This window comes from Plecotus auritus (assembly GCF_963455305.1).
Source record: "Plecotus auritus genome assembly, chromosome: 3".
NCBI classification, from domain to species: domain Eukaryota; kingdom Metazoa; phylum Chordata; class Mammalia; order Chiroptera; family Vespertilionidae; genus Plecotus; species Plecotus auritus.
In genome coordinates, this window is record NC_137772.1 from 91292005 (window position 1) to 91580362 (window position 288358).

Sequence of the window (288358 nt, forward strand, 5' to 3'; positions counted from 1 at the left end):
ACTTCTGCTAACACAGGCTGTCATAAGGCTGTGCTGTTCCCCTTTCATCAAATGAACCCCAACAGGCAGAGACCAGACTGGAATATTTATTTATTTTAAATAGTTTTGTTTATTTATTAATTTTAGAGAGAGGAAAGGGGGGAGAGAGAGAGAGAGAGAGAGAGAGAGAGAGAGAGAGAGAGAGAGAGAGAGAGAGAAACATTGTTGTTGCACCTATTTATGCATTCATTGGTTAATTCTTGTATGTGCCCTGATTGGGGATTGAACCTGCAACCTTGGCGTATCGGGATGATGCTCAAACCAACTAGGCTACCTGGCCAAGGCCAGATTGGAATATTTAAACACAAATTATGCTAAAGGCTGGAGCAAGATCAGCAAACTTCTGAAAAGGACCAGATTGTAATTCTTTTACCCTTTGCTGTAGAGTTTAGGTGTCTAAAGGAAAAGGGGAAATCCAATGCCTTTGAATGCACGGCCTCATAGTCACCAGTCTGGAAAGGACTTGGTGAGAAGAGAGGGGTGGGGGTGGGGGAAGTAGGAAAAGTCATGTACTTCTTTCCCTGTGCTAGAAAGGAAAGCATTCCAATGACTTTTCCCACATGCTGGGGATGGAACTTTTTTTTTTAAAAATACACTTCTGAATATTTTTATTTTAAAGAGTAGAAGCACTGATTGTCAGTTTAACAATAACAAACTTACATCGTTCAGTTATCCAAATTTTGCCATTCAAATCAAAAGTCACCTTAGTTTTACAACTTCTTAAGTATATTTCACCCGAGGATATTTTTTCCAATGGTTTTTTGAGAAAGTGAAAAAGATGGAGGGAAAGAGAGAGAGAGAGAGAGAAGAGAGGGAGAAAAAGAGAGGGAGAGAGAAACATCAATGTGAGAGAGACACATCCATTGGTTGCCTCCTGAACAAGGCCCTACCAGGGCCGAGAATTGAACCCACAACCCTTCAGTGCATGGGTCATCACTGTAACCAATGAGCAACACTAGCCAGGGCTCTTAGCTACATTTCAAAAAGAACAAGCTCATTTCTGGGAAAACTATAAAATATGAATACAAGCCTAATATAGGCACACATACATATTTAAATTTTGATTAATTAATTAATTTAAAAATATTTTTATTGATTTCAGAGAAGAAGGGGGAGGGATAGAAAGATAGAAACATCAGTGGTGAAGGAGAAACCAAGATGGCAGCATAGGTAAACACCTAAACTGCTGTCTCGCACAACGATTTCAAAACTACAACTAAAAGACTAAACGGACATCATCCAGAACCACAGGAAGGCTGGCTGATTGGAAATTCTACAACTAGAAGGAAAGAGAAAAGCACACTGAGACTCAGAGGAGCTGCAGGAGGCAGAGGTACTGAGACATGTGAGGAGAGGACTGGCAACTGAGTGCATGGCTGGCTTTCTCAAGCAGGAGGGAGACAAAAGCTCCCGACTGCGCTGAACTCCAGTTCCGGGTGAGACTCTGGGGACCCAGACTCATATGGGGTGAAACTGGACTGTCTGGCTGCGGGCGGAACTCGAGGGTGGCTTTTTCTCAGAGGTGCTTGCAGCGATTACCATGGGACACTGAGACACAGGGGCCTATTAGGGCAGGGCTGACGGGAAACCAATGCTGTCTGCTCTGCCCTGAGACTCTGCCCCATCCAAGCTGAGCACAGAGGCTTTTGCAAGTCTTGTTTCATAAGGGTGTCTCCAGCACAGAAGTTCTCCCAGCGTAGACACAGCTGATCCTCACAGCCAATTGGCCTGGAGGTCAATTTCTCCCAATGATACCAACAATAATCAAGGCTTACCTACAACAAGACTGTTCACACAGCCCACAAAGGGGCGCATCAAGAGTGTCCACCTCAGGTAACTGGGGAGGCTGAGCCACTGGGCCCTATAGGACACCTAGCACACAAAGCCACTCTATCAACTCTGGGAAGCAGCCAAAATGCAGAGACAAAGAAACAGATCACAAATGAAAGAAATGGAAGAAAACAAAAGACTGGATATAGAGTTCAAAACCACGGTTATAAGGGTTTTCAATAATTTTCTAGAAAAGGCCAATAAATTTAGTGAGACCCTCGAGGATATGAAAAAGGACCAACTAGAAATTAAGCATACACTGACTGAAATAAGAAATATTATACAGAGATCTAACAGCAGACTAGAGGATCGCAAGAATCAAGTCAAATATTTGAAATACAAAGAAGCAAAAAACACTCAACTGGAAAAGCAAAAAGCAAAAAGAATCCAAAAATATGAAGATAGTGTAAGGAGCCTCTGGGACAACTTCAAGCGTACCAACATCCGAATTATGGGGGTGCCAGAAGAAGAGAGAGAGCAAGATACTGAAAACCTATTCAAAGAAATAATGACAGAAAACTTCCCCCACCTGGTGAAAGAAATAGACTTACAAGTCCAGGAAGCCCACAGAACCCCAAACAAAAGGAATCCAAAGAGGACCACACCAAGACACATCATAATTAAAATGCCAAGAGCAAAAGGCAAAGAGAGAATCTTAAAAGCAGCAAGAGAAAAACAGTTAGTTACCTACAAGGGAGCACCCATATGACTGTCAGCTGATTTCTCAACAGAAACTATGCAGGCCAGATGGGGGTGGCCAGAAATATTCAAAGTGATGAATAGCAAGAACCTACAAGCAAGATTACTCTACCCAGCAAAGCTATCATTCAGAATTGAAGGTCAGATAAAGAGCTTCACAGATAAGAAAAAGCTAAAGGAGTTCATCACCACCAAACCAGTATTATATGAAATGCTGAAGGGTATTCTTTAAGAAGAGGAAGAAGAAGAAAAAGGCAAAGATAAAAATTATGAACAACAAATACATATCTATCAACAAATGAATCTAAAAATCAAGTGAATAAAAAAATCTGATGAACAGAATAAACTGGTGAATATAATAGAATCAGGGGCATAGAAAGGGAGTGGACTGACAATTCTCAGGGGTAAAGGTGTGTGGGGAATGCGGGAAGAGACTGAACAAAAATCGTACATCTATGGATGAGGACAGTGGGGGGAGGGTAAGGGCAGTGGGTGGGGTGGGAACCGGGTGGAGGGGAGCTATGGGGAGAAAAAGAGGAACAATTGTAATAATCTGAATAATAAAGATTTATTAAATTGAAAAAAAAGAAACATCAATGGTGAGAGAGAATCATTGATTGACTGGCTCCTGCACGCCCCCTACTGGGGACTGAGCCTGCAATCCATGCATGCACCCTTGACTGGAATTGAACCCAGGACCCTTCAGTCTGCACGCCAACTCTCTATCCACTGAGCCAAACCAGCTAGGGCTAAATTTTAATTTATTGAAAAAAATTTTTCTAGAGAGGAATAGGGAGAGAGAGAGAGAGAGAGAGAGAGAGAGAGAGAGAGACAGACATTAATTTGTGTTCATTGATTGATTCTTGCATGTGCCCTTACTGGGGATTGAACATGAAACCTTGGCATGTGGGGATGACACTCTAACCAATTGAACTACTTGACCATGGCCATAGGCCAGCCGTGGGCAAACTACGGCCCGCGGGCCGGATCCGGCTGTTCTATCTGGTTCTCTTGCTCTCCCCTCTGCTCCTTTACTTTGAATTTATATTAGTTCACACAAACACTCCATCCATGCTTTTGTTCCGGCCCTCCGGTCCAGTTTAAGAACCCATTGTGGCCCTCGAGTCAAAATGTTTGCCCACCCCTGCCATAGGCACATCTATATATATAAAAGCTTAAGCGACTGAAAGACCGAAGGAGCAGTCAACAGGTTGCTATGATGCGCACTTACCACCAGGGGGCAGACGCTCAATGCAGGAGCTGCCCCTGGTGATCAATGCAGGAGCTGCCCCTGGTGATCAATGCAGGAGCTGCCCCTGGTGAACAGCGGGGGCGCCACTCAGCTGACCAACCGGCACCAGATGCCAGGTTAAAGGCTGGCGAATGCTGCTGTGGCGACATGAGTCTCTCCTGCCTCTGCAGCAGCACTACTGAGTGGCGGCGGCAGCAGGCACAGTGGGGCCAGGATAAGCGGAAGTGGCACAGCGCCTGGCCTGGGCTTGGGCTTTTCCCTGGCCGCCTGCCACTTTGCGCACTACTACATTCCTCAGGGGATATCGGACTGCCGGTTTCGGTGGGGATTGGGCTGAAACTGGCAGCCTGACATCCCCAAGGCATCCCGGATTGCCTCGGAGAGGGCGCAGGCCAGGCTGAGGGACCCCACCAGTGCACGAATCCGTGCACCGGGCCTCTAGTACCTTAATAAATGCTAGAACTATGGTAAAACAGTTTAATTTCAAAGTAAAATTTAAAGAGTTACTTGTTCTTGATATGCTTTAAAAATTTTTTTATTTTTCAATCGCAGTTACAATTAATATCACTTTGTATTAGTTTCAGGTGCACAGCATAATGACTGAAATAAGGACTTCTTTTTATAGCAGGATTCAAGTGATACCTCAAATGGGTCCAAATTGTATTGGTTTCAAAATAGTGTGTGGACATAACTCCAGGGATGCAGAGTTCAAGTAGGAAAGTAGAAAAGCGGTTGTTTAAGCCCAAACTGAGGCCTGAGCTGGAGAAACAGGAGAAGGGAATGAGAGCGAGATGGGCCTGGGCCCTGGTTCTGGCATAGGCTATTTAGCTCCTGGAATCTCAATTCCCTCTTCTGTAATATGGAAATAAGGCCTCTTTGGTTTGAATAAACTGTTGCATAAAAGATTGCCGGAGGAGCATTTTGCATCAAGAGATGCAGCTTTTATTCATATGCATTTACTCTTTGACCCAGCAATCCCACTTCTGGGAATTTACCCTGAAGCTACACCTCCTCTAATAAAAACAATATATGCAAAAGTTTATTCATCATAGCAAAATATTGCAAACAACTTATATGTGACATGTATTAGTTTTCTATTGCTGCATAATACATCACCACAAGCTTAGAGCAACACCCATTTGTTAACTCACAGTTCTGTGGATCAGTAGTGAGCATGGTGTGGCTGTGTTCTCTGCTCCCGATATCACCAGGCTTAAATCAAGTTTTTGGCCAGTGTTAGTTCTCATCCGGAGAACTCAGGAGAAGGCATCTGCTTCTAAGCTCATCCTTATTGTCGGCAGAATTTAGTTTCTTGTGGTGGCAGGACTGAGGTTGCTTTGCCTTAATGGGTGTCAGCCAGGGGCCACTCTCAGCTCCTGGAGGCCACCTGCCTTCTTTGCCATGCAACTCCCCGTCTTCAAGCCAGTGCATCAAATCCTTCCTGTGATTGGAAGCTCTTATTTTTCTTCTGAGACCAGCTAGAGAAAGCTCTCTGCTTCTAAAGGGCTTGTAACATTAGACGAGGCCCCCTGGACAATCTCCCTCTCATAGGGTCAACATATGCAAAATTCTTTCACAGCTATACCTAGATTAGTGTTTGACTGAATAACTGGGAGAAGATGTGTGTACACCAGGGACCAAGAATCTTGCGGGCTATCTTAGAATTCCGCTATCACATAGAAAGCTGAATGAATCCCCTGAGTCCATCCGCATAGTGAACTCTGCTGCAGTAATAAAGGGTGAGAAAGGCCTCGGTGAACTGCTCTCGAGTGATTTCCAGGGTATGTTATATGCTGTTATGTGAAAAAAGCAAGGTGGAAAAAAATGTGCTGCCTTCCATGTAAGAAAGGAGAGGTAAGAAAAAAAAAAGTCTATATTGTGGTAGGCAGCCTCTAAATGGCCTTGAACCTTGCTTCTTGTTTTTCATGCCCTAATGTAATCTTTCTCCTTGAGTGTGGGCTGGACTTGTTTCTAGCAAATAGAATATAGCTGAAGTAGTGAGATGTCACTGGTAAATTAGGTTCCAGAAAGACTGTGGCTTTTATCTTGCAATCTTGCTTTCTCTCTCTTTCTTCTCACTTGAGGGCAAAGCAAGCTGCCATATTATGAGTGGTTTTATGAAAAGGTCACAATGCAAGAAACTGATATCTCCAGCTATTGTGGGTTGAATTGTGATGCCCAAAGAGGTATGTTGAAGTCCTAACCCGCCCTGTACCTGTGAATGTGACCTTATTTGGAAATAGGGTCATTGCAGATCTAATCAAGTTAAGATGAAGTCTGATTGGATTGGAGTGAGCCCTAGTCTAATGACTGGTATCCTAGAAAAAGGAAATTTGGACACAGAGAGACACAGACACAGAGGGAAGAATGCCATGTGAATGCAGATGCAGAATTTGGAGTTGTGCTGTTGCAAGCCAAGAATGCCAAGGATAGCTAGCAACTGCTCAAAGCTAGGAGGACAGCAAGAAAGGATTCTCCTTTAGAGCCTTCAGAAGCAACATGGCCCTCCAGACATTCTGATTTCAGACTTCTAGGCTTCTAGAATTGTGAGAGAATAAAGTCCTATTTTCTAAAGCCAGCCAGTTTGTGGTAATTTGTTATAGCAAATTACCAGGAAACTAAGACTCTGGCTGACAGCCAGTAAGGACCTGAGGTCAGCCAACAGCCACGTGAGTGAGCTTGAAAGAGGATCTTCTGAGGCCTGCCAACAGCCACGTGAGTGAGCTTGGAAGAGGATCTTCTGAGGCCTGCCAAGAGCCAGGTTGAGTGAGCTTGGAAGCTGATCCTCCCCCAGGCCAGCCTTGAGATGACTGTAAACCCAAGTGCCACGTTGACTGCATTCTGGTGACAGACCTGGAGCCAAAGATACCTACCTAAGGGCCTCTGGGTTTCTAACCTACAGAAACTATGAGATAATAAATGTGTGTTGTCCTAAACTGCTAAGCTTAGTTATACAGCAACAGATAATGAACACATATTTAGATAGATATCCTTAATTTGGCGAGGATGGAAGAATAAACTAGGAACTAATGATAATGGCTACTGATCAGAGGTGAGTAGGAACAGAGTACAAAGAATAGAAAGGGAGTGCTACATTAAAAATGGAATTGAGCCAAAACCGGTTTGGCTCAGTGGATAGAGCGTCAGCCTGGGGACTGAAAGGTCCCAGGTTCGATTCCGGTCAAGGGCACGTAACTTGGTTGCGGGCACATCCCCAGTAGGAGGTGTGCAAGAGGCAGCTGATCGATGTTTCTCTCTCATCGATGTTTCTAACTCTCTATCCCTCTTCCTTCCTCTCTGTAAAAAATCAATAAAATATTTTTTAAAAAATGGAATTGAATAAAAAACGAATGAAAAAGCAAACTCTAAAATTAATGCAAATAAAAATAAATCTAACAATGTATCAAATTAATAATATAACCATATTAAAATGCAATTTAAGTAACTTTTGAACACAGTACTCTAATTTCATATCACTTAGAAGGATGTACCTAAGGGTTCAGAACAATCCCCTCAAGATGTGCTTCTGTGGTATGCAGACTGTTTTGAGCTAAAGGCAACCAACACCTTGCTGGCTCGAGAGTAACTTTTGCCTCCCACTCACCCTTAACTGCCAAGAAGAACTTGAGTCAGGGGCCTTGCTCATAATAAGAGATTATCAGAGAACATTTTTGACCTATCTATAGGGCAGGGAAAACTTCTAATTAATGAACTGTTGTTGTTGTTTTTTTAAAAATAGTTTATTGAGTTTTAGAGAGAGAGGAAGGGAGAGAACCATCAATGTGAGGGGCCAACATTGATCAGCTGCCTCACTCCCAAGCTCCAAGGGTCCCTCCTTTGCCTCTATAACTTGTTTCCTCAGCCTGTTTCTTCTATGAGTTGCTTATTCTACTCTGTGGTTTTCCAAATAAGTGTTCTCTTATAGTTTGAGGCTTGGCTCTGAATTCTTTCCTAGCCAGAACTCAAGTACTGAGGTTGCTGAACCCAGTTCCGGTCTGAAACCCACCGGTCTAACACCTGGTGCCATTCCCACTGCCTACAACAAAAGGAGGAGATGTAAGGGGGGTTATATGAAATTCATTCATCATAGATTAGAAAAGCAGGAGAAACGAAAGCGGGGGGGTATCTGAGATTGGATAAAAAGTAAAATGGAGAGACAAATACTTATTTTACATTGATGGGTATAGGTTAGTAAACAATTAACATTTACAGCACATGAAGATGGTATTTGGGCAACAAGATAGCCATGAGGGTGAGACAGGCCAAGTGGAAACTGAGACAGATGGCTGAACGAACGGGCAGAGCAATTTACAGAAGATATAGCTCACCTCCCTAGAGATAACATTTGGGCCTCAGTTGTATTTCAGCTCCAGGCCCAGAAAAGCAGCAAAACCAGTTGGGTGATGCCAGGACCAGCTGCATTAACTATCAACCCCCTGCCCTGGCACTGACAACTCAGTAGAGATCAGGACCCTGAAAAAGCACACCTGGAAAACTGATGAATACTTTGCTGAAACCCTCCCCTAAGACCTCCCCTAAGATTATCTCCCTCAAGAGTTAGATAAAACCCTTGAGACAACCCTGACTGGTTGATTGAAGCGTCATTCCATTCACGAAAGGTGGTGGGTTTGATTCCTGGTCAGTGCACATACTGAGGTTGCAGGTTCGATCCCCGGTCTGAGCGCCTAAGGGAAACAACTGATCTCTCTCAAAACCAATGAAAAACATATCCTCGGGTGAGGCTAAAAAACAAACAAAAAACCGAAAACAACCCTTGAGACAAAGGGGAGCACACCCCTGCGTTACCTTCCCCTTCTCCTTCCCCCACAGGCACACATCTCCTAAACTCCAAGGCAGTGGTCGGCAAACTCATTCGTCAACAGAGCCAAATATAACAGTACAACGATTGACATTTCTTTTGAGAGCCGAAAACCGACTTCTGCGCATGGGCCACGAAGTTTCAATTGCACCGTACATGCGCGCCTGCACGTGATATTTTGTGGAAGAGCCACACTCAAGGGGCCAAAGAGCCGCATGTGGCTCGCGAGCCGCAGTTTGCTGACCACTGCTCTAAGGGACCCCACCAACCTTGCAATGAGGGGAGCAGTGGCAGCTCGTCTCATGGTAAGCCCCTGAATCCATCTCCAAGGCCCCCTTTTCTTTGACTTCCCAGTGAGCTAAGGCAGTCCAGCCTGGGCACTCCTGCTGCTTCTTCTAAGTCCCTCCTGGTTTAACTGTTTCCAGCTTTAGTAAACACGCCTTCATAGTCACCTGGACTCATGTTGTGAAATCTTTCATACACAAAGTCAAGAACCCACACACCACGGGTTGGCCCTAGGCAGACCCACTAAGGGCCAGGTTCCGTGTCAGGTAACAAGGTGTTTCTGTGGTCTGTGGTTTGTTGTCTGTGGTCTAGTGCTGTGGTGGGAGATTATGTCCTAAGGGGTTTGGAAAAAATGGGGATTACTCTGACATTCCAAAGGCATGTTATCATCGCTGCAAAAAGACAATAGACAGGCTCAACTAAGGTAAAGATTGACCTTTGTGAAGGAAGATATCAGCCTAGGTCCAGCGGTCGCCAACCGGTGGTCCGTGGACCACTGGTGGTCCGTGAGGTCCGAAAGGTTGGCGACCGCTGGCCTAGGATGTGGGAACCCCTTTCACGTCCCGCGTGGTTCAGGGTTCCTGTTCAGGGTTCGGGTTCTGGAGAAGGCCGCACACAAATGAAAAGAGACTCGGAAAAGTATTAATTTGGAAATATTGGGGGCCAGGCGGGAGCCCAACTCTAGTGGAAGGACTACCCTTTGCTCTGGCCTTGCAATCCCTTTTATTGAGACTATGGGATACGCCCATAACCTTTAGGCAGGAAATTCCAATAATAGAAATTTACATAGGAGAAACAGAGTTGGAGGCTGCTTCAGCTAACAATGTTTCAACTAAACAGTGAGTGATTAAAACAATTAAGGTTGTTGACCAGCCTTCCCAGTTTCCTGTCCACATCCTTCCATCAGTGGTAGAATGATTGGCCTCCGGCACTAGGACATGACTACCATCCATGACTCACTTTTAATTAGGCATTTTTATGTTCAGATCATCCTATGTGGTTACTTTATGCCTTTGAGTTTGGAAGGCCCAGCATGCAGGCCTTCTCTGAGCTCGTTTAGCATTGAAAGGGTTAACTGGAAACAGGCAGATAGGGCAGGGGTCCAGCAGGAAACAAAGGCAGGTGGAACATAGGCAGGGGCAGACACAGCAGTGTGAGCAGCCTAATCACAAAAACCAACCAAGCAGAAATAATAAAGTGTTTTTGGACTCAAAGCGGGAGGCATGGGAAAACAAGGGAGGGCCGGCAGTCACAAGGTGTACGAGCTTAGAAACAGAGAAAGTTCAGCACAGGAACAGAGAAAGAACACAGGAACAGAGAAAGAACATAGAAACAGGGAAAGTTCAGGTCCCTTGCTGGGCAAGAACAATTGAGGGAATCAATCGGGTGACAACACACGTAGATATAGAAGCAGGCTTGTAGCAAATATATATCCCTGGACTACAAGACATTAGGGGGGCAGCCCATTATTGGTCCCCCCCTCCCCATGCGGGGAGTCTGAATCTGCTTGTAATAAATTTTCCACACTTTTGCTTAAATCTTCTGGTCCTTGGAGCTCATTCTTTGGCATTGTGATACACTACCGGGGGAAAAAACTCAGCTCACCGTTCCAGTTATCAGTATGTGGCCCCTTTTTTTGTCCAGAACCTTATGGTATCGGATTTTAAACTGGAGGTATCAGTACGAACTCATGATTTAAAACTATATTCAGGTGAAGGGTATACTATTTACTGTTTCATAGCTATATCTATATGAATATATGAGGAACTAGGGTGTCTCTCCCTAGGGCAGAGAAAACACAATGAGAGCCTGTAGATCTTGTGCAAGGAAATAAGAAAGTACTCCACTGGCCAAACATGGGCAATTTGAACATCCAAAATAATAACGGTATTCTGTTATGATATCTGAATTAAAAAGAATATAGACGTCCATACTGTTATTCAAAGAGAAGGAAGAGGGGGAGGGAGTTGTGAAGGAGAGGAGAAGAGGGGAAAAAGAGAAAAGGAGAAAAAGGGGGAGGGTACACTTCTTTAGACAGGAAAGACTGCTAATAAACATAGAAGAAATAACAAAATTAGAAAATTACATTATAACCAGTGCCATGTGTTCATCAATGTGCGGTTACCCCACCTGGTTTCAGCCTATCACTTCAGATACTATCTGTTGCAGGGGGAGAGAGAGGTATCTTTGTGGAGAGATCTGCCAGACCAGACCTTGACCAAGTGATCAAACTTGGCATTATGGATAATGGGACAATACAATGCTATGCTTCCTTATGAAAGTATACAACATCACCTTTAACTTTTATTATTAAAAAGTTTAACCTGGTCCTAGCCAGTTTGGCTCAGTGGATAGAGCATTAGCCTGGGGAGTGAAGGATCCCGGGTTCGATTCTGGTCAAGGGCATGTGCCTCAGTTGCAGGCTCCTCCCCGACCCAGGCCCTGGTCGGGGCTCATGCAGGAGGCAATCAATTAATGTGTTTCTCTCACATTGATATTTCCCTCTGTCTTTCCCTCTCTCTTCCACTCTCTCTAAAAATCAATGGAAAATATCCTCCGATGAGGATTAAAAAAAAAAAGTTTAACCTGAATCTAATAAGGAGGAGCCAATTTGATAAATACAAACTGACACAATTTACAAGACAATTGTCCTGGACTTTTCAAATATGTCAAAGTTAGGAAAGATTTTTTTTTAAAAAAAATGAGAGTAGTGGCATGGCACTAGGGTAGTAGACTAAAGGAGTTTACATAGAGAGGCATGAAATCAAATGTAACAAGTGACTTGGGTAGATCCTGAATTGCAAAAAAGTGTGTGTTTATGACATTTTAGAACAGCAAAGGAAATTTCAATGTGGATGATATACTGAATGATATGACTGAAGTGGTATCAAGTTTCTTGCACATGATAATGGTGAGGTGTTTAGGGGGGAAGCAGTGTTGTTCACAACTTTCCAATGGTTCAGGAGAATAGAACATACATAGTGAGAGAGAACACAAATTTGTGACATGCTAGCATTTAGTGAAGGGTATACTGTTCATAGGACTGTGCTTTCAACTTTTCAGTTGGTTTATAAATTTGGAAACTAAAAAGCTGAGTTAAAAAAGGGAAGTGCAAAAATTGGTGTAGCCACTATGGAAAACAGTATGAAGGCTCCTCAAAAAAATTTAAAAATAGAACCACTATATGAACCAGCAAACTCACTTCTGGGTATTATCTGAAGAAATTTAAAAAAGAGCCACTTAATTGCAAAGAATATATGCACCTCTATGTTCTTTGCAGCATTATTTACAAAAGCCAAGATATGGAGACAACCTAAGTGTCCATCAATATCAAATGGATAAAAAAGAAGTGGTGCATATACACAATGGAATGTTACTGGGCCATAAAATAAATGAAAGTTTACCATTTGTGACAACATGGATGAACCTGGATGGTATTATGCTAAGTGAAATAAGTCAGAAAAAGAAAGACAAATACCATATGATTTCACTTACATGTGTGCTGGGGCTGACCAGCAGACCCTGAACAATGGATGAATAGATTACTCTGACACACGTTTCTGTGAAAGAGAAGGCGAAGGGGTTTGTTTGGCTGTAGAAACCAAAAACAGCCCCGATTTCCTGCCTTGTTAGCTTTTTATTGTCACAACAGCTTGAACTAAAATTAACCTCTAGATACAATCAGCAGGGTAAGCATCTTTGAGAAAGTTCATGCTTCTACAAGGTCGGGTCTTAAAGACTAAACATAGAGATTCTAGCAAAACACCTGGGGGATTGGACTTGTTTGGAAAAGTCAAGGCAGGGGCTGCTGCCTTCAGCAAGGTCCCCCTAGAGGGCCCCGACCTTTCAGAGAATCCTCCTTACAGACATTCCAACCAAGTCCTGTGCTTCCCCACACATGTGGCATCTAAAAAACAAAAGAAAGGAACAAACAAACAGAAATAAAATCATAGATACAGAGAACTGATGGTTGCTAGATGGGAGGGGATTAGAGAGGATGGTGAAGTAGGTGAAGGGATTGAGTACATATTGGGGAGAACCAAGATGGTAGTGTAGGTAAATGCTGAAACTGACAGCCTTTCACAACCACACCAAAATTATAAGTAAAATACAGAACAACCATCATTCAGAACCTGGCTGAATGGAGGTCCTACAATTAGAGAAGTAAAAAAGAAAGTACATGGAGACTGGTAGGAGAGAGCGGAGCCTCAGAATGGGCTGGTCTGACACCCAACTGTGGTGGTTTTTTAATTGGGAGGGATATCTCCAAGGCTGCTTGTGAGAAGCAGGGGTCCCAAGCCCCACATCAGACCCCCAGCCCAGGGTCCCAGAGCTTGGAAGAGAAGTCCTTGTAACTTAGGGCTTTAGAAACCTGTGGGGATTGTGGCTGAGTGACACAGAGGCTGCTGGAGATCCAGGCAGTTCCTCTTAAAGGGCTGGCACACAAACTTACACAGTCTTGCTTCCTCAGAGCTCTAATGACGAGTGGGGCTCTGGAGGATCCAGGACATATGGGGAGGAGGTGGATAGTCTGGCATTGGTGCAAGAACTCAGGATCAGCTTTTTCCCAGACCGGGGGTGTGTGTGTGGGGGTGCTCACAGGGGTTATTGTTCCTGTGCTGGGACCTCCCGCATCTCAGAGCTGACTGGCAGCCATATACGAGTCTCCATCAACCTGGCCCACACTGTTCACTCCATCCTGTTGATTCCCTGAGACCCCACCCCATCCAATTTGCAGCCCTACTCAAGCTGTTTGCAGCAACTTTTCCATGTGAACGACCTGTCCTGGCTCAGGCCTCAGACTTGCTTAATCTCTCAAACAAGCAATAGCTGGTATCAGCGTGCCCCAAACCTATTAATACAGGGCCTAAGACCTGGCACTAGCAACAGCCTGCCTTGCTTCACAGCTGGGACTTGCATGGGCACTTCCTAGCCCAATACAAGTAGCAGCCATCTGCAGATCTTTCTGTAGCTCCTGTCACATGGCCCTACACAGTGGCTGACTTTGCACCTCCCGGGAGGCCCCAGAGCCAGTGCATCTGGTGGACAGCTTCAGACCATGTCAGATTACAACTCTACACATCCAAAAATGACACACGCAAGGGGCAGACTCAGTGAGCACCAAAGCCCCACGAAGCAAGTTCTGCTCCATAGGGGCATCTCCTGCCCAGCAGCTCTTCCACTGTAGTCGCAGCTGGTCCTCACAGCCAACTGGCTGGAGGTCAACTCCTCCCAGTGATGCCAACAGCAATCAAGGCTCAACTACAACAAGACTGTGTACACAGCCCACACAGGGGCACACCTAGAGTGTCCTGCTCAGGTGACTGGGGAGGCTTAGCCACTGGGCCCTACAGGACACCTACTACACAAGGCTACTTTACCAATTCCAGTACACATAGCAGCTCTGCCTAATACATAGAAACAAACATAGGGAAGCAACCAAAATGTGTTGACAAAGAAACATGTCACAAATGAAAGAACTGGAAGCAAGTAAACTACTACTGGATATGGAGTTCAAAATAATGGTTATAAGGTTACTCAAGGATCTGAATGAAAGCTTCAAGGGACTTAGTGAGACTTTCAAGAATCTTAATGATAATGTCAAAGACATGAAAAAGGACCAGTTAGAAATTAACCATGCACTACCTGAAATAAAGAATAATTTACAGGGATTCAATAGTACAGTAGAAGATTCCAAGAATCAAATCAACAATTGGAATATGAGGAAGCAAAAAATACCCAATCAGGAGAAAAGAAAGAAAAAAGAATGCAAAATTTTGAAGATAGTGTAAGGCAAACATGTCAAATTCACCGCCGTGGGCTGTATGCAGCCCACAACGAATATTTTTGCGGCCCAGCCAATATAACGGTATATAAGAAACGTCGTAATAAAAATTTTGTAACTTGAGAGAAACCAAGATGGTGGCATAGGTAAACACCTGAACTGCTGCCTCACACAACAATTTCAAAACTACAACTAAAAGACAAAACGGACATCATCCAGAACCACAGGAAGGCTGGCTGAGTGGAAATTCTACAACTAGAAGGAAAGAGAAAAGCAACTGAGACTCACAGAAGCTGCGGAAGGCAGAGGTACAGAGGCGCATGCATGCGTGCGGAGAGGGCTGGCAACTGAGTACGCGGCTGGCTTTCTCAATTGGGAGGGAGACAAAAGCTTCCAACTGCTCTGAACTCCAGTTCCAGGCGTGACTCTGGGGACCCAGCTCATACGGGGAGAAACTGGACTGTCTGGAAGCAGACAGAACTCGAGGGTGGCTTTCTCTCAGAGGTGCTTGCAGCAATTACCACGGGACACTGAGACCCAGGGGCCTCTTAGGGCAGGGCTGACGGGAAGCCATTGTGGTTTGCTCCGCCCTGAGATCCCGCCCCATGAAACCATTGCTGTTTGCTCCGCCCTGAGACTCCACCCCATCCAAGCTGAGCGCAGAGGCTTTTGCATATGAATGGCCTGGTCCTTTGAACTCTAAACTTACCTATCAAAATGAAGCTGAGTCAGAAAGACCCAGAACATCCAAAAGAAGGCCCTAGGCCCCAAAGCAGCTTGCATTGCTTCACAGCTGGGCCTCATCTGGGCACCTCCAAAACCCAAACAAAGAAGAGGAATCTGTAGATCTCTCCATAGCTCCTGTTGGGTGGCCTCAGGCAGAGGCTAAATTAACACCTCCTTGGAGACCCAAGAGCCAGTATAGCCAGGGGTCAGAGTGGGACCATACAGATTACAACTCCTCAGATCCATAAGGGACACACTCAGGGGGCAGACTCAGTGAGAACCAAAGTCCCACTGAAGCAAGTCTTGTCTCATAAGGGTGTCTCCAGCACAGAAGTTCTCCCAGCATAGACACAGCTGATCCTCACAGCCAATTGGCCTGGAGGTCAATTCCTCCCAGTGATACCAACAACACTCAAGGCTTAACTACAACAAGACTGCACACAGCCCACAAAGGGGTGCACCAAGAGTGTCCACCTCAGGATAACTGGGGAGGCCAACCCACTGGGCCATATAGGAAACCTAGCACACAAAGCCACTCTATCAACTCAGGGAAGCAGCCAAAATGTGAGACAAAGAAACAGGTAACAAATGAAAAAAATGGAGGAAAGCAAATGACTGGATATAGAGTTCAAAACCATGGTTATAAAATTTTTCAAGAATTTTCTAGAAAAGGCCGATAAATTTAGTGAGACCCTCGAGGATATGAAAAAAGACCAACTAGAAATTAAGCATACACTGACTGAAATAAAAAACAATATACAGAGATCCAACAGCAGACAAGAGGATCGCAAAAATCAAGTCAAAGATTTGAAATACAAAGAAGCAAAAAACACTCAACTGGAAAAGCAAAAAGAAAAAAGAATCCAAAAATATGAAGATAGTGTAAGGAGCCTCTGGGACAACTTCAAGCGTACCAACATCCGAATTATGGGGGTGCCAGAAGAAGAGAGAGTGTAAGATACTGAAAACCTATTTGAAGAAATAATGACAGAAAACTTCCCCCACCTGGTGAAAGAAATAGACTTACAAGTCCAGGAAGCGCAGAGAACCCCAAACAAAAGGAATCCAAAGAGGACCACATCATAATTAAAATGCCAAGAGCAAAAGGCAAAGAGAGAGTCTTAAAAGCAGCAAGAGAAAAATAGTTAGTTACCTACAAGGGAGCACCCATACGACTGTCAGCTGATTTCTCAACAGAGCTATGCAGGCCAGATGGGGGTGGCCAGAAATATTCAAAGTGATGAATAGCAAGAACCTACAACCAAGATTACTCTACCCAGCAAAGCTATCATTCAGAATTGAAGGTCAGATAAAGAGCTTCACAGATAAGAAAAAATTAAAGGAGTTCATCACCGCCAATCCAGTATTATATGAAATGCTGAAAGGTATTCTTTAAGAAGAAGAAGAAGAAAAAGGTAAAGATAAAAATTATGAACAACAAATACATATCTATCAACAAGTGAATCTAAAAATCAAGTGAATAAAAAAATCTGATGAACAGAATAAACTGGTGAATATAATAGAATCAGGGGCATAGAAAGGGAGTGGACTGATAATTCTCGGGGGTAAAGGTGTGTGGGGGATGCGGGAAGAGACTGGACAAAAATCGTACACCTATGGATGAGGACAGTTTGTGTGTGGGGGGGTAAAAGCAGAGGGTGGGGTGGGAACTGGGTGGAGGGGAGCTATGGGGGAAAAAAGAGAAATGATTGTAATAATCTGAACAATAAAGATTTATTATTAAAAAATTGTAACTTAATTTTTACAATATCCTGTTATGTATAATTATTAATAACAAACTACAATGTTCGCTAATGTCTGATTACTATAATCATGTTGCATTCATTTCCCTTATATGCCTTACACGCAGGCACACCATTTCTCTCCACTAATACTAGCAGTGAATATTTTAGCCACCAAATTTCCATGTCATCAGCCTTGTACTGACTTGTTTGGTGTACACAACAGGAAATATTTAGCTTTCAGAAAACAAGAAAAATAAGGTTTATTTGTGTTACACTTATTAATTTGTGCAGTTATTCAGTGTCTGGTAAGTTAATGTTTAAGAAAAATATTAATTTTTATTCAAATGTTCTATTATTTTATGTTAATGTTATTCATTTATTTCAACCCTTTGTATTCAGTGTGTCTCTACTGAAATAAACCCACGTTTCTATGAAAATTGAAGCTTTTGTTTTTTAATGGCCCACATAAACTTACACCTTATTTGGCCTGTCTTAGCCTTTGAGTTTGACATGCTTGGTGTAAGGAGCCTCTGGGACAACTTCTAGCCCACCAACATTCACATTATGGGGGTGCCAGAAGAGAAGAGAGAGAGCAAGATATTGAAAACCTATTTGAAGAAATTATGACAGAAAACTTCCTCTACCTGGTGAAAGAAATAGACTTACAAGTCCAGGAAGTGCAGAGAGTCCCAAACAAGAGGAACTCAAAGAGACCCACACCAAGACACATCATAATTAAAATGCCAAGGGCAAAGACAAAGAGAGAATCTTCAAAGCAGCAAGAGAAAAGCAGCTAGTTGCCTAAGTACAAGGGAGCGTTGATAGGACTGTCAGCTGATTTCTCAATAGAAACTATGCAGGCCAGAAGGGAGTGGCAAGAAATATTCAAAGTGATGAATGGCAAGAACCTACAACCAAGATTACTCTACCCAACAAAGCTAACATTTAGAATTGAAGGTTAGATAAAGAGCTTCGCTGACAAGAAAAAGCTAATGGAGTTCATCAACACCAAACCAGTATTTCATGAAATGTTGAAGGATATTCTTTAAGAAGAGGAAGAATGAGAAGGAGAAGGAGAAGGAGAAAAAGGAGGAGGAGGAGGAGGAGGAGGAGAAGAAGAAAATATGAACAATAAAATGGCAGTAAATACCTATCTATCAACAATTGAATCTAAAAATAAAAATAGCCCTACCCGGTTTGGCTCAGTGGATAGAGCGTCAGCCTGCGGACTCAAGAGTCCCAGGTTCGATTCCGGTCAAGGGCATGTACCTTGGTTGCGGGCACATCCCCAGTGGGAGGTGTGCAGGAGGCAGCTGATCGATGTTTCTCTCTCATGGATGTTTCTGACTCTCTATCCCTCTCCCTTCCTCTCTGTAAAAAATCAATAAAATATATTTTAAAAAATAAAAATAAAGAACAAGAAATCTAATGAACAAAATAAACTGATAAATAAAATGGAATCATAAGTATGGAAACATGGAACAGACAGGAATCTCAGAGGGAAGGGGTGGAGGGGGGCAATGAGGGGAAGGAAGGGGGACTTGTGGAATATTCTCAACAATAAAGATAAAAAAAAGTACAGATTCGTAGTTACAAAATAGTCACGAGAATGTAAAGTACAGCATAAGGATTATAGTGAACAATATTATAACTGCACTGTGTCAGGTGGGTACTAGACTTATGAGGGGGTCATTTCATAAGTTATATACATGTCTAACCATCTGAAACTAATATAATATTAAATGTCAACTATAAGAAAAAGGCGAAAGATTTATGCGATCTGAAGAGAAACCAGATCGCAAAAAAAAAAGTGTAAGTTTACTACTTTCTGATTGGGAGGTTCAGCGGACAGAAAGAATCAGCACCCTGAGAAGGCTCCTTTTCCGAGTCTCTCCCTATATTCCCTAATTCCTCTTTCCATGCAAGCGGAGCTCAGAGGCCGCAGGAGGCGCCCCAGCCTGGCCGCCCGCGGTTCTCACTACTGCCAGTGCGGCGTCCGCAGCAGCTTGGGGCTGGATCCGGTGGGCGGGGTTGGGCGGGGCAGTGTCTAGAGCGGCCAATGGGAGCCAAGGGGGGCTGTGGGCGGGGCCGGGGGGCTGCGCGCGGGCTTCTGGGCCGCCCCCTGTGCTCAGCCGCATTCCCTTCAGCTTCCGGGCAGCCGCTGACTCCTGCCATCTGGTGAGGCCCTGGGTAGGCTGGTGCGCAGGGCCGCCGCCGCTGGTAAGTTCCTGGCCGCAGCGCAAGCTTCGGTCTCCCCTCCTCCGGCCCGGCCCCTTTCCCGCGGCGCCGGGCACCTGCCGGCGCTGCCCTTCGGGACGGCCGGGGCTCGGGGTTGGGGCTGGGGCTGGGGCTGGGACTGTGGTTGAGACTGCGGTTCCGGAGAGCCGGCGCTGTCTCTGCCTTGCGGTGCGCGTGCAGGTCCGGTTCGGTGGGGCGCGAGGTTCAGGAGTCCGGTCCCGCTGCTGTGGCTGCCGCCGCTCGCGGTCGGGAGGGTTCCTCGGGAGTGCGGAGCGCCGGCTCCCCTCCTCATCACTTGGCGGTGTGGGGTGACTCCAGTGCCCGCGTCGCTGAGATCCAGGTGTGAGGTCGTCTAGCATCTCTTGCCCCCGCAGTGTGTTTTGCCTCCTCTGCGTCCCTCCCACTCATGCTTCATTCAGGGTGCGCAGCCGGCACCGGCGGCTTCTGCTCCGGGAAAGGGCACGCTGCATTGAGTTGCCCCGCGACAGGCCAGGTGGCTTAGGTTCGCAAGGACCGGTCGAATTAATTTGCTTGGGAAGTTAACGTAGCTCTGGATTTTAGCGTCTTTCTAGGTGTAAGTAATTTAATGTAAAGCAGTTGCAGTGATCAGCATTGTTGTTCCTGCGCAAGAATAGCAAAACAGTGTTGCAACTGCCAGCACATTCTAGATTCATCCTCATCAAGTAGTGAGAAAAGTGGAAAGAAAAGTGGTCTTTGCTTTGTGGCTGCCAAGTCTTGTGGCCATGGGATCAGGTAACTCATGTGAAATGATATATAGTTGTCTTTTTTTGGGGGGGGAAGGGTGACCTGAAACACATAGGTTTCAGGTGTGGGTTTCTATGTTACAAGATCTGTATATTGCACTGTGCCCACCACCCGAAGTCAAATGAGATAGTTTCTAACATTCCTTTCAAATCTCACATTTATAAGTCTGCGATGAGCTTATTTTTTTTCCTATACCCTTAAAAAGAATGGGAAATAGGAAAAGTTCATGCAAGGCGGGGAATAAAGGTTTATAAACGCACTGAACTTTCAAGACTGTAATTACAATTTAGGACTGCAGAATGAAAAGGGAACACAAATAAAATAGAAAAAACTTATCCAGAATTAATCATGTTAGAGAAACTTGGGAAGCTTTCAGAAGTCCCAGTAGCAATTACTGTATTTAATTACCTCTCTTTGCAGCTGTACAAATACGGTGAGGAGAAAATAAGTGCTAAGTTAGAAAAAAATATAATTCAGAGGATATGTAACAGCATATTTCTTAAGTGTGGGGAGAATCCTTTGGAATTCATAATTTGTATAGACATTTGCACTCAGGAAACACTTTTTAAAAGAATTGTATATTCTTTATTTTAGAGAGGAAGGGAGAGGGAGAGAGAAATAGAAACATCAATGATGAGAGAGAATCATTGATCCGCTGCCTCCTGCACGTCCCCTACTGGGGATCGAGTCCTCAACCCAGGCATGTGCCCTTGGCAGGAATCGAACCAGGGACCCTTTAGTCCACAGGCTGAAGCTCTATCCACTGAGCCAACCGGCTAGAGCCAGGAAACACTTTTTTTTGTATTTCTCCTGCAAGAAAATAGTACATTTATTCTGAATATTCAGAATTCCCTCCCCTCCCATTGGCCAATATTTTTAAACAGCCTTTGGAAAATAGCATTGGCTTTGTAGTAAATAGAAGAAAGCTTATGCATTCTTTTGGAGACCTTAGTTTGAGGATTTGTAGTCGTGTTTTCTCTCTGAGACTATTTCAGTTGTGAAATGTGGCTAATGATACCTGTTTCATCGAGTTGTGATAATTACATAAAATCCTTTAAGTGGAAAATGTACAGCAATGCCTGACATATCAAATAGTCAATAATGGCATCTACTGTTGTTAGTATTGTGTTGAGAAGGCAGTAAAGAGAAGTGGTCTCTGGCTGTGAACTCAGGCTAAAGGGTATACCTAAAGAGAAATGCAAAGGGGAACGTGACCGACAGCCACCTCTATCTGTACCTGACACTGGAATTTTTACCGAGTTGTAATCCCTTCCCTGAATCTCAGGCTGAGATGCGCCCAAACACTGGTGATTGCTAAGGACACATCAGTCTCTCTGATTGTGTTGGCCTGTCAGTCATGGCACTTCATTAGGATTGTGATTTTCCTGAACAATTATGCTAGGAAGTTCAGGAATATGTGTGAGGAAGAAACCCTCCAAAGAGAACTCACAGACAAAGAATTGGTTTTGTTTACTGAACAGAGATTTCAGCCTAAGATAAGCCCTGTTGCAGCTGGCTGTGGTCAGTAGAGCTTACTGAATATTCCAGTCTTTGCTAGAACCTTTTCTTGTTTGGATGTTTGACTAACTACTGATGTTCTCTGGTTGTTATTTAAGCCAAATTCTTCTTAACAAACATTAACTTGGGAAAGCACAGTAGTCTTAACTGCTCATGGATCTAGTCTGTCTTAGCATTCAGAAAGGAAAGGAGAACCCAAAAGGTTTTCCCCCTCCCTTCCTAGCTAATTTTTAAAAATTGTAATTGAACAGGAACTGTAATTACAATTGTAATTCTTACAGTTTAACTCGGGATGCAGGAGTGGACATCATTTGTGGAAGACATGTTTGTTGTGGTGATACATCTGAATAGGAACTAATGGGTGGGTGCACCATCCCACGTGATTTAAAACCATTGGGAGGCAGCTCCACAACAATTTGAGCTCTAATTGAGTATTTACAGAAGAGAATAACTCAGAAACTCTGGGTTGTAATCTAACTAAAACTTAATATAAAAACCAACAGAAGCCAAATCTCATGAAAACTAAACTAGAAAAACAAAAAGTAGTGGCAGGAAACCAGGAAGTTAATCAGGTAGATGGCATGAGGTCATATGACAAAGTTGCCTTTAAAAAATATTTTGTTTTTAAGTTAGAAGTTAGTATAATCCCATTTCCCATAAATTTTTGCTGACATTTTAGAGGGTATCTTTTGTGTATATATGTGTATTTATGTCCATATAAATGGCATAGACACACGTACTATATTCATTGTAGAAAAAAATCGTTAAGATGAATAAAAATAATGAACTAATTATAGCCAATTTGGCTCAGCATCAGCGTGCGGACTGAAGGGTCCCGGGTTCCCTTTTGGTCAAGGGCACATGCCCAGGTTGCAGGCTCAATCCCCAGTAGGGGCCTGTCAATGATTCTCATAATTGATTATGCCCTCCCCCTCCCCCCTCTCTCTCCCTCTCCCTCCCCCCTCCTTCTCCCTCTTCCCCTCCCCCTTCTTCCCTCCCCCTCCCTCTCCCTCTCTGAAATCAATTTAATACACACACACACACACACACACACACACACACTAGAGGCTTGGTGCACAAAATTTGTGCACTCTGGAGGTGTCCCTCAGCCCGGCCTGCACCCTCTCGCAGTCCAGGAGCCTCAGTCGAACATCCTTAGTACTTCTGCGGAGGCGGGAGAGGCTCCCGCCACTGCCGCAGTGCTCACCAGCCGTGAGCCTGGCTTCTGACTGAATGGCGCTCCCCCTGTGGGAGCGTACTGACCACCAGGGGGCAGCTCCTGCGTTGAGTGCCTGCCCCCTGGTGGTCAGTGCGCGTCATAGTGACTGGTTGTTCTGCCATTTGGTCGATTTGCTTATTAGCCTTTTATGCCTGTGGGATCAGGCCGAAACCTGCTCTCTGACATCCCCTGAGGGGTCTTGGATTGTGAGAGGGCATAGGCCAGGCTGAGGGACCCCACTGGTGCACAACCAGGGCTGGGGAGGGACGCAGGAGGTTGGCCAGCTGGGGAGGGACCGTGGGAAGGCTCCAGGGCATGTCCGGCCCGTCTCAGCTCAGTCCCAATTGGCTTGACCCCAGCAGCAAGCTAACCTAGTGGTCGGAGCGTCTGCCCCTGGTGGTCAGTGCACGTCATAGTGAGTGGTTGAACGGCCTTAGCATATCATTAGCATATTATGCTTTGATTGGTTGAACGGACAACCGGGCACTTAGCATATTAGGCTTTTATTATATAGGATAGGATATAAAAAGAGAATGAACTATATTGTTATCTTCAAGGATTAAATACTCAAAACAGGAATTTAAGTGATACGTATTCCAACGTCTGAATTGGCCATAATATATTTAACCCACTGATTTTTAGTAACAACACAGATGCCTGGGATGTTCCTGAGATCCTCATTCTGTTGATGGGGTCCTGGTGTCTGCATTTTTAAGAAGCTTTGAAACCAGGTTAAGAACTACTGATAAGGAATCCTCTATGTTCCACACAGATCCTTGATGTATATGCAGAATCACGCTAAGAAAATAATCATATGGAGGTTAGGGAAGGGGGATAATGGGGAGCAACTGCTTAATAGTTATCTTGTGGAGTGATGAAATTTTTTGGAACTGGATAAAGGTAGTGGTTGTACAACATTTTGAATGTAATAAGTGCCATTGAAGTATTTGCTAAGGTGGTTTATTTTATAGTATGTGGCTTTCATCTCAGGAAAAGTACCCTGAAAAAAAAAGAATCATATGAACACTATCTTTGTTGTTGTGTTAGAAAATAAATTATCCCTGTTTAGCCGAAACCGGTTTGGCTCAATGGATAGAGCGTCGGCCTGTGGACTGAAGGGTCCCGGGTTCGATTCCGGTCAAGGGCATGTACCTTAGTTGCGGGCACATCCCCAGTGGAGGGTGTGCAGGAGGCAGCTGATCGACGTTTCTCTCTCATCGATGTTTCTAGCTTTCTGTCCCTCTCCCTTCCTCTCTGCAAAAATATCAATAAAATATATTTAAAAAAAAATAAATAAATTATCCCTGTTTAGATTGATTACCTTCTGACTATTGTATTTTTTCTTAGGCTTTTCTCTTAAATTAAGCACATTTGTGTTTATAAGATGCATCTTATCAGTAGTACCTTTTGAAGCCTAGTAATATTTTCTCCTTAATTAAAATGCCATCACTCCTTTATGATCATGTACAGCCTCAGGTGGCAGCTGGAAGAATCCTGCACTTGGAAGCAAAACTCTTGGAATTGGAAGCCCAGCTCTGTCCCTGTCAGCTGAGACTTGCCTTCCTGGTCTCTTTTTTGGTCCTCTTATCCCAAACTTGTTGGGGGAATCCACTGAAATTTATACTGAACTTCCATATGTCATTGTTATGTAGTTACTAGAAGCCCGATGCACGAAGATTCATGCTAGAATGGGCTTTCCTTTCCCTGGCTGCCTGCACCACCTTTCCACTCAGGCCCCGGAGCTGCCTCTTTCCGCTCCAGCCCCGCCTTCCCACGCTGCCCAGAGGCCCTGAGAGACCGGGGGTGGGGCAGAACGCCCCTGTCACTCGGTGCCTGTGTATGCAAATTAACTTCCATCTTTGTTGGGTTAATTTGCATATCACTCCTGATTGGCTGGTGGCGTAGGGGAGGTACGGTCAATTTACATGTTTGTCTATTATTAGGTAAGATAATTTTTAATTGATTTTTTCCACTTATTTATGTATTCATTGGTTGTTTCTTGTATGTGTCCTGATAGGAGATCGAACCCATAACTTTGGAATATCGGGACAACATGTAATCAACTGAGCTACCTGGCCAGGGCCTGTAGTTATCATTTTGTTTTTTAACTTGGAGTCAGCAAAATCCAACAATGGGCTAAGGAAGGTACTACTGGATAGTAAATGAATTATTGGACAGTAACTTACAGTGTTAATCACTATATTAGTTATGAATTTATTAAGGCTAAGTACAGATATTATTAAATGTTTTCAAGGATAACAGGGAGATGAATTTTTTTTTTTTTTATTGATATTTTACGGAGAGGAAGGGAGAGGGATAGAGAGTTAGAAACATCGATGAGAGAGAAACATCGATCAGCTGCCTCCTGCACACCTCCTACCGGGGATGTGCCCGCAACCAAGGTACGTGCCCTTGACCGGAATCGAACCTGGGACCTTTCAGTCCACAGGCTGACGCTCTATCCACTGAGCCAAACCGGTTTCGGCGGGAGATGAACTTTCAAAGATGTGGCTTGTTCTTAGTACTGAAATACATAAAGCATGTGATTGATGCCTTTCTAGTTCCATGCTTAGGAAGCCGTCTGCCTAATTCATTTGTAACCATTCTGAATTTGCTTAATGTACATAAATGAGGAATAGCTATTGGTAGATCTATTTAGGGTCCCCTTTGGGTTCCTTGTGTTTTCTCTTAGTTTAAGGAAGCTACTTAAATTTGTTGAGAACTGACAATGTTGTCCATAGTGACTAATGGTAGGCTTCTCCTGGGAAATGTGGACTTGGGAAATTCCTAAAACATTTGAAGTAGAAACATTGGGCATATTGCTTGCCAGTAATGACTCTAGTAAGTAGAAGTTTTATTTTAAACCAGCAATAATGATTTTCGATAGTATATACACAAAAGTGTGTTAACTTGGCATGTATTTCCAGTTAATAGTCATGAGGCCATATTTACCAACTTCATTGTATAAAACTACAGAACATATAATGAATGTGACAGGCATGTTAATATATGTCTCAGAGCACCAGGACCTATTACAGGAAAGGAGGATGGAAGTCAGTGTTTGTTTAGTGTCTTTTGTGCTAGTTTTTTTTTTTTTTTAATTTTAATCCCCCCAATAGGTCTGAAAGCTAGGTATTTTACTTAGCTTAGAGAATAAAAGTATGGGCTCTACCCCTAATAGGTTTTGTTGGCTGCTGTGATGATGATGGTGTTGTTACTGAAGAAAAAACATAGAGGTTAACAGGAACTTCCCTTGAAAGGAAGTGGTGAGGCTCTGACCCCAGAGTCTGCCTCTTCCCTTCACGCCAAGCTGCCTCCCATCTATTACATACTATGGGTAAGAGAATAGAGCTGACAGTGTAAACTAGAAGTATATTTTGGTAATTTTAAGTAATTGTCATTTTACCTTGTGACACTGAACTGCAGCACTTTTTTTCTCCTCCAGTGCACCTGAGGGACTTCAGTGCCTCCCAGGAGGGACTCACTAAGACAGTGACAAATAGAAAATACTGAAGAACAGAAAATAGACTACCCAGAAAATAGCCTCCATTATACTACACTGAATACATATACACATATCAAGATATCAGTATATTGGGTTACTTAAGGCCTGAATGAGAATTAGGCAACTGATAAAGTGAGAATAGTAGTTGCTGATTTGGAGTTTAATAGATAGGGGTGCTTTGCCTTATTGAGGCAAGGTTCCTATCACAGACTCGTTGGGAATTGTGGCAGGAGAGTTTCAGTGATAACATCTGATAGCACTCTCCAAATCAAACACGAGTTTAAAGAAGAAACTGCCTATGTGAGAAATTCCAACTTTGAAACATCTTCCATTTGTTCCCAGGAAAGATCCTGTTGGAGGCTGTTCTGTGAATCAAAGGAGAAGGGACAGGAGTGAGCATGTCCGCCCTCAATTGGAAGCCCTTTGTGTATGGAGGGTTGGCCTCCATCACAGCTGAATGTGGTAAGGAACCCAGGGGCTGGAGTCAGGTCTTTTCACCCGCTGTATGTGATGGTGATTTTAAAACCTAAGGTTGCAATTGGTGTTTGATGTGAATATAGTTCAAGCATAGAATATGAGATTATGACTATTAATCTCAGAATTCAAAATTTCCTACTTTTGGTATGCTTTTTTAGAAAATTGTCATTTTGGCAACTTATTGGCAGTTTAGAGTTCAAAGTTTAGTGGGGAGAAAGTTGAACCTGTTGAACAAACAAAAGTTTTATGAATCATTTTTGAATTACATCAGTCCCTATTTTCCTTGTATGTTTCCCTACTTTGCCCCCACCCTTAACACATTTGGCTGTAAAGAAGTTTGAGGAGCGCCTGGCTGGCGTGGCTCAGTGGTTGAGCGTCGACCTATGAACCAGGAGATCATAGTTCGATTCCTGGTCAGGGCACATGCCCAGGTTGCGGGCTTGATCCCCTGTGTGGGGCCTTTAGGAGGCAGGCGATAGGCGATTCTCTCTCAACTTTGATCTCTCTCTCTCCCCCCCCCCTCCTTTTCTCCCTTTCTCCCTGAAATCAATAATAATAATAAAAAAGGAGTTTGAGGAGCTCCAAGGCCTTCCTGAGCCAGATTCGATTTTCTGTCATTATGCCATCACTTTCTGAATATGCACATGATCCAGATCCTATTTGTGACTTCTTCACATTAGTTGAGGTCCACATCAGGGCCTGTTTATTCCCTGGAATCATTCAATCAACAAATTTTTTTTTTGGGGGGGGCCTTCTGGTAAAAGCCGGAAGACCTGCTGGACAAATTTTAAAAAGAGCTGTAAGCATTCAATCAACAAATATTGATTGAGCAGCTGCCGAGTGCCTGGTGCTGGGCTGGACACTTCATTTGCTTCCAGGGCTCAGTCACTGCTGTTCTGGGACGAAGGATGCCCCTGAGGGTCCAGTGAGGACCAGTGCCCAGGGGTTGAGCTGCTTGTGTGGGTGGGCTCTCCCATTGACATAATACATCACATTTACTGAGTATGAGTTTCACATGTTTGGGTGAACTATCTTTAGGCACTATATTAAACTTTTTACTCTAACAGATTTACTTTTAGACTATAGAACATAGAGTGAGAACTGCTTTGAAAATGAATTTATCTCTTCATTCATAATCCCAATTTTAGCCTTCACATATATAAAAAATAACTTAGTTTTATTTTCTTTATTTTTATTATTTTAATCCTCACCCCAGGATGGATATGAATACACACACACACACACACACACACACACACACACACACACACACATATATATTAGTGGTCTGGTGCATGAAATTCGTGCACGGGGGTGGGGGGTGTCCCTCAGCCCGGTCTGCACCCTCTCCAATTTGGGACCCCTTGGGGGATGTCTGACTGCTGGTTTACACACAATACAATATACAGATGATGTGTTATAAAATCGTACACCTTAAACTGTTATATTGTAAATCAGCGAGCTGAATAAAAGACATTGATCAGGCTGGCAGTTGGACATCCCTCTCACAATCTGAGACTGCTAGCTCCTAACTGCTCGCCTGCCTGCCTGCCTGATTGCCCCTATCCGCTTCTGCCTGCCAGCCTGATTGCCCCCTAACCACTCCCCTGTCAGCCTGATTGATGCCTAACTGCTCCCCTGCTGGCCCGATCGCCCCCAACTACCCTCCCCTGCCAGCCTGATCACCCCCAACTACCCTCCCCTGCTGGCCTGATCGCCCACAACTGCTCTCCCTTGCCGGCCTGATCGCCCACAACTGCCCTTCCTTGCCATGACCTGCCTCCTCCGCCAGGACTCACCTCCTCCATGTGAGGTGGCGGAGACGCCGAGACCGGCTTCCTATGTGCCGCGTGGAGCCGCGGGACCCCTAGGCCTCACTGCGCAGAGTGGCCACTGGGCCCCGCCTCCACTGTGCATGCAGCCATCTTGTTGCAGCCACCTTGTGGTGGCCATTTTGTGATGACGTTGCGTGCGAGGGCATGAAGACCACCTAGGTTTTTATTAGTGTGTATATATATGTATACACACACACACACACACACACACACACACACATACATATATATATACTATTTTTTTAAATTGATTTGAGAGAGGGAAAGAGAGAAACATCAATTGGTTGCCTCCCAACTGGGGATTGAACCTGAAACCTAGGTATGTACCCTCACTGGGAATCAAACCCTGCAGCTTTTTTGGTGTACAGAAGGATGCTCAACCAACTGAACCACCCAGACAGCCAAAATGACTTATATTTAAAAATGGATTTTTTGGTTATCTAAATAATTCCATCTCTCTACTTTTTAGCAATGCAGTTTCCTTAAATCCTATGTAGAATAAGATAGAACATAAATAAAAATGTTAAAAAAGGAAAATAAATCTATGCCTTAAAAAAATCTTTTTGTTCCCATTTTTTAATAGAAAAAAGATTGCAAAGTATCTGTTTCTGTTTCTTAGTTTACATTATAGTCTAAATGTCTCTTTAGTAATATGTCACTATGTATCCTTTACTTAGTGGACTTTCTTTTCATTAAGTGAAAATATTTCTTTCTTTAAATTTTTAAGGTACATTTCCAATTGATTTAACCAAGACACGGCTCCAGATTCAAGGCCAGACGAATGATGCAAACTTTAAAGAAATTCGGTATCGAGGAATGTTGCATGCATTAGTGAGGATAGGCAGAGAAGAAGGCCTGAGAGCTTTGTATTCTGGGTAAGTGACCTTTGTATGTTTATATTTTACTGTTGACCTTTCAAATGAAAATCTTTCAGACTAAGACCTCATAGAGAAAAAGTAAAAGTTTGAGGTTTATTTTTAAAAAGCAAGTAACATGCTAGGTTTTTCATTTATTTTTATTTTTTTAAAATTTTTATTGATTTCAGAGAGGAAGGGAGAGGGAGAGAGAGATAGAAACATCAATGATGAGAATGATTGATCGGTTGCCTCCTGCACGCCCCCTGCTGGGGTTAGAGCCCACAATCCGGGCATGTGCCCTTGACTGGAATCTAACCTGGGAACCTTTGGTCCACAGGCTGACACTCTATCCCAGGGGTGGGCAAACTTTTTGACTCGAGGGCCACAATGGGTTCTTAAACTGGACTGGAGGGCCGGAACAAAAGCATGGATGGAGTGTTTGTGTGAACTAATATAAATTCAAAGTAAAGGAGCAGAGGGGAGAGCAAGAGAACCAGATAGAACAGCCGGATCCGGCCTGCAGGCCGTAGTTTGCCCACGGCTGCTCTATCCACTGAGCCAAAGCAGCTAGGGCAGTACTTGAATTTTCTACAGTTGTGGCCAAGAGGAGCACTGAAGGGTTCTGAGTAGAGGGACTGCGATGATTAAGTTTCATTGTTAAAAAAATGCCTTCCTGCTGTGGGGAGGAAGAATTAGAGACTAGTAACACTGGAAGTGGGCAGTCACATAGGAAGCCGAGACAAAAAGGATCTGACCTGGGGTGGTTGTTTTGGGGATGGAGAAAAAGAAGACAGTTTAGAAAGCTAGTTGGGGCATAGGATTGACATATTGTTTGACATAATAATGAGGGGGTTTGTGGAGGAGTAGGAGTCAAAGCTAATATCTTGATTTCTGGTTTTGGCCATTGTCTAGGATACAGAAGAGGAGAGGTGATTGTTTAGACAGGGAAGATAATTAGTGCAGTGTGGGTTACCTGATTGGAGGTAGGTACAGTACGTGTGAATTGACAAATTAGGAAGAAGTTGGAAATGAATCTTTGGATCCGTGTTGGAAACATGAATTTAGGAGTGGTCAGTTAAAGCCATGGCAATAGCTGAGTTCACCCAGGCAGTGCGTGGAGCAAGGGGAAATGAAAGTGTAGGACAGATTCGGGGAAACCCCATAGGACAGAGGTAGGATGCTGTATACAGTGTACAGGAAAGAAAAGAAATGGGAGATGGCGATGTTGTGGCAACTCAGGGAGGAGACAGCTGCAAGTAAGACAAAGGGCGGAGCAGCAAATACTGCAAGAAGTTATGTAAGATGCTAATTGAAAAGCATCATTTAATTTAGCGACATAGATGTCAGTTGGCCACCTGTTTTGATGGAGAGGTGGAAGGAAGCCAAATTGCAGTTCGAGAAGGAAGTGGGAAGTGCTGAGAGCTGGGAGTACAAATGCCACAGGTGGTTCTGGAGTCAGGGAGGGAATTGGAGGGAGAGGAAAAAGCAGAAACAGGCCTCCCAAGGAGGTAGGAGGTGAGCTCCAGAGCATCAATGCAAGAATGATAGATGCTGCCAGAGGCCAGATTTCATTAGGTGCACTGTACTGAGAAAGCAAAGCCTTTTTTCATTTTAACATGAATGGGCACATAGAACCACATGTTCACTTACAGTTTCATTGAGAATAAATATGAGGGGCTGAGTTTTCACTTAGTGAGCTAATAATTTGCTCAGGTATTTATAACCTTTTTGGATTATACCTATATATTTTTTAAAACGATGTTGCCCAGCTGGTGTGCCTCAGTGGTTGAACGTTGACCCATGAACCAGGAGGTCATGTTTCGATTCCTGGTCAGGGCACATGCCTGGGTTGGGGGCTTGGTCCCAGAATGGGGGCATGCAGGAGGCAGCCAGTCAATAATTTTCTCTCATTATTGATGTTTCTATCTTTCCCTCTTCCTTTTTCTCTCTGAAATCAATAAAAAACAATTTAAAAAACCCAAGTTTTTGTTGGATTTTTAATTTTAAGACATCTGTTTTGTGTAGTTTGTAGAAGGCAAATGGGTGATTGTATCTCTGCCTGTGGGTCTTCTAGAAGATTGTAAGTGATTTTAAGAATTTTTTTGTCCCTTTATACTTGGTTTGACAGGATTGCCCCTGCGATGTTACGCCAGGCTTCCTATGGCACCATCAAAATAGGCACTTACCAGAGCTTGAAGCGATTATTTGTGGAATGCCCAGAAGGTCAGTGGCAAATCTTTTTTCCACTTGTAGGCAGGAGGTAGGTTGTCTTTTTATTCACGTGATATTGTATCAGATTTTTTTTGACTCACTTGTGACTTTGCTGCTGCTGAGGAGAGCTCTAGGTATGAAGTCTAAATGAATTGTGCTTACAGCAAGTCAGTAATTAGCTGAATTTAGGGGAGTAACAGTTAAAAGGAGTAAAATGCTTAGACTAGAGAATATGTTATTGTTCTAGCCAATGCAAAATTTTCTAAAATCATAGAAATTATCACCTATATTTCATAAAAGCAGTGAATACATTTCTTAGTATTAAGAACTGAGTTCTAATACTCCATTGCTGGTTGACTCTGAGACAGCTTTAATCTATAGAACCTTATCTGTTTTTACAAAGGGGCAAGCTCCAGCTAGCTGTTACGTGAGAGTGGTGAACAGGAGCTAAGATGCCTTGAAAGTGCTTCATTATACTTCACGTTAAATATATAAGATGTGCTTTAAAACTTTGTCACCACGTTATCTCATAGGAGTATTCCTCTTTTATTCTCCTACCAGACATACCTCATCTTAATTACTATTATGATCTGCATTTATACACAAAAGTGAATTGGTAGATGGTTATTTACTTTTCGAGATAATTCACATTCCTTTTCAGATTGCAAGAAACTTTGCTAAGTGAAATCCCTTTAGCCAGCAAAATTCCTAATCCTTTTGAAATTACTTGATTCAAAAGGTCTAAATTTCTTTATTCTCTTAAGGAACAAATGGTATGTACATGAGTTACACCTGTATTTGAGGTATTAACATGAAGAGTTCTGTATATATGAAAAGTCAGATAATGTTTTTGTTTGCAGATGAAACCCTTCTGATAAATGTGGTCTGTGGAATTCTCTCTGGAGTCATGTCCTCAGCCATTGCCAATCCAACTGATGTTTTGAAAGTAAGCAGTGCTCTCTATATCTCTAGATACAATCTACATTTTCTTACTGAGAACAAGATTCAGATAATGAAAATCTGCGAATATAACATACACTGTGTATGTGTGACTCTGTTTATAATTTAAGTGTTGTGAAGACTAATGTATAAATATCGACTAGGTAGGTTTCCCCTTGATATGAAAGTAGAGCTCATTTTAGAGATGAGTATTTTGAAGATTAAGCAGAAAAAAAAATTAGGTTTGGCTCCATTTGAATTTTTCATTGAGAATCTCCCTTGTTTTATTGGTTCATTAAAAAGTACAGAGGCTTCAAATTTTACAGAAGTCTGCTTATTAATGACCATTTCTAAATGCTTTGTTAGGTTAATTCAATTTCAGGAAATACTAATGGAAATATTTACTTAACCACAATCCTATCTAATAAAAGAGTAATACGCAAATTGACCGCACCTCCGCTACACCCATAAGCCACGCCCACAAGCCAATCAGGAGCAAGTATGCAAATTAACCCAACCAAGATGGCTGCAGCCACAGAGAGAGCAGGAGGGAGGCTTTGGTTTCCCCGTAAATGGAGGAAGCCAAGCTTTCCACCTGCCCTTGCCAGCCCACGCCTCCACTCAATGCTACAAAGTTTCAATGCTAGAAAATAAATAAATCCCAACAAAAATGGCGGCAGCCATGGAGCTGGAGAGAGCAGGAGGCTAGGGTTGCCCCCGGTGATGGAGAAAGCCAAACTTCTACAGTCCTGGCCTGCCTTGGCCTCCACTTAAGGCTACAAAGTTTCAATTATAAAAGATAAATAAATCTCAACAGAAATGGCTGCCACCACGGAGTGAGCAGAAGGCCTGGCTTTGCTCCAGGCTACAAAGTTTCAATTGTAGAAGATAAATCCCAGATACGAGGGCCTCCGCTTGGGTCGCTGGGGGGCGTGGCTGGCCTGCAAACCACCACAGGCCCCTTGCCCAGGCCACCCATGCCCCAAGGGAACCCCCACCCCGATCCGGGACACCCTTCAGGACAAACCACCTGGCCCCCACCCATGCACCAGGCCTCTATCCTATCTAATAAAAGAGTAATAAGCAAATTGACCATACCTCTACTACACCCACAAGCCACTCCCACCAGCCAATCAGGAGTGAGTATGCAAATTAACCCAACCAAGATGGCTCTGGCCACAGAGCGAGAAGGAGGCTTGGGTTTCCCCAACGATGGAGGAAGAAGCCAAGCTTCCCGCATACCCTGGCCGGCCCAGGCCTCCACTCAAGGCTACAAGGTTTCAATTATAGAAGATAAATAAATCCCAACAAAAATGGCGGCAGCCACGGAGCTGGAGAGAGCAGGAGGCTTGAGTCGTCCCCAGCAATGGAGGAAGCCAAGCTTCCCGCATACCCTGGCCAGCCCAGGCCTCCACTCAAGATTACAAAGTTTCAATTGTAGAAGATAAATAAATCCCAGATACCAGGGCCTCCGCTTGGGTCGACGGGGGCTGTGCCGGCCTGCAAACCACCACAGGCCCTCACCCAGGCCACCCCACGCCCCACGGGAACCCCCACCCTGATCCAGGACACCCTTCAGGGCAAACCAGCTGGCCCCCACCCATATATCAGGCCTTTATCCTATCTAATAAAAGAGTAATATGCAAATTGACTATCACTCCAACACACAAGATAGCTGCCCCCATGTGGTCAAAGATGGCTGCCCCCAGGTGGACACAAGATGGCCACTACAAGATGGCCAGCAGGGGAGGGCAGTTGGGAGGGACCTGGCTTGCAAGGGAGGATAGTTGTGGGCAATCAAGTCAGCAGGGGAGGGCAGTTGGGAGGGACCAGGCTTGCAAGGGAGGGCAGTTGGGGGCGATCAAGCCTTCAGGGAGGGCAGTTAGGGGTGACGAGGCTGGCAGAGGAGGGAAGTTGGGGGCAACTGGGCCTGCAGGGAAGGGCAGTTGCGGGGGACCCAGGCCTGCAGGGGAGAGCAGTTGGGGGGGACCAGGCCTGCAGGAGAGGTCAGTTAGGGGCAAACAGGCTGGCAGGGGAGCAGTTAGGCATCAATCAGGCTGGCAGGGGAGTGGTTAGGGGGTGATCAGGCTGGCAGGCAGAAGCGGTTAGGGGCAATCAGGAAGGCAGGCAGGCGAGCAGTTGGGAGCCAGCAGTCCTGGATTGTGAGCGGGGTCCCAGATTGGAGAGGGTGCAGGCTTGGCTGAGGGACACCCTCCGCCCCCCGTGCACGAATTTCATGCACCGGGCCTCTAGTTAGACATAACAGATGACCTTGTTCACAATCCTAGGGATTATGACAACCTTCTTAAATCCTGTTTGGAATAAGGCAAGGGAATAAATTCATTAAAGAAAATAAAAATTAGTTGTGAGTTACTTTTTGAACCCTCTCATATATTCCTCTTTCTTCCTTCCTTTCCTTTTTCCCCCATATTATTTAACCAGGATTCACTATGCTTCTACCTTGGACCAGTTGGAGTACTTTTAGTGTTTAGAATTCAGAAATGAGTAAGACAAAAACCCTTGCCCTGAAAGAGCCTTCAGTCTGATAGGAGCTTCTGACAAGCATCAAAACTTTATGCAGCAGCATGTTGTGTATGCTAGTTATGCATGGTGAAGGTACAATGTGTGCAGGCACTCTTACCATAATTTTACCCAATGTTGGTGCAAGATTGCTGGAGAAAAATATCCATACTTCCTTTAATCTCTAAACCATATATCAGGGTTACAAAAAGGCATTTTCTGTATTTTGGTTTATTTGCACATATTAGCATGGCAATAACAGTTCCTTTTAAGAAGTTAGAGGTAATGTATTTGCTCCCTAAACCAAAATAAGGTACAAATTTTTTTTAGTGAGAAATATCTTTTAATTCTTAAAAATGCAGAGAGCTACATCCAACATGTTATGTTGGAATATTGGTCATCGGAGTACTATGGCCCTTGTAAAGTTAATATGTAAGTTCAGGTGTAACCATGTGTGACGGGCATCATGTGGCTGTCCCGGGGCTAACTCACTGGCTTATCTTTTGATTCAGCTGGTTGGAAATAGCAGGGAGTTGGAGTGACTAAAGAAATATGCTTGTTCATGCTTAGTGTTGCCAGGTATTACTGGGTACTCTTACTAATAATGTTAAATTTTTAGAATTACCATCATATTCTCTCTTTCCTATTTAGAACCTATAGGGAAAAATGCCATTTTCTTTCCTTTTCAAAGACTATTTAAAAAAATTAATTTCTTTTTGACACTTAGTGAGCTATTATATGCAAGACGTTCTAGACTCTGTTAGATGCTTTTTGTTGAATCCAAAGTGCCTAAGAACCAATCCATATATATTTTAGTTTACTGAGGATATTTAAGCTAGCATTATAGTAATAGTTATAATTATAGTTTTTTCTTGTAATGGTTATTAAACAACAGATTGAATGATTTTTCAGGGATCTGTATTTGGGGAGAAATGGGCTAGCTTCTTTCTCATGTTAGTCTTTAAAATAATTTCTAGATACGGATGCAAGCACAAAGCAGTACCATTCAAGGAGGAATGATAGGCAACTTCATTAACATTTACCAGCAAGAGGGAACGAGAGGACTATGGAAGGTAAGCTTGAAAATGGATCCAGCTGATTTAGTTCTTCACTTTTTTCCCTTTTTGAATATATTTTTCCTATGTCCATCATTTTATTTAATCCAAATAGAATAATGGAGTAAGGGAAGAAGAGTGACATCTGCCCCTGAAGATATTTTATCTGTAAAATGGAAATATAAGGAATATGTCATGATTTGAAAAGCGCCTTTTGAATAATTCATATGTAAGAAATTCTGTGAAGGTTGAGCACCTTTTTTTTTACCTTTTTTAAAGTTCTTATGGAGAAGTGGTTTCTGGGTCCCAGTTATGTTGAATTTTTGACTTATGTGGTTTCATGCCTTTTAAGTGAATATTGATAACTAATGCTTCTTTTAAAAAAATATACTTTTATTGATTTCAGAGAGGAAGGGAAAGGGAGAGAGAAATAGAAACATCAATGATGAGAGAGAACCATTGATCGGCTTCCTCCTGTGTGCCTACCACTGGGGACTGAGCCTGCAACCCAGGCATGTGCCCCTGACCGGAATTGAACCCGGGACCCTTCTGTCTGCAGGTCGATGCTCAATCCACTGAGCCAAACTGGCCAAGGCTCTAGTGCTTTCTTAAATATTCTAATGACTTGTCAGTTCATAGAATAGACCCTAAAGGTCACCCAGTACTCTCCTCTCTGTGTGTACAAGGAAACTGAAGGCTCTGAGAGGTTACTGTCCTGGCCAAGGTCTGTCCAAGATCATACAGTTAGTGACAAAATCAGAATTCAGTGTTGGAGCACCTGACTTTTTACACTCTGGTCTTTTCTACTCTGTTTGTATATTTCTACCTCCCACCAGGAAAAATGTCTGAATCCCTATTATTAATGTTTTTACTCAGGGCGTGTCTCTTACTGCTCAGAGGGCTGCTATCGTTGTTGGTGTGGAGCTACCAGTCTACGACCTCACCAAGAAGCATCTGATTCTCTCGGGCCTGATGGGAGACACTGTGTATACTCACTTTCTGTATGTTTATGGATTTTTAAATTAATATTTTAGGTATACATGAGTTTAGGGTGAAAATTTGCTACAAATTTATAGAAATTTTAAAGCTATTATAAAAATACTAGAGGCCTGGTGCACGAAATTCGTGCATGGGGGGTGGTTGTTCCTCAGCCCAGCCTGCACCCACTCCAATATGGGACCCCTCGAGGGATGTCCGACTGCCCGTTTCGGGCCTAAACGGGCAGTCGGACATCCCTCTCACAATCCAGGACTGCCGGCTCCCAACTGCTCGCCTGCCTGCCTTCCTGATTGCCCCTGACCGCTTCTGCCTGCCAGCCTGATCACCCCCTAACTCAGCCGTGGGCAAACTACGGCCTGCGGGCCGGATCCGGCTGTTCTATCCGGTTCTCTTGCTCTCCCCTCCGCTTCTTTACTTTGAATTTATATTAGTTCACACAAACACTCCATCCATGCTTTTGTTCCGGCCCTCCGGTCCAGTTTAAGAACCCATTGTGGCCCTCGAGTCAAAAAGTTTGCCCACCCCTGCCCTAACCACTCCCCTGACAGCCTGATTGATGCCTAACTGCTCCCCTGCCAGCCTGTTTGCCCCAAACTGCTCTTTCCTATAGGCCTGGTCCCCCTAACTGCCCTCCCCTGCAGGCCCGATCACCCCCAACTTTCCTCCTCTGCCAGCCTGGTCACCCCTAACTGCCCTCCCCTACAGGCTTGATCGCCCCCAACTGCCCTCCCTTGCAGGCCTGGTCCCTCCCAACTGCCCTCCCCTGCTGGCCATCTTGTGGTGGCCATCTTGTTTCCACATGGAGGCAGGATCTTTGACCACACGGGGGCAGCCATCTTGTGTCTTGGAGTGACGGTCAATTTGCTTATTCTTTTATTAGATAGGATAGAGGCCTGGTGCATGGGTGGGTGCCGGCTGGTTTGTCCTGAAGGGTGTCCTGGATCAGGGTGGGGGTTCCCTTGGGGTGTGGGGCGGCCTGGGCGAGGGGCCTTCGGTAGTTTGCAGGCCAGCCACGCCCCCTGGTGACCCAAGCAGAGGCCCTGGTATCTGGGATTTATCTTCTACAATTGAATCTTTGTAGCCTGGAGCAGAGCCAAGCCTTCTGCACGCTCTGTGGTGGCAGCTATTTCTGTTGGGATTTATTTATCTTCTATAATTGAAACTTTGTAGCCTGGAATGGAGGCCTGGGCTGGCCAGGGTGTGTGGAAAGCTTGGCTTCCTCCATCGCCAGGGAAACCCAAGCCTCCCTCCTGCTCTCTCTGTGGCCGTAGCCATCTTGGTTGGGTTAATTTGCATACTCGCTCCTGATTGGCTGGTGAGCGTGGCTTTGTGACGGAGTGATGGTTAATTTGCATATTACTCTTTTATTAGATAGGATTATATCCTCATATTTGAAAAATTACAATACAGAAGTGAACCAGGAAATATTAACAGACTTATCCCTTTAAATAGATAGGAATTGTTTACAGTTCGATAAGTACCTTCCAGGTGTTTTCTATGCGTATGCAAATATGTCTACAAAAGTATATTACATGTACTTTATTACATAAATATCATGCTTTGTATTCCCTTCTTTACTTTTTATTATTATTTTTATCTTTCATCTTTATTAAGGTACAATTGACAAGTAAAATTGAAAGATATTTAAAGTGTACAACATGATGATTTAATATGTATGCATTGTTAAAGGATTTTTCCCATCAACTTAATTAACGTATCTGTCACCTCACATGTTTATCCTTTTGTGTGTGTGTGAAAACATTTAAGTTCTACTCTCTTAGCAGATTTCCATTTTAAAATGCAGTGTTATAAACTATAGTCACCATGTTATATGTTAGCTCCTCAGACCTTATTCATCTTATAACTGAAAATTTGTACCCTTTTACTGTCTCCCTATTTTCCCCATCCCCTAGCCACTGGCAACTACTTTTGTACTCTTTGTTTCTATGAATTATAGTAATTTTTTTAAAAAATATATTTTTATTGATTTCAGAGAAGAAGGGAGAGGGAGAGAGAGAGAAACATCAATGATGAGAGAGAATCATTGATCGGCTGCCTCCTGCATGCCCTCTACTGGAAACCAAACCTGCAAACTAGGCATGTGCCCTGACCCAGAATTTGAACCATGATCTCCTGGTTCATAGATCAATGCTCAACCGCTGAGCCATGCCAGATGGGCGAGTTGGAGTAGTTTTGTTTGTTTGATTTTAGATTCCATGTATAACTGATACTATGCAATATTTGCCTCTCTTACTTGCTTTTTAATCCTCACCTGAGGATGTTTATATTATATATATATGTGTGTATATATATATATTTAGAGAAACATAGATGTGAAAGAATCAATTGGTTGCTTCTTGTACTTGCCCCAACCTGGGATCTAACCTGAAATCTGGGTATGTGCCCTGCCTGGGAATTGAGCTGACAACTTTGGTGTGTGGGACAATGCTCCAACCGACTGAGCCACCTGGCCAGGGCTTTCTCATTTGATATTTAAAATTTAATAATATATTCCAAATATCTTTTCATAGCAGTACAAACAAACTTCATTTATTTTTAATAGCTGCAGATTAGTATTGGATATATCATAGTTTAATCCACTGAGGAGCGATTTAGCCCATTGGTGACATTTGGCAATTTCTGGAGACTGTTCCTATAGTTATGATTTGGGGAGTACTATTGGCATCTACTGGGTAGAGGCCAAGGAGCTTCTAAACATCTTATAACAGAACAGACCTACACGACAAAGAATTATTGGTTCAAAATCTTAGTGCTGAAGTTGAGAAGTGCTGCTCTGAGTTAATTGATACTAAGTGTGGTCGGTGGCAGTCTTGTGAGACTGAAAGTTTAGTAAAACCTGAGCCCCTAGTGGGCATTCCAGTGAGGAAATCTTTTTCTCTGATCTTGAAGAAAAATATGGTTATGAGATGACTAAAGTTACTCTGATTTCTACTTATAGGTGAATAGGTGCAATAGATCAGCAATTTTCGATGGGTGTGCCACAGAATTTTTAAAATATGCAATACCTGACTATTTGGTCAGGGGTACTGACTTCTTTTCCATTAGATTGTCAAATAAAAAAATGACAACAGCCAGCACAACATTAGCCGTCAGTGTGAATGAATCAAAATTATACCTATATTTTGTCAGATCAGCAAAAAAAAAAAAAAAGTTTTTGATGTGCCACAGAATTTTAGTAATTAGTTTACGTTTGCCATGAGATGAATAAAGTTTAAAATCACTGTAATAGATCATCCTTGGAGAATGTCCCTTCATGTTTCTATGATTCTTTGACATTCCAGAACCTCCAATATATTCTTAGCCAAAGTTTGAATTTATAAGCCAGTATAATCAGTGCTGATGTTTAAGAAGTTTATACAGCTCTCTAGATATGGTCCTTATTTTTGATATGTTTCACATTGTTACATGTTACTTTAACATAGTTTGGGAGGAGGCCGCTTCCTGTCTTTGATGGTGGTGGTGGTGACCTTTTTGTTTTTCTAATGATATCTTTCCTAGCTCAAGCTTCACCTGTGGTCTGGCTGGGGCTCTGGCCTCCAACCCTGTGGATGTTGTGAGGACACGTATGATGAATCAGAGAGTCCTTCGTGATGGCAGATGCTCTGGGTACACAGGTACCCTGGATTGCTTGTTACAGGTGAGAATGTCTATCTGTGTAGGGTTGGCAATTCCTCTTTTAGCTCATTAGCTTCCATCTGACTCACTTATCACGAGTTTCTTATAATTTTAAAACATAGGGTTTATAGTAAGATAGACCTGTGGATCTGTCACTTATAATTGTGTGACTTTGGTCAAGATAAAGACTCTATACTTCAGTTTCCTCATAAGTGAAATGGGACAATAATAGCATGTATACCATAGGGTTATTGTAAAAATAATGCCTACATAAAACAGCATAATGCCTGAAATAATTTGGTCTTATTAGTATAATTAATAATAATAGTAAGGGATAGTATTGTGAAATGAGCAAATTTATCCTTCCTATTGAGTCAAACTGGAATGAGTCCCCTTCATTCAGACATCTCACAAAGGAACAACATCAATCTTACTGTAATACTTAGTTTAAATAATCGGGCCTATTGCTTACGAGTATACAAAAGTTTGCCAGTGTCTTCCCTACTGGATTGCCAGCAGCCAAAGATTAGGGGGCACTTTTGTGGTTTCCATTTTCCAGCATGATGCTAGACTTTAAGTATTGCTTTAACAAAGCAAAGATATTTATAATTCATCCAACAACATGAAATAGTGGTGCTCTGAATTATGTCTTTACCACCATTGCTTAGTTTCCTTATGTCTGAGTTATTTGTGGGCCCAAATGGAAAAGAGGCAAAAGACTGGTTGGAATTATTAAATCTCATTTCTTACTCATTCAACTGTTGTTTGCCTGCTTTGGGTGTGGGATGGTTTGGCATGGAGCCTTAGTCCTCACCTATGCAGAAGCCTTTAAAGACCAAAAAGAGGCAGAGGACAATGATTTCTTAGTCCTTCCAAACAGGATTTTATTTTTAAGGAAAATACATTGGTTCAGTCGGGATACTATTATTAATGCATTTGACATAACTGGAAAGTTGCAAATTAACTTTTTCCCCCCTCTTATAACAGACATGGAAGAAAGAAGGATTTTTTGCTCTATATAAAGGGTTTTGGCCAAATTGGTTGAGACTTGGTCCTTGGAATATCATTGTATCCTTTTCAGTTGTAGTAGATGTGAAAAAAGATAGCTAAAAATATTTGTGTAAACTATCATGTTATTAATTGTAATTTAGAAGTTGGTTTTTAGTCTTTTATGTTCCTCTGATTCAAGAAGTAACTGTTCAGTTCTTTTAAAAATATGTTTTATTGATTTCAGAGAGAAGAAGGGAGAGGGAAAGAGGGATAGAAACATCAATGATGAGAGAGGATCATTGATTGGCTGCCTCCTGCATAACCCCTACTGGGGATCAAGCCCCAAACCCGGGCATGTCCCCTGACCAAGAAATGAACCATGACCTCCTGATTCATAGGTTGGCTCTCAACCACTGAGCAACACCAGCTGGGCTGTTCAGTTTCTTTTTCAGGAGGTCTAAAATCTCTGTGCTAGGCACTGTGAATCTTGGTTTAATGATGCTATTATTGAAAGGTAATGATGTCAATAAAATTTTTTATTTTAGACTCTATTCTAAAAGCTTAGAGTATTTAAGATTTCAGAGAGAGGCCGGGTTGATTTTATATCCCCAGCCACCCTTAGGAAGGAAATGGTTTGGTTGCAGTGTTCTAGAATGTTTATTTTAGAGAGTACCTAAGGATAAATAGTTATTAGCTCTAGAATTATTTGGCCTATCAGTACTATTTCCTGTATGCCAAAGTGGGGGGTAGGAAAGAAGTGGCAGTTCATTAGACATGAAAGGGCAGAATTATAAGGTAGGGAATGTTGGTGTCACCGTCCTCTTGTTTCTCTTTATCTGTGTCTCTCCCCTTATGGAGGCCTGCCTAGCAGAAACCCTTGGGGAGAACTCCCAGGGCTTGCCATGTTTCTCTTTCACACAGAATTTACTGTAAAGTCTTCCCACCTCAGTGAAGTCACAAAAGCTAGGCAGTGTGGGTATAATCTTAGAAGAAGCTCTCGGAGCTGATGCTAAGGGATTTATGTGTGTATCTCAGCTGTGATCTTTCTGTTCCAAGCTGACCTTGGGAAGGCTAATGGGTAGATCTTTCGGAATGGTTAGGGTGGAGCCCTCGTATTTAACCATGTTCATAGCATGTGGTCTTTCCAGATATATTTGTTTGTAGATTTGCTATTTGAAGATCTGTTTTTATGTTTTTGGGGTTCAGATGGCATTTTCTTTGTCAGCCTTAACCAATAATTGTATAGTTCTTTGTGACATATGAGCAGCTGAAGAAATTGGATTTATGACAAGTCAAGGCTGCATGAGACATCCCTCTGAAAATGCTCACTTCCAAAACAGTAAAGCTTCCTGTGTTTCCCACTGCTTCTCACTGCTTGGCTCATCACAGATTCTGAGGTGTGAGCAACAGATGAAGACTGGGTTAGTTCCGACTGCTGTATGTTGGCATCAGCCACTCTGCATTGAATGTTTACTGGCATAAACTGTTACATTCAGACACTAGTCCTTACCATCAAAGTGCCCTTTGACATCAAATATATAACATGAAATGCATGTTTTTTGTTAAAGAAAACTTGCAAGAAGATCAGGAACTGTGTGCTGTTTCTTTAGCGGAGAGTAGCACCTGGTGCATTGCAGCTCATAGGTGAGAGTACCAGACTGCCCTGAAGAAGCTCACCAGAACCGTGGAATAGAGCCTCCAAGGGGGCATTATTGTTCCTGAACTTGGGGGCTTTTGCTTCTTGTCAGCTGAAGAAATCTCACAGGTGGAGACCTGGACTTTTCAACCCTAGGTATCAACAGTACAGGAAATAGAGCCCTGGAATATTGCACTGCTTTATAATTTCCTATTTTGGCAGGATCTTTCACTTATAATAAGTGATTTTAAGCCTTTGAAGACTTGACCTTTGTAAGGAATTGTTACAAAGTGTTAATATCTAAACTCATGGTGGTGTGATGTGTTGGCTATGAAGGTGGCAAGGTCTGTGTTGATGGGAGGTGTTTCACACAACTTGGGTTCTGTCTTAAGTTATGTTAGTAATTTGTTCTATGATTTTTAGCAAAGTTTATGTCGCATTCTGGAAATGGGGATAATAACATCTATGAAAATTGAGGGTCAAATGAAGAAAATATTAGTTGCTACTATTTGACTTGTTTGTTAAAGGTGTTTACATTATGCTGTCATACAGCTATAATCTGAGGATAAACAGTCTGTGTGTATGGAAGAGTCTTTTATCATGGACTACTCATCAAAATTCCGAGGGAAGCCTGTTTTTAAAGGCCTTGTGAAAGAAAGAACACTGTATAAGTTAAGGTTTTATTATGTTTTCATTGCAAAGTGTTGAAAGTGAATTAAGAGTTGATTTTTTTCAGATTTCCCAGTTTTTACTTTAGTTTGGGCCATGTTTGTTTAAATATTTCCTATCTTGGACTTCCTAATTAGTTTGGATGGCAAATAATGCTTGAAATTTCAGAAACGATTTCTTTAGTATTACACCTGCTTATCTAGTTTCTGATAAGAGGTATATATCTTTTTCTAAAGACAAGATAAATCATTCTTCCTCTTCTTTCTTGCCTTCATCTTACTCTGTTCAAAGTAAAATGTGACTCTGATAGCCCCAAGAAGTTGACACTAATGGAAGACAGCCCCAGGAAAGGGAATATATACATATACTAGAGGCCCGGTGCACGAAATTCGTGCACGGGGGGTGGGGGGCTCCCTCAGCCCGGCCTGCACCCTCTGCAATTCGGGACCCCTACACCTTTTTCTTATCTAGCTAACCTCTTCACATTTAAAAAAATTAACTGAAATACCAACTACTCTAGGAAATCCTCTTTGAAGAAATCTCTTTACAATCTATATTAAGTGTTTCCATAGTATACCATTCTTTTTCTTTAGCAGCAACTTAGAGTGGATGCAATGTGCTTCTCATTCTTGCATCTGATTTTTTTCTTGTTGCTCTTGTAATAGCGAAGCTTATCCAATTTACATTTGCCCTTCAAGGGCTTATATTTGGTTCAGTTTCTAGTTGGCTCCCTGCTTTTTTTTTTAAGCAATAAATTTGGGTTGTGATAGTAAGCCTCACTTGTAATGCAGCCTGTAGGTCTCTCAATTTGAATATTTCTGTAATACCTATCACTTTAGCATACCAGAGATTGTGTTCATTTATAGAAAATAACAATAAATGTCACCTGATCATTTGATCTTCTAGTAATATTTTATAGCAAGATATATTATTCTAGTAATTTAACTATTACAAAACTGAGGCGTACAGAAATAAATCACATCCTATCTAATAAAAGAGTAATATGCAAATTAACCATCACTCCATCACAAAGATGGCGGTGCCCAGTCCCCTCAGCCCCGCCTCTGGAGTGTCCGGGCCTGTCAGCTGGGCCAGGGGCCTCGGGGGCTGAGTGGCAAGGCTGGATCTGCCCACTCCGGTGGCGGATCCAGCCTTGCCTCTTCGCCACTGCTGGAGTGTTTGGGCCTGTCGGCCCAGCCAGGGGTCACAGGGACCAAGCAGCGAGGCAGGATCTGCCCCCTCGTAGTGGATCTAGCCTTGCTGCTCTGCCACCTCTGGAGTGTCCGGGCCTGTAGGCCAGGCCAGGGGACTCGGGAGCTGTGCAGCGAGGCTGGATCCGCCCACTCCGGCGGCAGATCCAGCCTTGCTGCTCCACAGCCTCTGGAGTGTCCGAGCTTCGCTCAGGCCGCAGGAAGCCCTATTCTTGTAGGAATAGGCCCGAGGAAGTCATATTCTTCTAGGAATCTTCCTGCAACGGGCCTCTAGTTGAACAATAAAGAATGACTCAAATATCAAAACATAGTGCACTTAGGGCCTCCCTTGTCCTGTGCCTCAGATATCATAGCATAGTACACAGTTCACATGGAACTCAGCTTCCTTTAAAATAGGGATGCCATACTCATGAAGCAGTTACTTCCACACATATTTTTTCTTAATTTAATTCACAGCACATACTCTTTGTACTAACTGTTGGAAAACCACCCTAGCAATTGCCACTGTTCCTCTCTGTATTGTTGCTTTACATTCTGATGTCATTACTGTGCTTTTATCATCCACTCGCTCTAATAAGATAGTGAATTATTTAAGGGCAGATCATGACTTCAGCTTGTGTTTCTCTGTCATGGTGCCTAGATAAATACTCAAATGCCATCCAGTCCAAATGACAGTGATGAGAGAGGCCCACTGTTGCTGGAGACCTCTGATTTTTATTTAAGGGGCCTCACTTGTTCTTCCCCTTTACAGAGGGGTGAGTAGGGACTGAGGGAATTTGGGGAAACCCAGACAGAATTCTTCTGCAAGATTTTGCTAAGCTGGCGCCCGGGACCTTGAGTGGCTTTTTCATCCAAGACCGCCGGGCAGCTTCTTCGCTCGGGACCGCCGGGCATTTGTCCAATTAAAACCCGGACACACAGCAATAACAAAGGCACTGGTCTCCTACTGCTAATGCATGGGGATCAAACCCCAGCCTGCAGGAACTCACCCCCGCAGTCAGGACCAGGCCGCTGGGTAGACCTGGGCTGGTGCTCCTAACTCTAGGGAGAGGGAGACTTCCCGTGGCTGTAGGCTAGAGGCCCTGGACTCCGCACCACGTGCCCGAACAGGTCCATAGCGCAGGCTGGTCGGTGGAGCGGCTTCTTTGCCGCGGGACCACTGAGTGGCTTGGTTTAGCCTCTTTGCCACAGGACTGCCAGGCGGCTTGGCTTGGCCTCTTCGCCCCGGGACCGCCGGGCAGCTTGGCTTGGCCTGGCCCCAGCAGCCCAGCACCGCGACTGTGGGGCTGCTGGGGGCTGGCCCCCCTGCGTGTTATTCTCTCAGGCTCCGGCCTGCACCCAGCCCCTCCTTCTGAGCTGGTCGTGACCATTACGGCATCCCACTTAATTTGCATATTACCTCTTTATTTATATACTAGGGGCCCGGTGCACGAAATTCGTGCACTGGGGGTGGAGGGGTCCCTCAGCCCAACCTGCCCCCTCTCACATACTGGGAGCCCTCAGGGGATGTCCTACTGACGGCTTAGGCCTGCTCCCCATGGGACTCCCTTTGTGGGAGGCGACTGGGCTGATCAGGGAAAGGCACCAGCCCCATCACCTCGCTGCTGCAGCCACTGCCAGTCACCGCAGCCACCAAGGTGTTTTCATCAACACGGACTCCGGTCCCTTCACCATGAAAAAATGACAACTTTCTTTAGGCATTTTCAAGATGTGTCTTTCATAGGATATGACATTTCTTTCTTTCTTTCTTTTTTTTTTTTTTTTTATCCTCACCTGAGGATATGTTTCCATTGATTTTTAGAGAATGTGGAAGAGAAATGGAAAGACAGTGAGAAACATCAAAGTGAGAGGAACACTTTGATTGGTTGCCTCCTGCAAGCCCTGACCTGGGCCCCAGCCAGGGAGGAGCCTGCAACCTAGGTACATGCCCTTGATCAGAATCTAATCCGGACCCTGCGGTCGGCAGGTCAAGGCATTATCCACTGAGCAAAACCGGCTAGGGCAGGATATGACATTTCTTAGCCCTCCATCAGTGGACCTTCCTTTTTTTCTCCAAAAGTGTGGTGGAAAAGCCCTAGATCACCTTTTTGGATTCTTATTACCCAAGTTACTAAGAATATTACCAGTGGCATACAGGGAGCTTAGCCAATGAGCAGTCAGAAAAGGTGTTTCCTCTGTAGTTCACACCTATCTCCTCCGATCTCCGGCTCCACCCATGCCAGGGCCTAAAGCCTCGGGAACTGGGCAGGGGCCCCCCAGTTCCCTCCAATTGCCAGCTCCGCCCCTGCCAAGGCCTAAAGCCTCTGGCCCTGGGCAGGGGACCCCCAGCTCCCTCTGATCGCCCGGCTTCGGCCTCAGCCAAGGCTGCAAGCCTCTAGCCCAGGCTCGGGCCCTGGGCGGGGGACCCCCAGCTCCCTCCGATCGTCTGGCTCCGCCCCCAGCCAAGGCCGGCAAGGGCAGGTGGAAAGCTTGGCTTCCTCCATTGCCGGGAAAACCCAAGCCTCCCTCCTGCTCTCCGTGGCCGCAGCCATCTTGGTTGGGTTTATTTGCATATTCACTCCTGATTGGCTGGTGGGCGTGGCTGGTGGTTGTAGCAGAGGTACAGTCAATTTGCATATTACTCTTTTATTAGAATGGATGGATGGATGGATAGATAGATAGATAGATAGATAGATACTGGGTACCTTGGGTTCCAACCTTTGAGAACATTAAATACATACTAACTGGGGGCTCCAGGGAGACACTTACTCAGTGTCTACCCCATCCCAGTTGTCTGGCCCCTAGCTGCTTCCTCCCTTGAAGCACAGTAGAAGAACAGAGGTTTTTCTTGTGGATTGGGTAGTTTTCCTCCCAGTCACTTTCACCTTGCCTTCTTTATTAATGTTGACTTTAAAAAAGATTTTGTGAAACAGAAGTTTATTTCCAAAAGTAATTGCTAAGACAAAGTCATTAAAAAGAGGAGAAGAAAGAAGGGTGGTGGAGTAGCAAGTAGGTGTGAATTGCATAAAGACTAAGATAAAAGTCCGGATCTCCCTGGCACCCTCTAGAGGTGACTGGAGAGCCAAACTCATTCAGGCCTCTCCTGGTACTGAACCATATCTTCATAAAGGAAATTTTTTCTTCATACCAAACATTCCATGGCTTTCTATAGAAAGGCTTTCAGTTTTGAGTTCCTTGAGTTACTGCTTATGAAACACTCTTTTTTTTAAATGTAGAAAACACTTTTTTAACTATACATACCATTTCTAAGTAAATATGCAATATTCATTATATCAATTTATTAAAATTATGTACATGTTCATATCAGATTGAAAAGAAATTCAAACCTCACTGTAAAACTTAACGTTTTAAAGAAAAAAAAAACACAGTATTTCTTCAGTGTAGATTTATTAAACACTTTATAGAACAAGATCTTAACCTGCTTTGTTTTTTCTGCTTTCTGAAAGAGTTAATGTAATTATTGAAGCTTCTAACCAAGAAAGAACTTAAGACCCTGGGACACTTGCTCCCCTCGTTTTCAGGGATTGCCCACCCCCTTGGCTATTGCTTATATGTGGCAAAAGGATTTTTAGCTTTTATAACCTAAAAGAAAAAAAAAAGGATTTTTTGTTTGCTCGTGGGTTTATGTAATCATTGAAGCTAAATGTTGCTGATTTGTGATATAAAAAATGCCTCCTGTTTTCCATATTTATTCTTGGGCTAGAAATAGCATATATCATATAAAGACTATAAAGTTTCATAAGCCTTTATATTTCAAGCTCTTTATTTAAACATTGTTGGATTATGTGGCATAAAATTTGTTTCATTATTTAATAAACTGGAGTAATATATAATTATAAAAATGATTTATGATTATTTCAGATAAGTAGAAACATTTGAACTAAGACATTCTCCAAAGAGTCCAGAAGGCTGGAGTAGAAATAGCATTTGGGAAAGTGGTTGCAGACATTTCTCTCTGCCTAGAGAAGTTATTGGGATCATCTTACTTATTGCCTGGATACCCATTATCTGAAATATTCTGCGACTCAGTAGAGGCCAGTGAATTTGCTGCATGGGTTGGGTTGGCACGGTACTGTGGAGATTAAGAACATTAATGTGCCCTGGCCAGTCGCTCAGTGGTTAGAGCATTGGCCCGTGGTCAGAAGGGTCTCAGGTTCAATTCCCGGTCAAGGGCACATACCTTGGTTTCAGGTTTGATCCCCAACCCTGGTCAATCCCCAGCCCTGGTCGGAGCGCTTTTAAGAAGCAGCCAATTGCCCTGGCCGGTTTGGCTCAGTGGATAGAGCGTTGGCCTGCGGACTGAAGGGTCCCGGGTTCGATTCTGGCCAAGGGCACATGCCTGGGTTGCGGGCTCGATCCCCAGTGGGGGGCGTGCAGGAGGCAGCTGATCAATGATTCTCTCTCATCATTGATGTTTCTCTCTCTACCTCTTCCTTCCTCTCTGAAATCAATAAAGAAATATATATTTAAAAAATAATTTGTTTAAAAAAAAAGCAACCAATTAATGTGTCACTCTCACATCAATGTTACCCTTTCTCCCTCCCTTCTTCCCTCCCTCCCTCCCCTTTCTCCCTCCATTCCACTCTCTCTTTAAAGATCAATGGGGCCCAGCCGGTGTGGCTCAGTGATTTGAGTATGGACCTATGAGCCAGTAGGTCACAGTTCCATTCCCGGTCAGGGCACATGCCCGGGTTGTGAGCTCAATCCCCAGTGTGGGGTATGCAGGAGGCAGCCAATCAATGATTCTCTCTCATCATTGATGTTTCTATCTCTCTCTCCCTCTCCCTTCCTCTCTGAAATCAATAAAATATCTTAAAAAAAGATTAATGGAGAAAAAAAATATCCTTGGGTGAGGATTAAAAAAAAGAAAAAGAAAAAAAAAAAAAAGACAACAATATGATTACATCAGTGCCCTGAACTTTCAAGTTCCCTCTGTCCTCCTGGTATTTGATGCTGGCTCGAGGCAGGAGCTGGGGTGCTTGGTTAACTGTGGCCCAGGCAGAGATACCTCTGGTTGGCATAAAATAGCCAGTGGGTGAAATACAAATATGGTTCATTTTTTTTTACTTAAAAGTATTTTCTAGGTGCCTGTTTTCTTAACATTTAACTTAAATATAGTAGTTTATTGAAAAAATAGAATTGGAAAAGAGAGGGAGACGTTTTGTTCCAGTTCTACCTAAGAGATTAAATGACATACCCATAAATGATTGACTTTGTGTGAGGGTAGTGAGAACAGCTGGCAGCTGGTGTGTCCCAAATGCCTGAACAGTAGAACTTCCACTCTGATCACTGCATCTGTTAGACACATTTGGCTTTAAATCCAGGCTATTTGTTGTTAAAGTGTTAGCTGGAAAAATCTACAGGGTACATTATCAGTAGATTATAAGTAAATCATTTGGAAGCAAGGCATGGGCGTATAAGACAAGGGTAGTATATAAATCTGTTTCTTGAAAGCTTGATGCAAATGATGGAACCAAAAGCACCAAGAGCAAAATACTGGAAACAATATATCAATATGGATGGACCAGCTTAAATAAACTGGGTCCATCCATGTAATGGCTTACTGTGTGGCACATGAGAAGAATGAGTTAGATCTCAGCCTGCTCACCTGGAAAGATGTTCATGATATGTTATTACGGTAAGTAGGAAAAAGTTGAGATGCAGACTCCTATGTATACCATGATCTCATTTCTTAGGAAGAAAGCATAAAACTTATGTAAGTAGGGAATGGATTTAAAGGGTGTGCATTAGGGTTCTCCAGAGAAATAGAACCAATAGGTGTGTGTGTGTGTGTGTGTGTGTGTGTGTGTGTGTGTGTGTGATTTATTTTAAGGATTAGGCTCATGTGATTGTGGAGGACTGGTAAGTATGAAACCTGTAGGTGAACAGGTTAGCAGACTGGAAACTCAGACAGGATTTCTATGTCATAGTCTTGAGTCAAAAGTCCTTCTCTTGGAAACCTTGTTTTTATTTCCCCTTCAGTTCCTTAACTGATTGAATGAGGCCCACTTGTGTAATGGAGTATAATCTTTTTTAAAAATATATGTATTGATTTCAGAGAGGAAGGGAGTGGGAGAGAGAGATAGAAACATCAATGATGAGAGAGAATAATTGATTGACTGCCTCCTGCATGCTCCCTACCAGAGATCGAGCTCTCATCCCGGGCATGTGCCCTGACCTCCTGGTTCATAGGTCGATGCTCAACCACTGAGCCACACCGGCTGGGCTGGAATATAATCTTAAAGTCAACTGATTGCAGATGTTATTCAACATCTATAGAATACCTTCATAGTAACATCTAGACTAGTATTTAGTGTACAACTGGGCCTGTCCAAGTTGACACATAATTTAACCATCACAGGGTGGAAGCAATTACTAAAATTTTCTTTATGCAGAATTGTATTATATTGGTTCTAAAAGTTTATGTATTATCATTTAAAACAAAATTTTTTAGAGCAAAAAGGACTACCTTGGAATTCAGATGTCCAAGTTACGGTAAGTGATGGAAAATGAGAGTTATAGTAAATATATTGTTTATAGTTTAATGATATAATATTTCTAAAATTATATTAAACTAGAGGCCCGGTGCATGAAAATTCATGCACTGGCGGGGGGATTCCTCAGCCCGGCCTGCCCCCTCTCAGTCTGGGAGCCCTCAGGGGCGGGAGGCGACCCGGCTATCAGGGGAAGGCAATGCCCCCATCACACCTCTGCTGCTGCCACTGCTGGTAGTGCAAGCCTCAGCCAGCCCTGGTTACCTGAGCCTTGGGCAGCCCTGGGCAGCTGGGCAGCCACCATCAGAGGCTTGTCTGCGCCTCAGGCATCGGCTGGGCAGCCGCCATCTGAGGCTTGCCTGTGCTTCAGGCCGGCCCTGGGCAGCTGGGCAGCCGACATCTGAGGCTTGCCTGAGCCTCGGGCCGGTCCTGGGCAGCTGGGAGGCTGAGGGGACTGGGGGACACCAGAGGCAAGCGGGGCTGAGGGGACTGGGCGCCACCATCTTGTGGCTGTGGGCGCCATCATATTTGAGGGCGTGGCAGTCAATTAGCATATTCCCTCCTTATTGGCTGTGGTTGTCGCCATCTTTGCAACGGCGTGAGGGTCAATTAGCATATTCCATCTTTATTAGATAGGATGTCTGTCAAACTTAAAATTGAGCTGAAAGAATAAATGGGAAACATTTGCTTTTTCAGTTTTAACTATTTTCTTTTTATTCAATGAATTTAATCTGACTTAATAATAGACAAAAATGTAAATTGACTGTACCTCTGCAATGCCCATAGCCAATCAGGAGTGAGTATGCAAATTAACCCAACAAAGATGGCAGGCCTGTGGGCAGCGCGCACGCGCAGGCGCCAAGCAGCCAGGGGCGGGGTGGGATGCTGGCATCGTTGCCTGGGCAACGAGGTCTGATTCTTTGCCCGCTGTATTTGCGTCCCAGGGGGTGCCTGCGCCAGCGGCTCCTACACGCAGTTCCAAGCACTGAGGAGCGGTCAGACCCCAGGGCCACGAGAACAAGGAGGCTGCTGCCCTGAGCCCCAGGTGAGAGCACGGCTCTGCCTCCTGCTTTTCAGACCCACCAGGACACAGGAGCAGAGCCTGGCCATCACGGTCTCTCTGGAAGCAGCCTCCCGGGGAGGTGAGCGGGCTGGAGATCATGTCTTGGGCTCTGCGCCTTCCGGTGGGTGGGGCAGAGGCAGCTCGGCTCCTCCCCCTCCCCCCATCCCCCTCCCTTTCTAACCAGGGTCCTCACTGGGAACTTAACTTTCTTTGTTAAACAAGGGAATTCTGGACAATGATTGTCCAACCTCTGTGAACCCAGTGGGAGAACATGTCTGGGGCCAGGGTGCCCCTGCTAGCCTGGGGCCGGGCAGTGAGCACACACCTTTCTTCCTGCGCAAGATGGACGGCTGCTCAGAGAACTCTGTGGAACAGCAGGGATCCGCTGAGCAGTTCCCAGGCATCCGTCGACCAGTCTGCCTGTGAAGAGGTTACGAGAGAAGGGTGTTTCTCTGCTGCAGGCGCTCCCGGCCTACCCCTCTGACACCCCCAATGGCAAGGTTTCCCACGGAAACTTCAACGCAAGAGGAGACCTACATTTCCTCACCATCAGGCTCTCTGAGAAACTAGGAAAGAGGCTTCCAAAGCTGTGACTGTGAGTGCTTCACGCAAACCCACACGTCTGCCTCCCCAGCCAGCACCCAGCGCCTGCTCTCACCCACGGGTCTTCCACGTCCCATTCACCCAAACCTATGACAGCACACCTGCATGGCTGCGAGCTTAGGGGACCGTGATGGAAGAAGGCACCATGACTGCTCCGGGGACGCAACAGTGGGGTGACTCAGGGTGCAGAGAACTGGCCGCATTCCCAATGCCAGGATCTGGTTACTGCGCGGGATCAAGGCTCCAACTCCCCAGGCCGTGCCTTCCCCGTAAGCTACGCACAGCCCCGACGGGCACTGCACTGCTGGGCAGCACGGAGCAGATGCATGAGACCCCCCAGCCCAGGAACGAGCCATGAACTGGCCACTGCAGGGATGGCCCTGCTGGCCTCCCCGCACTCAATTGCCTGCTGAGGTCCTGACCCTACAGTTTGGTTCACTCCTCTTCCTCCCCAGTCCCCTCTAGAGACCCAAACTTTATATATATATATATAAAATCATCTGAAGAAAGAATGATTCAAAAATTTCCAAATTTAGCAAAATATAGTAAAAAATATAAACCCACAGATCAAAAAAGCTCAGTGAATAGCAAGGACAGGACATAAAGAAAGCTACATTAAGACACATAAAAATCACATTTCTCAACACCAGTGATGAAAAGAAAAATCTTTTAAGTTAGAAGAGACACACTATACACAGGAATAAACATAAGGATTACAAAAGATTTCTCATCAGAAACAGTGTAAGGGAGAAGATAGAGCGACAGCATTAAAGTACTCACAAAGGGGGGGGAAATCCTCTCAATTTATAATTCTAGACTGAGTGAAAATATTTTTAAAAATAGTTAAAATATATTTTTCATATATAAAAGATTGATTTTTTTTTATCACCAGCAGATTTGTAGTGTAAGGAATGTTAAAAGAAGTCCTGCAAGCAGAAATAAAATTTTGCCAGATACAAATAACGATCTATGCCAAGAAATGGGAAACACCAAAGACAGTAAATGCATAGGAAAAAATATAATAGACGTTTCTTATTATTTAAATATATTTAAAGATAATTAACTACACAATAATCTAATGTCAGTTTTATAACATCTGTGAAAGTAAAATACATGACAATAATAGCACAAAGATTGCCTGGGAAAAATGAAATTTTGTTACAGTGAAGTTTCTATACAAGATGTGAAGTGGTGTAATATCCACTTGAAAATAGACTGTGACAAGTTAAAATCTACATAATAAAGAGCTAATATGCAAATAGTCATCATGCCCTTATGCCATCATGCCATAACACTCAGACACTCAACACTGGGTGAGAGGAATGGGGACCAGCCAGGCTGCAGCCTGGGAGAGGGACAAGCCACTCGCTCCAGGGAAATGGGTGCCAGCAGCTGCGCCTGCACCTCTGGCCTGGGAGAGGGACAAGCTGCCTGCCCCGCAGTCCTGGGCGCCAGCAGCTGGGGCTGCAGCCCAGGAGAGGGACAAGCTGCCCGCTCCACGGTCCTGGGCGCCTGCACCTGCAGCCCAGGAGAGGGACAAGCTGCACACCCTGTGGTCCCGGGTGCCTGCAGCTGCAGGCTGGGTGAAGCCGCCTGCCCATGGTCCCCTGTGGCTGTGGCCAGCCTGGGTGAAGCTGGCCCAGGTCCTGGGTGCCTGTGGCTGGCCAGAGGGAGGGAAGCCCGGGTCCTGGGTATGGGGCGAGGCAGAGGCAGTTAGGGGCAAATCAGGCCAGCAGGGGAGCAGATAGGGGTGATCAGGCAGGCAGGCAGAGGTGGTTAAGGGCGATCAGGCAGGAAGGCAGAGTGGTTAGGGGCAATCAGGCAGGCAGGCAGGCAGAGGTGGTTAAGGGCGATCAGGCAGGAATGCAGAGTGGTTAGGGGCAATCAGGCAGGCAGGCAGAGGCAGTTAGGGGCGATCAGGAAGGCAGGCCAGTGAGTGGTTAGGAGCCAGTGGTCCCAGACTGCGAAAGGGATGTCTGACTGCTGGTTTCGGCCCGATCCCGAAGGGGTCCTCAATTGGAGAGGGTGCAGGCTGGGCTGAGGGAACCCCCCCTTTGTGCATGAATTTTGTGCACCGGGCCACTAGTATTTGATAATTTAAAAATTTTTAAATATATTTTTATTGATTTCAGAGAGGAAGAGAGAAACATCAATGATGAGAGAGAATCATTGATCGTCTTCCTCACACACACCTCCCACTGGGGCTTGAGCCTGCAACCTGGGCATGCACATTAACCAGGAATTAAACTGTGACTTCCTGGTTCAGAGATTGACACTCAACCACTGAGAAACACTGGCTGGGTGATAATTTAATTTTTTTAAAACTTTTTTTTTTGACAGTAGGGGGAAACCTCCAAATAGAGTGCATCATGTGGACTATGTACCTATTCTGGAAACTCCTGAGGTGTTTTTACATAATTCTTAGTCTCCTTCTGACCATACTATTTTCAAATTATACTGTTTCATTGCATTACATGGTGGCAAGAGCTGCATTTTCTCTTGTGAAGTTTTACTTCATTAATTGTAATCTTGCAAATATATTTCCAAAACACTCCATAGTACTTTATGAAAAGAGAAGCTGACTAGATATAAGCTATTGCAGATTTTCACTGAATGTATGTGTGAGAGTTTTGATGATTCTAGACTTAAAAGGAATCCATATCTTAGAGTCAGGTTTACAAACATCCAAGAACTGCGTAAGCTGAAACTGGTTTGGCTCAGTGGATAGAGTGTCGGCCTGCAAACTGAAAGGTCCCAGGTTTGATTCCGGTCAAGAGCATGTACCTTGGTTGCAGGCACATCCCCAGTGGGGGCTGTGCCAGGAGGCAACTGATCGATGTTTCTCTCTCACTGATGTTTCTAACTCTCCATCCCTCTCCCTTCCTCTCTGTAAAAAATCAATAAAAATATATCTTAAAAAAAAAAAAAAGAACTGCTTAACGCCACTGGCAGACTTCATCTTGAATTGCATCACTACTCTATATTTTGTGCTTTTTTAAAAAAACAATAATTTGCACATAATAGATAGTGCAATAAATACTTCTTGCATTAAATGGAAGCAACCTACTAAGATTTGCTCTTTACTTCTGGGATTCTTAATGTGCTGTGTTATCTCAAGGTCACAAGGAGTCAGTGAGAATTGGGATGAGAGTGCTCCAGGCAGCATTTCCTACTGATTGCTTTATTAACCAAGTTGCAGAGAAATCAGAACTCTGTCAGCCTGTGTTCAGGCTAACATTTTTAAAAATTGTGGTAAAATATACATAAAATAAATTTACCATGTAAGCCATATTTAAGTGTACAGTTCTGTGACATTAAGTACACTCACACTATAGTACTGAGAAGGCTAAAAGGCTAATTCCAATGTAACCCTGATGTTTGGGGGGTTAGCAATCTGAATCTGTGCCAGTAACCTAATGTACATTCTTGATAACCTATAATTAAGTCACTGCCCCTTTCCCACAATCTGGTCTTACAAGACCTGTTACCTAAATGCTCACATTTTACAGAGGCCATAAACCATGAACAATATACAACCCCCGGAGGGGGTTATCAGTGCTGGCGCCAGGCCAGGCCCTTAGATATGGCGTCAAGGCCCCCGTCCCAACACACGGGGCTTTTTGCAAAGCCCACAAAAGGTCTGGAAGCCCCATCCATATTTGTGGGACAAAGAACCCAAAGTGGGTAAAAGAAGGGCTTCCACCATATTGGTTTGATCAGACTTTGGAGGCAACTCCTCTGAGACCGCCAGCATAATAAAGCTGTGTAACTCCATTTCTCTAAGCTTCGCTTGGGTTTCTTCGGTCTTCTACAACAGCACTGCTACCACCACCAGAACTTTTGAGATAAATTGTTTTGAGTGGATCTTGGTCTTTTAATTCATTAGCAATGTTTATGTTTATGGCCTTATTATAGGCCCAAGCTAGAAGATAAGATCCCAGAACTTATATCTGGATCCTTTTTTTTTTTTTTTTTTTTTTTGTAGTGTAATACACATAACATAAAATTTACTGTCTTAACCATTTTTAAGTATACAGTTTAGTGGTCTTAAATACATTTACATTGTTGTGCAGCTATCACCACCATCCATTCCTATAACTTCATCTTGTAGAACTGACACTCCATAACCCAGTAAACAACTCCTCATTCTCTCCTCCCAATAACTCTTGGCAACTACCATTACACTCTCTGTTTTTATGATTTTTGACTAATTTATGTACCTCAATATGTAGACTCATTCAGTATTTGTCCTTTTGTTACTAGCTTATTTGACTTAGCATAATGCCCTCAAGATTCATCCATATTGTAGTATATTAGAGTTTCCTGCCCTTTTAAGGCTGAATAATATTCCATTATATGTATAGACCACATTTTGCTTATCCATCCATTGTTAACGAATACTTGGTTACTTACACATTTTAGCTACTGTGAATAATGCTGTTATGAACATGGGTGTACAAATATCTCTTTGAGACCCTGCTTTTACTCTTTTGTGTATATTCCCAGAAATAATTGCTGGATCATATGGTAATTTTATTTTTAAATTTTTGAGGAACTGCATACTGCTCCACAGTGACTGTACCATTTTACAATTTCACCAACAGTGAATTTGAAATTGGCAAGTGTGAATCCTCCAATTTTGTTCTTTTTTAAAGATTGTTTTAGCTATTTGGGATTCCCTTGAGATTCCATATGAATTTTAAGATGGGTTTTTCTATTTCTTCACAAACTGTCATTGGGATTTGGATAGGAATTACACTGAATCTGTAGCTTGCTTTGGGTAGTATTGATATTTTAACAATATTAAACTTTTTAATTCATGAACATGAGATGTGTTTCCATTTATTTATGTCTCAATTTCTTTTAGCAATGTTTTATAGTTTTCATTGTACATGGGTTTCACTTCCTTGGCTAAGTTAATTCCTAAGTATTTTATGCTTTTTAATGCTATTGTAAATAGAATTTGGTTTCGTAATTCCCTTTTCAGATTGTTCATTGTTCATGCAGAGGAATCCAACCTATTTTTGTGTGTTGACTTAGTATCCTGCTACTTTGCTGAATTCATTTATTAGTTCTAATAGTTCTTTGTGTGGAATATTTAGGGTGTCTACATGAAAGATCATATTATCTGCAAGCAGAGGTACTATTACTTTTTTTCCAATTTGGATGCTTTTTATTTCTTTTTCTTGCCTAATTACTCCATTTAGAACTTCCAATACTACGGTAGAGGTCAGTCTGATCTGAAGAAGAGAATGTTTTAGCTACTTAAAGAGGTAGATGTACATATCTGTACATATCTACAAGATGACTTTCTTTAGGAAATAGTGGTGGATTGATGTGATGGAGAAACATTACTCTGAAACTGGGTTGAATAATTAAAACAAAAACCTTACTCTTTAGTGCAGAATTCATTGCAAAATGAGGAGGAGGAGGAGACACAGGAAGAGGAAAAGAAGAAAATTTCTTATTAGTAATCCCAACCATCTGTCAATGTTTTGGGAGTGTTTCTTTTGGGCAATAGGATCATACACTATCATTCTTCTTAATTATATCACAATAATTTTTCCAAACAGATAAATATTTTCTACAACATTAGAGTTTTAACTCTTGACTTTGAGAGATAATTTTTGACTTCAGAAAAGTTGCAAAAGTAGTACAGAGTTCGGGTGTGTCCTTCATTCAACTTAGATAACTGTGTGCAATAATCAGAACTGGAAATTAACATTGGCATACCATTACCTAAGCTACAGACCTTGTTGGAATATCTGTATTTTATTCTATAGTTTTCCCTTTTTCTATTCGAGGATCCAATCCAGGTTCCGACATTGCATCTAATTGTCATATCTCATCTCCAGTATGTAACAGTTCCTCAATCTTTTCTAATTTTTTATGACTTTGACACTTTTGAAGAATACTGGTGAATTTTGTAGGACATCCCTCAATTTGAATTTGCCTGATGTTTTCTCACATTTAGAATGTGGTTTTGCATTTTTGGCAAGAATACCACCAAAGTGATATTGTGTCCTTGATCTATCATGTTAGGAGTTTTATGATGATGCTGTATACTTTGATTACTTGGTTAAGGTGATGTCTGCCAGGTGTTTCCACTGTAAAGCTAATAGCTCCCCTTGCTATTAATACATATCTTGGGGAGATCATTTGTCCAATGCAAATTTCTGTTTCTCCTCCAACTTTCACCCACTAATTTTAGCATCCATCTTTACATATTGCCTGCTACAATTGTTACAATTTTCCTCATTCTTTCCATATTTATTGTTTTGGAATTTTTCTGTAAGGTAGAAAAATTTTTCTGTCTCTTCTCCCCAATTTACTAATTCAATCATTTATATTAGTATGGACTCACAAGTATTTATATTATTATAAACTAGAGGCCTGGTGCACGAAATTTGTGCATGGGGGGGTGTCTCTCAGCCCGGCCTGCACCCTCTCCAATCAGGGATCGGGCCTAAACCGGCAATCGGACATCCCTCTCGCAATCCCAACCGCTGGCTTCTAACTGCTCGCCTGCCTGCCTGGCCACCCCCCAACTGCACCCCTGCCTGCCTGCCTGGCCGCCCCCCAACTGCCCCCCTGCCGGCCTGCCTGGTCACCCCTCAACTGCCCCCCTGCCGGCCTGGTCTCCCTCTAACTGTCCGGAAGATGTCTGGTCACCGGGTCTAATTAGCATATTACCCTTTTATTGTATAGATTATTATCCAATACTTTTGTATTTTTGTTGTTCAAGTCTACAACATGATTAAAAAAAATAATTCTTTATTCTTGAAAGTATTGCATATGTCCCTTTTCCCCCCATTGATCCCCTCCAGCCCACCCCTGCCCCCTTGCCCCAGGCCTTCTACAACATGATTTAAATGGCAGAATAATATTCCAATTACATGTCTGTGCCATGAATTATTGATCGAATTCTTCAATGTTGGACATTTAGATTGTTTCCGATTATTTGATAGTACTAGTAATGATATTCGCTGCACACAAATCTTTGAATTTTTATGTTTTCATAAATTAGTTTTCTAACAGCGGAGTTATTGGATGTTGGAAATGTTTGTATTCGTGGTTGTTCCAGGTAACCGAAACTATCAACAGGTTACCAAGGCAATCACACAGTACACACACTCCACCCAGACTACCCAGCTGTGAGCAGAGGCAGTAGTACGGTCCGGGAGCTCACAGAAAGCCCCTGCCGGCAGAGTAACTTAGTACAACTGTCGTTAGCAACACGTAACAATAAAGTTATGGATGTTGAGGAAAAGACTTCCGGTAGGGGCATTTCTATTTCCGTCAGGGTCTTTTAGCCTTCTTCCTCCACGTCTACACCGCAACCGGAAATATTTGTACCGGTTTAAAGCCACGTCTGTCCTGACCTCAGTCCCGCCCACACACTGTGGAAGCGCTTCCGGGTTCAGGTTGTTCCTCTCGGTACGCCCAGCCCTGTTGCCGGTGCTTAGCTGGAAGTCCGTCTTTCCCGGAAGTGGCCCGGGCCAGTTCTTCGGGGTCCCCATTGCCCGCTGCTGCTGAGGGCCACGGGGGCGGAGGCGATGGCTGAGGCGGCGCTGCTGCTGCTGCCCGAGGCGGCGGCGGAGTCGGACGCTCGGGAGAGGCTGGCTCTCTGGGATCGGAGACCTGACACCACGGCGCCGCTGACCGACCGGCAGACGGACTCGGTGCTGGAGCTGAAGGCGGCGGCGGAGAACCTGCCTGTGCCGGCCGAGGTGAGGTGCCGGACCGGGACTGGGTTGAGGTGTTCCTCCGGCGCGCGGGTGGACTTTGGCCTTGCAGTCCCCCGCCTCCCTGGTCACGGCGGCGGCTCGGGTGGGAGAGGCCCCTCACAGTCCCGGGCTGTCGGCCTCACACTCTCCCTTAGCGCGGGGACGGCTGCCACCGGCACCCAGCCCTCCCCTTGCGGCATTTGGCGGTTGGCCAGGAGCCTTGCCCTGGGCTTATTGCCCCGGGTGTCCCTGATGTCAGCGAGGCATAATTCTGCTGCCCACCATCTCGCAGAAGGAAAGGGCACCGAACTCGAAATGCTTTGCTTCAGAACATCCTCCTATTGGCATTCGTTTACCACCTTCGTGAATAGCGCAGCGTCCTTTTTCAATGGGGGCAGACCAAAACTTGATCCTGAGTGACAGTTCATTCATCGCACATTGAAGAGTGCAGGGTTAGGGGAGATCGATTTATTGTACCTATTGGAAAGCAATGAAAATGAATTTTCTTTGAAAGCTGGGTCAATACATTTTTCGATAAGGCTGGATTTTGGTTTTAGTGTCAACGTTTTTAATCCTAATTACCTTTGGGATAGTATGCATATTACTGCTAGTGTGATTCAATTCAGTTAGTTATAATAGCGTTTTATGAATTGTCAGATGTTTGACAACCCTTTTCTAGTTGTGAGGCCAGGTTTAGGAGGATTATTTTATTAGGAATGATAGTTACTTTTGATGTTGGAAGCATTCTTTTTAAGAAAATTGTTATTACACAAAGGTTGTCACATAATTGGATCTTTCTCTACTTTGTACACAATTATTACTCGCCACAGAAAGGCTGCTTAACTTTTCACTGGATAATGGCAAACATGAAAATCCTCATTTTAACAGAATAGTAGTAAAAATGCCTTTGATTTAAGTTGAAAGACGTATATTGTGCATGGCTCTTACACTTATCTGGAATGTACAAATATCTTTTTATAAAAAAATACAAAACAAATTATGTGTAGGCATGGATAATGACAGCAGTAAATCTTTATGTATGTTGTCAACTAAAACCAGTAACTGATGGTTATAGTGGTTTTCTTAAACATTAGCCATCCTTTTCTTCAGTCATTTTCTTCAAGTGACTTCTCTGAAGCACTTCCTTGAGCGTCCTCTCATAGTTCTCACTGATAATGGTAAAGCCCTGTTCTAGGATTAGAACATGCCACCTTCCATACCACCTCCCATTCCACCCATTTCACCCATTGCAGGGTCTTTCTCTTCTTTAGGAATTTCTGTGACTGCAACTTCTGCTGTGGTTAACAGAGAGGCCATTCTATTACCAACCAGTAAAGCAGTTCTTACAATCTTAGTTTGATCAATGATTCCTTTTTATACCATATTCGCAGAATCTCCAAGCATAGTGTCATAATCAACTTCTGAGGAACTTTGCATAATCTTTTTCAACTATCAACGATCCCTCAACACCTGCATTCTTAGCAATGTTCATTGCAGGAATTTTGAAGTGCTTTTTAAAAGATAATTTCTATACCAATTTTTTTATTTTCATGCATTTAATGAGTCCAAGGCTGGAATGCACTGAAGCAGGGCACAACCCCTTCCCAGAGCAATGTCTTCTTTAACAGCAGCTTGTGTAGCATTGAGGGCATGTTACTCTCTTTCTTTTCATTCATTTCCATGTCACTTGTGCCAGCAAACTTCAGCACAGCTACTCCATCTGAGAGTTTTGCCAGACATTCATTTAGTTTTTCCTTTTCATATTCCTTTTCGGATATCTGTTGGATGATTTCTTGAATATGTTTTTAAATTTGAGCCATGTCACCTTTTCCTTTCAAGAGCATGGCATCATCTTTGGTCACAGTGACCTCTCCAATTTTTCCTAACATGAGGCTGAACATTTTCAAAATTTAGGGTTAATTTTTCTTCTTTAAACACTGTACCACTAGTAGCAATAGCCATGTCTTTAAGCTAGTTCTTTCTATTGTCACCAAAACCTGGAGCTTTGACTGCTACAACCAGAAGACCAACTTTTAGCCTAGTCAAAACGAGTGTACTTAGAACTTCTCCATCAACATCTTCAGCAATTATGACCAGGGGCTTACGGTGAGCATTGGCAGTTTCAAGAGCAGGTACAATGGACTGAACTCTGCAAATTTTCTTTTCACTCAATTGAACATAGGCATCTTGGAATTCACATTACTGACCTTTTGATGTATTAATGAAGTATGGAGAAATATAACCTCGATCAAATTTCCATGCCTTCAGTAAATTCTAATTCATCATTCAGTATTTTTCCATCGTTTACTGTGATGATGCAGTTTCTTCCAATCTTTTTCATTGCATCAGAAATGATGTTTCCAATTTCTTTGTTTCCGTTTGCAGAAATCATAGCAACCTGAGCAATTTTTTCAGGGGTTGTCACAGGTTTAGACTGTTTCATAAGTTCAGCAATTATAGCATCAACAGCTAACATCACACCTGATTTCCACTGGATTAGCACCTTTGCTAATTTTCTCAGCCTTCCTTGGCAGCAGAATGTACCAATACAGTAGCAGCAGTGGTGCCATCCCCAGCTCCTTCATTTGTATTATTGGCAACATCTTGAACAAATTTAGTGCTAATATTTTTGTATTTATCTTTTAAGTCAATGGACTTAGCAATGATCACACCATCTTTTTTAAAAAAATATATTTTATTGATTTTCTTACAGAGAGGAAGGGAGAGGGATTAGAGAGTTTGAAACATTGATGAGAGAGAAACATCAATCAGCTGCCTCCTGCACACCCCCTGCTGGGGATGTGCCCGCAACCAAGGTACATGCCCTTGACCAGAATCGAACCAGGGACCCTTGAGTCCACAGGCCGACGCTCTATCCACTGAGCCAAACCAGTTAGGGCGTGATCACACCATCTTTTCTTACTTTGGGACTTTCCTAACTCTGTCCAGTAATCACTGTTCTTCCCTTTGGCCCCATAGTAACAGCTACAGCATCAGCTAAAAGGTCTACACCTTACAGCCGGGGGGTGGGGGGGAACCTTTTTTCTGCAAAGGACCATTTGTATACTTTCAACATCACTTGAGAGCCATACAGAATTATCAATTTGAAAATTAACATGCTATATTTGGTTAAACATTTGGTTAACTCACCCCTAATGCCTTGGCAGGGCCGGACCAAATGATTTTGGCCCAGGGGCCGGACATTCCCCACCCTTACCTTAAAGTATTAAGGCTAAAGCATCTGCACCAAATTTTATATCTTTGGCATAAGCCCGAGCGTGATAAGGAGCCAGTGCCCTGGACACTGGCCTAATCTGGCGAAGGACTTCATGTAATCGAAGCATTTCTGTGGGGTTAGCAGGGCATGTGAGCAGTGAGGCAGGCTGTGGCAAGTGAGGATGAAAGCATTATTATTATTTTAAAAAAAATATATTTTATTGATTTTTTACAGAGAGGAAGGGAGAGGGATAGAGAGTCAGAAACATCGATGAGAGAGAAACATCAATCAGCTGCCTCCTGCACACTCTCCACTGGGTATGTGCCCGCAACCAAGATACATGTCCTTGACCGGAATCGAACCTGGGACCCTTGAGTCCACAGGCCGATGCTCTATCCACTGAGCCAAAAACTGGTCAGGGCGAAAGCATTATTTTTATATGATTTGGAATTGTGTCCAAAGGCAGATTAAATCTCTAGGGACTTTAACTTTTTTTTCTGCCCTCAAACTTTAGAGGTTAAGAACTCTGATTTGAAAGTTGCTTCACTTTTATTATTTCACTAGTAGCCCTGCGCACGAATTTGTGCGCCAGTAGCTTTCTGTGGGGCCTGGCTGCTCCATGCCCGCTGCCCAGAGGCTCTCCATGGCCCAGAGGCCCATCTGCAGCTGGGCACAGAACACTTGTCTAGTCGCCGGGGCAACGAAGCAAGCATTCCACCAGGCCGCTCATGCTGCCTGCTCTCAGTGGCCGCCCCCTGGGACTGGAGGACTCTGGCAGGGCTGAGAGGACTGGGCGCTGCCATCTTGTGGCTATAGGCGCTGCCATCTTTGTAACGGAGTGACAGTTAATTTGCATATTACCCTTTTATTAGATAGGATGCTTTGCCATAAAATAGAGGTGTTCTTTCTTGGGTTTCTCTGTCCACCTCTAGGATGCTATGCTGGAAGTGGATTTGAAATAAATGAGGAAGTAGGTGGAAATTTCTTTGGTTTGATGATCAAAGTCTTTTATGCTCTGGACAATAGAAGTTATTTGCTCTGTAAATATTCTAGTCGGTTTGATTTGGCCTGATACTGAAGCAGGATCGACATCACAACAGGGGTGAGGGTATTTCACAAGAAATATAACCCAATTTGTTTTTATTGTCATGGGTCATAAACTTTTATTTCTTATTCTCATTGAACTTAAAGGAAAGGGTTTTGAGTGAAGTAAATGGAATCTTCATTTTCACCCCATTCTTTCACATTTGTGCAATATAATACCTATCATTAGCCTTAATGCAGTCATTGAACATATACACTGTGGGCTAAGAATTGAGGATAGAAAGATAAGTAAGTCAAGATCCCTTGCCCTAACTCAGTGGTCGGCAAACTGCGGCTCGCGAGCCACATGCGGTTTGCCGCTCTGTTGACTAATGAGTTTGCCGACCCCTGCCTTAGGGAAAAACATTTTAATAATGTACTAATGTCTTTAACCTGAAGTCAAAACTTCTGGGTAAGGGTAATGCCTTACGCAGTGGTCGGCAAACTCATTAGTCAACAGAGCGGCAAACCGCGGCTCGTGCCGCATGTGGCTTGCGAGCCGCAGTTTGCCGACCACTGCCCTAACTGGTTTGGCTCAGTGGATAGAGTGTCAGCCTGTGGACTGAAGGGTCCCAGGTTCGATTCTGGTCAAGGGCATGTATCTTAGTTGCAGGCACATACCCAGTAGGGAGTATGCAGGAGGCAGCTGATCGATGTTTCTCTCTCATTGATGTTTCTAACTCTCTATCCCTCTCCCTTCCTCTCTGTAAAAAATCAATAAAATATATTTAAAAAAAAATCCCTAGCCTCATGTTGCTGACATAATTGTGATGATCATGAGCATGTATAAAAGAACAAGAAAGGTAATTTCAGATGGTGATCCATGACATAAGGAAAAAACCAGGCTGGTATGACACTAAGGGATGAGGTGTGCCTTTAGGCAAGGAAGGAAGGTCTTTTCTAAGAGAGTAACAGAGAACTCATGATGGAAAATAAGAAGCTAGTCTTGCAAAGACAAATATTAAATATAATATTTAAGCTGGAGGAAAAAGTAATGCAGTCTTGGGTAGGGGATGAGCTTGACAAGTTCAAGCATTCACTGAGGGTCTTCTGGTATATGCAAAATGAAATAACCTGGTATTTACCCAACCTGCAATCTTTAAGGGGCAAGTTCTCATTGCTCTTCAGCTCTCCATAGCCCTCATTTCCCTTTACTAAAGTGTTTATGTGTCTGGTGGGAAGACTTAGAATTGATTTTTTTCTCCCTTTCCCCCCCTTACCACTCATTTTAACAGTGGTGCTGAAAAAAGAATGCCTAAATTTTTACTTTGTCTAAACAGTATATCTCTAAAGGATTTTCCATAGTGTTTCACAATTTTCATGAAATAAATTACATCCTGTACAGCTGGAACTAGGCAAGTTAGTTGAATAGCAAGAGTCCAGCTAACTCTCTGCAAATATCATAAAGCCATTACCTTTTTTAGAAAATAGCTTTCTCTTTTATGAAGGAGAACTAATCTTATCTTGGAAAGGAGTTATACCTTTTTATTTAGTGTTAGATAAGGGAATTTGTGGTGGAAAATTTTCAGTAGAATATTAGGTGAACTGGTTTCTTTCTTTTTTTTTTTTTTAAATATATTTTATTGATTTGTTACAGAGAGGAAGTGAAAGGGATAGAGAGTTAGAAACAACGATGGGAGAGAAACATCGATCAGCTGCCTCTTGCACACCTCCTACTGGGGACATGCCCGCAACCAAGGTACATGCCCTTGACCGGAATCGAACCTGGGACCCTTCAGTCCGCAGGCCGACGCTCTATCCACTGAGCCAAACCGGTTTCGGCTGAACTGGTTTCTTGTAGCCAGGGCATTTTTTTTTTTTCTTTCAGTAGTGAGGGCCATTTTCTTTTCTGCTGGACTTAGTAATCCTTTTTCTTTTTTAAATATATTTTTATTGATTTCAGAGGGAAGGGAGAGGGAGAGAGAGATAGAAACATTAATGATGAGAGAGAATCATTGATTGGTTGCCTCCTGCACACCCTACACTGGGGATTGGGCCCACAACCCAGGCTTGTGTTCTGACAGGGAATGGAACTGTGCTCTCTTGTTCATGAGTCGATGCTCAGCCACTGAGCCATACCGGCCAGACCGATCTTAGTAATTCTTGATAAAAAACTAAAATAATTTGCCCTGAAATTTACTTGTAATTTACTGTTACAATTGTTTTCCTAAAGCCTGTGGAACCTTAGACATGATGTTTAACTTTTCTGAGCCTGTTTTATTCTTTTTTCTTTTTTTTTTTAAATAAGTCGCCTTTTTAAAAAAATATGTGTGTGTGTGTTTTTTTTTAAATTGATTTCAAAGAAGAAGGGAGAGGGAGAGAGAGAGAACCATCAATGATAGCGAGAATCACCAATTGGCTGCCTCCTGCACACCCCACACTGGGGATCGAGCCCACAACCTGGGCATGTGCCATGACTGGGAATCAAACCGTTCCCTTCTGGTTCATAGGTCAACGCTCAGCCACGGAGCCATGCCAGCCGGGCTGTTTTCTTCTTTATGATAACTCTTACCTCATGAGTTGTAAGAAGGAAATGAAATCATGTAAGTAACGTACACATGGCAAGCTACCTGCTAGTATTTTTCATGTGCTTTTCCTCCTCTAAATGTTTAACACCTAAAAAAATAGATTAGAATCTTATGATCCTGAGCTGGTACAAGTGCCACTCAGACCAAAGGTAAGAAAAGAAGAGATTAGTACCTCAAAGAAAGTTCTAAGACTCAATCTTTACCTTTTCAATGATTTGTTGCAAATAGAGACAGTAACGTCAGGTTTCATTTAGGGAATAAATTGATTAGAGTGTTTATAAAAGTGATATTCTCTAACCCAGAACTTTGCAAGAAGTCAAGTTTGGGAGAGTAAGATGTATTTGCTTGCTCTTTCCTGGACCTGTTAAGCTGGTCAGGCAAGGCTAGATGGTTTGTTGTAATTAGTATTTAATATGTTAGTGTCTCTATTTGCATAAACTAGACAGTAGTATTCTATGACTGCCAATCAGGAAGCTAGATCTGTGCACTTCTCTCTCTGGTGGTAAATGTCTGCTCCTTTTGGAATCCAGGACAGGGCAGGTAAGCCAGACATTCAGTCATCTCCACTTCAGGAGTGAGTGAGAGGTCAGACAGGAAAATTTGTGATACCACCACCCTACTTCCTGATTTGCCATTCTGTTCCAGGTGCTTTGAGAAAAGAAGACAGTTTGGTAAAAGTGCCTAATAGGAGATTTTCTCATATGCTATTTTCCCCTTTTTATTGAATTTATTGGAGTGACACTGGTTAACAAAATTATGCAGTTTTCAGGTACACAATTCCACAGCACATCATCTGTACACTGTATTGTGTGTTCACCACTCCAAGACAAGTCTCCTTCCATCACCATTAATCCTTCCTATACTCTCCTCCACTTCCCCCCACACCCCTCACACCCCAGCAGTCACCACACTGTTGTTTGTGTCCATGAGTTTTTTCTTTTTGCTTTATTGCTCAAACGCCTCCAGCTTCCACCCCTCGCCCCCTAACGGCTGTCAGACTGCTCTCTATCTATGAGTCTGTCTCTGTTTTGCGTGGTAGTTCAGTTTGTTAGATTCCAAATATGAGTGAAATCATATGGTACATGTCTTTCTCTGACCAGCTCATTTCACTTAGTGTAATGCTCTCCAGGTCAATCCATGCTGTCACAAAGGGTAAGATTTCCTTCTTTTTACAGCCGAGTAGTATTCCATTGTGTAAACCTACCTTTTTTATCCGCTCATCTACTGATGGACACTTGGGCTGCTTCCAAATCTTGGCTATCCTATATAATAAAAGGGTAATATGCAAATAGACTGAACGGCGGAACAACTGAACAACCAATCAAAGTGTAATATGCTAATGCAGTGGTCGGCAAACAGCGGCTCGCGAGCCACATGCTCCTTGGCCCCTTGAGTGTGGCTCTTCCACAAAATACCACGGCCTGGGCGAGTCTATTTTGAAGAAGTGGTGTTAGAAGAAGTTTAAGTTTAAAAAATTTGGCTCTCAAAAGAAATCTCAATCGTTGTACTGTTGATATTTGGCTCTGTTGACTAATGAGTTTGCCGACCACTGTGCTAATGATATGCTAAGGTTGCTCAACCTCTCGCTATGACATGCACTGACCACCAGGGGGCAGATGCTCCAACCAGTAGGTTAGCTTACTGTGGGTGTCCAGCCGATCGGGACTGAGGGAGATGGGCCAGACATGCCCTGGAGCCCTCCTGCCATCCCTCCCCATTCCGATTGTGCGCTGGTAGGGTCCCTCAGCCTGGCCTGTGCTCTCTTGCAATTCGGGACCCCCTTGGGGATGTTGGAGATCTGGTTTCAGCCCGATCCTGCAGGTCACACCCCTTGGGAGGGCGACAGATGCAGAGCTCATGGCTGGCGAGCGCTGCTGTGGCAGCACCAGCCTCTCCTAATCGGGACTGATTGGGCGCGAGTCCACGGCAGGCACAGTGGGGCCGGGATGAGCGGGAGCGGCATGTAGGAGCTGCAGGCGGCGTTGGACTACAGGTTTCAGCCCGATCCCTGCAGGTCACCCAGAGGGACCCTCACCTGTGCATGAATTCGTGCACCGGGCCTCTAGTTATAAATAATGCTGCAATGAATGTAGGGGTGCATATGTTCTTTGGAATTAGTGTTTGGGGTTTCTTTGGATTATATTCCTAGAAGTGGAATTGCAGGTTATAAGGCAGTTCCAACTTAAATTTTATTTATTTATTGTCTAAAGTTTTACATTTGTCTCCTTTTTCCCTGATTGACCCCCCCCCCCCCAATTTAAATTTTTTGATGTAACTCCATACTGCTTTCCACAGTGGCTGCACCAGTCTGCATTCCACCAATAGTGCACGAGGTGTTCCTTTTTCTCCACATCCTTGCCAGCACTTGTTGTTTGTTGATTTATTAATGAGCCGTTCTTACAGGTGTGAGGTGATATCATATTGTGGCTTAATTTGCATTTCTCTGATGATTAGTGACATAGAGCCTCTTTTCATATGTCTATTGGCCATCCTCTTTGGAGAAGTGTCGCTTCAGGTTCTTTGCCCACTTTTTAATTGTATTGTTTGTTCTTTTGGTGTTGAATTTTATAAATTCTTTATAAATTTTGCATATTAACTCCTTATCAGATGTATTGTTGGTGAATATGTTCTCCCATTCAGTGGTTTGTCTTTTCATTTTGTTGATGCTTTCTTTCACTGTGCAAGAAATTTTTAGTTTGAAGTACTAGTAATCCCATTTCTTTATTTTTTTCTTTTGTTTTCCCTTGCTTGAGGAGATATGCCAGGAAAAATATTGCTATGAGAAATGTCTGAGATTTTACTGCCTATGTTTTCTTCTAGGATATTTATGGTTTCGAGCCTAACATTTAAGTCTTCAATCCATTTTTCTTTTACAAAGAAGTCTTTTTTTAAAAAAATATTTTATATTGATTTCAGAGAGGAAGAGAGAGGGTGAGAGATAGAATCATCAATGATGAGAGAGAATCATTGATTGGCTGCCTCCTGCACGCCCACCACTGGGGATTGAGCCTGCAACCCGGGCATGTGCCCTTGATCAGAATCGAACCCGGGACCCTTCAGTCCCCAGGCTCTGTCCTCTGAGGCAAAACAGCTAGGGCAGTCTTCAATCCATTCTAAGTTTATTCTTGTGTATGGTGTAAGAAGGTGGTCTAGTTTCATTTTTTTTTTTTTTTTTTTGCATTTTCCCCAGCACCATTTATAGAGTAGACTGTCTTTACCTCATTGTATGTTTTTGCCTCTTTTGTCAAATATTTTACTATAAAGGTGTGAGTTTATTTCTGGACTCCCTATTCTGTTCCATGGATCTATAAGTCTGTTTTTATGCCAGTACCATGCTGTTTTTATTACTATGGCCTGTAGCATAGTTTGATATCGGATAGCCATGATTCCTTCCACTTTATTGTTCTTTCTCAAGATTGCTGTGGCTATTTGGGGTCTTTTGAGGTTCTATATAAATTTTTGGAATATAGATTGTTTGGGGGGTAAGGACATTTTAATGATGTTAAGTTTTCCTATCCATGAACATGGTATATTCTCGCACATATTTGTGTCTTCTTCACTTTCTTTCTTCAGTCTTATAATTTTCAAGTACAGGTCTTTTACATCCTAGATTAAATTTATTTCTAGGTATTTTATTTTTTTTGAAGCAATTGTGAATTGGATTTTTTTTAGTTTTCCTTTCTGAAAGTTCTTTATTAGTGTATAAAATTGCACGGATTTCTGGATATTTATTTTGTATCCTGCTACTTTACTAAATTCATTTATCAGATCTAGTAGTTTTTTGGTGGAATCTTTAGAGTTCTCAATACAATATCATGTCATCTGCAAATAATGACAGTTTTACTTCTTCCTTTCCAATTAGATGCCTTTTATTTCTTCTTTTTGTCTGATTGGCTAGGACTTCCAGTACTATGTTGACTAAGAGTGGTCATCCTGTTTTGTTCCTAATCTTAAGGAATTTTTGCCTATTGAGTATGATGTTGGCTGTGATTTTATCATACCTGGGCTTTATTATGTTGAGGTATGTTTCCTTTGTTTCTACTTTGCTGAGAGTTTTTTTAAAATCATAAATGGGTGCTAGTTTTTCATATGCTCTTTAAAAAAACTTGTTTTGTTACTTTAAAAAATCATTTGTTAGAAGTGATTGCATTGTGGCTTCTCTCTTGCTTGGTTTGAGAGAAAATGTTTTGTGTTAGTGAGAACAAGGGAACTGGACAGGAAGCTTCCTTCTGCTTCTGGTGTTTAAAAGTCCTTATGATTGAATAGTAGTTAGTATTTGTGCATAAAGTAATGAAATAGAATGTTCTTTCATACATTTAATCTATTATATTTACTCACAACATCTAGGTTACAGATTATAACTGGAACTTGTATAGTATCTTCTCAAGTGTCCAGAGTTTTCATGTGATCTTATTTTTAAAGTAAATTAGAGGATAAATATTTTTTGGTTCAAATGACAGACTGAGCACATGTGTATGATACCCTTGGATCCTTTTGACATGATAGTAAATAAATGTGTGGCACACCAAAAACAAAGATGGTATAAAAACCATTAATATAGTTAAATTGATTAAAAGTTGGGTGGGTGTGGGGAAGGATTTTACTTTTCATGTGAGCTTTTCTCATGATTTAGAATAAAAAATACTATGCTTGTGTGTTATGGAAAATTTCTATAAAAGAAGATTGATAACAATTGCAAGTTATCTCTTTACTTCGTTCTACTTTGAAAGTTCTTCATTCTACCCTCAAATTCCTTAGAAATATTTCTTAAGTTGTAAATATTGGTATTGCCTCAGAGAAGAATTGGAAGGACAGAGAAGATGGGGAAAGAAGGGAGATTTGCTTTTTCACTTAATTATTTTTTTTCAAATAAATCTTTATTCAGATTATTACAATTATTTCTCCTTTTTCCCCCCATAGCTCCCCTCCACCCATTTCCCACCCCACCTTCTGCTCTTACCTCCCCCTCACTGTCCTCATCCATAGGTGTATGATTTTTGTCCATTCTCTTCATGAACCCCCCATACCCCTTTCCCCCTGAGAATTATCAGTCCACTCCCTTTCTATGCCCCTGATTCTATTATATTCACCAGATTATTCTGTTCCTCAGGTTTTTAATTCACTTGATTTTTAGGTTCACTTGTTGATAGATATGTATTTGTTGTTCATAATTTTTATCTTTACTTTTTTCTTCTTCCTCTTCTTTAAGAATACCTTTCAGCATTTCATATAATACTGGTTTGGTGGTGATGAACTCCTTTAGCTTTTTCTTGTCTGTGAAACTCTTTATCTGCCCTTCAATTCTGAATGATAGCTTTGCTGGGTAGAGTAATCTTGGTTGTAGGTTCTTGCTATTCATCACATTGAAAATTTCTTGCCACTCTCGTCTGGCCTGCATAGTTTCTGTTGAAAAGTCAGCTGACAGTCGTATGGGTGCTCCCTTGTAGGTAACTAACTGTTTTTCTCTTGCTGCTTTTAATATTCTCTCTTTGTCTTTTGCTCTTGGCATTTTAATTATGATGTGTCTTGGTGTGGTCCTCTTTGGATTCCTTTTGTTTGGGGTTCTGTGGGCTTCCTGGACTTGTAAGTCTATTTCTTTCACCAGGTGGGGGAAGTTTTTGGTCATTATTTCTTCAAATAGGTTTTCAGTATCTTGCTCTCTCTCTTCTTCTGGCACCCCCATAATTCTGATGTTGGTACGCTTGAAGTTGTCCCAGAGTCTTCTTACATTATCTTCAACTTTTTGGATTTTTTTTTTGCTTTTTGCTTTTTCGGTTGAGTGTTTTTTGCTTCTTTGTATTTCAATTCTTTGACTTGATTCTTGTGTTCCTCTTGTCTGTTTTTGGGTCTCTGTATAATATTTTTTATTTCAGTCAGTGTATGTTTAATTTCTAGTTGGTCCTTTTTCATATCATCGAGGGTCTCGTTATATTTATCGGCCTTTTCTAGGATATTCTTAAAAAGCCTTATAACCGTGGTTTTGAATTCTATATCCAGTCGTTTGTTTTCCTCCATTTCTTTCGTTTGTGATCTGATTCTTTGACGCCGCATTTTCACTGCTTCCCTGAGTTGGTAAGGTAGATTTGTGTGCTAGGTTTCCAATATGGCCCAGTGGGTCTGCCTCCCCAGTTAACCTGAGGTGGACACTCTTGGTGCACCCCTTTGTGGACTGTGTGTACAGCCTTGTTGTAATTAAGTCTTTATTGTTGTTGGTATCACTGGGAAGAATCGACCTCCAGGCCAGTTGGCTGTAAGGATCAGCTGTGTCTATGCTGGGAGAAGTTCAGTGCTGGAGACAGCCTTATAGGATTAGACTTGCCAAGTTGCAATAGCCTCTGTGCTCAGCTTGGATGGGGTGGAGTCTCAGTCTTGGCTTCCCGTCAGCCTTGCCCTTGCGCGCACGTGCATGCCTTCAGACCTCTGCCTTCCTGGCTCCTGAGTCTCCGCCCGAGAGTCCAGACTCCCCCCACAAGAGCGTGGGTCCCCAGGGGCTCGCCTGGAACTGGGGTTCACTGCAGTCAGAACTGGGGCTCAGTGCAGTCAGGAGCCTCTGACTCCCTTCCACTAGGGAAAGCCTGTGGCAACCTCCGCAGCCTTTGTGCGCACTGGCGAGCGCGCGCTTTCAGTCCTCCGCCTTCCCCGGCTCCCGAGTCTCCGCCCGAGAGTCCAGACTCCCCCCACAAGAGCGTGGGTTCCCAGGGGCTTGCCTGGAACTGGGGTTCACTGCAGTCAGAACTGGGGCTCAGTGCAGTCAGGGGCCTCTGACTCCCTTCCACTAGGGAAAGCCTGTGGCAACCTCCGCAGCCTTTGTGCGCACTGGCGCGCGCGCGCTTTCAGTCCTCCGCCTTCCCCGGCTCCCGAGTCTCCGCCCGAGAGTCCAGACTCCCCCCACAAGAGCGTGGGTCCCCAGGGGCTCGCCTGGAACTGGGGTTCACTGCAGTCAGAACTGGGGCTCAGTGCAGTCAGGATCCTCTGACTCCCTTCCACTAGGAAAAGCCTGTGGCAACCTCCGCAGCCTTTGTGCGCACTGGTGCGCGCGCGCTTTCAGTCCTCCGCCTTCCCCGTCTCCCGAGTCTCCTCCCGAGAGTCCAGACTCCCCCCTAAGAGCGTGGGTCCCCAGGGGCTCGCCCGGAACTGGGGTTCAGTGCAGTCAGAACTGGGGTTCAGTGCGGTCGGGGGCTGCCTTCCCACTTCCGCCAGAGAAAGTCAGCCAGGCTCTCAGCCGCCCTTCCTCTCTGCGCGCACAAAGACCCTTTGCCGTACGTCCCAATTCTCTGTGAGCTTTTCTCTTTCCTTCTAGTTGTAGAATTTTCACTCAGCCAGCTTTCCTGTGGTTCTGGATGGTGTCCGTTCTGTCTTTTAGTTGTAGTTTTGAAATTGTTGTGCGAGGCAGCAGTTTAGGTGTTTACCTATGCCGCCATCTTGGTTTCTCTCACTTAATTATTTTGTACTCCTGGGCTTTTTTTTAAAATAATGGGCCTATTATAGTTTAACTAGAGGCCTGGAGCATGGATTTGTGCATGAGGGAGGGGGATGTCCCTCAGTTTGGCCTGCACCCTCTCGCTATCTGGGACCCCTTGGGGGATGTCCCGACTGCTGGTTTAGGCCTGATTCCTGCAGGACATCAGCAGTCGGACATCCCCCGAGGGATGTAGCAGTGTTCCAAGTGGCAGGCATCCAGGGAGGAGCCCAAACCGGAGTGGGCGCCATGCTGCTGGTGCTCGTCCTGGTCTGGCCCGCTGTGCCTGCCGCTGCTGCTGCTTGGTAGCACTGCTGCGGAGTCAGGAGAGGCTCCCGTTGCTGCAGCTGCGCTTGCCAGTCATGAGCCCAGCTTCTGGCTGAGCAGTGCTCCCTTGTGGGAGCACATTGACCACCGGGTGCAGCTCCTGCGTTGAGCGTTTGCCCCCCCCTGGTGGTCAGTGCATGTCATAGCAACTGGTCGACCGATTATTCCAGTCGTTTGGTCATAATGGTCGCTTAAGCTTTTATATATGTAGATGACAATTAGAGAGTTATGAATTTAAAGTAAGTAAATTCCATTTTTTCCTTATACCTTGTTGAAAGACAATGGAAAATGCTACATATTAAATGCAAAAGGCAAGGTGTGTATAGTGTACTGTTATTTGGTTTATAAAAAGATACACTTCCTTTGTATATGCATAGACTATCTTAGGAAAGATTCATGAGAAACTAGTAACATTGATAGCCTCTGAGGAGGAAACTGCATGGTTGGGAAATAGGGTCAATCCAAAGCAGACTTTTCACTGAATAGTCTTTGAATTTTGTGCCATGTGAATTTATTACCTATTTAAATAAATATGTTTTTTAAAAAATATGTTTTTACTGATTTTTTAGAGAGAGGGAGAGGGAGAGAAAGTTAGAAACATCAATTAGAGAGAAACATCGATCAGCTGCATGTACCCTACCAGGGATTGAATCCTCAACCTGGGCATGTGCCCTGACCGGAAATTGAACTGGGGATCTCTTTAGTTCATAGGTCTAGGCTCAACCACTGAGCCACACAGGCTGGGCTAAAGAAATATTTAAAAAATGACTGTCTGTATATTAAAAATTATTTTGAAATGAGAAACTTTATATCTGGAATTTATTATTATTATTTTTAAGAGAGCTTAAATCTCATTTTATTATTTTTAATCCTCTGAGGATATTTTTCCATTTATTTTATTTATTTATTTTTTTAGAGAGAGGGACAGAGAGAAATATCAATGTGAGAGAAACACATCAATTGGTTGCCTCCTGCATGCACCCTGACCTGGGCCGGGGAGAACCCTGCCACCGAGGTACATGTCCTTGACTGGAATTGAACCCAGGACCTTTCAGTCCACAGGCTGATGCTCTATCCACTAAGCCAAACTGTCTAGGGCTGGACTTTGTTATATATTATTAGGTAATACCAGAATTAGTAGTATGTGCTGTCATGAACTATGATAGAATACTAGAGGCCTGGTGCACAAATTTGTGCATGGGTGGGGTCTGGCCGCCTGCCCTGATTGGGGCCAATCAGGCCAGGCCGGCTGGCGGAGGGGCCGTGGGCGGTTGGCCGGCCAGCCCCACCCCCTGGTTGAACTCCCAGTTGAACTCGCAGTTGAACTCCCGGTTGAGGGGACAATTTGCATATTAGCCTTTTATTATATAGGATGATTATTACATTACTTTTTCATTTTGTAAAACTGATAACACAACCAGAGTTTTGAAACTTACCTACATTACTTTTAAGATATAATATTTTTTTTCTCAAAGGAAATTGAATTAAAGATAGATATGGGTCTGGATGGTATTGTAGGACTGGATTTTGCAAGGTCCTTTGAATGTTTTCAGTATTTTAAGTGACTGCCCTAGGTTTATAACATTTATTTAATTAGACATAGTCTACCTTTAAATATTATACTACTTCATGTATAATGTAAGAACCTTACAACAGTATGCTCCTATTTCTCCCTCTTTTATGTGCTGTTGTTGTCATACATATGCTATAAAGCCATAATAATACATTGCTATTGTTTTTGCTTTTAACATTTGTCTTTCTGAATGATTAAAAGTAAAGAAAAATGATTATATTTACCTCTATTTTAACTATTTCTGGAGCTTCTCAGGTTTTTCTTTTGGTAGATCCAGGTTTCCATCTCATATTATATTCCATCTGTCTGTAGAACTTCCTTTAACGTTTCTTCTAGTACAGGTCTGCAGGAAATGCATTTTCTGCTGTTTAGACATTTTATTTCTCTTTCCTGTAAAAAAGACATTCTCAGTAGGTAAAGAATTATGATTTACCCTTTTTTGGCTTTGTCTCTTAAAAGATGTTGCTTCATTGTTTTCTGGTAAGTCTGCTATAATTTTTATTTTCATTCTTCTGTATATAATGTGTCTTTATCGTGACTGCCTTCAGGATTTTCTCTTTAACTTTGGTTTTCAGGAGTTTGAATATGATGTGTCTAGATGTATGTCTATGTATTCTGCTTGTAATTCTTTGAGCTTCTCAGAGCTGTAGTTTGTTGTCTTTCATTATTTTTGGAAAATTCTCAACTATTATCTCTTTAAATATATTTTTTTACCCTATTCTCTCCTTATTTTGGGATCCAAATTCCATATACATTAGTTGACTTGACATCATCCACAGTTCTTGGATCCACAGTTTCTGTGTTTCTACTGTTTCCTCTTTATGGGTTATTTTATTGACCTATCATCTAGTTCACTGATTCTTTCTTTAACTGTGTTGAGTGTATTGATGAGTCCATTGCAGGTATTTTTAAAAAATATATATTTTTATTGATTTTAGAGAGAAAGAGAGAAATAGAAACATCAATGATGAGAGACAATCATTGATTGGCTGCCTCCTGCATGCCCCCTACTGGGGATCGAGCCTGCAACCCAGGCACGTGCCCTTGACCGGAATCGAACTCGGGACCCTTCAGTCTGCAGGCCGATGCTCTGTCTACTGAGCCAAGTCAGCTAGGGTGCAGGTATTTTTTATCTCAGTTGTTATGATATTTATTTTTGACACTTAAGTTTTCATTTTTCTGCTGAAATTCTGCATCTGTTCATTTATTTTAAATCTATCTTATACCAGAGCTTTTATAACTAACCTATTAGTTACATATTAGTAATATAGTTACAGTTATTTAAATCCATTATCTGATAGTTGGAGTATCCAGGTCATTTCTGATTCTGGCTCTGTTGAGTGCTTTGTCTCTTGGCAATGAGTTGTTGTTTTTGTCCCCCCTTCCTTGCTTTATTATTATTAGTAGAGGCCCGATGCACGAAATTTGTGCAAAGGGCTTGGCCCTCACAGCAGCCCTGGCTTCATCCGGAAGGTCGTTCGCTGTCTGGTCTAATTAGCATATTACGCTTTTATTATTATAGATTTTTTTGTTAATCCCCATTTGAGGATATTTTCCATTGATTTTTATTATTTTTCTTCTTTATTTTATTTTTAAATACATGTTATTTTTATTTTATTTATTTTTTAAATATATTTTTATTGATTTCAGAGAGGAAGGGAAAGGGAGAGAGAGAGAAACATCAATGATGAGGGAGAATCATTGATTGTCTGCCTCCTGCATGCCCCCTACTGGAGATCTAGCTTGCAACCCAGGCATGTGCCCTTGACTGGAATTGAACTCGGGACTCTTCAGTCTGCAGGCCTACACTCTATCCATTGAGCCAAACTGGCTACGGCTAAAATATGTTTTTATTGATTCTTTTTCTTTTAGAGAGAGAGGAAGGGGGAGGGATAGAAAGATAGAAACATCAATGACAGAGAAATATAATTGATTGGCTGCCTCCTGCACACCCTCTACTGGGGATTGAACCCGCAACCCACGTACATGCCCTTGACCGGAATAGAACCTGTGACCCTTTGGTGGGTGGGCCAACACTTTAATCCCTAAGTCACACCACCCAAGGCTTCCCTTGCTTTTTAATGTAATTTTGAGTAAATACTGGACATTGTGTTCAGGGCAGTTCAGAATGAGGAAAATAGTATTCGTGTGTTGAAATAAGAACACCTCTTTAGTTAGATTCTTTTTTTTTTTTTAATATATTTTATTGATTTTTTACAGAGAGGAAGAAAGAGGAATAGTCAGAAACATCGATGAGAGAGAAAATCTATCAGCTGCCTCCTGCATACCTCCTACTGGGGATGTGCCCGCAACCAAGTTACATGCCCTTGACCAGAATCGAACCCAGGACCTTTCAGTCCGCAGGCTGACGCTCTATCCACTGAGCCAAACCGGTTTTGGCTCTTTAGTTAGATTCTTATGGGGAGTTGAATCAGTCTAGTCAGGAGTTGAGCTAGGTTCAGTTTTGTTGTTGCTCTGGCTACCTTTTAGTTCACTGATTCTTTAGCTGTGTTGAGTGTACTGATGAAACCACTGTGGGTATTTTAAAAAAATATTTTTATTGATTTTAGAGAGGAAGGGAGAGGGAGAGAGAAACATCAGTGATGAGAGAGAATCTGATTTCAAATTTCTCTAGTGTTACCTTTTGCATAGCGTTGGGGCTGGGTTTCTGCAGGGTTTTCTTAACATTTCTCCTCTGCCCTCAGCTTTTGGTAAGCTGTGTGCCTATGTCTCAGAGAGTGTCTGTGCTTTGCCCCTCTCATAGCAGTAGATGCTGGTGTTTTCTAGCCTCGGGTAGTGAGTGGTAGGTGTGAGTTTTCTGTCATCCATATCTAGCCTCAGTCTGATGCAGGCGCTTTGCTCGTGGGTCTTGGAGATGGAGATTTCTCATTGATTCTGCTCTCCTCTGGTCGTACCAGACTTCTATTGTTCTAGGTCTTGGATTGTTTCTTGCCTCTCTTGTAGGGTTAGTAGTGTTTTCTCTTCTCTTTCTCCAGCCTTAGTGGGTCTTCCTCTAAGTTCTAGGGATGATGGGGTGCTGCTTTTTTTTTTTAGTTTCTTAAGAGTTTTTTCCACTGGGAAGAAGGGTCTGGATGAGGCTTTATGCTATGCTTTCCCACAACCATCTCCTTTTTGAGGCCTGCACCACTTGTTCTCATTCTTTCTCGGGAGCATGGAGGTCTGGGAAGAAAACCATGTGTGTGGGTGCCAAATCCTTTTGTGTTTGTGGCTTCCAGGCATTTTGTACTTACACCCTAGCCTTTTACAATTTGTAAGAAATTTTAGCTGAATTCTTACCTACTTGTATGCTGCTTGTTATTTCTTTTTCCATGATCATGCTCACATTCTGTCTCTCTGGAGGTGCCCATCTCACATGGATTTTAAGCTACTTGGGTACTCTGTAATCTCAGCCCTCTGATGGATTCAAGAATAGTTATGCTTTTGTAGATTATTTGTCTTTTTCTTATTAGGGTGCAAGCAACACTGTCCAGCTTTTTTGATCTTAGCTTAGCCTCCATGTGCTTTCTGGTATGCTTTTCAAATCTGAGCCTAATCAATGTCTCTTCATTATTGCCCGTAGTATTGTGTAAACAGTGCTGATAGAATTTTGTCATGATCTGTTCAGAGATAAATTTTACCATTAGTAAAATATAATTTTGTAAAGATAGCTTATGGACTATTCTGTGCTCAAAAAGCAGTATAAATTCTGATTTATAAAATTACTCTGCTGCTACTAAATAGGAATACTAATAATATGATAAATAGCAATAGCTCAAATTTATTGTGTTCACTATGTGACAGGCATTATGTTAAGTACATGTAGCATGGTCTCTGATGTGTTTACCTCCCCTTCTTCAAGGAGACAGCTTGTTGTTGGTAATTGGGGTGGTTGTACAGAGTATGAGCAGGTGCGACTCATCTCAGCACAACTTCATTTGTCCTCCACAGTTCTTGCTAGTGACACTTTAAACTCAAGATAGAGTCTCACTGGATTTGAGAAACTTAATTCTTACTGCGCCACAGCCCTTTTATACTCAAAGGTTATGTCACCATTCAGGAAGAGTTTATATGAACAAGTGATAACCTTAATCTGACATACATCTAGCCCAGCGGTCGCCAACCTTTCGGACCTCACGGACCATCAGTGGTCCATGGACCACTGGTTGGCGACTGCTGCTTCAAAGATTTCCTTAAACCAGTGGTCACCAACCTTTCAGACCTCACAGACCACCAGTTGGCGACTGCTGATCTATCCCCTTTTGGCTCTTGAGTCAGAAAGCAGAACCAGAACCTTCCCCCCCCCCGCCCCCCCCCCCCCGGCCTTTTTTTGGTCTGCAGCTTCCTAGCATTCTTAGAAGCTTGCTTTCTGTGGAACCTCTGTTTACTTCTTTTTACAGTGGCCTTTTGATACAGATAATGTAGATCCTATTTTACAGTGAAGAATTTGAGGATTAGAAGCAGAAAGTAATTTGCCCATTATCACGTAGCTTATAAATGAGCAGGAGCAAGGTTCAAACCAGGCTGCACTATATAATGTTATTTTCTGTGCAAGAAGGTATAACCCCCCCACCCCGAACCTAGGTGCAGAACCCCCTATATTTAAAGAGGTGTATTTTTTGTTATTCTCACCCAAGGATATGCTTTTTTTTGATTTTTTGAGAGAGAGAATGGAGAAGAGAGAGAGAGAGAGAGAGAGAGAGAGAGAGAGAGAGAGAGAGGCAAACATCGATGTGAAAGCAAACCTCAATTGGTTTCCTCATGAACGTGCCCGACTGTGAATTGAACCCACAACCAGGGTATGTGTCCTGACTGAGAATCAAACCCACTGCCTCTCCGTGTACAGGACAATGCTCCAACCAACTGAGCCACACCAGCTAGGGCTAAAGGGTTGTATTTTTAAATTAGTGATGGTGTAATTTGCATCTAGTTTATTTTAGCTTTAAAGAGAAAATGCTGTCTTCAGATGAACTTTTTATATCTAGAAAAATAGACAGGGAGGCAGTTTTTTAAGACATTGGATCAATATTTTATATTGCTAGACCTTAAATGTCATGCCCTAAGAGCTGAAAACTGGAATTGAAACAAAACAATTAGGCCCTTTTACAACTTCCCCAGCATCTACACTCCCTTTCTTTTAGGTCTAAAAATAGTGTGTCTATTCCACTACAGGTAAGTTAGCACTGGACTACCTTTAGTAGTAGTGGAGAACTAGAAAGTGTTGTAGGTCTGATGGCATCAAAATGAGGCCTTGTATGTGGGACTCTTCTGAAACAGTTGGGAAACTGAAATTCTATGTAGTTGTAATTTCAAAATTTGTCAGCAAGAAGGTCTGGGTAAAGTGTGCCAGTGGTGGAAGTGGTAGGAGTTAATGTTTATTGGTACTTAATTCTTGGGTGTGATTTGTTTTCAGTTGGTTGGTATTAATGAGGTCAGGCTTTTGTGTTAGATAATGCAGAGGGCAACCTACTTTCAACAGCACACAGGTTTTGCCTTTGGTGCTAGTTGACAAGCTGTTCAAGTAAGAAAATGTGTATGCATTAGCATAGATTCATCACCAGTAGAAAGGTAACTAAAAAACCGTATTTTACTAATTGTGGGGTATCAGTGTCATGTTGATGTTTTGAGACTAGCATTAATATAGAGAGAGCCTAGTTATAAATGTTAGCATTACATGGCATTAACCTCAAATGATTTAATAGAAAACTTTCATTTATCTTTCAAAACAACTGAGTTATAATACCAATCTTGAGTTAAGTGAATTTTCAAGTTATTTAAATATCTTTGTGGCTCTTCTTTTTCAAGCTCCCAATTGAAGACTTATGCAATTTAACGTCCCAGTCGCTGCCCATTGCACAGACTTCAATAGTACCCGAATCTACAGAAGACATTCTCTTGAATGGTTTCATTTCATTAGAAATGGAAGAAGAAAAAATAGAAACGGCACAGCAGGTAAGTGGCAATATTGTTTCTAAGGATTTTGATTTATTTTAAATTAAATGTCTTGATACAGGGCTAATAAAAAAATATCCTAATTAAAAGTTCTGAACTTTTGAAACTATACAGGGTGGGATAAAAGTAGGTTTAGAGTTGTTTGTGTGGAAAATAATACAATAATAATACAAGAATAAGCTGTTTCGTGTACTCACAATTGTAAACCTACTTTTGCCCCACTCTGTAGTTAAAATCTTTTTAGAACATTCTTGATTTTGTGTTAGTTGTGGCTATTAAGTATTTTAAATGAACCTTTTGCCCAATTATATTTGGAATACAGGGAAAAATATGATATTTCAAGTTTAGATACTGATAAATTACTATATTTATTAAGGTTTTAGTATTTTATGTACTTTTGACTTCCCCCCAGTGTATGTCTATGTTATGTTCCCCTCCAGCATGCTATAAATTATAAAATAAATTTACCTAAAAATAGAATGGTATGTGTATGTGTCTGTGTATGTACACACACACATACACATACCATTCTATTTTTAGGTAAACTTATTTTATAATTTATCTTTATTGTTGAAAGTATTACATATGTCCCTTCCCCCCGCACCCTCCCTATTGACCCCTCTACTCTACTCCTGCCGCCTCCCCAGGCCTTCATACACTATTGTCTGTCCATGGGTTATGGCTAGGTAATTAAAAAAACACAACAACTAAATATTCTCTTTAGATGAATGCTTATAGCTACTTTTAGTAATGTAGCCTGTGTAATCTTCTCTTGTTTTTTGCTTATTCCTGATTAAAAATCTATAAGTTCAATAGTTTCTTTTGCCACTTCCTCTGCTCCTCTTTCTGTTCTGTGAAGAATCAAAGCTGAGGCATTAACTGAGTAAAACATAAAGCAAATGTGCTGACCTGCATGTATAGTAAGTTGAGGGAAGAAGTGCAGTAAAGTGATTAAGAGCTCTAGCTCTCGAGTCAGGCCCTGGATCTGAAAGTCACCTGTGTTGCTTACCATCCTTGTGAACTTAGGAAAATTACTTTTTATTCTTAGGTCTTTAGTTTCCTTATGAGTAAATAATAATTATATACCTATATCATAGGATTTTTGTGAAAATTAAATAAGATAATGCATGTAAGTGCAGTATGTGGCAGGCACACAATCAGGGTTCAGTAAATGATAGCCAAGGTACTTGTCAAGCTTAGTATCTTGAGAATATAAAGCATATTTTGACTTCAATCCCACTTGAGAATTATAGAAGATAACTTGTACCAGGTCTGTGAACTTACTTGGACTATTAAAAAAGTCGTCTGGATTAAATTTGCACTTGTATATCTCTTTTTAAATTTAGAAAAATCTAATATATTGAGTTATAATTTAGTACAATAAAATGTAATCATTCTAAGTGTACACCTTGGTGAGTTTTGACCTGTGTAAGATATAGACAAGATATAAAACATTTCCATTGGCCCAGAAAATTCCCTTATGTTTGCCATGGTCATGGTCAACCTCTCCCATCTCTTTTTAATAATAGATATTTTCATAATATAGGGCCAGAATTCAAATTTAGGATTAGCTGATACAAGAGTCCATGTTCTTAAACCAGTCTGTTATATTATTTACTAAGTTTGTTGTATTATTTACGAAATTAGTGCATGGGGCTGTGTGTCCCTCAGCCCAGCCTGCACCTTCTCCAATCTGGGACCCCTCGAGGGATGTCCGACTGCCCGTATAGACCCGATCCCGGTAGGATCAGGCCTATACGGGCAGTCGGACAACCCTTTCACAATCCAGGACTGCTGGTTCCCAACTGCTCGCCTGCCTGCCTTCCTGATTGCCCCTAACCGCTTCTGCCTGCCAGCCTGATCACCCCCTAACCACTCCCCTGCCAGCCTGATTCATGCCTAACTGCTCCCCTGCCAGGCTGTTTGCCCCTAACTGCCCTCCCCTGCCAGCCTGGTCACCCCTAACTGCTCTCCCCTGCTGGCCTGGTCGCCCCCAACTGCCCTCCCCTGCAGGCCTGGTTCCCCCCAACTGCCCTCCCCTGCCGACCTGGTCACCCCTAACTGCCCTCCCCTGCTAGCCTCATCGCCCCTAACTGCTCTTCCCTGCTGGTCTGGTCACCCCAACTGCCCTCCCTTGCAGGCCTGGTCCCCCCCAACTGCCCTCCCCTTCAGGCCTGGTCACCCCTAACTGCCCTGTCCTGCAGGCCTGGTCCCCCCCAACTGCCCTCCCCTGTAGGCCTGGTCCCCCCAACTGCCCTCCCCTGCTGGCCTGATTGCCCTCAACTGCCCTCCCTTGCAGGCCTGGTTCCTCCCAACCGCCCTTCCCTTTGGCCATCTTATGGCAGCCATCTTGTTTCCACATGGGGCAGCCATCTTTGACCACACAGGGGCAGCAATCTTGTGTGTTGGAGTGACAATTTGCATATTACTTTTTTATTAGATAGGATGAGTTTATATTCTCACAATTCCTACTAGATAATATTAATATTTACTCAAAGCCCAATGTTACATACTCAGAATTGGCAAACTAGCAAATAGGCTTTAGCCTCTCAAGAAGAAATATTTCTTTTTTTTTTTCCTTTATTTTTATTGGTATTTATTTTATGCCGAATTTACTCCCAGGCCATAACTTTTTGTTTCTTCAATTTCCTCTGGGACATCCTTTTCTTCTGTGCCACCTCCTCTTCTGCTTTAGAAACAACCTGCTCTTTTTCAGTAAGAGTCCTTTCACTGTGGCAGGGAGAACTCATGTATGGGTTAATCTACCCCTAAGTCCTACACTGCATCTTGGGAGCTTTGTTCACCTGGATGTGCTCAATGACCAGAGAACCTACAGCTAAAGCTCAAGTTCAGCAGTGCTCTCCGCATTTTTAAGCACGTGCAGCAAAGATTCAGCACTCTTTTTGGGCCACTGACCCTGTGTCCAGCCCCACTGTTTTACCTGGGCACATTTACCAACTCCACCATCTATCAATGGAATGGCACACATTGCTTCTGTAAAGTGACATCCTTCAGATACTTGGTGGCTTTTTGAATATGCATACCTTGGTGGCCTGGGCAGTTTCATGAGTGTTCATAAAGTGAACACAAAGATTTGAGCCTCTTGATTTGCATGATTTTGTAGGGTTTTCTGGGTCAAGTGAATAGTGAATCATTTTCAGAGGTCACCTCTGGCCGCTTTGGGGAAGAGCAGAAATATTTCTTGTGTATTATATCTTTAATACTTTTTTAAAATTAACTCTGAAAATGACCCATTTTTTTTTTTTTATTGAATTTACTGGGGTGATACTGGTTAACAAAATTATAAAGGTTTTAGGTGCACAATTCCACAACACATTATCTGTACACTATACTACGTGTTCACCACCTCAAGTGAAGTCTCTGTCCATCACCATTTATCCCCCCAAACCCTCTCCACTTTCTCCGCTCCTCCCTCTCCCCGGCAATCACCACATTGATGTCCGTGGGCCATTGTTTTTAATATCCTTTGCTTTTCCTAGCATGTAGATTTGACTATACAATTAAATTGTCCCCGGGTTTAAAACCAATTATTAATGTCTGATCCCCAAACAATAAGAATTAGTGTTACTCTTTTGACTTGCTGTTTAGTATGTAGCCACTATTCATTTTGTCTGTTTTAGTTTTGTTGACAATATAATATTCTTTATTTTTCCAGTTTTTCTCATGGTTTGCAAAGCTACAAACTCAGATGGATCAGGATGAAGAAACTAAATATAGGTATGTGGCTCTTGCATTTGTTGGCTATCCTAATTTTTAGATCACAGTCATCTGAAACATTTTGTAACCTGTCGTCTCTAAATAAAATTAACGTACAGAGAAAAATCCAACAGCAATATTTTCTTTAAAAATAGCCAGGAAGAGGATTTGGTTTAACTGATATTAGAAGCTGTGTAATTGAAAAAATAATTACATTGTAATTAATAAGTTGGGGGGGGCAGACTTTGGTTTTTAGATAACTCTAGAAAGATTTGGGTTCAAGTGGTAATTGTACAGGCACTCTAAGAGGTGTTTGTTGCCTTTTTTTTTTTTTTTTTTAAAATATATTTTATTGATTTTTTACAGAGAGGAAGGGAGAGGGATAGAGAGTTAGAAACATCGATCAGCTGCCTCCTGCACACCCCCCACTGGGGACGTGCCCGCAACCCAGGTACATGCCCTTGACCGGAATCGAACCTGGGACCCTTCAGTCCGCAGGCTGACGCTCTATCCACTGAGCCAAACCGGTTTCGGCTGTTGCCTTTCTTTAGAAGGGGAGACCCAAGAGACTTTATGGATGGCCACCTATGGGTGTAACTATGTTGTTCTGTTTGTATATATTGATAGCATGGGAGAAATGGTGGTATATAGTTTCTGGCGGATTTGGGTACTATGGCTTGCATTCAGTGAACATTTATTAAGTGACTGTAATTGCTAAGCATTTGATGTATGATTCCATTTAATCTTTATAGCAGCTCTGTGAGAAAAGATAATATTATTCCCATTTTAAAAATGAGCAAACTGAGGCCTAGAGATATTAAGTAGCTTGCCTAATGTCATGGAGACGTGGGCAGAGCTGGGATTTAGACTTAGGTCTTCTAATTTTGAGTCCAGAATTCTTCCCATGACATCACACTATCTCACAAAGGTGGAAGTGAACTGAAGGATTGACCTACTTGATGCCTTGGGATGGATGGCCCTTATGTCCCAGACTTTGAAAGTTGAGCTGGTAATTTATTGCCTTACATGTGAAAAGCCAGTTTATGGCTTCAAGGCTGATTCCTTTTGTTGCTCCTTTTAAAAATTAAAAAAATAAAAGTATTTATTGATTTCCGAGAGGAAGTAAAAGGGAGAGAGACTGATAGAGACTGATAGAAACATTAATGATGAGAGAGAATCATTGATTGGCTGCCTCCTGCATGCGCCACACTGAGGATGGAGCCTGCAATCCAGGCATGTGTCCTGACCGGGAATCAAACCATGACCTCCTGGTTCATAGGTCGACATTCAACCACTGAGCCACACCGGCTGGGCTTTATTTTATTTTATTTTTTAAATTGTTTTTGTTGTTGTTGCTCCTTTTAGTTTCAATAATTTTCCTTCTTAAGTATTGAAACAGTCTGTAACATAGCTTTTGGTAGATTTCTGAATATAATGAACTATAGTGAATAGGCCTGACTTTCCTCCTGAAATTCAAGTGTTTGGGGGGGAAAAATGAGGCTTTGTTGTTTATTTTCTATGTTTATTGGGGGAAAATATTATTGCCAATCCCCTTTTGGTTCTGTTTTCTAGACAGATGAGGGATTACTTGTCTGGGTTTCAGGAGCAGTGTGATGCTATATTGAATGATGTAAACAATGCTCTTCAGCATCTGGAATCATTGCAGAAACAGTATCTTTTTGTGTCCAATAAGACAGGAACCCTACACCAAGCCTGTGAACAACTCCTAAAAGAACAGGTAATATGGAGTAGGAGAGAGGGTCAGTGATTATACTAACTATTTTATTTTAAAATAGATGAATACTGTTTAATTCTAGTTTCCTTAATTTCTCCAACTTATATATTGAACTCTGCTCTATATAAGGTCCTGTGCTAATAAGAGTGCAAAATATTACATTGACAGTCTTCTTTTCATTCTAAATAAGCTTATCTGAACAGGGGCAAGGATAAGTTTTCCTATGTTTTGAGCTATTAGGTCTCAGTACACTTTCAGAGTGAAGAATATATATTAATTTGCTCTGTCTGCTCTTTATCATTGATACTTTTGAAACAGGCATCGTGATTATGGGTAATGATGGGGTTTAAGAAAAGATGAAGTGATGTTGGTAGTGTTTAAATTGTGACTTAAAGATAGACAATTTTCGTTACTATGTTTATCTCAGAGTTTTCTTTATGTGTGTTCTGTTTTTTAAAAGGCAATTAATAATTTATTATTTTGTAAGGTTACTATATATATAATTTATTGTGATAATCATTGCTGATTTTAGTCCATGATTGCAAAAATCTTTGAGCATTATCCTGAAATCTTACGTCTTACTAGAGGCCCGGTGCATGACATTTGTGTACTGGTGGGGGGTATCCTCTCAGCCTGGGACCCCTTGGTGGACATTCCGCGAGGGTTCCTTAGTGCTGCCACAGAGGTGGGAGAGGCTCCCACCACCACCGCTGCACTGGCCAGCCATGAGCCGGCTTCTGGCTGAGTGGTGCTCTCCCTGTGGGAGCGCACTGAACACCAGAGGGTAGCTCCTGCGTTGAGCGTCTGCCCCCTGGTGGTCAGTGTGTGTCATAGTGACCAGTCGTTCTGCTGTTGGGTCAATTTGCATATTAGCCTTTTATTATATAGGATGTATATCAATTCAGATAATTTTTGAGACTGGAGTGTTGATTTTTATGTTCTCGTAATAACTGATTTTTCTCTTTTAAAAAATGCAAGTCGGAACTTGTTGATCTGGCTGAAAACATTCAACAAAAGCTTTCCTATTTCAATGAATTGGAAACTATTAACACAGTAAGCATGTTTTTTATTTTTTGTAAAGTTAGTGACTTTATTTTGTATTTCCCTTTCTGAGTATAATCTTGAAACCTGTAAATTGGCTTGAGTGATATTTTTACTTAATAGTTTGCTTGCTGAAAGTATTCCTCTTTGTGGCTGATGGACATACCATTACCATTTCAGATTTTTTTCAAATATGATTTAAGTAATAGTTCTGTTTAAATTATATTACTGTTACAGAAAATCTTTTTGTTTTCTGGCCGGTGTGGCTCAGTGGTTGAGTGTCGTCCTATGAACCAGGAGGTCATGGTTCTATTCCTGGTCAGGGCACATGCCTGGGTTGTGTGCTTGATCCCAGGGGGTGTGTGGGAGGCAGCTGACCAATGATTCTCTCATTGTTTCTATCTCTCTCTCCCTCTCTGAAATCAATAAAAATATGTTTAAAAATATTAAAAAAACTTTGTTGGTTACTTCTTATAGTATCTTATTTATAAGCTGTGAGGAAAATTATAAGAAGAAATATCAAATTTTAAATCTTGTTATGGTTGAACTACTATCTATATATATAAAAGGCTAAGTGACTGTCTGACCATCCTACCGGTAGCGATGACGTGTCTGACCATCAGGGGGCAGACGCTCAAAGCAGGAGCTGCTGAGCTGCGGTGACTTGGCAGTGGCGGTTCTTGGGTGACACACTCCGGAACCAGAGAGGAGGGAGCCTGATTCTGGGGTGCATCACCTGAGAACTACCCTCTCGTAATCTGGCACCCCTCAGGGGATGTCGAAGAGCCAGTTTCGGCCAATCCCCGCAGGCCAGGCCGAGGGACCCCACCTGCTGGAGGGATCCCGCTCACTCCGCAGACACCCTTCGAGCTGCGGCGCCACCCCAGGTGCAGCCGGCTGGGAAGGGACCACAGGAGGTTGGCTTCAGGGTGTGTTCGGCCCGTCTCGCCCAGTCCTGCCCGACCGGCTACCTTCTAATTAATTTCCTTTCAATATGCACAAATCTGTGCACTGGGGCAGTAGTAATAATAATAAAAACATGTTTTAAACTAATCTCATATGTAGTGTGAGGAAAAGTATAGCCCTCATAATGTATTCTTTTTTAAAAAAATATATTTTATTGATTTTTTACAGAGAGGAAGAGAGAGGGATAGAGATTTAGAAACATTGATGAGAGAGAAACATTGATCAGCTGCCTCCTGCACACTCCCCACTGGTATGTGCCCACAACCAAGGTACATGCCCTTGACAGGAATCGAACTTGGGACCCTTGAGTCCGCAGGCCGATGCTCTATCCATTGAGCCAAACCAGTTAGGGCATAACGTATTCTTTTATCCCAAAGTAATAGTCTCAATAAAGACTGCTGTGTAAATGATATTTTTGGTTCATAAAATAATCATAACTATATGCACAGTATGTTATTTAAATATTAAATTAATCATAATTATAATTTACTACAAGATAGAAGTAAAACTAGTAGTCAACTAGCATTGGAATGGAATGGGAAGTAGTTCATTGCCAAGCTATTTGTATATCGAAATAAGAAATAATTGGCTGGTTTTACTTACATTTTATATATATTATATTTATATTAGAAGCCCAGTGCACGAAATTCGTGCAGTGGGGGCGGAGTGGGGGTCCCTCAGCCAGGCCTGTGCCCTCTCACAGGCAGACATCCCTCTCGCAGTCTGGGACACCTTGCTCCTTACTACCTGCCTGCTTGCTACTCCTTACCACTCCCTGCTCCTTAGCGCTGCCATGGAGGCAGAAGAGGCTCCCGCCACTGCCGCTGCGCTCGCCAGCCATGAGCCTGGCTTCTGGCTGAGCGGCACCCTCCTGTTGGAGCGCACTGACCACCAAGGGGCAGCTCCTGCGTTGAGCGTCTGCCCCCTGGTGATCAGTGCACATCATAGTGACCGGTCGTTCTGGTTGTTTTGCCATAATGGTCGCTTAGGCTTTTATTGTATAGACTAGAGCAGTGGTCGGCAAGCCGCTGTTTGCCGCTCTGTTGAATGATGAGTTTGCCGACCACTGGACTAGAGGCCCGGTGCATGAATTCGTGCACAGGTAGGGTCCCTTAGCCTGGCCGGTGATCGGGGCTGATCGGGGCCAGCTGGCTCGGGGGAGGGACTGTGGGAGGTCGGCTGGCCGTGGGATGTTGGCTGTGGGAGTGCACTGACCATCAGGGGGCAGCTCCTGCATTGAGCGTCTGCCCCCTGGTGGTCAGTGCACATCATAGCGACCGGTTGACTGGTTGTTCAGTTGACCGGTAGTAATGGTCGTTTAGACTTTTATATATATAGACTAGAGGCCCAGCTCGTGATTGAAATTGTGCGAGGAGGCACCCCGTGGGGGGCTGGGACCCGCGCCTGACCTGTGTAGCGCCGGCTGCCGTGTTGTGTCTGCTGGGGTGGGGGCAGGTGCTCCTGTGTGTTGTGTCCCTGCTCTGGCCCACCCCCAGCCCCAGCCTCTCCTGTGTGTTGTGTCTCTACTCTGGCCTGCCACCAGCCCCAGCCTCCCCGCGGCCCCTGGGGCTGGGAGTGGCATGCAGTCCCTTCCTGTCCATCTGTGCGTGCAGCTCCTTCTGAGCGGTCATGACGCCTGGCTAATTAGCATATTCCCTGTTTATATATACATATAGATTATATATTTATATTATTATATATTGTATATTATATTGTTTTATGTTTTAATATATAATCATATATTAAGTGTTAAATTTCACACGTATGTATTACCTATACTTATATTGTTAATATTATTACTTATATGCTTACTTATATTTTACTTATATGTATTATATTTTACTTTCATAGTATGACTGCTAAACATAGTATGACTGACTGCTACTTAATCCTTTACCCTTGGGAAAATAGCCAGTGTTTGAAATTAGGAAATTTATGTATGTTTTTTACTTTTTATAAAGTACTAGTAAATGGGAAGTTTAGGTATTTGATGTGTTATTATTATTTTTTTAAAAATAGGAACTGGGTTTTCTTTTTTTTTTTTTAATATATTTTATTGATTTTTTACAGAGAGGAAGGGAGAGGGATAGAGTTAGAAACATTGATGAGAGAGAAACATCGATCAGCTGCCTCCTGCACACCTCCTACTGGGGATGTGCCTGCAACCAAGGTACATGCTCATGACCGGAATCGAACTTGGGACCTTTCAGTCCACAGGCCGACGCCCTATCCACTGAGCCAAACCGGTTAGGGCTTGATGTGTTATTTTAATATAAAATTGTACAATGGAGTAATAGAAAATATTTGCCAATTCATCAAGAGCCCCATTAAAACTCACTAAGAATAAACTGAATTAAATCAATATTCTTTTTGTTGTTGTTTTGTTAATCTTCACCTGAGGTGAGAGCTAAAGAGAAAGGGAGGGGAAACATCAGTGTGAGAGAGACACATTGATTGGTTGCCTGCCACACCCATGAGCACAACCAGGGCCGGGAATTGAACCTGCAGCCCAAGTATGTGCCCTTGACAGGGAATCGAACTCATGACCCTTTGGTGTGAGGGCTGACTCTCTAACCACTGAGCAACACTGGTCAGGGCAGAATTCTTTTTTAGATGTTCTTTATTGTTACATGTGGGCTACATTTGAGGATATTTTGGTCACTCAAAATGTAAAGACATTATGCTTGGCCAGTATGGCTCAGTGGTTGAGCATTGATCTATGAATCAGAAGGTCATTGTTTGATTCCTAGTCAGGGCACATGCCCAGGTTGCAGGTTCAATCCCTGGTGTGGGGCATACAGGAGGGAGCCGATCAATGATGTTTCTGTCATCATTGATGTTTCTCTCTCTCTCCCTTCCTCTCTGAAATCAATAAAAATATACTAAAAGAAAAAAAAAAAGTGAAGACATTAGTATAACTGTGTTATATCCTAAAGGGAGGTATGCTAATTCTAATACATAATTATTAATTTTTGCCTACATATATTTTTATGAATTAAGGTCTTTTCTTTTTCCTTAAAGAAATTGAATTCTCCTACATTGTCTGTGAATAGTGAAGGATTTATACCTATGCTGGCCAAGTTAGATGACTGTATAACATATATCTCATGTCATGTAAGTTATGCTATTTCCGTATGTTTTTTAAGAAACATTAGCAACCCTATTAATTTGCTTCTTAGGCTATAAAGTGATTATTTCTTCTGAAGGGAAAAAATATCTCTAATGTTCTTGAAGAAAAACTGGTAAATTCTTGGTCATTATTGAGAATGATGTAAGAAGTATATTCCGCTGCTGAGGCAGCCCCTGGAGTAGAATGAGGTTCTGACTGACACAGTTTTATCCCATCTGAAAGAATGAGCAATTTTCAGGCTGTTGAATTACTGTTGTGCTAGATATTATTCCCCAAGGATTTATTTATAGCTGTATTTATTTCCTCCAACTCATATTGTTTTTCTAGTTGAGTCTGACATATTAGCTTTGAAGTCTATGGAGTACTGAAAATATATTTTGCTAAAAACTACAAATATTTATTGAGCCCCTATTTTGTGCCAGGCACAGGGGACTTGGCTGTGACCAAGACAGTAACAATTTTTGTCTTCATGAGACTTCTAATCTGCATCAGTCCTTTTTTAGAGTTTCATATATAGCTTTACTAAAATAAAGGATGTTTTGGTTTTCATTGAAAGTTTGCTTTGTCAATATTTGTTTCCTTTTTGTAAATCTTTTCTTTTTCTTTACAGCCGAATTTTAAAGATTATCCTGTATATTTACTGAAGTTTAAGCAATGTCTTTCTAAAGCTTTGCACCTCATGAAGACATACACTGTGAACACTCTACAGAACCTCACAAATCAGTTATTAAAAAGGGTGAGTTAACTGGTGAGGTTTTTGATTCATTTATCTTCTATAATCTTAGTCTGAGAGTAGTACTTAGTAAATCCAAAACATTGTTTACTGTTTGTTAAATAAAAATATGCATTGAAGTTGTTTTTTTTTTTAAATATATATTTTTACTGACTTCAGAGAGGAAGGGAGAGGGAAAGAGAGATAGAAACATCACTGATGATTGATCCGCTGCTTCCTGCATGCCCATTACTGGGGATCGAGCCAGCAACCTGGGCATGTGTTCTTGACTGGAATTGAACTTGGGACCCTTCAGTCCACAGGCCTACACTCTACCCACTGAGCCAACTGGCTAGGGCAGCATTGCAGTTTTATTTATAATAGGAAAAGTGGTTGTATTGTATCTGTACAGCAGAGTCTTATTTTCAAAGAATATGTAACAGTGTGGGAACTATTCAGTACTAATGATAAATAATAAAGGTTCAAACTATTTGTCATGTAAAACATTTTCTTATCTTTTCATGAAGATATTGGAAGGAAATATACCAAAATATAAAAATGGTTCTATCTGAGTGGTGGGATTACATATGATGGATAATTTGAAATTTTTTTCTTTATATGTGGTAGATATTAAATTTTCTATGTTTAGCAAATGTATTTTTTTTTAGTACCTCCAAAAGGTTTTGCATTGTTCCAGGAATTATACAGTAGTGAAAAGGAGCTAACAAGGTCCCCCTGCACTCATGGAACTTATTTCAGGAGATATAATCAGGAAAGAAGGAAACACAAATTAATCATTTGCAGATTGTAGTAGATGCTAGGTGGGAAATTAGCAGAGTGTTTAGTTAGAAAATAAGACTGGAGCTAGCTAGGATGGTCATTTGCTAAGAAAAGAAAACCTGAAAGATTATGCATTTTATTTATTTATTTATTTTTCTAAAGAACACTACTATCTCTGACCTTTGAGTTCAAAGCCACTGATTTTGGGGTTTCATTTTTACTCTTCATATTGATCTTAGCTAACATAACAGCCAGACTATATAATTTTTCTATTTTGTAAATTTATTTTTATTTTTTAAAATTTAAATGAAAATATTTTAAATCTTTATTGTTGAAAGTATTACATATATCTCCCTTTTCCCCCATTGACCTCTGCCAGCCCACCCCTGCCCCCAACCCCAGGCCTTCACCACCCTATTGTCTGTGTTCCTGGGTTATGCATATATGCATACAAGTTCATTGGTTGATCTCTTCCCACCCATGCCCACCCTCCCCTGCCTTCCCTCTGAGGTTTGACAGTCTGTTCATGCTTTTATGTCTTTGGATCTATTTTTGTTCATCAGTTTATGTTGTTCTATTTTGTAAAATTTTTAATAAGTTTTGGAAATGAATACCTAATAAGTACTATTACCTGCTATGTATAGTGCTTTACTATTGAGCTGCATAACGACTTTATGAGTATAGGTTATCACCATTTAATGGATGCTCTGAATCTCAGAGAGGTTAAGTAATTTGGCTAATGTCCTACCCTCAGTAAATGACTGAGTGTGAAGCTGAATTCAGGTCTCTTTACTGCCAAAAATTCATGTAACATGGGGTAAGTTTTAGTTATAAAAGAGAGATGATGGTTCCTCATAATTATTTCATTTGTAGTAATAATAATATTAATCTCTCTCGTGAGATTTTTCTCTCTAAACTTTCGGTTGGTGTATAGGCCAAGAAGTAGCTATTTGAAATGATGTGCATCACATTTTCTGAATACTTATTTGTTTGCTAATTATCTTCCTTCCCTATCCTCCCCCATATTTCTTTAGGATCCTTCATCTGTACCTAATGCAGACAATGCTTTCACACTATTTTATGTGAAATTTCGAACTGCTGCTCCCAAAGTCAGAGTAAGTCTGTTGTTATAAATAGAATAGTGGTATGAAATTTATTTAGCCAGCCCTTTTGAAGTACTACTGTATGTTAGGCCCTTTGCTTATACCAGGAAAATGAACATAAATGAAAGAAAGGTAGGCATTATCCTTCCACATTACATTGCATTATCTTAGAGTGCTTCAGACCACAGAGCAGGAAACACCTCCTAAGATGCTTAGGGAATGTTTCTAGATGAAGGAGATATTTGAGCTTAAACTACTCAGATTTATAGTGGATTGGAGGGGATTGATTACTTATAGAAAATACAAATGGTTAATAAATATGAGCTCGTGTTTAGCTTCAGTGGAGAATACATTCAAGGTTAGGTGGCATTTTTTTTTTTTTTTTGTCTGTTAGAAACTGGGAGGTTAAGGTATAATAGTGGTTTTGAGGATTTAATGAGATAGGCCAGTGGTTGGCAAACTGCGGCTCGTGAGCCACATGCGGCTCGCGAGCTGCGGTTTGCCGCTCTGTTGACTAATGAGTGTGCTGACCACTGGGATAGGGGCTTAATCACAAGGAACAACAACAGCCTATAATTATTGGAATCGAGAGTCTAGGTCAGTGGTCGGCAAACTCATTAGTCAACAGAGTGGCAAACCGCGGCTCCGAGCCGCATGTAGCTCACGAGCCGCAGTTAGCCAACCACTGAGATAGGCGACACTGCTAATAGGGATGTAAAGCAATTTCTCAAAAATATTTTGGGCCTATAAAAATATTTATCTCTTATGACCCAGTGTTGGGGGTTCCCCACGGGATAGTAGGTAACTATTATTATATCAGCTTTATGTGGTAGAAAGTGGAATCTCAGAGAAGTGAACTAGCTCTCCTGGGCTCAAAACAGCTACTGGGAAGGTGGCACTCAGACCCTTCCATTTTTCTCTAGACCCAGAGCTCTTAACCACTGGCCAAGATGTCTAACAGTAGAAGAATGGTTGCTTTATGGTACATCTATCTCAGAGGATATTATGTACTCAACAAATGTTTTTTGTTTTTCATTAAAAATATATTTTTATTGATTTCAGAGAGGGAGGGAGAGAGAGAAATAACAGTGATGAGAGAGAATCATTGATCGGCTGCCTCCTGCACATCCCATAACCTGGGGATCGAACCCATAACCTGGGGATTGAGCCCGTAACCCGGATAAATGCCCTTGACCGAAATTGACCCGGGACCCTTCAGTCTGCAGGCTGACGCTCTATCCACTGAGCCAAACTGGCTAGGGCTAAACAAATGTTTTATTTATTTCTTAAAAAAAATTTTTTTTAAATATATTTATTGATTTCAGAGAGGAAGGGAGAAGGAGAGAGAGATAGAAACATCAGTGATGAGAGAGAATCATTGATGGGCTGCCTCCTGCACAACCCCACACTGGGGATCGAGCCCGCAACCCAGGCATGTGCCCTTGGCCAGAATCGAACCTGGGACCCTTTAGTCCGCAGGCCGATGCTCTATCCACTGAGCCAAGCTGGCTAGGGCTAAACAAATGTTTTAAATAATATTTATAATGATGATTCACTGAGTGTTTTCTAGATACCCAGGCATTATGCTAAGGTTTTCTATGTACATTTTCATCTGATAATGAAAACTCTATATAATAAAGAAGTAATATGCAAATTGACCATCACTCCAACACACAAGATGGCTGCCCCCATGTGGACACAAGATGGCCACCACAAGATGACCAGCAAGGGAGGGCAGTTGTGGGCGATCAGGCCTGCAGGGGAGGGCAGTTAGGGGTGACCAGGCTGGCAGAGGACGGCAGTAGGGGGCGACCAACCCGGCAGGGAAGGGCAGTTAGGGTTGACCAGGCCTGCAGGGGACGGCAGTTGGGGGGACCAGGCCTGCAGGGGAGGGCAGTTGGAGGAAACCAGGCCTGCAGGGGAGGGCAGTTGGAGGGAACCAGGCCTGCAGGGGAGGGCAGTTGGGGGCGACCAGGCTGGCAGGGTAGGGCAGTTAGGGGCAATCGGGCCAGCAGGGGAGCAGTTAGGCATTGATCAGGCTGGCAGGGGAGCAGTTAGGCATTGATCAGGCTGGCAGGGGAGTGGTTAGGGTGTGATCAGGCTGGCAGGCAGCAATCAGGCAGGCAGGCAGGCAAGTGGTTGGGAACTAGCAGTCCTGGATTGTGAGAGGGATGTCCAGTGCCCACTGGGATTGGGCCTAAATGGGCAGTCGGACATCCCTTGAGGGGTCCCAGATTGGAGAGGGTGCAGGCTGGGCTGAGGGACACAAACACCATCTCCCCCCCCCCCCAAGGCTCCCTCATGCACAAATTTTGTGCACCAGGCCTCTAGTTATTTAATAATAGGAAAATGTTTTGAAATACAGTTAATTTTTTAAAAGCAGATTATAAAGCTGGATATGTAGTATAATTCCAGTTTTGTTTAAAAAAAGAAAAATATAGTCCTGGCCATTGTGGGTCAGTGGTTGGAGTGTCAACCAAAGGGTCCCGGGTTTGATTCCCTGTCAAAGGCATGTTCCTGGGTTGTAGGTTTGATCCCGTGCGAGAGGCAACCAACTGATGTTTCTCTCCCCTGCCCCCTTTCCCTATTCCCTCCCTTCTAGTCTCTCTAAAAATCAATGGAAAAATATCCTCAGTGAGGATTTAAAAAAAGAAAAATATAGTAACTATAGTGTGTGTATACAAAAAACCGGAAAGATTATTCTAAAATATTAACTGATTATTTTGTGGTATTACAGGTGATATTTATGTTTCAACTTTTTTGAATTTACAGATTTTCTAATAGCATGTGTTATAATCAGAAAGTAGTTAATAGTTCATAACTAAAACAGATTTTTAATGTGTTTTTCGTTATTCTGCAGACTCTTATTGAACAAATAGAACTGCGATCTGAAAAAATACCTGAGTGAGTACCTAGATGTTCTTCAGTTTCCAAATTACCTTCCTCTTGAAGTACTATTTCCCCCAGTCTATTATGTAATTTTCTGAGCAATTACCTTGCATACTACACAAGCTGCTTCTTGTAGCACATCCCTTATTGTGGGGAGCAGTTAGAGACCTGATATAGAGAGTGCGCAAGGCACACTCTCTCTGTTTGTTTATTTATTTACTTATTTTTATTGAGGAATAATGATACACAACTTAGTAGTTTCAGGTATACAACATAATGATTCAATATGTCATTACTGTAAGTATAGATAACATTCATTACCATGCATAGTTACAAAATTAATTTTTTTCTTGTAATGAAAACTTTTAAGATTTACACTCTTAGCAACTTTTTAAATATGCAGTGTGATATCATTTTACCTAATAATAGACAAACATGTAAATTGACCGTACCTCCGCTACGCCCATAGCCAATCAGAGTGAATATGCAAATTAACCCAACAAAGATGGCAGTTAATTTGCATACATAGGTGCCCAGCGCATGGGTCCTGGGAACATCCTGGCACCCAGGTCACTCTGAGGTAGGCCCTGTGTGGGCCCTGAGCAGCCTGGGAAGGGCCTGAGCCAGGGGGCTCCTGGGCAGGGCCAAACCTGCAATCAGAGCCGAGGGGGCAGGGGCGGAGCCAGCGATTGGAGGGAGCTGGGGGTCACCTGCCCAGGCCGAGGCTTTGGGCCTAGGCAGGCCTGGGCAGGGGCGGAGCCGGCGATCGGAGGGAGCTGGGGGTCCCCTGCCCAGGCCCCGAGGCTTTAGACCTGGGAAGGGGTGGAACTGGCGATCAGAGGGAGCTGGGGGTCCCCTGCTCAGGCCTAAAGCTTCAGCCAGAGGCTTTAGGCCTGGGCAGGGCCCAGTCGGCGATTGGTGTGAACTACAGAGGAAACACCTTTTCTGGCTGCTCATTGGCTAAGCTCCCTGTATGCCACTGGTAATATTCTTAGTAACTTGGGTAATAAGAATCCAAAAAGGTGATCTAGGGTTTTTCCACCACACTTCTGGAGAAAAAAACGAAGGCCCACTGCTGGAGGGCTAAGAAATATCATATCCTGCCCTAGCCGGTTTGGCTCAGTGGATAATGCCTCGGCCTGCCGACCTCTGGGTCTGGGTTTAATTCTGATCAAGGGCATGTGCCTAGGTTGCAGGCTCCTCCCTGGCCGGGACCCAGGTCAGGGCTCATGCAGGAGGCAACCAATCAAAGTGTTCCTCTCACTTTGATGTTTCTCTCTGTCTTTCCCTTTCTCTTCCACATTCTCTAAAAGTCAATGGAAACATATCCTCAGGTGAGGATAAAAAAAAAAAAGAAAGAAAGAAATGTCATATCCTATGAAAGACACATCTTGAAAATGCCTAAAGAAAGTTGTCATTTTTTCATGGTGAAGGGACTGGAGTCTGTGTTGATGAAAACACCTTGGTGGCTGCGGTGACTGGCAGTGGCTGCAGCAGCGGGGTGATGGGGCTGGTGCCTTCCCCTGATCAGCCCGGTCGCCTCAGCAGGACATCCCCTGAGGGCTCCCAGTATGTGAGAGGGGGCAGGCTGGGCTGAGGGAAACCCCACCCCCAGTGCACAAATTTCGTGCACCGGGCCCCTAGTTCTATCTAATAAAGAGGGAATATGCTAATTGAACGCCATGCTCTCAAAGATGGTGGCGCCCATAGCCAATAAGGAGGGAATATGCTAATTGACTGCCATGCCCTCAAAGATGGCAGAGCCCACAGCCAAAAGATGGCGGTGCCCAGTCCCCTCAGCCCCACCGGGCGGCAGGCATGCGGCAAGGCCGGGTCCGCCCCCAGGCAGGCCTGGCCGCTCCACGAGCCTGACTCCAGAGTCCCCCAGTCCTCTCAGCCCCCCAGCCGCCCAGGGCTGGCCCGAGGCACAGGCAAGCCTTGGATGGCGGCTGCCCAGACACCCAGGGCCGCCTGAGGCTCAGGTAACCAGGGCCGGCCGAGGCTTGTGCTGCCAGCAGTGGTAGTAGCTGAGGTGTGATGGGGGTGTCGCCTTCCCCTGTCCGCTGGGTTGCTTCCTGCCCCTGAGGGCTCCCGGACTGTGAGAGGGGGCAGGCCGGGCTGAGGGACCCCCCGCCAGTGCATGAATTTTCATGCACTGGGCCTCTAGTTAACTATAATTGCTATGCTGTACATTTCAGCAGGGCACCTCTTTTTCCCCATAGCAGGATTTTCTTTTCATTTGGGTAGATGTAAGATGTCTACTCTTGGAAGATAAATCTTTCATTAAAAAATAAAGGTTTAAACTCCAAGGATAGAGAATTTAATTTACAAAATGAATACACACTCATATTTGGTTTAAAAAATAAAAATATAAAGGTCATGACACCATAGTTTATTATGTGTATCTTTTTATTTGTTTATTTATTTTTAATTTATTTTAAAATTTTTATTGATTTTTTACAGAGAGGAAGGGAGAGGGATAGAGTGTTAGAAACATCAATGAGAGAGAAACATCGATCAGCTGCCTCCTGCACACCCCCTACTGGGGATGTGCCCGCAACCAAGGTACATGCCCTTGACTAGAATCGAACCGGGGACCCTTCAGTCCACAGGCTGACACTCTATCCACTGAGCCAAACCGGTTAGGGTATGTGTGTCTTTTTATATATATACATAAATATTTCTAGTATTTAATGTGGGCAAATGAGAGGTGACCTTATAGCATTAGAGGTTTGGCAACCTAATCTGGGACTTAAGATCAGATTTAATTTATATATCTGAAATCAAAAGTTTATATCCATCTCATTTGTTTTTCATCAGATACCAACAAGTGCTAAATGACATCCATCAGTGTTACCTTGATCAGCGGGAGCTCCTTTTGGGGCCTAGTATTACTTGTACTGTAACAGAGTTAACCAGCCAGAATAACAGAGATCATTGTGCCTTGGTAAGTTTTTGCTTGTTTTGTTTTAACCCTTCCTCTGAAATATTTTGATACCCTAGAAGCTATATTTGGCTAAATAAGTTTTGTTTTCCATATATACAAACTTAGAGAATTTTTCTTTCAGTTATGACAAATCTAGTTTAGTAATTAGCATTCAACTTGGCAAAATATTCTCATATTGATCTACTTTTTGATGTATGAAAATTCACAAGCAAGTGTTGTTCCTTGAAAGATGAAGTTTCAAGTTTGTGGATTTATCTTAGCTTTTGCTACACAAGTTCTTTCTTGTTTAGTGTGATTTTAGTTTATACTATTAAAAAAGTACATAAAGATTCTTTTTAAGTACCCCCTATTCAACTAGAAAAGTAATTTATTTTCATTGTCAAAAGTTTAGAAAATGCATAAAGAAGAAAATAAAAATCACCCATATTCACATTATGCAGTCAGCTATTGAAAACCAATAATTTTCTGTGCTTAAGTATGTTTTTTTGTAAATATATGTGCATAATATCTTTATCAATAAAATACTTGCTTTATTTCATGAACACTAGAATTGTTGTGTGTCTTTAACTGTAGGTGATGTGTATTTGTTTCCTGCAGATTCGCAGTGGCTGTGCCTTTATGGTCCATGTGTGCCAGGATGAGCACCAACTTTACAATGAATTTTTCACAAAACCAACATCAAAATTAGAGTAGGTAGTACACAGAGTGTAACTCTTGTTTTTAAGATTTAATTTGCTAATGATCATAATGGCTTAATATTATATAGGAGTATTCTTAAATTACTGCAGAGTGTTTTAACTTTTGTGGGTGTGTGAACAGAATAGTGTCGAGTGGGACAGTGTTTATTTATTTTAAGATGAATGTGTAATTTAAAGGCCAACATGCTTTCAAATTGTTATAATTATGGAGATAGTATGGTATGATAGTAAGAATCCTGTATAGAGTACTAAGTCTTGGGATCCCTTTATCTCCACCAAGTAAATAAATCCTTCTAGCTAAAAAATTCTGTTTTCTAACTAATGAAAGACACTTAAAAATACAGACACTATTTAATATCCTTTTAAAAAAATGTTCCCAAAGTATCTTTCCGATCCACTATTATTAACTTTCGGTTTCTTCTTATTAGCAGCTTGGACTGCTATAAAGAGTCCAAGACTGTGATTCTTGTAATGGTGAAGAGACAAGTGTATCATACTATTTTGATTGGGTTGACCACTTTTGATGAAACACTGCATATAGAAGAATACTATTGGCAATATGAATAATGTAGACAACATAGTTTTTTCTTTTCAAATGTTTTTGTCAAAATACTTGTATGTACAGAGTACTTTGAGTTTTGTTTATCTGAATCTGCAAGTATCTTTGCTGGGGAAAATGTTACCATTTGATTCATAGTGATGTAGAATATAAAAGGATAATTAAGTCTACTGATTACTTTTTATTGTTTTTGAAGGGACATATACAAAGTTATTACTGAAATAAGTAAAAGTTGTAATAAATTGACATTTGGCTGGAGGCAGCTAATTTGAATTGATTGCTCATTGTTTATTGATTCTTGGCTTTGAAAATAACACTTTACAGAATTGCTTTCAGCCTTTCATCTTCATTATATAATGTTCCCCATACTATTTCCTAGTAGATTTTTTACTATGTTTATTGGCTGGAAATAATAAAAAATGTCTTTTAAACTGGAAAGATTGCTACTAAACCATGTTTTATTTCTTTATTTTAGTGAACTTTTGGAGAAACTGTGTGTGTCATTGTATGATGTCTTCAGGCCATTGATCATTCATGTTATTCACTTAGAGACGCTTTCAGAACTTTGTGGGATTCTTAAAAATGAGGTGCTGGAAGATCATGTACAGAACAATGGTAAATGATAAGTACAAGTGATAATTTCAAAGGCCTTTTATATCTGTGGCTCACTGAATTTGAAAAAGATTAATTCTTTCTCCCTCTACCTTCCCACCTATATAAATTTAACATTTTGGAGCCTGGACTGATGCCGTGTCTCTTTCTGAATTAAGATGTACCTTATTCTGTGACTAAATGTACAAATTGAATGGGGAGAGCATTTTAAATATGAATAAAATTAGTAATAAAATAATTACAGTTACTTTTCTTTCTGGCATCTGAAATCCAGAGAGAATGGACCATCAGTTTTGGTTTAGGCATTTCTAGTACACAGTTAACAGAATACATAAAATAATTGACTATATTGTATACTGTCCTTCCTTCCCTCTCCCTCCCCCCCCCCCATTGAGAGAGAGTGGGAGGGAGGGGAGAAAGGAGAGAGAGAGAGAGTGAGAGAGAGAGAGAGAGAGAGAGAGAGAGAGAGAGAGAGAGATTGAGATTGATTGGCTGCCTCTTGCACTCACCCCGACCAGGGCCAAGGACCAAACCTGCAACCCAGGAACCTGCCCCTGACCAGGAATCAAACCCTCGACCTTTTGGTGCTAGGGCTGATGCTCTAACCACTGTGCAGCACCGGTCAGGGCTATATTGTATACTCGATTAAAAAACAGGAATTATTTCAGCATACATGTATAATAATGATTCATCTTTTTGAAATTACAAAGAAAAGCTATTCTCTAAAACAGATTTGTTTTATACATGTGATACACTCCTCAATATTTGATTTGTCAAACAATTTTCCTAATGATACATAGGTCCCTTTAAAAAAATAGCCTTCAAGTAATCATTTTACTGGCAGAAATTATTTGACTTTCCTTAGGAGATACTATAGGTTTGTTACTCTTCCAAAGTTTCTTATTCTACTGCATTTACTTCATTCAAAGACATACATGTTCTCATTTTTTTTTGAACTTTTTTATGGGTTTATTAAGGCCAAACTGATAACATATGCTGGTGATCAAAATCAAATGCTCTAGAGAATAACAGTTTTGCACTTTCTTTTATGCATTTGAAATTAAGGAGGGTATGTTCTTACGTTTTAATGCTTCTGAATTAAAGATGATTTTAAAAATTAATGTGAATATTTATGTGATTGTGCAGTGTCTTCAATTCCCCAGCTGTTGGGAAGCTGTTACTGAATTACTGGTGTGTTTTAACATAGATGGCATCTTAGAAATGAAGAAATTCTATATAAAATCATATCTTATTTTATTTTTAATCGTTTTTTTGTGAAAATATTAACAAGTCATTTAATATCTGTGGGACTCGATTTATTTATAAAATGGGGATGATAACCCAATTAGTAAGCTGGCTTAGCTATCTCTCAGGATTGGTCCGAAGCTATATGAGATAACTTAAAAAGTACAAAACACTTTAAAAGTCAAATTTTATTATTCATACATATTAATAATAAAAATAATTCCACAGAGTCCCAGGAAGAAGATGCAAGGGCAAAGTTATTTCCCAATTGTAAATTTGAGGAAATTGAAAGACATTTATTAAATTTTTTAAGGTCATTGAGTCACACTGAAATAGAATAGATATGTACAACCTCAGGCCATGAAGCAAAAGTGGTTCATACTGTTACTAGACAATTTAGTAATATATTTGCTTTTAAAGAAAGTATTTTCCTAAATCTGAAAGAATGGGTGATTGTACTTTTTTTTAAAATCAGCTGAACAACTGGGGGCATTTGCAGCTGGAGTAAAGCAGATGTTGGAAGATGTACAAGAGCGGCTCGTCTACAGAACCCACATCTACATTCAGACAGACATCATTGGCTACAAGCCGGCTCCTGGAGATCTGGCATATCCTGATAAGTTAGTAATGATGGAGGTGGGTTCTCCTTACTGATCTTATCCCTACCCCTTCACTATTTTCAGGATTTTTCCTTTTAATTCTCACTCAAAATGTAAAATCAAGATAAACCTGCCACAAAATCATAGGAAATAAAATGTGAAAATATTGAAGAAATAATTTGTTAGGTTATCTCTCAAGTTGTATTTAATAAACATTCTATTAACTTCTTTCCCCATTTTCAGGAAATATGCATTCTCAATTTTTAAATTGAATTAGTGCTTCCTGTGATTTTTCTTTTTTCTTTGTAAGTGTGTTGATAACATAGGAGCCACCACAGTTAATGGTTATGTGGTAACCCCATGTCGTTGTCTCACAGAACCCTGGAGATTGTCTCCTCAAAATTATACAGTACTGCTATTAAATTTATGGTTTGAAGACTAAGATTTATCTCACTAATCTTTCTTTGAGTGCTAGACAGAGTTTAAATAATGCTTAGGATATTAGTGCTAAACTGGAATTAGAACCTAGAACTTCTTAAGTGGAATTTTTAAATGTAAGCAAAAGTAGAATAACATAATCAACTCCTGCATATCTTTACCCCAGCTTCAACATGGCCAATCTTGTTTCACTTAGAGCAAATTCTAAACATCATTTCATTAGCAAATACTTTAGTAGGTAACTATATGGTAAGGGCACTTTTTTATTTTCAACACAACCATAATACAATGATCACATCTAAAATATTATTTATAATTCCTTCATATCATTAAATATTCAGTTGAATGTAGAATTTATTCAGATTCACCAGTTGTTGAAGTCTTGTCACATTTACTTAATTTTTATGTGTGTGTTTTATTGCTCAACTATTTGAAAATAAGTTATAGACATCATGATACTTTACTCCTGAGTACTTCAATTCTTATTTTCCTAAGAATAAAAACATTATCCACATAATCACAATGCAGTTTTTATAGCTAAGAAAATTAACGTGAATTCAACAATATTATTTATGTACAGTCCATATTCACATTTCCCCAGTTGTCCTTCTAATTGGATCAAAAACTTAAAAATTTGGCATCCAGTCAAGGTTTTTGTGTCGCATTTGGTTTTTATGTCTCTTTAAATCAAACCCAGACTCTTTGCCCTACCTTTTTTCCCCCCTCCCCTATGACACTGACATTTTTGAAGAGAGGAAGCCAGTTTTACTGTAGAATGTACCACATTCTGGCTTTGCCTGTTTTCCTCATGTTTAGAGTCAAGGTTAAACACCATTTATTGATTGATTGATTGATTGATTGATTGATTGTAAGAATACTGCATATTTGATGTTGTGTACTTCTGACTTTATTGCATTAATGGCACATAATGTCAGGTTGTTATACTATTGTTTAAGGTAGTGATTGTTAACTCTCTCCACTATGAAATTATGTGAGTTCCCCAACATCTTTTCACCCAATAGTTTTTTGCAACTATTAATGATTTTTTCCTGTACCAGTTATTATGTTGAGGGTAGTAAATAGTGATTAAAAAATATTATTATTGATTCCAGAGAGGAAGGGAGAGGGAGAGAGAGATAGAAACATCAATGATGAGAGATTGATCAGCTGTCTCCTGCACGCCCCCCACTGGGGATCCAGCTCACAACCCAGGCATTTGCCCTGATTGGGAATGGAACCATAACCTCCTGGTTCGTAGGTCGACGCTTAACAACTGAGCCACACTAGCCAGGCAAATGGTGATTTTTATATCTGCCATTTCTTCTACATTTATTAGTTGGCCTTCTGTTGTAAAGAATCAATTTCTCTGTCCTCGTCTCTTCCTTTCCTTCCCCATCTGTACACTAGTGGATTTTTAAGAAAGAGGAGTTATAATTCATTGCTATCATTATTCTTTTTTATGCTTAAAATTGTCCCAAATTTGATGAGTGGAAGCCCCTTTAGATTGGCTTCTTTGTCCTTTTAACATGTCCTGGTATCTTTTTAAAATTTTTTATTTTTATTGATTTTAGAGAGGAAAGGAGAGGGAGAGATAGAAACAGCTTTTATTATTCTGCAGGCTCGTAATAGAAATTATCTTTTGGCGTCTGGGGATTGCTAATAGTAATTCCAGGGAGCAGATGGACAGTCCATTTGCAGGAGTTACCTTGATTCTTAAAGCCACAAAGTGGATATGATGCAGACTACGTCTGTTTCTCAGCCTGATCTGTGCGCTCTCTCATTCCTCCCTCCCGCCCTTGTTTTCTTTATGATATTTGAAATGTGAATACTTTGTTTCTGAACCTAAAGTTGAAAATTGTGTTTCTTATAAGAATCTTGTGTATTGGAGCTCTTACTGGGTATCTTGTAGCAGTTCTGAAATTAGTGGTTCAGAAAAGGCTGTGTATGCGCTTATGAGAACAGAGACACTCTATATACTAATTTAATTTTTTCCAAGTTTTGTTTTGGCATAGTTCTCTTAATTAGTCCATTTATTTATTAGTATTTTTTACTTTATAGAAATAGTTATGTTCATATTGCCAAGCAGCTGAAAACTACACTTTAATGTTTCTTCTGATCTCTCTATGTAGCAAATTGCACAGAGTTTAAAAGATGAACAGAAGAAGGTACTTTCAGAAGCTTCATTTTCAGATGTTCGGTTAGAAGAAACAGAGTCTAATAATCTGACAAAATCTGGTATGTTGTAATATTTTAACTTCCAACTTTTATGTATTCATTTGAAAAACTTTGATTGAGGACTTGTCATATCCCAGGCATGAAAAACAGCTTGTGCTTTTGTGGAGCCCACTCTTTAGTGGGGAGAGATTGACAACCCACAGACATACCAGTGATTCAGTGGTGACATGCTAAAGGTATGCACAGGGCACTCTTGGACCATATGAAAGGGCCATCAGAATTATGAAGGGAAAAAAAATTATGAGGAGAGATGAAATTTGAGTGCAGGAAGGTTGGTTCAGTGAGAGGTGTGGTGTCTGAAAGCTGTAGTGTTTATAAAGGTGAGTTTGAGAAAGCTAGGTGAAGTAAGGTTAAGATAGAATAGGATGGAGGGTGGCATGTGGGATTGGAAGACTGTGGCTGCTCTGGGAAGTCAGTGCCTGGGACTGGGGTAGAAAAAATTAACGGAAATGTAGGGGATAACTTGGACTTGTGTTATGCAAGGAGCAAACTTATCCAATAGTAATTCTGAGTACTCATGAGTTACCTAGCCAACAAGCTAGACGGGAAGTAAGGCATCCTTTCTCCCCATCCCTAGATGTAAAGGTAACACTAAAGTTCACCTCTCAATTGTACTGGCTGTGAGTGGGGGACACTGAAACCTCATGGACTTAAAAGAGTCCAAGCCTCCCAAATCCCCAGATTTAGGGCATTGCGGATGGATCATGAGAATTCTCACTTCATATTACACAGTGTTTTAGAAAGTATCCTACTTTAAAAGATAACTAGCTTGTAAGAACATGTAATAAATAACTTCAAAATGCAATGGGTATTTAATTTTAAAGCATGCCTTTAACATTTATGTAAAACGTTTTTTTGTACTCGTTCAATAGAAACTTACCTGGCCACTGGGTAAAGCTAGCAATAAAGCTACTGGTCCACAATGTGTTAAGTATTCTGAGTCAACTCCATACCCATATTGCTGAGCAGCCTGGGTTTCCCCAAACCAGTGGTCGCCAACCTTTCGGACCTCACGGATCACCAGTGGTCCATGGACCACCGGTTGGTGACCTCTGCCCCAAACTATTTTATTATGCTTGCTAGGAAGAGAGACCCACAGGGGTTGGAATTTTGCCCTCTGAAATAGAGTCTATGGCACATCCTAGCATACCTCTCTTGGTGCTAGTATATATCTTAGTCCTAGTATTCACCTTAATCCTAGTAAATCTCTTCAAGAGTTATTGGAGACTAGAATACATTTTTGTCTTACCAACCCTGGCCTTGTATGTTTTCCCTTTTCCCCAAAAAGCCTATTCTTTACCTGATACCTGGCTTTATAATAAGGTATTGTTGGCAGAACTATAGAGACTGGTTAGGAGGAGGTTTCTTTTGAAAGAAAGGTGGTTTGAACCAGGGTGTGACGGGGATGAAGAGAAGTGTATAGATAAAAGATACGGTTGAGGTTTGAATCAACAGAATTTGATGACACTCTAGGTGTGGGGCTGAGGAAGATTGAGAAGGTCCATATGGAACAACACAGCATCTGTGCTATATGGATTTAGGACTGTGTTGTCCAGTATGGTAGCTACCTGGCATTGAATATGTGAAATATAGCTAGTCTGAATGTGCACAAGTGTGTAAAATACACACCAGATTTCAAAGACTTAGTATAAAATAAAGAATGGAAAATATATTATTAGTAATTTCTACATTGATTACATGTTACAATGATTATATTTTAGATATATTGGATTAAGTAAAATGTATTAAAATTAATTGCATTTATTTCTTTTTACTTTTTTTAATCTAGCATTTTATTTTTTAAAATATCTTTTTATTGTTTAAAGTATTACATATACTAGTACATATATCTCCTTTTTTTCCCCCATTGACCTGCCCCCAGCCTCCCCTACCCCCTGTCGCATGCCCTCATCCCACCCCTCCAGTGTCTTGTGTCCATTGGTGTGCTTATATGCATGCATACAAGTCCTTTGGTTGATCTATTTCCCTCCCTCCGCAACACTCCCCAGCCTTCCCGCTGTAATTTGACAGTCTGTTCGGTGCTTTACTGCCTCTGTATCTATCTTTTTGTTCATCAGTTTATAATGTTCTTTATTTTCCATAAATGAGTGAGATCATGTGGTATTTTTCTTTCATTGCCTGGCTTATTTCACTTAACATAATGCTCTCCAGGTCCATCTATGCTGCTGCAAATGGTAAGAATTCCTTCTTTTTTATAGCAGCATAGTATTCCATTGTGTAGATGTACCATAGTTTTCTAATCCACTCATCTGCTGATGGGCATTTAGGCTGTTTCCAAATCTTAGCTATGGTGAACTGTGCTGCTATGAACATAGGGGTGCATATATCCTTTCTGATTGGTGTTTCTAGTTTCTTGGGATATAATCCTAGAAGTGGGATTACTGGGTCAAATGGGAGCTGCATTTTTAGTTTTTTGAGGAAACTCCATACTGTTCTCCACAGTGGATGCACCAGTCTGCATTGCCACCAGCAGTGCACGAGGGTTCCTTTTTCTCTGCATCCTCTCCAGCACTTGTCGTTTGTTAATTTGTTGATGATTGCCATTCTGACAGGTGTGAGATGGTACTGCATTGTTGTTTTGATTTGCATCTCTCGGATAATTAGTGACTTTGAGCATGTTTTCATGTGTCTCTTGGCCTTCCTTCTGTCTTCTTTCGAAAAGATTCTATTTAGGTCCGTTGCCCATTTCTTTATTGCATCATTTATCTTCCTTTTATTAAGTTGTATAAGTTGCCTGTAGATGTTGGAGATTAAACCTTTATCAGTGATAACATTTGCAAATATGTTCTCCCATACAGTGGGCTTTCTTGTTGTTTTGTTGATGGTTTCTTTTGCTGTGCAAAAGCTTTTTATTTTGATGTAGTCCCATTTGTTTATTTTCTATTTAGCTTCCATTGCCCTACGAGCGGTATCGGTGAAGAAATTGCTTCGGCGTGTGTCTGAGATTTCTCTGCCTGTGGATTCCTCTAGTATTTTTATGGTTTCCTGTCTTATGTTTAAATACTTTATCCATTTTGAGTTTATTTTTGTGTATGGTGTAAGTTGGTGGTCTAGTTTCATTTTATTGCATGTATCTGTCCAATTTTCCCAACACAATTTATTGTAGAGACTGTCTTGACTCCATTGTATGTTCATGCCTCCTTTGTCAAATATTAATTGAACATAGTGGTTTGGGTCGACACCTGGGTTCTCAATTCTATTCCATTGGTCTATATGTCTGTTCTTGTGCCAGTACCAGGCAGTTTTGAGAACAGTGGCTTTGTAATACAGCTTAAAATCTGGTATTGAGATCCCACCTACTTATTTCTTCTTTCTCAGGATTGCTGTGGCTATTCGGGGTCTTTTTTTTATTCCAGATGAATTTTTGGAGAGTTCTTTCTAGGTCTGTGAAATATGCCATTGGTATTTTAATGGGGAGTGCATTGAATCTATAGATTGCTTTGGGTAATATGGACATTTTAATGATGTTGATTCTCCCAATCCATGAACTTGGTATGTTCTTCCATCTGTTTACGTCTTCCTCTATCTCTTTTTTCAGTGTCCTGTAGTTTTCTGCATATAGGTCTTTTACCACCTTAGTTAAGTTTATTCCTAGGTATCTTAAATTTTTTTGGTGCGATGGTAAATGGGATTGCTTTTTTAGTCTCTCTTTCTGTAAGTTCACTATTGGTGTATAGAAATCCCATAGATTTCTTGGCGTTAATTTTGTATCCTGCTACATTGCTGAATTCATTTATTAAGTCTATTAGTTTTTTGATGGAGTCTTTCGGGTTTTTTACGTACAATATCATGTCATCTGCCAATAAGGGCAGCTTTACTTCTTCTTTTCCAATTTGGATGCCTTTTATTTCTTCTTCTTGTCTAATTGCAATGGCTAATACTTCCAGTACTATGTCGAACAGGAGTGGTGAAAGTGGGCATCCCTGTCTTGTTCCTGTTCTTAGGGGAAATGGTTTTAGTTTTTGCCCATTGAGTATGATGTTGGCTGTGGGTTTATCATATATGGCTTTTATTATGTTGAGGTGTGATCCTTCTATTCCCACCTTGCTGAGAGTTTTTATCAAGAAAGGATGTTGGATTTTGTCAAATGCTTTTTCTCCATCAATTGATATGACTGTGTGATTTTTATCTCTCAATTTGTTTATGTGATGTATCACGTTTATTGATTTGTAGATATTGTACCATCCTTGCATCCCTGGGATAAATCCTACTTGGTCATGGTGTATGATCTTTCTGATGTACTGCTGGATCCGATTTGCTAGAATTTTGTTGAGGATTTTGGCATGTATGTTCATGAGGGATATTGGCCTGTAATCCTCTTTCATTCTGTTGTCTTTATCTGGTTTTGGTATTAGGGTGATGCTGGCTTCATAGAATGAGCTTGGAAGTGTTCCTTCCTCTTGAATTTTTTTGGAATAGTCTGAGGAGGATAGGTTTTAGTTCTTCCTTGAATGTTTGGTAAAACTCTTTGTGAAGCCGTCTGGCCCCAGGCTTTTGTTTGCCGGAAGCTTTTTGATGACTGCTTCAATTTCCTCCATAGTTATTGGCCTATTGAGATGTTTAGATTCTTCCTGATTGAGTTTTGGAAGGTTATATTTTTCTAGGGATATGTCCATTTCCTCCAGGTTGTCCAGTTTGTTGGGATAGAGTTGTTCATAGTATTTTTTAACAATCCTTTGTATTTCTGTGGGGTCTGTTGTTATTTCTCCTATTTCATTTCGGATTTTGTTTATTTGAGTCCTCTCTCTTTGCTTCTTGGTGAGCCTGGCTAGAGGTTCATCAATCTTGTTTATCCTTTCAAAGAACCAGCTCTTGATTTTGTTGATCTTTTGTATTTTTTGGTCTCAATGTCGTTTATCTCCCCTCTGATCTTTATTATTTCCTTCCTTCTGCTTACACTGGGCTTTTCTTGTTGCTCTCTTTCTAACTCTTTGCGTTGTAGGGTTAGGTAGTTTATTACCATTGTTTCTTATTTTTTTGCAGTAGGCTTGTAGAGCTATGAACTTCCCTCTCAAGACTGCTTTCGCTGTGTCCCATAGATTTTGGATTGTTGTGTTTTCATTGTCATTTGTTGCCATGATGTTTTTTATTTCTTCTTTGATCTCTCTGGTAACCCAGTCATTGTTTAATAGCATGCTGTTTAGTCTCCATATGTTTGATTTTTTTTCATTGTTTTTATTGTAGTTGATTTCCAGTTTTATGCCACTGTGATCTGAGAAGATGCTTGATATGATTTCTATCTTCTTGAATTTGAAGAGACTTTGCCTATGACCCAACATATGGCCTGTCTTTGAAAATAACCCATGTGCACTTGAGAAGAATGTATATTCTGTGGCTTTGGGGTGAAATGTTCTGAAGATGTCAATTAATTCCATCTGGTCTAGTGAGTCATTTAGGATTGATGTTTCTTTGCTGATGTTTTGTTTAGAGGATTTGTCCAATGGTGATAGTGGGGTATTAAAGTCTCCTACTATGATTGTATTTCTGTCAGTCTCTTCCTTGATATCCTCCAGGAGTTTTTTTTTATGTATTTGGGTGCTCCTGTGTTGGGAGCATATATGTTTACCAGAGTTATTTCTTCTTGTTGGATTGCTCCCTTTAGTATTATGAAGTGGCCTTCCTTATCTCTTGTTATGTCCTTCACTTTGAGATCTAATTTGTCAGATATAAGTATTGCTAACCCAGCTTTTTTTTCATTTCCATTCGCCTGAAAAACCTTTTTCCATCCCTTCATCTGCAGTCTGTGTGCGTCTTTTGTTCTGAGGTGGGTTTCTTGTAGATAGCAGATATATGGTTCATGTTTTCTTATCCAGTCTGTTACCCTATGTCTTTTGATTGGGGCATTTAATCCATTTACATTTAAAATTATTGTTGATAGGTGCTTATATGTTGCCATTTTTATTCTTTACCCCTGTGTTCCTTCTTCGTTTTCTATTTTTTTTTTTTTTTATAGTAGACCCTTTAGCATTTCTTGCATTGCTGGTTTGGTGGTAATAAATTCCCTTAGTCGTTTTTTGTCTGTGAAGCTCCTGATTTCACCTTCAATTTTGATTGATAGCCTGGCTGGGTACAGTATTCTTGGATTCAGACCCTTCCTTTGCATGACTTTGTATATTTCATTCCATTCCCTTCTGGCCTGATGAATTTTTGTTGAGAAATCAGTCGCTAGTCTGATGGGGGTTCCTTTGTAGGTAACTTTCTGTCTCTCTTTGGCCGCTTTTAACATTCTTACTTTGTCATTGGTGTTTGCCAATTTAATTTTAATGTGCGTTGGCGTCGGTCTTTTGGGGTTCATTTTTCTTGGGACTTTGTGAGCTTCTTGGATTTGTGTGGGGTTTTTCTTCCCTATATTAGGGAAGTTTTCTGTCATTTCCTCTAACAGGTTTTCTATTCCTTGCTCAGTTTCCTCCCCTTCTGTAACCCCTATTATGCAGGTATTGTTTTGTTTTGTGTTGTCCCAAAGTTCCCTTAGGCTCTCCTCCTGCTTTTTAATTTTTTTTCTAGAAGCTGCTCTACTTTGGTATATTTTCCTACCTTGTCTTCTAGCTCACTGATGCAGTCCTCTGCTTCTTCTAGTCTACTCTTGATGCTTTCTATTGAGTTCTTTACAGCAGCTATGTCATTTTTCATTTCTTCTTGGTTCTTCTTCATTTCCTCTTGGTGCTTACACAAATTGTCGAATTTGTCTTCCATTCTTTTCATCCACCTTATGACCATTTCTCTGAATTCTTTCTTTGACAGGTTGCTTGCCTCCATTTTGTTTACTTCCTTTTCTGGTGATGCCTGCTTTTCTTTCATATGCGGGCGTTTCTTTGTCTCCCCAGGGTCTCTCTTCTACAGGTGTCTGGTTATGTAGTTCTCTCTCTCCTTATCCCAGGTGAAATCTGACCTTTTCTGTGGTGGAGTGTAGAGCTCCTCTGAATCCGCGTGTTTGCGCCAATTGGGGGCCGGTGTTTTGGGGTTCGCAGCTGTTCGGTGGGTCCCGTAGTTGTTGATTTTCAGGCTTCCAATAACATCCAGTTTTTCCTCTAAGATGGCGCGGTGTCCGTGTCCGAGCTGGTCGCTCCGGGAGAGACCCTAGCAGCAGTGGGTGCTGCCTGGTCAGGGGAGCCCCGTCCAGCAGCCCCCCACCGTCTCCTGGAGTTTAGCTGTCCCTTAACTTGCCAACAGACACTCCCCATGCGACCCTCAGCTGTTCTTTCTATCTGCTCCGGGACAAGGCTCGGGACATGTCTGTCTATTCCGCTGCCATTTTTTCCTCTTCAGGACATTTCTGATTGTATCATTTGGAATGCTTTCTCCTCTGCCTTCTTCAGCGTGTTGGGCTTTCATCCTTAGACTTGTCACCTCCTTGTCATGGTTCTAATCTAGCATTTTAATGTCACATTTATGGCTCACATTATATTTCTGTTGGAAAGGCTACTCAAGAGCTATAAAGAGGGTGACTGGTTTAGAGATAAAGATTGAGGTAGTTGATCACCCCAGGACAGAGAGTAGAGTAATAATAGCAGATCTGGGGATAGTGTCTCAGCAGATGCTGACATTAAGGAGCAAATGGGGGTAGAGGTATGTTATGGGTTCACTGAGAGTAGCCAGAGAGGTCAGAAGCAGGCAAGAGTCTAGGGTGTGATTGAAGCCAAAGGAGGAGGAGTCGACAGTATATTTTGAGTAAACAGGTGAGAAATAGAAAATCATGAAGACGTTGTGGTCAGAGAGTAGGATTCTGAGATTTAACAATTAAAAGGTGAGGCATTTTGGAGTATAATAAGAAAGTCTGTAGAAAGTCATTTTGAAACAAAGTCAAGAAAATCTGTCTGCATGGTAGGTGGTGAGAGATGGAAGTGAAGATCTTTGGAGTTGGGAAGGTCTATAAATGATACTGCTTAAAGCGTGGAAAGCAAGCTGTTAGACAAACCAGCTTTGACTAATATTCCTGTTTAACATTGCTTTGTTTGCTTGTCACTCCCTGACCTCCATGGATTCCCACTTGCTTTCATTTGACTATCTATAGATCTGCCTCCTTTTTAATGGCTGCATGGTATTCTGTAACATGTGTATACTGTTCACTTATTCCATAAAGATTATTGATCACAGTTTGGGAAAAGCAATTAGGTTGAGTATGTGAGAGCACACATGAATAGATCCTATATAATAAAAGCCTAATATGCTAAGGGTCCGACCATTCGTTCAACCAGTCACTATGACACGCACTGACCACCAGGGGGCAGACACTCTGACTGGTAGGTTAGCTTGCTGCTGGGGTCCAGCCAATTGGGACTGGGTGAGACAGGCCAGACATGTCCTGGAGCCCTCCCATGGTCTCTCCCTGGTCCCGATTGGCCCCATCGGGACTGGGCGAGATGGGCCAGACATGCCCTGGATCAGTGGTCGGCAAACCGCAGCTCGCGAGCCACATGCGGCTCTTTGGCCCCTTGAGTGTGGCTCTTCCACAAAATACCACGGCATGGGCGAGTCTATTTTGAAGAAGTGGCGTTAGAAGAAGTTTAAGTTTAAAAAATTTGGCTCTCAAAAGAAATTTCAATCATTGTACTGTTGATATTTGGCTCTGTTGACTAATGAGTTTGCCGACCACTGCCCTGGATGAATCCATGTACCCGGCTGGTTTTGGCCCAATCCCTGCAGGCCAGGCCGAGGGACCTCACTGGTGCACAAATCCGTGAACCGGGTCTCTAGTACTAGTATATACATACTGTGTTAAATCTCATCTGTCACTGTTTTAGGTTTCTTACGGCATTCTTGATTAAAGGTGAGGTTAGAGAAAGTGGATACCTCTAGCTAATGGTACTAATGAGAACAGTTTATAGTTGCTGTGTAAATAAGACAAATCTACATGTGAGTGAAATGTGATTTCTTTTCCATTTGGGTTTTTAGGTTCAACAGAATCTCTCAATCCTAGACCACAGACCACAATTTCTCCAGCAGATCTTCATGGAATGTGGTATCCTACAGTTCGACGAACTCTTGTCTGTCTCTCTAAATTGTACAGATGCATAGATGTACGTATAAATTGCTTTATCCTTATCTGTACTGTAAATTGTTTTCATACATATATATGTATATATTATTATTTTTTGGTTAATCCTCACCCGAGGATATTTTTTCATTGATTTTTAGGGAGAGTGGAAGTGAGAGGGAAAGACAGAGAGAAACATTGATGTGAGAGAAACACATTGATTGGTTGCCTCCTGCACAAGCCCTGACCTGGGCCTGGGACAGGGAGGAGCCTGCAACCGAAGTATGTGCCCTTGACTGGAATTGAACCTGGGACTCTTTGCTTCGCAGGCCGATACTCTGTCCATTGAGCCAAACAGGCTAGTGCTAGAAATATTTTTTAAAAATATGTTTTTATTGATTTCAGAGAGGAAGGGAGAGGGAGAGAGAGAAACAGAAACATCAATGATGAGAGAGAATCATGCATCAACTGCCTCCCGCACACCCCACACTGAGGATGCAGGCATATGCCCTGACTAGGAATTGAACCTTGTGGTTCGTAGGTCGGCACTCAACCACTGAGCCATGCCAGCTGGGCTCATTGGAAATATTTTTAAAGGTTATTTTAAGATCTTGATACAGTATTTTGTTTGGTATTTAGGTTAGAATCATACAGTTTTTAGGTAAAATTTAAGATCAGTCTAATTTAAGAATTCTTAACCTGAGCATTCTGTAGACCCTTAGACTCCACTATTGGGCTCTGGGCAGTCTGTGAACACTTTGATGTTGTAGGTAAAATTGTGTATGTATGCTTACATTTGTGTCTTTCTGAGGAGAAGGGCTATAGAGCTATAAAGAGGGTGACAAATAAATTCAGAACTAAAACTTAATTCACTTGTCTTAGTTTGTAGATGAAGGAAAAGAAATGTAGACAGTTAAGTGATATGTCCAATGTTACATAGGTATAATATACATTTAGTATTAAGATTAGGTATTAAATGCAACTACTTTAATTTAGTTTTGCACTCAGTTTAAATCACCTTCCTAACAAGTAGTATTAAGACTACATGTTTTTCTAATCATGGACTGATTTTAGTTATTTGCTGAAATTAGCAGTACCCCCACCCCCTACTTTTTTTTTTTTTTTTTTAGCACCAACTTATACTGTGCATTGATTTCAGGTAACAGTTATTTTAAGCATTTCAGTTTCTGATTATCAGTCCCCGAAAGATCAGATTTGTCTACAGTTGTTTATGGCTAGTGTTGGTTGCTGAACAAAAATAGTTTGTAAAATTCAGTGTGTTTTTTAAAAATTTTTATTGATTTTAGAGAGTGGGAGAAGGACAGGGAGAGGGAGAGAGAGATATCGATGTGAGAAACATAGATTGGTTGCCTACCACACATATCCAGACTAGGATTGAACCCGCAATCTGGTATGTGCCCTGACCGGGAATCGAACCCACCACCTCTCGGTGGATAGGACCAACTGAGCCATACCAACCAGGTCAAAATTCAGTGGTTTTAATTCATTTTTAAAAAATTAATTTGTTATAACCCAAATAGCATATATACATATAGAGAAGTTACTAAATACAAGTTGTGTAATTGTTGTCCAGATGCCACTATTTCTTAAGAGTATGGGTCAAAAGGGTATGTGCCTCCCTCCCACTATGAAGATGCTCCACCTCAGCGTAGGCCTGACAAAGTTGCGTAGTTGTTTCATTGGCTCAGTATAGTGCACACTACTCAATATCGATTTTAAACTGCACAGTTATTGGATTTTTTCCTTGAAGATTTTGAAATTCAACCACGAAGTGCCTTTTGCCCAGTTTTGGGACTTTTAGAGGTGAGGCCAGGTCTCCTCTATGGAGTACAGAATTAGATGTCTCAGCCTTTTTGCCCAGCTGATGAGGTCTCTTCCAGAGGGAGGTTTGGACACTGGCATTACTTTTCCCCAGGTTCCCCAGTAGGTGTATTGAATGATGGTATTATGCTGGGATGCAGAAACTTCCTACAGTAGAGCCAGGATCCCAAGGGAAATGTGCAGGGGTCATATTCCACATATAACCCATTGTCATCACAGGCCCTAGTGAAGCCTCTTAAGTCCTTAACAGGGATTTTAGCCAAACAGTAGGCCCGAGGATGCCACTGTGCCTGCATTTATTTTATGTCCTAGGCCTGCCTATTATTTTTTCACCTAGCTTACATTCAGTCTTATCCCTATCTGTCTTACCCATCAAAGACGAGGAAAGACAATCCAGTGAAAACCCCATGAAGGCTGAGCAGGGGAGAAAGAGAGAGTCTTCAGTCTTCCTTAAAGTAGGGTCAGTGACCTAGCAAAGGGAGCCCAATCTCTTCTTACTACAGTAACATGGAAACAAAAGAGAGGGACCAAAAAGACCATAGCATAAAGAAGGAGACCAGGGCCCAGGACTGTGGCCTAATAAATATTTTTCTCATACTCACCTATCTTAAGTCCATCTTGGGTGGAATGGATGCAGGGAGGGAAGCAAGGGGACTGACAGGAGTCCCTGCCCAGACCAGCATGCCACACCTCTGGGAAGATAGAGAAATGACAGAATTAATTTAAGAATCATAAGTTAATGGTGGTGGGTGGGTGCATATATGCATGGCCCAAGGACACAGACAACGGGGCGGTGAGGGTCTGGGGCAGGGGAGAGGGCAGGCTGGAGGAGGTCAATGGGGGAAAGAAAGGGGCATATGTAATACTTTCAACAATAAAGATTAAAAAAAAAAGGAATCATATTTAACAAACTATTTTGTAACCTTATTTTTAAAACTTAATTATATTTTATAAGATTACATGACTTCCTTTAGCATTTTTTGATTTCTTTTTAAAAAAATATATTTTATTGATTTTTTACAGAGAGGAAGGGAGAGGGAGAGAGAGTTAGAAACATCGATGAGAGAGAAACATCAATCAGTTGCCTCTTGCACAGCCCCCACAGGGGATGTGGCCACAACCAAGGTACATGCCCTTGACCAGAATTGAACCCTGGACCCTTCAGTCCGCAGGCCGACGCTCTATCCACTGAGCCAAACCGGCCAGGGCTAGCATTTTTTGATTTCATGCACAGTGTTCTATAATTTAGATTTACTTGTATTTTATTTGTCAGCCCCTTCATTATTGAACATTTAAGTTATTTCAGTTTTTTTTTTTCTTTTAAATAATACTGTGATGAAGAGCCACATACATGACTCTTACAATACACTGTTCATTAATTACTTGGGAAAATTTTTAGAAGTAAATTTACTGAGGGTTTGTTTTAAAATTGGCTTTATATGTTTTAAAAATTTATATTTTATTGATTTCAGAGAGGGAGAGAGAGATGGAAACATCAATGATGAGAGAGAATCATTGATTGGCTGCCTCCTGCATGCCCCGCACTGGGGATCAAGCTTGCAACCCAGGCATGCGTCCTGACCGGGAATCGAACCGTGACCTCCTGGTTCACAGGTTGACACTCAGCCACTGAACCACGCCGGCTGACTTGGCTTTATATGTTTATAAAAACCGCCTGCAACATGAGATCATATTGGAGTGAGAGCTCTATGAGGTCAGAACCATGTCAGCCTTGTCTCCCCACCACTGATTGTACTTCTAGCACAGGGGTGGGCAAACTTTTTGACTCAAGGGCCACAATGGCTTCTTAAACTGGACCGGAGGGCTGGAACAAAAGCATGGATGGAGTGTTTGTGTGAACTAATATAAATTCAAAGTAAACATCATTACATAAAAGGGTACGGTCTTTTTTTTTTTTTATTTCAATAGTTCATTTCAAACATTTTAACAAGAAGAATGTAAACACTAATTATTATAATTTGAAACTTCAAAAAATGGAGGAATCATAGCACAATAACATACCTTATATTGAAGATGACAAAGGCAAAATAAAATTGCCTAACAAAGGAAAGGTACAAAAGCCTTTCAAATTAAACTTAAATATAATATAATAAAATAATTTAAAACTAAAACAAATAGAAAAGAACAAAACGTGTAAACAGTAAATTAAACATTTTCTTTAGTGCAACTTCCAAATTATGCCCGGGACCGTAGATGTAGATGGCAATGTAGACTGGGTTGAAAGGTTTTCGGTCTTTAAAACATCAACTTCAGTGGGAACAGTGTTATTGGTCTCCTTTTTAGCTAATGCTCTGATAACTGTGTTCTCCAGGGGCGTGTCTCCATACATCACCACGATAACGTGTCTACGCATTCCCAGGGTGATGTCGGGGGACTCGTCCGCGGGCATTACAAGGAGCCTCTGGAAGATTGAGAGGTTGTTCCTTCTACTGAATGGGCGGATATAAATCCGCCCAGTCAGAAGAAGGAGCTGCGGCCGTGTTTCCGGACGTTGCCATGTTAACACTGCTGCTGGTGAAGGAGCGGAGGGGAGAGCAAGAGAACCCTCCGCTCTTTCGGCTCCGCGGGTGGGATAGAACAGCCGAACAGGCGGATCCGGCCCGCGGGCCGTAGTTTGCCCACGGCTGTTCTAGCAACTAGCACAAAGTTTGGCATGAAATAGGTGCTCAGGAAATATCAGTAAAGGGTCACATGAAGTGTTTTGAGAAATGCAAATTACGAAACTTAGTGTTGGTCTAGAAAGGTTGCATGGGAATAGGAAATTCCAGGAGGAATGTTGCCAGTAATATAAATGATTCCAGTCCCTCCCTGTACTATGATCTTTTTTTGTTTGTGAAGTGCTACAGGGTGATGTTTCTCTTTTATTTCACCAGAGGGCAGTGTTCCAAGGATTATCACAGGAAGCCTTGTCTGCCTGCATTCAGTCGTTACTTGGAGCATCAGAATCTATCAGCAAAAACAAGGTTTGATGAAGTGTTAGGTGAAACCTTGTTACCTATAATAATATTGGGGAATTCAGCATTTATGTATAGGCACATACATTTGAAGGCATTTTGGCAGGAGGATTTCTTTGATTAATGACTTAATTTTGAGAGAAGCTAGTATTTCATTGTAGTGCTAAATAAAGATGATACTGTGTAAGAGAACTCTAAGTTTGCTAAAGCACCAAAAATAATAATTAGGTTATAAATTCTGTAGTATAAAAGTTTCTTGTTATAGCCTTAGCAACTGGGGAGGTGCTGGATTGCTATTTTCCTTGGAATACCAAAACAGGGGTTTCAAGGAAACATAGCAAATTACTAGTATAATAATACCTACAATGATGTTTTATTTTACACTGGTATTTTAAATAGTTTAAATGGCCTCACTTGGAGGAAATCAGCCAGTTAGTTTGGAAGACAGGCTTTTGTGGCTCATGGGCTATTTGATAGAATTCATTGCCATGACTTTGTGGCTTATAGTTTTAATCAGTAAGGGATCTGGGGCTGAAAACGGCTGCCATATGCTTCTTCCACGGCCCCTGAGATTTTTTCCCAGAAGTACAGCATGGTTGAAAGTGTTGCTCTGCTAACTCTTCACTTAAAATACTGCTGCCTACAGGGAGGGAGCTGTGGGGCTGTTCCCAGCTAAGATTTCTTTGCTGCTTGGAGTGTTCAAACCTTGTTAACCTTTCTGGTCTTCCAGATTTATAAACTTGATTTCTAACTTCAAGGCTTTAGACAAATTTAAAAAAGTATCTTCTCACAAAAGAGATTGGGACCCAGTTGATGGAAGAGTTCTACCTTTGTTTGTGACCACTATGTTCTCCCATTTGTGGAATGGAAAAGAAAATGACATGTTGATACGGGCACTACAAGAGGATGGAAAGTTAAGTTATAGACAGGCAGGTTTAAGTTTTTAAAAGTATTTCCAAGTCTGATTTTGTTAATCCTCACCAGCGGATATATTCCCATTGATTTTAGAGAGAGTGGAAGGGACATGGGGAGAAGGAGGGAGAGAGAGAGAAAGAGAGGAACATCGATGTGAGAGAGACACGTTGATTGGTTGCCTCCTGCACATACCCCAACCAAGGCCGGGGATTAAACCTGCAACCCTGCAACCCAGGGATGTGCCCTTGACCGGGAATTGAACCTGTGACCCTTGGGTATGCTGACCAGCACTCTAACCACTTAGCAACACTGGCCAGGGCCATATTTTTTATAATAGGTGAAATATACATTAGAAAAATGTAACATTGAAAGCTTTTGAGTGACTGAATTTTTCCTCCTTTCCCCTACACTTTTATTTAACTTTTCAAATTTTCTACAATGAGCATGCATTTATTGGATCAGGAGGAAAAAAAAGTCCTAATTTTAAAAAAGTTCATGTGCTTATGTCCTTTTGTACCTCTTTTTTAAGGGAGGCTAAGAGCCTTTTGATTAGTCAGTCTTTGCCCTCATTTCCAGTAATATCTCATTCTGTTTTCTACATATTATAAGTAGTGTAAGTATGTATGAGGGAGCCCTCAGTTTGGTAAGCATTAGCTAATTTATTTTCATGGCTGAGTTTGTATACTTTTACCTTTCAGCTTTTTAAAAAATGAGTTTATTTGAGCCAAATAGATGATATAGGTCAGGGAGTAAGTTCTCAAATGCTCTGAAAAATAACAGTTTTGCAGTTTCTTTTATGCATTCGAAATTAAGGAAGGTATGTCAGGGAAGATTACATGGAAGTGGGAGGAAGCAAGGTGAGGATTGGATTATAGGACAGAAGATTATTTGCTCTCTTGAGGGTGGTTATATCTTAGAAAGAGGGGTCTGGAAAGAGGCATTTTAAAGTATGTTCATCTAGATTCACAGAAACAAGGGACAGGACTTTAAGGCAAAATAAGCCTTTTAGTAAAGAAGTTGTATTCCTGGGGCATAACTACCCATTATGAGTTTCCTGGTTAGGATTTTATGATCAGATGATCCTGAGGTTACTTTCCATTGAACCCCCTTTTTTGTCCACAGTTCCCCCTTTTGGTTATAAATCATTCTAAAGGTTGTATTGATGACCAACCTTTTGGTTGGATAGTGTAGTCTCACAGCGCTAGGAAGGCTCATTCTTAAGAAGGCTCAGTATCAATGTGCTCTTATTGACTATTGGGGTTGAGGCAATACCATAATCATGGGATCTGAGTTAAGGCTGAATTTTTCACAAAAAAGGGAAGGACAGTTAAATGGAAGGTAGTTAGGTCATATGAGCTTCATTGTGAATAAAACACTGGATCATTTCTATTCTGTGAACTCTCATGTTTGAGTTTTGCCTAATTGCCAAGTTGCTGGAGATTGAACCTGCAACTCAGGCATATGCCCTAACTGGGAATTGAACTGTGACCTCCTGGTTCATAGGTCGATGCTCAACCACTGAGCCATACCGGCTGGGCTTAACAGTGATCTTATACATGTTCAGTCATCATAACAGTTGAACTATATACAAAAACACAAAGAACAAGTATAACTATTATTATTATTACTTTTTTAAGTTCTCACCCGAGGATATTTTTCCATTGAATTTTAGAGAGAGTGGAGGAGAGAGGGAAAGATAGAGAGAAATATTGATGTGAGAGAAGCACATTGATTGGTTGCCTCCTGCACAAGCCCCGACCCGGGCCCCAGGCCAGGGAGGAGCCTTTAACTGAGGTATGTGCCCTTGACCAGAATCGAACCTGGGACCCTTTGGTCCACAGGCCAACACTCTATCCACTGAGCCAAACCAGCTAGGGCAAGTATACAAGTAACTGTTGTTATGATTAATATCATTAGCATACAAGTAGAGACAATGAAGCAAAATGGATCCTAAGTTCAATATCAATCAGTAGGTGTACAGGTCTTGTTGATGTCTTGGGATAGCTGTCTATCTCTGATGTTAGCAGCTTCTCATCCTTGAGGAGTCTTTGATGTCCATTGTAGGTGGAGGCGAGTGTCAGAGATGGGTAGCTGTCCATTTGTGGTTATGTTCCTGATAAATTCTCTTCCAGCGAGATTGGAGAGTGTCTTTTATTTGATGTTCTTTCTAAAAAACAATATCTAAATCTTTGTCTCTTGGGAGCTAACTGTGAAAGGAAGCCATTATCAACTTGGCATTTTCTTTAAGTGACTCTATCAAACCTTGGCAATAGCGTAAGATGTCTCCTTTCAATAATGTCAGCTCATAGGTTCCTTCATTTGAGTTCAGCTTAAATGCACAATGATGTATAAAGGATTATAAAAAACAAATAATGGGGTTTGCCAGGGAGCTGGGAAAAGAACCAACCAGCTGTTGTGTGTTTCCTGTAGCCTCGACTACTAGTATTTAATTTACAATCATTGTTTACCCATATAATATACCCTAGAAGTTTTTCATCAGTTATTTTACAATGTTTCTCATACAATTTAACATAAAAAACAAATCCTTTGAGGGGTTCCAAGGGCCCTTCTGGTACACTGCAAAGTTATTCCTATGTATATTGAGATTTTAACCCTTAAAACCTCAATTTCTAATGAAAATTAAGAAGTAAGCAATTGGCATTCTTTAGCTTAGCAGATTTATGAGGACATTTTATAACCTCTAGAAACATATTTCATAGATATCAGTGTCAGTTATTAACATGGACTTAGTTTTGTAAACCCCAGGTAAAATAAAGACATGTCTGTTTTACTTAAACCAACAAACTTAAACTAGCTTTTATTTACTAAGGATTAATTTTAGATATGTGAACTTGAAGAAAAGCATTTGAATTATTTTCGGTATTTCTGAGAATTATAGAATACCCAATCCCTACAAGCACTTGCTTTTAAGTCGATTTTAACAATACCATTCGGATGCAGAAAATTATTTCACATTTACTACATATATAGACAGACACAGACAGAGAACAGTTGGATCCAAGTTTTGTTTTGGAGAAACTTATCATTTCTATGTGTCCTTGACAAGTCAAGTTTCAAATGACCTTCCCCCCCTTTTAAAAAATAGGTTTTTATTTACTTAGAAAGGGAGAGGGAGAGAGAGATAGAAACATTGATGAGAAAGAAATATCAACATCTATTAGCTGCCTCCTGCACGGCCCCCATGGGAATTAAGCCTCCAACTGGCATGTGCCCTGATGGGAAATCGAACCAGCAACCTCTTGGTTCATGGGTCGATGCTCAACCACTGAGCCACACTGGCTGGGTCCCCTTTTAAAATAGCACAGGCATTTTAATACCTCAAAGGAATGGGTTGACACCTAAATGACATCATAGGTTGATTCATTTATGTAAATCCTCTTTTTGATGCTTTGAGAGACCAATTAAATGTGCTTTCCATTCTTTCTGCCTAGTTTCATAGCCGGCTGTTTCTAATAGTGAGTGCAAAAGATTAGAAGTATCAGAGGATCCTCATCTTGGCTGTGTTAGTATTAACAGGAGGCTGACTGTTGGGGGACTTGTTGGCCTCAGAGGCATGATTTCTCCTGTTAATTTTTTGTTGTGTTTTGTTTGTTTGTTTGTTTTGTTTTTGTTAATCCTCACCCGAGGAGATTTTTCCATTGATTCTTAGAGAGAGTGGGAGGGAGGTGGGGAGAGAAAGACATTCATGTATTGCCACATCGATTGGTTGCCTCCTAAACAGATTGAGTCTGCAACCCAGCTTGACTGGGAATGGAACCTATGACACTTGGACTGATGCTCTAACCCAGTGGTCGCAAACCGCGGAGCCGTGGTTTGCCGCTCTGTTGACTAATGAGTTTGCTGACCGCTGCTTTAACCACTTAGCAACACCGGCCAGGGCTGTTTTTTTTTTTTCTTTTTTCAAAAATATGTTTTTATTGATTTTTTAGAGAGAGAGGAAGGGTGAAGGATAGAGATAGAAACATTGATGGGAGAGAAACATCGATTAGCTGCATCCTGCATGCCTCCTACTGGGGATCGAGCCTGCAACCTGGGCATATGCCCTGAGTCGGAATCGAACCAGTGACCTCTTGGTTCATGGGTTGACTCTCAACCATTGAGCCATACCGGCTGGGCTTTAAAAAAATTTTTATCTTCACCCGAGGATATGTTTTTATTGATTTTAGAAATATAAGGAGGGAGGGAGAGAAAGAGATAGAGAAACACCAATCAGTTGCCTCCTGTATGCGTCCTTACTGGGGATCGAACCTGCAACCCAGGTATGTGCCCTGACTGGGAGTCGAACCTGCAACCCAGGTATGTGCCCTGACTGGGAGTCAAACCTGTAACCTTTTGGTGTGTAGAATGATGCTCCAACCAGCTGACCCTGGCCAGGGCTCCTCTGTTAATTTTGAGATCTGTAAAGTCTGAACAAACGTCTATGAAAAACTAGCCCTTATGTGCATGAGTCAAATGCTGGGAATATCGCTGTTGGGGCTACTTTACACTCTAGAGGAAATTTTTCTCAGGCAACTCCACAAAGTTTATTAGTCACCTAAGAATACCCAAGCAAGGGCCAGAGAGAGGTTAACAGATGCTGCGAGAAACACGACTCTTTCCAAGGCACAGGCCCTTCTCTATCCCTTTTCTCAGGGTGAACTCATTGCAGGACACGCTGCCCTTCTTCCCAGGCTTCTGTGGGGTCAACTACACTACTGCACTGGGCGACTCCTGGCGCCCATCTCCACACTCTGGTTTCCGGGTCTGAACAACTATTATCACCCCAATGGCTCTTTGGGTTGGGGAAGCAAGTGTCCTTTCTCTTTTGGAGCTAAAGAGATTTTAGTCTCTCATTTAACCAGGGAAGATTTTGTTTACATTCTCAGTAAGCAATCCAATTAAAAAGCTGAGATTAAAAGCAGTACCTCATTTCCCCCCTTTCCTTGAGTTATCTTAACCCTTACCACCTTGAGGGTTTTCTATAACAGTTCAAATAAAGTCATGGCCTGCTACTTGAAGCACGGAGGCCCGGAATTCTGAGAGAAGGTCACCCAAGTTCACCTGATGCAAAGTGGGGAGTTGGTGGGGCACAATGGGCCCTTGCTTGTACCTTGCACCAGGTTCAAATCTGCAGGGTGTTCCTGGGTGGGCTTCTTTGGAATCCTGCTGACTATGTCAAGTAAATGTTGATGGAAAGAAAACATCTAAATCTGTACAAAATTTTTATAAGAGTTTATTTGAACCAAACTGACAAATATGCTAGAGAACCAGATCCCAATTCCTCCTCAACTTTTTAAAAAGTGATCAGTGAAAATGATCACTTAATGTCTTAGAGAGTTTTTTAAGGTAAGAAATTGTTCTTGTGTACTTAAATTGAGCATCTACTATATCATTAAACTAAAATGATACTGTTCTGGATCAAAACAGATTTAGTAAAGTAAATTGAATCTATATTATACTATTTTGTCCTTTGGAGTTGCTAGTCCTTTTTTATTTTATTTTTTTTGTTCTTTTTAAATCTTCACCCAAGGATATGTTTATTGATTTCAGAGGGAGGAAGGGAGAGAGAGAGAAAAAAAAAACTTCGCCGTGAGAGAGAAATATCAATCGCTTGCCTTCCCGAACTTGCCCCCGCTGGAGATTGAACCCACAACCTAGGTATGAGCCCTGACCGGAATTGAACCTGCAACCTTTTTTTGGTGTACATGACAATGCTCCAACCAACTGAGCCACCTAGCCAGGGCTGGAGTTGCTAGTTCTTTTAAAAGGAGAGCAAGTATTCAAAATGTGCAGCATTCCCCACTTATCTAATGCTCTGTTCCAAGTGCAAAGGTAGTTTCCATCAGTCATACTTATGTGTGTACTTAGAAGGTGGGGAGAGGCCAGAAAAGAGTCAGTTTGTTTCACAGCCCCTTTATTCTTCCCCTATCCTATATAATAAAAGGCTAATACGCAAATCAACCGAACGGCAGAACGACTGGTCGCTATGATGTGCACTGACCACAAGGGGGCACACGCTCAACACAGGAGCTGCCTCCTGGTGGCAGAATCTGGGCTCACGGCTGGCAAGCGCAGCGGTGGTGGTGGGAGCCTCTCCTGCCTCCAAGGCCTTGCTAAGTCGTCAGTCGGACATCCCTGAGGGCTCCGGAACTCCCTCATCCCCCCGAGTGCACGAATTTCATGCACCAGTCCTCTAGTGTAGTATAATTTCATTGAAATATTTTCAAGGTAGGGTTCTATTTTGAGGAGGAGCAACCAGCCCTGCTTTTGTTTTATAGAGACTCTTTTCTGAAGTGAGAGCTATGATTATTCACTCTTGGGGTCAGAGCTTTGAGAACTAAGGGTGAATCACAGACTCTTGTGGATGGGTCCTGAGAGGACAAAAGGAGATGCAGAGACTTTCAGGGGTATAGGTAGCCAGTGCTCTGTTGGTGGCAGGATAATCCAAAATGGCAAGCCCAAATCATTGTATATTTGGAGGCTCCTTTTGTACTTTTGTATATATATGAGTATTTCTGATGTACTGGATTTTGAAACCACTTTGACCAAATAGTGAAAGCCGTGTTACTGAAGAGAAGCTAGAAAGGCACAAGAGGACAGAATTGAGCTCACACTTAAAACTTTTATTTTACTTCCTGCTCTGTGCTGATGTTAGGCTGTGTGTTCTCTTCTGCATTTGCACCAAGTTAAAATAGGTTTGACTGCTCTTTCTGTGTTGCTTTACAACCTTCTGTCAGATTTACTTTCTAGAATATGCTAAGTACAGCTGGTAACAGTGTTAGGAACAGTTTGCAGCAAGATTTTTCCAGATAATTCTAATCTGGATAATATGGGGAGAATTCATTGCACAACAGAGTATTGGTGCCATAAAATTATGTTAAGAGTAAAAAACTTAGGTTAGGGCCCATAAATTTAGGTTAATATTAATTAATAACATATGTATTTTATATGTTCATATTTTTATTTAATCTGTGATAATATCCATTTTCTGTCTTACATTTAGACTCAGATTGATGGACAACTTTTTTTAATAAAGCATCTTTTGATTCTTCGTGAACAAATTGCTCCATTTCACACTGAATTCACCATTAAGGAAATTTCCCTGGACCTCAAGAAAACTAGAGGTACTTTATTGTCCTGGCTGGCACAGTTGGGTGTGTTCGACCTGTCCAAATGTATCAGCACAGGTTATAGGTTTATTTTATGTTCATCTGCAATTTTTTTGCATGCTGTGCTTGCTAAGCATGTCACTTGTTTATACTAAACTGAGCATCCTAATTACATCTAACTTGCTGTATTTCCTTTATGAAGGGAACTATATCTGAGCATTTCAATTTGTAATATATCATTACCTCTCTTAGACTCTGCCACATACTACCATAACCAGCTGAAAAGCGAAAGATCAGTATAACAGCTACCTACAGTGTCAGCTAATTGGGATGGCTTTAAACATTGAGTTTGTCAGTCCATTAAAATTCAGAAAGCAGCTGGGTAAAAGGGAAGAATATTTATCTGAGTCTGAAAAAGTCGGGTTCTGTTCCTGGCTCATCATTTCCTGGCTCTTGCGTGATCTTGAATAGGTGTCTTAGCTTTCCTATGCCAGGTAAAATGAGCATAATCAACATATCATACCTTTACCAGGTTATCAAATCAATTAAGATCTTTAAGAATGAAAATCTATGTAAGTGCTTTGTAAGCTTAGCGCGTTTAATGTAAGTGGTGTTACTGTTAAATCAGTTCGTTGTTAAGTAATGTAGCTAGGGTCTTTGAGTTGGTAATATAGGATCATCTTGGGAAAGATGCCTCCTCTATCCTAATCATTTGTCTCTGAATTAATAAGTGATGATTTGTAAAAGATCAAAGTAGTTATTTTCTAAGACGTTGAACTTAAGCAGTGAAGAGTATACCACACATATCCTTCATTTTTCTTAATTACTTACAAAATTATCTAAACGTTATCTTTTCTTAATCATTTTCAAGAGAATTCAACTCTAATGACTTAAGCCATTCATTTATGTAATGATGAACTTCTCTCTTATGTCTTGGGGGAATTGAGAAAATTCAGCCACTCAAATTATTTTCTGTGTTCTGTGGTTCAGTGGAACTCCAAATATAGGATTTCCAAGGGTCGTAGTAGGACATTCCCTAATGACTGTCTATAAATTAGTAGACTGTATTTAACGCACCTGAGAACCAATGTGGTCTTATCATGAATCATATTAAAAACAGTTTGTTCTTTTTCTTAATGCTCTCTTCTTTCCACCACAAAGAATGCTCTTTGGTTCTGTTGGAATTTGGATAGTAAACTTGTGTGTTATTCATATATTTGGTGGTTTGTTTTTTTTTAAACAGCAGCCCAATTTCCTGGCTTTTATCCTCAGAGAATGCATAATTTTTCTAGAGCTTATTCTCATCAGCAGTTTCTGTCTTTCAACCATTCTAGTTGATTTTCTTCTTTCTTTTCAGTGTGAGATGTGGGAATAGTGCTCTTAACTTTGAAGAATGCCAGGCGCTGAGAGTCCTTATTTTATTTTAGTGGTGGGATAAAGCAAGGCTGATCTACTTTCTTGCACTTTTTAAAGTTCATAATTTGTTGCTGCTGGATTCTAGTATAGATCTACTGAGGTGTGAGAAAATGAAATATCCTAAAATTTTGGCAAATATTGGTTTAAAGTATGTTTTCTCGAAAGTATATGTAATTCTACCATATGCTGATTTGATTCTGTTTATTGCAGACACTCGGTCAGGTATCTTGTAGGAAAGAGAGCAGACACAAAGAGGCATTTACTAAAGCCTTACTCTGAACACTGGATCTGATAGTGAGGTTCTTTTCAGTAAGATCAGGGTCAGGGCAGTAAGTGCAATTGTGGTAAAACCACAGTTGGAAGCATTGCATGCTTTGCTTTCTCCAGTCTGGCAAAGCAAAGCAAAAAAAATGGTCTTTTCTGACTATCCATTAATAATACTTGCTATCTTTACTTTTAAGCCTCTAACCTTTCACGACTAATGTTATATCTTATTGCATTTGAACATCAATGAGACCTCGATTAATACTTCATATAGATCTAGTTGGTCTAGAGGTTAAGGGGTAAATATGTCCTTTTGGTGTTTTCTTTCTGGCTGACACATTAGTTTATTCACTCTGCTTGAAATGAATAAATTTCTGTGCCAGCCAGGATCTTAACAAAAGAAGCTGGGTAAGTATATGAATATTTATAAAACAAACTATTAAGCATCGTAAGAATAAAGCAGCGAAATTTTCAGGTATCGATTACCATTTATCATTTTTCTATAAGTGAATAAGTTTAATAGTCATTTTGCACTTCTGACTTCTAGAAAATAACGATATGTGGGTACCGTGGCCATCTTGGCACGAATCTCAATGTCATCGTGGAGATGAGTTGGCGAAAATGAAACTGTTCTTGCTTTGTGGTAATAGAGAGCTAGTGTATGTTATTAACACTGAAACAGTAACTCAGTTTTTCTTTTGAAATTGTACATATTCACTGGATGAGTAATTTTGTTTCACAGATGCAGCATTTAAAATCCTGAACCCTATGACTGTTCCAAGATTTTTTAGGCTGAATAGCAACAATGCCTTGATAGAGTTCTTGTTGGAGGTAAGAAGGAATCTGTTTCATTTGTGGTTGGAGATAAGCGGCATTCTTTACATATCTGGTCATTTTTAAGCATGTAAAAGAAGGAGGAAATTGTCTCTTTTTAGGGCACTCCTGAGATAAGAGAACATTATCTTGACTCGAAAAAAGATGTAGACCGTCATCTGAAATCGGCCTGTGAACAGTTCATTCAGCAGCAGACCAAGCAGTTTGTAGAGCAGCTGGAGGAGTTCATGACAAAGGTATAGACCTTGGTGCATATTCAGTAAAGTAATTTTGAATTCTTTCCTAGATTTCCTTTTCAATTAATTACTCTCTTGTGAAACTCTGGCAGAAAGAGATAGTAAGCCCAAGTCTTAATGATTTCGTCTAGGACATCACCTTGTTTCTTTTTATAGAAGCTTTTTGTTTTGAACTTTTAGATAAAAACTGCTTATAGCAGACCTCTGGTTACCTATGTTCTGTTGTCCACATTGAGAGTATCTGCACGTGGTCTGGGACTCTCACTTTTCCTAGATTAGGACCTGCATGGCAGTCCTGCTTATCAGGGTTTCCTATGAAGTGGGTGAACTATTTTCCTCTTTGTCTTACATGCTATTTCTCCCTTCCCTTTGCACGGATAATTGAAAATTGATTTTGTATCATTGCATTGTGTTTTTTTTTGTTGTTGTTAATCTTCATTGGAGGATATTTTTTCCATTGATTTTTAGAGAGTGGAAGGGGGCGGAGAGAGAGAGAGAGAGAGAGAGAGAGAGTGAGAGAGAGAGAGAGAGAGAGAGAGAAACATCGGTGTGAGGGATACACATTTATTGGTTGCCTCCCTTGTGAGTCCTGACTGGGGTTGAGGATTGGGGATCACACCTGCAACCCAGGTACGTGCCCTTGATCAGGTATCGAACCCGAGACCCTTTAGTGCACAGGCAAATGCTCTAACCATTTAGCAACATCGGTCAGGGCTCATTGCATTATTAATCACCAGATATATGAGTTTATAATCATTTGTTAATCTATCTGTCTCCTAGTTAAAATCCATTAACTATCTAATGCCAGCCACTGAAAAATTCAGATCATGACTATTTTGACTTTCCTGTTCCAGTCTAATCATTAAAAAAATTTAAGTGTTGTTACTAAGTACTTTGCTCATAAAGATGCTTAAAAAGTCTTGAAATTAACTGTAGTTTATTGAGCCTTTACTGCTTGTCCAGACTTTTATTAGAAAACATCATAAAAAGAATAGAAGTATCACAGACTTTTCTCTCAAATTTACTTAACTAAGTCTTAACTGGGAGACAAGATGTATCTATGAAATGACCAGAAGATAGCTAAGCAAATTGTTCATTAGTGACTTGTTGCAGGCATCAACACTAATACCTGAGCCTGTGATAAAAACAGAATAGATTAGTTTTAAAAAACAATAATTACCAAAAAAGCAAATACAGAAATGTTAAACCAGTCAAACTACTCTATTTATCGTTGGGGTATGTTACTGTTTAGTGGATTTTAGTCCACTCATGTCAAGTATTTGGAGAGAGAGAGAGAGTTTTCTACCATGTAAATTTAAAAATAGATGGTGGGAATGTTTTCCCCTAGGTTTCAACTTTTAAAAAATGGTACAAGTATTGATACTTCGTAATTTATTCATAAGTCATCATAGTTTTTACAAGTAAAACCAGCTTGTAGATTATAGTTTGTACAGGATGGGGCGAAAGTAGGTTTATAGTTGTTTGTATGGAAAATAATACAATAATTAACAAATAAGAATACAAAAATAACCTATTTTGTGTACTCACAGCTATAAACCTACTTTTGCCCCACACTGTATTTTTGGGAGAAGAGTCCACATTAATACTGGTGGGAAATATTGTAGATGAATATTTTGCAATAACAGCAGCAGAGTGAAACTTCCCATAGAAACAAGTTGATTATGGTGAAATCTAGGGTTAAAGGGTTTTTTTAGAAAAGTACAGTTTCCTTGAAATAAAGAGAATGAAAATTGACTGATGTGATCCTCCAAGCTGACATTAGTATAAGTTTGATAAATCTGGTAGAACTATACAGTTGTACATTTTAAAAGACTCTGGACATGATGAACATTTTTTAAACATTAGAGGCTTATGTAGAAACTAGAGGCCTGATGCATGAAGATTCGTGCAAGAATAGGCCTTCCTTCCCCTGGCTGCCAGCACCAGCTTCCCTCTAGCACCCAGGACCCAGGCTGCTTTGCTCCGGCTACTGCCAGGAACCCGGGACCCAGGCTGCTTCACTCCAGCCGCCACCAGGCATCTGGGACCGGGGCTGCTTCTCTCCGGCTGCCACCGCCACCCACCGGGATCTGGGCTACTTCGCTCCTGCCGCTGCCAGGCACCCGGGACCCAGGCTGCTTTGCTCCGGCTGCCACCGCCACCCACCGGGGGCGTGCTTCGAGCCGTGCTGCGGCCACTTGGAGCATGTCCCCACCCCTGGTGTGTGTCTGCTGGGGTGGGGGCATGCTCCGAGCTGTGCCGCAGCCGCTCAGAGCACGCTTCCACCCCTGGTGTGTGTCTGCTGGGGCTGGGGGCGGCACGCAGTCCCCTCCCGCCCATCTGCGCGTGCAGCTCCTCCTGAGCCGTTGTGATGCAGCCTCCTCCTGAGCTGGTTGTGAACGTTACGGCGTCCTGGCCTAATTTGCATATTGCCTCTCTCTCTCTCTCTCTCTCTCTCTCTCTCTCTCTCTCTCTCTCTATATATATATATATATATATATATGTATATGTGTGTGTGTGTGTGTGTGTAGTCCAAGTCTGAATTATATAATGGTTCTCCATGGACATACTGCATGTCTATATTGGGGACCTAAATATAGCTATGCTGGTCATGCATCTCCTTTTTAAAAAATTTTTTTATTGATTTTAAGAGAGGAAAGAAGAGGGAGAGAGAGAAACATTGATGTGAGAGTGAAACATCGACCAACTGCCTCCTGCATGCCCCCTACTGGGTATCAAGTCCTAAACCCAGGCATGTGCCCTGACCAGACACACAACCAACTGAGCCAGACCAGTAAGGGCTCATGTATCTCTTTTTATATTCTCCTTACTGTGGGATTTGTGAGGGAAAGACTCTCCACTAATCGTCATTGAGAAGACAGTTCATCCCCTCTTCTCATTCTATGGTGCCTAATTTTTCCTTTTCCAACCCTGGCCCTTCACTGCTCCTTAATGAGTTTCCAGTCAACATATTTAGTAGAGGACTGAGCATCCCTTTTATGTTATCTTACTCTAAATTTAGGTCCCTTCCTCTGTCCTGTTGGCATAGAGTGAGTCAGAGGTAAAGATATACACCATATACACATGCATATCCACACATGCATATACATACATACAGCATAAAATGTAAGCACTAGAGTTCACACAGATATATATGATCATTTAAGACATGGCTTCTTAGAATTTGTGGAGCAAATTTTCACTTTTTCCTAGTGAGTGTTGTTTTGAAAAACTTTAAAATGATTTTTAATTTTTTATTAAAAATATATTTTTATTGATTTTAGAGAGGAAGAGAGAGGGAGAGAGATAGAAACATCAATGATTAGAGAGAATCATTGGTTAGCTTCTTCCTGTACGCCCACATTGGGGATTGAGCCCACAACCCAGGCATGTGACCTGACTGGGAATTGAACCGTGACTTCCTGGTTCGTAGGTCGATGCTCAATCACTCCGGCCATGCTGGCCAGGCTAAAATGATTTTTAAAAGCAAATCTGTAAGTGAAGTTTTTTGTACCTTTTTTATTATAGTTGGCATTTCGAAGGTAACCAGTGCTTGCAACCTTGATAAATGATTATAAGAAAAACAGCATCCATAGGTACAGAAAGGAAACAGTATTTCATCTTTCATTTGGATGTATGCTTGTGGGTCTCAGCACTTACCATTTGGATTTAAGTCTCATCAACAAAATGTCCTCAGCTTGTTTTAAGCTTGGACAGATTTTATAAATATACTAGAGGCCTTGGCCTGGCCTGCGGAATTGGGTTGAAACTGTCTCTCCAATATCCCCCGAGGGGTCCTGGATTGCGAGAGGGCACAGGCCAGGCTGAGGGACCCCACTGATGCATGATTGGGGCTAGGAAGAGATGTGGGAGGTTGGCCAGCCGGGGCGGGGGACCGCAGGAGGGATCCAGGGTGTGTCCAGCCCGTCTTTCAGTCCCGATCGTCTGGACCCCAGCAGCAAGCTAACCTACCAGTCAGAGCGTCTGCCCCCTGGTGGTCAATGCACATCATAGTGACTGGTTGACTGGTTGACTGTCTTCCCCCTGGTGGTCAGTGCACATCATAGCTAGTGGTTGAGTGGCCTTAGCATATTATGCTTTGATTGGTTGAACAGACAACCGGACGACCGGACACTTAACATATTAGGCTTTTATTACATAGGATATGGGCTTGCATAGTAAACTAAAATGTGTGAGTGTGTAGAGAACATTCTTAGGTTGTCAGAAGACTTATTTTTTAGTTTTTAAAAAATAAATTTTTATTGATTTCAGAGAGGAAGGGAGAGGGAGAGAGGGATACAAACATCAATGATGAGAGAGAATCATTGATTGACTGCCTCCTGATTGACTGCCTCCTGCACTTGCCCCCACTGGGGATCAAGCCTGCCCCCCGGGCATGTGCCCTGACCTGGAATCAAACCATGACCTCCTGGTTCATAGGTCAACACTCAACCACGAGTAACACTGGCCAGACTCATTATGTTTTAACTAGAGGCTCGGTGCACGAATTCATGCACGGGTGGGGTTCCTAGACCTGGCTGGCGATCAGGGCTGATGGGGTCCGTCTCGCCCTGTCTGGGTCTGGGGTGCGGGTGAACCGGATTCGGGGCTGTCAGGGCCAGTAGCACGCTAACCAACGGCCAGTTCTGTGAGAAATCGGGCTCCCTCCTCCCTCCTGTCTGGGTCCAGGTTGCAGGTGAACTGGATTTGGGGCTGTCAGGGCCCCAGCAGCAAGGTCTGGGTCAGTGTGCGTCATAGCTACTGGCCGGTCGTTCGGTTGTTCTGGTCGTTTAGATGTAACAGGTGTTTAGGCTTTTATATATATAGAATATATAGAGATAGGTTCAAATAGTGGTATGTATCTTTTGAGAGAAGTACTAGTTTAATTTGTCATCAATGAAATGAAACTTTTTTTTTCTCTTTTACTAGGTTTCAGCATTAAAAACAATGGCCAGTCAGGGAGGACCCAAGTACACTCTCTCACAGCAGCCGTGGGCACAACCAGGTATTCACATTTTGCTATCTGGGATTTCTTTTTTTTTTTTTAGGATATTGATTAATTTCCATTTATATAGTCCTTGCTCTGACAGCTTGGAGTAGGTTTCCTACTCTTAGTGTGGTTTGGCTTAATACAAGATGCAGTTTCGAGCTGACAGGTCTTTTTTTATTGGCCACCACTACCTGCATTTCAACAAGCATTTCAAGGAAGGAAGAATTTTATACACACACACACACACACACACACACACACACACACAGTTAAAAATAAAATGTGGCTTAGATGGAGTCACTTAGGCTGCTGGTTTCTATACAACCACTTTTCACTGTGTTATACAGCTTTGATGAAAATACTGTAGATGACAGTATAAAATTATAGAATGAATGCTACTATTTTCAAGTATTATAAAGGAATGTGGTACATTTATTTTGTTCATCATTTTATGCAAGCTGCACCCTCTGTTCAGTGTTTTAGAGTGTTTGAGAAAAATGGTAAAAATTGTAGCATCAACTGGGAGTGGGCAGATACGGGTGAAATGTTCTCAATCTTACTCTTTCTTAAATGTACATTTTTATGTGTGCTAGAAGATTATTTTTGTTGTTGTTTCTTATCTTTAGCATTAGACATTACACATTTAAAATCATGACTAACTTTGTGAGTTATTTTAGGTACATTTTGTGATATTTTAAGTTGCTATTAAACCTGAATAAATAATTTTGTTAGATGGTATATTTGGCTGTCCCCTGGCTCATACCGTGATAGTGATTCTCTGAAACTAAAAAGGGCAAAATGGCAAAAAAAAAAAAATCAGTGTTTTAATTTGAGATAATCTGTGTCCAAATTGGTAGGGAAGCTTTTTGCTCATTGTGAGGGAGATCCAAAGAATGATTCTGGTTTAGCATCTACAAAGAATTGGCTGTCGATAAGCATATAATCTAGAATTAGGTTTTTAATATGATTGGTTTTCCGCATAAATGAATGTTATGTCTGTCAGGTATTTCTTTTGGGAAAGAGAATTGATGCTGTTCTAAAATTTTCAGTTATTATTATTTAACTAGAGGCCCGGTGCACAGATTCATGCACCAGTGGGGTCCCTCAGCCTGGCCTGTGCCAGCTCGCAATCTGGACCCCTCTGGGGATGTCAGACTGCTGGTTTTGGCCCGATCCAGGGCCTGGCCTGCAGGGATTGAGCCGAAACCAGCAGTCTGACATCCCTTGAGGGATGTAGTAGTGCGCGAAGCAGCAGGCAGCCAGGGAGGAGCCTGAGCCTGGGCTGGGCCCCACGCTGCTCCTGCTCATCCTGGCCCCGCTGCTCCTGCCACCACTGCCGCTCGGTAGTGCTGCTACGGAGGTGGGAGAGGCTTGCGCCGCCAAAGCTGCGCTTGTCAGCTGTGAGCCTGGCGTTTGGTGCCCGTTGGTCAGCTGAACGGCGCTCCCACTGTGGAAGTACACTGACCACCAGGGGGCAGCTCCTGCATTGAGCATCTGCCCCCTGGTGGCCAGTGTGTGTCATAGTGACTGGTTGACTAGTTGTTCGGTCATTCAGTCGCTTAGGCTTTTATGTATATAGACTAGAGGCCCGGTGCATGAAATTCATGCACGGGGGTGGGGGGGCTGTCCCTCAGGCCAGCCTGCAGCGTCTCCAATCTGGGACCCCTCAAGGTATGCCCGACTGCCCGTTCAGTCAGACATCCCTCTCACAATCCAGGACTTCTGGCTCCCAACCGCTCGCCTGCCTGCTTGCCTGAGTGCCCCTAACTGCTTCTGCCTGCCAGCTTGATCACCCCCTAACCACTCCCCTGCCAGCCTGATCGACACCTAACTGCTCCCCTGCTGGCCCGATTGCCCCTAACTGCCCTCCCCTGCCGGCCTGGTCACCCCCAATGGCCCTCCCCTGCAGGCATGGTCCCCCCCCCATCTGCCCTCCCCTGCAGGCCCTCCCCTGATTGCCCCTAATTGCCCTCCCTTGCAGGCCTGGTCCCCCCCCAACTGCCCTTCCCTGCTGGCCATCTTGTGGTGGCCATCTTGTGTTCACATGGGGGCAGTCATCTTTGACCACCTGGGGGTGGCCATCTTGTGTGTTGGAGTGATGGTCAGTTTGCATATTACCCTTTTATTAGATAGGATGCCTCATGTTAATTAACTAATGAAAATATATTTTTATTAATTTCAGGGAGGAAGAGGGAGAGAGAGATAGAAACATCAATGATGAGAGAGAATCATTGATCAGCTGCCTCCTGCATGCCCCCACACTGGGGATCTAGCCTGCAATCCTGGGGCATGTGTCCCAGTGGGGAATCGAACCATGACCTCCTGGTTCATAGGCCTATGCTCAACCACTGAGTCATGCCAGTTGTGCTGCCTCATGTTAATTTAAAGTTGAATTAGAACTAAGAAGTTGAAAGAGTAGCTCTGTATCTCTTAGGAAGATTTGTAAATGTAGAGAATTATCAATTGTACTGAAAGGAAGACGGTATTATTTCAAAAAATTTGCAGTGTGAACTTTGTTGATGTCAATATAAGTTTGCATTGATTTGCTTAATTGCAAGTGAACTTTGTGACATGCTTTAGGCCTTCCATTTATTGTATGAGCTTGGGGTTTTTGCCACCTTACTGAAGGACAGAGAGCGTACTCGATGCCGCAGTACATTCTGTCAGAAGACACAAAGCCAGATTCTCTTACAATACTGGAAATTCTAACCATGGTTGACCTGGTGGCGACCACCTGTTTGACCCCTCACAGTCAGGAGCAGACTTGTTAGTGCATTATTCAGCATTGTTCTAGAAAGAGTTCTAATCATTTTTGGATTAATTGGGCCAAGGTTCAGTCACTTACAGAGCTTATCTCCAAATAGGAGCTGATTTTATTTTGAGCATTTAAGTAAATGAAACTCTTGGGTGTAATCTTTCTTCAGATAGATAGAAACCAACAAATAAGCCCAGGCATATTTATATTTAGTGCAGCCACGCCCAGGGCCTTGATGCATAGTGTCCTCTGGGAAGGTCCTTTCCTCAAGTGGAATCTGAATAGAACCCCCAGTGTTGGTGCGTTGAGCTCTTAAGCATCACTAGAGTTGTCGCTGAAAGGGAGCTGACAGAAAAACAGATTAAAACAGGGCTTGCTGCTTTGTTATTAACACATTTTGTTTTTTTCTAAGTGAAGAGATCTTGGCAAATGATAGGACTTCAGTTTACCTACTTGTATCTTCTGACTAGCCACTGGGGCTGGCTGTGGAGTTGCTTTTTCTTGCTCTGTAATACAAGAAGCCCACACTTAAATGACAAAAACAGGTTTTGTAGTTTTTGAGATGGGAACATCAAAAACAATTGAGGGAGTTGTTTTGGGCCCCTAGAAACCCAGCGTTACTGGTTCATGCAGATTTGATCAGGTTACAGGGTTCATTTCATGATAAACTCACAGGAGATCCAGTTATAAATTAGGATGTCATTTTGTTAATTTACTCTGGGAAATATGTATTTTTAGGAATTGGAGGATACAGTAGTCCCCTTTATCCACTGGGGATACAGACCCCCCAGTAGATGCCTGAAACCAAGGATAGTACAGAACCCTGTAAATTCTATGCTTTAAAGTTCCTACACATACATGCACTTTATGGCTTCTTTTTGGCATATCCAAATTAGCAGCATCACTGCAGGTAAAATAAGGGTTACTTGAACACAAGCGTTGCCATACTGCAGAAGTCAGTCTGACAACGGAGATGGCTACTAAGTGACTAACAAGCAAATACAGCGTAGATATATTGGACAAAGGGGTGATTCATGTCCTGGCTAGGATGGCGAGAGTTTGTCACACTACTCAAAATGGTGTGCAATTTAAAACTTATGAATTATTTATTTCTGGAATTTTCCATTTAATATTTTTGGACCATGGTGGACTGAGGGTAACTGAAATGTGGAAAGTGAAACCTCAGATAAGGGAGGATTACTGTACTTTATTTACTAGGCTCCAGACACACCTTTTGGTGGTCAAGGGCTCTGAAAACAGTCTTAGTGGTCCTTGAGGTGTGTTAGTAATGACAGAACTAGAGCCTGTGGAATTAATGGTCTTAAAGGAGCTTTCATGTATTTTATGAAAAGTAACCACTTTCTGGATTATTTGTTCTTGAGAGCATTGGCACTTTCCTATCCTGCTCTACCACAACCGTCCTCAATTTAAAAAAAAAAGGGTTCTTTTTATATGATATAAAATTTGAATTGTGAGAAAGTATAAAATGAAAAGTAATTCTGTTCTCCACCTCCAAACTAATCCTTTCAGAGGTAACCATGAGTAATGATTTCCTCCCATTATTATTATTTAAATATATTTATTGATTTCAGAGAAGAAGGGAGAGGGAGAGAGAGATAGAAACATCCTCTATAATAAAAGCCTAATATGCAAATCGACCAAATGGCGGAATGACTGGTGGAACAACCAGTCGCATATGACACGCACTGACCACTAGGGGGCAGATGCTCAATGCAGGAGCTGCCCCCAGCCTGCAGGCCCCAGGCCAGCCAAGGTGGGTGCCAGCGGGGGGCGGGGCTGGAAAGCAGGCAGGGCCAGGCTGGCCAAGGCAGGTGCCAGCGGGGGCCCCTTGATTGCCCCACCAGTTGCCCCACAGATCGGCCCTGATTGCTGGCCAGGCCTAGGGACCCTCCCTAGGGGCGATCAAAGGGCCCCCGTATATGAATTTTGTTCACCAGGCCTCTAGTCAATGATAAGAGAATCATTGATTGGCTGCCTCCTGCATGCCTCATACTGGGGATTGAGCCCACAACCTGGGCATGTGCCCTGATCGGGAATGAAAATACGACCTCCTGGTTCATAGGTTGACACTCAACCACTGAGCCATGCCAGCTGGGCCTCCCCATATTATTTATGTATATACTAACTTATATGGACCTAAAACATGTTGTATAAATAAGATTATATTTATTCTTTGTATTTTTAACTTACTCTGTAGCTTGGGTCCTTTCTGTACCAACCTATCCAGCTCCATCCATTCAGTTTAATGGATGTACAGACTATATCCCTGTAGCACAATTTCTTTTAATACTTTTAGTAATGGTACTTAAGTTATTTTTAGTATTTTTGTTTTTCCATACACTCTTTAAGAAATGTCCCTGTACACACATATTTTATTTTGTGAGTACATCCAAGGTAACTTTCTAGCAGTAGAAAGGTTAAGTGAGAGAGTATGTGTATTGTTTATTTTGCTAGACATTGCTCAATATCCCTCCAAAGAGATTGAACCAATGTGTACTCCCATCATTAGTGGATGACGGTATCTGTTTCCCCATACCCCTGTCAAATGTGGCTATTCACAATCTTAATTTTTGCTAATCTGAAAATATATTAGTATGCATTTCTTTAATTATGAGTGAGGTTGAGCATCTTTGAATTATTAATCAGAATTTTCCTTTGTAGCTTTCTAGGTTAATTTCCTCTTCTAAATACTTTTGTACAGATTGCTACTCTTCCATTTTAACTTTTTTTTCAGACACTACACTTTGGCTACATAATTCTACATAATTATCTCAGTTAGAATTTTCTGGAATTCTATTCCCTTTTTGATAATACAGTATAAGAATTTAACAAATGAATTTTTAGTTCCCATTCAGTGTATGTGGATATTTTCTGAATGATCTTGTAAGGCAGAGAGCATCTCTTACTGTGATTCAGTTCTGCAGTTGAATAGGCTCATTTACCTTAGCACTTAATCTCCAAGTTCCAAAGGCACCAACCACATTACAGCCCCAGTGAATGTCCTGAAGCATGCCAAGGATTTCTTTTTGCTACCTTAGCCCTGGGGATTAGGATTTTGTATTTAGAAGATTATTAATGTTTATAGAGTTTGTGATTAAACTTGATAAATAAACAAGAAAAGTGAAAGAATTCTTTGGGGAAATAAAGAGTCTTTTCTTTTGTTATTTTTCTCTCCCTATATTCCCCTCTGAATTAAAATGGAAATGTTTCTTCTCTTTGTGACACAAATGAGGTTAATTTCTTTCCAGCAAAAGTCAGTGACCTTGTGGCAAGTGTCTACAAGACCATAAAAGCAAAGCTGCCTCTGACCTTGAGAAGTATGTCATTGTACCTATCTAATAAAGATACCGAGTTCATCTTGTTTAAACCTGTTAGGGTGAGTATCATGATAATTTATTTGAATGTTGGCCAGTCTCTTCAAGTGTTCTGGCCTTGTCTACCATTTTCCTCTTCCTGACTTAAAAATAGTATAACTCTTTCTGTTGGCATACTGTTCTGGTGAAGTTAACTAATAATCCCTGTGATTCTTGAAAGGTTTACAAGCGGCATTTATCTGATTATACCTCCCACACACACCCCCCTCACTTGGTCACTGAAGTACTTTCTCCCTAAAAGTAGAAATTAGTAAATAAATACATAAATAAATAATTAGACCTTCACATTGGATGTGTGGCCCAACACTTGAAAGAGCAGCCTTTCAGGAATTACACCTGTGTTACTGGTGAGTAATGGAAATAAACGGCTTGTAGCAGCCACTAAGGTATTAAATGTCAGAGCAAATTTAGAACTCATAACTTCCAGCTCTATTTCGGGCTCACATCCTTACCCAAGGCATTGGCTGATTTTTAAAGTACAGTTTGTGTCTAGGAACTTGATTGTCTTTTGTTAAGAAATTGCTGCTGAAGGTTCTCTGGGGGCACAGGACTTGCTATGGTTTGGTTTTCCCAGGAAGCATTCTATGATAAGTCTTACTTGGGTTGTGCTAGCATGTGAAATATTAAGTGCAAACTATGTCTTTGGTAATCCCATGAAAGATACATTTCCTCCACTCGTTTTGGCAATTATCATTACGATTTAACTTTTTTAGTGCTTCATGTTTAAGATGGCTGTAGATGTTTTTAGTGACTCACTTAATATGATTGCCTTTTCTCTTTCTCAGAATAATGTTCAGCAAGTCTTCCAGAAGCTCCATGTTTTGTTAAAGGAAGAGTTCAGTCCTGAAGATATCCATATCATTGCTTGTCCTACTATGGAACAGGTAATCCATAGTCTGAAGATTCTCGTTATTTAGTTGTTTGAGTAAATATTGTATAATATTTTATTCTGATGAGCAAGAGTTCAAACTTTGTCAGATTTTTGGTCATGGTTTTGTAACCGGACAAACAATGGGCAAACAATGGGTCCGTGCTGCCTGTCACCACTCGAGCCCTTAAGCAGAGACAGGATTGAGTCATATATGAGTGTTTATTCCAATATTGCCGGCAGCATGGGAGAGTATTAGGTCATCCACAAAAATCGGCTCTACAGCCCACCATAAGCCAGCGGCTTATATTGGTGGAAGTACAAAGGATAGTAGGCAAAAGGGCAAATGGACAGTTTACAGATATGCAAAAGGACTGGGGATCTTCAAAGGGCTTAGTGATATGCAAGGGCTGGGGTTACACAGGGAAATAGCCAAAGCGTATGCCGAATGGGCACTTAACAGGTAAGCAGGCTGGAGATTTGCAAAGGCCTGCAGGTATGCAAAAAGGTCTGGGGATCTTCAAAGGGCTGGTGATTCTGGTATCTGCAACAAAGTTGTTAATCTTTCCATGGTAATGGGCAGCTCCAAATGGTGGGGTTGGGGACGTAGGGGAGGGGGAGGGGGAGGGGGAGGCCGGCTGCATTTCCAGGTGAGCTCCCAGGTCCTGTGTGCAGCTGCCAGCCAAGTTAGAATGTGCCTTCTTTAATCAGAACAAAACAATCACAGTTAACAGAACATGATTAATATTTATTACAATACTAGCTGGTTCCCCAACATGCTATTTCTGCCCCCTTTCAGTTTTAGAATTTTCAATTGCTTTTTAATTCTTTCTAATATTGAAAGTTGGTGTGTTTAAGATGAATGAACTGTTTGTGAAAGATTCAAATAGTGGTATTTAGGTTGCTGAATAATTTTGTTTGCAATGTTATGAAAAGAGGCCCACATTTCAAATGAAAAAGTTATTTTAGAGATAAGATGTTATAAGTATTTGTTTTTAGAAAACTGAACATAGAACTTAGTTTGTGATTAATTTGGTTCAGTCAGCAAGTTTTTAACCTATTATGTATTAGGAGTAGGCTGGTTCTATAGATGATATTTTAAGTTTAGTATAGTTTAGTATTTTAGTAAAGTAAGAACTAGAGAATTTGGGAGAAAGTGGTAAGGTTGGTGAGAGCCTAATTGGAATGGATGGAGACTGAGAGGAGAGAGACTAGAGGTAGAGAGTGTGGGTAAATCTTTTGAGGGATTTTTTATATGGGGAGAGAAAAGATGGGGTGGTAGTTGGAGGAGAAATGGGTCATTTTTTATTGAAATATAATTCATATACCATAAAATTCACCCGTTAAAGTGGACAGTTTATTGGTTTTCCATATAGTCACGAAATTATACAACCTTCACCACTATCTAATTCCAGAACATTTCCTTCCTTCCTTTTTTAAAAAATATATTTTTATTGATTTCAGAGAGGAAGAGAGAGGGAAAAAGAGAGAGAGAGAGAATCATTGATTGGCTGCCTCCTACATGCCCCCTACTGGGGATTGAGCCCACAATCCGGGTATGTGCCCTTGACTGGAATTGAACCCAGGACCCTTCCGTCTGGAGGTCTATGCTCTATCTACTGAGCCAAACCAGCCAGGGCTAATTCCAGAACATTTTCATGGTCCCCCCAACCCCTCCCCCCCCCAAAAAAAATCCCATACCCATTAGCAGATTCCCCATTCTCTACTCTTCTACTAATCTACTTTTTGTCTCTATGGACTTGCCTACTCTGGCCTTTTATCACTCGTCTTTTTCTCTTAGCATGTTTCCAAAGCTTATCCATGTTGTATCAAGCATCAGAACTTCATTTTTTTTTCATGGCTGTATATATTCCTTTGTATGGATAAAATGGATCATATTTTAAAAGCTATTTCGGTAATTCTAGGGTGGTACATTAATAGACTTTTTATAAGTTATTTGAAGTAATTATATTCTGTGATTATACTGTTAACTATAATTTAGTTAGGTTTGTTTTCAATATTTAGAGATATTTTCCCCCATTTTGATTTGTGTTTACTCAAGAGTCAATTTGTGATTCAACCCCTGGGTGGCAGTGTTTCTGGATTGACCTCTGGGTCTATAGGTCTTCTCTAGCTAGTGTTTAGATTTTGTTTTTCCTGTGGCACTTAATACCGGTTTGGGGGAAAGGGTTGCCCCAGAGCTGGTTCTCTGATGGTTATTCCCCACTCTGATCCCCAGGTTCCACAAAAACAACTTTCCCCTGCAGTCTCTTAGAGTGTCCCCAATTGGGTGATCCTATGTGTTGGGCTTAGTTATCAAAAGCAAGGATTTAATCAGAAAAAAAAAAGAGAGAGAGAGAAAAAAGAGTCAGAGTAAGTGCGTGAACTCCGGCGCTGCGCGCAAGTCTGTGCAGTCTTTTTCAAACCCTTGGGTCTAAGCAGCCGGCACACTTTTAAATTTTTAGGCTGTTGTTTTGTGCCCAGTTCAGCTATGGGTTGCTTTTTAGAGTTCCCTTCTGTTAGCAGCTCTGCGGACCCCCTTCCACATTCACGGATCACGCCAGCCCCAATGGCCGCGGATTTTTCTGGTCGCAGACTTCCCCAGGTCCTCCAGCTCCTACAGTGCGCGCGTTTCTCTCTCCTGCCCGGACCACAGACCTCACCTTATCCCAGGTGAAATCTGACCTTTCCGTGGTGGAGTGTAGAGCTCCTCTGAATCCGCTTGCTCACACCACTTGGGAACCGGGGTTCTCGGGTTCGCAGCTGTTCACTGGGTGCCGTTTTCAGGCTTCTGATAACATCCACTTTCCCCTTCAAGATGGCGCGGTCTCCATGTCAGAGCTGGTCGCTCCGGGAGGGAACCCAGCAGCAGTGGGGGCTGCCCGGTTAGGGGAACCCCGTCCGGCAGTCCCCCACAGTCTCCTGGAGTATAGCTGTCCCTCAACTCACCAACAAACACTCCCCGTGCGACCACACACTTTCCCTTTGTTCTCTCACTCACACATTATCTTGCAGTCTGCCTTCCCGTCGGCAGCCATCTTCCTTCCTTCCTCCCCCGTTTTGATTTAATTTTGTTTTTTAATTAGATAAAATATTTACATGGTTTCCAAGTCAGAATTATAGATAAGATAAATCTGGAGATGTCTTGTTTCCCATTCCAGGACCCTACAGCCTTTTCCTTTTCCCCCCGTAGATAAATATTTTTGTTATTGAACTATAGGTAACTTTTTATTTGTTATTGTTATTAACCTTCCTTTTTTATTTTGAAAAAATGGGGGAAACACATGTTTATATGTTCATGAGGAAGATCCAAAGAGAGGGAAAAAGTTATGCTGGAAAAATGTCCTTGAGTAGAGAAGGGGGATGGAATCTCAGGAGCTGTTGGAAGGTGGAGCCTTTGTTAGGTGCCTGGGGTTCCGTCTGTGGAAAAGGAGAGAAGGCTGAGTGGGGGGCACATGTGCGGGAGTAGTGGATGTCTTGGGAGCTCATGGAAGCTGTCCTCTGCTTCTCGTGTGTGAGTGAAACAGGAAGGAAGGTCACCACTGAGAGTGAGGAGGTGCTAAAGCTATGAGGAGGAAGGCTCAGTTGAGTTCAGTGGTTACAAATCCAAGAGAGACTATTCAACATAATTGTCTAATTTTTTCCCTCCAGTCATAGTCAGTTGCATGATTGTAAGTGGGGAGTAGCGGGGCAGGACTTATTAAGAACAGAATTCCTGAGCTTCCACGTGACTCCTGCCAGCGAGATGCATGCTTTAGTGCAGTGGTCGGCAAACTGTGGCTCGCGAGCCACATGCGGCTCTTTGGCCCCTTGAGTGTGGCTCTTCCACAAAATACCACAGCCTGGGCGAGTCTATTTTGAAGAAGTGGTGTTAGAAGAAGTTTAAGTTTAAAAAATTTGGCTCTCAAAAGAAATTTCAATTGTTGTACTGTTGATATTTGGCTCTGTTGACTAATGAGTTTGCCGACCCCTGCTTTAGTGTATGTGTGTATATATCTATAACTTATAAAGATTTACAGTTTGTGCAACTCAATTGCTTTGCTTTGCATCTTTCTGTTCCTTATTCTTTTGAGCCACTAAATTATTTTCATGATTTCCCAGTGGGTTGAAACCTACAGTTTGAAAAACATTAATAGAAACCCTCATTTTTCTGTGCCTTGATTCTGTTTCAGAACTGTTAACATTTTCTAGATAATAGCTGGTATTATTGCCTGCTGGCAAGTGCTGTTCAAAGCATTTGACATGTATCATCTCATTTAATCTTCACTTGACCGTCCTATATTTATCCCATTTTACTTACGAAGAAGCTGTGGCCTTGAGAGGTTAAGTCACTTGGCTAAGAACTGCCTGGTGGAAACCAGAACCTTGTATTTCCATGCTATGCATTGTTCCCGGAGGGAACCATCTGGTTTACTCTCACTTTCTTGCTCATTTTAAATTTCCCTGAATTTTTGTGACCCATTTCCTTTTTAAAAATAATTGAATTTATTGGGGTAACATTGGTTTATAAAATTCTATAGGTTTCAGGGATGCAATTCTATAATACATCAACTGTATATTGTACTGTGTGTTCACCATGCTAAGTCAAGTCTCCTTCCAATGACCCATTTTCTTAAGACCCAATTATGGCAGTAGAGATGGTCCCTGACTTATGATAGTTCAACTTATGATTTTTTTTTACTTTACGATGGTGTGAAAGTGATATGCATTCAGTAAAAACTGTACTTGGAATTTTGAATTTCTTCTTTTCCTGGCCTAGTGATATGTGGCACAATACTTTCTCATGCTGCTGGTCAGGGACAGAGAGCCACAGCTCCCAGACATGAGGGTAAATAACCGATATTTTACCATGGGAACTGTGTTAAATGCTAATGTAATGGGCTAATGTAAGTGTTCTGAGCATGTTGAAGGTAGGCGAGGCTAAGCTGTGATGTTTGGTAGATTAGGCGTATAAAATGCATTTTGAACTTAACGATATTTTCAACTTACAGTGGGTTTATCAGGACATAACCCCATTGTAAGTCGAGGAGCATCTGTACAAATATTTTTATAACTTTGTTTTATAATTTCAAGCCTACAGAAAAATGCAAGAATGGTAATAAGGAGCTTTACTCAGCTGTTCAGTTTGCCCCGTTTGCTTTATCATTGTCGCTTTCTTCTTTCCTCTCCCTCCTTGCCCCTCTTTTTTAAGTCATTTGAGAGGAAGTTGGGAGACACTGTGCTCCTTTATTTGGAAATATTTGTGTATTTCCTAAAAACGAGGAATTCTCTTACTCTGCCTTCCCACAATGCTCAAAACAGGAAATGTAACATTGATACTATTATCTAATCCACAGTCCGTATTCAGGGATCCAGCCCAGATGCTGCTGCTTGTCACAGCTCTTTAGTTTCTCTTAATTTGGAGCAGTTCTGTAGCCTTTTTGGCTTTCTTTGCCTTGACAGGCCAGTTGTTTTGTAGAATGTCCCTCAATTTGAAGTTGTCTTTTTTCTCATGGTTAGATCCAGGTTTTATATGTTGGTCAGGAAAAACACAGAGGTGATTTTGTGTTCCTTGCACTGGATTATGGGGTTATTTTTTTTTTTAAATATTGATTTTAGAGAAAGGAAGGAAGAGGGAGAGAGAGAAACATCATTGTGAGAAAGAAACATGGATTGGTTGCCTCCTGTACACGCCCGACTGGGGATTAAACCTGCAACCTAGGTATGTGTCCTGACTAGGAATCAAACCCGCGACCTTCAGTGCACAGGACAATGCTCCAACCAATTGAGCCACACTGGCCAGGGATGCATGATTATTTTGATTATCAAAATAGTTTATACTTTATAGAAGGGTTCACTGCTCTCTTCATTTAATTGCAAGTCTTGCTAGGGCCTAGGTGACAACTTGCCGTGTGCAGGCTGTCATTTCCCCTTTGTCACCAGGTGGATTTCTCTGGCTTTCTGGCAGGCTCCATGTCACAACCCCCTTACGGAGTGGTCAGGGCGCTCCTGGGTTCAGTAAGAATGAGCGTGTGAGCGGAAATTCACTTGTCATGCCTGTTCTTATGCTTTTGAGAGTCATTCAAAGAATTTGTCAGACATACAGCTCTTCTGAAAGCACCCTCTGCATAGAAAGAGGTGGAGTTGATTATTTAGATGTATTTCTGTACCTTGTTAGTGTTGGTCTGTAGTTTACTCTGTTGTCCTTGTTGGATTCTGAATGAGTTGAGGGTCTGGATTAGGTGATGTGTGTAACTCCCCACAGGCCTTCATCAAACTCAGTGCCCAGTGTCAGCTTCAGCAATCAGATCAGCATCGCAGGTCCAGTTCATAAGGCCATGTTACCTGGTCTCTTAAAAATCTTAAGACTTTTCCTCTCATTCTGTTTTTGAGGCTCTAAACAACTTTTCCGTGGTATTCCACAGCAGAACTAATGTCGCCTTTCACCTTGCTTTTCAGCTGAACCTCTTACTATCAGTTTCTAAATAACCAGACCAGTCCGGCGGTGCTTGTAAATGGTCTGTCCAGGAGCGGCTGAGAGTCAGGTGGCTGCAGGACACTTGAGGAACTGTACGTGGGAATGTCCCTGAGAACCACTCAAGCATGCTACTTATCGCTGACTGCAGGATGAAATACAAGCAGAGGGTTAAAAAATTGGTGTTTCCCTTGTAAAAACATCAAAATGCCAAAGATTAATCTATGAGCAGCAGTACTTGCCTCATTTAAATGGCCTCAAGAAATATAAGTTTTTAAGAGGTGACCATGGTGGGCACGCGGTGAAATGGTTCTTAGCAAAAGATGTGCAATGAAAATAGGTTGCAATAGTTAGTGTAGAGAAGAACTTTATGGAAATACTGCTAATTAGGAAGCTTCTAAGAGTAAGGTTTCTTAAAGCGTGAAACACTGCAACACTTTAACCACTGAGCATTCCACAGTGATTATTATTATTTTTTTACTTCTGGAAATGTTATTTCTACATTCAATATAATGTTTCTCCTGTCACTTTGAAATTTAGTTTGGAGTAGATTGGATGCCTCTAAGAACACATGCTGCTTTTCTGGGAATTCAGGGTGTTATCTCTTGTGTTTAAAAAAATCATTATTACTAGAGGCCCAGTGCACGAATTCGTGTACGGGTAGGGTCTGGCCGGCCCGCCCCGATTGGGGCCGTTTGGGGCTGGGCTGGCCAGGAGGAGGGGCTGTGAGAGGTTGGCTGCTGGCCCTGCCCCTGATCGGGGTCCAATCAGGGCTGGGCTGGCAAGGGGTTGGGGGGGGGGCATCTGGGGAGAGGGGCCACGAGAGGTTGGCTGGCCGGCCCCGCCTCCGATTGGGCCGGTTGGCCAGCTGCAGTGTGCGTCATAGTGACCAGTCGTTCTGGTCGTTCCAGTCACTTGGCGTTTATATATATATATAGATTGTTATTTTGTTAATCCTCACCAGAGGATATTTTTTCCATTGATTTTTTTTTTTAAGAGTGTGGAAGGGAGGAAGGGCGGGGTGGAAAGAGAGAGGTGGGAGAGAAACATTGATGTGAGAAAGGTACATTATTCGTTTGCCTCCTGCATGCCCCTAAAATGGGGCTGGGAAACAAATCTGCAACCTAGGTACATGCCTTTGACCAGAAATTGAATGCATGACCCTTTGGTGCGTGGCTGACGCTCTACTACTGAGCCACACCAATAGGGCTCTATTTTGGGAAGGTAAAATATCATTATTATTATTATTATTATTATTATTATTATTATTATTATTATTGAATTTATTGGGTTGACATTGATTAACAAAATCATACAGGTTTCAAGTGTACAACTCTGTAACGTCATCGGCACACTGCATCATGTGCTCACCACCCAAAATCAAGTCTCTTTCTGCCACCCTTTGCCCTCCCTTTGCCCTCTTCTACCTCCTCCTACCCCTTTTCTTGTGTTTTTGATGTGTTGGTTTCAAGAGTCAGGGACCTCAGGGAAGGTCCCAGTGTCTGTATTCCTTGAATTGCAGAGAGTTGCAGCCTACACATGTGCAGTATCTAGTGTGAATTTTCATGGCACAACAGCCAGTGTTTGTGCCTGGGAAGTACCGTCATGTGTGCTAACTCTGTACACACAGGAGAGAAGGAAACCTGATGAATAGCGTATCTCATGCATGCAAGTCAAGGTTACCAGCCTTCTGTACCCTGCCTTCAGGTTTAGTAGTTCTTTATATTCAGTGGTTGTGCCTGTACCCGCTACAGCAAATACATTTTACTAACAAAGACAAGGAGGAGGAAAATGGCCCACCCTTAGCATCTACCACACTATATCAGGGATCGTCAAATACATTATGCACTTCTATGAATTTTCCTACAAATACCTATTTCCTGAGTGGTTTGGTTTTGCCTCTGATAGTCAATGCAGCCTGCTTTTTAGATTGAAAGGAATTTTGAGCATTCACACACTGGCCTAGAGATTGAGCACTGACAGGTGTTCTGGAATGTGGCCAGCAGACCTCATTTTGCGTGACTAGCAGACTTTCTCATCCCCTTAAAGCAGGTGCCCACATGTATAGGTTGGTTACATGTCTGTCATTTTAAACAGGTCACTCGTTTTTCAACTCAGTTTAAGTTAGTGATGTATGTTGCTTGATAGAGCTGTATTTTGGGAAGGTAAAGAAGATCCATATTCATTCTTTGACATGAATTGAATGAAATAGGAAGATTGAATCTACTTCCATTTACTATTTAAAATACATGTTTAAAGAAATATACTGTAAAATACCCATTTTTGTGTATTATGTTGTATATTTGATTTTTAAAAAGCCTTTCCAAAGAAATAAGGGCATGATTAATGTACTATACTATGATTGATGTAATTTGATGTACAGAGCAGTGTGTGTTCTTAAGGATCAAAATATTTGACAGCACTTGTTCTTGTGTTGAATCTTTTATTTCTGAAACACTCAAACACCTTACCAAGTGCTGAGTAGGTGGTAGTGGTCCAACTTGTTTGCTAAATGAATATTTGTTTAAATCTGTACAGTTTCAAGTGTTTACTTATACAAAGAGTGTACATACTTTCAAATAATTTAAAAGGCTTTATATTATTTGGCTAGAAATTGCTGTTTTTAAGAAATGTGAATTTTTTAAAAAAATAAAGATTTTTGCTTCCTAACATGAGTGTTGTATGTGGATTCTTTAGAAAACATTTTTAATTGAAGTTTTTATTGCACTAACTTGTGGATTCATGTGCAGTTGTAAGAAATAATACAGACAGATCCCAATGGTAACATCTTGTAAACTATAACATTTATATCACAAGCAGGATATTGACATTGGTGTGCTCCACCAATCTTACTCTGACTTCCCCAGTTTTACTTGCAGTGTGTGGGTTCTTTTGGCAAGATGAATATTGTGGAAAGACATTTCTGAAGCATCTTGATGCTTCATTAGTTGAAGGAATTAAAATTTTTCTTTGTTTACAAAACTGCCAATTTCCCGAGTACTGTCAGCACAAATGGTTGTGTTGAAACTTAGCATTATTGAAGTAGCAATAAAAACAAATGTGTATTTCCCCCTGGTTTAACAACTCCATAGCTTAAGTTCTCTTCTTTCACTACCTTATAAGTGAGAAAGAATAGTGTCACTGCAGTTTGCACACAGGCCGTTCGTTAAAGGCAGCTGGGAGCTGGCGAGAGACGTTACTCAGAGGCACTGGCTTCCTTGCCTCCTTCCTGGGCGCTCTTCTCGGCGCTCCTTCCACCAACCAGCTCATCCGCCTGCTCACCCTCCGCAGCCAGCCCCGGCAACTGCTGGGAACTTGAAACAGTGGCACCTGTTAAATAGTGACCCGATGAATACATTTTTTTCTTTTTTGAAATAGTTTTTAAAACCATTTCTGATTTAAAAAATGTTCAGTATTAGACATTTCTGTAGTGTTTGAATTTTAACATAAACTGTGAAAGTCTTTAATAAATGAACGTTGAAAGGCAAATTGCTATGAAATGTTTGGCATATAGCATCTGGGTTTGTCTGTGTATACTCTAAAAATTTTTCTTACAAGATTGAATTCTTTCACACATTTTAACCAAGTGGGTTTTAGTTATCAGTGTATACACATGCACATGGAAATGATTTGAACGTAGGCTGAAGACATTTTATCCTAAAATATGTCAGCATCTCCAAACACTAAGGACATTCTCCTACATAACTTTAATACCATCACTATCCCTAAAAGTATGCAGTAATATCTAATAGTCCATATTTTAGTTTCAGTTGTCCCCCCAAATGTGTCATAGCTTTTTATCCATGCTCTTAGATTTTATTTGGTGGTTGTGTCTCTTTAGTCCTTTTTAATTTATACAACTCCTCTTTAGGTTTTGCTTGTTTTCATGGCATTTTTTATAAAATGTAGCCTAGTTATAGAAAGATGTGCCTGTGTTTCCTCATTAACTTCAGAATACCTAACATAGCAGAATACATTCTTTTCAAGTACATGAAACATTTGCTAAGATAGACTTATGCTACACCATAAAGCAAACCCCAAACTGATCTACAGCAGTGGTTCTCCACAAGGGGTGACCTTCCCTTGCCCCTGCCCTGGGACACTTGGCAATGATTGGAGACGTTTCTGGTTGTCATGACTGGTGTATGTGGGGATATTACTGGTTCCTAGTTGGTAGAAGGAACTGGAACTGCTAAATATCTTACGATGCACAGGACAGCCTCTCACAACAAATACTTTGCCAGCACAAACCCTGCTGTACATATACTTTAGGGACCTCCAATCCCTAGACTTTATTTCCCTCATCTGGCTTACTTGTTTTCATATGACACATGAGATATTTTGCTTATTTGTGTGGTTTTTTTTCTGTCTTCCCCAACCCATTGTAAACTGCATGGAGGGGAGCTTGGTTTTGTTTATTGCTGTATACCTAGCTCCTAGGACAGTGCCTGCAGTAGGCGAATGAATGAAAGAATCCACTCTGTTGCCAAAGTCATGTAGCCTCCCCTCCCGATCCCAGGTGACTATTTCCTATCTTACGTAGCTCTTTTATCTCTGCCCTTCTCTGTATTTCTACTGCCGTTGCCCACCTCAAGGCCCTCGTTTTCAATATCCTTGTTTGGAATATTGAAGTATCTTTACTACAAGAGCCTAGTGTATTAACATCTTCCCTCCCCTTTCTCCAGAACATGAAACTTTAACTCCTATGGCACATGAGGATGTCTCAGTCAGCCCCTGCCCATCTACCCAGCTTCATGCCCTCACTATTTATCTGTCAGGGTTCTTGAGTGCAAGCAACAGAGGACATCATTGTCTAACTCGAGCAGGATGGCTTTACTGGAAGGAAGTGGGGGCTTGGGGACAGACTGGTGCTGGAGGAGCAAAGGGATAAGAACAGAGAGCATTACAGATGCATTTTTTTTTTTTCAAAGCAGAAAGAGTTGGTCCAGTCTTCCCTTCTGTGGCAGAGTCCCGGATTGGGTGGGCATCACTCAACTGCTTTCATCTTGGCCAAGCTCACTCCCAGTGAGGCACCCGTGTATGTGTATGTGTGTGTGTGTGTGTGTGTGTGTGTGTGTGTGTGTGTGTGTGTGTAAGAGAGATAGTCCATGCTTCAGTACAGTGTTGGAGCATAGAGGAAGACGACCTCTGTGCTAGTTACTGGTTTATTCCTATCAGCTCCAAATCCACCCTTTTTGCCCGGCTTTGAGATTCTGAGCCGGGCCTGAGAACATGCCTCCTCTGCCAGTTGGTGCAGTAGTAGGCTTTGCTGGTGCTGGTGTTACACGCGAGGCCTGGGGCGGGCTCTGTTGTGTCTGTTTTCCTTCTGTTTGGGCGTTCAGCACTGCATGGGAGGTCTGGCACACCCACTCTCCAGCGAGTTTTCCTGGCACTTGGCAGAACGCTTTTTGTGAAGCAGCTTCTGCAACCTGGAGGCCCACCCTGTGCAGCAGCTCCAGCTCCCTGGCCCCGAACCTCCCCACAGCCAGGGCCGCTGTCGCATCTGCCCCGTCAGTTCTTAGTTCCCTTCCTGGGCACATTGTAAAGAGAGGAGATGGGGAGAGGAGGGTGGGAGAACACTGTGCCTTTCATTTGCTGTTCTTGGGTTTCTAGAGTTCTCTTTCAGGTCCCTTTTAGTATTAGCTTGCTAAAATTTGTTACACTTTCCCTGTTGGAATTACTGATGTGGTTTCTGGGTCCTCACTGGCCCCTGACTGATACCACCTTTTTAAATTTCTGTCCTGGCAAGCAGGGCATGGCTGCCCACAAATAAATACTCAGAAGAGTGTTTTCCCCATAAGGGAAGGGGCTGGGAGGTTGTGCAGCTAGAAGATACTCTCCAACATGTCTCCCTATCTGGTGCCTTTTGTCTGCCCTAGATGCTCACTCTGTCTCTGCAGGGACGCTTGCCGCTCCTGGGGACTCCCAGCACGCCCCACCCCGCTCCTGGTCCTTCTTCAGCCCTGGCTCAGAGAGGCTTCCTGCAACCCCTCCTGCCTTCTCCAGATGACGACTTTGCTTCCACTGTGCTCCTTCACAAAGCAATACTTTCATCCTTTTGCTGTTGCTTGTGTCTCTGATCCCCAAGCGCAGACAACCTGTTCTCTTTGGACCTTCAGCACATGGTAGGCGCCCAGTGCATACTTACTACATGGTGTAATTATTACTGAATTAGTAATTTCTGTAGGCACTGGACGAGCTGCTGTGTGCCTTGGGGCATTCACTGATGAGGATACCCATCAGGAAACCCTTGTGTGTCACTGAACAGTTAGTATTGATAAACAGCCCAACTGAGTTCATTTTTGTTTGTAGGAGAAGCACCGTTTCCCGCCAAGTCACTGAAGATAAAATGATAATGAGCAAGAGGGCTCGTCCCCTCAGGAAGCGCAGCGCCTGAGCAGGGCTGGGGTGTGAGGCAGACATGGTGTTAGGCTTGAACTGTGTCCCCCCAATTCATATGCTGAAGTCCTAATGCCAGCACCACAGACCTTATTTGGAAACAGGGCTGTTGCAGATGTAATTACTAGTGAATTGAGGCACACTGGAGCAGACTGAGACGAGGTGGAATCCGGACTGGAGTAGGCTGGGCCCCTGACCCATTATGCGTGGTGTCCACATAGAAAGGGAGAATTTGACCCAGACACACAGGGAGAACTCCATGTGAAGACTGGAGTGATGCTGCCACAAGCCAAGGAGCTCCCTGAAGCTGGAGAAAGGCCCGACCCCACACCCTCCCGGCACCTGCTCAGGGAAGCCCTGCACTGTGCGCTTCCAGCTTCCCGAGCTGAGACCATCAGTCTCCGTGGTTCCAGCTGCTCAGTGTTTGGTCCGTGGCTCCAGCAGTCCGAGCAGATGGACAGGGGTGGGATCGGGCTTTTACAGGCCTGGCCAGCTGGTTGGCTGCTGTCAGTATTATTGCCCAGTCTGTGAGGTGATTCCTGATGGAAAGGATCCTGAGTTCGGTATTCTGCCCAGGCTTTGACACACTGGCACAGAGCAGCCGTTAGAGGAGCAGCTGGAAATCGCCCATCTATTAAATGTTGGCCACCCTAGCTGGCTTGGCTCGGTGGATAGAGCGTACACCTGCGGACTGAAGGGTCCCGGGTTCGATTCCGGTCAAGGGCACATGCCTGGGTTGCGGGCTCCATCCCCAGTGGGGAATGTGCAGGAGGCAGCCGATCCATGATTCTCATCATTGATGTTTCTATCTCTCTCTTCCTCTCCCTTCCTCTCTGAAATCAATAAAAATATATTTTAAAAAAATGTTGGCAACAACATAGTTTAAAACGGGACTGACGAAACATAATGCCTCTGCAAGGCTACCTGTTGACAGCTTCTGTACTAGTGGAAGCCCGTGTTCCGGTTTGGTGAAAGGAGGAAGACCAAGGAGAGGAAGTGGCTGAAAACAGTAAGAGCCGCATCTATTGAGCGCCACACCCAGTGCTTTACAGATGCCATCTCTTTCATCTTCACTGTAACTTCCTATTACAGGTGAGGAATGGAGTCTAGCAGGGCTCACTGCCTTGCCCAAGGCCCCACAGCTGGCAAACAGTGCTGCCAAGACGGCCAACCAGGCCTGTCTGACTCCAGGGCGCACCTGCCTTCAGGTCTGAGGCCTTCAGTCCCGGGAGAAACATCTGGAGACCTGGCTGCAAGCTTGGAAGGACTTGCTGATTGCCAAGTGTGACACAGGAGCTTTGTCTCTAGTGCCCGTGAGGAAAGGGGCTTCTCCGCCTACTGAATGGAGGTGCCCAACCAACAAGGGGTACGGGCATGTTGGGGGTGGCCTGCAAAGCTACATGTCTACAGTGGCACTCATGCCACGCATGGTAGTAACTGTAGTTTTAGCTGATGATACTGTTCACCAACAAGTGTGAGTCAAACAGTGGAAGTGACTGTGTAACGAATGCCCCGCTGGCCTCAGCACCCTCGTCCCAGCCCAGCTGCGCAGCTTCTGGTGCTGGCGAGAGGTGGAGGCAGGCCTTGTGAGAGCAGGAGAGCATGCACCCAGGCCCATGGTAGGGAAGGGCAAATTGCTAGAAGGGGTTTCCTGTCTTGATTTAAGCTGCAGTTGAGATCGCCCTGGGAAATTTGCTGTGTCCGGGGATTTAAAAGGCACACTGCCCAGCTCCTGAGTCCCTGTTCTAGAAGCTCCTATCCCTACCCATGCTCAGGCATCAACTAGGAACCATGTTTACAAGACATAACCCACCCTCCCTTATCACCCTGGATTGCACCAGATCAGCCAGCCAATCCGAGGCCACTGGGGTGTTTTTCGAGAGATCAGGAAACAAAGTCACGTGAACTGAGGTGCACAGAAAATGTGTCTTCAGAACCAGATGAGTGTCGCAGAGATGAGGATGGAAGTCCTCCTGGCTTCTAGCGGCCTTCCATGCCCCTGTCCTTTCTGAGACCCATTGCATCTCCCATCCAGATCATTCACCTCCCGTTTTGCTTTACCTACTCCAGTTTTGGTAGCTATTATCAGTGACCAGAAGGGTCCCAGCTATTGGAGGGGGGTTAGTGTGGGTCCTTTTGGGCTTAGTTGGCTCCTGGTTTGGGGGACCTGCTGCAGGATGGTGTGGTTTGCTGTCTGGGTTTCCCTCTGCCCTAGTGGGGGTGGGAGAGGGGGTGTTTGAGATGAGGTCAGGGTTAGTGAGAGAGCTACTATTTCTAGACCCATTTCATAGACGAGGAAACTGAGGTGTAAAGCTACTTGCCACACAGCCAACACACGGCAGAGCTAGACTTTGAGACTGTCTATGTCCTGAGTCAACCCAGGTACAGGAAGGTCGCAAGTGACCAGTGGGAGCAAGCAGGGCAGGTGTGGACCTATCCGGCCCCTGAGACAGCCTGTCTCTAGCGCTGTCGGGTCAGGGCCGGCTCCTGAGACTTTTCTGTCCCCCGCCACGAAGTCTGTCAGAACCCCAAAGACTTTTCTTGTCAAACCAAGCTACTGTGACAGGTCCCACATTACAAAACAACTATCAAGAGACAAAAACGAGACTTTGGGGTTTTCCTTGGTGCTCCTGACCATAACCTTCCAGAAACATTCAGCCGGTGCTGGAAGGCCCAGGCCAGCGTGGCGACTGCGCTCGTCTGGACCTAAAACCTCCTCCTCCTCCTCCGACTGTAGCCCAGCAGGAAGTTCGTGGTGCTCTCTATGAAGGTTTCCAAATCACAGATGGTCAGGAAATTCAGGATCCTACTCATTTTCCCCAGAAGGACCTGAATCTTCCGAGCTGTTGAACCGAATTCCACCTCCAGGATTGCTTTCATCTTCATTTCACTCAGCTTCTCCGGGTTGATGAACTGTGGGAATTCACGGAAGGCTAGGTGAGGATACATGCTGCCCCAGGCTCCCCTCCGCCCCCCGCCCCTGCCAGGATCAGACCCCTGTGGCCAGGACCGAGTCTTCTCTGGAAAGGCTACTCTCCAGGGCAAATCTCTGCTCCCAGCCCAGCCACCTGCACCCTTTCTGCTGCTTCCCAAGGACACGTGCTGGGCCGGTGCCTGTGGCCACCCCCAGCCTGAACCCAAGCCAAAGGGTGACAGCTCCTGAGACCTGGTGTGGGCTGCCACCCAAAGGCGGTGCCCCCCTGGGGGCATCCGCTTTTCCCCATGGATCCCCTACCACGGAGGCCCTGCCACAGTTGGGAGACTGCCCAGTGTCTGCCGAGAGCCGCACTCCCACTGCGGGCTCGCTGGAGTGCGTCTGGGTTTTGCTGGGATGAGGCACTGCCCCGTGAGGCCACCTCTACTCCAATTTGGCCTTGGTTTGTAGCTACAGAAGGCTGAGCAAAGGGTCTCCCAGAAGAATGCTTAAGAATACCAATATATTCTATTTCTATGAAGTATGCAACTTATGAAATGTTTTCACACAAAGTGTCTTATTGAAGCCGTACAACGACACTGTCATTTTATAAATGACAACGGCCTCAGAAAGAGCAAGAGGCCTGCCTGTGTCACACGGGAAGTGGAGGGGCTGGCGTGTTCTCAGGACGCCCTGATGCCTGGCCTGGGAGGAACCTGCCGATGAGTCACATCTGTGCTGATTCGTTTCCTTTGGGGCCCCCTCTCCACTGGCACAGGACTCTGACCATGTCAGCCATTCACCTGCCCTTTGGGGCATTGGTTTCCTTTGCTGACACCGCCCACCCCCGCAAGTAGCACCCCAGGTCCTCGCGCCCTCTCCATTCTAGCTGCCCCCTCCTAGCTCATCTCCATTGTGCAGGGGCAAATGGAAAACTCGAGGAGACCTAAGTACGCATCATCTCTTTACTGAGGTGGCTGCTCTGGGAGGCCCAGGTACGTGAGAAGGTTGGGACTTCATTCTTTAGCTTGTAAACCAGCAGCCTTCCTAGGCAAGGGGACCAGGATGACCAGCTGTCTGGATCTGCGTGAACTGTCCCAGCTTTAGCTCTTGAAGTCTCCTGTCCTGGAAAACGCCCCCGTCCTGTGCAAACTGGGGTAGCTGGTCACCCTAACCTGCCACATTCTCTCCTCTCCTTTCAAATATTAGTCATACAGCTTAATTGTGCTTGAGTCTGCTTTCTCCATCAGCTTGCTTCTTCATCTGGCTCATTTCCTACAAGACATGTCCATCTGTCTGTCTCCCCAGGCAGTCCTGCTGTCAGAAGCCTGGAATGCCTCTCTGGTGGGTCTGTAAACAGAGCCCTCTGTGGAGTGGGGTGGGGGAGCTGGAGCAGGAGCAGGATCTTATGTGTGTCTCAGTGGGCAGCTAAGGAGATAGACTGGGCAGGGGCCGTGCGGACGTAGAGATTCAGATCCCAGCAGTTCCAGGCCTCTGAGGTTTGCCCAGTTCCTTGCCTTCACTCTGGTCCTCAGGAAGGGTCTCAATAGCCCGCCTTATTGCCCTGTCACAGTGAGAACTCTAGGGTCCAGACTCACCACTCGTAGTGGGTTGAACAGTGGCCCCCAAAAGACATGGCCAGTAACCTGTGAATGTAACCGTATTTAGAAATAGGATCTTTGCCAATGTAATTAAGTGAAGGACCAAGGATGAGGACTTGGGGTGGGCCCTAAGCCCAATGTCTGGTGTCCTTATAAGAGAAAGGAGAGGGAGGTTGATGTGCAGAGAGATGCAGAGGAGAAGGCCACGTGAAGACAGACGCACGGACTGGGGTGAGGCTGCCACAGGCCAAGGAATGCCGGGAACCAAGAAGCTGGGAGAGACAAGGAAGGATTCTTCCTTAGAGCCTTTGGGGGTAGCTGACAGCTCGATTGTAACCTTCTAGCTCCCAGAACTGTGAGAAAATAAACTTCTGTTGATTTAAATCCTGCAGCTCGTGGTCATTTGTTACAGCAGCCGAGGAAACTAACACTCCTTTGGGATTTCCTGCCCCGACTGGGCAGAGGCCTTGGACTTTCAGGCAGTCATTTCTTTGGAAATGAGCATGTTTGGGGTGGAGAGTAGGGCTGGGGACACACATGTCCCCTTTGTTTCTGGCCCTGCCAGATGACAGGGTTGTAGTGAGTGTCAGACAAGATGAGGCACGTTGATATTGTGGCCTACTTTTTCTATGGGTTGGAGTCATGCAGAACATCGCCTGGGCCCATGGCATGACCAGTCTGAGCCAGCCGTGGCCTGTGTGCAGGTGGGCAGAGGTATGGGGAGTTGAGACCTTACCCTGTACTTGGTGCCCAGGTTTAAGGAAATGTGGTTTGTCTGGTGGACGAAGCAGAAGATGATCTCATCCTGGCTCTTGACCTGTACCTTGATGTACTGGTTGATGTCTAAGGAGATAGACCGGACAGGGGGCGCGTGCACGTGCAGGTTCAGGTTCCACCAGTTCCAGGCCTTCTGGGATTTGTCTTTGGCAAAGTAGTAGCCCAGGTTTTGGCTCAGGCTCAACCTAGATTGAGAAGTCCCATCAGGCAGCGGGCACTTGGCCATGGGGCGAGGGGCGATGCAGACCTGCTCCCTCCCTCTCTCCCCCTTTCTTGCTTCAACCTTTGCCCACAAACAGCCCACAGGCTCCTGCAGGTCTTGGCAGGTGGGAGAAGTTCCAACCAGGAAGGCAAGCCCAAGATGAGGTGCAGCCCTTCAGCCCTCCTGGGCCAGACTCTAGTCTTGTCTTGTGCCCGGGGCCCCCACTCCCACGCTCTCCTTTCAGTGCCAGGGGCTGCGTGCTCTTTTCCTCCTCAGGGCTTTGCCACGTTTTCTCTGCCTGGAACCGACTTCCCACCCTGCTTGGCACAGCTGGCTTCTGCCTAAGTATCATTTTCTCAGAGGCCCTTCCTGACCAGCCCCTCTGTTTCCCTATGTCACTCTCCATCTTCGCTCCTTGCTGGTTTCCTCCATATAATTTACTAATACATAGAGTTGAATCTTGTTATTTGTATATGTGTTAGGATCTGTAAAGTCGCCTTGAACACTTAGTGAATACTGAGCCCATTGTTCCTAGGAGAAATGTGTATCTATGTCTGTCTCGTGTAGGTAATCTTAAACCCTAAAAACAGCCCATCCTGGTGGAGTCCACCTGGCCCCAGAGCTGAGGCTTCTGAGCCACCGAGCCCTGCCTCCTGTCTCCATCCTCTGGGGGGCAGCCACCTCACTCCGCCTCCGCGGGGAGCGTGTGCATCAGAGGACTCAGATGTGTCACTGCTCTGCCCATGTTTGTGACTCTGTCTATGTGAAACACACACACACACACACACACACACACACACACACACTCCCCCGCAAGCAATGAGTCCAGTGCTCACTACTCAGTGTTCATGGAGACTTTATAGAACAGAACCATCCTGAATAATGAGAACACCTGCACTTGTCTGTCGTCTGTTTTTGCTTTACTAAAATGTAAATGTAAAACGTGGTCCACGTCCATTTGGCTCCCCAATGAGTTCCTGGCCCAGCACTGGGCCTGGGACTCACATAAATAGGTGTTGGATGAGTGAGGGTGCATGGGCTTCTCCCGCCCCCAGCCCAGGCCCTCTTGTCTATGAGCCATCCTTTCTTGGCATTTGAAGTCGACCATATCCCTCTGTCCCCGGCTCCTGCTTTTAGAATCCCACCACGGCTGTCCCTGGAATCTGTGCTGTTGGGGCAGCAACTTCTCTTGAGGACTGAATGCAGAGGGCAGAGGATCTGAGAGCTGGTAAAGCAGAGGAGGTGGGTGTGGGGCAGTCTGGATCACTCAGACTGCTGTCTGGGGACCTCACAGGTCAGCTCAGAGCAGGAGGCTGGCTAAGGGCAGCCTTGTTCACCTTCAACAGGAGAACTTGTCACTCCCAATCTAAGATTCTCCTGTTGCTTCCCATTGCCCAGTGAACAAAGTGCAAAAGTCCTAAGTCTCTCCCTCTGGGCCCAGCCTGGCCTACCTCACTTCTCTTTACGTAGACAAGAGGCTGTTTGCATATGAGGAGTTAAAAATCTGGGCTCTTGTATTCACAATCTCCAAGTTCAAAGCCTAGATCTGCCACTAGGGCCAGTTACTCCCAATGCCTCAATTTCAACTGCAAATGTTGATAGTACTTCACTCAGAGGGTTGCTGTGAGGATTAAGTGCCTGTACATAGCAATAACTTGGTCAACATTAGAATATCCTTATGACCATCAATGGAGAAAAGGGCAGAGAGGGACTTTTCTTCCAACCTGTGGGGAGCAGATCCTGCTAGCTCTACCCTGTGATGGCTCCTAGGCCTTCACAGTTCTCTCACTAGGCCTTTCCTGCCCCCGGGGGTCAGAAGTCTGTCCCTGCCCTGGGAACCCAGCTCTGGGCTGAGACTTCCTCAGGAAAATGGGCTCTAGAACCCCAAGATATCTAAATCTGGAGGTTCCTCCTCAGGGGGTGGAAAGACCACAAGCTGTGGCGTGTGTAGACCCACCCACCAGGGACCCTGTGTTCAGGCAGGTCTGGGCCCCTCGCTGTGGAGGACCCTGAAGCCTGGCAGGAGGTCCGGTCTGAGATTCCTCAAGTCCAGGGCCTGGAGGTTGGGGGCAATGCTGGGGTTTAGTTTCCAAACACCGGCAAACTACAACTATGCCATTACCTTTCCCGAGGAGACGGAAATAAAAAATGACCCAAGACATATTCAGTCCTTAAACAGCTTGGCTCTAAATCCTTTCCAGCGCCTGGGGTGCAACGGAGGGTGAGGAGGCGGGGCTGGGACCTGGGGAGCAGCTGTGGACATTTCTAGCAATGATTAGGCTCGGAGGGCCCTGGCTGAGCAGCTTTGTGTTCCCAAAATGACTTGGCAGGTCTTTGCCACAAAATTGATCTCCCTGTGACAAAGGGACTGCACTTCTAACAATGAATTCCCTCAGGGACCTTTCCTCACAGGATCGCATTTTCCTTTGGTACCGCTGCCCCTGGGGAGGGAAGCAGCTTGGGGATGGGGAGCCCATTCTGCCCTGTGCAATGACATTTTGGGGGTTATGGGTGTGTGGGGGATACACAGAGACAGTTCCTCTCTCATCCAAGTCTCTAAGGCCTGAAATGCTGCTGCTTTAAGCCAAACTAGAGCATGACTCAGATAACATGCAATTGCCCTCAGGGGAGACAGGACAGAAATGCTGGGCAACTGCAGACAGCTGAGTGTGGAGGGGCTACTGGGAGGAGATGAGAGGCCCACCAGGCCTGTGTGCAGAGGGGCCAGGACTTGCTGAGGGGACCTCTTCCCTTTCCTTACTGGCCTGTTCCTTCAGCATTAAAATGGAAGGACAAGAAAAATGACAGTGATACTATGGGGATGTGTGCTCTAGGCTGTGGGGGCAGCTGAAGAGCAAGGAGGGAAAGGCAGGGGCTGCCTGTGGGTGGTCAGAGGGGCCAGGCCAGGTGGGTAAGAGTGGAGGCCTTTAGCAGAGGTTCATGAGGCCCACTCCGAACCTAAGGAGCAGCTTTCAATGCGGGGCAAGCCTCCCTTTTCTCCAGTGACGAGGAGCTCAGCATTAGAAGTGAAAGCTGCAAGTATATCTCCCCTCTTGAGAACCATGAATGGTGAAGGAATTAGCAGTTTCAGAAAAAAAACTTTAAGACTAGAAGACAGCAAGGCCCAAGGAGAGAGATGGAAGATGGAAGTCCGGGGTCCCTGAACTCTGAAATGGCTCCGAGGCTAGTGCCTGAGGCCTGGAAGCAAGGCTATTCTGGGGGAGAGAGATTGAGCCACTAGTCACTTGCTGTCCCCCAGACAGGACATTGGACTCATTCCCTTGTGAGGGTTGAGTTTTTCCTGGGGTCCCAGCAAAGGTCTGGGTGTCAGCACAATGGCTATCCACTCTTGTCGATTTTGACAAGGAGATGGAAGTATTTCCTTCGGGGTCCCCTGTCGTTGTCTTATGGTCTTCTGAGGAGCGTCACGCCTGATAGATGAGGCAGCTGCTGTGAGCTCATGGGCCTTGGCTGCTTTCTGAAGCCTTGAAGGCCCAGTGGAGGTGTGCTGGCCTGGGCCCCACACCCTGGAGACCCTGGGTTTTGATGGGCTGAGATTCTGGGATAAGATGTAGTTTCTTGGATTTGAAGATGGTGGCGTAGGTAAATGCCTGTACTCACTGCCTCCCACAACCACATCAAAATTACAACTAAAATACAGAACAACCATCATCCAGAACTTTTGGAAAGCTGGCTGAATGGAAGTCCTACAACTAGAGAGGTAAAGAAGAAAGCATACTGAGACTGGTAGGAGGTGAGGAGGTGTGGAATGGGCTGGTCCGGCATCCACATGGGCCACTTTTTTAATTGGGAGGGAGATTGTCTCTGCAGAGGCTGCCTGGAGGGGCAATGGGTCACAGCCCCAGAGCATACCCCCAGCCCAGGGTTTCTTCCAGAGCTGGTAAAAGAAGTCCCTATGGGCAGTAAGAACTACAGGCTGTAAAAACCAGTGCGGATTGGGGCTCAGTGACACGGAGGCTGCTGGAGACCCAGCTATTCCTCTTAAAAGGCTGGCAGTATGAACTAAACTTACAAGGTCCTGCTTTCTTTTCTGCTCCAGCACCAGGGTGAGGCTCTGGAGAACACAATCACATATGAAGAGGAATTGGATTATCTGGCATCAGGGCAGGGACTCGGGGTGGCTTTCTCCCAAACAGAGGTTCTCACAGGGATCATTGTTTCTATGCTAGGACCTCCTCAGTCACAGGGCTGACTGGCAGCCATTTCTGTTTGCTCCACCCTGGTGATTCCCTAAGAACCCACCTCATCCAATTTATAACTCCTCCCAAGCTGGGTGCAGCAGCTGTTGCATATGTCCTTGCTCAGGCTAAAATCTCTCAAGCAAGCTGCAGTTGATCAGGGAACCCCAAACCTATCAATAAAAAGCCCAAGACCTGGCACCAGCACCAGCCTGCCTTGCTTCATAGGTGGGCCTCATCTGGATACTTTTAAACCTGATTCAAAGAGAAGGAATCTGCAGATCTCTCTGTAGCTCCTGCTGGGTGGCCCCAGGCAGTGGCTGGCTTTGCACCTCCCTGGAGACCCAAGAGCCAGTGCACTCAGTGGGCAGTGTCAGACTATAGCAGATTATAATGCTACACATACATAAGCAACAAACTCAAGGGGCAGACTCAGTGAGCACCAAAGCCCCACTGAAGCAAGTCCTGCTCCATAAGGGTGTCTCCTGCACAGCGGTTCTTCTACTGTAGTTGCAGCTGGCCCTCACAGCCAATTGTCCTAGAGGTCAGTTCCTCCCAGTGACACCAACAGCAATCAAGTCTCAACTACAACAAGACTGTGCTCACAGCCCACAAAGGGGTGTACCTAGAGCTCCCAGCTCAGGTGACTGGGGAGGCTGAGTCACTGGGCTCTATAGAACACCTACTACACAAGGCCACTCTACCAACTCAAGGAGACACAGCAGCTCTATCCAATACATAGAAACAAACACAGAAAAGCAGCTAAAATCTGGAGACAAAGAAACATGTCACAAATGAAAGAAATGGAAGAAAGCAAATTACTAGATATAGAGTTCAAAACCATGGTTATAAGGTTATTCAAGAATCTTCTAGAAACCTTCAAAAAAAAAATAGAAAAGGACCAGTCATAAATTAAGCATACACTAACTGAAATAAAGAATAATATACAGGGATTCAACAGGAGGGTAGATAATTCTGAGAATCAAATCAATGATTTGAAATATGAGGAAGTAAAAAACACCCAACCAGAAGAGCAAAAAGGAAAAAGAATCCAAAAATATGAAATAGTGTAAGGAGCCTCTGGGACAACTTCAAGCATATCAACATTCACATTATGGGGGTGCCAGAAGAAGAGAGAGAGCAAGATATTGAAAACTTATTTGAAGAAATAATGACAGAAAACTTCCCCTATCTGGTGGAAGAAATAGACTTACAAGTCCAGGACGCATAGAGAAACCCAAACAAGAAAAACCCAAGGAGGCCCACACCAAGACACATCATAATTAAAATGCCAAGGGCTAAAGACAAAGAGAGAGAATCTTAAAAGCAGCAAGAGAAAAGCAGTTAGTTACCTACAAGGGAGTGTCCATATGACTGTCAGCTGATTTCTCAACAGAAACTATGCAGGCCAGAAGGAAGTGACAAGAAATATTCAAAGTGATGAATAGCAAGAACCTACAACCAAGATTACTCTACCCAGCAAGGCTATCATTTAGAATTGAAGGTCAGATAAAGAGCTTCACAGACAAGAAGAAGCTGAAGGAGTTCATCACCACCAAACCAGTATTATATGAAGTGTTGAAGGGTATTCTTTAAGAAGAGGAAGAAGAAGAAAAAGATAAAAAATATGAACAACAAAATGGCAACAAATACATACCTATCAACAACTGAATCTAAAAATCAAAATAAATGAATAAGAAATCTAATGAATAGAATAAACTGGTGAATAAAATAGAATCAGAAGCATGGAAATGGAACGAACTGATGATTCTCATAGGGAAGGGGAGTGAGGGAGGTGGGAAGAGATTAAACAAAGATCTTATATGAATATATGCATTATCTATGGACACAGATAATAGCGTGGTGAAGGCCTGGGGCAGGGCAGGAACGAGGCGAAGTGGAGCAATGGGGGGAAAAAGAAGGACATCTATAATAATTCTATATAATAAAGAGGTAATATGCAAATTGATCCTCACACCCTCATGTCATCACAAGATGGCTGCCCCCATGTCGTCACAAGATGGCCACCCCCACATTGTCACAAGATGGCTGCCCCCATTCATCACAAGATGGCCGCCCCATGTCATCACAAGATGGCCGCCCCCATATTGTCACAAGATGGCTGGCAAGGGAGGGCAGTTGGAGGTGACCAGGCCTGCAGGGGAGGGCAGTTGGGGGCGATCGGGCTGGCAGGGGAGCAGTTAGGTGTCAATCAGGCCGGCAGAGGAGCGGTTAGGGGGTGACAGGCTGGCAGGGGAGTGATTAGGGGCAATCAGACAGGCAGGCAGGTGAGTGGTTAGGAGCCAGCAGTCTCAGATTGTGAGAGGGAATTTCGACTGCCGGTTTAGGCCCGGACATCCCCCATGGGGTCCCAGATTGGGCTGAGGGACACGCCGCTAATGCACAAATTTTGTGCACTGGGCCTCTAGTATCAACAATAAAGATAGAAATAATTTAAAAAAAAGATGTAGTTTCTCTTGCAAACCTTATTTGATAATTTTAAAAAATGCTTAATTTCAGGCTGAGTCAAAATGCCATAAAATTTCTTGCCTGTAATTTTATGTATGGTTTAGGGCAAGTGACTTATTAGCTTCTCTGAGGCTCAGTTTTCTCATCAAGAAAATGAAAATAGACTTCCCCAAAGTCTCTTTTGTCCCTAAAAATAAGTGTCATTAGAGAGAAGAGGCCCACCTGTATGCAACCAGATGCCATTTGGGATGATTAACCAAGTTTCTTGCCCCCGACTACTTGGGTGCTTCTTGTATCTAGTACCTTCTTCCACCTTTCATATATCATTTTTATACGAAGGAACCTCCAGGGAGGGCAGACACTTCTGAGAACAAAGTACACGGCCAGTGTAGAAAAAACCCATACAGAGAAAATATTCTTAAAAACCAAGGCCTGGAATGTGAAAATCCTTGTGTCTTTTTTTGGGGGGGGGGGGGGAGGGGGGCTGGTAGGGGCAGTGGGAGGGGTGCATAATTAATAAGAAAAAAGTTTGGCTTTGACTATCAGTAAGAAAGAAAGTGTAAACCCTAGCCAGTTTGGCTTAGTGGATAGAGCATCAGCCCATGGACTGAAGGGTCCTGGGTTAAATTCCAGTCAAGGGCAACTATCTTGGTTGCAGGTTCCTGGGCCCTGGTTGGGTGCATGCAGGAGGCAATCAATCAATGTCTCTCTCTCACATTGATGTTTCTTTCTGTCTCCCCCTCTCCCTTCCACTTTTTCTAAAGAAAAAAAAAGAAAAGAAAAATATCTCCTCGGATGAGGATTAACAAAATAACAACAACAAAAAAAGAAAGAAAGAAAGAAAGAAAATAAAACACTGATCCAAGATAATATGCACTTCCCACTACCTGTCCACTTAGAACGCAGCAGGAGCAGGAAACCTGAAAAGGTACCCCAAAGAGATGGGCAAAAATTTTGAAGTGACTGAACTACCTTGACTTGGTAAGGTGAAGTTTTCCACCATTACCAGAAATGGGAACTTAAGAACTAAGTTCAGTTACAATGAAATATTTAGAACTTATATTTTTGAATATAATACATGGGTTTCCAGAGCACTCACCACACCCTCCTCTCTGAGGCCCCCAGAATAGAGGGGTCCTGGGTCTTTCTAAGATAATTCTCATGATGTTTGACTCTCAAGAGGTGTAAAGGAGATGAAGCAATAGAAGTGGTTGCCTTGAGTCTGTGACTGCTATTTCACCCATGGGGAAAGCATTGGTGGGAGGACAGTACGCCTTGTCTGAGGTCAGGGATCTGTATTACTTTGGGACTCATGACCTAAGCTTACCAGATTTCTCTGTTTTCATCATAGATGGTGGCATGGCCAGTGTTGGTGATAAGGGCCCGAACATACGCTTCATCACTGTCGTCCAGAATGATATATGTGAACTGGCTCTGTTGCGTACAGAAGAAGAGCACAGCCAGGTTTCCTGATGGGTAACTGGAAGATGGTTAAGGCACAAGCAGTCCCTTGGGATCCCCTTGCAGAGCCCTGCAGAGAGTGCAGGCCTTAGTAAAACCATGTCCCGCCCCAAATCCTAGACGTTTTAAGTGCCATATATGTCAATATAGGTGTCCTTGTACTCCAGTGGATACTATATCTGGCCTGATTCATCAGAAAAGAGAATTCGGAAGATATTCTCATTGGGGTAGAGAATTAATTTTACATCATCTTGATACACCTGGAAAGAAAAAACAAGCCTGTGACAAGTGTCCAGGGGTTGATTGTCCCAATTCAGAGTACAGGGTTGTCACTAGAGTGCTTGGGACCTATCCGACCATCACTACCAGACCTATCACTGCCACCAACCTGCTAGGTCCGTGGTCGGTAAACTGCGGCTCGCGAGCCACATGTGGCTCTTTGGCCCCTTGAGTGTGGCTCTTCCACAAAATACCACAGCCTGGGCAAGTCTATTTTGAAGAAGTGGTGTTAGAAGAAGTTTAAGTTTAAAAAATTTGGCTCTTAAAAGAAATTTCAATCGTTGTACTGTTGATATTTGGCTCTGTTGACTAATGAGTTGGCCGACCACTGTGCTAGGTAATCTGTACAGGGAACCTCTCAGGGCCTCAGATTACTTGTCCATGTGATGAGGAGGCTGAAATGGATCACTGTGTGTGTGTGTGTGTGTGTGTGTGTGTGCGCTACACCGCACATGCAGATTTTAAACTATCAATCACTGTAGTAGTTATTGGTTGTTTGTTTCCTAGGGCTGCCATAACAAAGAACTACAATCGGGGCAGTTTGAATCTACAGAAATGTATTCTCTCACAGCTGTGGAGATCAGAAGCCTGAAACCAAGGTGTCAGCAGGGTGGCTTCCTCCTGGAGGCTTTGAGGAAGAATTTATTCCATGCCTCTCTCCAAGCTTCTGGTGATGGCTAGAGATCCCTTTTTTTTTGACTTGTACTTCATCGCTCTAGTCTCTGCCTCCACCTTCATGTGGCCTTCTTCCCGTGTGTCTCTGTGTCTTCACGTGGCTGTTTTCTTGTAAGGATACCAGTCATATTGGAGTAGGGGCCCCCCCTACTCCTATATGACCTCATCTTAAGTAATTACATCCTCAAAGACCAATTTTCCAAATAAGGTCACATTCTGAGGCACTGGGGGTTAGGACTTAAACACATCTTTTTTGGGGGGACTATTCAGGGTTTTATTTTTTTTCTTGAATCTGAGTGAATTATATTTTTCTGGGAAATTGTTCATTTTATGTAAATTTTCAAAATTTTCATATACTGTTATATTGTTTTAAAAAACTTCTACTGCCTCTGTTATGTCCTTGTCTCCATTCTTTATATTATTAATATATTCTCTTTTTTTTTTTTCTGAATCAACCTTGACCTAACATTTGCCCATTTTACTAGTCTGTTCAGAGAACCAGCTTTCGGTTTGTGTATTTTATTATTTCTTTGGTTTCTATGGTATCAACTTCAGCTCTTATCATGATCACTTGTATGTATCTACTTCTGTGGGTTTTCTATATTACTTTATTTAATTTTTCTAATTCCTTGAATTGAATGTTGAACTCATTGGTTTTCATTTTTCTTCTTCTCTGTCTTCTTCCTCCTCCTTCTTTAATAAAAACATTTAAAGCTATAATGTTTCTCTCAAAATACTGTTTTAGCTGTTTCACATGAGTATAGATATTTACCTCTCATTCCATTCTAAATATTTTCAAATTAACAATATGATTTCTTCTTTAACACAAAAGTTATTGCCCAGTGGGTGTGGCTAAGTGGTTGAGTGTTGACCCATGAACCAAGAGGTTACTGCACCAGTTCGACTCCTAGTCAAGGCACAAGTTGCATGTTGTGGTCTTGATCCCAAGAAGGAGGCATCCAGGGGAGGCAATTGATCAATGTTTCTCTCTCATCGATGTTTCTATCTCTCTCTCCCTATCCCTTCCTGCCTCTCTAAAATCAATAAAAACGTAATTTAAAAATGTTATTTATAAGTGTTTTTTTTTCATTTTGTTCTTTTTTTAAAATTTCTTTATTAAGGTATTACATATGTGTCCTTCTTCCCTCATTACCGCCCCCCCCAACCTCCCCACTCTCACTCTTCTGCTTTTTCGGGTTTTCTCTATTTCTGGTATTATTCCCCTTACTTTCTTACACATGCTACTCTGTGTTTAAAGGAACGCTTTCTACATTTTCTCTAAATTTCCCAGGTGTTTGGAGCCAGCTTTTTATGTCATCTAGCCTTCCACATTACTTTAACTAGAAGCCAAACCAGTGATCTTCAAACTACTGTTTAAAAAAGTTGAAAAATCCTTTATTCAGGAAAGCTTGCAGCAGGATTACTGATAGCTCTAACAGGTTGTCCAGGGCCAGTCACAGACAATGTCTGACATTGGCCTACATCAGAGTCCCTCTGAAGAGGCTCAGAACCAGTACACCCAGTGGCCAGCTTCAGAGAACAACAGAGTAGGATCCAAGAAGCTTCACAAGCAGCATATCCACAGGGAGATCTCAGGAGGCACCAAACCTGCTGAGGCAAATTCTGCTTTGTGTGAATAGCACCTGCACAGCAACTTGCATGCTGTGTTGGGGGTTGAGCCTCATTGTCAGCCAGCCTGAGGGTCAAGTTCATGCACAAATGAGCCAATAGCAATCAAGACTCAACAACAACAGGAAGGCCCACATATGTGCACAAGGAACTTTCTTCGAGCACCCAGCTCAGGTGATCAGGGAGACTGTGCCACTGGGTCCCACAGGTCACCTACTACATAAGTCCACCCTACCAGGACTGGGAGTTGTAGAAAATATACCTAATACATAGAAAAAAAACAACAACACAAAGAGGTAGCCAAAATGGGTAGACAAAGAAACAGACCCCAGTGAAAGAACAAGAGAATTCTCCAGAAGAGCTAAATGAGTGGAGGTAAGCAATATGTCAGATATGGAGTGCAGAGTAATGATTAAAAGGATGCTCAACAGTATGGAAAAGGACATAGAAAGCATAAAAAAAGACCAGTCAGAAATGAAGAATGCCATATGAATAAAATAAAGAATACACTGAAAGGAATAAACAGTAGGCTCAGTGAAGCAGAGAATTGAATCAGCAATTTAGACAAGCTAGAAATAAACACCCAATCAGAGCAGAAAAAAAAAAGAATTTAAAAAAATGAGGATAGTTTAAGGAACTTTTAAGACAACATGATGCATAATAAAATCCATGTCATAGGGGTACCAGAAGAAGAAAAGAGAGCAAAAAATTGAGAATGTATTGAAGAAATAGTGATTTGTTACCTACAAAGGAGCTCCCCTAAGACTGTCAGCTGATTTCTCAACAGAAACATTTCAGGTCAGAAGGAATTGACATGAAATATTTAAGGTGATAAAAAGCAAGGATCTATAACCAAGACTACTTTACCCAGAAAAGCTATCATTTACAATTGAAGGAGAAATAGCTTTACAGACAAGGAAAAGCTAAAGGAGTTTGTAATCACTAAACCAGTATAACAAGAAATGTTAAAGGGCTTACTCTAAGAAGAAGAAGGAAGAGGAAGAAGAAGAGGAGGAAGAAAAGAAGGAGGAGGAAAAAAAGAAAAAAACATAGGACTATATTTAAAATAATAAAATAACAATATAAACATACCTATCAATAATCATATATTATTTTTTAAATAATACATAACGATAAAGAGAGCAACCCAAGAGGACATAACCCTTGTAACCTTTTATGCACCCAACATAGGAGCACCTAAATATGTAAAGCAAATTAAAAGAAAAAAAAGATATATTTTTATTGATTTCAGAGAGAAAGGGAGAGGGAGAGAGAGAGATAGAAACACCAATGATGAGAGAGAATCATTGATTGGCTGCTTCCTGCACGCCCTTTACAGGGGATCAAGCCCACAACCCACGCATGTGACCTGACTAGGAATTGAACCATGACCTCATGGTTCATAGGTCAATCATTGATCGGCTGCCTGATAACCAAGGATGTAAAGTGGAGACTACCTAGAGACTGGTAGGAAGTGTGGATGTGCGAGAGGGCTGGCCAGGCTCCCACAGACAGCAGTTGAATTTCTGGAGGGATATCTCAGCTGTGTGTGTGTGTGTGTGTGTGTGGGAGGGGGCGGGGGGAGCAGTTCCCCACTGAGAACTTTGGGGTCAAACCCCAAACTAGGTTCCCATGTCCAGAACACCAGAACGGAGAAAGGTGCCCACATAATATCTGGCTGTGAAAAGGTTTTCTGTCTGGCAGAGAGAAATGGCTAGAAATGCAAGCACCCTCTTAAAGGGCCAATGCACAAAACTTCATGTGCAGCTACTCATCTTGGGCTCCAGCAGAGGGAGGGCAGAGTGGACTAGAGCTGTGTGAGGAGAATCTAGGGCAGAGGGCTCTGGGATAGAACCTGTAGAGCAGAAACTGTGCTGAGTCATCCCCCATACTGCACAGGACATCTTTCTCAGGCAGACTATTACCACCCAGGCAGCTTTTGCCTAGGGGGTGGGGGAAGCATTGCCCCACTGTTTGGAAAACCTCTGGCCCCATCCTGTGGCATTTATGCCTCACTGTGGTATGCACCCTGAGGCTTATTAAGAGATGGAATAACAATCAGACTGCAGACAGAGGTGGACCACTGGGTGCTTTGAGTCTTTGCCTGATCTGCTTCTGGACACAGGGCTAAGAAAAGCCCCATGGTGTGCATCCTGGTCCTGTCCAAACAACCAGCCCCAGCAGAGGGAGCCACAAGCTGCAGACTGCTGATAGCTCCAAACACAGAACTCAGGGCCAGTCACAATGTCGGACCTTATCCTCCACCAGAGACCCTCCAAAAGGCTGGGAGTCATAGCAGATCTACCCAACATATAGAAACAAACCGAAACAGGCGGCCAAAATGGGCGCCAGAAAACAAGCCCCAAATGAAAGAACAAGAGAATTCTCCAGAAGAAGAGAGAAATGAAATGGAGATAAGCAATTTATCAGATATAGTAATTGTGAAAAAGACCAGTCGGAAATGAAGAATGACATAGCAGAAATAAAGAATACATTGGAAGGAATAAACAGCAGATTACAGGAAGCCAAGGATTAGATCGGTGAATTAGAAGACAGGGTAGAAAAAATCACTCAGAGAACCAAAATGAAAAAAACTAATAAAAAAACAGGAGGACAGTTTAAGGTACCTGTGGGACAACATGAAATGTAATAATATCCACGTCATAGGTGGGCCAGAAAGTAAAGAAACTGAGCAAAGGAATAAGTGGATGCTATACTGACACTCTCCTAGGACCAAACTGGAATTACAACTAAAATATAAAAAAATAATCCTGGGTAACCAACTGAATTTGTTGGAAGAAATAATGGCAGAAAACGTCCCTAACCTGGTGAAGGAAAAAGTCACACAAGTTCAGGAGGCACAGAGTCCCAAGCAAGAAGAAACCAAAGTGGCCTATGTCGACACATCATAATTAAAGTGCCAAAAATTAAAGACAAGGAGAGAATTTTAAAGGCAGCAAGAGAAAAGCAGGCTCCCATAAAGCTCTCAGATGATTTTTCATCAGAAATTCTACAGGCCAGAAGGGAATGGCATGAAGTATTCAAGGTAATGGAAAGCAAGGTTCTGAACCCAAGACTACTTTATCCAGAAAGGCTATCATTCAAAATAGATGGTGAAATAAAGAGCTTCCCAGATAAAATAAGGCTAAAGGAGTTTATAACCACCAAATCAGCATTATAACAAATGTTAAAGGGACTGCTGTACTACTAATAAGATATATATATATATATATATATATATATATATATATATAGAGAGAGAGAGAGAGAGAGAGAGAGAGAGAGAGAGAAAGAAATATAGGCATAAAGAATTAAAATGGAAATAAATAAGTACCTATCAATAATAACCTTAAATGTAAATGGCTTAAATGCTCCAATCAAAAGACATAGGGTCACTTAATGGATAAAAAAAATGACCAAAATATGTGCTATCTACAAGAAACCAAAAGACTCACACAGGATGAGAGTGAAGGAATAGGAAAAAGTTTTCCATGCAAATGGAAAAGAAAAAAGCTGGGATAGCAATATTCATATCTGACAAAATAGATTTTAAAATGAAGGCCATAAAAAGAGACAAGAAAGAGATTGATGCAACAAGAGGATATAACCCTGGTAAACATATATGCACTCAATATGGGAGTACCTAAATATACAAAAAAACTTCTGGAGGGCTTTAAGGTAGAGATCGACAGCAATACAATCATAGTAGGGAACTTTAACACACCACTGACATCACTGGATAGATCTTTCAGACAAAAAAATCAACAATGAAATAGAGACCTTAAATGACATACTAGATCAGATGGATTTAACTGATATTTACAGAACATTTCACCCCAAAGCTGTAGAATATACATTCTTAAGTGTACATGGGACTTCTCGAAGATAGACTACATATTAAGACACAAAATAAGTCTCTACAAGTTTAAGAGGATTGAAATCATATTAGGCATCTTCTCGAATCACAATGGCATGAAACTAGAAATCAACCACACTAAAAACACTCGAAACATTCAAATACATGGAGGCTAAATAGCATGTTATTAGACAATGAATGGGTTACCAATGAGATTGAAAAAGAAATAAAAAAACTTCCTGGAAACAAATGAAAATGAACATACAACAACCCCAAATCTATGGGATACAGCAAAAGCAGTTATGAGAAGGAAGTTCATAGTACCACAGGCCTATTTCAAAAAATAAGAAAAATTATTAATAAAGTATTTAACCCTACAACTTAAAGACTTAGAAAGAACAACAAGAAAATCCCAGAGTAAGTAGAAGGAAGAAATAATAAGGATTAGAGCAGAAATAAATGACATATAGACTAAAAAACAATACAAAAGGTCAATGAAACCAAGAGCTGGTTCTTTGAAAAGATAAACAAGATTGATGAACCCCTAGCCAGACTCATCAAGAAACAAAGAGAAAGGACTCAAATAAATAAAATCAGAAGTGAAAGAGGTGAAGTAACAACTGACACCACAGAAATACAAAGGATTGTAAGAAAATACTAGGGACAATTATATGCCCACAATGTGGATGAAATGGAAACATTCCTAGAAAAATATAAATGTCCTAAACAGAATAGGGAAGAATCAGAAAACAGGCCAATAATAACTGATGAAATTGAAGCAGCAATAAAAATCTCCCAACAAACAAAAGCCATAGTCTGGACAGTTTCACTGGGGAGTTTTATAAACCTTCAAAGAAGAACTGTGGAAAGCAGTATGGAGATACCTCAAAAAATTAAAAATGGAACTGCCTTATGAATCTGAAATTCCACTTCTGGGAATTTATCCAAAGAAACCTGAAACACTAATTTGAAAGAATAGATGTACCTCTATGTTCATTGAAGCATTATTTACAATAGCCAAGATTTGGATGCAGCCCAATGGTCCAACAGTAGATGAGCGGGCAAAACAGCTATGGTACATTTACCGTACACAATGGAACACTACTTGGGCATATAGAGGAAGAAAATTTTACTCTTTGCGACAGCATTGATGGACCTGGAGAACATCATGCTAAGTGAAATAAGCCAATCAGAGAAGGACAAGTATCATGTGGTTTCACTCATAATGTGAAATTTAATGAACAAACTGAACTACCAAGCAAAATAGAGACAGACTCATAGATAGAGAGCCGGCAGACAGCACTGGTAGGGGTGGTGTTGGGGCTGGTGGTGGAGGGATTGAGGCAAAAAAGAAAAAAAATAGAGGAAGAACTCCTGGACAAGGACAACAGTGTGGTGATTGTGGAGGTGAGAGGGATGGGTGGAGATGAAAGAGGGATAAACGGTGATGAAAATAAAATAAAGAAGGAAAATAAAGAAAGCTTGCAGCAGAATGCCAACATCTAAGACAATAAAAGAAAGAAAGGCAGCTATTTGGGGAGTTCTCTCTATGGCACAGCCTGTAAGTGCTCAGAACCTGGGCATCTGGGTGAAAACCACTATGGGAGGTTAGAAGGTCCTGTAACAGACTCTATCCCCACACCTGGCACTGCAGTAAACACTTTATGTCCACAACACAGTGACCCTACAAAATTGGCACTATCATTGTCCCCATTTAAGAGAGGCTAACGACTTCCACTAAGTTACCAGTGAGAGGAGAGCCCCTCCTGTTAACCTGCAGGCTCATTAGTGCAAACAGGCTGTCTCTGACCATTAAGCTCCCAGCCACCTCTCATATTTAGTTTACAAATTAATGCTCTTTTTTTTTTTTAACCTAAAAAAGTGCCTTGTAAGAATACCTGTGGTTGGTTTGTTGCTGATGGCCTGTAAAAAGCTTCTAGGGAAGAGAATATTTGTATTTTAGGTCTTATTTTCAAAAGCCACCTGAAAGACAAATTTTCTCAAGATGCTTTTTGCTCGTCAAACTCACTTGTCATGTAATGACACTTTCCTAACAGTGAGGACCCCATGGACAAAGCAAAATCTCTGACACAGAGGTAAAGTCCTTCCATTTTCTCTCACTAGGAGATTATCGTCATGTGTCACTTAACGATAGGCACACGTTCTGAGAAATAGCATCTTTTGGTGCTTGCATCATTGTGGAAACGTCTCAGAGTGCACACACACAGCCATAGATGGTTTAGCCTACTACTATAACTGAATGCGCTGTACTTTTATATGACTGGCTGTGCAGTACGTTTGTTTACCTCGGCATCACCACAAACATGTTGCATTGTTGTACAGTGCATAACTATATAATAAGTGGCATATCTAAAAGCCTAAATCCCATCACTATTTTCTTGGGAACAGAGTATGAGGCTAAGAGCTAAAAGGTAAGATACTACATCTCTGGACCTTCCTTTAATTCTTCTAGAGAAAAAACGGTGCCTCATAGGCAGGCCCCTGTGCTGTGAGGCAGCTGCTGTCTGTGAGCTTGCTCTGCTGCTCTCTGTCCAGGAACTCTCCCGGACCGCTGTGGAGACACTGGCTCCGGGCTGGCCGGGTTGGGTTCTGCCTGAACACCAGTGCACACATAAGCAGTGCTCTGCCTGACTCAGCAGACTACTCCAAACTTACTGCCATATGTAAAACAAAAACAGCTAAATGTCCCACTCCTCATAGCCATTTTTGGCAGTCTGATGTGAATGATAAATTAGGAAGGATTCTCTGCTTAGAGATCTTGGTGAGAACCTTCCTCTTGGCTACAGGGAGAACATATAAGTTTACTTGGGGGACAGACACTGCAGGACCAAAAGCTCCGAGGCAGGACAGGGCAGGACTTCGTTAGCCTGGCTGGAGCAAGATACCAAGGAAGGTTCCATTAATGGATTGGAAGTGAGGCCAGGGAGATGTGAAAACTGAAGGCTTCTCTTAGGGCTTCTAACCTGAAGAGTCCCCTGCTCTCCCTTAATTTCTCTGTCTGTAGAGGTTCTGACTGGTCCCACTGACTTCCTTTCTACATGTAGGCCCAAGAGATGAAGGGAGGCCAGGAGTGTCCACACCTGGGCTGACAGGGTCAGTTTCTAGCTCTTACATTTTTACCTTCAGTACTTGAGGATGTTTGATTATTTTTCCTTTTAGTAAAAAGTGTTTTCATTTTCTGCTGGACACACAGCAGTATATTTCCCAGCCTTCTTGCATCTAGGTGAGGTCATGTGACTCACTTTGGTTAATGAAATTTAAGCCTGGACCTTGGCTCACTTCCTGTCCATGCAACTGGACACAAAGAACTCCAGCATGGTGGAGACCCATGATAAAAGGACCCAGATCCCTCAGAGCCAGCCTCTAGGAGGGATGCTCAGAGAGCTGTGGGACTCAGATGAGATGTGACAGGAGCGAGAACCTTGCATCTGGTTATTAAGCCACTTAGCTTTGGGAATCATGTTTCAGCAGCTAATGAGCATTGCCTTGGCCAACATGGGCTCAGTGTCCTGAGACAGTCATGTATGTTCTTCTGGGCCTCACTTTCTTCAACTGTAAAGTGAGGATAATAAAAGCATACATCACACAGGAATTGCTGGGAAAAGCTACATTTACATTATATGTGGAAGTGCTTTATAACCTGCATGGTGTTACATAAATGTTAGTTTCTGTTAGTTTCCTTATGTTCTCCAATTTAGTAAATGATAAAATAACATTTACTGAGTTGTTCATGCCAAAATTCTTAGATTCATTTTTTGTCTTCTTTCTCTCACACCCCACTTCCAATTCAGCAGGAAGCCCTCTTGGTTCTCCCTTCAAAAAATATCCCAAATCAGACTACTTTTCACCATCTTTACTGCCAGCACTTAGTAGAGATGCCCATCACCTCTCACCTGAGTTTATGCCCTGCCTCCCAACTGGACTTCCTGCCTTTATTCTTGTCCCTTAAATGTATTCTTCACACAACTGCCAGAAAAATTCTTCTAGAGACTAAGTCAGGTGATGTTTGTCTCCTGCTCTAGACTTTCCAATGGTTTCACCTCATTCCAGGATAAAATCCAGAGTCTTACTATGACCCACATGGCTCTACCTGATCTGGACACTCAGGCTCATTCCCTATTCCTCTCTCACAGCTGTCCTTGCTTGCTCTGGTTAGCATGCCCTTCACCAGGTATTTTCATGCTCACTCCCTCATTTCATGCATGCCTAGGCTCAAAGGGCATTTCTGAGATTTCCCTGCAGGTATTAGAGCAACTCTTCTCTCAGCTCAACAACTCAAGAGCCCCTTATGCTGCCCCCCCTCCCATGGCACCTACCAACAACACCTGGCATAGCACTGAACAGTATTTTTTTATATTGGCTGTCTCCTCAACTGAAACGGAAGTTCTATGGGCACAAGGGCATTGTGTTGCTTACCCCTGTATCTCCAGCACCCAGAAGTGGGCCTGACATAGTAGATTCTTAATAGATATTTACAGAAGACATAGCGTCTATCACATCTTTCTATTCCCACGTCAATGCCTCCTTCTTGAGCTTCAGACCTGATTATTAACTCACTCTAAATGACCAATATTTTTGAGACTAGTTTTCACTTATAACTTCATAGTATCCATCTTCATAAATATTAGTATGTGATTGATTTTTTTAAAAAAGGTTTTATTTTTAGAGCAGATAACAGCAAAATTGAGCAGAAAGTACAGAGATTCCCTAAATCTCCTGCCCTATCACACACACACAGTCTCCACCGCTGTTACCATCCTGCACCTCAGTGTACATTCATATAATCAATGAACCTGCATTGGTATGTCATTATCATGCAAAGTCTATAGTTTACATTGGGGTTTACTCTTGATGTTGTACCTTCTATGGATTTAGACAAACGTCTAATGACATGCATTCACTTATGGTATCATACAGAGTATTTTCACTGCCCTAAAATTCCTCTGTGCTGCACCTATTCATTCCTGTCTCCTCCCAAGCCCCTGGCAACCACTGATCTTTTTATTGTCCCCATAGGTGTGCCTTTTCCAGATGTCATATAGTTGATCCTTGAACAACATGGGTTTGAACTGTGCAGGCCCACTTATCTCTATATAAGTAGACCCACGCAGTACAAACTCATGTTGTTCAAGGGTCAGCTGTATTTTTGATCTTCAGTTGGGAATCGTGTATGCGGAGGGCTGACTGAAGTTATACTTGATTTTCAACTGCACAGCACATCGGTGCCCCTAATCTCTACCATGTTCAAGGATGAAATTATACGGCATGTAGTTGAAATTATACAGTATGTAGTCTTTTCAGATTGGCTTCCTTAACACAGTAATATGAATTTAGGACTCCTCCATGTCTTTCTATGGCTTGATAGTTCATCTCTTTTATCACTGAATAATATTCCATTGTTTGGATGTACCACAGTTTATCCATTCACTATGTAATTACTTTTGAACATGGGTTTAAAATTTATTAGGAGAGGGACCTACGTATTATAACATATATTTTCTTTACTCCTCCCCCAACCTCATCTAACTGCCAAATATAGGCCCTTTAGGGAGAAGAGTCTCAATGAGTCCTAGTAAAAGTCCTAGTCAATTTGTGATAACCCACGATGTGCCTCCATATATTGAACACATGTTTCTCGTTGGTATTCACATTGTGTATTGGTTTTGACAGCTCTCAGATGGTGTGAGTATCCCACCTGAGCCTTAAAACCTGAACAAAGTAAAAATACCACTGCCACACTTACCTTAGCGTTGCTCTTTATCCACTCTGTATCTACTTCTGTATCTAATTTCTTTTTACGACGAATACGATGAGGTTTTTTTACTTCTTCTATCTTGGGCTCCTCAATTGGTGGTGATTGGCTCAATAAATGAAATGTGTGAGTAACCGCATCTGAATCTCTGACGTGGTATACATCTTTGGTAGAAAAGAGAAAGAAAACATAGATCTATTTCTCAAGAGAATTTGGGGGTTTGGGACATGGGCCATATTCTCCCAAGTAAGAAAGGCTGCCAGGAAAGAGCAAGAAGAGAGAGCTGGGTTGAATTTTGAACTCTCATTTATTTACTTATTCATTTAACACCTGTTTGTCAAAGGCCTGGAACATGCCAGCCCAGTGCTAGATGCCGGAGACCATGTGAAGACCATCCAGCCCAGACTTGGGATGTGAGGGGTGACACACCAGCCCCATGACAATAACAAGTGTGGCTGCTAACTAATTAATTGAAAAATAGGCTAAAGTGGGGAGTCATTACAAAAGAAAACATACCTTAAACATATTATCTGAACTTAAAACATAAATGTATATTAACACTCTACTTTAATGTAGGGCAAAGTGTGTGGGTCTGATGATGGATTCTGCCACCATTTTTGCTCAAACCACACTCATAATTTATTATATTTAGTTTTCAATTATAGAAAATTCTAAATAGTCCGAGCATAGAATTATAGAGTTTTAAAAACATTTCTATATATTCTCCAATCTTTTATATATGGTGCATATCTAGTTCCAAGCACTTTTTTTAAAAAGCTATTTTTTATTGGGTCCTCTCAAAGCATTCAAAGCACAATTTAAATTCTTAAAACATTAGTTTTCTTAGCAACAAGAAGTTTCTTTTTATTTTCATTTCTGTCCATTTTTTTTCCCAACTGAAAAAATGGAACTAAACTAGTAAGGACAGCTGAAGAACAATCCCTGCTCCAAGTGACAACCGGTGGGCACAGCAGTGGCCAGAGCAGTGGGGAGGAGCTTCTAGCACCCTATCAGCTGGGAAGCTCTTCACTGGAAGGGGCACCTAGGTTCCCTCCACAACTAGGTTAGGAGGTGGTTGGTTAAGAGAGCTTAGTTATCCCTTGTCATCAACACAGTGTTGGAGGAGGTCATTGAGAGGCTGTCACTGCTGATTGACCTGGGAGCTGGACCTGGACCATCAGAGGCTCCTCATCCCCATCTCCTGTCCTTAGAATGAGATCTCTACCCACTGTTCCCACAGCTGGAACTGCATCTCAAGGATCCAGCCTTGAGAGAATAATGTGTTGTGAGACCATCTGGGCTGAATACGTGACTGACCCAGGTAAGGCCTCTTTATACAATTCACTCTTCGGATATGGAGATCGAATTGTCTTACTGCCGACTAATACAAGACTTGCATATTAAACCTGCCCTGCTTGGGGCTAACCCATTGTGTAAGTCTTGGTGGGAGACAGGGCCCTTCCACTATAGAGACTGAAGGTGGCAATTCCTTCTTCTCCCTGCCCCAGATTTTCCATGCCAGGGTTCGGTAACTCCACTGAGAACATGAAACTTAGACTTAGAAGGCCTCCACTTTTCTTCTCTAGACACATTGAGCATGCCAAAAGGATGAGCCTTAGATATGGCCTGAGAGCTCACACAATGACTGGGTGATCTTAGGCACGTCCCTTAGCCTCTCTGAGCTTTACTTTCTTTATGATACTTCACATGGTTATGAAAATTAATTTGAACAGATAACATATGTGAAAATACCTAGCCTATAGCAATTATTTTGTACGAGTTAGATCAGGGGCTAAATTGGTATAGAGGAACGGGAGCACTTCCTTGAGAGAGAATGGGAGGCTGTGTCCTGGCTCAGTGAGAAAAAGACTATGCTTGAATCCTTATGTTTGTCATTGTTATCACTGTCATTTCTATGTTAGTTGGATCTGGTAATTTGAAAGATATTCTATATGGTGGTTTTGAGTTTCTGGATTAGATAGCCTTGGAGCTTAAGCTCTTGGCTCAAGCTTTCCATGATTAGACTCCGAAAACTGGCAAGCTCCCTGATTGGCAAATCTTTTTTTTTTTTTTTTTTTTAATATATTTTATTGATTTATTTTACAGAGAGGAAGGGAGAGGGACAGAGAGTTAGAAACATCGATGAGAGAGAAACATCGATCAGCTGCCTCCTGCATACCCCCTACTGGGCATGTGCCTGCAACCAAGGTACATGCCCTTGACTGGAATCGAACCTGGGACCTTTCAGTCTGCAGGCTGATGCTCTATCCACTGAGCCAAACCGGTTAGGGCATGATTGGCAAATCTTAAATGCTGGACCACAAATGCCTTTAGTATATGGTTAAAGGGCTATTTCTTTCCCAAAGTTTATGTTAATAATGACTTATTGGACCTCCCCAAATCTAGGTTATATCTATTTCTGTGTGGTCTCATAGCATCCCCTTCCCACCATATCACTTAACCATACTATATGTGAATTTCCTGCTTGCTTGTCTATCTTCACCACCCCCACCAACCGCACCCCAGCACCAAAGCGTAATCCCATTGAGATCCCAGACTGTGTCCATCTTTCTCCATATTTTATCCCTGGTAGCTAGGACCTCAATAGACCAGTAGGTGCTCAAATGAGTGAATGAGCACTTCTGCCTCCTTTGCGGATGTGGCGGAAGGTGAGAGGCAGTGAAATGCACATAAAGAGAGCCAGTCATGGATGGAAAATGGTAGAGAAGTCCTTACTTCCACGTTTCTCCATAATCCAGTGAATTACTTCCTTGTACTTTTCAATGTTTGTCTTCAACCTGAAAGGAATGTGAGTTATCTTTAAAAAACTGAGACTAAATTCCTGTTTATATGTCACACTACACAGTGTAGCCAGTGCTAGAACCTTCTAAGTCCTTTTCATAGGTGGAATGTGGGGCTGATGGCTCTTTCGGACCCAGCTATTCTTCCCAAGAATAAAGGGACAGCACATGGCATGGGCTTGGTGCTTCTTTCCTTGCTTCTACTTGGCCTTCAACCTGGGCACCTGGGCTGACCCCCAAACTTTTAAAAATAAATTTAATGAGGATCAGCTTGGGGGCAGGGACAGGGCAGAAATGCCAGGCTTACTCTATGAGTTAAGCATATAGAAATCAAGCTCAATCAGCTTGATTTTTCTATGCCTTGTACGTATTCCAGTGAAGGTTACAGTTGGAAACAGCGTGGAAAAACAGCATTGTTTGTGCCATTGGAAACCCTTTGCATTTAGTAGTAAGATTTTCAGTAATCCCATTCAGAATGACTCACCATGAAAGCCACACCAAGGCACAGCTTTTCAAAATACTCAAGCCCTAAGGCCCTCTCATGTCAATACACAAAGCAAGTCATCCTGGCATGTCAATGACTTGGGCTATTGTCCTTCCAAGTAAACGGACCTCCAGGGGTAGCTGTGTTTCCTGGTTCTCAGATCAGAATATTTTTGAAAGGGAATGTGTCAGGAGTGAGTGTCCCAGCTTAATTAGATCTGGAAGAAGGCCTTTGACATGACAGATTTTAAGTTTTTAGTTTAGATTCATTAAAGATTGCATGATAATTCAACCTAGGAAGCAAATTGCTGGGAAGGGCTGAATGAGTTCACTTGGCAGAGAGCTAAGGTTTACTACTTGTGCTTTAAAAGCAATAACTGAACTTGAGAATGAGCTCTTCATGGGCCATTTATACCAAATGTTTTCGTTTTATTTGCTAGCACTTTGAATGGAATGGAAGCAGTTACCTAGCCTACCATTACCTGTGAGAGGGTGAGGACCGAGGAGTGGGTAGGGTGAGACCTATTTCACAGGCCAAGAGAGGATGCCAAATACTAGTTAGTATATGCAAGAGTTAAAACTCCAGTGAGGGGTCCAGATAGAGGCACCCAATGCCCTTCTTTGTCCACCTTTGCAAGCTAGTGGAATCTTACCAGGTAGCTCCTCAATGGCAGAGGCTTTTGGGTACACACTACTGTAAAGATCAACACACAGATCAGCACAGAATAGGTGCTCAGGAGGTATTTGTTGAGTGCAATCAGATTAGAATGAGCACTGGTAATAAGCTTAAATGGGAAGGAATGGGGGTAGAATGTCATATATGAGGTAGAATAACTTTTGGGATATTTTCTGGCATTTGTTTGTGCAGTTGTATAAGGATCTGAAAGCTTGGATGTTTGCTTTCCCCTTTCCTAGAGAAACCTCAGAGGTCTCTGGCCCAAGACATTACTGAGTCCAAAGCTGAAGTTGCTGGAAATCTTTCTTCCTGAATTTTGTAAAAAATCTCCTCCGACTCACGAAGGAGATTATACAGGACACCCCATCCCTCACAGCCTGTTCCTTGGCGCCACTGCCAGAGATTTTGTGACAGACTCATGGGAGGCCTAAAAACAACTTGCTCACCAAGGTTTTTGACAGCTGGATGAGTGAAAATGCAGCACCGGGTGGACGTACAAGTGGGCATCTGGAACATTTTGTGCCTGGGGTCATGCCAACTAGAAAGGCTTGGTGCCAGCCACATCTTCGTCATTCTCCACTCTGAATAGAGGGGCTGGCCATTGCTCCCAGGTCAGTGAACATCATGGCTTTCCCCCTCCAGGAAGCAGGAAAGAGCATTGGCTTGGCCCAGGATAAGGCCAGGGAATTTCTTGGGGAGATGCTCGGGATCTCCATTCCCTGACTGTCCCCTCTCTTAAAAGGCCCAGAGTTCTGAGCCTTGCTCCCCAGACTTTTGTACAAGTTCATAGTCTCTTCAAGACTTTCTTGCCCTGGATTTCCACCTTTGTCATTGCCTGTCTTTGATCCTATCCTGTATCTCCCATGCTTGTCGATTTCCTTGCCCTGGTGCCTGGCTTGTGCCTGCTTTTTGACTCAGGGGACCTTCTGGCACTGGCCTTGCTCTTTTCTCTGGTGGCCCAATTTACATTTCCCGACTGCTACCTTTAACCTACCTGAACCCACTGACCAATACCTCGATCTCTCCAGCCACTTACAGAATTCTCAGTTTCCTTCTGGTTTCACTTTCCAGTTGGCCAGTCAGGGGAATGTCAGTATCATTTTCCAGTTCACTGTGAGCAGCCTGTTCTTTGATCATGGTCTGAAATACTGAGTGATAGGAGCTCTTAAAAAGCTACAAAAGGATCAGAGAATAAGATATCTGGCTAGCAAGATTTGTTTTAAAGAATATTTCCATTATTATCATACCCTCTACTCACTTCCCAACTCCCTCAAGATTTTTTTTTTTTTAGCAGCAGCATACCAAGAAATCTTTTGAGAGAAGAAAATTACGCTCATTTAAAAAAATTATTGATTTTTATAGAGAGAAAGGGAGAGGTAGGTAGGTAGGTAGAGAAACATCTGATTAGCCAAAACTGCAACTTTGGCATATTGGGATAATGCTCTAACCAACTGAGCTACCTGGTCAGGGGCAAAATTATGCTCTTTTTCCAAATGTGAAGATGGCTATAGAAAGTAAAAATTCTTTCATGCTTTAAGAGCTTACAGGCTTTCTGAGTTCTAGGAATGACCAACCTCCTAGCGGTTGCTTATTTATTCAATGTGAAGAATGACTGTCTTCAGAAAGCAGTATGGCACCTGGCATGTTACTATAGTGGACAATTCTGTGTTTAAAGATTCTTCCGAAGTAATGACATTGCAAACTGCCTTTTTATTTTGTAAACTTGATTGTTCTGTCCCAAGTCCATGATGTTAACTAGGACTGACCCATAGGTGGGTCTTCGCAAGAGTTTCTTTTTTTGGATCCCTTTTGCTAGGAGATGGAAGTTGGCTTGCTGTTGAAGAAATCCATGGATCTGCCATGTTGCCCTGCATACCTAGAAACTGAGGTTGTCATTATTGTTGTTCAACATCTGATAATGTATAGTATGCATTAACTTATTGATTTTTAATAATAAGCAGAATACCAAAGGACTTAGAGTTGCATGTGATCTGGGACAGATTTAAGATAAAACTTGTGTTTGGTCAGTTTTTATAAGCTGTGGGGAAAGCCGGGATGCCTCAGATCTAGCTTGTCTGATTCCCAGCCTTTGCCCATTGCTGGTATTAAATTAATTAAACAAGGAGGTCATTAGCCTGGGGTAGCTCTAAGGCTGTGGTGGCCTACATAAACAACCAAAATCTAAGCCTGTCAGTGCCTCAAGGTTACAAAATCAAAACCTAAGGACAACCAAACACAAGCAGCCAGATAGCTTTAAGCTATGGACAATCAGTAATTTCCTTGCCTGCTTTCACTTTTCTCTATAAAAGCCTCTCCCCAGCTCTGGTCAATGAAGCATTCTCAACCACTTCTATCTGGTTTGATGATGACAATTCCAATTGATGTATGCTCAAATAAACTCTTTTTTTTAAAATAAATCTTTATTCAGATTATTACAATTGTTTCTCCTTTTTCCCCCCATAGCTTCCCTCCACCCGGTTCCCACCCCACCTTCTGCCTTTACCTCCCCCCCAACACTGTCCTCATCCATAGGTGTATGATTTTTGTCCAGTCTCTTTCTGAATCCCCCTATACCCCTTTCCCCCTGAGAATTATCAGTCCACTCCCTTTCTATGCCCCTGATTCTATTATATTCACCAGATTATTCTGTTCCTCAGGTTTTTAATTCACTTGATTTTTAGGTTCACTTGTTGATAGATATGTATTTGTTGTTCATAATTTTTATCTTTACTTTTTTCTTCTTCCTCTTCTTTAAGAATACCTTTCAGCATTTCATATAATACTGGTTTGGTGGTGATGAACTACTTTAGCTTTTTCTTATCTGTGAAGCTCTTTATCTGACGTTCAATTTTAAATGATAGCTTTGCTGGGTAGAGTAATCTTGGTTGTAGGTTCTTGCTATTCATCACTTCGAAAATTTCTTGCTACTCCCATCTGGCCTGCATAGTTTCTGTTGAGAAATCAGCTGATAATCGTATGGGTGCTCCCTTGTAGGTAATTAACTGTTTTTCTCTTGCAGCTTTTAATATTCTCTCTTTGTCTTTTGCTCTTGGCATTTTAATTGTGATGTGTCTTGGTGTGGTCCTCTTTGGATTCCTTTTGTTTGGGGTTCTGTGTGCTTCCTGGACTTGTAAGTCTATTTCTTTCACCAGGTGGGGGAAGTTTTCGGTCATTATTTCTTCAAATAGGTTTTCAGTATCTTGCCCTCTCTCTTCTTCTGGCACCCCCATAATTCTGATGTTGGTATGCTTGAAGTTGTCCAGGAGGCTTCTTACACTATCTTCAACTTTTTGGATTTTTTTTTCTTTTTGCTTTTTCAGTTGAGTGTTTTTTGCTTCTTTGTATTTCAATTCTTTGACTTGATTCTTGTGTTCCTCTAGTCTGTTGTTGGGTCTCTGTATAATATTTTTTATTTCAGTCAGTGTATGTTTAATTTCTAGTTGGTCCTTTTTCATATCTTCGAGGGTCTCGTTATATTTATCTGCCTTTTCTAGGATATTCTTGAAAAGCCTTATAACCGTGGTTTTGAATTCTATATCCAGTCGTTTGTTTTCCTCCATTTCTTTTGTTTGTGATCTGTTTCTTTGTCGCCGCATTTTCACTGATTCCCTGAGTTAGTAGGGTAGGTTTGTGTGCTAGGTTTCCTATATGGCCCAGTGGGTCGGCCTCCCCAGTTAACCTGAGGTAGATACTCTTGGTGCACCCCTTTGTGGACTGTGTGTACAGCCTTGTTGTAGTTAAGTCTTGATTGTTGTTGGTATCACTGGGAGGAATTGACCTCTAGGCCAGTTGGCTGTGGGGATCAGCTGTGTCTACGCTGGGAGAAGTTCGGTGCTGGAGACAGCCTTATAGGATTAGCCTTGCCAAATTGCAAAAGCCTCTGTGCTCAGCTTGGATTGGGTGGAGTCTCAGGGCGAAGCAGACAGTCTTGGCTTCCCGTCAGCCTTGCTCTTGCACACACGCGCCTCCAGACCTATGCCTTCCCCAGCTCCCGAGCCTCCGCCCGAGAGTCCAGATTCCCCCCTGTAAGAGCGTGGGTCCCCAGGGGCTCGCCTGGAACTGGGGTTCAGTGCAGTCAGAACTGGGGTTCAGTGCAGTCAGGAGTTTCCGACTCCCTTTTGCTAGGGAAAGCCTGTGGCAACCTCTGCAGCCTTTGCGCACACTGGCGCGTGCACCTCCAGACCCCTGCCCGCTGGGGCTCCCCCGAGTCTCCCCCGGGTCTCCGAGTCTCCGGGTGCCTTTCTCTCTACCTGACAGTCCAGACTCCCCCTGTATGAGCCTGGGTCTACGGGGTTTCACCCGGAACTGGGGTTCAGTGCAGTCAGAACTGGGCTTTCTTCCCCCTCCTACCAGAGAAAGTCAGCCAGGCTCTCAGCTGCCCTTCCTCTCTGCACGCACAAAGACCCTTTGCCTTACCTCCAATTCTCTGTGAGCTTTTCTTTTTCCTTCTAGTTGTATAATTTCCACTCAGCCAGCTTTCCTGTGGTTCTGGATGGTGTCTGTTCTGTCTTTTAGTTGTAGTTTTGAAATTGTTGTGCGAGGCAGCAGTTTAGGTGCTTACCTATGCTGCCATCTTGGTTTCTCCTCAAATAAACTCTTAACATGTTTAAATATACCTCAGTTTACCTTTTAACACTGGAATCGGTGTTTCAGGCCAGGTTGAGGTTAAGGCCCATAGTGTCTTGCCTCTAAATTCCTCATTATTGACAATCCTGCTCTTGGGTGGAACAATTTCCTATTAGGCTGGTGATCTCTCAGCATCTTCTTTGCATTCTATATTTTGTTCACCAGGAAATATAGTGCTCACTGTATCCACTAGACAACAGACCCACTGGGTGGGCCTAGTTGAAGTTCTCACTTCACCTAGGCTGTGCCACCCCATTCGATTTAGCCAGCACGTGACACCTTGTGATGTTAGTCCCATTTGCTTCCCCAGCCTAGTAGAACTATCCTCATCATGACGGTAGGTGTATTGGGCACTCCAGTGATGAGTTCTCTCATGCCCGGAGATGAATCCTGGGTGAATCTCTGGTTCTTGCAACTAAAAGAGTTTGCATAGCAGGGTTTGTGATTCATGGGCATGTCATAGAAATAAAACAAGCAAAGTGAATCAAGAATAGCAAAGTAATTGAACTGTCAGACTAACCAAAATATTGATTGATAATCCCGATCCAAATGGGAGGACTTCAACTCCTTCTCCCTAGTTTGTACCCCAGAGGCTTCTGGTATCCCCCTATAGGGGCTTCAAAAGTCTTTCAGCTGTAGGTCTCCTGTGACATTCATTCCATTCTTCCTGTCCTGCTCTGCCCCACCTGTCTGCATCTGCTGCTGACGACACGGCTTGGAGACGTACTGCTTCGCCTAGCTGTATAGCTGCCTATCATGAGAGTGCCAGTATCTGGGACACTGGTGTTGCCTCAGCATCCTCCTAAGCTTCCGATCCTTGGGAGCAGAGTGGTATAGACAGCAGGGGGAATGTATCTCCCAACTCGATGCCATACTTTGTCACGAGGGCAAAGCCCCTGAGATGACGCGGCGAGGTGCTTGTGATTGGAGCTCGTCTGCACAGCCCACCTGTCACACGGAACCCTCCAATGTGCCATGCTCATGCAGGAGCTCGCACAGTGACACAGGAGACATCCCCTCTGCCTGTGACCACAGCTCTGCCCAAATAGCCAAACCTCAATGGGTAGGCATGCTGAAGGTTTCTGAATGATTCCAGTTTCTAAACCAAACAATTCCTTTAGATTTCCACTCTTGCTGAAAAATGTTTCTAAAATGCCAGAGTTACTTTCCTGTCTTAGTAAATGCTATGCAGTGAATCTAAGCTCTTGAGCAATCTTTTTTCTCCCTTGGATGTGGTATTTCAGTACTTGAAAAGCAATTCTTATTAATACACAGGGTGGGGTAAAAGTAGATTTACAGTTGTGCGTATGCAAACACAGAGTTTATTCTTGTATGACTATTAATTATTTTTCATATGAACAACTATAAACTTATTTTTGCCCTACCCTGTAATATGTATAGAAGCAAGGATGAAATTTAAGGCTAAATATGAATTGAGACCAGAAAACTTCCCAATTGAAACAAACAACTTAGTTGTCTTTCTTTTTTTGCCTTTTCTTTTGTAAGTTTAGAAAAATACATCTGCTTAATATTGAGTTCCAGGGATACACGATTTCAGTCTTGTGATTTTAGTTAGTACCTACAATCCTGAGAAGTTTCTCAGCCATAGCGGAGAGGATGCATCATAGCGCTTCCGCCTGAGTCAACATGTGTAGTGAGTCTTGGAGGTTTGAAACAGGGAACTAGAGCCACTAGGCTGTGCCGGCAGGGAAGAAACTGATGCAATAAAGACAATACCACATACCACAGAGGTAAGGCTTGCTCACACTGCCATGACGTCCATCTCATCTTGGTTACTGGGTACAGTTGGGGAAAGGACGCCTGCTGACCCTCCAGGGCTGGTTGTGTGCCCTTCCGAAGGCAGTGTTAGCAGGACCGCAGATCCCCCAGGTGGTTCGCTACTGTTTGTTGCGGTGTTTGCTTGCAGAAGGTGCCGTTTAAGGTTTAGCTTGCTAGGCTGCCCCATTCCTACCCTTTGGTTAGAAACACCAGGCTTTCCTTAGGATCTGTCATGTTGCCCTGCACACCTTAGGGGTTTTGCTGTCCGGCTTGTTCGGTTGTCGGTTGCTGTCTTTGCTGGCACCCAGCCAGGGACACGTGAAGCAAAAAGAAAACTCAGGAAACTCACTGCCATGTCATTCATGAAGTCCCCAGGTCCCTAGCCAGTCGGCCTTCTCTCTGCCTTTCAGAAGTTTCTTATGCTTGTTTTATATGTAATGTCTAGGGTTTTATGCTGTCCTTATTGGGAAAAGTACATCTATGTCATCTTTCCAGAATCTAACTTAATTTTTACAAAGGATTTCTACACGGAATGATTTGCCTTGAGATCTAGATGACTTAGGTTTTGTTTGGGCTTTCCTGATTTCAAAAGCAATCTTTTTTTTTTTTTTAAATCCTTACCCAAATATATATTTTTACTGATTTCAGAGAGTGAAGAAGGTGGGGCGTGGGGGGGGGAGAGATAGACAGATAGATAGAGGGTGAGAGGGAGAGATGAGAGAGAAACATCAATCGGTTGCCTCTGTTACCCACCCTGACTGCGGATTGAACCTGCAACCTAGATATGTGCCCTGACTGGGAATGAAACCCACAACCTTTTGGTGTATAGGACGATGCTCCAATAAACTGAGTCACCTGGCCAGACTCAAAAGCAATCTTGAGACTATTTGTTTATATTACCAGCAGGGCGCTCTGAAACTCAGGCCTTGGAGCAACACATTTGGCTTTCTGTGACCCTCTTTGATTGAATGCATGTCATTGAAATGTAGGTCTGTTATAGGGAAAGCTCATTTGGGCTGTGCTAACAGCAGAGTGAAGCGAAGAATGCCAGGGCTCATGAGGCAGTGCCAGCTGACCTGGGGCTTCCTGTCCCAACATGGAAGCAAGGTGGTCTCAAGTTTTTCTCCAACTTACACTGTCATCGAGGTCTATGCCATCCAGTAAGTCAGGGTGCTCATTTAACATAGTATCATAGAAGCTGCTCGGAGGGACCGACTTCATGGCTTTCAATTGGAAGGCAAAGCAAAGGAAAGACATTTGGAAGAGGAACGAAAACCAAAACCAAAATAAAATAGATTTACAGCATTTACTCTTGCCCCTTTAAATAAAAATGCACACATCATCAATAAGGCTTTAAATGAATCCATCAAATTTCCTAACATTCAACTTGAAGATATTAATAAAATAGGAACAAAAGGGTAAGCTTCAGTGGCTGACTTAGGAAAGTGAGTGTGTGCTCCCGGTGTCTGGTGAAGGTTTATCTGACCGAAGGACATTTGAGTGAGTCCTGAATGAAGCAGGCAGGCAGCTGGGGAAGAGCATTACTGCCAGGAGGCCAGCAGGTGCAAAGGCCCTGAGGTGGGAGTGAGTGGGAGCGTGGTTGACCTATTTCACAAACCACAAGAGGAACAGTATGACTGGAGAGGAGTGAGTGTGAAGGAGGGTGGCTGGAGGGGAGAGAGGGGACAGGGCCAGCTCACCCAGGACCTTGTAGGCTGAGGGAAGCACTTTAGATTTCATTCTGAGAGAGATTTCTTCTGAGTGTGATTTTCTCTCGGAAATCCTGAAAAATATTCCTACCTCCTGCCAGTTTTGTCAAAATTTGCCAATTTCTGGAATTGCATATGGTTCATAATTGCAAATTGAAAAAAGATCTATTGGAGATAATGAATGCCCTTGTTCAAGGTCAGCCACAGCCTGGTGACTCTCTGGCCAGGAAAGGGGCTTCAAGCCGCCAGTGTCGAAGGGGTGCAAACTGAATGAAGGAATTGATAGTTACAGCTTGGGTCTTGCTTTCCTGCTCCTGGGAAGGTGTGCATCCTGAGGCAGAACTGGCAGGAAGGGCTCTCTCTGATAATTGGGCCCCCGGGGAAATTACTGGGCCTGTTGCCTGAGCTTCAGAGTGGCACCCGCCCCTTCGAGCCGGGCCACCCAGAGAGGCCTGAGCACCCTCCAGGCTGGCACAGGGCTGACTCATGTTGTCTGATTTTGTGTCCCTATTGTGCCCTTGGGAATGGAGAAGGGACGTCTTTTATGATCTCCACACATGTTATTTTTGTACTTCTTCCCAATTTTGATTCAGAATAAAAGCTCTGACTCTGTCGGGCTCCTGGTGGATGGAGAATTCCACCCAGTTGGGACTGCCTGTACACACACCAGACTCAGGGCCCTTTCTGCTTACAGACCTCCTGTCCCAGCTTTGGTTTATTCCTGGCAGCAACCTGCCCATCTGCGGTGGATCCCGGGCTAGAGAGGTCCACCCCCACTATCCCCTCCACATCCGGCAGTTCTTTTCTGGAGTTCCCACAAGCATACATCATCCCACTGTGGTACAGACAACTGGCAAAAGCTAGGGCCTCTTTCAGCTCAGTCCCCAAAACACTGGATGTCCCTCAACTGGACACTGCTAAGAGAAGTTTTAAAAAAGCCATCCAGGAAAACCCAGCAAGAACTCAAGGGAATGCAAGTCAGGGAGCTCCTTTGGGTTGTCACGGGAGAGGAGACGTGAGGAGCAGCAGGGACGGAGTGGCAGTGCCTCCAGGAAAGACTCTGAGCATTGCTGCCCTAGACTGAGAATAAGAGTCTGGCACTGGCACTGAGAATGTAGCCAATCCCCATTGTTTGCGATTGCCCTACTTGAACAGGCTTTATGAATAATACACAGTTAACTTAAGGGGGAAAGGAGGTGTTTATCAGGGGAAGAAGGTGACTTGGCAGTCCTGAATACAGAACAGCAGTGTTCACAAGTGTCTGATTTGACATAATTAACATCAATGGCACTGTCTACCTGTCAAGACAAGCACAGTAATACACAGTAACAGGCATATCTGGGCCTGAATGAGAAGGAAAAGCTTATTCCTCATTAACTTTCCCTTTGAGGATTTCCGTCAACCCCTGTCTTTGTTGGAGTGAGATCATTATTTTCTCCTGAAATTGCTCTATGGGAGGCTTGGTGAGGTGGGGGAGGGGAGTGTCAGCTTGTCACACAGGACCTGGCCACTCCCACATGCCATGCAGCTCTCTCCCTCTACGCCCCTCACCTGTGTGATGGGGACAAGAAGCCTCCTCTTCAGGGTGGCTCAGAGGAGCAGTGCCAATGTAGGTAGGTGCCTGGCATACAGGATTCCCTAAAGTGGAGTGTGTCTTCCCCACGTCTGATTAAGAACAAATCTTGGGGTAGCTGGCAGCGCATGCCCATGCGACGTCAACACAGCTCGCTAAGCTCCCCTGACATGTGTACTGGGCTGGCCCCAGCTGAGTCCTCTGAGGGGCTCAGGTCGAGTGGTTTGCTGGGTACCTTTGTGGTCTCTATGGATATAACCAGACACCTGAAGAGGAGATTCCACTCACAAATGGGTCAATAATACTCCAGACCCAACTACAGAGGCAGGAAGATGGTGGCAGTGAGGGAGAGAGCGTGAGTGAGGGAGCGAAAGGGGAGTGTGTGGACATGTGGGATGTGTGTGTGTGTACATGAGTGAGGGACAGTTAGATCCTGCAGGACCTTCGGGGGTAGGCAGACTGGGCTCGCCTAGCTAGGCAACCGCTGCTACCATTGCAAACAGTCTCAGGGCGGCCAGCTCTACTGCAGAGGCCACACCTTCTTGAAGGGGAGAGCTGATGTGACTGGGAGCCCAGCCTCACCTCCACCCAGAATGCCCTCAGACACCACCTGGGACTCTACAGCTACCCCCGCCAGGCATTTGCTGCCTTGGCTGTGATCCCCTGGTCACTGAGACTCCAGCCACCCCAGCCACAGGCTCCTATGAGTTCTGAAGCACTCTACCCTCTGGCTGGCCCATTGCTTTAGCCCAGGGAGTTGCAACCACACAAGCAGCAGCTGTGCGAGCAGCCCGCCTCTGCCGAGGAACAGCAGCCTCATGCAGTCTGCTGCTGTCAGAGGAGCAGCAGCCCCATGCAGCTTGCCCCTGTCCAAGGAGCAGCAGCCCAGCAAGCAGCCTGCTCCCATCTGAGGAGCAGCAGTTGTTCACAGCCTGCACCTGTCTGAGGAGCAGCATGCCCCCGCCAGCCAGAGGAGACACCACTGCTGCGAGCAGCCACGCAAGCAGCACCAAGCAGAGGAGCCATGGCCAACTGAGGAGCAGCCCCTGCACCACCTGACACCTAGATCCTTCAGTGAGAGTAAAAATGGGGAGACAAAGAAACCCCAAAGGAAAGAAAAGGAGGAAGTGCTGGAAAAGGAGCTAAGTGAAATGGAGGCATACAATATGTCAGAAAAAGAATTCAGAATAAGGGTCATACAGTTCATAAACCAGATGGATGAAAAAACTAACAACTTATGTAAGAATCAAGAAGAAATGAAGAATGATATAGCTGCAATAAAAAACACTATGAAAAGTTTCAACAGTAGATTAGGGGAAGCGGAGGACCGCATTAGTGAATAAGAAGACAGCAAAGCAAAACTCACACAAACTGAACTGCAAGTGGAGAAAAATATTAAAAGACAGGAGGAGAGCCTAAGGAAGCTTTGGGACAACATGAAACGAAGCAACATATGAATAATAGGGGTGCTAGAATGACAGGAAGAGGAACAAGGTTTAAAAAACTTATTTGAAGAGATAATATCAGAAAACTTCCCTGATGTAGAGAAGAAAAAAGTCACACAAGCACAGAGAGTCCCAAACAAGATGAATCTGAAAAGACCCACACCAAGACACGTTGTGATTACAATGGCAAACGTTCAGGACAAAGAGAGAATTTTAAAGGCTGCAAGAGAAAGACAAAAAGTTACTTACAAGGGATATACAATTAGATTATCAAATGATTTCTCAGCAGAAACACATCAGGCCAGAAAGGAATGGAAGGAAGTTTACAAAGTGATGCAAAGCAAGAGACTGAATCCAAGAATACTATACCCAGCAAGGTTATCATTCAAAATTGAAGGGGAAATAAGAAGCTTCACAGAAAAAAATGGCTAAGAGAGTTATCACCACCAAGCCAGCAAGGCAAAAAATGCTAAAGGGACTGGTGCAAAAAGAAGAAATAAAAAGGGAAGAAGGAACACAGGCACAAAAGATAAAAATGGCTACAAACAAGTACCTATCAATAATAACTTTAAATGGACTAAATGCTCCAATCAAAAGACATTGAGTGGCTGCATGGATAAAAAAACATGACCCTTATATATGCTATTTACAAGAGACCCACCTCAGAACAAGGGACTCACACAGACTGAAAGTGAAAGGTTGGAAAAATATCTTCCAGGCAAATGGAAATGAAAAAAAGCTGGGGTAGCAATACTTATATCTGCCAATTGAGACCTCAAAGTGAAGGCCATAATAAGAGATAAGGAAGGCCATTTCATAATACTAAAGGGATTGATACAACAAGAGGATATAACCCTAGTGCATAAACATATATGCACCCAATGCAGCCAAGTACATAAAAAAAACTCCTGGAAGATATCAAGAGAGAGAGATCAGCAACAATACAGTCATAGTAGGGGACTTTAATACCCCACTGACATTACTGGATAAATTCTCTAGACAAAAAAATCAGCAAAGAAATAGCAATCCTAAATGACTCACTAGATCAGATGAACTTAATTGATAACTTCAGAACATTTCACCCCAAAGCCATGGAATATATGTCCTTCTCAAGTGCACATGGGATGTTTTCAAAGATAGACCACATATTTGGTCACAAGCAAACTTTCTCCAAATTCAAGAAGATTGAAATCATATCAAGCATCTTCTCAGACCACAATGGCATAATATTAGAAATAAGCTACAATAAAAACAATAAAAAAAATCCAAACACTTGGAAGCTGAATAGCATGCTGTTAAACAATGATTGGATTACCAAAGAGATCAAAGAAGAAATTAAAAACATCATGGAAATGTATGACAATAAAAAACAACAATCCAAAAATTTATGGGACACAGCAAAAGCAGTCCTGACAGGAAAGATTATAGCTCTACAGACCTACCTTAAAAAACAAGAAAAAATGGTAATAAATCATTTAACTCTACAGCCTAAAGAATTAGAAAGAGAGCAACAAGAAAAGCCCAGAATGAGCAGAAGAAAGGAGATAATAAAGATCAGAGCAAAATAAATGACATAGAGACCAAAAAAAAATACAAAAGATCAATGAAACCAAGAGCTTGTTCTCTGAAAGGATAAGCAAGATTGATGGACCTCTAGCCAGGCTCACCAAGAAGCAAAGAGAGAGGACTCAAATAAACAAAATAAAAAATGAAAGAGGCAAAATAACAACAGACCTCACAGAAATACAAAAGATTGTTAAAAAATATTATGAACAACTCTATTTCAACAAATTAGACAACCTAGAGGAAATTGACATCTTCCTAGAAAAATACAACCTTCCAAAACACAATCAGGAAGAATCTAAACATCTCAGTAGGCCAATAACTATGGAGGAAATTGAAGCAGTCAATAAAAAGCTTCCAGCAAACAAAAGCCTGGGGCCAGACGGCTTCACAGGGGAGTTTTACCAAACATTCAAGGAAGAACTAAAACCTATTATCCTCCTCAGACTATTCCAAAAAATTCAAGAGGAAGGAACACTTCCAAACTCATTCTATGAAGCCAGCTTCACCCTAATACCAAAACCAGATAAAGACAACACAATGAAAGAGAATTACAGGCTAATATCCCTCATGAACATAGATGCCAAAATCCTCAACAAAATTCTAGCAAATCGGATCCAGCACTACATCAGAAAGATCATACACCATGACCAAGTAGGATTTATCTCGGAAATGCAAGGATGGTACAATATCCACAAATCAATAAATGTGCTACATCACATAAACAAATTGAGAGATAAAAAATCACATAGTCATATCAATTGATGCAGAAAAAGCATTTGCCGAAATCCAACACCCTTTCTTAATAAAAACGCTCTGCAAAATGGGAACAGAGGGATCATATCTCAACATAATAAAAGCCTTATATGACAAACCTACAGCCAACATCATACTCAGTGGGCAAAAACTAAAATCATTTCACCTAAGAATGGGAACGAGATAGGGATGTCCACTTTCACCACTCCTATTCGACATAGTTCTGGAAGTCCTAGCCATAGCAATTAGAAAAGAAGAAGAAATAAAAGGTATTCAAATTGGAAAAGAAGACATAAACTGTCATTATTCGCAGATGACATGATACTGTACATAGAAAATCCTAAAGACTTTATCAAAAAATTATTAGACTTAATAAATGAATTTGGCAATGTAGCAGGATACCAAATTAATGCCAAGAAATATATGGTATTTCTTTTCAGCAATAGTGAACTTATAGAAAGAGAGACTAAAAAAGCAATCCCATTTACCATCGCACCAAAAAAGTTAAGATACCTTGGAATAAACTTAACTAAGGAGGTAAAAGACCTATGCATGGAAAACTACAGGACACTGATAAAAGAGATAGAGGAAGACATAAATAGATGGAAGAACATACCATGTTCATGGATTGGTAGAATCAACATCATTAAAATGTCCATACTACCCAAATCAATCTATAGATTCAATGCACTCCCCACTAAAATACCAATGGCATATTTCACAGACCTAGAAGAAACTCTCCAAAAATTCATCTGGAATAAAAAAAGACCCCGAATAGCTGCAGCAATCCTGAGAAAGAAGAACAATGTAGGAGGAATCTCAATACCAGATATCAAGCTGTATTACAAAGCCACTGTTCTCAAAACTGCCTGGTACTGCACAAGAACAAACATACAGATTAATGGAATAGAATAGAGAAACCAGAAATCGACCCAAACCACTATGCTCAATTAATATTTGACAAAGAAGGCAAGAACATACAGTGGAGTCAAGACAGTCTCTTCAATAAATGGTGTTGGCAAAATTGGACAGATACATGCAATAAAATGAAACTAGACCACCAACTTACACCATACACAAAAATAAACTCAAAATGGATAAAGGACTTAAACATAAGATGGGAAACCATAAAAATCTCAGAGGAATCCACAGGCAGCAAAATCTCAGACATATGCCAAAGCAATATCTTCACTGATATAGCTCCTAGGGCAATGGAAACTAAGAAGAAAATAAACAAATGGGACTACATCAAAATGAAAAGCTTTTGCACAGCAAAGGAAACCATCAACAAAACAACAAGAAAGCCCACTGCATGGGAGAATATATTTGCCAATGTTATCACTGATAAAGGTTTAATCTCCAACATTTACAGGGAACTCATACAACTTAACAAAAGGAAGATAAACAACCCAATAAAAAAATAGGCTACGGACCTAAATAGATACTTTTCAAAAGAGGACATAAGGAGGGCCAAGAGACATATGAAAACACTAGAGGCCCGGTGCATGCATGAGGAAGGGGTCCCTCAGCCCAGCCTGCACCCTCTCTAATCTGGGACTCCTCAGGAGATATCCGACTGCCGGTTTAGGTCCGATCCCACAGGGATTCCTGTAGGATCGGGCCTAAACCAGCAGTTGGATATCCCTCTCATAATCTGGGACTACTGGCTCCTAACTGCTCACTGGCCTGATTGCCCCTGAGCACCTTTGCCTCTCTCCCCACCACTGTGGCTTTGTCTGGAAGAATGTCCAGTTTAATTAGCATATTATCCTCTTATTAGTATAGATGCTCAAAGTCACTAATCATCTGAGAGATGCAAATCAAAACGACAATGAGGTACCATCTCACACCTGTCAGAATGGCTATCATCAACAAATCAACAAATGACAAGTGCTGGTGAGGATGCGGAGAAAAAGGAACCCTCATGCACTGCTGGTGGGTATGCAGACTGGTGCAGCCACTGTGAACAGTATAGAGTTTCTTCAAAAAACTAAAAATGGAACTCCCATTTGACCCAGTGATCCCACTTCTAGGAATATATCTCAAGAAATCAGAAACACCAATCAGAAAGGATATATGCATCCCTATGTTCATAGCAGCACAATTTACCATAGCTAAGATTTGTAAATAGCTTAAGTGCCCATCAGCAGATGAGTGGATTAAAAAATGGTGGTACATTTACACAATGGAATACTATGCTGCTATAAAAAAGAAGGAATTCTTACCATTTGCAACAGCATGGATAGACCTGGAGAGCATTATGCTAAGCGAAATAAGTCAGTTAGAGAAAGATAAATATCACATGATCTCATTCATTTGTGGAATGTAATGAATAACATAAAGTGATGAACAAAATCAGATCCAGAGACAGAGACACATTGATCAGACCGTCAAACCTCAGAGGGAAGGTATGGGAGGGTGGGGTAAGGGGGAAAGGTCAACCAAAGGACTTGTATGCATGCATATAAGCATAACCAATGGACACAGACAACAGGGGGTTGAGGGTATGAGTGGAGGGTGGGTGGGGGGACAATGGGGGGATAAGGACACATATGTAATGCCTTAATCAATAAAGAAAAAAAAAGAACAAATCTTAATTTCCCCCCATTCAATCAATGCCTATCCTCTAATGTTTTTCTTGACAGAACTGCAGTCCCTGAGCCTGGGAGAGCTGTTGGAGCTGTGAGTGTTTGCCTTGCCGGAAAGATCCCCTGATAGAGATGAGATGAGGGTGGGGATTGGCAGTGAATAACCAGCCGGGTGCCCACTCCAAGGAATGAGCAGCCCAGCTCTGCAACTCAGTGCTCTTTTCACCTCCTCCACCCTTCATGTAGTGGATTCCTTTCTACTGTAGACAGCTGGGCCACGGGCTGGGCTGGGCTGGTGATTCCTAAAGGCACAAATCCATAAGCTGTTCTAAAACCTTGTGTGGTCCTTGGAGCAGCAGCAGCAGCTGCTGCTGCTGGTGTTTGAGAGAAATGCAGGATCTCAGACCTACTGAGTCAGAATCTGCATTTTAACAAGATCCCTGGTTCTTTTTCTACACATTAAAGTCTGAGCAACACAGCTCCTAACACTTTCCCTTACTGGAAATGGAATAAAATAAATTCAATTGATCTGTAGCCTTCTGGGGGTGGTGGTGGGGTGGCTGGAATGCAGAGTCTAGAGTCTGAAAAAGTTTGTTTGATAAGCCACTTGTGTATTAGGATCAAAGCTCTGATCCACCCCTCTTCCCCTCGATCCCATGATACTGTGAGAATACAGAACACAGTGCCTCAATTATTGTCTAACTAGAGGCCTGGTGCATGAAATTCATGCACGGGTTGGGGGGGGGATGTCCCTCAGCCCAGCCTGCACCCTCTCCAATCTGGGACCCCTCAAGGGATGTTCAACTGCCCATTTAGGCCTGATCCCACTGGGGCAGTCAGACAGCCCTCTCACAATCCAGGACTGCTGGCTCCCAACTGCTCACCTGCTTGCCTTCCTGATTGCCCCTAACCGCTTCTGCCTGCCAGCCTGATCCCCCCCAACCACTCCCCTGCCAGCCTGATTGATGCCTAACTGCTCTCCTGCCAGCCTGTTTGCCCCTAACTGCCTTCCCCTGCAGGCCTGGTCACCCCTAACTGCCTTCCCCAGCAGGCTTGATTGCCCCCAACTGCCCTCCCTTGCAGGCCTGGTCCCTCCCAACTGCCCTTCCCTGCTGGCCTGATCACCCACAACTGCCCTCCCTTGCAGGCCTGGTCCCTCCCATCTGCCCTCCCCTGCTGGCCATCTTGTGGTGGCCATCTTGTGTCCACATGGGGGCAGGATCTTTGACCACATGGGGGCAGCCATCTTGTGTGTTGGAGTAATGGTCAATCTGCATATTACTCTTTTATTAGATAGGATACAGGCCTGGTGCATGGGTGGGGGCCAGCTGGTTTGCCCTGAAGGATGTCCCGGATCAGGGTGGGGGTTCCCTTGGGGTGTGGGTGGCCTGGGCGAGGGGCCTTTGGTGGTTTGCAGGTAGGCCACGCCCCCCGGCAACCCAAGCAGAGGCCCTGGTATCTGGGGTTTATTTATCTTCTACAATTGAAACTTTGTAGCCTGGAGTGGAGCCAAGCCTTCTGCTTGCTCCGTGGCAGCAGCCATTTCTGTTGGGATTTATGTATCTTCTATAATTGGAACTTTGTAGCCTTAAGTGGAGGCCAAAGCAGGCCAGGGCTGCAGAAGCTTGGCTTCCTCCATTGCCGCGGGCAACCCTAGCCTCCTGCTCTCTCCAGCTCCATTGCTGCCGCCATTTCTGTTGGGATTTATTTATCTTCTATAATTGAAACTTTGTAGCATTGAGTGGAGGCCTGAGATGGCAAGGGCAGGTGGAAAGCTTGGCTTCCTCCATTGTCAGGGAAACCCAAGCCTCCCTCCTGCTCTCTGTGGTTGCAGCCATCTTGGTTGGGTTTATTTGCATATTCCCTTCTTATTGGCTGGTGGGTGTGTCTTGTGGGTGTAGCAGAGGCACGGTCAATTTGCATATTACGCTTTTATTAGATAGGACAGGATCGCCTGGCTAATTGCTGGGCTTTTGTTTTGTGAAGTGATGTATGCAAGTTGGGATTCTACTACCATAAGGATTCTCCCTTGTCCTTCCCCCACATGAGATTCAATGAACGCCTCCTTAATAAAAATGCAGTAAGTCTTTAAGGGTCCCAGATGTAGGGGCTAACATTCCTTACCAAGGTGTCATCAGTGATCTCTTGCATTCAGGCCAAGTCCTGCTTCCCAGACCTCAGGGAACCCAGCCACCAACTAGACATTCTTTAAATGTGAGAGTCCCTGTACCAAAGGTTGAGTAGAGGGATGGACTTTTGGTTCTATGCCAGGTCACTCTGTGTTGCTCCAGAGACTCTCTCTGTTTCGTTATCTATCTCCCTTCTTCAGGAAGGATAGGGAGGCAGCATACCCAGGTTCTGGGCTGTGTGCCCAGCATGTCCCTAGGGGTCCTCTCTAGGGTTTGGTTCAGCCTGGACTCACAGGATACCCACCGCCTGGGGTAGCATCCCCAGACTGGGATTCTCTGCGGGGAGCAGGGAGCTTTGGGTATATCATGTGGGACTCTCACCATTTTCTTCCTCTTGTGGAACTTCATGTGCTAAAAAGGATCAAGAAAAATTATTAATAGAATGTGGTATGGTGTATTAGTCCAGACCTTGAAGGAATCAATTTAAAATCACCTCCTAAATGGCTGGGAAGACCAAGATGGAGATCACATATTTTGGGATAAGAAGCTTCCATGATCTTTAGCAGTTTGAGGCCTGTAGCTTATGCTCAATACATATTGATTCTTTTCCCTTCATTTATATTTTACTTTACCCACTATAATTTAAATTCTGAGAGGGTATGATGGAGTTATTCATCTTTATATCCTGCCCAATATACAGTAGGTGTATAATAAGTGCCAGTAGGCATACAGTAAATGTCATGGAATAAAGTGAGTATGAATACCTCATTATGCTGCCTCCTAACCCCACTGGAAAATATTGTTTCCTCCCTTTCAAAATTCAATTTTAATTCAAATTTAAAAGCACTTTACCCTTTGGCTCAGTTTCTTACATGACCCTTGAGCCTTGACACCAAGCCCTAGAAATAATGCCTTGGTCACTGGCAAGTCCTAGTCTAAAAAGGTCAAAAGAGAACTCTGTTTGGCTGGGGGCCTGATAATTCTGTGCTTCTTACCTTCTTGTGGATAGATTTGTAACTTCTGCAAATCATTTAAAATCAGCAAATTATAAGATTAAAAAGATACCTTCTGAATCCAACTTTGAGGTGTGTAGTATTGTTGAGGCTTCTTGCTCTGTTTTTGGTTTTGATGTTGAAGGTTCTGTTAAAAGACAGAAGAGGGTGGCTGGGATAGTGTGGTTCAGTGGTTGAGCATTGACCCATGAACCAGGAGCTCACAGTTCGATTCCCAGTCAGGGCATATGTTCGGGTTGCAAGTCCGATCCCTAGTAGGGCATGTGCAGGAGGCAGCCAACCAATGATTTTCTCTCATTAGTGATGTTTCTATTGTTCTTTCTCTCTCCCTTCCTCTTGCAGAAATCAATAAAAACATATTTTAGAAAAAGACAGAAGAGGGTGGCCATTAATGATTTTAACCTCACACTTCCCAGTGGGCTCATATTGGATATTTAGGGTCTGAGGTTCTTTCTTGACCCAAGACTGATCAAGAGAGAGGAGAAATGGGTTGGAGGGGACTGCTGGTATATACTGGATGTTCCCTCTCCCCTCCTCCACTTTTCTAGGACTCCAATGAACCAATGGTTAGGAAATGTAGCCCCTCTGTGGCCTTCTTCTCTGGTCACCAGGGGGCCAATTAGGGTTCCCGGATAGATAGCATGACGGGTTGAGCGTGCACCTTGTAGCTTTAGAACAATAGAGCCAAGTGGCTCCAAGACCATGGAGATAAATAATGGGGTATGGCTGTTACTGAAGGAAGTGGTGTTTCTTGTCTTCTTGCTCCCCAAAGGTCCATAATGGGGGCTGACTGGGAAACACGGGAGGCTGCTGTAGTTTTTTGAGAACTTTTTAAAGTTCTTGGTGATGCTGACTTTATGTCTTCTGGAATTTTGTAATTCTCAATCCTTTTGCCTCCCCATCCTCATCTTCCCCTCTTCCTACTGCTAAACATATGTGCGCACACATGTGCATGCACACACCCTAGGTTCCATGCTTCATAGTGGAGAGGAGCAGGCCCATGAAGGAAAAGGAAAGGCAAACTGCACCATCTGCTTGCAGGAGTGTCAGGCTTTGACCTGGTCTGTGGTGCTTGGACGCCTCTGCACATGTGCAAGTCATTGCCTGAGATGGAGCCCTCTAAAGACAAAGAACTCCCCAATTCATTCCGCTGTGGCATCGCTCTCACTGTTAGGAAGAATTTCTTAATGTATTTCCCGAAGCCAGTCCTACGCTAGGCCTTCAATGCAGATGGTTTTGTATGGCTGATCATCAGGTACTTGTAAGGCAGTTACGCTGTCTCAGAGATGTGTGCCTTCCAGACTTAACACCTCCTTTGCTTCAACAGTTCTTTGTATGGTATAGTCTCCTGGTCTGCCTAACACCACCCTCTCCTCCAAGTCCCACTGGTCTGCTTCTAAACCTCATACAGTGTGACAGCTCTTGGAGAGAACAGCTGTACAGGCTAGAGTAGGACTACTCCCTCTTTATAGAATCTTTTAATTATATTTGGCTATATTAACTTTTCTGGCACTCACATCAGTCATGTCATTGACTTATTGTGCTTATAGTTGACTAACATCTACAACAAACAGGGCTTCCCTACCTTGCATTTCATCCCATTGTTTTTGTGGACTTAACAGCAGTATCTAATATAAATTACCATTATCTTTTATCTAACTAGTTCTGGTCCCACGTTTCTGTTTGTCAAGATCTTTTAGAATCTGATTACATTATTCCCATACTCAGCAGCTTTAGATTATCTACAAACACAAATCTTCCTCCTACATCTCTACCCAAGTCTATGATAAAATGTGTGTGGCTCCCTGCTGGAAACTAGGTTGACTCTGATCCTTAAATAGTATCTCCAGTGGTTATTCAACAATTACCACTGCATCATCTTACATTGGCATCCACCTGATATTTCTCTATCTTGTCCACAGGAACATCAGGAAGGCTTTGAAAATGAAACACATTGTATAATTTGGGTCTACTGGATTATCACCATACCCTGAGCTACTGTCAAAAAGTGACCTAAGCCCTAACCAGTTTGGCTCAGTGGATAAAGCATCAGTCTGTGGACCAAAGGGTCCCAGGTTTGAGTCCAGTTAAGGGCATGTACTTTGGTTGCAGGCTCCTCCCTGGCTTAGGCCCTGGTAGGGGCTCATGCAGGAGGCAACCAATCCATGTGTTTCTTTCACATTAATATTTCCCTGTGTCTTTCCCTCTCTCTTTCATTCTCTATAAAAATCAGTGGAAATCTGCAACTATGGCACCCAGCGAACAGCTACGAACCCAAGAACACCAGTCCCCAAGTGGCGCGAGCACGCGGATTCGGAGGAGCTCTGCGCCCCCTCATGGAAAGGTCAGATTTTGCCTGGGATAAGGAGAGAGAGAACTACATAACCAAACACCCGGAGAAGAGAGATCATGGGGAGACAAAGAAACAGCCTGCATATGAAAGAAAAACAGGCATCACCAGAAAAGGAAGTAAACAAAATGGAGGCAAGCAACCTGTCAGAGAAAGAATTCAGAGAAATGGTCATAAGGTGGATGAAAAGAATGGAAGACAAATTCAACCATATGTAGAAGAAATGAAGAGGAAATGAAGAGGAACCAAGAAGAAATGAAGAAGAACCAAGAAGAAATGAAAAATGACATCACTGCTATAAAGAACTCAATAGAAAGCATCAAGAGTAGAGTAGAAGAAGCAGGGGACTGCATCAGTGAGCTAGAAGACAAGGTAGGAAAAAATACCCAAGTAGAGCAACTTCTAGAAAAAAAATTAAAAAGCAGGAGGAGAGCCTAAGGGAACTTTGGGACAACACAAAATGAAACAACATCTGCATTATAGGGGTCCCAGAAGGGCAGGAAACTGAGCAAGGAATAGAAAACCTGTTTGAAGAAATAATGACAGAAAACTTCCCTGATATAGGGAAGAAAAAACCCACACAAATCCAAGAATCTCACAGAGTCCCAAGAAAAATGAACCCCAAAAGACCGACGCCAAGGCACATTATAATTAAATTGGCAAACACCAATGACAAAGTAAGAATCTTAAAAGCGGCCAGAGAGAGACAGAAAGTTACCTACAAAGGATCCTCCATCAGACTAGTGACTGATTTCTCAACAGAAACACATCAGGCAAGACGGGAATGGAATGCAATACACAAAGTCATGCAAAGGAAGGGTCTGAATCCAAGAATACTGTACCCAGCAAGGCTATTAATCAAAATTGAAGGTGAAATCAGAAGCTTCACAGACAAAAAAAGGACTAAGGGAGTTTGTTACCACCAAACCAGCAATGCAAGAAATGCTAAAGGGTCTGCCATAAAAAGAAGAAATAGGAAGCGAAGAAGGAACACAGAGATAAAGAATAAAAATGGCCACAAACAAGTACCTATCAATAATAACTTTAAATGTAAATGGGTTAAATGCCCCAATCAAAAGACATAAGGGTAACTGATTGGATAAGAAAACATGACCCATATATCTGCTGTCTATAGGAAAACCACCTCAGAAAAAAAGACACACACAGACTAAGGGTGAAGGGATGGAAAAAGGTTTTTCAGGTGAATGGAAATTTTAAAAGAAGCTGGGGTAGCAATACTTATATCTGACAAATTAGATCTCAAAGTGAAGGACATAACAAGAGATAAGGAAGGCCACTTCATAATACAAAAGGGAGCAATCCAACAAGAAGAAATAACTCTGGTAAACATATACACATTCAATACAGGAGCACCCAAATACATAAAAATACTCCTGGAGGCTATCAAGGAGAGACTGACAGCAATACAATCATAGTTGGGGACTTTAATACCCCACTATACCATTGGACAAATCCTCTAAACAAAAAAATCAGCAAAGAAACATCAATCCTAAATGACTCACTAGATTAGATGGAATTAATTGATATCTTCAGAACATTTCACCCCAAAGCCACAGAATATACATTCTTCTCAAATGCACATGGGTCATTTTCAAAGATAAACCATATATTGGGTCACAGGCAAAGTCTCTTCAAATTCAAGAAGACAGAAATCATATCAAGCATCTTCTCAGATCATAATGGCATAAAACTGGAAATCAGCTACAATAAAAACAATGAAAAAAAAAATCAAACACATGGAGACTAAATAGCATGCTATTAAACAATGACTGGGTTACCAGAGAGATCAAAGAAGAAATAAAAAAACATCATGGCAACAAACGACAATGAAAACATAACAATCCAAAATCTATGGGACACAGCGAAAGCAGTCTTGAGAGGGAAGTTCATAGCTCTACAATCCTACTGCAAAAAATAAGAAACAATGGTAATAAATTACCTAACCCTACAACTCAAAGAGTTAGGAAGAGAGCAACAAGAAAAGCCCAGTGTAAGCAGAAGGAAGGAAATAATAAACCTCAGAGCAGAGATAAACGACATAGAGACCAAAAAAACAATACAAAAGATCAACAAAACCAAGAGCTGGTTCTTTGAAAGGATAAACAAGATTGATGGACCTCTAGCCAGGCTCACCAAGAAGCAAAGAGAGAGGACCCAAATAAACAAAATAAAAAATGAAAGAGGAGAAATAACAACAGACCCCACAGAAATACAAAGGATTGTTAAAAGTACTATGAACAACTCTATTTCAACAAACTGGACAACCTGGAGGAAATGGACATATTCCTAGAAAAATACAACCTTCCAAAACACAATCAGGAAGAATATAAACATCTCAATAGGCCAATAACTATGGAAGAAATTGAAGCAGTCATCAAAAAGCTTCCAGCAAACAAAATCCTGGGGCCAGATGGCTTCACAGGGGAGTTTTACCAAACATTCAAGGAAGAACTAAAACCTATCCTCTTCAGACTATTCCAAAAAATTCAAGAGGAAGGAACACTTCCAAACTCATTCTATGAAGCCAGCATCACCCTAATACCAAAACCAGATAAAGACAACACAATGAAAGAGAATTGCAGGCTAATATCCCTCATGAACATAGATGCCAAAGTCCTCAACAAAATTCTAGCAAATCAGATCCAGCAGTACATCAGAAAGATCTTACACCATGACTAAGTAGGATTTATCCCAGGGATGCAAGGATGGTACAATATCCACAAATCAATAAATATGATACATCACATAAACAAATTGAGAGATAAAAATCACATAGTCCTATCAATTGATGCAGAAAAAGCATTTGACAAAATCCAACACCCTTTCTTGATAAAAACTCTCAACAAGGTGGGAATAGAAGGATCATACCTCAACATAATAAAAGCTATATATGATAAACCCACAGCCAACATCATACTCAATGGGCAAAAACTAAAACCATTTCCCCTAAGAACAGGAACAAGACAGGGATGCGCACTCTCACCACTCCTGTTCGACATAGTACTGGAAGCATTAGCTATTGCAATTAGACAAGAAGAAGAAATAAAAGGCATCCAAATTGGAAAAGAAGAAGTAAAGCTGTCCTTATTTGCAGATGACATGATATTGTACATAAAAACCCTAAAGACTACATAAAAAAACTATTAGACTTAATAAATGAATTTGCAATGTAGCAGGATACAAAGTTAATGCCAAGAAATCCATGGCATTTCTATACACCAATAGTGAACTTACAAGAAAGAGAGACTAAAAAAGCAATCCCATTTACCATCGCACCAAAAAAATTAAGATACCTAGGAATAAACTTAACTAAGGAGGTAAAAGACTTATATGCAGAAAACTATAAGACACTGAAAAAAGAGATAAAGAAAAAAACAAAAAGATAGAGGAAGACATAAACAGATGGAAGAACATACCATGTTCATGGATTGGTAGAATCAACATCATTAAAATGTCCATATTACCCAAAGCAATCTATAGATTCAATGCACTCCCCATTAAAATACCAACGGCATATTTCACAGACCTAGAAAGAACTCTCCAAAAATTCATCTGGAATAAAAAAAGACCCCGAATAGCCACAGCAATCCTGAGAAAGAAGAACAAAGTAGGTGGGATCTCAATACCAGATTTCAAGCTGTACTACAAAGCCACTGTTCTCAAAACAGCCTGCTACTGGCACAAGAACCGATATATAGACCAATGGAATAGAATAGAGAACCCAGGTATTTACCCAAACCACTATGCTCAATTAATATTTGATAAAGGAGGCATGAACATACAATGGAGTCAAGACAGTCTTTTCAATAAACAGTGTTGGCAAAATTGGACAGATACATGCAAAAAAAATTAAACTAGATCACCAACTTACACCATACACAAAAATAAACTCAAAATGGATAAAGGACTTAAACATAAGACAGGAAATCATAAAAATACTAGAGGAATCCACAGGCAGCGAAATCTCAGACATATGTCAAAGCCATTTCTTCACCAATACCATTCCTAGGGCAATGGAAACTAAAGAGAAAATAAACAAATGGGACTACATCAAAATAAAAAGCTTTTGTACAGCAAAAGAAACCATCAACAAAACAACAAGAAAGCCCACTGTATGGGAGAACAAAATTGCAAATAATATCACTGATAAAGGTTTAATCTCCAACATTTACAGGGAACTCATACAATTTAATAAAAGGAAGATAAATGATCCAATAAAAAAATGGGCAATGGACCTAAATAGAAACTTCTTGAAAGAAGACAGAAGGAAGGCCAAGAGACATATGAAAACATGCTCAAAGTCACTAATTATCCGAGAGATGCAAATCAAAATGACAATGCAGTACCATCTCACACCTGTCAGAATGGCAATCATCAACAAATCAACAAATGACAAGTGCTGGCGAGGATGCGGAGAAAAAGGAACCCTCATGCACTGCTGGTGGCAATGCAGACTGGTGCAGCCACTGTGGAGAACAGTATGGAGTTTCCTCAAAAAACTAAAAATGGAACTCCCATTTGACCCAGTGATCCCACTTCTAGGAATATATCCCAAGAAGATAGAAACACCAATCAGAAAGCATATATGCACCCCTATGTTCATAGCAGCACAGTTCACCATAGCTAAGATTTGGAAACAGCTTAAATGCCCATCAGCAGATGAGTGGATTAGAAAACCATGGTACATCTACACAATGGAATACTATGCTGCTATAAAAAAGAAGGAATTCTTACCATTTGCAGCAGCATGGATGGGTCTGGAGAGCATTATGTTAAGTGAAATAAGCCAGGCAATGAAAGAAAAATACCACATGATCTCACTCATTTATGGAAAATAAAGAACATTATAACCTGATGAACAAAAAGATAGATACAGAGGCAGTAAAGCACCGAGCAGACTGTCAAATTACAGTGGGAAGGCTGGGGAGTGTTGGGGAGGGAGGGAAATAGATTAACCAAAGGACTTGTATGCATGCATATAAGCACACCAATGGACACAAGACACTGGGGTGGTGGTGGGATGAGGGCATGTGACAGGGGGTAGGGGAGGCTGGGGGAAGTTCAATGGGGAAAAAAAGGAGATATATGTACTACTATATGTAATACTTTAAACAATAAAAAAAAAAAAGGAAAAATATTGAGTGAGAACTTAAAAAAAAAAGTGACCTAAAAGCCAGTATTACTTGCTTTGTTTTTATTGATCCCATGCTGACTTCTTGTGGTCACTTTGCTCTTAATATTTGCCCCAAATTGGTTATAGACTCATTTCCCCAAATTTTCACAATTCCTTAAAAACCACCAACATGATGAAGCTATTCTCTCTATATATATTCTGGGGTGCATTTTATCTAGGTCAGGACACAGCAGTGTCTTCTGATCTTTTTACCAAGTTTTGCTTTCTGCTATTTCCTGCCTAATTTTGTTGCACCCTTTTCAATATGAAGAGCAGTTTCCTTGACAGTGAAGTCAAAATTAAATAGCAATTGAAGGACATAACTTTGAATCATTCTTCAACATTGCACTAAACAGTGGCCTTACCTTGATCTTCTTTTTGCCCAAATCCTGTTTTAAAAGGGCCTCTTCTTTAGTTGCTGCCTGCAGTGTTGTTGTTATTATTATTACTATTACCACTTTTTGGTAATAAGTTTATCCTGGGCAATCAGATCTCCTGACACTCTTCTTAAAGCTTGAGCCATTTCCCTACATGTATTGTAGGTAACATTCTTATTTTTTAAATCTCTGCATGTGATTTTTCAAAATGCAAGTCCACTGAGGGGAACTGTGTGCAAACGCTAGTTTGTACTTTTGGGAGTTTTCCAACTGTCTTTTCTGTCTGGCCAGGTGGCATGAAGTAAATAACTTCACTGATAGCACTTCCCTTCTTTCTGTTTGTCCCCACACACATTTTCTTTTAGACCCAGCTCCCTTCCTAGCAACACTGTGCTTTGGGAGTAGGATACACCCTGTAATCACCATATCTGCTCTGAATCAGATAAGGCACCAACAACAATTTCACAAGTATTTTACAACTATGTATAGGTGCTCACTCTGTGCCAGGCACCAAGTCTTGAGGATTGCTACCAGCAAGGAGGTACTGCTCTGTGTCAGAGCTTTGGGTATACTTTGTTTCTGACCCTGCTGTGTGCCTGGATAGGTGGACAGCTAAGGCCATCAATAGCCTTTCTGGTCCTCCTTCAGAACACTCCTCACGTGGGTCGCAAGGTATTTCTGGTACCTTTAGCATTCCTTCCACTCTCTGTAGTAAGGTTTCAAGAATTTACCTGTTTTTCCTCCACATTCTGTTCAAAGTCTAATTTCAGTTTCCTTGACAGTGAAGTTAAAATTAACTAGCAATTGAAGGACACGACTTACTTTACAACCTAACTTTTACAGGGCTTTGCCATGTAAAATGCTGTTTCTGGCCCACTGGGTTTGAACAATCTCATAAAAAAAGTTTTAAAAGTAGGAACCTTGCACCCATTATAGTAGTCCTACGCTTGAGGTGCGTGGTTCTCCAACATTCCTGTACCTGTGAATCCTCTAGGGATCTTGTTAAGGATGCAAGAGGGGATCCTGATAAAAAAGGCTGGGAACGTGCCTCTGAACCAGCTCCCAGCAGCGGGACGCACAGTCTTGGACCTTGTGGATTAGCAGTGTTGATACCTGCTGTCATCTCTGTATGCTTCTGTTGGCCCTTGGCCTCAAACTACCAGCTCATTGGATTGCTTTTGTCTTGACTGTCCATGTTTCTCTGACAGGTGGCTTCTGCCATGGGCTGAAAGTAGAGTCTTTTTTGCATCTGCCACACTGGGGAATCCTTCGTGTTCTGTACTCCAGCTGAAGAGGGTTGGCTTTCCTTCTTGGCATGGGCCACACCTTCATCACTCACAGATCGTTTGCCCTGTGTCACTTTCGCTTCCTCCTCTTGAATGTTTTTTTTAAAAAATATATTTTATTAATTTTTTACAGAGAGGAAGAGAGAGGAGAGGGATAGAGAGCTAGAAACATCGATGAGAGAGAAACATCGAACAGCTGCCTCCTGCACACCCCCTACTGGGGATGTGCCCACAACCAAGGTACGTGCCCTTGACCAGAATCGAACCTGGGACCTTTCAGTCCGCAGGCCGACGCTCTATCCACTGAGCCAAACCGGTTTCGGCCTCTTGAATGGTTTTGATCTCTTCTACCTTCCTGGACCTCCACATTTCCTGGTTTCTACCTTCACACTTCTCTCACTTTCTGTGTAACTAGTCATCTCTCAGAGAAGAGAGACCCACAGGTTGAGAACTGCTAGCAGGGTTGCCTAAGACCATCGGAAAACACAGATATTTACATTATGATTCGTAACCGTAGCAAAATTACAGTTATGAAGTAGCAATGAAAATAATTTTGTGGTTGGGGTCACCACAACATGAGGAACTGTATTAAAGGGTTGCGGCATTAGGAAGGTTGAGAACCACTGATTTAGAGAAATGCTCAGATTTTCCCCAGCTGTCATGCTTACTGACTTTGAAATGATTCCAGTTCTTGGGGCCCCATCGGAACACACATGCTGACAAAGGTCCGACACGACCCGATTTGGCCTGTAAAACACTCCTCATCAAGTGCTGCCTGCGCCCCCGACCTCTGGCTGTGTGGGCTGCCCCTTATCTCTCCATACTTCTTATGGGGTTTCTGGCTTCTAATTTCATCTAATCACATTTGAGCTATAAAATTTAGCAGGCACAGATGGGGGCATGAAGTTGAGGTGACAGGGAAATTTAATTTATTGCTGCCATGACTACAGATATGAAATGGATCTGTGAATCCGTGATGGATCAATCTCACCATGGCTGGATTTAATAATTAATAATGGTGACAAATGCTGTTGAGCATCCCATCCCAGGATCCTAGAGTGAGAGGCCTTTTTGTTGTCCCCTGCAATCTTGCCAAACTTTCTCTTGAGTGTCTCCCAGTTGTGGCCACAAAAATTCACTGGGCTGGCTTGGCTGGTCCTGTTCAGGGCTGGCTCTGACTGCTTAATGGCACGGGAGTCTGGGGGAGCCCATCCCCTCCAGGACCGGTCTGTGATCCGGGAAGGAAAGGGCCCCTGAGGGAAATAATCTCTGTGTTCATGCAGAATAAGAACAGGAAGATGACCAAAGAGACAGGGAAAGCCTGAAGAAGGAAACTGCCTTGGTACTTTGCTGATGCTCTTTCTCTGAGGAAGGCCTGGGATGGAGGAAGGTTGTAATAGGACTAGCAGAGGAATTTAACTTCTTACCCAAAACACAACTTCAAATGGCGCAGGAAGCAGTATATATATCATAAGCATGAGAGAGCGTCCTTAGCTCTGATGTTTCACAGACCTGGAATGCACTCCTCCCCCAGCCCCCAGAGAGCCCTGCTGGGCTGGGCAGCAGGTGCCATTCCCTTACCCTGGGTCTCATAGGCATTTTCTGTCTGCGTGCTCCGGTCTCGCCAGGGCATAGATCTTCTAGCATCCTTCTTGAAGGCTACAGAAGGCTCCCTGGCAGAGTGAGGAGACTTCCTGGCAGGTTCAAAGGTGGGAGGAGTGACGGTGAGGAAGGTGTTCGCCTGAGAGATGCCAGCAGTTGGGCTTCTGTCAGAGGGGAGCACAGGGTTCAGTCAACCTCCCAGCAGGGGCCAGGTAGGAACCCATGCACGGCCTGCTGGGAAGTTAGGGTGGTGGTGGCTACCCTCCAGCCAGCAGACTTCTGCCCATGCCTGATGGTGGACACATAGGGTAGAAGGGACCAGGTGAGGGCAAAATGAGGGTGGGGGCAATGCTGGCTGCTCTTATTCTCATAGGGGAAGTACAAAGTTCAGCAGCCCTTCTGAGACAGGCCCTCCCTGCCTGGCTCAGGGTTCCTGAGGCAGGAACAGGACAGGGAAGGGGCTGCTGGTGAAGAGGTTGAGGGAGAGAGGAGGAGGCTGCTCTTCCCATCCAGGAGACACCACCAGAGAGCTGTTCTCTTTCAGTGTCTGTGGGCGTTCCCGGCGGGTCTTGTGCCACTCCGTGGGTGGGCCTGTGTCTGTGCCGGCCAGTGGGCTGGGGCAGAGCGGCTGTTCCCAGGATGTACCATTGAAAGGGGTCCCAGGGTCACCTGACAAGATGCTTGGGTCCTAGCCAGGTGACCGCAGGGCTTAAGTGTCAACTCTTGCCCTGCTCCAAGCCTCAAGACCAGGTCAGGAGCCTCTTCTGGGCTCTGTCCTTCTAGTGGGATAATGTCTGTCCTACCTTACTCCCCAGGTGCCCACTGAGAGGCAAGGAGATAATGCGAATCCTCATGAAAGGACCTTGAGAGGTCACAGCCGCCAAACAGCATAGCAACTATACCTAAGGCAATGGTGGACCATGCTGGTCATCTCCATCTCTGTGTACATCTGCTTAGCACTCTCCTTGCCATGACTGCCCCAGTCTGGGACATTGCAGGGCCTTCTGGGGCACCTGCCAGCGCTCGCTGTGGCCTCAGGACCCACCAAACTGGGACAAACTCTTGCTCCCTGGCCCATCAGCAATGGGGAGAGTACAAAGGGGGACCCACTGGATCCTGGATCCCAGGGAGCATTGATGGTTCCAGGCAGTCTTCTTCAGCCTCTTCAGAGAGGGGATGGGGCCTGACATGTACTTGGGGACCTTTGGGGTGTGGTTGTGGAGTGGGAGAGGGAGCCTTCCTATTTATAAGGGACCCAGGGAACACTTGACTTGAATCTGTTCTCTTTTCTCACTCCTTACCTTAACAAACATGAGTGTAACGCCTCTTGCTTAAAGGGGTTTGTGGAGGGTTCATTCTCTCAGCAACCTTGTGTGAGGAAAATCCAGGGCCTGTCTGAGCACCCAAGGTTCAGACCTGACTCTGGGGACCCAAGCCACAGAGCACAAGGACAGACCTCTTTGATCGCCACGTTTTCCTCAGGACCCCGGGAACAGAAAACCCACTCAGCGAACCTATAGAGAAAGGATGTGCTTGGCATAAAGCTGACCAGGAACCACGATCCTCATCCTGGGCATCCTAAGTTCCCATGTGGGCTTGTGGGCGCAGAACAGAGAACAACAAAGGACCTCAGCACTCACTGGCGTGCCCTGCACGCTGACCACTGTTCTCAGTGGCCCCACGAGTTCATACTCATTTATTCTCACCACAGCCTGTGAGGCCTAAACCCACTGCTGCCATATTTCAGATAAGAAACCGAGACAGAGGGATATTAAGTGGTTGCCCTGTGGCACACAGCTGGCTGCGTGGAGGAGCTGCGATTCAAACCTAGGTTCCAGAGTTCCCATTCTCAAGCACAGCCTTCCCCATGGTCACTGCACTGTCAGGCCCTTGGCTGACGCATTGCTTAAAGGTCTGTGAGTGTCAGTAACTGAGGCAATGGGGGGGCCTTTGAAAAGCCACTCCCTCTTATACATTGCCCTGGTGGGTGATGCTGTCAGATCCATGTTTTTGTGCCTCTGGAAGTGTGAAGCATGGAATGGAAGGGCCAGTGGAGAGCAGGAGTGGAGGCCAGCCTTGTCAGGCCGAGGGGTACCCCTGCATGGAGCCCTGGGCCCTCAAGTTGTAATCCGTTGCTTCTCAATGCCGCAGCGCTGGGATTTTATTCCTGCCTCTCACCATAACCAAACGGGCCTTGTGCTTTCTTTGTATCTAGTGTCAACCCATTTCCCAATGGGGATAAATAATCATGCTTTGGGAAGGGATTGTAGGGGCCCAGACTCAAGGACTAGGACTGTGAATCATAAGTCTTGCGTACCTCCTCCCTCCCCACACATTTCCACAGAGCTGAGCACATTTAAGACATTTTAATCATTTATCCCATAGGTATGTTATTGACTGTCCAGTGTGTGCCAAGCCCTGTGGCAGTTTAATGAATCTTCATTGAATGATCATTTAGACTTTGGAAGTATGCCAGAACAAGGAAGATTGCAACTTCCTTTTGGGCATTCATTCATCTACTTACCCCGGGCACTGCCCGAGGGCCCTTTGCTCTCTTTCTCTCCAGCTCAGACTCAGTCCCCCTGCCCTTTCATCTCTGTAGTTCTGGCTGCCAGGACTCTGTGAGTGACTGAGTGGCAGAGGGGAGCAGTATTGGGAGGTCCTTCGTGTGTGACTTCCAAGAGCCTTCACCCTGATTGAACCCCTCCTTCCTCAGGGAACCTGCTCCCTGCATCCCACTTCTCCTCCCCCCACTCCTCATCTTTGGAAAGCAAAGGGCTCCTGAAAGATTATCCCTGAGCATGAATTTCCACCTGATTTACCCAAAAAGAAAACGATTACCTCTCATTAGGCGGGGTGTGCGATGGATAAATCACCTTGAGTTCTATTGGGAAGAAGAAGAGAAAGACAATATTGGAAAAAAAAGAAACCATCTTTATTTCTGTTTAAAAATGTGTTGCTAAGTATGTGATGCTGGGGTTGGGGTGGAGAGGCCCCAATTTACAATTTTTATTTTATTTTTACTTTTCCTTAGTGTTGTCTCTCTAAATGGTTTCCTTCAGAAATTCTGGGGTTGAAATTTTATATTATCAAAGAAAACTCAAGAAAATAACTTTCATGAAATCATGGTTTTGGAAATTCTAATTTGCTGTGTTAATCTTTTGGGTTATCACAGGGGCTTCCTCTGTCATGGAATGGAGGATAACTGTACAGAGAAGGTGACTGAGGTTCAGAGAATATAAATATCATAAACATTATTTTTTGACTTTGAAGAACCTGTTTGTCATTTAACCACCTGTTTGCCTTGAATGATATAACATCAAGAATTTCATGTACAATTGGGATAAAATATGCCACCAATTCTAGTAACACAGCATGGTACAGTGGAAATAGTAAAGAAATGATAATCAGAAAATTTGAACTTGAAACTTACATGTTCAATGCTTATACTTACAGTTTACCCATGTGACAGGACATTATTGAGGAATATTACTTGGCGATTAAAATGATGTCTCCAAAAATTAAGCAACAGAGGCAAATATTGAAGTCACAATGCTAAGTTACAAAAGTAAAATACAAACCTGTATTTACAGTATGTTTAAAACAGGAAAAACAAAACAACAAAACCAAGAACCACAACCACTGGATATGCAAAAACTAAGGGTGGGAGGACAGAATAGAAATCACTAAAATGTGAATCAGTTTTATTTATATTTTGATGTTGGTAGGTTGGGTGATGTTTTTCTACTTTTCAAATTTTCCATTAAAAATAAAAAAATAGATTTTATTTCTCTTTATGTCACTGTCCTAAAATTAAAGTATACGTACAATTTACTAAAAAGCATAAACAAAGGATGGAAGGAGAAAGGAAAGGAGAGAAGAAAAGGAAGTGATCGGAAGAGAAAAAAGAGAAGGCTTGGGAGCCTGTCCTGGCTCTTCTAATTATTCTCCACAACCTTGGAATGTTCCACTGCCCTTTCGCTAACTCCAGGTTCCTTGTTTGTGAAGTGAGGGGTAACTAATGGCTGGGAGAATGAAAGGAGACAGAGGTTGTGAAATACACTGTATACACCTGATGCCATTGGACTGTGCTCCCGACCTTCTTTAGGGCAAGAAAGCACAGAAAATGGTGCTGTTGGTACAGGAGCAGAGTGGAGGCTGGGGGTAACTGGTCGTGGGGCTCAGCATCTTCCTCCACAATGAATTGTATGGTGTGGGAGAGCTTTCACTGCATTCTCAGATATGTTCTTTCATTTAAGTAGCAGTGTTCTTTCTTCACTCTGTACAGAAAGGTATGTTTACACGTGGAGAAACTGAACCTCAGGAAATGTAATGACATACATGCCAAAGTCAAAGGCCCTACCATATGCTGGCTCTTCTGACTTTGACCCCACAGCATTTATTCACATTTTTTATTTATTTATTTTAAAAAATATATATTTTATTGATTTTTTTACAGAGAGGAAGGGAGAGGGATAGAGAGTTAGAAACATCAATGAGAGAGAAACACCGATCAGCTGCCTCCTGCACACCTCCTACTGGGGATGTGCCTGCAACCAAGGTACATGCCCTTGACCAGAATCAAACCTGGAACCTTTCAGTCCGCAAGCCGACGCTCTATCCACTGAGCCAAACGGGTTAGGGCTATTCATATTTTACAAAAACTATTTGCAACATTCTGGGGAGATCAGTCATATACGGTTATTGATTATTCAGTGGCGATTGTTGCTGCATTTTATTCAAGTTGCTCATCTAATTTTGTCTTTCCCCACAAACCATGGGGAAAATCATCCCTGTAAAGAAGAGAGGGGGAGGCAGTAGTTAGTCTGACCCCACCCTGATTTGTCCAGTGCAGTTGGAAGCTCTGAAATTTACCTGCCTATAGGTAATTGAGTGGCCGCACAGATTCCTCCCACATTCTAGTTCATTTCATCTTTTCTTGTCTTTTTGTTATGTCCATTTCAAAAAATGGGCAAATGTGGCCAGGGGAGGAGGAGTGTAAATGACCCTTCACCAGTCAATGGTAGGGGAGTATAAACTACAATAATAATAACAATAATATAATAAATGGCTTACAATTAAAGAGGCTTCAAATGCTACGTGCCTGGCATAGCTCATAATATTTTACATAATTTAACTCCGTTCATTCTCACAAACATCCCGTAAGGTAGGTCAACTGTTATTCCTAATTATAGTTAAGAAAAACAAAACACAGAGAGGTTAAGTGACTTGCCCAACTTTGTGCAATTAGTAAGAGGAGGAGAGTTGGCATTCAAATCTGGACAGTCAAGTCCCTGAGAGAGGAAGAAAACAGCTCTTTGTGTCAGGCTTATTAATATCTGTCACCAAATGACAAATAAACAACACTTATCCTCCTCCTCTTGGCTAGTTGATCATGGCACTCTTTCCTGCTGAATCCAAATGGAGACTCAGAATCCTTCTTAACATAGTGCTCCACCACGTTAAACCTCAAGTAACCAATCCATCAAGCATGAGAGATGGAAGCCCATTTGTCATCTCTAGGGCTTATTTTATAGGTTCTAATTAATTCACAAAGTTGTTTAAGAAATAAATGTGTGTGTGTATACATATGCTTGACTTTATGAAATGAATGAAATTGAACTTGGTTCAATTTGCATTTACTGAACATCTGCTATATGGATCAGGGAAGGTACTGTTGTTATGCACTGAGGCTTAAAACAAAGGATAAACAAAGCTATGTCTTAAAGAGGACAATATTCCACATAGATTTTGATGTAAATCCTTTTGAAAAGTTAAGAATCTTCTTGTAAACCTCTTATACAGAGTTTTCATAGATCAAGACTTTCTGCCATGTGCCTTTAAAGGCATTTTATTTTAGCATTCCCCTATAGTGTTTTAGGTGCCTCTCCCATTTTTTTAGCAAGGCATTTATTTTCATTTTTCTTTCTTTCTTTAAGTTGAATTTATTGGGGTGACATTGGTTTGCAAAACCACACAGGTTTCAAGTGTACAACTCAGTAAAACATCATCTGCACACTGCATCGTGCGCCCATTGCCCCATGCTTTACACACAGTGCTGTGCTTTACAGCATTGTATTTGTTCTACTCTAGTGAGTATGTATTTACAAAGGTCCAGTGCACGGAGGAGACTTATCAAGAATGCTTGTTTCATACTGTGCAAAAGAAAGGCCTTGAGTGCTATTTTTCAGTATTAAAACTATACTTACTTGGTACTTGAATAGCAGGGATATTAGGATTCTGAGAAGGAGCTTAATGGTAGAGGCACACAGAAAAAAGGGCTTCCCAGCAATAGAGAAATTCTCTTCAATGTCTCAACTAAGCATCCATGAGGGTAGTAGGAACCAAGGCTAATATATCTGATTTAATCAAGAGGGACATAAAGGTGAAATGCCTATTGGCTGCTGAGAACACCGGTCTTTAGAATATAAGTTGTGTATAATCAGATGGAGATTTAAAATTCAAGCTGCCTGAGATGCTTGTAGTTGGTAGCAGAAATGGATCCAGAAAAATAGTTTAGTTCTACTTCTAGGTCAACATTAAGATGCTGCACATGACCTGGATTCTTAAACTTCCCGTACCCAGTTGGCTATGGCCACGCAGTCATGATATCAAGGTAAGACACCATGTGGGTCTATGGGTGAATGCACATCAACCACTTCTAACAACAGGACGAGAAGACCACTGCCAAATAACAAAACCCAACTTAAGCAAAAGTTGCCAATTGCAGAAACAGCATTGGAGAAATGTCAGCCCTAGTATGAGAGAACTCCCAAGTTAAATACTCACCAGCAGGGTAAGATGATACCTTCCCAGGGCCCAATAGGCACCCTAAGAAGCATACTAGTGTCTGTTGACTTAGCAACAGATTGTGGGAATGCATTCTAGGAAATAGTTAGAGGTCATTGATAAAATTAGGCTATCAAAGTGCTGTTTAAAAAAGTAGCAAAAAGTCAGAAGCAATGAATAATAAAAATATTATGGTTTGCCCTGATTGGTGTGGCTCATTTGGTTGGAGCGTTGTCCCGAAAGATCACGGGTTCGATTCTGGCCAGGGCACATACCCAGGTTGTGGGTTCAATCCCCAATCAGGGCACATTCGGGGAAACAGATGGATGTTTCACACTCATATTGATGTTTCTCTTTCTCTCCCTCTCCCTCTCCCTTCTTCTCTCTCTAAAAATCAATAAAAAAATTTTAAAAAATTATGGTTTGTATTATACAGTTGTATTATATAATACAATGCAATGAGGCAATTACAACAATTTTTAGATAATCTAATAAATGAAATGATATTCATATAAGTATGTAATATTTATTTATAATTATAATATATGAGTATATTAAAAATGTACCTTAAAAGGCAGATTACAAACACTATATAAAGTCTGGGGAGGATATAACCAAAGTGTGAAAGAAATTATCATCTCTGATGGTAGAGATCTTTGCTATTTTTTGCTTATATATAATTTCTCAGACATCCACAATGAACATGTATTACTTGTGCAATAAGGAAAAAATAAGGTAAAAATCATGTTGTTATTGTGTTTTTTTTTTTTTTTTTTTTTTTTTTTAAATGAACAGGTGCTTTACATTCATCAAGTCTCCCTGTCCGCTCTGTTGACATGGTGCTCTGGGGCGTGGCTAGTGAAGCTGTGAATAGAACTTAGTCATGAGTCTTTCTACTTGTTCACACCATGGGTAGGTTGATAATTTGAGCTTTGGCTAGATCTCAAATTTCTTGTTTTTTTCCTGAGCACTGTGGAGACCTAAAGTTACCATCTTTTGGGAGGCCCTCTTCCAGATACTCACCCTTTTCCAGATAGTCTTCTTCATACCAATTATCTTTTTCCTCCTTCAGATACTTATTCTTTTCCAGATACTCAGTCTCCTTCATATACTCATTCTCTTCCAGATACTCATTCTCTTCAGGAAATGGAGACTCTTCCTTTGAACTCTTCTCCTCTCCCTTAGTATACTCTTCCTCTGAAGAGAAGATATGTGTGGGTTGTTGAAAAGTGGTTGGAAGGAGAGGTGATGACTCTCCTGATGACTGACTACTTTTAGTAGACATGCTGGGGAAGCAGTAAGCAGATGAAACCCTCAGCAGCAGGTAAAGTCACTTCATCCTGGTAACCAACAAAGGAATAAAAGTTCATTAGTTAGTAATTGACTACTGCATGTGGTTAAAATACTCATTTCAGTCAGTAATCTTTGGATGACCCTTTGAGTATGTAGATCAATACATGAAAAGGCACAAAAGGAGGGAACAGGAGCTTTACCCTCAAGAACATAGTGGAGAGAGTACACCTGAAGGCAACACCTTTGAAATTATGGCACAATGTGAAGGAAATGAAAAGGGCTAGAAAATGAAGACATGATCAGTTGTGCTATTATTAGAGAAAACTTTTACTCATCAAAAAATATTTATTGCCACAGTAAGCAATAGAGAAACTGTCTTCCAGGAGATTAAAATCCGGGGAGAAAAACAGTCATGCAAACAGATTTCTATATAAAAAGTGATGAACACAATGGAAGAGGTACAGACAGGATGGGATAGACATCCTGTTTGGTCCTTGGTCAGTGAAGGCCTCTGCAGGTGGAGGTCTGTGCAGCACATAATCATGGCTGTCACACCCACGGCCACCTCTGCTGGAAGGAGCACCAGTACTTTACTAATGTTTGAATCCCCAGCTTCAACACACTGTGAGCACCTTGGCTCCCCAGGAAGTCTTCCATGCTTTGTGCTATGCTCCCTCCATCTGTACCATTTTTCATTTTCATCAAAGTAACTATTTGCTATATTATTTATTTGCATGTCTGTCTTCTCAACAGAGGGTGAACTTCTTGAGGGCAGGAAGGATTGAGTCTTGTTTAAAAATATATATATATTTTAAAAATATATTTTATTGATTTTTTACAGAGAGGAAGGGAGAGGGATAGAGAGTTAGAAACATCGATGAGAGAGAAACATCGATTAGCTGCCTCCTGCACACCCCCTACTGGGGTCATGCCCACAACCAAGGTACATGCCCTTGACCGGAATCGAACCTGGGACCTTTCAGTCCGCAGGCCGACGCTCTACCACTGAGCCAAACCGGTTTCGGCTAAAAATATTTTTTTAATCCTTTCACTCTCCTCCATCTCCACTTTGAGCATCCACAGTGAACTAGGTCATTTCTTTGCTGCAGTGCACTCTTCAATGGCCTTTCTGCCACCATTGCTGCTACCCTGCTAGTGTTTTTGTGAAAATATAAATTAAATCGTGATATGCATTGCTTAAACATATTCCAGTGGCTTTCCCGTGCACTTAGAATAAAATGTAAACACCATTCCATACCTCCCAGGACCCTGTGAGATCTGCTGCCTGCCAGTCTCCCTGGCTTTTCTTGCCATTCTCTCCCTATTCTCTTACCCTGTTATTCTCTCCTATAACACCACTGTTTCATTTGTTAAAATTGATTTTAGAAATAGAGGAAGGGAGAGGGAGAGAGAGAAGGAAACATCGATGTGAAAGCATAACATTGATTGACTGCTCTTCTCTCCCTACTGTGGATGGAGCCCACAACCCTAGCATGTGCCCTGACCCAGAATCAAACTGGTGACCTCTCGGTGCACGGGATGATGCTCAACCATCTAAGCCACACCTTACCGGGCCTACTATTTCTAATTATGTTTCTGTGTTTACTTGTTCAATCTTTCTTTTCCACTAGCCTGTGTGTCAATGACAGTGACCTTATGTCACTCTATCTCTAATGGTTAGCTTAGTGTCTGATGCAGAATAGATATCCAATAAATATCTGATCAGTGACTGAATGAAAGGCCAAGATTAATGATTCTAAAGCATTGCACTCCATAGTTTTAAATATCATAATATTTATTCTGCACAATAGGATAAGTTGAAGAGGCTGCTCGTTGTGGAGGCCACCTGCCTGGAATCATTCTGTTTGCTCTGAGGACTTAAGAAATCTTAGCCTAACTTTTTCTGGATCTCTGATTGGGAACTCTGTTCTAGAGACCCAGGCAGATAAAGTAATAAGGATCACTTTCTAGCATATGTGCAATATGATGCTCCAGATGAGAGAAGTGATGTGTGAGGACATTCACAATGGACTAATTGCTTATTTTGTCCACCTACAGGGTTGCTAGAGCCCTTGAACTCTTGGGTTTTAATAGGATTAGCCTGGGGCAGTGTGGTGAATATAGAGGTGTGCTGCCCAGAACTCTTTTCCAAGAAGGACTAGGGAATGTGGTCATCAGACAGCCACAAGCCATCAGCTTTGCTAGGATCTGCTTCAGCTGCAGAAATCATGCATCTAAGACTAAGCAAGGTGAGGGTATAAAAATCCAGCTGAGCCCTGGCCATTTGGCTCAGTGGATAGAGTATTGGCCTGCGAACTAAAGGGTCCCGGGTTCGATTTTGGTCAAGGGCATGTACTTCGGTTGCAGATTCCTCCCTGGCCCAGACCCTCGTCAGGGCTCGTGTGGAGGCAACCAATCAATGTGTTTCTCTCACATCGATGTTTCTGTCTTCTCCTCTCTCTTCCACTCTCCCTAAAAATCAATGGAAAAATATCCTCTGGTGAGGATTAACAAAACAAACAAACAAATCCAGCCAACCCCAGGTGGGACACCTCAGAGGTGATGTTCACCCAGAGATTTGCACCAGGCTAGCCAAGCTAGCTAACTCTTCCACAGCACAAGCTCCCTCTCAGGCTTGTGTCCTTGCCCTTCCTTTCTCAGGTGTTGGTCCCGAAAGAACATTTTTCACCTCAACAGGTTACATCACAATAGTTTGTACCTTAGAGTCTATTTTCAGAGAACTCATCTTATGACAGGCAGCTTCATAAAATGTCAATCGGGAAAAGAATTGATTGCAAGTTTGGGGAAAGGTCTCATGGATAGTTTGATACTTTTCAGGGGTGGGGAACGTCCAGCCTGTGGGCTATATAAGGCCACATTAGGGGTGAGTTAATTAAATATTTGACCAAATATAGCAGGCTAATTTTTAAGTTAATAATTTTGTATGGCCCACAAATGATGTTATAAATATCCAAATGGCCCTTGGCAGAAAAAAGGTTCCCCACCCCTGCTAAAAGGTTGGGAGGGTGAGGAGTAGTCAGACCTGCCCATGGCAGGGAAAACTGACCTGGCAAAGAGAGGACAAGGTGGAGAAGTAAAGGCAGAGGCGTGACAGAACTTAAAAAACCAGTATTAAGCATCTTGTGTTGGGTGGTGATTGGAAAAGTATTAGGATTAAAGCCACTCTGGAGCAAGAGGATCTTTGGGCCATTCACCAAGTAGTTGGAAACTAGCAGAGACTGAACTCTGTCTGTAGTTGACTCACTCTTCTCAGTCACCTCACTGCTCTGTGTTGTATGCATGTCTTTGCCTGTAGGCTACCTCCAACGGCTTTTGGAGGAGGTGAGGAACATGAGATGAGGAGGGAGGGTAGTGTCTTTGCAGCAAAGGGTGAGCTGCGAGAAAGTATACATATGGGGCCCATACCTATGTCTCCTGGAGCCTCTTCTGTTGTAAGGAAGCCCTCCAACCTTATTTTGACTTAAAATCTAAACACACAACTAAAGCTGTCCTCTTCTGATCCCACTTGCTTCTGATGTCATCCCTGTAAGCAGAGCAAGGAGGAAGGGGCTGGGTGGAGAGAACAGTTGAGAAATCGTCTGTCCAGCCTGAGTCTGGAAGCAGGGAAGGAGCACACTCAGGCACCAGCCACCCCATCAGACACGTGTTCACCCTTCAGGGATCCCAGATTAAAAAAAAAAAAAAAATCAGCCGGTCCCCTGGACAGCCCCGAATGCATTTGTCAACAGCATGCTGTCACTCAGGGTTAAGAATCTTTTCTTTTCACTTTCTCATTGGGCCTTGTAAAAAGTCTCCAGTCAGTTGCATTCTCATGTCAAAGATTAGAAAAAAAAACAAAACTGTACTGTAGATACTCTCCCTTTAATTATCCCAGAGTCTAGACATTTATTTTAAAAAGCCATTAAGCAGAAATAAGTAGTAATGGCAACCGGATACCCAGTGTCTGAGTCAAACGTCCTCATGTGAACTTGTGATTCAGATCTTGACTCACTCTGACCCTCATTTCTGACAGACCGCAGGCTAATTTTTGCAGTCATAACGAGAAACATCAACTTCATAAAAGCTGGTTATAACCAGCTGATTGCGTCTCATTAACCTCTAAACTAGCTTCACAAAATGGCTGCTTCAATCAAAGCAGCTGGCAAACATTTTATTCAGCTTAAATAATTAAAAAAATTAGAGTGAATATTTAGGATTGGCAGAATTCACACAAAAAAAATCAAGGCTTCTGGCTTTTCTTGGAAATAGGAGTCTTGGGCAACTGCTGGCTGGCTTTCCCATGTGGAACCAGTGATACCGTCCTCTTTAAAAGGGACAGCACTTTCCATTTCTGCTTCTGCCCCTACCTTCTGCTCAGTTCTCAATCATCACAGTCGGGTTGTTTTTCTTATAGTAGAGCCATAGTTTTCTGTCTCTATAAAAAAAAAAAAAAATGGAGCCATGTCTTTGTGAACCGTGGGGAGGTCTGATCTTCCTCATACTTTGCCTGCTCAGGCCTTGGCTTTATCTGTCCAGGCGCAGAGGGGTGGGGCCTTTACCCTGTTTACACAGTTCACCACTGAATACCAGCACCAAGCTGGTGTTTGGTACTTGCTGAAAGGCTTGTGCTTTGGAAACCAAATCAATGCACACAAAGGGACTTAACACTTGGGTGGGAACAGAGTCCTTGGGGCATGAAACCAGCTTTGCTCTGTACAACTCATGTGGCCCTAGGTGCTGGCCCTGGGCAGAAAGAAATACAAGGACATGATTTGCGGGGCTGGCCATACACTATCCGATCCCTCATGCTTTCTCCTGCCCTCACCTGCCCTCTGGACCATCAGAACTGGTATGTTTCCCCGGAAGCAGCCCAAGAACCTCATTTGACCCAGGTGTCTTTTTTAAAATATATTTTTATTGATTTTTTACAGAGAGGAAGGGAGAGGGATAGAGAGTTAGAAACATCGATGGGAGAGAAACATCGATCAGCTGCCTCCTGCACACCTCCTACTGGGGATGTGCCCGCAACCAAGGTACATGCCCTTGACCGGAATCTAACCTGGGACCTTTCAGTCCGCAGGCCGACGCTCTATCCACTGAGCCAAACCGGTTAGGGCCCAGGTGTCTTTTGTCATCACCACTCTCACCTTTCCATTCTCAAAAGGAAGGCAGGCTCTGGCTTCTTCCTGACAAGGAGGGCCGATGAAGGCCCTGTACCAATGACCCCGAGTGCCCTCTGGTCCCTGTTCAGGGTCCCTAAGGGGCCTTGGCTCCAGCACACAGCCCCCCACCACAGCTGGGGCTTTCTTGCCTGACCTCGCCTCACCAACATCCTGCACACACAAGTGATGGACCTGTCCAGCTCTGCCAACTTTCCTGCCCTCCAACAGGGGCACAGCTTTACAGATTGGCCGAGTCCCCTGTCAATAACTTGACACAGCCACTTCAGATAATCAGCAGAGGAGGGGTTTGTGTGCAAAAGGAAAGGGGGAGTTGAAGCAGGAATATGCCGCTGAAGGAGCAGAATGGCAGGGTGGTTAGATTCTGGGACCAGGTTTCCTGGCGTGAAATCCCAGAGGTGGCCACTTATGAGCTGTATGATTTTGAATGAGTTTCTTAACTCCCATGGGACTTAATTTCCTCATCTGTAAAATGGGTAGAACAATAGTAACAACTTCCCATGAGGATTCAATGAGGCAATATGTGTATGCATAAGTAGTGCCAGGCACAAATGTGAGCTATGTTGTTATTATTGCACATTCATTCTTAATCAGCACTCAAGGTGTGTGCGTGTGCACCAATGTATCTGTGTGTGAGTATGCACATGCCTGAGTGTATCTTTCTGAGTCTTCATTAGTCCAGGGCACGGGGAGAGGGAAAAAAGACTGCTTTCCATGACCTTGCTCCCTGGTCCTGACTGAATTTAGAGATTCGGGTCCATTTGTCTTTCAGTGGGTCCTGGTGGCTGGACCCCAGGGAAAATGATGGCCCACAGGTAGTGCCAGAGGCGAGCTTCCTTATTTTCCAGAACCTGTCCTTGGGAAGGCTGCCTGGTCCAAGGGAATTGCAGGTGATGTTTAGTTTGCTGGGACAGAACAGAACTCCCTCTTAATGGGTGAGTCTGTTTTCTGACTCTCTGTTCTGATTGTAGGAAGTTGATATGTACGAACGGAACAGCCCTCCTGAGGCTACTAATTCATGTTTCAGAAAGCTGTGGTTCAGAAGCCCTCGGATTAAATCAAGCCTCCTCACCTCCACTTCCACTCCTTCACCAGCCCTTTCCATCCTGGGGGGAACCTCAACAGAGAGTTCTCACTCCTTTCCCACTGGACAACCTTTTAAGGGGTTGAATATAGCAACCAGACCTTTCTCCTGACTCCAGGCTCTGCCCTCCAGCTGCCTTCTGAGGGTCTCTGTTCCACATCTGACAGATGTGTCAATCTCAGTGTGCCCACACTGAGCCCTGCTCTTCTTCGCACTCAGCTGATGGCAAAGCCCTTGGAATTAATCATCAGCTCTTCTCTTTCTTCCTCACCCTACATCAACTCTACCAGCAAATCAGGGTGGCTCCTCCTCCAGAGGGTCTCACCACTGCTTACCCACTCCATGTTTCCACACTGGTCTCAGCTACCATTACATCTTGCCTGGACTATTGCAATTACCACCTAGCAGGTCTATTCTTCACACGATAGACAGCTTTTAAAACGTAAGTCAAATAACCTCACTTCCCTGCGCAGGCCCCGCATCTCAGATATTAAAAGCCAAAGCCCTTCCAGGGCCCACAGGTCCTACTTGATTGGCCCCCATCACCTCTCCAGCCTCCTTCCTACTACTCTTTCCCTTCCTCCCTTGGTTCCTGTAACACTGATATCAGTGCTGCTCCAAACATGCCCGGCCCTGGCCCACCTGAGGCCTTTGCTCTACCTGTTCCTCAGGTATCTGCCTGGCTCATTCCCTCATCTCCTTCCTGCCACCAAGTCAATGAAGCCAACCCCTACTATCCTATATACAGCCACCTGCCCAATCATGGCACTTCTGATTTCCCTTAACCTACTCTACTTTCCCCCATTTTCTCGAGAGCATTTATCACCTTCTAACATACTAAGTACTTTAGTCCTTCATTATGTGTATTGTCTGTCTCCTCTCATTAGTAAGTACCCTGAGGGCTGGTATCTTTGTTTTTATTCACTGATTTCCCTAAATGCCTAAAACAGTGCCCAGCACATAGTAGTTAATAATCAATATTTATTGAATGAATGTGTGAATTATGATCACATTTAATTTGACCACACAGTAGATGGTGTGGTTTCTAGGCCCTTCTTCACTGTTTAGCTGCCCTCTGGATGGGCTGTAGTGTGTCAAGAGCTCTCTAACACGCACGGCCTAGGACAGAACCCAGAGCCCCAGGCCTAGCCTGATGGCGCAGCCATCTCTGGGACACGGTGTTGCGTGTCTGAGAACACTTAATTCTGTCAGCTCTGTTAATATGTTTGGATACCCACTCCAAAGGATGACTCAGTTTCTTTTCTCTGCAACTGGGATTTAACATTTTCTCCAGCTCGTTCTGATAGTTTTTTAAAATTGGAGTTCCAGCCATTTCCTATCATCTATGTCCTCATCCAAATCATCAATACAAACATCAAACCAGAGAGCACTCAGGACAGAGGCTAAGACCCCCATCTGGCTGATCTTCATCCATCAGTCAAAAGGGGAACTAGCATTTTTATGTCAGCTACTGTGCTGGGCCCCTTAGCCCTCACAGCAACCTGCATGCAGGCATAATTATCCCACGTTATAGATGAGGAAGTGGGGTTCAGCTTTTAAGGGGAACAGAAGGGTTTGTAACCTTTATTAAGAGGGTCACAGTGACAAAAGATAGTTTGAGATAAAAAATGTCATTTTCCTGAGCATCAGAAATGAACCGGAGTGGGGAGAAAGAGGATCCTACTACAAACATGTTTTGCTGAAAAAAGTGAGAAGGCCTTGAGGAATGCAGTTCTTTTTCTGGGCAGCTGGCAGGCCAAGCCTTCGAAGGCCCTCCCCCCTGGCTCTCTGAGCCTGCCCCTGACTCAGAAATGACAGAAAACCCCTCCTTCTTGACTGTCTAAAGCCTCACCCCTCAACTTTCTGAGGCCTCACCTCTCTAGCTCCCTGAGACTCCAGCCCCCTGGAGGTTTTCCCCCTTTAATAAGGGTTGGGAAAGGGTTCCAGTTCCATATAACTTACTCTGTGGGACTCTGTGCTGCCTGGCACCTTTCCCAAGTGCTCCCAAACCAGCACAAGAAATATTCTAGAATTCTGCCCAGCATCAACATCAGTCTCACTGGGTTATAATTTGCCATGTCTGCCTTTTCTTCTCCCTTTATTTAAATCAGGAAAATGTTCTCCTTTTTCCAGATTTGGAATACTACTCTTATTCTTCTCAATGCTTCAACTATTTGGGGAATATTTTGAGTTGTAAAACAAATGTGTGCCGGGAACCAATTCCAACATATAATAATTACAAGAGTTTCATCAAAAGGTTGGTGAAGCTTGGGGGCTCAACAAGGGCTGACCCACATATGTAGTTTACCTGTTGGAATGGCTAAATGGCACTTCCCCCAAACCTGAATAGGATGCTGCCAGACAGCTCAGGGCATCTTAAATCTGCATGTTATTGCCTCCTGTTGGCCAAACACCTGAACAGCTGTAGGCTATTCCCCAATCTGACAATGCTTCTGTAAACCCTACCCTTTGAAACATTACCCTTTGAAGTGTATGTCTCCACCTTGCCTTAGGACAAATTGTGTTAATAAAAGTAGGGTCCTGAGGCAAGGAGGTAGTCTTTCAGCTCCTTTAGCTGAAGCTCCTCTGATCTCCAATGCCTTTCAAAATTATCTTTCGTCTTTGGACTCCTTCTTGAATCTACACAGCAACTCCTTTCTCCAGATTGCAGCAACCTTTGTAATGCTAGGACAAGAACCCTGGCAAATGTGCCCTATTGAATTTACTAGTATTCATCATGGCAGCCTTATGCAGCAAATGCTTTTATCTCAGTTTTGCAGATAACACTAAGAGTCAGAGAAAACAAATGACTTGGTTAAGGTTGGACAATCAATAAGTAGCTGAACTAGGATTTGGACCCAGTCTGCCATCATGGAGTACTCTTTCCCAACACTGACTATTATGCAGGCTGAGAAACTGGTGTTCTTTGGAGAGAGCACTTCTTAGGGATCTAGCTTTAGTTCTCCCCATGACATTCCAGTTAAACAATCATTCTCCATGACAAAGTAAAGAGGGTGAGAAGAGGGAAGAAGGGAGAACTGTTTTTTTGTCATTTACTGAGCATTTACTATGTGCCTAGAATAAATAAGGTATATATTTTTTAATTTAAAGATTCATAAGAATCTGTTAAGGTATTGGTATCCTATTTTTCAGCTAAGAAAGCCAGGGATCATAGAGGATAGATAATCAGCCTTAGGCTATAGCTACTGAATATAACACTTGGAATTCCATACTAGGTCTGCCCAATTCCAAGTCTAAGCCAAACTGCAATGGAGGAAATGAGCAGGTATGTCATCTTTCCCATCTTTACAACTCAAGTTCTTAGCAATTCCTTCTATTATTTAGAGACTAGTGGCCCAGTGCACGAAATTCATGCACATTAAAAGGGGATTAATTAGAGGAAATAATTTAATATTGCTATTTGCCCTTTCTCTATAATAGAAGTGTCAGAGATGAAAGAAAATTAGTAAAATGTATATGAAAACCTTCCTCCTGTCAGAGTCTGTGGCTCACCACGGGACCCAGAGTCAAGTCCCCGCCCACCCACATGCACCTCAAAATCCTGTGAGACCCAGACCCAGCTGCCCCCCCCCCCAACATTGGGCTAGATCCAGACCCAGCCAGTCCCACCCTTGTCAAGCCCTGCCAGGCAGGGGGCATAGCCTCAGGTCCCCTGGCCCAGCACCAGGATGGGGGCATGGCCTGAGGTCTCCCAGCCCAGACTGGGGTGTGGGCATGCCTTGAAGTTCACTGTAAATCCCCACCAGGTGGGGGACACAGCCTGAGATCCCCTGTCAAGCCCTGATGGGTGGGGGGCATGCCTGAAGTCCCCTGTCAAGCCCCACCAGATGGGGGGTGGGGGGCGCAGCCTCAGGTCCCCCTGCCCAGCACTGGCAGGGGGGCGCGGCCTGAGGTCCCCTGGCCTGGCACTGGGGCTGGGGAGCAGCCTGAGGTCCCCTAGCCCAGCTCCAGGATGGGAAGTGCACCTTGAGGTCCCCCATCAAGCCCCGCTGGGTGGGGGGCACGGCCTGAGGCCCTCTGTCAAGCCCCATGGGGGTGGGGGAGGGTGTAGCCTCAGGTCCCTGCTGATTGCTTGTTAAGGCTCCTTATGGGAACTTGGCCTCAGCTGTGGGTGCAGCCATCTTTGTGATGGAGTGATGATCAATTAGCATATTCCCTCTTTATTAGATAGGATTCTGGATGGCAATTATTTGAAAGAACAAAAAACCCCTTAGTTTCTACTTGCTGAAAGGAAATTCATTTAAAGAAGATATCATCAGTTAAACGTTGACCAGACTAATTTTCAAGAATCATATGGAGTGCCTTTGAATTGACCTCTCTCAAATCTTGTAAATTATTAGATACAAAGTGGGATTATTCATAATTCTTATAACAGATGACATACTAATTTTTGGATAGCTCAACTTAGGATCTCAGTTGAAGCATACTTTGGGTGTGCCCTGTTGACACTGTGTGCTGAGTACATGTGTTCTCAACATGTATGAGTACATGTATTGGCCATCTTGTGAGGCTGTGAGCAAGCAGGTGGCCAGAGAAATAGCGCTGTCTTGGCTGAGCTCCAAACTGAGTATGTGGTTTTGAACATGTTCCCTGTTCCTCCCACATGTGTCTAGGCTTTTTTTTTCATTTATAATATTAATGGATCCAGAAGATCTGTAGAGTCCTTCCTGCCCAGTTTATAAAGACTAACTGGCTCTTTTTAAAAACACTTGAGGCCAGTTGTGTTGTGAAATTCAGATTTTTTTCTGGTGTAGACTGGCCTTAGGGCGAATTTATCATAAAATATAACAACTCTACTGGGGTCTGGGGCAGCACTCGGTAGTTAATCTTATCAGCATTTCTGCAGCAAAATACAAATGTTCACAATAAAGAGGAACTTCAGCCCTGCTTTAGTTTAGGTAAGATTTTGCTTCCAACTGAGTTCTTGCAAGTCAGGTTTTGAGCCCAAATGAATTTGCCACAAACTTAACATGAAGACTCGGTTTTCAGAACTTTTTGGATTGCAGAATTTGTGGGTAAGGGATTTTAATCTGCATCTACATGCCTTTGAATAGCCTAGGGTGGTCACATCTAGGATTTATTTAATGCAATGTCTCAATGGGAATGTAATGCTTTTAAAATGCAGTTTGTGTGGGGAAATAAAATCCACTTCGTGGAGATTTATTGTGACATTGGTATTTCTGGGATCACAGTGTGGCTGATAGGGAGGACAATAGAATTATTTGCAATCATGACTGTGCAGCCTTCAGACCTGGAAGAATGCAGCACAGTTATGCCTCGTTATCCTCATGGCTCTGTACTTACAATCTCAGGAGTGAACTGAGTCCAAGCCAGCAGATTTTTCAACAGTAACAGCTGAAAGAAAAACGTTTTCTGATTAGCTCTTAATTACCCAGAAAATTAGCCAGAGAACATCTCATTCCCTAAGAACACTAAATAATGGATATTTTTCATATGCTTATATTTAATAGAATTCATTTTTGTAATACATACATCTGTCTTTCTTAACCTTCCTTAGTCAGTCAAGCTGACTGTGCACCATGGAAATCAAACCTCAGCAGCTCTCACTTATAGTGCCTCCCCTGCCATCCCTACCCCGTCACTAAATGTTCTGACCAACCTGAGCACCAAGCCTCCCTGAACCACAGAGAACTCACAGGGATGCTGGAGTAGATTTTAATTTTTTATGGAAAACAGCAATATTTGACATATGTGGATATTGTATGAACTACTAACTTGAGAATACTGTATTCCTTCAATGACAGCACGTGTTGCAAAACGGTGTTATTGGCAGTTATTGGGATAAAAAAAGAAGTACCATGCAGAAACCAGTGTGGATAGGAAATGAGGATGGCCATGTACAATCTGGTTCCCAGACTGGAGAATCTGTGAAATGCTCAATGGACACACATCCAATTAGCAAGTCAGCATGGTTATTTAAGAATGAAATAAAAGTATTCTTTTATTTTTTTAAATTTCTGTGTATTAAGTTGTGACATAAGAGTGTGACACAAATATTTATTAAGTTACTTGGATGTATCCAATAAATGAAAACGTACTGATTTCCTTTGGCCTTGGGGGACACTGTGAAAAATTCAGACACTAAAGGTGGCATGAACTGAGAAAGTCTGGGAACCTCTGGTGTAATTTACACAGTTGCTTAGATATAGAAACTTAGAATTATCCTTGATTCTTCTCTCTTTCATCCTGCCAAATCTAAACAATCAGTTAAGTCCTCTTGGCACTATCTTCCAAAATGTCCTGAATCCATTTTTTCTCCACCACCACTGTGATTACCCTTGTCTAACCACCATCTCTACAACAGCCTCCTTGCTTTGGTTCTTGAGTTCCAACAATTCATATATATACACACTAGAGGCCCGATGCACGAAATTTGTGCAGGGAAGGGGGTCCCTCAGCCCGACCTGTGCCCCCTCGCAATCCAGGATCCCTTGCTCCCAACCACCTGCCTGCTTGCTCCTTACCACTTGGTTTGCCATTCCTTAGTGCTACTGTAGAGGCGGGAGAGGCTCCTGCCACCACCACTGCGCTAGCCAGCCGTGAGCCCAGCTTCTGGTTGAGCAGCGCTCCAGCTGTGGGAGTGCACTGACCACCAGGGGGCAGCTTCTGCATTGAGCAACTGTCCCCTGGTGGTCAGTGAGCATCATAGTGACCAGTTGTTCTGGTCATTCCACCATAATAGCCACTGGGCTTTTATTATATAGATATTTATTTATATGATTTCAGAGAGGAAGGAAAGAAGAGAGAGATAGTAACCCCCCTCCCCCCCCCACCACCAAGGATTGAGCCCACAACCCAGGCACGTGCCCTGACTGGGAATGGAGCCGTGACCTCCTGGTTCATAGGTTGACGCTCAACCACTGAGCCATGCTGGTTGGCCAGAGGTGATCTTTTAAACACACACATTAGATCATGTCACTCTCTTGTACTAAACTCTCAATGATTTCCACTTCACTTTCCAAGGTCTCCACAACTGGCCCATGTTGACTGCTGCTCCCTTTATGGACCTCCTGGAATCTCACTCCTCTCTCTATTCACCATGCTACAGTCTGATCCCACCACAAGGCTCTTCCATTAGTCCTCCCCATTGTCTGGGAAGTTCTTCATCCAGATCTTCATTCTGCCTCCTCCTCCTCCTCCTCCTCCTTCTCCTCCTCCTCCTCCTCCTCCTCCTCCTCCTCCTCCTCCTCCTCAAGTTTCAGCTCAAATATCACCTGTCCAGCAAATTGATCTAAAATTGCCCCTGCCTTCACCCTTACTCCCAATATATTTTATCATGTTATTTTATTTTCTTCATAAAATTTGAACCATGTTCATTGATCTGTATGGGAGAAAGGAACTTTGCTTTCTCTGTTGCCAATGTAGTCCTGCTACTTAAAATAATGCCTGGCACATAGTAAGAGTTCAATTAATAATAAATAAATAAGTGGTTATTTCATATGGTTGCATATTTGGATCATTTACTGATGGTTCCTAATGGACAAGATATAGAAGTATGTTGGGAGGGAGGAAGTCAGTAATTTCATTTGATATATATACTAATATATATGTATATAAAGTATACAGTTATATACAAAATATATTTTACAAACTAGGTAATACAATCAAGGGTTTCCATACTTTCTGGGAAGAGACAATATAGAGACATTCAGTTATCTTATATGATCTCCATTTTTCTTAGCAATACTGATGGTTTATCATATGTAATTCTATTGAGTTGGATAATTAATGAAGCAACTTCATCATTTCATTTGCTATTCTTCATAACAGTCAAGCTCCTCCTACCCCTTCCTTTTATTTCTTTAAGAAATTGAGATAAGGATATATAAAGGAACATTTCTAGAACTACAGCATTAAACCAGCAGGGAATGCCATTGTCCAGCCTAAGCTTGCTGATGTGTTTTCTTGGACAACACTAAATCCAGGAAAACACTAAATCCAGGAAGTGCTCACAGGACAGCAGCAATAGGAACCAGTGTGGAATTGTTCAACGTCTCTGGCAAACAGCAGCAGGGATTAAACAGAACTTTCTCATAAGATTAATTCTGAAATACTATGATTGGTTTGGCAATCCCCAAAGATACAAGCCATATGTATCTGTATAAAATTTAAAGGAGCTTTCATATAAAGCAATTTTATTTTTCAACATCAAAGAGATGCTTTGGAGGGGTTAGTTGAAGGAGGCACACTGCAACAAACACAAGGAATGCAAGAGCTTCATTACATAAAAGACAGTTTGCTTAGCCAGGAGTTCTATCTGTCCCTTTCACTACCCAGGACATATAAATTATTGTTCTTTGAGTCGTAGGTGTCAATGTAAGAAACATTTAAACCTATAGAGAATTTTTGTGAGTTTATTTGAACCAAACTGTTGCCAATTGCCAGGAAGAAAAATCTAGACAGATTGAAATAATGCTCCAGAGAATGGCAGTTTTGCACCTTATTTTATACATTACAAATAAAAAGAGCAGATACTAGTGGGTTACATGAAATCCATTGGTGATAGATTAGGGAGGCAGGAGAAAGCAAAGTGGGGAAACTTCTGGGATTAGATGAAAAGTTTAAATGATAGACACATACATCTTTTACATAGGTGGGTGCAGGATAGTTAACAGTCAATAATTAACTCAGTAACTGTGAGGGGATTTGTAGTCTCTGTGGAACAGTGCCTGTGCTTTGAGGGGTCCGGAAAAAAGAAAATTACTTTGACATTCCAACGATATGTTACTGTTGATGCAAAAAGACAACGGGCTCAGTTAGGGTCCAGATTGACCTTTGTCAGGAAAGATGCCAGCCTAGGACATGACTGTCTGCCATAAACTGCTTTTAGTTAAAAAGTTTTAATTCCAGACCATCCTTTGTGGTTACTTCCAGTCTCTGAGTATACAAGGCTGCCACACAGGCCTTCCTTGAGCTAGTCAGGTTAGCATGTGGCCCCTTTTCATCCACACAGAATTATGGAGGAAGGGAGGCCAGCGTTACTCAGTGATAACTTTGGATTTTCAGGGAGGGGAGCTCAGTGTTTCCCAAGGCGACTAGGAGACAGCTCTTTATAAATAATAAATAATGACGATGATGCTGCTAATAATAACAGTAAGAAAGATCACAGCCACCATTTCTATGTGCCAGGTACTGCATTTAGCATGGAACAAATTCAACTTCTGCTGCTTAATCTTGCTCCCTTGGGCTTTCAATCAGCCTTCTCAGGTCTGCTCTCTGGAGCTACACACAACAGACTTGCTCTACAGCCAGCTGCAAATATTTGAGGATAGCTTTTATCTTTTTTATCTGCGGTTTTCTTTTGTGTGTGTGCGCGCGCGCGCTCGCACACACACACTAAACTTTAGTTTATTTTCTGAACCAGCTGTAGATATTTGTATGGATCAGAATTAAACTTCATCTTGCTGGCTTTGTATCACCTTTCCAGGCTGCTCAAATATTTGTTTACCTGATTCCATCTTTCAGTGTATTAACCAGACCTTATAAAATGTATTACTGAAAATGATAAGCTTCCAAGTCTTCCTCCTGTCCTTCTTTCTTTCTATTTTTTCTTTTTTTTTTTTTTCTGCAAACATTTATTGAGGACTTTCTATTTGCCAATTTTTCACAGACACTGTCAAGCACAGGGTTGCCAGGGAGACAGAAAAAGAAATTGAAATACAGTACAGAGTGATTGTATCATGAATTAAAAAGAGGGAGGAGAATTTTAATATGAGTTGTAAGAGTAATTATCTATAAGGGGTGGGGGGGATAGGAGCTAGTGGGGGAATAGTTACCTCTGGCTCCTGGAGTGTGAGGTCTGTGAGGGAAATGGATAGTCCCCACTTAATTAAAAGCTAGCCAGAGGATGCCACAGGATGCTTGGCAGGGAGGAGAAGGCTTTAAACACCACAAGGAAGTGGAAAGAGAATTAAGTGTAGAGGATGAGGGTTGGAGGAGCTTATTTATGGAAAGGGTTACTACCGTAGGTCTAGGTTTCACATGATGGATTGAAGCAGCAGAAAGCATTTTAGATTTTAAATTAGAGACTAGGCAGGGACAGAATTTGAGGAAGGGGGTTATTTGTGGCCTGAAGCTTCCCAGATAGTTCCTGGGAAGGCTGATGAGATCAAGAGCACAGGGACTTTTTGTTATGACTGTTGCAGCTTCTTCCAAGCCCGATTACCCAGTCATTTAGGGGCCGTCCCCAGTGTGGAGACTGGAGTTCTCAGTAGTAGAGGCAGAAAGGCTCCTTTGATCACATTGCAGAGCCCAGGATGGTGCTGGAGCCTTCAGGTTGCCAGGCCTTAGGAATTTTGTAGGACAGAGAATAGGTGACCTTGGTAGAACCACTATCCCATGTTGGACACATGTCCCTGTTCTAAAAAGGGTGCCCGTGAAGCAGTGAGCCCCTCCTAAGGAAAGAAACTTCTCTGCCATGAAGAGGCTACAGAGACCAGGGTATTAGTGGGTTCTGGGCCAGTGTCAGGTGCCCACTGAGAGCTGTCCCTTAAGCTCTTCTCAGTGCTTCCTAGAATCCCTGAAACTGTAGAAAACTCATTGTACACACTGATTTGGTTAGGGCTGAGCCACACCTGTTGCCAGAAAATTAAGGAGTTCAGAAAATTAAGACCTGAGTGAGAGTGTTCCTAGTGCTCCCTTCCTTAGAGAGTGTGTCCGTGCACGTGTAGATGTAGCTCCTGAGGCCCTGAGTGCATGGATATTGGTGGGTGCAAACTACACACACAGCTTCCAAAGCATGCCTCTGAGTTGTGAACCAACATAAAGCTAAAGTTTACCATAACCACTGGTGAGAACAGGGCTGGTGAATTTCAATGATTTGGAGCTGAAAGGCAGGCTCAGGACTTGGGGTGTGCTGCCTAAGCACTCCTTTCTCCTAAAAGACCGAGGCAGCAATCTAAAAGGGTACAGATGTTTACATTAGGAGTTTGGAGGGATTAAAAATAAAAAGAATAGACTCTGATCACGAGATTAAAAATGGTAGCAGAGTAGATGGATGCTGCATAGACATGCTTCCAGGAATCAGCTGAAATACGGAAAGGCTTCCTGAATAATCAAGGGAAAACTCACAGGAGAGAACCCTGATACCCAAGGACCGAAGGTGGAGATGAGACTGCATAGAGACTGGCAGGAGGGGTGGAAGCACAAAAGGGCTGGCCAGGCACCCACAGACAGCAACTGAAGTCCTGGAGAGATATCTCAGCTGTGGGTGGTGCCACTGAGAACTCTGGGATCTAATCCTGAAGCTGGGCTCCCCAGCAGAGAGCACCAAACTGAGGAGGGTACCCACATACCATCTAGCTGTGAAAAGCAGTGGGTGCTGTCTGCCAGGGAGTGGCAGCTGAAAGTTCTGGCACCCTCTTAAAGGGCCAACACATAAAAATTCCCTGTGGAGCCACCCACCTGGTGCTCTGGCAGAGGGAGGGTGAAGTGGACTGGAGCTGTGAGAGCAGAACCCAGGATTGGGGACTCAGAGGATAGAGCCCAGAAGGCAGACACCCCAAGTTTCCTGGGCTGAGTCATTCCCTCACACAGCATAGGACATCTTTCCCACATTGACATTTGCCTTGCCTGGGGGAAGACACACCCTATTGGAAAACACCTTGCCCTGAGCCACTTAAGAGATTAAAAGTAATAATTAGCCTCCAGGCAGAAGCAACTACCCGACCGTGTTGAAAAAAACTCACTACACTGAGGACAACTGTCTGGGGGCAATTCAAGTCAGAATCCTATTAGTCTGTAGACAGAGGCAGTCTCTGGAGGCTTTGAGTCTTTGCCTGATCCAATTAGTCAGAAACAGCCTTTTTAACACTGTCCTGCACTAGAGATTGAGAGGTGTAGAGGATCTACCTAATACATAGCCACAAACCCAAACTGACAACCAAAATGAGGAAACAAAGAAACAACCCCCAAATGAAAGAACTAGAGAATTCTCCAGAAGAAGAGATAAATGAAGCAGAGATAAGAAATTTATCTGAAATAGAGTAATGATGGTAAAAATTCTCAACAGTATGAAAAAAGATATAGTAACTATGAAAAAAGAACAGTCTGAGGTGAAGAATGAAATAACACAAATAAAGAACACATTGGAAGGAATACACAGCAGATTAGGAGAAGCTGAGGATCAAATCAGTGAATTAGAAGACAGAGTTGAAAATATCATTCAATTAGAGAACCAAAAAGAAAAAAACAATTAAAAAACAGGAGGACAGCTTAAGGGAGCTGTGGGACAATGTGAAACGTAACAATATTAGAATAGCAGGTGTGCCAGAAGAGTCAGAAAGGGAGAAAGGAATAGAGAAGGTGTTTGAAGAAATAATGGTAGAAAACTTCCCTAACCTGGTAAAGGAAAAAGTTACAAAGGTTCAGGAGGCACAGAGCATCCCAAACAAGAAGAACCCAAACAGACCCATGCTCAGATGATCATAATTAAAATGCCAAAAATTAAAGACAAAGAGAGAATCTTAAAGGCAACAAGAGAAAAGAAAACTGTTACCTACAAAGGAGTTCCCATAAAGCTGACACCTGATTTCTCATCAGAATCTCTACAGGCCAGAAGGGAATGGCATGAAGTACTCAAGGTAATGGAAAGTAAGGATTGGAGACAAAGATTATTATATCCAGCAAGGCTATCATTCAAAATAGATGGTCAAATAAAGAGCTTCCCAGTCTAAAAAAAGCTAAAGGAGTTCATCACCACCAAGCCAGCATTACAAGAAATGCTAAAGGGATTGCCATAAGGGGTTGCTGAGAAAATGAAACAGAGAGAGAAACCTAGCCATACAGAATTAAAATGGCTATAAATAAGTACCTCTCAATAATAACCCTAAATGTAAATGGATTAAATGCTCCAATCAAAAGGTGTAGGGTAGCTGAATGGATTCAAGAACATGACCCAACTATATGCTGTCTATAAGAGACCCACCTCAAAACAAAAGACACACACAGGATGAAAGTGAAGGGATGGGAAAAATTTTTCCAGGCAAATGGAAGAGAACAAAAAGCTGGAGTAGCAATACTCATATCTGACAAAATAGACTTTAAAATGAAGGCCATCACAAGAGACAACAAAGATCACTACATAATACTAAAGGGACCAATCCAACAAGAGGATATAACCCTGGTAAACATCTATGCATCCAATATAGGTGCACCTAAATATATAAAAAAATTTATAGAGGACTTTAATAGAGAGATTGACAACAATACTGTCACAATAGGGGATTTTAACACCCCCCCTGACTTCCCTGGACAGAAATTCCAGACAAAAACTTAACAAGGAAACAGAGACACTAAAGGACACACTGGATCAGGTGGATTTAATAGACATTTATAGAACATTTCAACACAAAGCTACAGAATGTACATTCTTCTCAAGTGCACATGGATCATTCACAAAGATAGACCACATGTTAGGACACAAAACAAGTCTCTACAAGTTCAAGAAGATTGAAATCATATCAAGCATCTTCTCAGATCACAGTGAAATGAAATTAAAAATCAACTACAGTAAAAACACCCAAAAACATTTAAATACATAGAGGCTAAATAGCATGTTATTAAATAATGAATGAGTTAGCAATGAGATCAAGAAAGAAATAAAAAATTTCCTGGAAACAAATGAAAATGAACACACAACAGCCCCAAATCTCTGGGACACAGCAAAAGCAGTCCTGAGAGGGAAGTTCATAGCACTATAGGCATACCTAAAAAAACAAGAAAAATCAGCAAGAAATGATTTAATCCTATAACTTAAAGAATTAGAAAGAGAACAACAAGAAAAGCCCAGAGTAAGTAGAAGGAAGGAAATAATAAAGATTAGAGCAGAAATAAATAACATAGAGACTAAAAAAACAATACAAAAAAATCAATGAAATCAAGAGCTGGTTCTTTGAAAGGATAAACAAAATTGATAAACCATTAGCCAGACTCAACAAGAAACAAAGAAAGAGGACCCAAATAAATAAAATCAGAAATGGAAGTGGAGAAGTAACAATGGACATCACAAAAATACAAAGGATTGTAAGAAAATACTATGAACAACTATATGCTAACAAGTTGGACAATGTAGATGAAATAGACAAATTCCTAGAAAAATACAATCTCCCAAAACTGAATCAGGAAGAATAAAAAAACCTGAATAGACCAATAACAACCAATGAAATAGAAGCAGTAATCAAAAAACTCCCACCAAACAAAAGCTCAAGTTCACAGGGGAGTTTTTCCAAACATTCAAAGAATAGCTAACACCTATACTCCTCAAACTATTTCAGAAAATTCAAGAGGAAGGAACACTTTCAAACTTTTTTTATGAGGCCAGCATTATCCTAATTCTAAAACCAGATAAAGACACTACAAAGAAAGAGAATTACAGGCCAATATCCCTGATGAACATAGATGTTAAAATCCTCAACAAAATATTAGTTAATCGCATCCAGCAATATATTAAAAAGATCATACACCATGAACAAATGGGATTTATCACAGGGATGCAAGGCTGGTACAATATTCACAAATCAGTAAATATGATACATCACATAAACAAATGTAAAGACAAAAATCACATGATCATATCAATAGATGCAGAAAAAACATTTGACAAAATCCAACACCCATTTTTGATAAAAACTCTCAGCAAAGTTGGAATAGAGGGAGCATATCTCAACATGATAAAGGCCATATATGACAAACCTACAGCCAACATCATACTCTATGGGCAAAAACTAAAACCATTTCCCCTAAGAACAGGAACAAGATAGGGATATCCACTTTCACCACTCCTGTTCGACATAGTATTGGAAGTGCAAGCCATAGCAATCAGACAAGAATAAGAAATAAAAGGCATCCAAATGGGAAAAGAAGAAATAAAATTGTCATTATTCACAGATGACATGATACTGTACATAGAAAACCCTAAAGACTCCATCAAGAAACTACTAGACTTAATAAATGAATTCGGCAATGTAGCAGGATACAACTCTCCAAAAATTCATCTGGAATAAAAAAAAAAGACCCCAAATAGCTGCAGCAATCCTGAGAAAGAAGAACAAAGTAGAAGGGATCTCAATACCAGATATCAAGCTGTATTACAAAGCCACTGTTCTCAAAACTGTCTGGTTTTGGCACAAGAACAAACATATAGACCAATGGAATCAAACAGACAACCCAGAAATCGACCTAAGCCATTATGCTCAATTAATATTTGACAAAGGAGGTAAGAGCATACAATGAAGTCAAGATAGTCTTTTCAATAAATGGTGTTGGGAAATTGGACAGATACATGCAAAAAAATGAAACTAGACCACCAACTTACATCATCCACAAAAATAAACTCAGAATGGATAAAGGACTTAAACAGTAAGATGGGAAAGCATAAAATTCTTAGAAGAATCCATGGGCAGTAAAATAGCAGACATATGTCGTAGCAATTTCTTTACTGATACAGCTCCTAGGGTAATGTAAACTAAGGAGAAAATAAACAAATGGGACTACATCAAAATAAAAAGTTTCTGCACAGCAAAAGAAACCCATGTTTGATAAAAACTCTCAGCAAAGTTGGAATAGAGAGAGCATATCTCAACAAAACAACAAGACAGCCCACTGCATGGGAGAACATATTTGCCACTGTTATCTCTGATAAGGGTTTAATCTCCAAAATTTACAGGGAAGTCATACTACTTAACAAAAGAAAGATAAACAATCCAATCAAAAAATGGGCAAAGGACCTAAATAGACACTTTTTGAAGAAGGACCTATAGAAGGCCAATAGACATATGAAAACATGCTCTAAGTCACTAATTATCTGAGAGATGCAAATTAAAATGACAATGAGGTACCATCTCACACCTGTCAGAATGGCTATCATCAACAAATCAACAAATGACATGATGCGGAGAAAAAGGGACCCTCATGCACTGCTGGTGGGAATGCAGACTGGTGCAACCACTGTGGAGAACAGTATGGAGTTTCCTCAAAAAATTAAAAATGGAACTCCCGTTTGACCCAGTGATCCCACTTCTAGGAATATATCCCAAGAAATCAGAAACACCAATCAGAAAGGATATATGCACCCCTATGTTCATAGCAACACAATTTACAGTAGCTAAGAATCCGTTAGCAGATGAGTGGATTAGAAAATGTGGTACATCTACACAATGGAATACTACACTGCAGTAGAAAAAAGGAACTCTTACCATTTGCATCAGCATGGATGGAGCTGGAAAGCATCATGCTAAGCAAAATAAGCCAGTCAGAGAAAGATAAATATTAAATGATCCCACTCATTTGTGGAATATAATGAACAACATAAACTGATGAACAAAAGTAGAGCCAGAGGGGGGAAATTATTCTAGAATATAATAGAAGTAATACTGTTACTTGCAGATTTTTAATATTTCCTACAACTTTTGTGATATCATACTATGTTAGTACAGTTTGGTAATATTATTATACTTAAAATCCTTTTATTCTTGAGACATTAATGTTTATTGCATGTAATATTATCTATATAATAAAAGCCTAAGCAACCTTTATAGTGGGATGACTGGAACAACTGGCTGCTACGATGCACACTGACAACCAGGGGGCAGACGCTCAACACAGGAGCTGCCCCCTGGTGGTCAGTGTGCTCCCACAGGGGGAGCACTGCTCAGCCAGAAGCTGGGCTCACAGCTGGTGAGTGCAGTGGGGGTGGTGGCAGCAGTGCTAAGGAGCAGCAAGCCAAATGGTAAGGAGCAAGCAGGCAGGTGGTAAGAAGCGAGGGGTCCCAGACTGCAAGAGGGTGCAGGTTGGGCTGAGGGACCACTCCTGTGCATGAATTTCGTGCACTGGGCCTCTAGTTGTATATAAGATCATTTTTCTTGAATAATTGGTATTTATTGCATGTAACATTATTACTAGTAATTTAAAATCATTTTTTTTCTTGAAATAAAAAAACCCTGAAAAAATACAAAAAAAATAAAAGAATAGGCTTTGTTATTAAACTAGCACCTCCTATTTTGGGCAGGATAGGAAGAATATAGGTGAGCCTTTCTAGAGTAAGAGATTTTGAGCTACAAATCCAAAGCCAATAGGCCAGGTAAACCCCTAAGATACAGGGGGTGACTAGCAGGTTCTGGGTTGAGGACCAGTATATGCAATCATCAGCTGAGGACTGTGAGGGGGAGGAGTGTGCTGCTGGGGCCTATTTAACAGATAGGTCAGCCCCAATGACACCAGCAGTGATTGGACAGCAGGGCTTCATTGTCTCATGTTGTAAGAGATGCCTCAAGATTTGGTAAATAATTGTATGTGTTCTTTCCAATAGGAGACTGAGAGCAATTTGGTTTTAGAACAGGCTAGCTTTTCCAAAACTTTGCCTGCAGAAATCAGGTTGTTCCTGTCAACCCCCGTACATTACTTATCATGAAAAATCAACTTAGAAAGAGGCTAGGCTTTGGGCCAGTCCGGGATTAGCTCTTGTCAGGTTGGGCAATGCAAGCCTCTTGGAGCTAGGACCGAAAGCTCCGCCTACTGAGCAGTCCTGCTGCCTAGCATCCTGCTGGCCCGTGTTTCCCCGTCTCCTCTTGGTCCTCTACTCCAACAAATTGGCACTTCCGCTTTATTTTCTGGAGAATGTAGTATACATTTTTTTCACTAGCTGTTCCAGAGGGAGATTTCTTTTTGGATTCCCAGCATTGCTTTTGAATTTCCTAATCACTTTAAATCAAGTCTGTTTTTTCTTCAAAGTCACCTCCTCTGTGAAGACGTGCAGGCTCTTCTGGAAACAGTCTGTTCTCTTTTCCCTACAACTCTTTCACCCGCTGTTTGGGTCTGTTGGCATGCCTTTCCCATAAGACAGTAGTCTAGCATAACAGCAGGATTTCCACAGAAGCTTGTGGACTGATGGATGATCCATAGGAAGAAAGGCACACAGGAGCCTGATTGCAAATCAAGTTTCTGGTTTGGACTTTGCAGGCCCCCATCCACTTAACTTTCTCTGCTATGGAGGGACAGCCCAGTGGAGAGTCGAGGGCTCAGTCAGGAAAGATGCAGCCAGTGGAGAGAATGGGTGGGCAATAGGACCCTTGGGTGTAGCTCGGGTGCTGCCAGCCCAGGCTTGGAAACACTAGCTGGAGCAAGGGGAGAAGTTTTATTTCTGTAAAAGATCTGGGGTGTTCTATAGTGCTCTGCAAATGCAAGGCCTTGTTTCTGTTGTTGTCCTCAGTAGCTGTTTATAACCTCTCTAACTGGCAGGATTCTTGGCTGAAGGCAGTTGCCTTCCTTCTTGGGGAAATGGATGGCCTACTTTGGTGAGTTCCATGGTGCCATGCCCACACAGACTGGGATCCACACGGAAAAATGCCACGGGCAAACACCAAAGTCAAAAGTTCTGTTATCTCCCTCACCAATCTGTGCAGTTTTTAGCAGTATAGACACGCCTGTGCACTCATTAAAACACATTTTCCTAAGGCCTTTGTTATAAATAGAATTTCAAATGTATTCAGGTTTGAACTTCCAAGGAGGATGACCTTGAGCGATCACAGAACACCTGCTGTGGGGCACCAGCTCACCTTCTCCTGGGAAGGTTAGGACCTCTGTTTTTCTCCCGTTTCAAGGTGAGAGGGAAACAAGGGTTACAGGGGCTGGTTTGGAGGTGGGGATCCCGCCCCACGGCTTAGTTGACTGGTCTATGAGGCTGAAAAGAAAGTAGTGCTGTCCACACCCACAATTTTTCCTTAAACTCAGGGCCAGGGCTCCCTGGCGTGAAAGGGACCCAGTCTTATTTGCAGAAGTATGTGACCCAATACCCTCCTCACGAAGAGTAGAAGCACGGACAAAGCTGGGAGCAGGAAGGCCAACTGGGAGAGACAGAGAAAGGGAGAGAGGAACAAAGAAGTCTGGCTGTTGACGCTTCTTTGTTCCTCAGACCTTGGATGCTGTTTCCACTCCCTCCTGCCTGGCGGAGGCTGGAGGAGGAGACCCATCTCCTTGAACACAAGGGCTAATGACCAAAGCCTTACCCCAGCCCTACCGTGGCGCGAGGATACAAGGTGCTGTGCTGGGCGCCAGCGTTTGTTTCAGCTCTTGGTTACCATGGCAATGGCGTCCTCCTGGCCAGTACCCATCTAAGGTTCCAAGCCTCTGCACCTCACATGGGCTTCCCTTTCTCAGCTCGATCCTGGTTTAAATAGTTTCCTCACTATTTGCCTCATGACCACCTGTGCCAGGTGTTCCCTGGAATGGGGACTGTGGACCACAGAGCGTCAGTATTTGGAGACGGCTGGCGCCAGCCAGGCCATACAACCAATCCATGCTGGGCTCCTGGACATAATAGGGGAGGCAAAGACTGGATTGTTTTGTTATTTATTTAATGGTATGTAATTTTTATGGATAACGTTGTGTTTCTGATCACAAAAGCATGCAGCATCAGCTTTCCTAAACCCTGGAAGACCCACTCCTTTGCTTTTTTAAGTACTATTGTTGGGGTGGGGGTGTGGCAAGGAGCTACCCTGGGGGACAGAGTCCAGGTACAGGGATTTGATCTGGGGTCAAGGATTGGAGGAAGCCAGTGAAGTTCATAGCTCTTGCTGCTCTGAGTGGACTTGCTGGGAGTTGCAGAGTGGCCCAGGCGATGCAGGAGGCTAGGTTGTAATCTGTGGAAGCATTTCTGGTCAATTGTCACAAACAGAAGAAAAGGACCTAGATCTTTGAGGTGCCAGTAATTTCTTTTAGCATTCTAAATAAATATTCACTTTGCACCTAAATTCATATATACAATTTTTATTTTTTATTTTTTAAAGAGGATCCACCAAATTGTATATGCTCCAGGTATCCACAAAACCTGAAGAATCATGAGTGTTCCATGCATACCAGGAATGTGTGTTCTGGATTCTTCATACTGTCTCTCAGTGGCCTGTGCCAGGCTCTTGGGAAGGGAGTGGAGTTGATAGAAAAGGGATCTCCATTGGGAGAGGCATGTGGTTCTCGGCATTTCCAGCTTTGCTTGGTAGTTGCATCGGACATAAGCAAGTGGCAGGTGACCTGATAACTATTTCTGCCCATCCCCCTTCCTTCCCTCAATATGAAGAAAGTTGAAGAAAAGCACAAAAGAGGCCAAGTTTATATCAGTATGAGTGGCCTGGTGCACCAAATTCATGCGGGGGGTGGGGGGTGTCCCTCAGCCCGGCCTGCACCTGCTCCAATCTGGGACCCCTCGGGGGATGTTCGACTGCTGGTTTAGGCCCGATCCCCTAAACTGGCAGACGGACATCCCTCTTGCAATCCGGGACCGCTGGCTTCTAACCACTCACCTGCCTGCCTGCCTGATCGCCCCTAACCACTCTGTCTGCTGGCCTACTCGCCCCCAACTTCCCCCCCCCTTCGCCAGCCTGATCACCCCCAACTACCCTCCCCTCCTAGCCTGATCGCCCCTAACCACCTCTGCCTCGGCCCTGCCACCATGGCTTTGTCTGGAAGGACATCCAGAAGGTCTCCTGGAAGGTCTCCCGGACTAATTAGCATATTACTCTTTTATTAGTATAGAAGATTATAGGGCGACAGCAGGAGCCTGAGTTGGGGAGGAGAAACAGGAGAAATAGAGAATGCTACCAGGTGCCCAAAGAGCTCTTTGGATCTTTGGTTCCCAAGGATCTCTTGAAGCACAAGGAAGACTTTGAGGCTAGCTTATTACAACCATTTTTGCTGGGTGGGACTGGTCCAAGACCATTTCTGAGATTCACACCTCTCGGTTTTCTTCAGGCAGTGCCAAAGGCTGGTTTGGGGGAATTCTGTAGTCCCCTATCATCTCCATCTGAATCTAAGTCATACTTGGTTTCTTGCAAACACAGCTTCAAAGTTTCCTAGACTACCACTCACAAGACTCCATGTGCGCTATGGCCCTGTCACATAGAAATTTCAGTGTCCTTCCCAGCCTGGTGACTAGAATCTTGGATACATTATGGTAAGGCTTTCCACAAAATGGTACTTATTGGTTGTATTTTAATTTTTAAAAAAATGTCAATTGATTATTCCTTTGTGAGTATTTCATTGAATGATTACTCTGGGCTAGTATTATTCTGGGAGGTGCTGGGGATACAGGCTGAATAAGACAGACCAAGTCCCTGGTTTCAAAGAATTTTAAAAGGTTATGATATTTACACATTCAGAGGCAAACTCAACTGGAATGTAAGTTTTCCTGTTTATGTTGCTGGTATATACTTTTGATAGTTGTTCTGCGTTTCTGAGAGTTACTCATTTCCCCAGCCTCCAGACTGGGCCTGGAGGAACTATAGACATTTTTTGTTATTTGGCTGGGGAAAGGATTAATTTGTATCTGTCTGTGTAAGGCACTGTTTGAGATCCATCCTTTTGCCAGGAAAACATTACATCTTAACTTGGATAATTCCAAATTTTTGTTGAGCACCAGCTTATCATTCTGAGGTCTCAGCTTGGGACTCCTCTGCCATTTGAGTAAATTCACAGCTCCTTTTTTGTTTTGTTTTTTGTTAATCCTTACCTGAGGATATTTTTTCCATTGATTTTTAGAGAGAGTGGAAGGGAAGGGGAGTTGGAGAGAGAGAGAGAAACATAGATGTGAGAGAAACACGTTGATTGGTTGCCTCCCAAACGAGCCCCAACTAGCTGGGTACTAGCTGCAACTCAGGTACGTGTCCTTCACTGGGAATCAAATCCATGACCCTTTGGTGCAAGGGCCAATGCTCTAACAACTTAGCAACACCAGCCAGGGCCACAGCTCCTTTTAAAGAAAAATTCTGGCAGGCCTTTCAGATATCCCAGTGACTTGCCTCCAAGTAAAGGTGAGATGGATCTTGTTCTGGGTGAGAATTTATCCAACTCTTTTGCTTTTCATGACAAAATCCTAACTCTGAGACCTGTCCATCTTCCCCAGAGAATAAGGGGCTCACTCTTGCCAAAGATAAACCTGAAATTACAGTTGAAAGAGACAGGCAGAGGTCTGTGTGAGTTACCCATTCATTCAGCTTCAGTAAGCTCTTTCCTTGTTCTAGATTCCCAAAGGCAGTACCTTCTAGGACATTTACTACGCTAACTTGGATGCTTTCAGAAATGCCTGCACTTAGCTATGATTAAAGAGCATGCCCTTGATTTTTATTGCAGGCTTATATAAAAATGGTCATAAAATAGCCTGGCTGGAGTGGCTCAGTGGTTGAGTGTCATCCTTTGCATGGAAAGGTTGCCAGTTCATTCCCAGTCAGGGCACATACCTGTGTTTCAGGTTAGTTCCCCAGTTGGGGCACGTATGAAAGGCAACAAATTGATTCTTCTCTTTCAGATTGATGTTTCTCTCTCTCTCTCTCTCTCTCTCTCTCTCTCTCTCTCTCTCTCTCTCTCTTTCTCTTTCTCTCAGCGTGTGCATGGGTGAGGATTTAAAAAAAAGAAAAGAAAAGAAAAGAGCAACAGTGGAAACCAGAATTCAATGATTTCCAAGGTCTCCTGTGGCATCCCTTCATTCACAATTACCTGGACCACTCACCTGTTGTTTCTTTATTTAAAAGAAAAGATTATAAAACAAATGTTTCTGTACTTTTGGTAAAAATAACTGTTAAAGACCTTGCTCACTTCACCATTCCATGTTTTTATATAAGGATGCATGAGAACCCAGACTCATCTAACTACCTGCTTGACTGGACACTCACTTTTACTTGGGTGTCCAGTAGGCATATCCCATTTAACATGGCCAAAAACAAATTCCTGATCACCTCCACCACCTGATCCTTCCTTAGTCTTTGTCATCCCGGTTAACAGCAAGTCACTGCTCAGCCAAACACCTCAGAACCATATTGAACACTCTCTGTCTTACCTCACATCAAATCCTGCTGTCTCTTAGAATCTGATCATTTCTCACTACCTTCTCTTATCTGGATAAGTTCACAAGCTTTTTCACTGATCTCTCGACTCCTGTGCTTTCCCCTACACCTACACTTGACATAGTATCCAGAAGGATTCTTTAGAATCTGTCATGTCATGACACTTCTCAGTGTCATGGTCAAAATTTTGCCATGACTTTCTGTCTTATGGGAAGGAAAAAAATTCAAGACATCCACTTTCTGTCTGTCTCTTTCCATCACTGACTTGATGTCCTCATAATCTATTCCTGATTCACATCATATTAGCTACACTGGTCTCATGTGCCCCCATTTCAGGGCATTTGTTGGGAATAGTCTTCCCTAGATCTGCACTCCTTGTTCCCCTTCATGTCTCTCCTTAACAATGTCACCTCAGTGAGGGGTTTCCTAACCACCCTATTAAAACTGCAGGCCCCTCTCTGAGCTCTCTGTTCTGGCTTCATTTTTCTTCATAGCACTTATCACTATCTGACCCCATATATGGTATATTTTATTTATTGTCTGTCTCACCCTACTGGAATGTGAGTTCCATGAGGGCAGGGATTTTAAAAATACATATATATATATATATATATATATATATATATATATATATATATATATATATATATATATTGATTCCAGAGGGGAAGGGAGAGGGAAAGAAAGATAGAAACATCAATGATAAGAAGGAATCATTGATCGGCTGCCTCCTGCATGCCCCTACTGGGGATGGAGCCAGCAACCCAGGCATGTGCCCTTGATTGGAACTGAACCTGGGACCCTTCAGTCTGCAGGCCAATACTCTATCCACTGAGCCAAACCAGCTAGGGCAAGGGAGAAGATTTTTGTCTTCTTATTTTCTTGTGTTCACTTCTGTATCCCACCACCTAGCACATTGGCTGGGACATAGTAGGTACTCATAAATATTTATTCAATGAATCATTGAATTTTATGAGAATTAGTATCAGGAGAAAAAGTAGCTTTTGATTCAAAGTTGTATTTCCTTAGGCAATATAATGATGTTATTCATTGTAATGCACTTTTTGGTTCTGCTACCAGGAAGCTGAAAGTCAAAGATAGAAGGAATTACAATTACTGTTTTAGCCATTGAAATGTGGGGTTTGGGGTGCAGACTTTTCTTCCCGTGGGTTCTTGTTCTCACAAAGTTTGAAGAATAAACTTGTGGACAGAAAGCCTTCTTTAATAAAAAATGTAGACGTTTATTGGAAGCAGATACAAACTCCATCTGGGCAGGGGTGTCCCCAAAGGGGACCCCATGAGGAGGGGACCCCCAATGGGAAAAGCCTGTTCTCTCTCTAATGAGAAAATCTATCAAAAAAATTGTGTGTCATGTCCTTTTGTCTCTGGTTTATAAAGGCTGCAGTTCTTTGTCTGAACCTGACCCTTTCTAATTGGTCTCTTCTTAATTTGGGACCCCCATGCTTTCCTTATTGGTTATTTTGTTACATGGTATCAGTTTCAAAGGTCAAAGCCCACATGGTGCTTCCCTTTTTCTCTCCCCCTTATCTTGCTGATTGGAGTTGCCTTTGATCTCCCAGCTCCTCAGGCCAGAGATAACCTCTGTCCTTAGTTTATGGCTGTTTTAATTGCTCAGGCCAGAAATGTATCCATCTGCTTGCCCCCCCACCCCACCCCTTCCTGTGGCATTTCTCTAACCTCTGTACAAATAAGATAAGCATTTTGGCATCTTCAAGTCCTTGTCCATGCATTCCTCTCCCATGGGCCCTCTTTATTCCCTAAACCTTCCTAATTAAGCTAGTTAGCTAACCCTTTCACCATGGTCTCCTCTCAGTAGTCTCCCTTCTCTGTATGGTTTTTCATTGCCTTCACTTTTAACTTTTATTTGAAAAACTTTGAGCATATCTGTATTCCTAGGTACTATTCATGGAACTTTAGGCATAGTAAATATTTGCCAAGTGAATGCATTGTATACCATTTTAATCCTTGTTGGAAGTAAGTGGGATATGAATAATAAATTATTAAAGATCTTTAGTAGGACTGAAAAGTAATGGACTAGAGAGAAACGAGTGGCTATTAGGAGAAGAAAGGCTGGAGGGGAAAGAAGCACTGCACATGTCCATGGCTGGACTGGGCACAGGATTATCACACAGACCGAGACTCTATGTGAGTGAGAGAGGAGATGAGGTAATTTTGCTGGCACAAGAGGCATAAACTAGGACAGTGTTGGCAAACTAGGACAAATGATCACTTTAGCAATGGTTAATAGTTATTAAATAGTAAATATTTAATTAAGCTCAAGTTCAGAAAAGTAAGCACAAGAAACATTGAATCCTTTGGTGGGATCAAGAAAAGCCACTGGAGGTGCCAGCACCAAATGAAGATGCATCCCTATACATTAAAAAGAGTTAAGTAACAGATTGGCTTTTGTTTTTACTTCTCAACATTGACTTTAGCAGAGTAGTTTTATTTTTTTTTTTTTCAAATTTTTATTAAGGTATTATATGTGTACATATCTTACCATTGCCCCCCACCCCCACCCCACTCCCATACATGCCCTCACCCCCCAATGTTTTGCATCCGTTGGTTACTCTTATATACATGCATATAAGTCCTTCAGTTGATCTCTTATTTCCCCCACCTCTCCCTAACCTTACCACTGTAATTTGACAGTCTGTTTGATGCTTTACTGCCTCTGTAACTATCTTTTTGTTCATCAGTTTATAATGTTTTTCATTATCCCCAAATGAGTGGGATCATGTGGTATTTTTCTTTCATTGACTGGCTTATTTCACTTAGCATAATGTTCTCTAATTCCATCCAAGTGCCTACAAATGGTAGTAATTCCTTCTTTTTTACGGCAGCATAGTATTCCATTGTGTAGATGTACCATAGTTTTCTGATCCAGTCATCTGCTGATGGGCACCTAGGCTGTTTCCAAATCTTAGCTATTGTAAATTGTGCTGCTATGAACATAGGGGTGCATATATCCTTTCTGATTGGTGTTTCTGGTTTCTTAGGATATATTCCTAGGAGTGGGATTACTGGGTCAAATGGGAGTTCCATTTTCAGTTTTTTGAGGAAACTCCATACTGTTCTCCACAGTGGCTGCACCAGTCTGCATTCCCACCAGCAGTGCACGAGGGTTCCTTTTTCTCCGCATCCTCGCCAACACTTGTCGTTTGTTGATTTGTTGATGATAGCCATTCTGACAGGTGTGAGATGGTATCGCATTGTTGTTTTGATTTGCATCTCTCGGATAATTAGTGACTTTGAGCATGTTTTCATGTGTCTCTTGGCCTTCCTTCTGTCTTCTTTCGAAAAGCTTCTATTTAGGTCCGTTGCCCATTTTTTTATTGGATCATTTATCTTCCTTTTATTAAGTTGTATAAGCTGCCTGTAGATGTTGGAAATTAAACCTTTATCAGTGATACCATTTGCAAATATGTTCTCCCATACAGTGGGGTTTCTTGTTGTTTTGTTGATGGTTTCTTTTGCTGTGCAAAAGCTTTTTATTTTGATGTAGTCCCATTTGTTTATTTTCTGTTTGGCTTCCATTGCCCTAGGGGCAGTATCACTGAAAAAGTTCTTTTGGCAAATGTCTGAGATTTTGCTGCCTGTGGATTCCTCTAGGATTTTTATGGTTTCCCGTCTTATATTTAAGTCCTGTACCCATTTTGAGTTTATTTTTGTGTATGGTGTAAGTTGGTGATCTAGTTTCATTTTTTTGCATGTATCTGTCCAATTTTCCCAACACCATTTATTAAAGAGACTGTCTTGACTCCATTGTATGCTCATGCCTCCTTTGTCAAATATTAAATGCGCATATTGGTTTGGGTCGATATCTGGATTCTCTATTCTGTTCCATTGATCTATATGTCTGTTCTTGTGCCAGTACCAGGCTGTTTTGATGACAGTGGCTTTGTAATACAGCTTGAAATCTGGTATTGAGATCCCTCCTACTTTATTCTTCTTTCTCAGGATTGCTGTGGCTATTCGGGGTCTTTTTTTATTCCAGATGAATTTTTGGAGAGTTCTTTCTAGGTCTGTGAAATACGCCGTTGGTATTTTAATGGGGAGTGCATTGAATCTATAGATTGCTTTGGGTAGTATGGACATTTTAATGATGTTGATTCTACCAATCCATGAACATGGTATGTTCTTCCATCTGTTTACATCTTCCTCTATCTCTTTTTTCAGTGTCCTGTAGTTTTCCGCATATAGGTCTTTTATCTCCTTGGTTAGGTTTATTCCTAAGTATCTTAATTTTTTTGGTGCGATGGAAAATGGGATTGCTTTTTTAGTCTCTCTTTCTGTAAGTTCATTGTTGGTGTATAGAAATGCCATAGATTTCTTGGTGTTAATTTTGTATCCTGCTACATTGCCGAATTCATTTATTAAGTCTGTTAGTTTTTTGATGGAGTCTTTCGGGTTTTTTATGTACAATATCATGTCATCTGCAAATAAGGACAGCTTTACTTCTTCTTTTCCAATTTGGATGCCTTTTATTTCTTCTTCTTGTCTAATTGCAGTGGCTAATACTTCCAGTACTATGTCAAACAGGAGTGGTGAGAGTGGGCATCCCTGTCTTGTTCCTGTTCTTAGGGGAAATGGTTTTAGTTTTTGCCCATTGAGTATGATGTTAGCTGTGGGTTTATCATATATAGCTTTTATGATGTTGAGGTATGATCCTTCTATTCCCACCTTGTTGAGAGTTTTTATCAAGAAAGGGTGTTGGATTTTGTCAAATGCTTTTTCTGCATCAATTGATATGACTATGTGATTTTTATCTCTCAATTTGTTTATGTGATGTATCACATTTATTGATTTGCAGATATTGAACCATCCTTGCATTCCTGGGATAAACCCTACTTGGTCATGGTGTATGATCTTTCTGATGTACTGCTGGATCCTATTTGCTAGAATTTTGTTGAGGATTTTGGCATCTACATTCATGAGGGATATTGGCCTGTAATTCTCTTTCATTGTGTTGTCTTTATCTGGTTTTGGTATTAGGGTGATGCTGGCTTCATAGAAGGAGCTTGGAAGTGTTCCTTCCTCTTGAATTTTTTGGAATAGTCTGAGGAGGATAGGTTTTAGTTCTTCCTTGAATGTTTGGTAGAACTCTCCTGTGAAGCCATCTGGCCCCGGGCTTTTGTTTGCCGGAAGCTCTTTGATGACTGCTTCAATTTCTTCCATAGTTACTGGCATGTTGAGCTGTTTAGATTCTTCCTGATTGAGTTTTGGAAGGTTATATTTTTCTAGGAATATGTCCATTTCCTCCAGGTTGTCCAGTTTGTTGGAATAGAGTTGTTCGTAGTATTTTTTAACAATCCTTTGTATTTCGGCGGGATCTGTTGTTATTTCACCTCTTTCATTTCTGATCTTGTTTATTTGGGTCCTCTCCCTTTGCTTCTTGGTGAGCCTGGCTAGAGGTTCATCAATCTTGTTTATCCTTTCAAAGAACCAGCTCTTGGTTTTGTTGATCTTTTGTATTGTTTCTTTGGTCTCTATGTCGTTTATCTGTGCTCTGATCTTTATTATTTCCTTCCTTCTGCTTACACTGGGCTTTTCTTGTTGCTCTTTTTCTAACTCTTTGAGTTGTTGGGTTAGGTAATTTATTACCCCTGTTTCTTGTTTTTTGCAGTAGGCTTGTAGAGCTATGAACTTCCCTCTCAAGACTGCTTTCGCTGTGTCCCATAGATTTTGGATTGCAGTGTTTTCATTGTCATTTGTTGTCATGATGTTTTTTATTTCTTCTTTGATCTCTCTGGTAACCCAGTCATGGTTTAATAGCATGCTGTTTAGTCTCCATGTGTTTGATTTCTTTGGGTTGTTTTTATTGTAGTGGATTTCCAGTTTTATGCCACTGTGGTCTGAGAAGATGCTTGATATGATTTCTATCTTCTTGAATTTGAAGAGACTTTGCCTATGTCCCAACATATGGTCTATCTTTGAAAATGACCCATGTGCGCTTGAGAAGAATGTATATTCTGTGGCTTTGGGGTGAAATGTTCTGAAGATGTCAATTAATTCCATCTGGTCTAGTGAGTCATTTAGGATTGATGTTTCTTTGCTGATGTTTTGTTTAGAGGATTTGTCCAATGGTGATAGTGGGGTATTAAAGTCTCCTACTATGATTGTATTGCTGTCAATGTCTCCCTTGATATCCTCCAGGAGTTTTTTTATGTATTTGGGTGCTCCTGTATTGGGTGCATATATGTTTACCAGAGTTATTTCTTCTTGTTGGATTGCTCCCTTTAGTATTATGAAATGGCCTTCCTTATCTCTTGTTATGTCCTTCAGTTTGAGATCTAATTTGTCAGAAATAAGTATTGCTACCCCAGCTTTTTTTTCAGTTCCATTTGCCTGGAAAACCTTTTTCCATCCCTTCACCCTCAGTCTGTGTGCGTCTTTTTTTCTGAGGTGGGTTTCTTGTAGACAGCAGATATATGGGTCGTGTTTTCTTATCCAATCTGTTACCCTATGTCTTTTGATTGGGGCATTTAATCCATTTACATTTAAAGTTATTATTGATAGGTACTTATTTGTCACCATTCCTATTCTTTACCCCTGTGTTACTTCTTCGCTTCCTGTTTCTTTCTTTCTTTCTTTCTTTTTTTTTTTTTACAGTAGACCCTTTAGCATTTCTTGCATTGCTGGTTTGGTGGTAATAAATTCCCTTAGTCCTTTTTTGTCTGTGAAGCTCCTGATTTCACCTTCAATTTTGATTGACAGCCTTGCTGGGTACAGTATTCTTGGATTCAGCCCCTTCCTTTGCATGACTTTGTATATTTCATTCCATTCCCTTCTGGCCTGATGAGTTTCTGTTGAGAAATCAGTTGCTAGTCTGATGGGGGTTCCTTTGTATGTAACTTTCTGTCTCTCTCTTGCTGCTTTTAAGATTCTTACTTTGTCGTTGGTGTTTGCCAATTTAATTATAATGTGCCTTGGCGTCGGTCTTTTGGGGTTCATTTTGCTTGGGACTCTGTGAGCTTCTTGGATTTGTGTGGGTTTTTTCTTCCCTATATCTGGGAAATTTTCTGTCATTATTTCTTCAAAGAGGTTTTCTATTCCTTGCTCAGCTTCCTTTCCTTCTGGAACCCCTATTATGCGGATGTTGTTTTGTTTCGTGTTGTCCCAAAGTTCCCTTAGACTCTCCTCCTGCCTTTTAATTTTTTTTTCTAGAAGTTGCTTTTCTTGGGTATTTTTTTCCATCTTGTCTTCTAGCTCACTGATGCGGTCCTCTGCTTCTTCTAGTCTACTCTTGATGCTTTCTATTGAGTTCTTTACAGCAGCGATGTCATTTTTCATTTCTTCTTGGTTCTTCTTCATTTCCTCTTGGTTCTTGCTCATATTGTCGAATTTGTCTTCCATTCTTTTCAGCCACCTTATGACCATTTCTCTGAATTCTTTTTCTGGAAGGTTGCTTGCCTCCATTTCGTTTACTTCCTTTTCTGGTGATGCCTGCTTTTCTTTCATATGCGGGCTGCTTCTTTGTCTCCCCATGGTCTCTCTTCTCTGGGTGTCTGGTTATGTAGTTCTCTCTCTCCTGGGTTGATTTAAAGGCACAAAATACAGCACTACCAGGTACAACTCACAAGGCACTGAACAGGAATGTATTCACGATATTAATAACCTCCAATAAAGGTGACCACCAGAGAAAGGCAAATTAGGTGATAGGAGAGAAAGAAGAAGAGGAAAAAAGAAAGAAAGAAAGAAAAAAAGAAAAAAGGAGTGTGAAAATGAAATTGGGAAAAGGGAAAGTAAAGAGAAAAAAAAAAGTAAGAGACAAGAAATTGACTAAGAGAGAAAGGGGAACAGACTATATATATTGGGGATAAAACTCCAATAGAACAATCACTAATCCCAGCAAATGCCAGCAACAAGTGCCTGGGGATTAGTACAAACTACAACACCAACTAATATGGAGTGAGGCAAGGGAAAGCTGAAGCACAAAACAAACAAAAGAATAAACAAAAGAAGAATAAGCAAAACAATCTCACAAAAAAAGCATAAAAATTGGATATAATCTACATTCAAGCAAACAACAACAAAAGGACAGAGATAAGGACAAGTTTATGGATAACTCAGACAGCGAAGGGAGAGGTGTATGTGGACTTGGAGCAGGGGATTGGAGATTAGATATGTAAGTAGGGTGAAATTTTAACAAGGGGTAAACAGAAAGAATAGGGAAAATCTAAAGCAGTAAAAGGGTAAGACAAACAGGACACTGAAAAGGGGGAGGTTAGGAAGAGAGTGATGGCCTAAAGGTAGAGTTGAGATAGAGTAAAACGATGCTAAAGGAAAGATAAAAAATAGAATGTAGAACCCTAATCCCAAAATAAAATGAAGAGAAAATAAAATGACACTTTAAAAAAAAAAAAAAAGATAAAATAGCAGTAGTAATAATACGGATTGAAAATAAAAATGTAATCATTAAAAAGGCAAAATCAAGTGATGAAAAAAGAAAAAAAAGTTTCTTGATTAAAAGATGCAAAAAATGAAAATTAAAAAAAAATAAAAAAATAAAAAAAATAAAAGGTAAAAATAAAATGTGGAGTAGTGAAGGTCATTCACTTCCTCTGTTTTTCTGTTTGGCACGCCTGTTTCTCAGTCCAGACAGTATTGCAGTTCCCTGCGGTCCACTGCTCTTCGGTGTTGTAAGCCAGTCCTGATTTTAAGCAGGTGGTGTGTCTTAATTTCTCGTATTCTTTATTTTTGATTACACAAGAGTCAATTTGTGATTCAGCCCCTGGGTGGCAGTGTTTCTGGATTGACTTCCGGGTCTATCTATGGCCTCTCTAGGGAGTGTTAGAGCCTTCTTTCCCTGTGGCACTCGGGCCTGTGGGAGTGGTCTGCCTCAGAGCTGACTCTCTGATGGTCACTCCCCGCTCCGATCCCCAGGTTCCAGAAAAACAACCTTCCCCTGCAGTCTCCCAGGGTGTCCCCAACTGGGTGATCCTATGTATTGGGCTTAGTAATCAGAAGCAAGGATTTGAAGAGGAAAAAGCCCAAGTGTGCGAACTCCGGGACTGCGAGTAAGCCCAGGCACCCAGGGAGCGCACGGGCTGCGCGTAAGTCTGGACTGCCTGAAATTCTTAGGGTGTCCCTGCACTTCAGATCAAAATGGGTTGCTTTTTAGAGTGCCCTTCTCTTAGCAGCTCTGAGGACCCCTTTCCACAGTCACAGATCACGCCAGCCCCTACAGCCACGGATTTTTCTAGGCACAGACTTCCCTGGTCCTCCAGCTCCCGCAAAACGCGCGTTCCTCTCTCCCGCCGGGACCAGAGACCTCACCTTATCCCAGGCGAAATCTGACCTTTCCGTGGTGGAGTGTAGAGCTTCTCTGAACCCGTGTGCTTGCGCCAGTTGGGGAGCGTTGTTCTGGGGCTCGCAGCTGTTCCTGGGGTGCCGCCGCTGTGGATTCTCAGGCTTCAGATAAGCTCCACTTTCCGGATCAAGATGGCGCAGACTCCGCGTCCAAGCCCGCAGCTCCGGGAGGGGACCCAGCCGCAGTTCTTGCTGCCAGGTCAGGGGAACCCCGTTCAGCAGTCCCCCACCTCCTTCTGGAATTCAGCTGTCTCCCAACCAGCCAACAAACACTCCTTGCGCGACCCTCAGCTGTTCTTTCTTTCTGCTCCGGGACAAGGCTCGGAACACGTCTGTCTATTCCGCCGCCATTATAACAACTAGCAGAGTAGTTTTAAAACAGGAATTCCTGGGTGCTCTCAGAGTAGGGTCTGTTGTTTGCCTACCCCTGAGGCAAGATGGGGGTGACCTGATCTCTCTCTCACCTGATGGAGAGACTCCTGCCCTCTGTCCCCTCTTCATTCTCAAAGATGGGCTTTCTGTCCTCTCCAGCCAGGGCTCCCAAAATTACTCATTCAAAGGCCAATTCCTTAGATTGTTGGTGGCAATGAGAACCCAGAGCCTAACTGAAGTTTTAGGAGATAACATCTATTGCTTTCCAGGACTCCTGTTACTTTACCTTGGAGCCAAAAGAAGTTTGGCTGATAGCAATTTGCTTTTCACAAAACCATGCCAGCGACTTATCTGTATCTTATATTGTTCCATGGGACTGCAAATGGATGCACGGAGAATCCATTCACTGTTTCTCCAGTTATTATAGTTCCATGGAACACTCTGCTGTTGCCAAGGGTGCCATTTCTCCTTATACAAGTAAAGCTGGGCACCACCTTTATCCTCTGTTAGAATCCAGGCACTGAAGGCTTAGCTTAACCCTCACCAGGGTCTCACTTGGTACTAGGTTCTGTTCATCATCCTGTCTAGTAGTAATTCTTGATTCTTATTCTCATCTGGGTTTCTACCTTCTCATTCCAAGGGTAACTGGCTCTGACAGTTGAGACTTGGATTTTTATTTTCTACAGGATGATGGGCACATCAAACCCCTTTTAAGACACAGATGACACCATGGATGCCAAGGAAAATCCTGAGCAGCCCCATGTCTGGGTGCCAGGTGGGGGCCAGTCTTCTTCACAGTTCTTCCTGGGTCTCTTCAGAAATCTCTGGAAACTGCTGGAAGAAGTCTTTTTTTGTTGCACCTGTTTGCTGCAGGGCTTTGGTTCTCTGCATATGTATTGATTTGGGGCAGGGTTGGATTCACATCACCTGCTTCATCAGCACAACCGATGTAACTGCATCCCTGGATTGAGAGAAATTTTCAAATATCTTCTTTCTTGGTAAAACTGTGGAAACAAAATATTGTCTTTTAGAAATCAAGAAATGCTGTATTTCAAAGCAAAGCTTTGCTGTAATGAAAGGATGGTGTGAGCTTCTGGTAAAAATGTATTCTCACTTTTGATCCACAGTCAAGGGATACTCAGACATAAGGGCCACATCCTTATATCTTGCGCCATCCTTGGATATCAGGTCTGTTGATGGGCAGAGCTCTGTTAAATTGAGGACAGGTCCATTGCGGGTGTGAGCATGGACCCGAGGGTTGTCTTCTTGAGGCAGGAATACAGGGAAGGCTCTATGAAACCTGGCTGCTCCATTTGTTTATAGGCACACTTGGTTCACCTGGGTGAATAGTGAGCCACAGTGTAAAATAAAGAGCCTTTGAATTATTATCCCAAAATGTGAACAATTTTTATAACCTGTTCTAGGGGATGATGTACTTGTCAAGGGAAGAAAGTTGTCTGGCTTTGAAAGAGCTGGGCTGTGGTTGGTTGCCTGTGTTCCAGTGATTTATAGGTTCCTTTTAATGCAGTTGGGATTGGGAGCGAAGGTCAGAGTGGGTCTTTTAGTAGATGTATGGGAATGGATTTTAGATATAAATTATGCAACACTTGAAGTTCAACACAGATACAAATTGAGCAGCTCCTTCATGGTGGTTGGGGAGTTATGACTGATTCATGGTCTGCTTATGGATGGGGATAGGTCATGCTTCAGTTAGGAAAGTATTTTTCACAATTAGGATACCCATAATTAATTAGAGCTTCATGTGGTGAGGTCATGAATGGAAATGCTTGGTGTTTTGACCCCCTAAACCTGTGTTCTTGCCCACAAGGCCTCAATGATAGATTTCTTTTACAGTTCACAAAGGAATCATCAGATCCTGTTTCTGAGTACAGCATGGAACACGTTTATGGCACCGTTAAAATTGGAGCTTTTTTAGGATGCATCTGGGAAGCTGATTTTTCCTAAAACTAATCATATCCTATATTTTATTTCAATACAAGATTTAACTTTGAGACTCCTGGCTGATGATTTTGTCTTCTAAATATTTTGGATATAATTGGTTTACTTTTTCATTACAGGGTAACAAAGAAAACTAAACAACTCAGCTTTTGCCCAGTTGAGCTAATCCAATGAAGGAAAACTTGAAGCTGCATAGCAGCCTGAGACAACTGACCTCCTGTTTACTAACCTGCACCCCCTTCTGCAGGTGGCACAGAGGCCCTGAAGCTTTGACTGGAGCTGCTTCTGACACGCCCGAGGAAGCCCCAGTAGCCAAGTCGTCATTTTTGCACTTCGGTATTTGATGCTGAACATACATACTCTGAGTGCTGGGGCCCTGGGGAAGCTGGGACTTTATTTGGAAGCTGCAGAGGCTAGTTCTTCATATCCCGTTAGAGAGAAACCACCGCAAAGGCCTATCAACACTGTTCTCTGCTCTAAGCTTGTAGGATCTGGTGCTGCCACATCTTAGAAAACCTTTATTTGTAGGTTTCTGAGTGGTCAATGCCCACCAGTCTGTGCATTTGTTCATGAAATATGAGATTTTGTACCTAAGTGTCCCAGAGTGGAGTAATGTGCACCAGGCATGCCATTCAGCAACACGGTAGACTTTATGATTTTCAGAGTCTGCTGCTAAGGTTTGCAGGTTCAGTGTGATCTAAAGCCTTTAAATCAAAATAACACCTTCCATGTTGTTGTCCACGTTGTATTCTAGGAAATGCTATGGGATTATTTTTCTCCTCCACATCAGAGAAATTTCTCTATTTCTTCTTCTTAGCCCACCCCTCACCCCACCTCTTTCTTTTTCTTGTCCCCTTGCTCTCCTTCACTGGCTTCATGATTCTTTTGAGCACTTTATCCTCCTTTCCTACATAGTAGAAATGGGCAAGGACATGGAGAGGTAGAGGGAGGGATGGAAAGAATAATAGCTCCTATTTGCTGGGTACTTTTAGGTGGATGGCACTATGCTAAACACTTTAGATAGTTTGTCACTAAAATTTGATGAGCAGAAGCGACCACCAACCTTGCATTCAACAGAGAATCTGGAAGCCTTTGAGGTTAACACATTAGGGAGTGAAATGATGCAAGCATGGCCAATAACTTGTTTCATTAGCCACATTGTGCCACAGCACCCCCAGCTGACACAATAATATGTTGAACATTAGGAAAGAAATACACACTTGAGGATCACCTTTGTGCCTATCCCTAGAAGAGATGTTTTCTTTTATGTGATCTCATTTAATCTTCACAACACAGTTAAGGTATGTGATATTTCTTCATTTTGACTGTTGAAAAATCTGAAACTAAGGTTGCACATGGCTAAGTTGTGTCTACATTTGACCTGATGCCACCACCCAAACCAGGCTGGCCAGTCCTCATTCTGAATGAATGAATTCCCCGAGAAACTGGGATTGTCTTTTTGCTGGTCTTATGTGAATTTCTGTTCTGGTGAGGGGGAGCATGTTTGTGCTAAATTCATTGCTAGGCTTTGGCTTCCAATTTTGTTTCATATCATCAACTCCTATCCCACTATGGGTTCTCATAGGCAGAACATTGCTAAAATGCAGAGCTACTTCTTGTGGTGTAGGATAATGGTTCCAATGGCCGTGTGATAGTGGTTTCCATGGAGGCATTCCAGTGGTGGGAATGAATGAAATGGTACATGTAGCTGCGCATTTCTTTATGTTCCACTCAGGTATTCTCCCTCTTTTATAGCCACCATGACAGTAAAGAGCTGAGGACTTCCTGGGAAGATGGTGACTTGATTGCATTCCCTCTACATTACATTTCCAACTCTAGCTCTTCATTCCTTTCTGATGAGACAGGTCTGCAGCTGTGTGTGAGTGAGGTTCCGCTGGGGCCGGAAGAGCTTTCACAGCTCACTTATAGCTAGGGTGGCATCTCAGAACAAACCATTAAATGACCAGGAAAAAGTATGAGTCCTGGGACTGTTGTTCAAAGATATGTTGACATCTTTTGAAAAGATTAAGAAAATGCTGGCATGAAAGTTTGCAGAATGGGAGTTAGTAGCTTGGATGGATGAAAGTATTGGAGATAATAATGGAGTGCTCATTAAAATACGTTCTTAATGGTAGAGAAGATAATATTGTGTGGTGACAACTCTGAGTTGCTGAGTAGTTTAGGATATCTGAACTCTGTATGTGAAGTGCCTACCCAATTTATTGTGCTTATATTTTTCTTCTTATTAGTGCACAAGAGTAAAACATCATAAAAAAATCTATGCCTAAGTAAGGTTTAAAAAGCTCTTTCAATAAGTGTAAAATAAAAATTTGAGTTAAAAGAAAGTGTTGTGTTATAATTTAATTAGAAACATTTTTTTCTTTCTTAGCAGTATATAAAATAATGGTGCATCTTACAACAGCTGAAATCTTGGATCCAAGGAAATATGGTACATATTGCATGTGGATGGAAAGATAATTACAAGCATGCAATAATTCAGATAATACAAAACGCACATTTGAAGAGACTATTTAAATTTAAAAAAACACACAGAAAACAAAACAAAAAAATGAAAAATCAGGATAACAAGATAGAAAATAATGAGGAGAGAAAAAAAAATAGCAGTGAACACTCCATTATGTAGTTAAGGGCTACTACCACTTGTTGTAACAGATAAACCGTCAGAGGCATATGATGGAGGCTCCTTTCTTGCTCTCAATAAAGCCCCACCATTGTGGTGGTGGTGGCAGGTGGGATACTCTGCTCCACTCAAGGCCTAGGCTGCGGAGGCTCTGGTCTTCAATTCATGCCTCCTGAGATTGCCCAGGGTGTCCAGACAGCAGATGGGGAAGAAAGGCCAGAAATTGGAGGCCTGCAAGTTTGGAAAAGTTATCTGCTTCCAGACTTCTAGATACACCTAAGGACTATTTTGAACCACTAATTCCCATTAAAATTTAGAACTATGCAAAAGATCAGATTAAAGAAGTAGCTTTTATTCCTACTATTTCAGAGAAGTTGAGAGAGTCATGGGGTCAAGAGCTATGGAGAATATCAGAGAGTTCACCCCAGAGATCAGAGTTAGGACCTTGGAAAGGAACATCTCAACCCTCAGGCGGGGTCTTCACCATCCCTGACAAGCAGGCCTTCACCACCTCTGTGGACCAGTGATCACTACTTGTCTCTCAAGTTTCTTTTTCCAAAAAAGATATTTTTATTGGGGTTATTCTGTCCCTGCTCTTTCACTTTAGATAGGATCTGTGTGGTGGGGAAATTAACTGGTTTTGGTACCTCTGGGGAATTTCTGGATTTTGAGCTGGATGCAATGGCTTAATAACCTTGGGGTGTGTTTCCCGAAGAGAGGTGGTATCCCTGAATTAAATGGACACTTAATGACCAGAAGCTGTTCACCAAAACCCATTTCCATTTCTTTCTGTGATCATAGTGAAGCTACATAACACATTCCCATTTCTTTCTGTGGTCATAGCGAAGCTACATTTCCTCATCTTCCCTAGCAGTTTGGTGTAGTCACATGCTTACTTTTGGCCAATGGAATATAGTGGAAAGGATGTAAGCTACTCTGAGGCCTGGGATGTGTCTCCTCCATTGGCCAGTTGTATGTTTCTGAATGAAACAGCAATGGATAAAAAGATATGAGTAGGTATTATGAAAATAGCAAATCCTAATGGCCAGAAGAACAAAAAATGCTCATACTATCCAAAGCAATTTATAGATTTAATGCAATCTCCATTAAAATACCAATGACATATTTCACAGACCTAGAACAAACTCTCAAAAAATTCATATGGAATAGAAAAAGACCCTGAATAGCTGCAGCAATCCTGAGAAAGAAGAACAAAGTAGGAGGGATCACAATACCAGATATCAAACTGTATTACAAAGCCACTGTTCTCAAAACTGCTTGGTACTGGCACAAGAACAGACATATAGACCAGTGGAACAGAACAGAGAACCCAGAAATTGACCCAAGCCATTATGCTCAATTAATATTTGATAAAGGAGGCAAGAGCATACAATGGAGTCAAGACAGTCTCTTCAATAAATGGTGCTGGGAAAAATGGACAGATACATGCAAAAAAATGAAACTAGACCACCAACTTACACCATCCACAAAAATAAACTCAAAATGGTTAAAGGACTTAAACATAAGATGGGAACCCATAAAATCTTAGAAGAATCCATAGGCAGCAAAATAGCAGACATATGTCATAGCAATATCTTTACTGATACAGCTCCTAGGGCAATGTAAACTAAGGAGAAAATAAACAAATGGGACTACATCAAAATAAAAAGCTTCTGCACAGCAAAAGAAACCATCAACAAAACAACAAAAAAGCCTACTGCATGGGAGAACATATTTGCCATTGTTATCTCCGATAAGGGTTTAATCTCCGAAATTTACAGGGAAGTCATACTACTTAATGCAAGGAAGGTAAACAATTCAATGAAAAAGTGGGCAAAGGACCTAAATAGACACTTTTTGAAGGAGGACCTATAGAAGGCCAATAGACATATGAAAACATGCTCTAAGTCACTAATTATCTGAGAGATGCAAATTAAAATGACAATGAGGTACCATCTCACACCTGTCAGAATGGCTATCATCAACAAATCAACAAATGACAAGTGCTGGTGAGGATGCGGAGAAAAGGAACCCTCGTGCACTGCTGGTGGGAAGGCAGACTGGTGCAGCCACTGTGGAAAACAGTATGGGATTTTCTCAAAAAATTAAAAATGGAACTCCCATTTGACCCAGTGATCTATCTCACTTCTAGGAAAATATCCCAAGAAATCAGAAACACTAATCAGAAAGGACATATGCACCCCTATGTTTATAGCAGCACAATTGACAATAGCTAAGATTTGGAAACAGCTTAAGTGCCCATCAGCAGATGAGTGGATTAAAAAACGGTGGTACATCTACACAATGGAATCCTATCTAATAAAAGAGTAATATGCAAATTAACCATCACTCTGCTACACTCACAAGCCACGCCCAACAGCCAATCAGGAGCGAGTATGCAAATTAACCCAACCAAGATGGCTGCGAACAGGAGGCTTGGGTTTCCCCCGGTGATGGAGGAAGCCAAACTTTCTGCACACCCTGGCCAGCCCAGGCCTCCACTCAAGGCTACAAATTTTCAATTATAGAAGATAAATAAATCCCAACAAAAATGGCTGTGGCCACGGAGCAAGCAGGAGGCTTGGCTCCGCTCAAGGCTACAAAGTTTCAATTATAGAAGATAAATAAATCCCAGATACCAGGGCCTCCACTGGGGTCACTGGGGGGCGTGGCTGGCCTGCAAACCACCACAGGCCCCTCGCCCAGGCCACCCCACACCCCAAGGGAACCCCCACCCTGATATGGGACACTCTTCAGGGCAAACCAGCTGGCCCCCACCAATGCACCAGGCCTTTATCCTATCTAATAAAAGCGTAATATGCAAATTGACCATCACTCCAACACACAAGATGGCTGCACCCATATGGTCAAAGATCCTGCCCCCATGTGGACACAAGATGGCCGCCACAAGATGGCCAGCAGGGGAGGGCAGTTGGGAGGGACCAGGCCTGCAAGGGAGGGCAGTTGGGGGCAATCAAGCCTGCAGGGGAGGGCAGTTAGGGGTGACCAGGCTGGCAGAGGAGGGAAGTTGGGGGCGACCAGGCCTGCAGGGAAGGACAGTTGGGGGGACCCAGGCCTGCAGGTGAGGGCAGTTGAGGGGGACCAGGCCTGCAGGGGAGGGCAGTTAGGGGTGACCAGGCCTGCAGGGGAGGGCAGTTAGGGGCGAACAGGCTGGCATTGGAGCAGATAGGCATCAATCAGGCTGGCAGGGGAGTGGTTAGGGGGTGATCAGGCTGGCAGGCAGAAGCGGTTAGGGGCAATAAGGAAGGCAGGCAGGCGAGCAATTGGGAGCCAGCCGTCCTGGATTGTGAGAGGGATGTCCAACTGCCCGTTTAGGCCCGATTGTAGGATCGGGCCTAAACGGGCAGTTGGACATCCCTCGAGGGGTCCAAGATTGGAGACGGTGCAGGCTGGGCTGAGGGACACACACCCCTGTGCATGAATTTCGTGCACCGGGCCTCTAGTACTACTATAAAAAATAAAGAACTCTTATCATTTGCAACAGTATGGATGGAACTGGAGAGCATTATGCTAGGTGAAATAAGCCAGTCAGAGAAAGATAAATATCACATGATCTCACTCATATGTGGGATATAATGAACAACATAAGCTGATGAACAAAAATAGATCCAGAGACAAGGTAACTCTGAACAGACCATCCAAACTCAGAGAGAACGGGTCGGGGGTAAGAGATCAACCAAAGGACTTGTATGCATGCATAAAGCATAACCAATGGACACGGACACTAGGGGGGTGAGGGCATGTGCTGAGGGGTGGGGGTTGCTGGGGAGAGGTCAATGGGGGAAAAAGGAGACATATGTAATACTATATGTAATACTTTAAACAATAAAGAATTAAAAAAATGCTCAAATTCACTTATAGGAAAATAAGTTGCTACTATATGATATTATTTTAGATCCTACTTTAATACTTCTTTAGACTGACAAAAATTAAAAACAATGATAACACTTATTACTGGCAGGCATGCAGAGAAATACGAATTGCTATTAGGAACAGAATTGTTATTGCATTTTTGGAAATGTTCTGAAAATATTTATTATAATAAAAATGCATGTACCCTTCTTACCTGCCCTCATCTGAATGTAATCTCATGGGAATGTACTCTGTAGAAATAAAAGGTTTAAGGTAAGGATATTTATCTATGCATTGGTTATAGTGTAAGAAACTGGAAACAAAATGAATGTACATCAATAAAGGAATGGTTGAATTGTATCAGTATATCATTCAGAATTAATACTGGATATAGAAACTACTCTCTATTTTAAGCAGAAAGAGATTTCATACAAGGAATTAGGGGCTTATACAATCATTGAAGAGCTGTGACTTAGAAAATCACAGAACTGACCCATAAGGAGAGCTATAAGCCCTTGAGGATGGAATAGATTGCTATAATGGTCAAGAATCTGCCACTGTAGTTATTGCTGTGCCCTTTTGGACACCAAGAAGCTATAGACCACTAACAGTTGCTATCCACGAAGTGGCCCCTGCTCTTACCCCACAGTTACTTTCTGACACCCAGGAGGCTGGAGAATGGAAACTGGTGTCCTCTGAGATGAGTACCAACATTTACCAGGTATATGACTTCATTTTCCAGAGGAAGCAGCAGGGAAATGACCTTCATCTTACCCCTACCTTATGTGATGCCATCTAATTGGTAGCATCCTTTTGTCTCAAGAATCCTGGCATCAGAAGAGTCTGGGAAATATAATTTTTGCTTCTCATTTTATCTTACTAGAAAGAGTGGAATGAATTAAAACTACTGTTTGGTTGGGAAGTATTTCTGAGAGATATTTTGAGTTTAAGAAAGATAAGATGCAAAGAAGTGTGTGTAAAATCCCACCCCTTCCTAAGGTGTGTGTGTGTGTGTGTGTGTATGTGTGTGTCTGTGCACATAAAATGATGAAGATGAGGAGCAGAAGAGAAGGGGAAAGGAAAGAAAAAGAAAGAAAGATAAAAGAAGAAAAAAGATCATACTGTATTATTAAAAAAACTCAGTATGTATCACATGACCAACTTATTTAAAATAGTGTGTATATGATTTTATGAACAGGAAGAAAAGTATGGGGAGATACACAGTAGGTTCTTAAACTTGCTACTTATGTGTTTTGGGGGTGATGTGAGGAGAGGAGAGGAAGATGGAGGAGGCAAGCAAAGAGAGAGAGAGAAAATACTCCTAAAAACTCAAGCACATATAAGATCCCATTCATGTAAAATTATATATTTATGTGCATATATGTGACTATGATTGAAGGAATTAGAATAAAAACTAGGATTCAATCTACATCTCATGATTATATCTATATCTACTGACTTGGAGGATGGAATAGACTGCTATAGCAATGGCTTCCAATTGAGGAGTCAGGCCTCCCTGTATCCATGCCCTTGTATAGACCATCTCACCTGGATCCTGGGCCTGATCACGTGACTGGCTCTGGCTAATGGGACAAAATGATGCAAGCAGAGGCTTGTATCAGTGCATTGGGCTTGTTGCCCCCATGTGAACAAATCTGCTGGACACATGTTGCCCAGCTGACAGCCAACACCAACTGACAGTTGTCAGGCTGAGCCCTGAGAGAATTATGAGGAAATAAATGGTTGCTGTTTTAAGGCAGGGGTTGGCCAAAATTTTCTTAAAGGGTCAGGTAGTACATATTTTAGGCTTGTGGCCTATATCATCTGTATTACAACCACTTACCTCTCATGTGGTTGGGTAAGAGCAACCACATACAATGGAAATGAATGGGTGTGGCGATCGCTAACTGGTACTGAGGGATTTCACTTGATATTTTCAAGTGAAAAAGTCAGGTTGCAAAATAATGTAGACTGATTTAAAAAAATTTTGGCAAAAACTCCAAACAAAACTCTCAAGCCTACTGTACATGTCTGCATGGCTACGTGTGCATGAGTGAGGAGAGAGGTGGGGAGAATGCAAGCCAGCCTTTTTGACTCTGAGTTCCTGAGTAGTGGATTATGGGATGTAGGTGTGGTACAGGAGAGACATGCGGAGATGAATAACTATTTGTCCATACTGTTTTATTTTATTTATTTTTTTAAAATTGTATATATCTATCTGCCAGTTTTTTAAAAATATATTTTTATTTATTTTAAAGAGGAAGGGAGAAGAAGAGAGAGATAGAAACGTCAATGATGAGAGAGAATCATTGATTGGCTGCCTCCTGCACTCCCCACATTGGGGGTCGAGCCCAAAACCAGAGCATGTGCCCTTGACCGGAATCGAACCTGGGACCCTTCAGTCCACAGGCCAGTGCTCTATCCACTGAGCCAAACCAGCTAGGGCTGTCCATACTATTTTATGCTATTTCTTGTATTACAATGAGCATGTGACTTTTGAACTTTGAAAATAATTAAATATGAAAAAAAATTAAATACCTTGGGATTTCTGTTCAGTATGGCTGAAGACCACATAAAGTCAATAATATTGGCTCCATCCTCAGTCATCACTAGAGGGCGCTGGGCATTTGCCTCGTGTCAGGAGTGAGATGGTCCCTGGAGGAGAGAGGAATGTGCATGTGGAGGAAGATGGGTGAGTTTTCTGTTTGAGTCGTTTTTCCAGTCTTGGATTTTCTGAAGACAGAACAGAGGCCTGAAAGTCATGGTCTGAACATCTCAGAATTTACAGAGGCTGTCAGCTCATTCCTCTGACTAAACCTCTTTGGGCCCAGCCAGGCTGTTGGCCGATGCCGTTTTTTAGGGCATTACCAGGAACAACCACTGCAGCAGCCGGGCCTCTGGAGGGGCTCTTGCAATCATTACCCATGAGCTGCGGGAGCCTCTGCTACTATTTGTGAGACACTCTCCCCAATGGAATGTGAAATTTCTTCTTTTATCTGCAGAAAACCTCTCTTGATTGATCATTCCAGTTACTGTGAGAAGGAAATCATTTACAAGAAGGATCACTGAATAGCATAGCAATTAAGAAAAAGTTGCTTAACAGTCTCTGCCAGCAATTCCCTGCCCTGTCAGTGAGTGTGGGCGGGGAATGTGGGATGAGCCCCAGTGGAATGTTGTGGTGAGTCCTCTGGCCCTTTCACTCCCAGCCATCCCCTCACAAAAAAGTCAGTGGAGCCAAGAAAGAAACTGCTCTCAGCCCAGACGACTGAGGATTTGAACATATATGAAAAACATGATCAATACTAAGGGTTGGAGGAGTTATTTCCAATTGATTTTTAAAGAGCGAAGAAGGGAGAGGGAGAGGGAGAGAGATAAACATTGATGTGAGAGTGAAACATAATTGGCTGCTTCCTGCATGCCCCCAACCGAACCACACCGGCCAAGGCTGGAGGCGTGTGTGGTTTTTTTAAAGGGGGATTTATTTATTTATTTATTTATTTATTTATTTATTTATTTATTTATTTATTTTTATTTATTTATTTATTTAAAATAAACATTTTATTGTTGACAGTATTACAGATATCTCCCCTTTTCCCTCCTAAAAGGGGGATTTAAAAGACTCTGACTGATTCTAATAGTACTTCACCTAAACATATGTTACACATAGACATATATACACACACATATGTATGCCGAGGTGTCACATGTATATCTCATAACACACACATGCACAACTTATACTTACCCTGCAAAATGTTTTAGCTTTTTCAAAGCAGTTTGATATCTATTATCTCATTCAAATAAGCATATAGAATTATTGATAAGTACTTAAGTCAAACTTTGTTTTAGTTTCAGTTTATATGTGAAGATAATTGTATAGATTAATGATGCCATCATGTTGATATAGTAATATATTTTGAAGAAGTTAAGCTAGTCTCTGATTCCTATAGATTTCTCAGTGGCATGGCAAAAAAGGACAGAGAAGACATATGTCCCCAGGCTCCAGGCTGACCAGGTGCAACAAAGGTGCTGGTTTTGCAAATGCCAACATGGCAGCCACAGTGTTGGGAGGGAGGGCACCATCTCCCTTCTTCTGCTCTCTGTGAACTGAAGGTAAGGATCAGGAAGAAAAACACACAGAGGGAGTTAGAGCTATTGAACCCAACCACATTTTAAGGACATGGAACGCTAATCTCTCTGAAATTTATCTATCTTTTGTTGTTATTTGTTTTGTTTTAGTGCTTGCTTTTAAAGAAAAAATCACCATAACTAAATAAGTTTTGACACAACAAGACTAGGTAAGCTTCAAGAATTGTTTTGGAAAATGTTCTCCCACCATGTGGCAGGCATCCTATCTAATAAAAGAGTAATATGCAAATTAACCATCACTCCGCTACACCCACAAGCCATGCCCACCAGCCAATCAAGAGCAAGTATGCAAATTAACCCAACCAAGATGGCTGCAAACACGGAGCAAACAGGAGGCTTGGGTTTACCCGGCAATGGAGGAAGCCAAGCTTTCCACACACCCTGGCGGGCCCAGGCCTCCGCTCAAGGCTACAAAGTTTCAATTATAGAAGATAAATAAATCCCAACAAAAATGGCTGCAGCTACGGAGCAAGCAGGAGGCTTGGCTCTGCTCAAGGCTACAAAGTTTCAATTATAGAAGATAAATAAATCCCAACAAAAATGGCTGCAGCTACGGAGCAAGCAGGAGGCTTGGCTCTGCTCAAGGCTACAAAGTTTCAATTATAGAAGATAAATAAATCCCAACAAAAATGGCTGCAGCTACGGAGCAAGCAGGAGGCTTGGCTCTGCTCAAGGCTACAAAGTTTCAATTATAAAAGATAAATAAATCCCAGATACCAGGGCCTCCACTTGGGTCACTGGGGGGCGTGGCCGGCCTGCAAACCACCACAGGCCCCTTGCCCAGGCCACCCCACACCCCAAGGGAACCCCCACCCTGATATGGGACACTCTTCAGGGCAAACCAGCTGGCCCCTGCCTGTGCAGCAGGTCTCTATCCTATCTAATAAAAGCGTAATATGCAAATTGACCATCACTCCAACACACAAGATGGCTGCCCCCATGTGGACACAAGATGGCCGCCACAAGATGGCCAGCAGGGGAGGGCAGTTGGGAGGGACCAGGCCTGCAAGGGAGGGCAGTTAGGGGCAATCAAGCCTGCAGGGGAGGGCAGTTACGGGTGACCAGGCCGGCAGAGGGGGGCAGTTGGGGGTGACTGGGCCTGCAGGGAAGGGCAGTTGTGGGGGACCAGGCCTGCAGGTGAGGGCAGTTAGGGGTGACCAGGCCTGCAGGGGAAGGCAGTTAGGGGTGACCAGGTCTGCAGGGGAGGGCAGTTAGGGGCAAACAGGCTGGCAGTGGAGCAGTTAGGCATCAATCTGGCTGGCAGTGCTGGCAGGCAGAAGCAGTTAGGGGCAATCAGGTAGGCAGGCAGGTGAGCAGTTGGGAGCCAGCAGTCCTGGATTGCCCGTTGACTGCTCGTTTAGGCCCGATCCTACTGGGATCAGGCCTAAACGGGCAGTTGGACAACCCTCGATGGGTCCCAGATTGGAGAGGGTGCAGGCTGGGCTGAGGGACACACACTCCTGAGCACGAATTTCATGCATCAGGCCTCTAGTTTGGAATAAATGGCCTTGAATCCCTTCCCAGCCCGATTTTGATGGTTTCTTTGATTATGGGTTTACAGAACCAGGTCAACAGGGCTCATTGCACATGCTGCTGACTAAGCCCAGAAGCCCTGTCCCTGTGCAGGATAGCCCAGTAACACATCTCAGCTGAGTTGTATCTCATCTGTAGGGCTGGTTTATGCACTTCCTTGGTCAGCCAGGAGGAACTTCAGGAAATTTGGACATAGAGGAACTCTAGAATTTACCTTGTGCCACCTGCACTAGGGTGCAACCCCTTCTCAATGCTTGTTAGGATGAGGGATAACAACAGCAACCAAAGTTGGTAGAAATGCAGTCCCTGGTGTGGGAGCATGTGTACAATTATGCTGTATAAGGGGTGGTAGGAAGGAAGCGGGGAAAAAGCCCATTTGGGACAGGCAGACAGCTCTCAGGGGCACTAGGCTTGTCCTTTGGTGTCCCCTCCCAACCTTTGCCTGTGTGGGAGAGCCTGAAGATGGCAGAAAGGAGCTTTAAGTGAGCCCTTATAGCTTATTGCATGCATCTCCCATAGAACCTCCGTGCTGCTGTCTGCCTTGATTTACTGGCTCAGAGAGTCAGTGTCAGGAGGGGAGACTTTTATCCCCGTGCAAGGAGCAGTGGCGTAGAAGTTAAATGAACAGAGTCGGGAGCCAGACTCTCCCAGCTGCATGACCCTGGGCATGTCACTTACCCTGTTTCTGTTTCTTCATCGTTAAATGAGAATATCGATATGCTCACAGGATTGGTATGATGATTAAATTACAATTTCATATGTAAGAGAGCATTATGGGCATATCGTAATCTAAGTATTTAATATATCACTTCATACATTTATTGTTTCTCACCAAATATTTATGGAGCTCCACTGGGTATTTAGACCAGGGCTGACTCCTCTCCCCCAAGAGTTCATGACCAGAGGGAGAGTTTCTGGGGGAACATTTATTGCAGGCATGCTCCCAATTGAGGAGATTGGCTGGATCAAAATAAGCCTGATCACGACCGGCTGGCCTGGCTCAGTGGTTGAGCGTCAACCTATGACCCAGGAGATCATGGGTTCAAATTCCTGGTCAGGGCACAAGCCCGGTTGGCAGGCTCGATCCCCAGTGTGGGGCATGTAGGAGGCAGCTGATCAATGATTCTCTCTCATCATTGATGTTTGTATCTCCCTCTCCCTCTCCCTTCCTCTCTGAAATCAATAAACCATATATATATTTTTTTAAATTAAAAAAAATAAGCCTGATAATCAGGAACAATGAGGTGGCAATCCCCAAGAAAAGACCTGGTGGTGGAAGCAACTATGAGTGGAATCTTGTTAGTCCCGTGGTTGGCAAACCGCAGCTCGTGAGCCACATGCGGCTCTTTGGTCCCTTGAGTGTGGCTCTTCCACAAAATACCACGGCCTGGGCTAGTCTATTTTGAAGAAGTGGCGTTAAAAGAAGTTTAAGTTTAAAAAATTTGGCTCTCAAAAGAAATTTCAATCGTTATACTATTGATATTTGGCTCTGTTGACTAATGAGTTTGCCGACCACTGTTTAGGCTAATGCTGCACTTGAGGGCCTTCGATCACCGAGCTTGTTCTCTGTGTTAGTGAGTCTTGTACTTTCCGTGTGAAGGTGCCACTCATCCATGACATTTATGCCTCCATTACCCAGCCATAGAGCTCTGGTGACAGACCTTCATTAGTCCCCTGAGAGGACTGACTCTTCTTTGGCTCTAACAGCGTCGCAGAGAACAGGAGCCAGGCTGCTGATTGGGGGGACAGACACATAATCGCTCAGCGTGTATTAGCAGGAGCGGGAAGTGACAAGTCTGTTCCTTCAGGGATGATGAGCTGTCTAAGACCAGCAATTTGGCAAAAAAGAGTCTGCAAGACTCCAAGTAAATTTGTCATTTTACGTTTCCCTCCTCTTTCCACAGTGTTAATGCAAGTTCGCAGTTGAATTTCTGATATTCTGAAATGCATTTCCTGGCAGTCATGGATGCTGCTTCGAAAGCAGAATGCTAAATACAGTATGCCTTCCTTTTGCACCCAAATGAATCTTGGAGCTATATATGTATTCAATTATTCTTGTTGCTTTGGCTTTACGGTCTTCTGATCCAGACACCATCTCATTTCATTAAGTCCTTGGCATTTTTGTTTAGCCATTGTTACTACACAGACTTACTACATGAGTTGTACCCAGGTATTTATAGCAGCAGGCAAATGTACTCTTTCTGGAATCAAGCGAATATCATCGGATTTTAGGATTTGTCCTGGCTTTCTTTAGGATCAGACAAGATTTGGAAGAAAATATCCAAAACAGGACATTGAGGAGAAATCAGAAGACATGATATTTAAAAAATACTATCTGAAATTTCCACCGGCTGCAAAGGGTAATGTTTCAGACCGGGGGAAGAATCGGAGCTGTCCACAGAGGCGTCTGCCTGTGGAATTCTGACTGAGCATGAAGTAGGGTGTCAGCAGACAGATAAGAGAAGGCGCGCAGGCACAGTCAGGAACCAGTTACGGACTTGAGCCTGGAGTTTCGTGGACACAGGCAATGCAGGCTTCCAGTGGGCGGAGTCTTGCAAGGGTCATAAAAAGCCTCTACAGCTTGATGGACGTGGATGTCACACACACATATTTTTTCAAGGTAACGAATGGGACCTTGCAAGATCATTCCTGACTAGGAAGGGTTATCTTTGTGTAGCTGACTGAGCGGAGCCGGCCCCGTGGCCCCGTGGCCCCGCTGCCGGCTGTCCCCACAATATGCCTGTTTACGCTTGATGCACTGTTGGGTGTTTCAAGCCTTCTTTAACGGCAGTGGTGATGACGTGTTCTTTTCAGCCTTCTTGGGACCTTTCTGCATTCTGAGGACTCTTTTTGTATCGGTTATTGGAAGCGGGAGTAAGTGTGCCCCTAGCAGAAGGAATGCTCTGCCTGCACGCCAGCCTGTCCACAGCTCGATCAGAGGCGGGCGGGTGACCCAGCCGAGACTTCTTGAAAAACCAGCAGAAAAAAAAAATTAAGATACCTTGGAATAAACTTAACTAAGGAGGTAAAAGACCTCTACTCAGAAAACTACAAGACACTGAAAAAAGAGATAGAGGAAGACATAAATAGATGGTAGAGCATACCGTGTTCATGGATTGGTAGAATCAACATCATAAAAATGTCCATACTACCCAAAGCAATCTATAGATTCAATGCACTCCCCATTAAAATACCAATGGCATATTTCACAGACCTAGAAAGAACTCTCCAAAAATTCATCTGGAATAAAAAAAAAAGACCCCGAATAGCCACAGCAATCCTGAGAAAGAAGAGCAAAGTAGGAGGGATCTCAATACCAGATTTCAAGCTGTATTACAAAGCCACTGTTCTCAAAACAGCCTGGTACTGGCACAAGAACAGACATATAGACCAATGGAATAGAATAGAGAACCCAGATATCGACCCAAACCACTATGCTCAATTAATATTTGACAAAGGAGGCATGAACATACAATGGAGTCAAGACAGTCTCTTCAATAAATGGTGTTGGGAAAATTGGACAGATACATGCAATAAAATGAAACTAGACCACCAACTTACACCATACACAAAAATAAACTCAAAAAGGATAAAGGACTTAAACATAAGACGGGAAACCATAAAAATACTAGAAGAATCCACAGGCAGAGAAATCTCAGAAATATGCTGAAGCAATTTCTTCACCGATACCACTCCTAGGGCAATGGAAACTAAAGAGAAAATAAACAAATGGGACTACATCAAAATAAAAAGCTTTTGTACAGCAAAAGAAACCATCAACAAAACAACAAGAAAGCCCACTGTATGGGAGAGTATTTGCAAATGTTATCACTGATAAAGGTTTAATCTCCAACATCTACAGGGAACTTATACAACTTAATAAAAGGAAAATAAATGATCCAATAAAAAAATGGGCAAAGGACCTAAATAGAATCTTTTTGAAAGAAGACAGAAGGAAGGCCAAGAGACATATGAAAACATGCTCAATGTCACTAATTATCCGAGAGATGCAAATCAAAACGACAATGCAGTACCATCTCACACCTGTCAGAATGGCTATCATCAACAAATCAACAAACGACAAGTGCTGGCGAGGATGTGGAGAAAATGGAACCCTCGTGCACTGCTGATGGCAATGCAGACTGGTGCAGCCACTGTGGAGAACAGTATAGAGTTTCCTCAAAAAACAAAAAATGGAACTCCCATTTGACCCAGTAATCCCACTTCTAGGAATATATCCTAAGAAACTAGAAACACCAATCAGAAAGGATATATGCACCCTTATGTTCATAGCAGCACAATTTACAATAGCTAAGATTTGGAAACAGCCTAAATGCCCATCAGCAGATGAGTGGATTAGAAAACTATGGTACACAATGGAATACTACACTGCTATAAAAAAGAAGGAATTCTTACCATTTGCAGCAGCATGGATGGACCTGGAGAGCATTATGTTAAGTGAAATAAGCCAGTCAATGAAAGAAAAATACCACATGATTTCACTCATTTGTGGATAATAAAGAACATTATAAACTGATGAACAAAAAGATAGATACAGAGGCAGTAAAGCATCAGACTGTCAAATTACAGCGGGAAGGTTAGGGAGGGGGTGGGAGATAAGAGATCAACCGAAGGACTTATATGCATGCATACAAGCATAACCAATGGATGCAAGACATTGGGGGGTGAGGGCATGTATGGGAGTGGGGTTGGGGGGGCAATGGGAAGATATGTACACATATAATACCTTAATAAAAAAATGGGGAAAAAATAAATAAAAACTTAAAGACAAAAAAGAAAAAGAAAAAGAAAAACCAGCAGCAGTTGCCCCTCTGTCAATAATGGTGGTTAGAGGGACAGCGCACGCTGCCCGAGGAGCTCACAGCACATTATAGGCGCTGTGGCACTGAGCCTCACAACATGAGGGCCACAGGGAGAAGGACAAGCATTGCCATCGTCTAACAGGCAGGAAACTGCACCGAGGAGGCAGACATAACTTTCTGTTCATGTGGAACAGGTTATGCATTGAGGTTTTATGAATTCTGACGTGCTGTGCTAATCATCTCGCTGAAATGCACCACCCCGAGACCAGCCTTTCTCAATACGGACGTGAACACAGGGGTATCTCAAAGACTTTGCTCCACAGTGAGAAGCCACTTAAAGATGATTTATTTCTTTTTAAAAAATTTTTATTTTTACGAAAAAGCTACAGGCTAGCTTACTATATAAATTATATCCAAGCATGGGGAAAAGGGCAAAGGCCAGATAACGTGTAATGGGCGTGAGGCGACGGGCAGTGTGGGGCGGGGATAAAATAACGATGGTGGAAAATGTGCGCTAAAGCCAGTTACTGCAATTGAGCATAACATTTAGGTTTCAGGTTCCTGGCAGTCAAGGCTAAAAGGGAAGCAGGATGATTTATAAAGGCCCCTGTATCTAATAAAATAAAATACCCTATGAGCCAAGAGGAGTTTAGGTGTCAAGTAGACAAGTTAGCCTAGAAATAAAAGTTTAATTTTGCATCTTCGGAAGGAGAATCCTAAGGCTAAATCACAAAGAGTACTGCGCGCGCGCACACACACACACACACACACACACACACACACACACCTATTCACATTCTTGTATATAAAGGTTGAAGGGAAAATGTGGTTAAAATTAGTATCAAGGACTGACTTCAAAGGAGCAACGGGAAAAGAAAGCTTTAAGTGGCCACTTGGTGACTGACAGGTGTAAGGCAGTGGAGGAAGCATTTTTGCCAGATATCAGCCTCTATCTTTCTGCAATGTTATGTGAGAACGTGGAGTCCTCTTACATCAGCTATTTCAACCTCCTCCCTGACTTACTGCTCCCAGGAATCAACTGCGAGTGATCCCCGGGAGCAGTTATCTAACACACACCCCACAAGCAAAGCTCTAGTCTCCAAATGACACCAAATTCTAGGAAGGATTCTTTGCTCACTATTGCTGCAAAATAACCAGGTCTCTAAGCTCCCTGCAAATTGGGGGGCTCTTTAAACAGTGTTTAAAAAGAGGCAGCAGGGCATGTCTGTTGTTCTTGCTTATGTTCTTTACTCTTAATAGTTGGAGAATAGCCCTTCTAAGGGTTATACTTTTAAAGACTTAGCTTTTTCAATTCTAAAAAAAATGGATGAGGATGTCACCAACTGCCATAAATGTAAGCATTGCTCAAAATAAAAGGTTGGCTTTCCACAAATGTTCAGAGATCTTGAACATTCTCTCAAACATTATCTTCAGGGCAATGCCCACTTCAGCTAAATGCTGCCCAACTATATTATCCTCCATGGTGCGTGTGCGTGTGCGTGTGTGTGTGTGTGTGTGTGTGAGTGTGTGTGCAAGACATTTTGATAGCAAAAAATAGGCAGAAAAGGAAAAGATGAGCAAATGTTGCCTAATGCCTCTCCAACCACCTGCTGCCTTTTTAACTAGGGGTAAAACACAACTGATTTCAGCATTATTAATATTATTTCTGGCTCTAGAAGACGTTTGGAATGAAAACTAAGCTTTAAAAGCTTCGCAATTAATTGCTGCTGAGTTAGTTATTTTTTAAAACACCTTGTGCTGACACATAATTTAGAAAATCAATCAGGGAGATGAGGAATAAAAATATGGGTCTAAAATGCTCCTGGCTAATTAAAAAATGCTGTAATAAACTCTGAGTGCCACAGAGCCCCAGGGGGAAGGGCTGAGGCCAGTGTGGAGGAAGGGCGGCTGGAGAGCTGGTGTCACCTGGCAGAGGGAAGAACAGAGGAAGGAGCAGGGGCCGAGGAAAGGTGCTGTCTACTCTGACAAAGGTGTTTCTTATTAACCAGTCAGTCCTGGTAGAACATTTTCTTTAGAGACTGAGCCTGACAATATATTTAACTCAGCAGCAATGAACTGCAAAGCTTTTGAAGCTTTGTTTTCATTCTAAAGGACTTAAAGAGCCAGAAATAATGCCAATAATGCTGAAATCAGTTGTGTTTACCCTGGTTAAAAAGACAGCAAGTGGCTTGAGAGGCATTATAGTCTGAGGCAACATTTGCTAATAGTTTCCCTTTCTGCCTTATTTTTAGCTGTGAACACACACACACACACACACACACACACACACACACACACACTCACACCATGGAGGAAAATACAGTTAGGCAGTAATTTTAGAAATTGGAGGTTGCCTTTCTGTATTTGGCACAAAGCCTCTTTTGTTTGAGATTGAACTTGTATATAAGTTGCCCCTGACCAGCCTGTAGCTGGCTTCTGTATAGCTCCTACGTTGGGAGCTGTGTTGTAGGGAAGACGTATTGCTGACCATCCGGTGCTGGCTGTTTTTGCTAGGATGGCTCCTGTGTTTGCTACTGTATTAGCAAGGACTGCTTTGCTGAACTGCTTTGTCTAATGGCTCCTTAATAGCAATGGCTACTTGGGCTACAATAAAGACTCTTACATGCCTGCAACTTCTCATGTCTTCTCCATCCGATACCCGGTGTCCAGCCCCTGGCGAGGACTCGGACCCAACAGTTAGCATAATGAAGCAGGATGAAGGAGTGAGTACTCCCACAACTGCTGCAGCGAGCATAGCCAAGGAGGAACTTGCTCCAACAGAAGTGATAGTTCTGTTTTTCATAAATGAATGAAAACTATGTCAGTGATAAGGCCTTCTCCTCCTTGACAATATTATAAAGGCTGTAAATTGGTCCCCTGCTTCCTCTGTACTCTTTTCCCCCCTGATTGGCCCCATTTACCATTTACCAGGCTTCCAGTTTTCTCCACTCAACAGGTCATGCCTGAGAGTAAACCAACACACATTTTTCCTTCCAATGGGGTGGTAATGTTCCTAAGAGAGCCAAAATTTATTCTTGGGAGGCAAACCCCCCTTATCTTTTTTTACATATAAAGCACAGATATATGTACAATGCACAAACAGATTCAGAGTAGCTGTATACCTAAGGTATTACCATTTCATAGGTGGGGGGCAATTAGGAAAAAATGTCTCAGGCTCTGAGGTGGGAGGAGGTGCACTAATGAAAACAAAGTGGGGAAACACTTCCATAGGGCTTTGGCCCAAGTTAGAGCACATGGCTATTTCCCAGATGGTCAATTCTTCGGCAAGATTCGTTGCCAGTCCTTCTTTTTGGGAGTCAGGAGGTGGAAGAAATGTATTGGGTACCATTGCCTTGTTTGGGGATAGGGTTAAAGCCAGAATTTGTAGTGCAGTGAGTCATTCAGCCCAGGAAATAAAAAATTTTGGAATCATCCAAGAGGCATTAGGAAAAAGGGAGAAGGAAGAAAAGGAAGAGAAGGAGAGGAGGAGGAGGAGGCAGGGAAGGGGCCGGGGGAGAAGAAGAAAAAGCAGCAGCAGCAGCTAAATTATTGGAATTTGCTTTCTTGTGAGGATCACTTATGCTTTTTCTTGGCTTTCCTTGGTTAAAAATATTTGACTAATGCACATATTCTCCATGTTTTAAAAGTTCACTTTACACCACCTTGCTTTAATGAAAGACATATCTCAGTACCTGTTTTTGCTAACCAAAATAAAATCTGAGGAGGATTTTCCCTTTTATGAAAAAAGGCAGAAAGTGAAAATAGTGTTCAGCGTTTGATTTGCAGCAGCTGCTATAGAGGCAGCGTGTAGCCCAGCGTGGATACACTCTGCATCTCAGCATTAAGTGACCAGAGCTCTGACCTGTGTATGTGAGCATCTGTACATTATTTCTCTTTATTGTCTGCCTCCCTTATCAAGATGTGTCCTAAGGTAATTGCTTCTTTGCTTTAGGCCATTGGTTCTCAACCTTTTTAATGTCGCAGCCCTTTAATACAGTTCCTCATGTTGTGGTGACCCCCAACCATAAAATTATTTTCGTTGCTACTTCATAACTGTAATTTTGCTACTGTCGCGACCCACAGGTTGAGAACCACTAGCTGGGTCGCCTAAGACCATTGGAAAACAGATATTTACATTACGATTCATAACAGTAGCAAAATTACAGTTATGAAGTAGCAACGAAAATAATTTTATGGTTGGGGGTCACCACAACATGAGGAACTGTATTAAAGGGCTGCGACATTAAAAAGGTTGAGAACCACTGCTTTAGGCCATTGGGCTTATGAGAAGTTTCATAGGAATGCTCTGCTTTCGGATAATGGGAGAAACCTGTAATAGT

The 288358-nt window shown here is 42.6% G+C and overlaps 3 protein-coding genes and 2 pseudogenes across 5 annotated transcripts; 2 read left to right on the forward strand and 3 right to left on the reverse strand.

Annotated features, from left to right (window-relative positions):
- Nucleotides 1-19310: 19310 nt before the first annotated feature.
- Nucleotides 19311-45149, forward strand: SLC25A30 (solute carrier family 25 member 30). Its single transcript, XM_080660597.1, has 10 exons — nt 19311-19400; nt 26768-26887; nt 29465-29612; nt 31723-31817; nt 32666-32751; nt 36242-36337; nt 37196-37320; nt 40838-40976; nt 41942-42022; nt 43191-45149. Exons 2-10 carry the CDS (start codon nt 26824-26826, stop codon nt 43230-43232), a joined length of 876 nt encoding a protein of 291 aa, XP_080516723.1. The 5' UTR covers nt 19311-19400; nt 26768-26823; the 3' UTR covers nt 43233-45149.
- A 15868-nt stretch (nt 45150-61017) lies between these two features.
- COG3 (component of oligomeric golgi complex 3) lies at nt 61018-152094 on the forward strand. Its single transcript, XM_080662083.1, has 23 exons — nt 61018-61350; nt 83337-83483; nt 87160-87221; nt 88773-88938; nt 89914-89988; nt 93964-94056; nt 94683-94808; nt 96599-96679; nt 99528-99571; nt 102377-102503; nt 103101-103192; nt 104236-104375; nt 106093-106253; nt 108784-108889; nt 117803-117927; nt 122621-122710; nt 130620-130740; nt 133148-133236; nt 133341-133475; nt 138405-138480; nt 144490-144617; nt 145401-145499; nt 151922-152094. The coding sequence occupies exons 1-23, from the start codon at nt 61177-61179 to the stop codon at nt 151949-151951; spliced, it is 2487 nt and encodes an 828-aa protein (XP_080518209.1). The 5' UTR covers nt 61018-61176; the 3' UTR covers nt 151952-152094.
- On the reverse strand, nt 62545-64691 carry LOC308243668 (60 kDa heat shock protein, mitochondrial-like; annotated as a pseudogene). The gene is made up of 3 exons: nt 64559-64691; nt 64258-64353; nt 62545-64022 (listed from the first exon to the last, which is right to left on the reverse strand). The product of its transcript is annotated as a 60 kDa heat shock protein, mitochondrial-like (transcript).
- LOC308244358 (large ribosomal subunit protein uL22-like) lies at nt 86096-86638 on the reverse strand (annotated as a pseudogene). Its single transcript has one exon. The product of its transcript is annotated as a large ribosomal subunit protein uL22-like (transcript).
- Nucleotides 152095-161042: 8948 nt separating the features above from the next.
- Nucleotides 161043-226195, reverse strand: ERICH6B (glutamate rich 6B; the record flags this gene model as incomplete). The annotated part of the gene is made up of 11 exons (XM_080660129.1): nt 161043-161249; nt 163588-163813; nt 171826-171978; nt 172134-172219; nt 184163-184335; nt 186908-186969; nt 189168-189304; nt 195671-195759; nt 218101-218285; nt 220963-221005; nt 225934-226195. 11 exons carry the CDS (start codon nt 226193-226195, stop codon nt 161043-161045), a joined length of 1623 nt encoding a protein of 540 aa, XP_080516255.1.
- Nucleotides 226196-288358: the final 62163 nt, after the last annotated feature.

What these genes read in the sequence shown, in the direction of transcription:
- SLC25A30 (XM_080660597.1), top strand. Translation starts at nt 26,824, where the DNA reads ATGTCCGCCCTCAATTGGAAGCCCTTTGTGTATGGAGGGTTGGCCTCC. An exon ending in GAACGAGAGGACTATGGAAG is followed by an intron (nt 36,338 to 37,195) that starts GTAAGCTTGAAA and finishes GTTTTTACTCAG; the next exon opens with GGCGTGTCTCTTACTGCTCA. An exon ending in CCCTGGATTGCTTGTTACAG is followed by an intron (nt 40,977 to 41,941) that starts GTGAGAATGTCT and finishes CTCTTATAACAG; the next exon opens with ACATGGAAGAAAGAAGGATT.
- COG3 (XM_080662083.1), top strand. Translation starts at nt 61,177, where the DNA reads ATGGCTGAGGCGGCGCTGCTGCTGCTGCCCGAGGCGGCGGCGGAGTCG. An exon ending in AACAACTCCTAAAAGAACAG is followed by an intron (nt 88,939 to 89,913) that starts GTAATATGGAGT and finishes AAAAAATGCAAG; the next exon opens with TCGGAACTTGTTGATCTGGC. An exon ending in CTGCTGCTCCCAAAGTCAGA is followed by an intron (nt 96,680 to 99,527) that starts GTAAGTCTGTTG and finishes GTTATTCTGCAG; the next exon opens with ACTCTTATTGAACAAATAGA.